The sequence below is a fragment of the Dendronephthya gigantea genome, unplaced genomic scaffold (assembly GCF_004324835.1).
Source record: "Dendronephthya gigantea isolate DGI-Jeju-01 unplaced genomic scaffold, DenGig_1.0 000028F, whole genome shotgun sequence".
NCBI lineage: Eukaryota > Metazoa > Cnidaria > Anthozoa > Malacalcyonacea > Nephtheidae > Dendronephthya > Dendronephthya gigantea.
Window position 1 is genome coordinate 121,064 of NW_021163038.1, and position 205,417 is coordinate 326,480.

The 205,417-nt window shown below is 38.5% G+C and overlaps 40 protein-coding genes across 54 annotated transcripts; 23 read left to right on the forward strand and 17 right to left on the reverse strand.

Annotated features, from left to right (window-relative positions):
* Nucleotides 1-14,970: 14,970 nt before the first annotated feature.
* Nucleotides 14,971-17,244, forward strand: LOC114523709 (ankyrin repeat family A protein 2-like). 3 transcript variants are annotated; one of them, XM_028544721.1, is made up of 9 exons: nt 14,971-15,125; nt 15,315-15,400; nt 15,682-15,742; nt 15,858-15,923; nt 15,993-16,060; nt 16,138-16,293; nt 16,384-16,450; nt 16,613-16,693; nt 16,796-16,881. In XM_028544721.1, exons 1-9 carry the CDS (start codon nt 14,996-14,998, stop codon nt 16,804-16,806), a joined length of 726 nt encoding a protein of 241 aa, XP_028400522.1. In that variant the 5' UTR covers nt 14,971-14,995; the 3' UTR covers nt 16,807-16,881. The 3 variants fall into 3 exon arrangements, with proteins under 3 accessions (XP_028400522.1, XP_028400520.1, XP_028400523.1); XM_028544719.1 differs by having other exon boundaries at nt 14,976-15,125; nt 16,847-17,244; XM_028544722.1 differs by having other exon boundaries at nt 14,978-15,125; nt 15,315-15,350; nt 16,847-17,244.
* A 412-nt stretch (nt 17,245-17,656) lies between these two features.
* LOC114523737 (CAP-Gly domain-containing linker protein 1-like) lies at nt 17,657-25,609 on the forward strand. 2 transcript variants are annotated; one of them, XM_028544764.1, is made up of 24 exons: nt 17,657-18,660; nt 19,378-19,621; nt 19,703-19,783; nt 19,870-19,968; nt 20,046-20,072; nt 20,190-20,293; nt 20,393-20,453; nt 20,734-20,947; nt 21,125-21,321; nt 21,434-21,646; nt 21,797-22,078; nt 22,271-22,486; nt 22,565-22,777; nt 22,854-22,982; nt 23,081-23,169; nt 23,326-23,449; nt 23,516-23,589; nt 23,810-23,985; nt 24,137-24,225; nt 24,368-24,403; nt 24,585-24,670; nt 24,811-24,989; nt 25,094-25,131; nt 25,216-25,609. In XM_028544764.1, exons 1-24 carry the CDS (start codon nt 17,747-17,749, stop codon nt 25,222-25,224), a joined length of 3,894 nt encoding a protein of 1,297 aa, XP_028400565.1. In that variant the 5' UTR covers nt 17,657-17,746; the 3' UTR covers nt 25,225-25,609. The 2 variants fall into 2 exon arrangements, with proteins under 2 accessions (XP_028400565.1, XP_028400566.1); XM_028544765.1 differs by having other exon boundaries at nt 24,597-24,670.
* A 142-nt stretch (nt 25,610-25,751) lies between these two features.
* Nucleotides 25,752-28,081, forward strand: LOC114523707. The gene is made up of 2 exons (XM_028544717.1): nt 25,752-26,117; nt 26,225-28,081. Exons 1-2 carry the CDS (start codon nt 25,880-25,882, stop codon nt 27,916-27,918), a joined length of 1,932 nt encoding a protein of 643 aa, XP_028400518.1. The 5' UTR covers nt 25,752-25,879; the 3' UTR covers nt 27,919-28,081.
* Nucleotides 28,082-28,222: 141 nt separating this feature from the next.
* On the forward strand, nt 28,223-37,713 carry LOC114523534 (transcription elongation factor SPT6-like). Its single transcript, XM_028544493.1, has 29 exons — nt 28,223-28,550; nt 29,103-29,173; nt 29,282-29,428; nt 29,613-29,685; nt 29,838-29,919; nt 30,052-30,235; nt 30,300-30,386; nt 30,523-30,624; nt 30,711-30,818; nt 30,922-31,011; nt 31,081-31,223; nt 31,386-31,606; nt 31,777-32,063; nt 32,242-32,390; nt 32,575-32,617; nt 32,697-32,840; nt 32,974-33,225; nt 33,366-33,578; nt 33,706-33,843; nt 33,927-34,094; nt 34,186-34,413; nt 34,571-34,975; nt 35,127-35,267; nt 35,341-35,447; nt 35,523-35,611; nt 35,692-35,807; nt 35,916-36,038; nt 36,126-36,477; nt 36,567-37,713. The coding sequence occupies exons 1-29, from the start codon at nt 28,331-28,333 to the stop codon at nt 36,881-36,883; spliced, it is 4,800 nt and encodes a 1,599-aa protein (XP_028400294.1). The 5' UTR covers nt 28,223-28,330; the 3' UTR covers nt 36,884-37,713.
* A 270-nt stretch (nt 37,714-37,983) lies between these two features.
* LOC114523541 (probable serine racemase) lies at nt 37,984-39,646 on the forward strand. The gene is made up of 5 exons (XM_028544501.1): nt 37,984-38,220; nt 38,408-38,644; nt 38,773-38,898; nt 38,986-39,157; nt 39,312-39,646. Exons 1-5 carry the CDS (start codon nt 38,059-38,061, stop codon nt 39,623-39,625), a joined length of 1,011 nt encoding a protein of 336 aa, XP_028400302.1. The 5' UTR covers nt 37,984-38,058; the 3' UTR covers nt 39,626-39,646.
* A 461-nt stretch (nt 39,647-40,107) lies between these two features.
* LOC114523544 (potassium channel subfamily K member 2-like) lies at nt 40,108-41,849 on the forward strand. The gene is made up of 4 exons (XM_028544505.1): nt 40,108-40,436; nt 40,517-40,597; nt 40,688-40,859; nt 41,439-41,849. Exons 1-4 carry the CDS (start codon nt 40,127-40,129, stop codon nt 41,824-41,826), a joined length of 951 nt encoding a protein of 316 aa, XP_028400306.1. The 5' UTR covers nt 40,108-40,126; the 3' UTR covers nt 41,827-41,849.
* A 165-nt stretch (nt 41,850-42,014) lies between these two features.
* LOC114523542 (serine racemase-like) lies at nt 42,015-43,717 on the reverse strand. Its single transcript, XM_028544503.1, has 5 exons — nt 43,471-43,717; nt 42,870-43,109; nt 42,667-42,792; nt 42,408-42,579; nt 42,015-42,329 (listed from the first exon to the last, which is right to left on the reverse strand). The coding sequence occupies exons 1-5, from the start codon at nt 43,630-43,632 to the stop codon at nt 42,034-42,036; spliced, it is 996 nt and encodes a 331-aa protein (XP_028400304.1). The 5' UTR covers nt 43,633-43,717; the 3' UTR covers nt 42,015-42,033.
* Nucleotides 43,718-43,849: 132 nt separating this feature from the next.
* LOC114523535 (tectonic-2-like) lies at nt 43,850-52,144 on the forward strand. The gene is made up of 16 exons (XM_028544494.1): nt 43,850-44,037; nt 44,265-44,374; nt 44,617-44,723; nt 44,856-44,951; nt 45,029-45,130; nt 45,253-45,311; nt 45,434-45,501; nt 45,622-45,736; nt 46,003-46,268; nt 46,385-46,568; nt 48,876-48,970; nt 49,193-50,203; nt 50,286-50,548; nt 50,621-50,803; nt 50,963-51,139; nt 51,288-52,144. Exons 1-16 carry the CDS (start codon nt 43,962-43,964, stop codon nt 51,481-51,483), a joined length of 3,108 nt encoding a protein of 1,035 aa, XP_028400295.1. The 5' UTR covers nt 43,850-43,961; the 3' UTR covers nt 51,484-52,144.
* On the reverse strand, nt 46,572-48,621 carry LOC114523545. Its single transcript, XM_028544506.1, has 4 exons — nt 48,259-48,621; nt 48,036-48,147; nt 47,403-47,662; nt 46,572-47,042 (listed from the first exon to the last, which is right to left on the reverse strand). The coding sequence occupies exons 1-4, from the start codon at nt 48,601-48,603 to the stop codon at nt 46,854-46,856; spliced, it is 906 nt and encodes a 301-aa protein (XP_028400307.1). The 5' UTR covers nt 48,604-48,621; the 3' UTR covers nt 46,572-46,853.
* Nucleotides 52,145-52,175: 31 nt separating the features above from the next.
* Nucleotides 52,176-60,265, reverse strand: LOC114523537 (kinesin-like protein KIF12). The gene is given in 26 exon segments (XM_028544498.1): nt 52,176-52,553; nt 52,636-52,877; nt 53,028-53,091; nt 53,187-53,575; nt 53,794-53,846; nt 53,933-53,987; nt 54,109-54,168; nt 54,267-54,327; nt 54,630-54,732; nt 54,868-54,948; nt 55,045-55,149; nt 55,242-55,360; nt 55,454-55,514; nt 55,517-55,539; nt 55,805-55,874; nt 55,984-56,075; nt 56,205-56,343; nt 56,438-56,525; nt 56,640-56,707; nt 56,787-56,862; nt 57,818-57,867; nt 57,959-58,033; nt 58,496-58,577; nt 58,922-59,026; nt 59,527-59,792; nt 60,219-60,265. Coding segments are annotated over 25 exon segments (2,514 nt in total). The 5' UTR covers nt 59,658-59,792; nt 60,219-60,265; the 3' UTR covers nt 52,176-52,431.
* On the forward strand, nt 57,206-72,693 carry LOC114523536 (cilia- and flagella-associated protein 251-like). Of its 3 annotated transcripts, XM_028544496.1 has the most exons (27): nt 57,206-57,286; nt 58,558-58,670; nt 61,965-62,044; nt 65,756-65,889; nt 66,027-66,095; nt 66,179-66,256; nt 66,392-66,495; nt 66,576-66,681; nt 66,798-66,878; nt 67,022-67,099; nt 67,190-67,234; nt 67,392-67,588; nt 67,659-67,727; nt 67,846-68,041; nt 68,178-68,233; nt 68,319-68,378; nt 68,506-68,585; nt 68,802-68,953; nt 69,079-69,252; nt 69,325-69,468; nt 69,699-69,781; nt 69,895-69,964; nt 70,147-70,218; nt 70,427-70,518; nt 70,619-70,944; nt 71,269-71,406; nt 71,487-72,693. In XM_028544496.1, exons 4-27 carry the CDS (start codon nt 65,839-65,841, stop codon nt 71,690-71,692), a joined length of 2,727 nt encoding a protein of 908 aa, XP_028400297.1. In that variant the 5' UTR covers nt 57,206-57,286; nt 58,558-58,670; nt 61,965-62,044; nt 65,756-65,838; the 3' UTR covers nt 71,693-72,693. The 3 variants fall into 3 exon arrangements, with proteins under 3 accessions (XP_028400297.1, XP_028400298.1, XP_028400296.1); XM_028544497.1 differs by lacking the exons at nt 57,206-57,286; nt 58,558-58,670 and having other exon boundaries at nt 61,858-62,044; XM_028544495.1 differs by lacking the exons at nt 57,206-57,286; nt 58,558-58,670; nt 61,965-62,044 and having other exon boundaries at nt 65,619-65,889.
* On the reverse strand, nt 60,554-65,426 carry LOC114523543 (kinesin heavy chain-like). The gene is made up of 8 exons (XM_028544504.1): nt 64,640-65,426; nt 62,575-63,865; nt 62,143-62,253; nt 61,785-61,985; nt 61,563-61,678; nt 61,307-61,406; nt 60,991-61,131; nt 60,554-60,836 (listed from the first exon to the last, which is right to left on the reverse strand). Exons 2-8 carry the CDS (start codon nt 62,845-62,847, stop codon nt 60,783-60,785), a joined length of 996 nt encoding a protein of 331 aa, XP_028400305.1. The 5' UTR covers nt 62,848-63,865; nt 64,640-65,426; the 3' UTR covers nt 60,554-60,782.
* A 46-nt stretch (nt 72,694-72,739) lies between the features above and the next one.
* On the reverse strand, nt 72,740-78,917 carry LOC114523539 (synaptic vesicle 2-related protein-like). The gene is made up of 16 exons (XM_028544499.1): nt 78,011-78,917; nt 77,508-77,596; nt 77,301-77,399; nt 76,961-77,032; nt 76,663-76,787; nt 76,324-76,387; nt 76,098-76,223; nt 75,837-75,968; nt 75,652-75,728; nt 75,385-75,473; nt 75,119-75,223; nt 74,673-74,784; nt 74,489-74,570; nt 74,230-74,319; nt 73,987-74,100; nt 72,740-73,913 (listed from the first exon to the last, which is right to left on the reverse strand). The coding sequence occupies exons 1-16, from the start codon at nt 78,117-78,119 to the stop codon at nt 73,890-73,892; spliced, it is 1,509 nt and encodes a 502-aa protein (XP_028400300.1). The 5' UTR covers nt 78,120-78,917; the 3' UTR covers nt 72,740-73,889.
* A 921-nt stretch (nt 78,918-79,838) lies between these two features.
* Nucleotides 79,839-82,993, reverse strand: LOC114523540 (ester hydrolase C11orf54 homolog). Its single transcript, XM_028544500.1, has 9 exons — nt 82,751-82,993; nt 82,037-82,135; nt 81,860-81,933; nt 81,689-81,790; nt 81,502-81,567; nt 81,323-81,409; nt 81,030-81,182; nt 80,779-80,892; nt 79,839-80,645 (listed from the first exon to the last, which is right to left on the reverse strand). Exons 1-9 carry the CDS (start codon nt 82,908-82,910, stop codon nt 80,472-80,474), a joined length of 1,029 nt encoding a protein of 342 aa, XP_028400301.1. The 5' UTR covers nt 82,911-82,993; the 3' UTR covers nt 79,839-80,471.
* A 140-nt stretch (nt 82,994-83,133) lies between these two features.
* Nucleotides 83,134-85,244, forward strand: LOC114523546 (serine/threonine-protein phosphatase PGAM5, mitochondrial-like). The gene is made up of 5 exons (XM_028544507.1): nt 83,134-83,446; nt 83,728-83,973; nt 84,090-84,306; nt 84,604-84,737; nt 84,820-85,244. Exons 1-5 carry the CDS (start codon nt 83,310-83,312, stop codon nt 84,968-84,970), a joined length of 885 nt encoding a protein of 294 aa, XP_028400308.1. The 5' UTR covers nt 83,134-83,309; the 3' UTR covers nt 84,971-85,244.
* A 168-nt stretch (nt 85,245-85,412) lies between these two features.
* On the forward strand, nt 85,413-109,771 carry LOC114523877 (beta-1,3-glucosyltransferase-like). 2 transcript variants are annotated; one of them, XM_028544936.1, is made up of 16 exons: nt 85,413-85,601; nt 90,538-90,610; nt 106,140-106,234; nt 106,368-106,383; nt 106,485-106,591; nt 106,783-106,859; nt 106,985-107,096; nt 107,177-107,313; nt 107,432-107,495; nt 107,684-107,809; nt 107,887-107,953; nt 108,070-108,183; nt 108,402-108,504; nt 108,617-108,739; nt 109,040-109,184; nt 109,477-109,771. In XM_028544936.1, the coding sequence occupies exons 3-16, from the start codon at nt 106,154-106,156 to the stop codon at nt 109,585-109,587; spliced, it is 1,383 nt and encodes a 460-aa protein (XP_028400737.1). In that variant the 5' UTR covers nt 85,413-85,601; nt 90,538-90,610; nt 106,140-106,153; the 3' UTR covers nt 109,588-109,771. The 2 variants fall into 2 exon arrangements, with proteins under 2 accessions (XP_028400737.1, XP_028400736.1); XM_028544935.1 differs by lacking the exons at nt 85,413-85,601; nt 90,538-90,610 and adding an exon at nt 105,982-106,055.
* LOC114523872 lies at nt 85,925-94,893 on the reverse strand. The gene is made up of 2 exons (XM_028544929.1): nt 94,151-94,893; nt 85,925-88,379 (listed from the first exon to the last, which is right to left on the reverse strand). Exons 1-2 carry the CDS (start codon nt 94,254-94,256, stop codon nt 86,359-86,361), a joined length of 2,127 nt encoding a protein of 708 aa, XP_028400730.1. The 5' UTR covers nt 94,257-94,893; the 3' UTR covers nt 85,925-86,358.
* On the reverse strand, nt 97,575-102,909 carry LOC114523875 (ribosomal protein S6 kinase beta-1-like). Its single transcript, XM_028544933.1, has 18 exons — nt 102,685-102,909; nt 102,532-102,572; nt 101,657-101,774; nt 101,459-101,527; nt 101,309-101,380; nt 101,136-101,211; nt 100,984-101,041; nt 100,810-100,872; nt 100,681-100,718; nt 100,488-100,578; nt 100,295-100,385; nt 100,156-100,197; nt 99,970-100,035; nt 99,796-99,858; nt 99,642-99,719; nt 99,437-99,544; nt 99,231-99,325; nt 97,575-99,086 (listed from the first exon to the last, which is right to left on the reverse strand). The coding sequence occupies exons 1-18, from the start codon at nt 102,763-102,765 to the stop codon at nt 98,858-98,860; spliced, it is 1,479 nt and encodes a 492-aa protein (XP_028400734.1). The 5' UTR covers nt 102,766-102,909; the 3' UTR covers nt 97,575-98,857.
* Nucleotides 103,606-105,892, reverse strand: LOC114523879 (protein rogdi homolog). Its single transcript, XM_028544937.1, has 12 exons — nt 105,839-105,892; nt 105,474-105,545; nt 105,259-105,301; nt 105,066-105,111; nt 104,927-104,981; nt 104,724-104,807; nt 104,558-104,653; nt 104,375-104,473; nt 104,162-104,287; nt 104,051-104,088; nt 103,835-103,961; nt 103,606-103,744 (listed from the first exon to the last, which is right to left on the reverse strand). Exons 1-12 carry the CDS (start codon nt 105,878-105,880, stop codon nt 103,712-103,714), a joined length of 861 nt encoding a protein of 286 aa, XP_028400738.1. The 5' UTR covers nt 105,881-105,892; the 3' UTR covers nt 103,606-103,711.
* Nucleotides 109,772-110,833: 1,062 nt separating the features above from the next.
* On the forward strand, nt 110,834-115,699 carry LOC114523873 (proline dehydrogenase 1, mitochondrial-like). Its single transcript, XM_028544930.1, has 13 exons — nt 110,834-111,705; nt 112,556-112,743; nt 112,848-112,894; nt 113,062-113,214; nt 113,340-113,404; nt 113,580-113,711; nt 113,815-113,876; nt 114,048-114,123; nt 114,252-114,344; nt 114,417-114,563; nt 114,791-115,062; nt 115,250-115,338; nt 115,477-115,699. Exons 1-13 carry the CDS (start codon nt 111,436-111,438, stop codon nt 115,680-115,682), a joined length of 1,800 nt encoding a protein of 599 aa, XP_028400731.1. The 5' UTR covers nt 110,834-111,435; the 3' UTR covers nt 115,683-115,699.
* A 274-nt stretch (nt 115,700-115,973) lies between these two features.
* Nucleotides 115,974-126,932, forward strand: LOC114523870 (uncharacterized protein KIAA1841 homolog). Of its 4 annotated transcripts, none has more exons than XM_028544926.1 (26): nt 115,974-116,018; nt 118,630-118,853; nt 118,995-119,116; nt 120,765-120,938; nt 121,250-121,451; nt 121,763-121,772; nt 121,884-121,973; nt 122,097-122,137; nt 122,498-122,695; nt 122,784-122,842; nt 122,965-123,059; nt 123,186-123,251; nt 123,369-123,458; nt 123,625-123,690; nt 123,795-123,839; nt 124,011-124,088; nt 124,188-124,374; nt 124,586-124,833; nt 124,962-125,022; nt 125,163-125,225; nt 125,300-125,447; nt 125,639-125,690; nt 125,769-125,836; nt 126,079-126,164; nt 126,261-126,361; nt 126,514-126,932. In XM_028544926.1, the coding sequence occupies exons 4-26, from the start codon at nt 120,819-120,821 to the stop codon at nt 126,542-126,544; spliced, it is 2,205 nt and encodes a 734-aa protein (XP_028400727.1). In that variant the 5' UTR covers nt 115,974-116,018; nt 118,630-118,853; nt 118,995-119,116; nt 120,765-120,818; the 3' UTR covers nt 126,545-126,932. The 4 variants fall into 4 exon arrangements, with proteins under 4 accessions (XP_028400727.1, XP_028400725.1, XP_028400724.1 ...); XM_028544924.1 differs by lacking the exon at nt 115,974-116,018 and adding an exon at nt 116,391-116,480; XM_028544923.1 differs by lacking the exon at nt 115,974-116,018 and adding an exon at nt 116,889-116,996.
* LOC114523876 (hydroxyproline dehydrogenase-like) lies at nt 116,253-120,769 on the reverse strand. The gene is made up of 10 exons (XM_028544934.1): nt 120,084-120,769; nt 119,451-119,659; nt 119,232-119,287; nt 119,035-119,093; nt 118,741-118,845; nt 118,566-118,646; nt 118,336-118,482; nt 117,305-117,481; nt 117,022-117,205; nt 116,253-116,889 (listed from the first exon to the last, which is right to left on the reverse strand). Exons 1-10 carry the CDS (start codon nt 120,345-120,347, stop codon nt 116,711-116,713), a joined length of 1,461 nt encoding a protein of 486 aa, XP_028400735.1. The 5' UTR covers nt 120,348-120,769; the 3' UTR covers nt 116,253-116,710.
* Nucleotides 126,933-127,030: 98 nt separating the features above from the next.
* On the forward strand, nt 127,031-138,878 carry LOC114523868 (protein FAM184A-like). Of its 4 annotated transcripts, none has more exons than XM_028544919.1 (29): nt 127,031-127,350; nt 128,077-129,096; nt 129,264-129,351; nt 129,447-129,569; nt 129,735-130,036; nt 130,194-130,245; nt 133,113-133,203; nt 133,290-133,402; nt 133,638-133,731; nt 133,829-134,062; nt 134,412-134,543; nt 134,623-134,697; nt 134,947-135,123; nt 135,291-135,350; nt 135,498-135,581; nt 135,649-135,750; nt 136,085-136,264; nt 136,397-136,516; nt 136,603-136,724; nt 136,802-136,850; nt 137,039-137,122; nt 137,215-137,271; nt 137,345-137,370; nt 137,480-137,534; nt 137,645-137,704; nt 137,868-138,107; nt 138,231-138,290; nt 138,397-138,468; nt 138,659-138,878. In XM_028544919.1, the coding sequence occupies exons 1-29, from the start codon at nt 127,332-127,334 to the stop codon at nt 138,692-138,694; spliced, it is 3,927 nt and encodes a 1,308-aa protein (XP_028400720.1). In that variant the 5' UTR covers nt 127,031-127,331; the 3' UTR covers nt 138,695-138,878. The 4 variants fall into 4 exon arrangements, with proteins under 4 accessions (XP_028400720.1, XP_028400723.1, XP_028400722.1 ...); XM_028544921.1 differs by lacking the exon at nt 127,031-127,350 and adding an exon at nt 127,358-127,375 and having other exon boundaries at nt 138,659-138,876; XM_028544920.1 differs by lacking the exon at nt 127,031-127,350 and adding an exon at nt 127,444-127,521 and having other exon boundaries at nt 138,659-138,876.
* Nucleotides 138,879-138,930: 52 nt separating this feature from the next.
* LOC114523881 lies at nt 138,931-140,347 on the reverse strand. Its single transcript, XM_028544940.1, has 3 exons — nt 139,877-140,347; nt 139,551-139,802; nt 138,931-139,454 (listed from the first exon to the last, which is right to left on the reverse strand). The coding sequence occupies exons 1-3, from the start codon at nt 139,956-139,958 to the stop codon at nt 139,153-139,155; spliced, it is 636 nt and encodes a 211-aa protein (XP_028400741.1). The 5' UTR covers nt 139,959-140,347; the 3' UTR covers nt 138,931-139,152.
* A 17-nt stretch (nt 140,348-140,364) lies between these two features.
* On the forward strand, nt 140,365-142,077 carry LOC114523880 (ribosome maturation protein SBDS-like). The gene is made up of 6 exons (XM_028544938.1): nt 140,365-140,575; nt 140,725-140,860; nt 141,034-141,163; nt 141,280-141,480; nt 141,551-141,721; nt 141,795-142,077. Exons 2-6 carry the CDS (start codon nt 140,733-140,735, stop codon nt 141,924-141,926), a joined length of 762 nt encoding a protein of 253 aa, XP_028400739.1. The 5' UTR covers nt 140,365-140,575; nt 140,725-140,732; the 3' UTR covers nt 141,927-142,077.
* An 84-nt stretch (nt 142,078-142,161) lies between these two features.
* LOC114523883 (ribonuclease P/MRP protein subunit POP5-like) lies at nt 142,162-143,501 on the reverse strand. The gene is made up of 5 exons (XM_028544942.1): nt 143,333-143,501; nt 143,108-143,250; nt 142,773-142,910; nt 142,602-142,685; nt 142,162-142,533 (listed from the first exon to the last, which is right to left on the reverse strand). Exons 1-5 carry the CDS (start codon nt 143,350-143,352, stop codon nt 142,421-142,423), a joined length of 498 nt encoding a protein of 165 aa, XP_028400743.1. The 5' UTR covers nt 143,353-143,501; the 3' UTR covers nt 142,162-142,420.
* Nucleotides 143,486-147,524, forward strand: LOC114523871 (S-adenosyl-L-methionine-dependent tRNA 4-demethylwyosine synthase-like). The gene is made up of 19 exons (XM_028544928.1): nt 143,486-143,622; nt 143,699-143,862; nt 143,964-144,053; nt 144,165-144,269; nt 144,387-144,581; nt 144,653-144,752; nt 144,831-144,955; nt 145,029-145,227; nt 145,317-145,369; nt 145,587-145,705; nt 145,881-145,990; nt 146,062-146,133; nt 146,207-146,312; nt 146,384-146,519; nt 146,598-146,708; nt 146,811-146,879; nt 146,955-147,053; nt 147,142-147,198; nt 147,334-147,524. Exons 1-19 carry the CDS (start codon nt 143,517-143,519, stop codon nt 147,496-147,498), a joined length of 2,181 nt encoding a protein of 726 aa, XP_028400729.1. The 5' UTR covers nt 143,486-143,516; the 3' UTR covers nt 147,499-147,524.
* Nucleotides 147,525-147,637: 113 nt separating this feature from the next.
* Nucleotides 147,638-149,190, reverse strand: LOC114523882 (peptidyl-tRNA hydrolase 2, mitochondrial-like). Its single transcript, XM_028544941.1, has 6 exons — nt 148,625-149,190; nt 148,440-148,535; nt 148,212-148,265; nt 148,043-148,110; nt 147,825-147,937; nt 147,638-147,729 (listed from the first exon to the last, which is right to left on the reverse strand). The coding sequence occupies exons 1-6, from the start codon at nt 148,742-148,744 to the stop codon at nt 147,680-147,682; spliced, it is 501 nt and encodes a 166-aa protein (XP_028400742.1). The 5' UTR covers nt 148,745-149,190; the 3' UTR covers nt 147,638-147,679.
* Nucleotides 147,669-154,471, forward strand: LOC114523874 (anaphase-promoting complex subunit 7-like). 2 transcript variants are annotated; one of them, XM_028544931.1, is made up of 21 exons: nt 147,669-147,758; nt 149,199-149,251; nt 149,534-149,671; nt 149,813-149,884; nt 149,956-150,039; nt 150,119-150,201; nt 150,286-150,318; nt 150,463-150,576; nt 150,679-150,731; nt 150,889-150,923; nt 151,051-151,143; nt 151,356-151,444; nt 151,517-151,631; nt 151,720-151,765; nt 152,025-152,120; nt 152,365-152,465; nt 152,679-152,723; nt 152,812-153,041; nt 153,197-153,329; nt 153,577-153,624; nt 153,747-154,471. In XM_028544931.1, exons 2-21 carry the CDS (start codon nt 149,246-149,248, stop codon nt 153,753-153,755), a joined length of 1,623 nt encoding a protein of 540 aa, XP_028400732.1. In that variant the 5' UTR covers nt 147,669-147,758; nt 149,199-149,245; the 3' UTR covers nt 153,756-154,471. The 2 variants fall into 2 exon arrangements, with proteins under 2 accessions (XP_028400732.1, XP_028400733.1); XM_028544932.1 differs by lacking the exon at nt 147,669-147,758 and adding an exon at nt 148,780-148,801.
* Nucleotides 154,472-155,927: 1,456 nt separating this feature from the next.
* LOC114523862 lies at nt 155,928-159,226 on the reverse strand. Its single transcript, XM_028544905.1, has 4 exons — nt 159,125-159,226; nt 156,699-156,813; nt 156,467-156,607; nt 155,928-156,215 (listed from the first exon to the last, which is right to left on the reverse strand). The coding sequence occupies exons 2-4, from the start codon at nt 156,795-156,797 to the stop codon at nt 156,102-156,104; spliced, it is 354 nt and encodes a 117-aa protein (XP_028400706.1). The 5' UTR covers nt 156,798-156,813; nt 159,125-159,226; the 3' UTR covers nt 155,928-156,101.
* A 1,129-nt stretch (nt 159,227-160,355) lies between these two features.
* LOC114523830 (60S ribosomal protein L6-like) lies at nt 160,356-162,052 on the reverse strand. Its single transcript, XM_028544865.1, has 5 exons — nt 161,950-162,052; nt 161,128-161,334; nt 160,927-161,058; nt 160,629-160,856; nt 160,356-160,549 (listed from the first exon to the last, which is right to left on the reverse strand). The coding sequence occupies exons 2-5, from the start codon at nt 161,332-161,334 to the stop codon at nt 160,397-160,399; spliced, it is 720 nt and encodes a 239-aa protein (XP_028400666.1). The 5' UTR covers nt 161,950-162,052; the 3' UTR covers nt 160,356-160,396.
* Nucleotides 162,053-162,200: 148 nt separating this feature from the next.
* Nucleotides 162,201-164,539, forward strand: LOC114523829 (oxygen-dependent coproporphyrinogen-III oxidase-like). The gene is made up of 5 exons (XM_028544864.1): nt 162,201-162,661; nt 162,950-163,236; nt 163,364-163,475; nt 163,642-163,828; nt 164,322-164,539. The coding sequence occupies exons 1-5, from the start codon at nt 162,337-162,339 to the stop codon at nt 164,518-164,520; spliced, it is 1,110 nt and encodes a 369-aa protein (XP_028400665.1). The 5' UTR covers nt 162,201-162,336; the 3' UTR covers nt 164,521-164,539.
* A 1,111-nt stretch (nt 164,540-165,650) lies between these two features.
* Nucleotides 165,651-170,414, forward strand: LOC114523828 (potassium voltage-gated channel subfamily A member 6-like). Its single transcript, XM_028544862.1, has 5 exons — nt 165,651-165,731; nt 168,235-168,619; nt 168,752-169,185; nt 169,265-169,485; nt 169,635-170,414. Exons 2-5 carry the CDS (start codon nt 168,251-168,253, stop codon nt 169,982-169,984), a joined length of 1,374 nt encoding a protein of 457 aa, XP_028400663.1. The 5' UTR covers nt 165,651-165,731; nt 168,235-168,250; the 3' UTR covers nt 169,985-170,414.
* A 419-nt stretch (nt 170,415-170,833) lies between these two features.
* On the reverse strand, nt 170,834-175,216 carry LOC114523826 (uncharacterized protein PF11_0207-like). The gene is made up of 8 exons (XM_028544860.1): nt 175,072-175,216; nt 173,180-173,372; nt 172,683-173,055; nt 172,463-172,585; nt 172,119-172,352; nt 171,477-171,959; nt 171,321-171,363; nt 170,834-171,172 (listed from the first exon to the last, which is right to left on the reverse strand). Exons 1-8 carry the CDS (start codon nt 175,115-175,117, stop codon nt 171,093-171,095), a joined length of 1,575 nt encoding a protein of 524 aa, XP_028400661.1. The 5' UTR covers nt 175,118-175,216; the 3' UTR covers nt 170,834-171,092.
* Nucleotides 175,217-177,503: 2,287 nt separating this feature from the next.
* On the forward strand, nt 177,504-182,092 carry LOC114523827 (vacuole membrane protein 1-like). The gene is made up of 12 exons (XM_028544861.1): nt 177,504-177,784; nt 177,989-178,212; nt 178,299-178,389; nt 178,601-178,711; nt 178,811-178,890; nt 178,965-179,049; nt 179,124-179,175; nt 179,324-179,487; nt 179,709-179,825; nt 180,030-180,091; nt 180,255-180,357; nt 180,563-182,092. The coding sequence occupies exons 1-12, from the start codon at nt 177,659-177,661 to the stop codon at nt 180,719-180,721; spliced, it is 1,374 nt and encodes a 457-aa protein (XP_028400662.1). The 5' UTR covers nt 177,504-177,658; the 3' UTR covers nt 180,722-182,092.
* Nucleotides 182,093-182,316: 224 nt separating this feature from the next.
* On the forward strand, nt 182,317-189,057 carry LOC114523647 (A-kinase anchor protein 1, mitochondrial-like). Of its 2 annotated transcripts, none has more exons than XM_028544632.1 (5): nt 182,317-182,973; nt 186,225-187,639; nt 187,766-187,833; nt 188,046-188,185; nt 188,446-189,057. In XM_028544632.1, exons 1-5 carry the CDS (start codon nt 182,782-182,784, stop codon nt 188,503-188,505), a joined length of 1,875 nt encoding a protein of 624 aa, XP_028400433.1. In that variant the 5' UTR covers nt 182,317-182,781; the 3' UTR covers nt 188,506-189,057. The 2 variants fall into 2 exon arrangements, with proteins under 2 accessions (XP_028400433.1, XP_028400434.1); XM_028544633.1 differs by having other exon boundaries at nt 182,891-183,497.
* LOC114523645 (protein ANKUB1-like) lies at nt 189,052-191,844 on the forward strand. The gene has a single exon (XM_028544631.1). It carries the CDS (start codon nt 189,301-189,303, stop codon nt 191,344-191,346), a length of 2,046 nt encoding a protein of 681 aa, XP_028400432.1. The 5' UTR covers nt 189,052-189,300; the 3' UTR covers nt 191,347-191,844.
* Nucleotides 191,845-192,403: 559 nt separating this feature from the next.
* On the forward strand, nt 192,404-195,488 carry LOC114523644 (nucleoredoxin-like). Its single transcript, XM_028544630.1, has 6 exons — nt 192,404-192,829; nt 193,595-193,852; nt 194,137-194,341; nt 194,432-194,520; nt 194,587-194,683; nt 194,921-195,488. The coding sequence occupies exons 1-6, from the start codon at nt 192,527-192,529 to the stop codon at nt 195,352-195,354; spliced, it is 1,386 nt and encodes a 461-aa protein (XP_028400431.1). The 5' UTR covers nt 192,404-192,526; the 3' UTR covers nt 195,355-195,488.
* A 278-nt stretch (nt 195,489-195,766) lies between these two features.
* Nucleotides 195,767-199,262, forward strand: LOC114523531. The gene is made up of 7 exons (XM_028544489.1): nt 195,767-195,798; nt 195,892-195,969; nt 196,163-196,400; nt 196,954-197,025; nt 197,115-197,216; nt 197,290-197,517; nt 197,590-199,262. The coding sequence occupies exons 1-7, from the start codon at nt 195,773-195,775 to the stop codon at nt 198,895-198,897; spliced, it is 2,052 nt and encodes a 683-aa protein (XP_028400290.1). The 5' UTR covers nt 195,767-195,772; the 3' UTR covers nt 198,898-199,262.
* Nucleotides 199,263-199,349: 87 nt separating this feature from the next.
* LOC114523532 (carbonic anhydrase 2-like) lies at nt 199,350-204,314 on the reverse strand. Its single transcript, XM_028544490.1, has 8 exons — nt 204,158-204,314; nt 202,461-202,523; nt 202,093-202,137; nt 201,585-201,913; nt 201,412-201,504; nt 201,283-201,346; nt 200,943-201,097; nt 199,350-200,748 (listed from the first exon to the last, which is right to left on the reverse strand). Exons 2-8 carry the CDS (start codon nt 202,510-202,512, stop codon nt 200,482-200,484), a joined length of 1,005 nt encoding a protein of 334 aa, XP_028400291.1. The 5' UTR covers nt 202,513-202,523; nt 204,158-204,314; the 3' UTR covers nt 199,350-200,481.
* Nucleotides 204,315-205,417: the final 1,103 nt, after the last annotated feature.

The window sequence follows — 205,417 nt, forward strand, 5'->3', positions numbered from 1 at the left end:
AAAAGGAGGGAAACCGGAGTGCCCGGTGAAAAACCCTCCAAAGGTAACCTGAATTTCAGGTTACCTGACCGGCGGTCCGAATTTGGTATTTTGATTTAGAAATCGTCCGCAATGACAGTTTAGTTTTCATCTATAGTTCACCGTTTCAGTTTCGCTCATCCGACTTCCGAATCTGTTCTAGAAATTTCCATGCAATTCTCGACCCTGCTGGTGGTCTAGCGCACAAAAACACCCGGCTTTTAGAAATTAAGCTGCGCTTCGTCTGACAATGGCAACAAAAATTTCAATTATTCAAATTATCCGGCATTTTGGAAAGAAAATACTTCATATTCACGACTTGCATGCTTTTTCATCTTAAAACCGATGTAGACGACCACACTCTTCTGTTAAGACATGGACCTCATGCACCCTTTTTATTCACCCTGGTCATGCAAGTTACTCAATATCACCCATTATACTACAACAATCAATAATATCCCTTACCTCGCACCGACGCACCGTATAATTACCTTTGCTGGACTGTATTTTACATTCTTCTCTGCTTCATTTAAAACAGTTGCGTTCTTCATCTTCAACAACATCTCGACAGTGAGGCGTGTAAAAATTTAAAAATCGTAGTAAGTGTGTCAAAATGCAAAGGATCTTCGTTAGCTAAGAGGGTGCTGTACAATGTAACCCACAGTTCAACATACCCCCAGATACCCTTCATTAAACAAGTCCAGTTATCATGCAATGTAATATCATGTAATATAGCAGGGTATATTTTCCTTCTCATACAAACTTCACCAAGTTACTCAAAGGTATAAGGAACTCCATGCAATCCGAAAAATCAAAACTAACTAGGATAACAGAAGAGTGTAGTGTCTGAACATCAAATAGTCATTTTTTCGTCTTCATTTCAAACATTAGAATTGCATGCAAAAGTATAATTTTTGTTGCCATTGACGAACGGTCCTTTGAAATGCTCGCATTATAATGAGCTGAACAGAGAACTTATATAATCATATAAGTACTCGCGATTACATTCGTATTAATCTAAAATTAGGCCAATACGAATTTGATAATATGATAAATGCAAATAGCATTTTATTTCCATTTCAACGCTTTAAAGCCGCTCATGCATCACGCTCCCGCAGCCGCATTAACGTGGTCTTATAAGGAAAAAATAGAAACATTTTTCAATAATGTTTTCATATTTTTCGAAATGAAAAGGAAAAACTTTCTTTGTATAAGAATATAATAAGACCACCTTTAGTCGTTCACACCAAGTGACAAAACTTTTCCTCGAGAAACCTCAAAAACGCCCTCATAAGAGCTGTGAGAAATTTCCTGTCATCATGCATTATCGAAAGGGTTAAAATGTCACTTGATGTGTGAATATACTAGGTTAGACCACCAGCAGGAATAAACCATGCACTACATTAATCATGCATTACTCTACCTATGGTATGTAAATAATTGTAATAATACCTCAACCAGCTTCTACTTGTACATCTGTCTCATCGTCCAACATATGATCCTTCAACATCTGATCCTTCAACATCTGATCCTGCGACGATTCTTCAACATCTAATTCATCAACATCTGATCCTGCGACGCTCCTTCAACATCTAATTCATCACTGATCCTGCGACGCTCCTTCAACATCCAATTAATCACTGATCCTGCGACGCTCCTTCAACATCTAAATTCATCACTGATCCTGCGACGCTTTTTCAACATCTAATTCATCACTGATCCTGCGACGCTCCTTCAACATCTAATTCATCACTGATCCTGCGACGCTCCTCCAACATCTAATTCATCACTGATCCTGCGACGCTCCTTCAACATCTAATTCATCACTGATCCTGCGACGCTCCTTCAACATCTAATTCATCACTGATCCTGCGACGCTCCTTCAACATCTAATTCATCACTGATCCTGCGACGCTCCATCAACATCTAATTCATCTCTGATCCTGCGACGATCCTTCAACATCTGATCCTGCAACGATACTTTAGAACAAAGATATGATATTAATTTCCAAGTAACAAATATCACTTAGGTACCAATATTTCACCATACCATACCATACCATCCCATCTGATCCTGAGACGATCCTTCAAATCTGATCCTGCGACGATCCTTCATGATCTGATCCTGCGACGATCCTTCAACATCTGATCCTGCAACGATACATTATCACAAAGATACGACATTAATTTTCAAGTCACAAATACCACTTAGTAGCATTATCAAACATACAATACCACACCACACCATACCATACCACCTGATCATACCACGATTCTTCAACATCTGATCCTGCAACGATACATTATCACAAAGATACGACATTAATTTTCAAGTCACAAATACCACTTAGTAGCAATATCATACATACAATACCACACCACACCACACCATACCATACCATCTGATCATACGACGATTCTTCAACATCTGATCCTGCGACGATCCATCTGATCCTGCGACGATCGTTCATCATCTGACAACAAATGTGTGATATGAATAATCTCCAAGAGAGAAATGTCACTTATGTATAAAGCACTCAGGATATATTATACCGAACCTCCAACACTCCAACGTCTGTCACTCGTAAGGCCTTCGCATTGCGCACGTAAATACAAAATGTCATGCACGTTTTGGTACAAAAAAACAAGAACACTGGACTATCATCTCCTTCTAGAAATACATATTTAATGTTTTTATATTTTAGGCGCTCTCGAAGCGATATTTTTGTCCGGACTATATAGTCGTCAAGATAGAGAAAACACAAGTGATTGGGGCCCCAGAATCACTTGTATTCACTCCGCATGCGCTTGATACGACCAGACTTCATGCAAAAATCATGCACAGGTGGAAAACCTGAAAATAAAGGAGATAAACAGAAGAGTGTTCAGTTTATATCTCAGTCAAAAAAGCCAAATTCCATGCAATTTTTACTCATGCATATTGTCGAAATCGAGTTTTGTATTTGCGTGCATAAATGTCCCAAGGCATGTCCGACATCTCTTTACGATTCTTTCGTTCTAAAAAAACAAAGTTTGGTAAAACAAAAGGACAGAGAAGTCTAGCATAAAGTACATTTATATACCAATACAAATAATTATATAGGCATTATATAGGAGTTTCAATCCGACGAGCATTCCCTTTGGACAACCCTGTCCGAAAAACGAATAGGGCCAGCCTGGAAAGTTAGTTTCAGTCATAAAGTTCTAATTCATTTCTTTATATCAAAACTATTCTAGTTTCGTCCACCCTGACTGTCCGTATGCAAAGTACAAACCAAACGTGTTTTTCAAGTCACAAATGCAAAATACACAAATATTAATAGAACAATACCTATTATTCGCTGCGAGCAAGCCTTTACGTTTCTCCTTCCCCATCTTTCGGCGCCGTAGTTCGTTCTGAAATCAAATAAGCAAGGAAAAACTAAATTAAAGTAACAGCTCACTTGCATTTGACATTTTCAATCGAAATATACAAGATAAAGCAGTAGAAATCGGCAAGAATATGACTCCACTCGCTCACGTCTTCCCACGCTATTCAAATCAAGACAGCGAACAGTCAATTTGTTTACAAATTAAGCCACAGGTAATAAAGATCAAGCCAACAGCTGTTCAAACCAACCATCAACATGTACCTGAGCAAGACTCTTCCAACTTTTCCTGAACTTCTTCGACTGATGCTTCCTTTTCGAGACTGCAAAGACTGAGTTTCGTCTAGATTCAACCGCCTTTTATTACTTCAAAGACAAAGAAAATTCCAACGACAACGAACAATGAATGCATTACCAATAGATAATCCACTAATGCCAGATTTGCCCGGAATGAATATAAATTAGCCAAATAAATATGTTTTGCATATTTCTATTGTCCGTTGCAAGGTCATGACCATGGTCGAGTTAGTCATTTTCCGGCGAACTGGACCATGGTCGAGTTAGTCGTTTTCCGGCGAACTCGACCATGGTCTAGTTAGTCGTTTTCCGGCGAACTCGACTCTGGTCGAATTAGTCGTTTTCCGGCGAACTCGACCATGGTCGAGTTAGTCGTTTTCCGGCGAACTGGACCATGGTCGAGTTAGTCGTTTTCCGGCGAACTCGACCATGGTCGAATTAGTCGTTTTCTCGACCATGGTCGAGTTCGCCGGAAAACGACTAACTCGACCATGGTCGAGTTCGCCGGAAAACGACTAACTCGACCATGGTCGAGTTCGCCGGAAAACGACTAACTCGACCATGGTCGAGTTCGCCGGAAAACGACTAACTCGACCATGGTCGAGTTCGCCGGAAAACGACTAACTAGACCATGGTCGAGTTCGCCGGAAAACGACTAACTAGACCATGGTCGAGTTCGCCGGAAAACGACTAACTCGACCATGGTCGAGTTCGCCGGAAAACGACTAACTCGACCATGGTCGAGTTCGCCGGAAAACGACTAACTAGACCATGGTCGAGTTCGCCGGAAAACGACTAACTCGACCATGGTCGAGTTCGCTGGAAAACGACTAACTCGACCATGGTCGAGTTCGCCGGAAAACGACTAACTCGACCATGGTCGAGTTTTCAGGCGAACTCGACCATGGTCGAGTTAGTCGTTTTCCGGCGAACTCGACCATGGTCGAATTAGTCGTTTTCCGGCGAACTGGACCATGGTCGAGTTAGTCGTTTTCCGGCGAACTCGACCATGGTCGAATTAGTCGTTTTCCGGCGAACTCGACCATGGTCGAGTTAGTCGTTTTCCGGCGAACTCGACCATGGTCGACTTAGTCGTTTTCCGGCGAACTCGACCATGGTCGAGTTAGTCGTTTTCCGGCGAACTCGACCATGGTCGAATTAGTCGTTTTCCGGCGAACTCGACCATGGTCTAGTTAGTCGTTTTCCGGCGAACTCGACCATGGTCGAGTTAGTCGTTTTCCGGCGAACTCGACCATGGTCGAATTAGTCGTTTTCCGGCGAACTCGACCATGGTCGAGTTAGTCGTTTTCCGGCGAACTCGACCATGGTCGAGTTAGTCGTTTTCCGGCGAACTCGACCATGGTCGAGTTAGTCGTTTTCCGGCGAACTCGACCATGGTCGAGTTAGTCGTTTTCCGGCGAACTCGACCATGGTCGAATTAGTCGTTTTCCGGCGAACTCGACCATGGTCTAGTTAGTCGTTTTCCGGCGAACTCGACCATGGTCTAGTTAGTCGTTTTCCGGCGAACTCGACCATGGTCGAATTAGTCGTTTTCCGGCGAACTCGACCATGGTCGAGTTAGTCGTTTTCCGGCGAACTCGACATGGTCGAGTTAGTCGTTTTCCGGCGAACTCGACCATGGTCTAGTTAGTCGTTTTCCGGCGAACTCGACCATGGTCAGTTAGTCGTTTTCCGGCGAACTCGACCATGGTCGAATTAGTCGTTTTCCGGCGAACTCGACCATGGTCGAGTTAGTCGTTTTCCGGCGAACTCGACCATGGTCGAGTTAGTCGTTTTCCGGCGAACTCGACCATGGTCTAGTTAGTCGTTTTCCGGCGAACTCGACCATGGTCGAATTAGTCGTTTTCCGGCGAACTCGACCATGGTCGAGTTAGTCGTTTTCCGGCGAACTCGACCATGGTCGAGTTAGTCGTTTTCCGGCGAACTCGACCATGGTCAGTTAGTCGTTTTCCGGCGAACTCGACCATGGTCTAGTTAGTCGTTTTCCGGCGAACTCGACCATGGTCTAGTTAGTCGTTTTCCGGCGAACTCGACCATGGTCGAATTAGTCGTTTTCCGGCGAACTCGACCATGGTCGAGTTAGTCGTTTTCCGGCGAACTCGACCATGGTCTAGTTAGTCGTTTTCCGGCGAACTCGACCATGGTCGAGTTAGTCGTTTTCCGGCGAACTCGACCATGGTCGAATTAGTCGTTTTCCGGCGAACTCGACCATGGTCGAGTTAGTCGTTTTCCGGCGAACTCGACCATGGTCGAGTTAGTCGTTTTCCGGCGAACTCGACCATGGTCGAGTTAGTCGTTTTCCGGCGAACTCGACCATGGTCGAGTTAGTCGTTTTCCGGCGAACTCGACCATGGTCGAATTAGTCGTTTTCCGGCGAACTCGACCATGGTCTAGTTAGTCGTTTTCCGGCGAACTCGACCATGGTCTAGTTAGTCGTTTTCCGGCGAACTCGACCATGGTCGAATTAGTCGTTTTCCGGCGAACTCGACCATGGTCGAGTTAGTCGTTTTCCGGCGAACTCGACCATGGTCGAGTTAGTCGTTTTCCGGCGAACTCGACCATGGTCGAGTTAGTCGTTTTCCGGCGAACTCGACCATGGTCGAGTTAGTCGTTTTCCGGCGAACTCGACCATGGTCGAATTAGTCGTTTTCCGGCGAACTCGACCATGGTCTAGTTAGTCGTTTTCCGGCGAACTCGACCATGGTCGAGTTAGTCGTTTTCCGGCGAACTCGACCATGGTCGAATTAGTCGTTTTCCGGCGAACTCGACCATGGTCGAGTTAGTCGTTTTCCGGCGAACTCGACCATGGTCGAGTTAGTCGTTTTCCGGCGAACTCGACCATGGTCTAGTTAGTCGTTTTCCGGCGAACTCGACCATGGTCGAGTTAGTCGTTTTCCGGCGAACTCGACCATGGTCGAATTAGTCGTTTTCCGGCGAACTCGACCATGGTCGAGTTAGTCGTTTTCCGGCGAACTCGACCATGGTCGAGTTAGTCGTTTTCCGGCGAACTCGACCATGGTCGAGTTAGTCGTTTTCCGGCGAACTCGACCATGGTCGAGTTAGTCGTTTTCCGGCGAACTCGACCATGGTCGAGTTAGTCGTTTTCCGGCGAACTCGACCATGGTCGAGTTAGTCGTTTTCCGGCGAACTCGACCATGGTCTAGTTAGTCGTTTTCCGGCGAACTCGACCATGGTCGAGTTAGTCGTTTTCCGGCGAACTCGACCATGGTCGAGTTAGTCGTTTTCCGGCGAACTCGACCATGGTCGAATTAGTCGTTTTCCGGCGAACTCGACCATGGTCGAGTTAGTCGTTTTCCGGCGAACTCGACCATGGTCGAGTTAGTCGTTTTCCGGCGAACTCGACCATGGTCGAGTTAGTCGTTTTCCGGCGAACTCGACCATGGTCGAGTTAGTCGTTTTCCGGCGAACTCGACCATCGAGTTAGTCGTTTTCCGGCGAACTCGACCATGGTCGAGTTAGTCGTTTTCCGGCGAACTCGACCATGGTCGAGTTAGTCGTTTTCCGGCGAACTCGACCATGGTCGAGTTAGTCGTTTTCCGGCGAACTCGACCATGGTCGAGTTAGTCGTTTTCCGGCGAACTCGACCATGGTCGAGTTAGTCGTTTTCCGGCGAACTGACCATGGTCGAGTTAGTCGTTTTCCGGCGAACTCGACCATGGTCTAGTTAGTCGTTTTCCGGCGAACTCGACCTGGTCGAATTAGTCGTTTTCCGGCGAACTCGACCATGGTCGAATTAGTCGTTTTCCGGCGAACTCGACCATGGTCGAGTTAGTCGTTTTCCGGCGAACTCGACCATGGTCGAATTAGTCGTTTTCCGGCGAACTCGACCATGGTCGAGTTAGTCGTTTTCCGGCGAACTCGACCATGGTCGAGTTAGTCGTTTTCCGGCGAACTCGACCATGGTCGAGTTAGTCGTTTTCCGGCGAACTCGACCATGGTCGAATTAGTCGTTTTCCGGCGAACTCGACCATGGTCGAGTTAGTCGTTTTCCGGCGAACTCGACCATGGTCTAGTTAGTCGTTTTCCGGCGAACTCGACCATGGTCGAATTAGTCGTTTTCCGGCGAACTCGACCATGGTCGAGTTAGTCGTTTTCCGGCGAACTCGACCATGGTCGAGTTAGTCGTTTTCCGGCGAACTCGACCATGGTCTAGTTAGTCGTTTTCCGGCGAACTCGACCATGGTCGAGTTAGTCGTTTTCCGGCGAACTCGACCATGGTCGAATTAGTCGTTTTCCGGCGAACTCGACCATGGTCGAGTTAGTCGTTTTCCGGCGAACTCGACCATGGTCGAGTTAGTCGTTTTCCGGCGAACTCGACCATGGTCGAGTTAGTCGTTTTCCGGCGAACTCGACCATGGTCGAGTTAGTCGTTTTCCGGCGAACTCGACCATGGTCGAGTTAGTCGTTTTCCGGCGAACTCGACCATGGTCGAGTTAGTCGTTTTCCGGCGAACTCGACCATGGTCAGTTAGTCGTTTTCCGGCGAACTCGACCATGGTCGAGTTAGTCGTTTTCCGGCGAACTCGACCATGGTCAGTTAGTCGTTTTCCGGCGAACTCGACCATGGTCGAATTAGTCGTTTTCCGGCGAACTCGACCATGGTCGAGTTAGTCGTTTTCCGGCGAACTCGACCATGGTCGAGTTAGTCGTTTTCCGGCGAACTCGACCATGGTCGAGTTAGTCGTTTTCCGGCGAACTCGACCATGGTCGAGTTAGTCGTTTTCCGGCGAACTCGACCTGGTCGAATTAGTCGTTTTCCGGCGAACTCGACCATGGTCGAATTAGTCGTTTTCCGGCGAACTCGACCATGGTCTAGTTAGTCGTTTTCCGGCGAACTCGACTCTGGTCGAATTAGTCGTTTTCCGGCGAACTGGACCATGGTCGAGTTAGTCGTTTTCCGGCGAACTCGACTCTGGTCGAATTAGTCGTTTTCCGGCGAACTCGACCATGGTCGATTAGTCGTTTTCCGGCGAACTGACCATGGTCGATTAGTCGTTTTCCGGGCGAACTCGACCATGGTCGAGTTAGTCGTTTTCCGGCGAACTCGACCATTCGAGTTAGTCGTTTTCCGGCGAACTCGACCATGGTCGAGTTAGTCGTTTTCCGGCGAACTCGACCATGGTCGAGTTAGTCGTTTTCCGGCGAACTCGACCCATAGTCGAGTCTTAGTCGTTTTCCGGCGAACTCGACCATGGTCGAGTTAGTCGTTTTCCGGCGAACTCGACCATGGTCGATTAGTCGTTTTCCGGCGAACTCGACCATGGTCGAGTTAGTCGTTTTCCGGCGAACTCGACCATGGTCGAGTTAGTCGTTTTCCGGCGAACTCGACCATGGTCGAGTTAGTCGTTTTCCGGCGAACTCGACCATGGTCGAGTTAGTCGTTTTCCGGCGAACTCGACCATGGTCGATTAGTCGTTTTCCGGCGAACTCGACCATGGTCGATTAGTCGTTTTCCGGCGAACTCGACCATGGTCGAGTTAGTCGTTTTCCGGCGAACTCGACCATGGTCGATTAGTCGTTTTCCGGCGAACTCGACCATGGTCGAGTTAGTCGTTTTCCGGCGAACTCGACCATGGTCGATTAGTCGTTTTCCGGCGAACTCGACCATGGTCGATTAGTCGTTTTCCGGCGAACTCGACCATGGTCGAGTTAGTCGTTTTCCGGCGAACTCGACCATGGTCGAATTAGTCGTTTTCCGGCGAACTCGACCATGGTCGAGTTAGTCGTTTTCCGGCGAACTCGACCATGGTCGAGTTAGTCGTTTTCCGGCGAACTCGACCATGGTCGAGTTAGTCGTTTTCCGGCGAACTCGACCATGGTCGAGTTAGTCGTTTTCCGGCGAACTCGACCATGGTCGATTAGTCGTTTTCCGGCGAACTCGACCATGGTCGAGTTAGTCGTTTTCCGGCGAACTCGACCATGGTCGAGTTAGTCGTTTTCCGGCGAACTCGACCATGGTCGAGTTAGTCGTTTTCCGGCGAACTCGACCATGGTCGAGTTAGTCGTTTTCCGGCGAACTCGACCATGGTCGAATTAGTCGTTTTCCGGCGAACTCGACCATGGTCGATTAGTCGTTTTCCGGCGAACTCGACCATGGTCGAGTTAGTCGTTTTCCGGCGAACTCGACCATGGTCGATTAGTCGTTTTCCGGCGAACTCGACCATGGTCGTTAGTCGTTTTCCGGCGAACTCGACCATGGTCGAGTTAGTCGTTTTCCGGCGAACTCGACCATGGTCGATTAGTCGTTTTCCGGCGAACTCGACCATGGTCGAGTTAGTCGTTTTCCGGCGAACTCGACCATGGTCGAATTAGTCGTTTTCCGGCGAACTCGACCATGGTCGAGTTAGTCGTTTTCCGGCGAACTCGACCATGGTCGAGTTAGTCGTTTTCCGGCGAACTCGACCATGGTCGAGTTAGTCGTTTTCCGGCGAACTCGACCATGGTCGATTAGTCGTTTTCCGGCGAACTCGACCATGGTCGAGTTAGTCGTTTTCCGGCGAACTCGACCATGGTCGAGTTAGTCGTTTTCCGGCGAACTCGACCATGGTCGATTAGTCGTTTTCCGGCGAACTCGACCATGGTCGAGTTAGTCGTTTTCCGGCGAACTCGACCATGGTCGAGTTAGTCGTTTTCCGGCGAACTCGACCATGGTCGAGTTAGTCGTTTTCCGGCGAACTCGACCATGGTCGAGTTAGTCGTTTTCCGGCGAACTCGACCATGGTCGATTAGTCGTTTTCCGGCGAACTCGACCATGGTCGAGTTAGTCGTTTTCCGGCGAACTCGACCATGGTCGAGTTAGTCGTTTTCCGGCGAACTCGACCATGGTCGAGTTAGTCGTTTTCCGGCGAACTCGACCATGGTCGATTAGTCGTTTTCCGGCGAACTCGACCATGGTCGAGTTAGTCGTTTTCCGGCGAACTCGACCATGGTCGAGTTAGTCGTTTTCCGGCGAACTCGACCATGGTCGATTAGTCGTTTTCCGGCGAACTCGACCATGGTCGAGTTAGTCGTTTTCCGGCGAACTCGACCATGGTCGAGTTAGTCGTTTTCCGGCGAACTCGACCATGGTCGAGTTAGTCGTTTTCCGGCGAACTCGACCATGGTCGTTAGTCGTTTTCCGGCGAACTCGACCATGGTCGATTAGTCGTTTTCCGGCGAACTCGACCATGGTCGAGTTAGTCGTTTTCCGGCGAACTCGACCATGGTCGAGTTAGTCGTTTTCCGGCGAACTCGACCATGGTAGTTAGTCGTTTTCCGGCGAACTCGACCATGGTCGAGTTAGTCGTTTTCCGGCGAACTCGACCATGGTCGAGTTAGTCGTTTTCCGGCGAACTCGACCATGGTCGAGTTAGTCGTTTTCCGGCGAACTCGACCATGGTCGAGTTAGTCGTTTTCCGGCGAACTCGACCATGGTCGAGTTAGTCGTTTTCCGGCGAACTCGACCATGGTCGAGTTAGTCGTTTTCCGGCGAACTCGACCATGGTCGATTAGTCGTTTTCCGGCGAACTCGACCATGGTCGAGTTAGTCGTTTTCCGGCGAACTCGACCATGGTCGAGTTAGTCGTTTTCCGGCGAACTCGACCATGGTCGAGTTAGTCGTTTTCCGGCGAACTCGACCATGGTCGAGTTAGTCGTTTTCCGGCGAACTCGACCATGGTCGAGTTAGTCGTTTTCCGGCGAACTCGACCATGGTCGAGTTAGTCGTTTTCCGGCGAACTCGACCATGGTCGAGTTAGTCGTTTTCCGGCGAACTCGACCATGGTCGAGTTAGTCGTTTTCCGGCGAACTCGACCATGGTCGAGTTAGTCGTTTTCCGGCGAACTCGACCATGGTCGAGTTAGTCGTTTTCCGGCGAACTCGACCATGGTCGAGTTAGTCGTTTTCCGGCGAACTCGACCATGGTCGATTAGTCGTTTTCCGGCGAACTCGACCATGGTCGAGTTAGTCGTTTTCCGGCGAACTCGACCATGGTCGATTAGTCGTTTTCCGGCGAACTCGACCATGGTCGAGTTAGTCGTTTTCCGGCGAACTCGACCATGGTCGAGTTAGTCGTTTTCCGGCGAACTCGACCATGGTCGAGTTAGTCGTTTTCCGGCGAACTCGACCATGGTCGAGTTAGTCGTTTTCCGGCGAACTCGACCATGGTCGATTAGTCGTTTTCCGGCGAACTCGACCATGGTCGAATTAGTCGTTTTCCGGCGAACTCGACCATGGTCGAGTTAGTCGTTTTCCGGCGAACTCGACCATGGTCGAGTTAGTCGTTTTCCGGCGAACTCGACCATGGTCGAGTTAGTCGTTTTCCGGCGAACTCGACCATGGTAGTTAGTCGTTTTCCGGCGAACTCGACCATGGTCGAGTTAGTCGTTTTCCGGCGAACTCGACCATGGTCGAGTTAGTCGTTTTCCGGCGAACTCGACCATGGTCGAGTTAGTCGTTTTCCGGCGAACTCGACCATGGTCGAGTTAGTCGTTTTCCGGCGAACTCGACCATGGTCGAGTTAGTCGTTTTCCGGCGAACTCGACCATGGTCGAGTTAGTCGTTTTCCGGCGAACTCGACCATGGTCGAATTAGTCGTTTTCCGGCGAACTCGACCATGGTCGAGTTAGTCGTTTTCCGGCGAACTCGACCATGGTCGAATTAGTCGTTTTCCGGCGAACTCGACCATGGTCGAGTTAGTCGTTTTCCGGCGAACTCGACCATGGTCGAGTTAGTCGTTTTCCGGCGAACTCGACCATGGTCGAGTTAGTCGTTTTCCGGCGAACTCGACCATGGTCGAGTTAGTCGTTTTCCGGCGAACTCGACCATGGTCGATTAGTCGTTTTCCGGCGAACTCGACCATGGTCGATTAGTCGTTTTCCGGCGAACTCGACCATGGTCGAGTTAGTCGTTTTCCGGCGAACTCGACCATGGTCGAGTTAGTCGTTTTCCGGCGAACTCGACCATGGTCGAGTTAGTCGTTTTCCGGCGAACTCGACCATGGTCGAGTTAGTCGTTTTCCGGCGAACTCGACCATGGTCGAGTTAGTCGTTTTCCGGCGAACTCGACTCTGGTCGAATTAGTCGTTTTCCGGCGAACTCGACCTGGTCGAATTAGTCGTTTTCCGGCGAACTCGACCATGGTCGAGTTAGTCGTTTTCCGGCGAACTCGACCATGGTCGAGTTAGTCGTTTTCCGGCGAACTCGACCATGGTCGAGTTAGTCGTTTTCCGGCGAACTCGACCATGGTCTAGTTAGTCGTTTTCCGGCGAACTCGACCATGGTCGAGTTAGTCGTTTTCCGGCGAACTCGACCATGGTCGAGTTAGTCGTTTTCCGGCGAACTCGACCATGGTCGAGTTAGTCGTTTTCCGGCGAACTCGACCATGGTCGAGTTAGTCGTTTTCCGGCGAACTCGACCATGGTCGAGTTAGTCGTTTTCCGGCGAACTCGACCATGGTCGAGTTAGTCGTTTTCCGGCGAACTCGACCATGGTCGAATTAGTCGTTTTCCGGCGAACTCGACCATGGTCGAAAACGACTAATTCGACCATGGTCGAGTTCGCCGGAAAACGACTATTATTATTATTATTATTATTAAAACTTTATTTCATGAGGGGTTCACATTGTTACCTTAAGGTATTCTTCCCAATGGCCCTCGAAAGGTAATATGAAAGGTTTCATCGCGAGAAACATTGGCAACGAATGATATGCTTGCATACAGTGCAGCTAAATTCATTAACATGGTCTACTTCATTGTTTAATTCTAAACCATGGTCGACTAATTCGACCATGGTCGAGTTCGCCGGAAAACGACTAACTCGACCATGGTCGAGTTTTCAGGCGAACTCGACCATGGTTGAGTTTTCAGGCGAACTCGACCATGGTCGAATTAGTCGTTTTCCGGCGAACTCGACCATGGTCGAGTTAGTCGTTTTCCGGCGAACTCGACCATGGTCGAATTAGTCGTTTTCCGGCGAACTCGACCATGGTCGAGTTAGTCGTTTTCTGGCGAACTCGACCATGGTCGAGTTAGTCGTTTTCCGGCGAACTCGACCATGGTCGAGTTAGTCGTTTTCCGGCGAACTCGACCATGGTCGAGTTAGTCGTTTTCCGGCGAACTGGACCATGGTCGAGTTAGTCGTTTTCCGGCGAACTCGACCATGGTCTAGTTAGTCGTTTTCCGGCGAACTCGACCATGGTCTAGTTAGTCGTTTTCCGGCGAACTGGACCATGGTCGAGTTAGTCGTTTTCCGGCGAACTCGACCATGGTCGAGTTAGTCGTTTTCCGGCGAACTCGACCATGGTCTAGTTAGTCGTTTTCCGGCGAACTCGACCATGGTCGAGTTAGTCGTTTTCCGGCGAACTCGACCATGGTCGAGTTAGTCGTTTTCCGGCGAACTGGACCATGGTCGAGTTAGTCGTTTTCCGGCGAACTCGACCATGGTCTAGTTAGTCGTTTTCCGGCGAACTCGACTCTGGTCGAATTAGTTGTTTTCCGGCGAACTCGACCATGGTCGAGTTAGTCGTTTTCCGGCGAACTCGACCATGGTCGAGTTAGTCGTTTTCCGGCGAACTCGACCATGGTCGAGTTAGTCGTTTTCCGGCGAACTCGACCATGGTCTAGTTAGTCGTTTTCCGGCGAACTCGACCATGGTCGAGTTAGTCGTTTTCCAGCGAACTCGACCATGGTCGAGTTAGTCGTTTTCAGGCGAACTCGACCATGGTCGAGTTAGTCGTTTTCCGGCGAACTCGACCATGGTTGAATTAGTCGTTTTCCGGCGAACTCGACCATGGTCGAGTTAGTCGTTTTCCGGCGAACTCGACCATGGTCGAGTTAGTCGTTTTCCGGCGAACTCGACCATGGTCGAGTTAGTCGTTTTCCGGCGAACTCGACCATGGTCGAGTTAGTCGTTTTCCACCGGACTCGACCATGGTCGAATAGTCGGAACTCGGCGGACTCGACCATGGTGGCAGCGACTGGTGGTCACTTGATTTGAGATAATCATGTAATGAAAAAGAAGGCAATTTCACGACGCGGTTATATATCCATGTACCATGCACGATATATTTCTTTGCAAATGACGCAGTGATACTGTGACCGGTCACAAGTCACGATAGTCTACGCATGCGCAGAAAGCTACCGAAATTGCATGGGTTCCAAATTTATATACTTGATCTTAATTAAGTTTTATTATATTTCAATAGATCACGTAACTTTTAAAACCGCTACAATTGGTCATACTGGGCACAATGGTCACATTGGTCACATTGGTCACACTGGTCACACTGGTCACAATGGTTATCCAGGTAATTCGAGGTCAGTGGAAAAAAAAGATGGCAGGTTTGCATGAGTTTTCTGAACAAAATCAACACGATTTGGGTGCAGATCAAGAAGTCGCAGCTGTTCTTGGAGGCCGTTGTTTAGGTGAATATCATTTACTTAATAAATATGTTATCTTGCAAGTTTTGGGTAGATAAATTGTCAATATTAATGTCGAAAATTAACGATGATAGTTTGTTTACATCAGCTGTATAATTCTTCGACACGTGCTCATTGTTTTGAAATGTGGCAATTATTGTAAAGTAGATAAACATGTGTTTCTTTGTTTACCAGATGTTCCAGTACAACAGCATGCACGCTCGTCTTCAAGTAAGTCAAGCAAAAGTCGAGATTCTAACTGCAGTATGGAGAATATAAAGGTTTGAATACTTTATACTCTACTGTAGTGGAGTATACTCTACATATGGATATCTATGAAATACCTAGTAATCTCGAGTTATAAATATGAGACTATGAGTTTGGGTTTATATACAAAAGCTTCTATTTGTTCTGCACATAATTTTTTGTAATAATCAACACTGATTGAAATGTAGAAATAAATTGTAATACTTTGCTGCTCATTTGGTTTTGAAGTATTTTTTTATAATAGGATATTGTATTGTGTTTATACTGCAGATATGTATTTATTATTATTGTTTAGATTAAATGTGAAAGTGTGACTCCTGTGTCAGAAAGTAGCTATGATGGCGACACAGCGCATTGTGAGTTTGTATTGATTAAATTGATCATTAAATCTTAAAATATCGATCATATCATGAATTATCTTAATGATTTAATGTCATGACCTGGATGAATAAGTGATGATCTGTTTAATAGATCCATCCTTGCAGTTTTTGGCAGCTCAGGGTGAAGTTGTAAAAATCAAGGAAGAAATTGAGAGAGGTTGATATATGAACTGTAATAAAATTTGGATGCAAAGACACTCTGTACAATGAATCATCTTTTATTTAGGAATTGATGTTAATGCCATGGACAAGCAAGGTTTGACACCATTAATGTGGGCTGCTGCACACAGACAGGTAGCTAAGCTTTGGCGAAAACAACCGATGTTGGTCAGCACCATTGATTAAAATCTGATGTTTGGTTCATTATGTAGAAAGCTGCATCAAATTTGTTGCTAGAGAATCATGCTGACCCAAATAAAGAAGGTTTAGGGGGGGAAACTCCATTACTTTTTGCCTCAAGTCAAGGTCAAAGTGACATTATTGATCAGCTTTTGAGTCATGGAGCTAAAATCAACCATATTGATATGGTAATTTTCTTTCTTTTGAAATGACTTTGCATTTTGGTATATTCTAGCTGTAGCTTTCTTTTTTTAGCATCAAATTTTAATATTTTTCAGAATGGAGGGACAGCATTGATGTATGCAGTTTTTGGAGGTTTTCCAGAGATTGCTAAAAAGCTCTTAGGTTAGTGATAGTCTCGTGGAGTTCATGCATGACTTCGTTTATTGTGATGAGTTACGATACGATACGAATTAGTTTACTTATCTGTTGCGTACTGATGAAAAAAACAACGAATCAACCAGAACACTATTAGACTTAAATGTTGTAACTGGTTGTGTTTTATAGAATATGGTGCAGATATGACAATAAAAAATGAGAATGATGAAACATGTTACAGTTTAGCTTTAACCCTTGGAAATAAAGCTGGTAGGATTTTATTTTCTTTGTCAAGAAACTATTAAAGTGGGAAAGTAGAAGTCAAGTCAGTTCTGCACATTTGTTTACATATGGAGTTTTTTTCTCATTTAGCAGCATATTAGCTGGTGTGATAGATTTACTCTCATGTGGGTATCTTTGCAGTTAAAAAAGTGATGGAGGATTACCTTAGGGGGATATTGGAAAGCTCCAAGACATAGGTCACAATGATCACAATGGTGAAAAGATATAACTCAACGAGATTTCAGATGGCAGCTAAGCTTCACCAGCATTATTGGGTTGAATCTCTCACAAGAATACCTTACAAGAATATTGTATAAGCAGAGAAGACACCGAAAGAGTAAGATCGAAACTTCTTAACCACAAATGGAAGACAACATGGTCCTAACTGATGCTAGGACCAATAACAGGACCAAGACATCAAACTTGTTAGTCAACTGATAGTTTTTTACTAACATGGATATGGTCAGAACTCAGAGGACATCATAATTAAAGAGCTGAGGTTACCAACCTAACATCTCAGCAACATTTTTTAACAAAATTTTTTTCTGAATAGTCAATAAATATTACAAAAAATTATTACGCTCTGTTTATTCTATTAGCAAGAACCTTTGCGGTCATTGCAGACTACCCCAGGTGAAATTGGTATGCCCCTCCTAAATTACCATGGTCCCTTGTGTAACCAGTCAGGCAATTTTTATGCTAGATTCGGTCGGATGCAGATAAGCTGCCCCACCATACCAAATTTATTCCAGGGGGGGGGGCAGTCTAACTAGAGCAGCTTTGGTTATAAAATATTCATATAATATTCATATATGGTCCGGTCGCACTGTTATGAACCAAAGACTGTGGGCAATTGTTATACCACGGATATTTTACCCTAGGGTTATATTCCCCTGATCATCTTTTTACCCGGTATGAAATATGCAAGGTCGAATATCGTATGATCATGAATTAAGGAAAGAAAGAGGTGGTTCAAAAACCGGTCGATTATGTGAGAATTATCGCAAGATTTTTTAGGAAAGACAAAAAAAAATAACAACGATGAGTAATTTGCCAGTTGCCTCACGTCTTAAAGCACCTACAAGTAGGATAGCTAAGTCAGGAACGGCGAAATCTGAGGCAGTGACTGCGCCAAGAACAAGTGGTTTAAAGCCTCCTTCGTCTTCAGCTGAAACTCCTCAGAAAAGTGGACTAAAACAACCTCTTTTAAAACGATCTACTGGAGCAGCAGAAGCACAAAAGTCAGAGAAAAGAAGTGCTTTGCCAACTACAAATTCTACCGGGTTGTCAACACCACGGACTAAACAAAACGGCACGCAAAGTAAACTGAAATCTGGCATACAACCCAGAGGTGTTTCAAGTGAAACTACTCCTTTGAAACGAGACAGTTTAACACCACGGGATGGCTCAAGTACAAACTTAAAACGACAATCATCTAGCTCCCATAGTTCTTTAAGTAAGGAGTCACCGACTCCAAGTCCGATGCTTGCGAGAGAAAAAACACAAGAGTCTATAAAAGATGAAACTACTGGGATTTTATTTAAAGTTGGCGATCGTGTTTTAGTCGCTGGCTCGAAATCAGGGGTCATCGAATATTTAGGCGAAACAAAATTTGCAAAAGGCCTCTGGGCTGGAGTTAAACTTGACGAAGCTGGTGGTAAAAACGATGGATCTGTTGCAGGTGTTAGATATTTTGACTGCGAACCTTCACACGGTGTGTTTTCAAAGCCAAACAGGTTACATAAAATCAATATTGTGCCGAAAAATTCAACATCAGATCACGCGATTTTGGATGATTCTAGTACTTTAAAAATCGGTGATCAAGTCATTGTTAGCGGCACAAAAGTTGGAGTTTTAAGATATTTAGGACCAACTGAATTTGCCAAAGGCGAGTGGGCAGGCATTGAACTAGAAGAAGCTCTTGGGAAGAATGACGGGGCGGTTGCAGGAACGAGGTATAAATATATATTTGTTTCACAACTTGTGAACGGTTACACTTTTGTTTTTAGCCTCTTTAGAAATACTTCTTTAACTTGTTGGTTAGTCAATTTAAAAGAGATTACCCTTTAAACACTGTTTACACTATCTCTTAAGGATGAATTGTATAGTAATAGTCATTTATATAATATTTACTATGTGTGATAATAATTGGAATTCGAATATGACAAAGTGATACACTTTATGAAATGTACAAAGATTAAATATTGAATTGATATTTCAATATTTGCCAGTAGTGCTAATATTGTTAAACCCCCTGGTCAGGCAGTCTAGACTAAATGGTAGTTAAATATTAGTCCTACATGGGGCATGTTTATTGTAGAGACTTCATTGAGATTAAGATCACGTTTTATCAACCATAAATCATTATCATTTTCACATTAATTGTTCAACCAACAGTTGGAATTCCCTTTACTTAGACATTATTTATGACAGGAGTTTAGCTAGGGTTTATACTCTACCTGTCCAGTATTCATTAGTGGCTAAGTGCCAAAGGTAGGGGGGCTAGTTTGCTCCTTCAATATTACTGCAAAATTATGTAACCAAATTTTAGTTATATTAATAATGCATAGTATTTTGCAAGAACAGAGAAACCACATACTGTTTCCTCCAGTGTGTGCACTGATATCCAAGCAGATGCCACATTTGAACTAATAATGATAAATCTATTTAAGGTATTTTACATGCGAGATGAAATACGGATTGTTTGCACCCTCATCCAAAGTTACAAAATCGAAGAAAAAAGTCCTATCTAAGAAACCTTTAAGTTCTCCTGGTCCATCTCTTGACATTGCAGCTAAAATGGTGTTTAATAGGACATCTTCAATGAACTCAGATGTTTCTAACATAACATCAGTTTCTGCAGCGGCAGCACCACACCCTGGTTCACCAACAGAGAAGGTTGTGCCACAAACAAATGTAAGTTCTGTAAAATCTTGGAATTTGTTGTCATGGTGGCTGATTACTCTACCAATATACTAATTTCTCTAATGATTTTAGGAACTGGCCACTTCAAATGAGTCTCTTCATTCAGGTGTGAAAAAAACTCCTTCAAATTCTCAACAAGTGGCTGCATTACAGGTTTGTCTCTTGTTTATGATTATTGATGTCTGTCATCAAATAAAGAGTCTTTCTTTCAACAGTCATTTGTAAACTCATCATTTCAGAGTGCTCTTGAGGAAAGAGAAAGGGAAATCCACAAAATGTTGATGGAGAGAGAGCTTGAGAAAGATGAAAAACTGAAAGGATTTGAATCAAGTGGAAAGGTTATCCATTTCATTTCATTAATCTTCAGCCTCCAAACTCATTCAGTGGCTAAATAAACATTCTTCATTTGTTCCAGGGCAATGGCAATGAATTCAATGATAAGGTAATTAGTTATTAAGAACTAAGTAATTAGTGGTGATTATGGAAACTTAGAGTTTCATTCTTTCATTCCATCCACTTCTTCTCCAATTTATTTTTCGATGCTTACTATGTTGTTTAGTTGTTGAAAGAAAAAGACGAGATCATAAATGCATTAAAAGATAATCTCGCAAAGGCAACCAAAGAGAATTCTGAAACAAGAGCAAAACTTGATGAAGAAAAAAAGTAATGATGTTATACTTTTGCATGTAACTGGTTTGGTAGGGTATACATCCACTGCACATCCTAATAGTAATGTGGTGTTTGTTGTTTTATATTTCTTAGAAAATATGAAGATTTACAATTTATGTTGGAAGAAGAGAAAATTACTGACGATGAGTTAAAGGTAAACAGCCTTGTTATTATGACCCCTGCCACCTCAGCAATGAACTTCTTTCTATCATACTTACTCTATAGCCATACCATCTTTGGCCAACCATTTAAGTTCCCCCATCATCACAATGCCATAGCTTCCTTGCCCCCCATCCATACCCTCCTACAATCCTATTATATCCCAAGTCCCCCTCATTTCCCTGCCCCTTAAGATCCTATCACCACCTCACATGCCATCCTTGCTCCCAGTAGTCATCACTGAAAGATATCCTTTTCTTTCGTGTTTAAAATAGAATCATGTGAGACAGGATGAAGACAAGATCAAAGAGCTCTCAACACAATATGAAGAACGAAATATGAAGATCAAGGAATTACAAAAGGAACTGAGTGAAGTGCGTTCAGACAAACTGAGCAACGAAGCCAAGATGTTGGAACTGAGAGATCAACTGGCTGAGTCTAGAACAAGCTTTCAAAGTCTTAAAAAAAACATGGATACCGAAGTTGAAGGTAGAATGTCAATGTACTTACACTTCTTCATGAACTGTTTTCCCAAGAGATTGTCTAATGACATTTTTTTTCTGAGAACATCAACTGTGTTTACATAACTTTGATAGCACGGGCTAATTTCGGGCCAAAATGAAATCGAAGGTTACTTGAACCTTCGTATCTGATTTTTACGTTTAGAAAATGATCAGAACCAACAGCTGGAAACATCTTTAGAAATCGTGAAAAAAGAATTGTCGAAAACGAAGAAAATCTTGGGTGAAAAGGAAAACAAAGTAGATGAACTCGAGAGAAAGTTGACTGAACAAATGAATAAACATGAAGAAACGCAAGAACAGAATAAAAAAGAAATGAATCAGAAACTAACAGCTGCTGAGGTGAGGCGGGAGGATTTATGAAACTATTTGTTTCAATGAAGTTTCTTTCTTGGCTTTCTGTATACTTAGCCTAAATCTAGTTTAGTTCACAAATCCATCTGTTGTTTACCAGAATGAGAGAAAGAAAGTAATTGAAGATTACGAGTTGATGAAGGCTGAGAAAGAACGATACAACGAAGAACTCGTGAAAACCAAGCGAGAAAAAGCTGCAGTTGAAAGCAATCTTCAACTAAATGAAGAGAAACTTGAAGCTTCAGAGAAAAGATACAAAGATATAATGGAGGAAAATCTTCTTGCTTCAAATCAGAAAGATGAAGCTAGTAAAGTAAGGTTAAAGATTTATCACCTGACTTTGTATTGCCGGCGATTTTTCTTTGGCGATTAAATATAGTTTTGGAGAGAAATATAGTTTATTAATACCGGTTAATTTAAGATGGGTTTACAATCTACAAATCGGATTCAATGGTTTCTCTAGATTGCTGTTGTGAATCTGAAAACAAGAATCGCTGAACTGGAAGGCGAACTGCTGGAGTCAAAAACCAAAACCTCTCAACTCGAAAACAACATGGCGTTGGAAAACGACATAGCACAACAAAAAACAAAACAGCTTGAAAGCCTTCTGGCAAATACCAACAAATTACTGGTCGAGACCAAAGAAGACGCTAATAAGAAAACACAACTTGTAAATGATTTGGAAAACAAGTTGAATACTCAGTTAACACGGCAGAAAGAAATCGAGAAAGAAGTTGAGAGTTTGGTTAGTTGTTAGACGTTTACAGATGATAGAGCTATCCAGTATAAAATAACTATAAATAAAGTTAGTTTAGTTTAGGTTTCCTCCTGTAGTAACACTGGATCCTTACTGGACCTCTAGGAAGAACAGTTCAGAACTGATAGAGTTTAGCGGATTAGTCTACTAATTCAACGAATTCTCTTTGCTTTGTTAAAGGGTGAGGCAGATAAAAATTTAACGTTAATGAAAGAGGCTCATCGGTCCGAGGTCGATGCTTTGGAATCGAAAGTGGCTTCGCTCGCGAAAGATTTAAAAGACTTGCAAAATAAACAAAAAATACTGACTCAGGATCATCGGAATGAACTTACGTTGGTGGAAACTGCTAGAGACGACGAAGTCAACAAACTAAAAGAGAGAATGCATTCAAATGAGGTAGGTGTTAAATACCTTGTATTCTTTCATGTAAAGATTCGCTGAATCTTTGAATACTGGTTCTTTGTTTTTTTTTAGATTGAACGTGGTAACCTTGTAAAGGAATGTGAGACGTTGAAGTCTGACAAAAATAAAACGAAGGAAGAACTCGCAAAAATACAACAGGAACATAACACTATACAACAAAACAATAATACCTTATCACAGAAACTGAAAGATCTGTCAGAGAAATGCGAAGAACTGTCTAAAGCTAAGCTTGAAATTACGACAGAAAGAAATGATGCTATACAGGTAATGGATATCCTTTCCTTTCTTGCATCAATGTTGGAGCGCATCTTTATTGTTTGTCTATTTTGAATTTTTGCAGCTTTGCGAGGAGCAAGACCGACAACTGGAGGTATTCAAGGCTGACAACGATAAAATGACTTCTGAGAAACAATCTTTAACGAAAGATCGGGATAATCTTTTAGTGGAAATTATTTCTCTTGAGACGCAGGTATATGCATGTCTGACATGCTCAGGTAGAAATCTTCATCTTCACTGATGTCTGAATGATGAGAGAGGTACGAAATCGTGTACTTGGTGTCTTTGTAGATCGAGAATCTGAACTCGGATTCTAGCCAAAAACAGGGACAACAGCAGAAAGCGATGCAGTCAGAAATTGCCGCCTTAAAGTCTAAATTGTAAGTCCAACATTAATTGACCTGGTTCTTGGTTGAGGAAAACTATAGACACAGCTAACAACTATTGATACAGCTAACAACTATAGACACAGATAACAACTATTGATACAGCTAACTGATGGAGTAAGTGATGAATGAAATGATCTTCCATTATAGAGACGAAGTTAAGAAGCATAATGTTGAGAAGGTGAATACTTTAACCGAAGAGAAAGAAAATTTGGAAAATCTTCTTGCGAACAAAACTAACGAAATCAAGAGGTTACTTGGCGAACAATATAAAGTAAGCCGTTGTCAACATTTGCGTCTTATTTTCCCATATTTCTCATCGTTATCTTCCGCTTTTCAGATGCAAGAAAGATCGCAGCAGTTGGAGGGTCAAGTTAGCAATCTTAAAAAGAAAATGAGCGATGCTGCTGAAAAGTAATTCTTTTTAAAATCGATTTTTTAGCCACCTGAAGTAAACTAACGTCTTTCTAGTGTCCAGTGAGGATCATTTCTAGTTGAATACAGTGTTGCTATAAATGAAATCAAATAACTGCATTTTGCAGGACTGAATCAAACCTCAGTTACTCCTCTTACATCGACAATGTCATCGGTGGGTAAAATAACACGAAGTACAATGGTTTTTTTTCTTTTTTAGCGCTACGAACAAAACAGAGAACCTTAGCAACGAGATTCTGATTTTGAAAGATGATTTTGAGGAGGCGAAAGGCGCTCTCAAGCAGAAAGAAGATGAGATCAGACTTTACAAAGAACAGATTGAGAAGATGGGAAATGGAGAGTTTCCAAAATCCCCAATGGATGGGGATATTTTAGGTAATTCAGGGTATTTCTTTTGATATGCATGGATATAACAGGACACCACTGACGAAGAGCGTTGCTGGCTAGCTTCCAAGCGACTAGTTCAGATTGTATTGAGGAAGATTGTCGTATTTATCTTTACGTATATTACTTGAAACTTCTGTAGAAAATGCCTCAGCTCTGATGCTACGGTTACACGAAGCAGAATCCAAACTTGCTGTGGTTCAATCTGAAAAGGAATCTGCAGAGGAACAGGTATTTAGGAGCAAAGATTTAGATCTAATTGCTGGGAGGAGCTCAGTTTCAAGCGGAGATAACCAGTTACTAAACTATCTTAGTTTCATTAATAGTGCATGCAGTCCTATTTATCATCAAACTTAATCTTTTTTTTCTTCAGGTGGAGTTTTTGAATTCTATTATCGTCGATCTTCAGGTCAGCTGATATTTCATTGTGTTAAGTTCCCTCTCTGTAAGACGAGAGGACGTAGTCCAGTTAAATTATAGGTCATTACATTGACGAAAAATCTCGGCTGCAAGCGCAGTTATGGAAAGGAAAACCGGCCGCGTACAATGACTTCAGTTAAAGGAACGTAAGAAGTTTATATTTTCTCTAGAACAAAAATCAGAAAGCAAATCAAACCATTGCACTTTTGGAAGCTGGAGACGAAGCTATACTACTTCATGGTCTAGAGTCTGAAAGGTGCGGCCATTTTGTCTATAGTTTGTCCTTTGTAAAGACAGTATAAAATATAAAATGAAAGAAATTCGATACAACTTATAGCAATATATAGTTTCTCCTTATTGAGTCGCCAGGGTTGTGAATACTCGTATCTAATTTAGTGATGATGAGCTGATGGTAAAACCCAAGTATGCAATGCGAACATTTTGTGACATTTGTGATGTGTTTGACCAACATGAGACAGACGAATGTCCATTGCAAGAAGGTGGTGATGACAGTGGCGGAGTGCAACATCATGGTGACAGGAACCATGAGAGACCATACTGTGGTATATGTGAAGGTAAGTCATTGCATTTTAACAGATACAACCATACAACTTATGAGAAAGAAAGGTTTAATACAACAGAATGTTCCATCATGTTCTATATTCACTGTTTTGTCTAGTCTTTGGTCACTGGTCAGAGGACTGTAATGATGAACAGGTTAGTAAAAGTAGATATCTTTTTGTAAAAGTAGATATCTGTTCATTTTATTATTCTCTTTTAAACAATTTTCGTTTGTTTTAGACATTTTAAGAAGTCGAGATGCAAGAATTAGAATATTCCCCGAATATCTACACACAAATGTCGGGCTGTTTGGTATTTTATTTTTATAAAAATATAGTTAGAAATATGTAAATATAAACTATAGGACAATTGACAGGAACTATGAGAAGAGCTATGATATAATATTTGTATGAAAGATGACGCGGAACCGTCTCGAGTCCGACCGGCGACGACCCGAGACCGGACGTTCAGCGATGATATTGGATGTAATGAAGTTACCAATTTAATATCGAGAAGATGTTACATTCGTTGGTTTGAAACATGGATGTTATTATTTATTGCTTGCTTGGCCAGACAATATTATATTTGAACCTTATCCTGTGAAGTATATTCGCTTATAGTCTATCTATTTAACCAAGTTATCAAAAAATATATATAGTTTTTTATTGAATTACGGCGTTAATCTGTTTCACCATGCAGCTAGAGAATGAATAAACAAACAGATGCAGATCAAAACAGCGTGGACTCCAAGTCCTCTGATTCCAATCTGTTATGATGCCACCTGTGTCTTGTTGCAGGTTCAGTAGATGAAGATAGATTTCATTATTTCCTACTCTTGTGGCCGTAAATAACATAACAACAAGCTAAGAGTGATGTAAGAAAAATCAAAGAGTAAGCGACATATATGATGACATCCAGTTCTTTAAGTTTAGCCATCAGTTACGTTCTTACGGCCATCTTGGCCAGCCTTTTAACAACCTTGTTTATTGATTCAACTTTCCGTGAGGGTATTCTTGGTGGACGAACTCGTTTAAGAAGAGAGAGTTTACCTGTGAAGGTCGAAAAGGTGATTTTGAATAAAGCTGTGAAACTTGGAGCTTGCTGTCTGAACGGCTCCCCGCCGGCGTATCACTTCAGAAAAGGTATAAATTAGTTTCAAATGAAAGAATGTTGGTAAAAATCTAGCTGATTAATGAAGTGTGATTCTTTGAATTGCATTCTTTAACATGCGACTCTGTCTTTTGTGTAGGTTTTGGAAGTGGTGTTAAACGATGGGTAGTTTTTTTCTGCGGTGGTGCATGGTGTTATGACGAGGAGGCGTGTTATCAACGCAGTCATGGGCCCTACGGCTCAAGTTATAATATTGAATTCTCTGATGGTGGTATGTACTCAACTGATCCACAAATCAACCCCGATTTCTATAACTGGAATGCAGTGTTTGTTGCATACTGCGATGGATCATCTTTCACTGGGAAACGAGAAAACCCATTATATTTCATGGATAAACCTGTTTATTTTCGTGGCAAAGTGGTACTTGATGCGATCATACAAGACTTACTTGACAGGGGGATCGATACTGCGAGCGATGTACTGCTGACCGGCAGCTCCGCGGGCAGTCTTGCGGTTCTTATTCATGCTGATTATATCAAGAAGAGGTTGAATCCACACACTAAAGTCCGCGCTATTGCAGACAGCGGTTATTTCACCGATATACAAACACTGGCCGGTGTTAACAGGGTTCGGAAACAATTCAAACGAATGCTAATCACACATAATTCAACATCTGGCCTTCACAAAAAATGCGTGCAGCAAATGGCTGAATCAGAGCATTGGAAATGTTTGTTTCCAGAGTATTTCTTTCATCTTATTGAAACGCCGTTCTTTATTCTCCAGTCTGCCTACGATGTATGGCAAATTCCGAACAACCTTAATATTCTCTGCAACATACCAAGTTATCAAGATATGCTTTTGTACAAATCTTTGGGAAGACTTCTAGACTCCCCACCAGACACTCCGCGCAGGAGTAGTCACTCATCTCGGAAGAAAAGCCACACTACGACAGTGAATAGTCGCGCACATAAATCAAACACCATTCCAGGCAAAAAGACGTACTCTCTTACCAAGGTACCAGCATTAACTTATGATTTCCTCCCACGCGTCAATAATCGCGCAAAAACTCTTGCATTTGGAAGAAACGATTTGACAACTTCTCCAAACGCACCTGTCTGGCGCAGTCCAAAATGGAAGAAAAATTCATTCACGCCGCAAGTTTCGTATTGGAAGAATCCAAGGCCTTTGTATAATTCACATCAAAGAGATCCTGGAAACAGTTTTCTTAATGCGCGGCCTTTCTATACTCCAGTTACCTCTCAAGACCTCCGTCAACAGAGTCTTACTGACATGCAGAAAGTTCCGTTCCATAACCCACAACCGGCTCTATCGACTTTAGATTTATCTAGAGTTGATCGCACACGTTCGTACGGCCCCGTAAATGACGGGCGATTTAGGTTGAAAAGAGGCGCAAAAGGTGCGCAACGCGCTTCAACAAGTTTGCGCAAATCTGCGAAATATTTACAAAAGAAGGAGCTAAAGAAGTCGCGTCACAATCCTCCTGAAACTCGCGTCAAAGCAAATTATTATCAATGGCATTGGCAAGGTCTTTACAGTAAGCCCACAGCTTGCACTAGAGATGAAATAAAAGCCATCCTAGGCTTGCGAAAGTTGACATTGAAAGCACTGAAGCCTGTCTTGAAAAAAGCCAGCAGCGGCGTCTTTCTGTCCTCGTGTTTTGAACATACCCAAGCATCTTTCACAAATATTTGGAAGACAAATAAAATCAAGGGAAAATCTGTCCGAGACGCTATTTCTGAGTGGTATTTTGAGAAGCCTGGTAAACATGTACATATCGGCGAGGAATTCGAATTCAAGTCTTGTACGATGTGAGCATGCGTATATGTAAGCTTTTAATGTTCAAAGTTGACTGTTTGTTCATTTTGTAAGGTTGAAAACCAAAAACAATGGAATCTGTAATTTACAAATTTTGAAGGAACTGTTTTGTAGAATATTCAAAATTCGTTACATTTTTAATCTTCAAATTAAATGTATCGCGTGGAGAAACATTTTGTCAATTTATTCTGAGGGAAAACTCCTGCGCATGCCCCAAATTTTGGAAGTAAGCGGTGTTCATAGTTAGTGCATTCGACGGTAGTGGAGTCCATACCCCATAACCGCGCATCATTTTCAGTGAATTGTGGAAACGAGGCTATTGAATGGAGTAACAAATCTGTTGAAAAAAAAGTCTCTTCTTTCTTGTTCAAATTTCTCTCAATTTTCCCCATAAAATCCCGTGCAAAGCATGTCAGATTTCTTTGACAGTGAAGCTGAGGAATCTGGCGAAGATCTCGGCAGTGGTAGCGAAGATGATCAAGCAGAGGATGAGATATTAGCCCAGGAAGAACGTGAATCAGGCACCATTGACGATGCCAATGATATTATAAACGACGAGGAAAGTGAAGGAGGAGATGATGACGACGATGATGATGAAGGCGAGAGCTCTCGGAGTAGAAAGAGAAAAGGTTAGCCTACAATAAGGCTATGATATTTCACGATGAATATGTCTGGGTCGAATGAAATCTGAACAGAATTCAGTCAATATCATCGTTCTATTTTATTTATGTGATTTATACAAGTTGATTTGAAACTATATTGTTCCTTGAATACCATATTATCAGTGCAATACAACTGTGGCTGATGAAATCCAAGATACACAGGGGAGAAATTTCGAGACGAGACAAAATAATACTGATAAACAGTGAAATATTGTTTAGATAATATTCTTAATATTAAACGACTGTCCCAGTGTTTCAGGCACATGTGTCTGAGAAAATGACAATAATTAGCACCTGGTCATTTGTCTCTGTCTGATTCTTCAGATTAAACTTTACCACAGACAATCTGTCTAGGGAATATTCATTGAATTGCGTTGAGAACAATTCTGTTAATTTCAAGGATATTTCATTAGTATGAAACACATCATTCCTGGAGCCCTTGCAAATCAGTTTACAGTCCAGTTTAGGAGTGAATTATTTTTCATGACATATTGATGGGTTTTGCCGTAATTATTTTAGATTTTGATGATGCAGTTGATGAGGAGGATCTGGACCTGATTGAAGAGAATCTGGGAATCAATTTAGACAGAGTAAGTTTGCTACCAATTATATTTCAAAGCTTGTTATTTAAGATAATAATTTGGTCAGCAATTGCAGTAGTTTATGATGTTTCATTCTTGATTCTTTATTTTGAAAAGAAAAGATACAAACGTTTAAAGAAATTAAAGCCAATTGATTCGGATGAAGAAGATGACGATCGTGCCTCTGTTGGTGGCCACAGTGCTGATGAACGAGAAGCTTTGGCTCATGAGTTGTTCGAAGATGATGATTTGGAGCAATTACCTGTATGTACATTGATTCAAAATATGTCTTCTATGTCTTCATTAAACTAGAATATGCAGATAGTTCCCAGTTTAAAATACAAGTGACAGATGAATTTTGAAGACTAGAGCTCAGATACATGCATAGCTAGAACTAGGGTCAGGTTAAAGCTTCAGCCTACTTTAATTAATTCAATTACTATTGCAGAGAGCAGCATCTGTAACTCCAGCAGAACCAGTGGATGACCAGTATGCAGGTTTAGATGATTCAGAATCTGAAGGTATTTCAATAAATGGTTACAGCTGCAATTCTCCCTGGAATTGGTCAAGAAAAATCCCATACAAGGCTACCTCCCCTTTAGGTCTGTCAGATCACCTCCCCCCCTTGTTTTCACGGTTCTGAAAATTTAAAAACCCAATTTAAACATTTTAGGAGAAGATGATTTTATAGTTGATGATGAGAACCAACCTATGCGTGAAAAAACGAGAAAGAAAGGAGGCAAAGTTCAGGATAGGTAGCTGTATATTTCTTCCATTTACTTTCCTAAAACCTCTCAAATTAATATAGTGTATATAAACTCAACTGTTTAAAGTTGGGCACCACATGTACTGTATGTGATATGGAAAATATCTCCAAAATCATTTAGGGCCTTGCAAGAGGCTCAGGATATATTTGGCTTGGATTTCGACTATGGTGAGTTTGAGAAATTTGGACAGGAGGATTATTCAGAAGACGAAGAAGCAGATGAGTACGAAGAGGAATATAGTGATGATGATGGACAGTCGAGAAGAAAAGGAAAGAAAAAAGCATCCAAGAAAACCATCTTTGATGTAAGATATGATGAAAGTGTGTAGTTGATGTTTGTTGTTATCCAATCAAGTTCTTTCCATTAAGGTTTATGAACCAAGTGAGCTGGAAAAAATTCATCTAACTGATCGTGATAATGACATACGTATCACAGACATGCCCGAGCGATTTCAGGTAACTTTTGCTGGTCTTAGAGTTTGATGTGATGTGTCAGAAGTTGAAGATTTATTGTATTTGCCACATGAGATTACCATGGAGTGGAGTGGGTCAATTCTGGGTTTTTCTTATACTTTATTTTACTTTTTTCCAGTTACGGGAAATTCCAACAAAGCCTGCTGAAGATGGTGAGTTAGATGATGAAGCAGAGTGGATATACAGACAAGCGTTTATGACAATGCCCATTTCAAACCAAGTATGTTTTGTACATGTGTCTTTTATCTCTGTGACTGAGGTTTCATTCCTGCAATATGCAGTTGTCTGATTATAATTTCACCTCAGGACTTTCAAGATGGTGATAAACTTATACAGTCGACAGTCACGAAGCCGCCCACAGCAATTCCAAAGATTCGTGAAGCTCTCAGCCTCATGAGAAATCATTTCTTTGAGGTAAACTTGAAATCAAGCTGTCCTGCATGAATACTTTCTTAGGCCCCATGTTAGACTTTTAGTAAATCAGATATATTTAGTCGTTTATTTTTGAATAATTCAGGTGCCTTTTATTGCGTATTATCGCAAAGAATATGTTGAACCAGAGCTTAAAATTGAAGATTTATGGCGAGTTTGGCAGTTTGATGAAAAGGTTAGTTCAGGTTTTTGTTCAAACATAAATCATATCAGAAACATGCTCACGTTCATTTATAATTTTCAGTGGTGTCAGTTGAATACAAGAAAAAAGAATTTGAAACGATTGTTTGAACAAATGCAAACCTTCCAGTACAACAAATTGAAAGAAGATCCTGATAAACCTTTAGATGAAGACGAACGTATCTTGGAACACGATGATATTGAAAAGTAAGGAAGGAGTTAGAATTATCAAGATAAACGACCTTGAAGTTCTTAATGGGAATTTGGTGAAAACATACGTATTCTGTAAATGATAGCTTTTAGACCAGGCTTCCTCATTCTCCAAGAGCTGCGCGTCTTATTCTGTTTGATAACATCATTTTATTCCAGGCTGGAGGCGGTACAAACAATGGAGGAACTACGAGATGTCTACTCTCACTTCATGTTATATTACGGTCACGAGATTCCCGCCATGAGACTGGCAAAGAAGAAGAAACCGCAAGAAGATGGGGAAAAAAATGACGATGACGAAGAAACACAAGATGAAGAAACAGGAGAAAGACTTAAGATGCCAAAGAGAAGAGATTTGTACACGATCTGTCGAGATGCAGGTAGAAAACGTCTCTGGAAGATCATCTCTTATTGATCCAGTGTTACTACAGGAGGAAACCTAAACTAAACTAACTTTATTTATACTGGATAGCTCTATCAGTTCTAAACTGTTCTTCCTAGAGGTCCAGTAAGGATCATCTCTTATTGATCCATTGTTTTTGTATTTCAGGTCTTGGCGGTTTTGCTAAAAAGTTTGGTCTGACACCGGAACAGTTCGGGGAGAATTTACGTGATAATTATCAACGACACGAGACCGAGCAATATCCCATGGAGCCTGGGGAGGCGGCTGAAGAGCATCTCTCCAGTATGTTCCCGACTACTGAGACAGTATTGGAGGGAACACGTCACATGGTTGCCATGCAGATTGCACGTGATCCACTCGTGAGACAATGCATTCGACAGATATTCAGTGAACGAGCTAAAATTAACATAACACCGACTAAGAAAGGAAAGAAGGTAAGGGGGGGGCGGAATTCTGGCGGGAAAAGTTAGCTAGTTGATAGCAAATCTCGTTTTGACTGTATTGGATATTAGTTCGTCAATTCATTGTGATATTTTGTTATTTACTATTCGATATTGTGTTTTGCTATAACAGCCATGCCCTGCTGGCTTAGTTTTTTTTCAATTTTTTCAGGACATTGATAAAGATCACGAGTATTACCCGTTCAAATACGTCAAAGATAAGCCGGTCGCTGATTTGAAGGGAGAAATGTTTCTGCAGGTGCATAAAGCCAAGGAAGAGGGATATATTGAACTGAAGATTGGGATTGATATGGGACAAGGGTGAGCATACAGGGATAGCGTAAGCATGCAGGGACATAGGTTAGCATTTGGCAACAAGGTTGAACATATAAGGACAACGGTGACCATAAGCATTAATGAAAAACGTAATCTGGTATTTGAAATGTTATAATTTGAAATTGTGACTAAGACGATGTTTGAATTAAAATTATTGTTATCTTCTTAGATTTCATTCTTATTACGATGAAGCAAAGCAGTTGTACTACAGAGTACGTTTATTATCGTGTTCATATTAATTTCAAATGTAAAAATTTCACAAAGCTAAAACCATCTTTTCTTCTTACCCAGGATGAGTTTAGTAACCTCGTCCAGATGTGGAATGCACAGCGAACCCAAGCCTTGTATCGAACATTCTATCAAATGTTGTATCCATTATTTGCAAAAGAACTTGAAGAGAAACTATTACAAGAAGCTAAAGACTTTGTTATCAAGGTATAATTGAGGGAAATCTACACCCTTTAGCTCTGGTTTAAGATATACTTTCAGGCAGTTCAGGCACCAACTAAGGCAGGGTACTGTATGATGCTATTCTTTATATCATTTGATCCGCTTCTGTGTTTTCTAGAGTGCGTGTCGTCGGTTGTATTCCCTTGTAGAAGTCGCGCCTTACCAAGCTGAGCAACATGATGACGAAGAATATGATATGTACTCTGGTCCCCAGGGCCTACGCGTACTCTCCGTGGCTGTGCCTTCAGACCCGCAGACGCCAGTGTTCTTTGTGATGTTGAACGGCGGCGGACAAGTTGGAGACTTTCTTAAACTCAGCTTCATCATGAAGAAAAGAAATTCAAACAGAGCTAAAGAACGAGAGAAGAAGGTCGGTTATTACAAAACTGACTTTATTTTATACTGAATGGTTCTATCAGTTCTAAACTGTTCTTTCTAGAGGATCATTTCTTATTGATCCAGTGTTAGTTACTACAGGAGGAAACCTAAACGTTAACGTCTTTTCAACAGGAAGAAGATTTAGAAACATTGAAACAGTTTGTCCTAAAGAAACGTCCTCATGTCGTTGCCGTGGCGACGGGCAGTCGTGATTCTCAAAGCATTCTTGAAGACATCAAACTTTCCATGAGAGAACTTGAGCAGGAAAATCAAATTGCGCCAATAAATGTGGAGTTAGTTGACCATGAAGTTGCTGAGATATTTGAAAAATCTCCCAGAGCTGAGGTACACTCATCCATTCATGTTAAAGATTTGATTTGATGAACAGATTCGATTGCATCCAGCGCAGAGTACATTGTACTTATATACGTATTAATGAGGTGTTTCCTTTTTGTTTTGTTTTTCTCGTTAGACGGAGTTTCGTGAATATCCAGCCATTTTAAGACGAGCAATCTCAGTTGGTCGGCGCATTCAAGATCCTGTTGCAGAGTTCTCCAGTTTGTGTATCGACGAGGAGGAATTATTGTGTTTAAGACTTCATCCAAGACAGGTTTGTGTGTTCATTGTTTCTAGAAAGTCAAACAAGTGCTGTTAGAGGTTAATCGTCTTGTTCAACTTTATCTGTTCCCACAGAATCTCATCCCTACAGAAGAGCTGCTGAAGTCATTACGAACGGTCTTTGTGACCGTGGTGAATGAAGTTGGCGTGGATCCAAACAGGGTGATGGACTTCCCCCATACGTCGGGTTTGATTCAGTTTGTCTGTGGCTTAGGTCCGAGGAAGGGTTCTGCTCTGATCAAGGTGTGTTGACAGTCATCATTTCAGTTCATCTTCCTGCATTGTATCGCTAAGCCAGGGTCTTATTTTTATGTCACAATTGTTTTGTTTTCAGAGCTTACGTCAGCAAAGCAGCAAACTCGAGAACCGATCCCAGCTTGTGACCGTCTGCGGCATGGGACCGAAAGGCTTTTTAAACACGGCTGGATTCATCAAGATCGACACGTCATCGTTGAATGAGAATACAGTTAATTATATAGAGGTCTTAGACGGGTCAAGAATTCACCCTGAAACGTACGAGTGGGCAAGAAAGATGGCGGTTGATGCCTTGGAGTATGATGAGGTGAGATGCTTCTTCATCATTTTTCTTCATTCAGAGCATAACATTATTCCTGGCATCACTCCAGTTCAAGGTAGTCTGTGGTTCTCTTGGATGGGTGGTTGTTGCAAGCGAACCCCCTCCCTCCACCCGGGTAAACCTCGAACTTTACCTTGTTTAGACAAACGAGGATTCTAATCCATCAGCTGCTCTTGAGGAAATCTTGGAGAGTCCTGAGCGTCTCAAAGATCTGGATTTAGACGCATTTGCTGAAGAGCTTGAACGGCAGGGGTATGGAAACAAGCGAACAACTCTCTATGATATCCGTGATGAGTTGTTTGGCCGCTATAAAGATCGGCGGCCGCCGTATCGGGAAATCTCCGTGGAGGACCGTTTCCGATTGCTGACCGGAGAAACGAAAGAGACGCTGCATTACGGGAAGTTGGTCACGTGTGTTGTGACGGGATTTGCGTATAGGAAACCGAACCGAGAAAGACTGGATAATGCTGACCCCGTGAAAGACGATGATACTGGCCTTTGGCAGTGTCCATTCTGCACAAATAATACCTTCGGTGATCTGAGCGAGGTATATCTCATCAAACATTTAATGCTGGGTAGCTCTACGAATCCATCTCTTGTTGATCCAGTTTTATTACAGGAGGAAACCTAAACTAAACCAGTTTTATTTTGCCTGATATTGAGACCACAAACATAATAATTCATGCATTTTTACCCAGGTGTGGACTCATTTTGATAATGGCAGTTGCCCCGGACAGATTGTTGGTGTTAGAACGCGACTTGAAAATGGTATTAATGGTTTCATTCCGACAAAAATGATTAGTGACAAACACATTAAATCCCCACAAGACAGAGTGAAGGTAAAGGAAAACATTAAATAAACCGTTTTTCTGTTGATTTGGTCGCAACCGATCTAATAAACCTTGTTTCTAGGTTGGTTTAATGGTTCATTGTCGCGTGACAAATATAAATGTGGAGAGATTCCAGGTCGACCTGACGTGTAGATCCTCAGATCTTGAAGACAGAGATGGGAAATACGGGTAAGTGATTTGAAACCAGAGAACTAAACGGAAAAACGTTTCTTGGTGAGAACCATGATGTCTGTTTATTTTCAGTCGCCTCAAAGATACATATTTTGATCAACCAGCTGAAGATCGAGATAAAAAGGCTGTGAAAGACGCGCAGAAAAAAGCAAACAGACCGAGTAAGATTTCTCGATTTATTTCAACTGTTTTGCCAAAGAGTCGTTCCTCATCATATTCTGGATATTTTCATGCAACTTAGGCTACATAAAGAGGGTGATCGTTCATCCTGCATTTCAAAACATCGCGTTTAAAGATGCTGAAAAGAAACTATCTGGAATGGAGCAGGGAGAGTGCATCGTTAGACCCAGCAGTAAGGTCTGTATGCATGCTGGTAGCTATAAAACTTGGTTAGTTTGGAGATTTGAAGTCCCATCCAACGACTCTCATGCTGTCTAAACATTTTACTACGTGATTTACTCGCAGGGTTCAGATCATCTGACGGTCACATGGAAGGTTGACGAGGGAATATATCAACACATTGATATTAAAGAACAAGGAAAACACAATGCCTTCAGTTTAGGAAAATCGCTTTGGATTGAAAATGAGGTGGAGTAACAATCCAATCCTGTGACTTGAAACCGCTTGATTCAACAGTTGTTTCATCAGATTTTTGCTTGCATATCTTTCATTTAGGAATTCGAGGACTTGGATGAAATCATAGCTCGTCATATTCAACCAATGTCGTCGTTTGCGCGAGATATTCTCTCCCACAAATACTACAAAGACACGGAGGGTGGAAACAGAACAACCATGCAGGAAATCTTAAAAACTGAAAAAACAAAGGCTCCAAAACGCATCCCGTATTTCTTGTCTTCCACAAAAGAATGTCCGGGCAAGTTTCTCCTGGGTTATATGCCCCGTACTAAACCTCGTATAGAATACGTTTCAGTGACTCCTGATGGCTTCAAGTATCGAGGTCGCATTCATGCAACATTAAACGCTCTTTTTAAATGGTTCAAGGAACATTTCAGAGATCCTATCCCAGGTTTGTATGTATAAATAACTAACAGCTTCCTAATGAAGTATTTAGTGTTAATTAGGTACTAATTATCTAACTAATTGCCATTGTTTCAGGTGTGTCGCCTCGTCAGCGATCATCAGGTGCCACAGACAATACCCCCTACACCCCGGCGGATTTTACTCCTGCACGAGATTCAACCCCACGAGGTTCGACCCCACGGAACGCTACCCCGCAAGTAGACCCATCAAAAATCATGCCTCATCTTCGTCAACCGTTCCCGGGGGGTGTCCTCAAAGATCAACAAATGATAACGAACTTGACCGCAGCCGTTGCTCAACAGAGCCCGCAAACTTCGCGGGGACAATATCAGCAGTTTGGTTATACACAACAATTCCCACAACAATTTCAACAACCCACGTACTCGAGATAGTACTGGGAATAGTCTTGTGTCGATCGCGTGTTAGGCTTTGTGAAAGAATGTCCTGGAACTAGTTGGAAGCTGAAGATTGCGTGTGTTTGTGGGTAATTATTTTATGTTTCACCTACAAAAATGCCGAGTTCTCTTTGTTTCCAGTACCTCACCTTATCACCATCTCCATGACGTCGGCGTTTTCGCGGTTGAAACAGGAAATAATAACCTGTCCTTGTAAAAGAATGTTTCCAGAGATCTGTTCCCACGAACCAATTTTGTCTGAACCAATTTTGAACGAATCCAATACTCTTCTGACGTATAACATTGGCTGGCATTACTCCATTTTCTTCCCATATATCTGTGACATTAAAAGACAACACACCACAAAACATTCATCAGAAGTGAATTGGATTCGACAGAATTGGAAACTTGCCACTGTCCTACGGTAGAAAAACTGCAGATAACATCACACTGATGTTCTCATAGAAATGTTCAGTCAAGTTTGCTGGGAGTTGATACATGATTTAGCTCAGCTTTCTTGGCTCCAGTAAGTTGAACTAAATCAGCTGTGCTGTAAAACTTACCCAATGCTAAAAATAATAAGTCAATGTAGTTGTTATAAGAACTCATTAGTCATTAAGGAGCACAATATGCCAAGCCAAACCTATGTAAAAAAAAGGTAAAAATCGCACTGGCAAAAAAATCCTGCTTTTATCCATCGTGTTTTCAAAGTCTTATGTCGAGTGACTGGAGTCGTGTATTAAATGGTAGTTATTTAGGCTGTTAAAGCTTCTAATAATTGGTGAAATAAGTTTTGTATGTATGTATTTGGTTATTGTGAAATAAATGTATATGTTTTCTCAACTTGTTAGTAAATAACTGATTTCAAATCCTTTGGTGGACATTTACAATCCTCTGATATAAAATATAGTGAATCTCCCTGCTCAACTACTCATTATATCCTTTCTCTAATGTTGCAAATAATACCCAATGAACTGAATTAAATTTACCAATTAATGGTTCATTACTTAATTACATCTGATTAATTTCATCGGTTCTAAATTGAAACCCGATACGTTGTGTTATTTTGAGATAAAGGCTTTCAAGCGCCATGCAAGTGAAATAGTCAAATTACTCAAATACCGTTTTAGTTTAGTTCATTTTATATTTATTTCAATTATTTGGTAAACAAAATGTCTGCAAGAGTAGCTTTGAAAGATGTGCAGGAAGCAAGCAAGAGAATCGCGCCGTATATTCATCGTACGCCAATAATGACTTGTTCAACACTCGACGAGATGGCTGGCAAGTCGCTTTTCTTTAAATGTGAAATATTTCAAAAGGTTGGAGCTTTTAAGGTGAGCATGCTCTTTGTGTATCGACCTATCATATAACCTCTGTAAATCCTTAAGTTTTCTGGTATGTATTGTCGTTTGCATGTATGATCTGTGTGCAATTCAAACTTATCAAACTAGTTAGTAAAACGTCTGCTTAATACCCCCTAGACTAGTTCCACTCGGTTTTAACCATAATTTGTAATTTCAGTTCCGAGGTGCATCAAATGCAGTTGGTAAGCTTGTTGAAGAATGCAAAGAAGACAAAAGTCAGATGACCATCGTCACACACAGCAGTGGTAACCACGCCCAGGCTATTGCACTAGCATCTAAACTACGAGGGGTTAAAGCTCACATTGTGATGCCCTCTGATGCTCCCTCTGTGAAGAAAGAGGCTGTGATGAATACCTATGGGGCACAGGTCACTGAGTGCATCAATACACAGAAGGTTGGTTAAGAATTATTGAACAATAAAATGTACAGCACGTAATCTCATGATTACAGCCAATGTATGGAGGCATGTCTGACTGTCAATCATCTGGTATTTTATAACCTGACATTTGTTTTTGACTTAAGAGCCGTGAAGGAACCTGTGCTGATGTTTTAAAGTCAGTTGGTGCAAATGGACACTTGATTCATCCATTTGATAATCTCAATGTGATTGCAGGTCAAGGGACAATAGGTCTTGAAGTATTAGAGCAGGTAAGCATGATTTACTTTATCAGTTTTAAACTGTTCTGCATGAGCACCAGAGCTTGCAATAACACTCTTCATTTCTCATGTGCTCAGGTACCAGATGTTGAGGCGATTGTGGTTCCTGTCGGAGGAGGAGGCTTGCTCAGTGGTGTTTGTGTTGCTGTGAAAAACACAAAACCTGATGTTAAGATATTTGCAGCTGAACCTCTGAATGCTGATGACTGTGCAAAATCATTCGCAGCAAAGAAAAGAATACCATTACCAGGTGGGTTCATCTGAATGGAAATTATATTGTTGGACATTCAAAACAATGTTGCACTTCTATTTTTGGTGATTGCTTGATTTTTATTTGTGCATAACCATTTAGTTAGTTGAAACATTATTTTAATAGTCATCAAAAAATATTATCTGTTTTTAAGGTCCTCCTGACACAATTGCAGATGGCTTGCGTACAAGTGTTGGTCAGTTGACATGGCCAATCATTCAACAGTATGTTGATGATGTGATTACAGTGACTGAGGAAGAGATTATTCATGGGACAAGATTGGTAATTGAGCGTATGAAGGTAGTTATAGAGCCTTCGTCAGGTGTGGTTGTAGCAGCTGTACTTAATGAGAAGTTTCGGAAAAGGACTGCGGGTTTGAAAAACATTGCTGTTCTTCTTTGTGGAGGAAATATGGATTTTGATAAATTTCCTCCATCATCAGTTGAACCTAGTCTGAGTAGAAACTAGATATGTGTTGACTGAGTACATTTCTTGTATAAGATATTTCTAAAGTAGCTATGTTTTCTAAAGTAGCTAAGTGTTGAGATTAACATGACGCGTTCTCTCTAAGAACACTTATCAATATTTATTAGTTTCAACAAAATACAGCGTAATTAAAGTTGGTTGATTAACTCAGGAAATATGAATAATTTATTGACTCCACAGGTGCTTACTTATCATCAATAAATGCAATCGTTTTACATGTTGCAAAAAACCGCAGGTTACCGCGAAAACCGGCTGAGGTCATAATAAACAATTTAGAAAAGCTGTATTTTTCAATGCTCAAGGCAAACACACGTTACTAACAAGTGAAAAAGATGTGCTAAGAACCATATGAGAGTATTTTAAAGGTTTACTGATGTGACAAAAGGTTCCTTGCCGAGTTTATTGGCAGGTTCACTTGCATTAAGCATTGAAAGAAAAAAAAACTGTATTAAAGGATGATTTATTGAAGATTACCTGTACATCATGGCAAAATTGAGAAGGTTTCTTGTGGAAGTCCTTGCATTCATACTTTGTCTCTTAATCGGCGCTGCCGTGTTTCATGCCATAGAATACAAAAACGATGAACCTGTTGGACATTCACGGCCAAACAGCAGTGAGATATTGGACAGTGTTGTGAGGAATATTAGCCTTAAATACAATATATCTGCCCGGGATATGAATCACACAGTTAAACAACTACGCAGAAGATTATGGAAAAATGAGAATAAGAATTGGGATGTCTGGGATTTTACTGGATGTTATTTTTTCGCAGGAACAGTTGCTTTTACAATCGGTAAGTAAGATGATTATGAGGAATTATAAAGAATCATAACAACTGCTACATTTGTTCTTACAAAAGCTTAAATGTTCTAGGATTTGGCCATCAAACACCAACCACAACCTTGGGTCAGTTAATGGTGATAATTTATGCAATGTTTGCCATTCCCATTACAGGTAAAGGAAATTGATTCTTCAGCAATTGACATATTACATTCAGCTGTTTTCCTTACAGTTAATGCAAATTGCAAATCACCTTTATTGCAGGACTAATGCTCTCAGCATGTGGTGAACGAATGGCTGTACATCAGCGAAAGGCTGTCATATTTATCGAGAAGAGAATTTTGAAAAGGGAACTTAAAAATTTACACGGCAAAACGATAGCAATGAACATTTTTGTCCTAATGTTGTTTTTCATTATAGGAAGCATTATGACTAAGTAAGTTCAGACATTAAGTGACAATGATGACAGATATTATCATTACTAGGCTATCTATAGTTCTATGAATAAACAATTATTGGATGAGGTTTTTGTGATATGCAAAGTTATCAAGGTCGAGGTAAGCGTTATTACCTTGACCTTGATAACTTTGCATATCACTAAACGCAAACTTCGGCTTGGTAATTCTCGATATCATACTCAACCTCATCCAATAATTGTTAAACATCAGTATATGGCATACGTATAAAGTCGTAGTAACTTCTGCATATAGTCCTAGAAGTTTTTCGAAGATTTTTTTACTTATGAACTTTTCAAAAACGTCTTTGAGACGAATTTCGTAACAAACATCGTTTGAGTGCGGTTGAAAAAATTCACGCTGTGATGAAGAAAATATTACTAAAAAGAGAAGTGTTTTGCGACTTCGAAACTAATTTATCAATATTATTATTCTCAGTATAAGATGAAAAGAAAGACATTAATGAAAATAAGGAAGACAAGTTTTTAACTCCATTGCTTTGGAGTTTGCAGTCTTTGTAATATACAAAAGACTAAATTAAACATTTTATTTCAACCTAGATATTATTACGATGGATGGTCGATAATTGAAGGTGTATATTTCCTATGGATATGCATGTCGACTGTTGGTTTTGGGGATTATATTATTAACGACGGCAAACCTTACTACGAAGACGATGTGGGACGGACAATTATGTTAAGATTTAACGTGATAGGTTTGATCATCGGACTCTGTCAAGTATCTTGTATTTTGGTGTCCATTCAAAACGCGTTGGAGAAGAAATTTGTAGAGAGAGTTGGAGACGAGACTGGTGAGACTGCAATGGAAGGTGTGAATGGCAGCGGACGAGGTGAAAATATTGGTCAAAAAAATGAAGGTTGTGCGTTGGAAGTAGTTGAAAATGAACAGAACAAGACAGTATCTGGAATTTCTTTGAACACATTATGACACATGAAATTCTGACGTTATATTCTGACTTTAAAAATACAGAAGAAAGATCCATCTTTAGAGCTACGGTTTTGATCTATCTTTTAAGCTACGGTTTTCACTAATTCTAATTTATTATCTCTAAGAGAATAATTATCATATTTAAATTAAATTAAAAGCTCAAAGCAATATGTTTGTATCCAGGTTTAGAACGTCCTCCCAGCCAGGCTATTGTTTTTTAGACGGAGGAAATTTATCAATGCCTAAATTCCCTCCACAAAGAAGAACAGCAATATTTTTCAAACCCGCAGTCTTTTTCCTAAACTTCTCATTGAGTACAGCTGCTAGAACCGCACCTGACGAAGGCTCTATAACCAATTTCATACGCTCCAGCACCAATCTTGTCCCATGAATAATCTCTTCCTCAGTCACTGTAATCACATCATCAACATACTCTTGAATGATTGGCCATGCTAACTCACCAATATTAAATCGTAAGCCATCAGCAATTGTGTCATTTGGACCTATGAAAATCAATAATAAACTGGTTAGTTGTTGATGAATGAAAACTTCTCAACTACATATAAATTCCTCTTACAAACCTGGTAAAACTATTCTCTCATTTGCTGCAAGTGATTGTGCACAGTCATCAGCATTTAGTGGTTCAGCTGCAAATATCTTAACATCAGGTTTTGTGTTTTTCACAGCAATACAAACACCACTGATCAAACCTCCTCCTCCGACAGGAACCACAATCGCCTCAACATCTGGTACCTGAGCACATGAGAAATGAAGTGTATTATTGCAAGCTCTGGTGTTCATGCAGAACAGTTTAAAACTGATAAAGTAAGTAATGTTTACCTGCTCTAATACTTCAAGACCTATTGTCCCTTGACCTGCAATCACATTGGGATTTTCGGATGAATGAATCAAGTGTCCATTTTCACCAAGTGACCTCAAAATCTTTGCACAAGCTCCTTCACGGCTCTTGATTTAAAAATATGGAAATGTTTAGATAGAAATATCAGTAACAAGCAACTTTGAGAGTCTTATTTTGAACCAACCGCTTTGGTGTTTGTCTCACACTCAGTGAGCTGTGCCCCATAGGTATTCATCACAGCCTCTTTCTTCACAGAGGGAGCATCAGCAGGCATCACAATGTGAGCCTTCACACCTTGTAATTTAGATGCCAGTGCAATAGCCTGGGCGTGGTTACCACTGCTGTGAGTGACAATAGTCATCTGGCTTTTGTCTCCTTTGCATTCTTCAACAAGCTTCCCAACTGCATTTGATGCACCTCGGAACTGAAATTACAATTCTGTTAATAAAACCGAGTTGAAGTAGGGGGTAGTCTTTGGTACTTCTGAGTTCACTAGCCACTAGGATGATTTTAATAAATTGCTTTTACGTATATTTGTATATAATTATACATGCTAGTAATTGAAAATCGTTTAACCTTGAAATATTATAACATTGTTAATGTCATTTGAAATGTCTGCCAACTAACAAGGAAGTAATAGTTTTATGTTTTTCTGAAAATCACCCCCGTTAGTTCCGACTGTTATATTGACACCTACTGTATTAGGACCCAGTACTGATTCACCGTATCGTTTAAAGTGGTTGCAGTGGATATATGATACATCGAGACATCACGGGCACACTTACCTTAAAAGCTCCAACCTTTTGAAATATTTCACATTTAAAGAAAAGCGACTTGCCAGCCATCTTGTCCAGTGTTGAACAAGTCATTATTGGCGTACGATGAATATACGGCGCGATTCTCTTGCTTGCTTCCTGCACATCTTTCAAAGCTACTCTTACAGACATTTTGTTGACCAAATGAATGAATTAATTGGCCGCAAATATTTGCTTTTTTCTGATCGATGGGCAGTTCCGGCCATGTCTCTCAGCAACCACATTCCAAAGTACGCACTTGTATGTTAAGGTGAGGGGAGAGACAGAGAGTCGCGCGTTCCCGCAAACGACGCAAATCTAAAAATAGAACACCCCCAGTCCCCTAAAATAAGTTGAACGGCCGCGGTGGTTTCTATGATTCCGTTGACTGGGAAATTTTGGATGAAAATGAAATTATTGGAATTTGGAAGAGAAAGAAACAAAAATGGAAGTTTTGGGGAAGAAGAAGATTTAACTCCGATATGAAAGGCTTTATTTCATCGATATTTTCCCGTCTAGTTCCTTTCCTTTTGGTAGAAATTTGCAGAGCTCAACCTGGTGAGTATAAAGTTGTTGAAAATCATTTTTAAATTTAGAAGAGTTTTGGAGAATCAGTGAAATTTAATATTGAGATACAAAAGCTGTAGGTTGCAAATGAGCTGGAATCAAAATAGGATTTATTGCCACTATTTCTGCCTTATTGATGCTTCAAGAAGTTGATAATTGAATATAAACCTGATCAGTCATCTCTAAACTGAGCAATTGTTATTTCAATATTTATATAGTTGTGGACATCATCACATCAAGTTACCCAAATAACATACTACAAGTTCCAGTTTATAAAAGATCAGGAAATCTAGATGTCAAACTTAGTGAAGTTCCTCAGAATCATCAGGTATGTTATGTACTTGTTGATGTTTCTTCAAATTCAACCTTTTATATAATATTCTTGTAGTTTTGCATTGTGAATTTATGACTCAAATTATCCTCTTGTGGGAGTAACTTTTGGTCCACTGATGCCTAATGAACTGCACTGAGATAAAGTGCAATACTGCATGGTTTTCCTACAAATTGATGATTTTTCTTATATTTATTGCAACAATCAGAAACAGCAGCAACTTAATTTATTCTCATTAGGTTGAGATAACATGTGGAGCACTATCGTCAGATATTGGTCTCACAAACATTTCATTCATCACGGAAATTATACAAAGAGGACAACAAGATGGTTCGGTGTCTTTCAGGTACGAAGGATTGGTTGAACCCAAGAGTTGTTGCTGGTGTAAAATGTGTCATTAAACAGGAAAAATGAAAATTATCTGCATTATTGCAGTCAGATGATAGGTTAATTAATTGGTAATTTTGAAAACTTTTAGCATTAATGCAGCTGGAAGAGCTGTTCAAGTTCGTTGCTCAGGTCAGAGCATTGGTGGCACTCAATTCCAGAGAGCTTCTTCGTTTGGGCAAACTAGGTTGGTATATTTTCTCTTTCCTTAATTGTGTTGGTATTTATATTATTACCTCTTGATATCTCCTTGTTTCTTAATAGCTACATTCAAGTAACGAGACGGCCAACAGTCAGCCTATGCTTGGATGTTGTCAATATTACACCAAGTCCTATGGCTGTCAAAAAAGTTGAAATTTCATTCAGGTACATGTGCTAGCATAACACAAACTTCTCATTAATAAAAAACAGAAACTAACAGCTAGCTTGAGAAAAACTCCAAGCTACAACATCTAACTGTGGATTTAATATGATTATTGTTTTTCTAGTGAAAGTATTCTTAATGATCCTGTAATCTTGAACTGCTCTGTTATTTCATCACTCAGAGGTCTGATATTTATTACCATAACACAATTGTTGAATTACTTGAATGCAGAGTGTAAACAATGACTGCCAAATCATGGTCAATGAAATAAGCATGCAAACTGTTTTATTACATCTTGTTTATAGCTTCCTCTAATCCACTAAAGGTAACCTTTACTGCAAAAACTGTTCCAGTTTCAACAAGAAAAACAAATGTATGTTCCCTGGTTTATTTTTAAATATATTCATTAAGCTTGACTGCACAGTAATTTCATGGGTAAATATATATTTAAGTATATATAGACTTAGGTTCTTAGTTTTTGCTTCATGTTTAGATATCATACATTTTGGAAAGTGAAGGTGATCCAGTAGTTGTAGCTTGTTGGGCCTCAAGCAAAAGCACAACAACACCTGCAGACAATTTACAGTACACCAGAAATACGTCACAAGGTATTTACCATTCAATGCAACAAAATGAAATGGTTTTGATTGAAAGTATTATGCAGCTTAGCTAAGCATGTACAAAAGGAATTGTTAGGCATTGCAGGTTGATACTTAAGGTAGAGTCTCCTGGGCAAGGAAATGTTTCCAGTTGTTTGTACAAGGTTTTATTGCAAGCATTGAGTGAGAACATATGTCTAGTATATACAGTAGTGGTGTGACGAAGATCACCTCTGGCAAACCAAGGTGATTAAGGTTTACGATTTTCATTTTAGGTGACACTGCTGTTTTCATGTACCAGATACAACAGGCTACATTTGTTCCTGCCTCAATTACATCTCTTGGACGGACAACTGTGGCACGTACAGTCAGTTATCTTGTCTTGGAAAGTCCTGCGACAAATTTGACACAGTTCTACTGTACATTTCATAATGCATCACAGAGAATAGCATCGCTTTGCGCAGGAAGCTTTCCTTTGAGGTCATCCCTTGAGCTGTCATCTATCAGGGTAGAACTGGTGACCACCAACATGACTTTTGAGGTAGGCTCTAATGATCTCAATATACATTGTCCGATACACATCATAAATACCTGAAGCAAGATAGTCATGACAAAGTTTGTGCCAAAGGTAGAAGTTAGTGCTGATTTCTTATTCAGGTTGGGGATTTTTATAAGCCACTCATAGTTCAAATAAATGGTAGCAGCACCCATCGTGTTCAACGGTTGCTGGATGTGACTTGTTGCAGAGACGCCGACCCAAAATACTTCATGTTGTCAACCTCATTGTCACTTTGGATTGATGTTTATCCCAGCATGCCATTCAAGTGGGAGAATATTTCAGGTAGGATTCTATTTTATTAAAACAGCATGAATAAATACACTGCGCATAAGTGCAAAAGTTCTAGGTACAAACCTGCAATTGCAAATGAGAATGTTTTTTATTGGACAGCTAGTGCATTAACCCAGTGCTAAATTCTTGCTTATTCTTTTATGGTACATTACAAGTTTGAAGTTTGTGCTTTGAGAAATCAACATTTTATGTGTTAATACAGTGGGAATGACAGCTCAGAAATGTCAAATTATATTGTTAATATAGAAATTCTTATATTAGCCAATGCTTATCAGATCATGAAATGTCTGAACAGTAAACTTCAACCTCACAAAAGTTTAAATCTTCACTAATCTGGGATTGAATAGTCAAATATCGACCATGCATGATTGGTGTGCATGTTATACTCGTCGTTCCAATACCAATCGAGTGCCTGTCACCGCACTTTGGATTTACCAGCCCATTATTAATCAAACTATCTCCAACCTTAAATGACGAACAACAATTAAGTTTAGAGAGAGAGAGAGAGAGAGAGAGAGAGAGAGAGGGATGTTTATATTGCAGAATTTTTCTACTTTGATAGGCAGAGGTGAATCAATATGAGATTCTTCTAATATAAGCAAGAACGTTGTTCATAGTAAAGAGTTTTAGCGTAAAGAAAAGGTGTCTGCATTTGAGAGAGGTGCGCATGGAATAAAGAGGGGTGTGACTGTATTAAAGCGGGGTGTCTCTAAAAAGCGGGGTGTCTGAATTCAATCTCTAGACTGGAATGAAGTGTGTTTATTAGAGATATTGTCCATATCAGAGAGACATATTCATATTAGTTGTTTGACTGGTATATTTTACCTTAATTTCAAAATCTCTCATCCGATCCCAACAACAGTCACCGCGGTTAGTGATTGCCACTCGTGCTACTGGGATTGTTTCACCAAAATCAACTCTCCACCATTCACGATTCCCTCCTAGTGTGTGAACACACTGAGCCGCACCGTTGTAAACCATGATGGTATTCCTGTTTCCATCCACAGCATGATGGGCGTACCCGCCACCACTCCACGTTGAACTTTGAGCTGTTGGCTTACCCAAAGCAAAGTTGTGACTCGGAACTAAGGGAAGACAGGGTTTTACGCTACAGTGGGTCGTGAAATAAAAATCCTACGTCTCGATATTATGATATAGCAGCAACTAAGCATTCGGACTACCCTGATTAGGTTTAAAATGAGTTCTTATATCAGGTTTATGGATGGTTGGATTAGGCTTATACCAGGCTTATGGATGGTTGGATTAGGCTTATATCAGGCTTATGGATGGTTGGATTAGGCTTATACCAGGCTTATGGATGGTTGGATTAGGCTTATATTAGGCTTATGGATGGTTGGATTAGGCTTAGATCAGGCTTATGGATGGTTGGATTAGGCTCATATTAGGTTTACTAAACGTTTGTGAACGTTAAACCTCCCACAATCAACTATACATGACCACATATATCACATTTCTTGCCACGCATGAATATTGGACAATGACATTTGAACACCGCTTCTCTGTCTGGCTCGCAGGCCACAAGTCTGCATGGATTTGGGACACAGGGATCCTGAAACGATATCATGACATTTCCCAATGCTTTCACATATTTGAAGGATTTAGATTAAGTAAAAATGTAAAAAGCCCCTCACAACAGAATGCGTCATGCCAAGTTTGATACCTGTAAAAAGAAGTGTGTAAAACTATTGTCTTGTGTTAGATTCTTGTCGTCCCGATATTTACTTGTGTTTAGTAGTTCACATTGAAAATTACTCGCTGAGATCTGCTTAACATTAAAAGAGAAACATCCTTCGTTTCTGGTGCAACTCAAGTAGCACTTTGTTTCTCTGTCAACATCAATCGTTGCTATTGGCTCGACTTTCAAGCGATGTTTATGAAGATGGGAAAAATTTTTCAGTTTCATTTCGCCTCTCGCGCTTCGAAGAAGCAGTTGAGCTGAAACCAGACTCGTTATGATAGCACATACAGCGGAGAATATCAAGCATGTTAAGCGAGTGAATGCCATCTTCTTAATGCCACCTCCTGCGCGCTGCGTTACCAATGCGAAAATGTAGTTTCTGGTTCCAAGTTTATAGCAGGTCGTCGTAACCTCAGCGCGTGTATGTGGTTTTAAAAATAGCTTTCTCCGTTTAAGATATTTATATTTTATTAATATTGTACGTTATTATTTTGAAAATTCTACTTTTTTTTAAATTATCTTCGGTGTAATATAATTAGAAAAAAACGCGGCAATCATTGCTTCTTCATCTAACGATAGATTTATTTTTCGTTTCGTAGACAAGAGTCAGACCACTTTTTATTCTGTATTCGATCCTCATTGTCTGTGTGACTTGGAAGTAGATCTTTGTGATGCCAGGTGTTGCTGTGACAAGGTAAAGTTAAATGGTAAATTATCTCGAAATATGCCATTGTCTTAATTGCTTTGACATGCGGTCATTTTGTTGCGTTTTTGTATTCTAAAATTGTCGTGTTCGAGTAATTTATATCGAAACCTGTATGATTTTGGTGTTTGCTTTTCATACTTTCTCCAAGACTTTCATATTGACTTGAAGTCTACTTTTTTCTTAAGCAAGCATTCTGTCTCTTCTTGCTAGGACTGTTCTTCTTTTGAGAAGCAAAGCTTCCCCTGTGCCCCAGGATATTTTGGTGACGCAAGCGAGCCCACGATATTTGAGTACGGTTGCCAGGAAACGTGGAGCAATGGCGACAACTATCGAGCATTATTCTGTGTAGTAACGGACAACAATCCATTTCTTGGTTTATTGTATGATTCTCCACCCACATTTGCAGGTGATAGCGTGCAATTTGACTCCCTGCAGGCAGGCGCGCCCAAATATGAATACCGGAAGAATGAAATTCGTTCATTGGTAGAAAACGACGTCAACAAAAATGGATATCGTGATAGTGTCGTTATAAAAACTGACCGTGCCGTATTGACATTACCCCAGGAGATTGGTACTAACGCATGCGCACGCTACGCTCCAGTTGTATTTCTAAGGGACTTTTCCACATGGTGTAGCTCCGAATTCTCAGAAATCATGTGCTCTAAAAAATCTTCTTGGAATGCCTTGGAATATCTAGTTCCTAGTACTGCGCGATCATGCTTGACCTCGCCTCAGGTTCTCAATTTGAACTCGACTGCGAACTCGTCCTCAGTTCCTACGCATGTCCAATATTTTTGTCAAAAAGATTCGACCGCTTTCGTGACAGAAGTTGGAAACGACTGGGATCTAAAGAGCGGATCTTTCAACACACAACAGGGGTCTGGGGGTGAATCCCATGATTCTCGTTGCGCATTCGATGATGGCGTGAGCAAACCACCTGCCCCAATCTTCGACGAAAACTCGAAGAGATGTTCGAATGTTGTATTGAAAGTGGCTTATGATTTCTATTGGAAAGGAGGCAAGATCGTGCAGCTGAGAGCCAGGATCGCTTTGGGTGATATAACGGCGTCTACAGGCAATGTAATCGTTGCGCAGCGGTTTTCAGTGAAATATACGCACCTTGCCACGGTTGATGCTACAAGACTTCCGTTTATTCAGCCTGTGGTTGAGGAAAGGTCAGGAAATCCTGGGTACATTAGGGGAAAGAAAGTGATTGCTAAGGTAACTCATGAACACAGCCGTCTCGTTCATATCCCCTGCGCTTGGGAACTTTTATTAAATCCCACGAATTTTCATTTTTTAGGCCAATCAGACAACCCAGGGTCACGTGAGTCTTTGGTCGACATCATCCACTGGTCTCTGCGCAGAAGCGAAGACCTCGGATCTAACGTTTGGTGAGAACAGTCACACAGGTTGTCTACTGAGACTTTCATTGAATGATTTCATCAACTGCACTTTGCTGAGGAACACGGTATTGGAACGTCAGCGAAATCTTGTAGGAGCATCTTTTGTGGCAAGGCGTGGAAACGCCACATTCAATAAAACTGACGATTGGGTGCCATTATTGTGAGTATTTGCTAAACTGTGCGGGTTTTTTTCATTTTGTTTCTCAATTCAACACTTGTTGTGATTTTAAAGGTCTGACACTGCTATTCAACCACCCAATGCAACTGTAAATCAATCTTCGTCTGCAACGACTGTGGAACAAACCGCAGGATCTTGCGACGAAATTCCATCCAATTTACGTTACGAGATCCTTATCAGACAGACTGGAATATATTACGGAACACCTCAGATGGAAATAGTTGGTGCCCGTGTCAGGTAATGAAGCTTATCGATCATCGTTTATGTTCGTGTTTAGAAAACTTATCAGTTACCATTTATAAATTCAAATGTTAATTTTTTAAATGTTAGTTTTTTTCGTCATTGCTAGGTGGCATATTTTGTTGCATATTCAAAACTATGGCTGTTTTTCGACAGGTATTTGTCTCGTATCTGGAAGTTTCAATGCTCTAGCGGGAAATGTTATGTCTGCAACGTTTCTAGAACAGAAAACGGTAACGAAACACGATGTACGGATATCATTCAATCATTTGCTGTGACAAGTTCTGTGGATTTCATAACTCTTTCTGACGATAACAAAACCCGAATGAAAAGGTGAGTGAAAACTTAGATATCTTTCAGAATAATCCAGGAGATACATTAGTATCGTTTTACAAAGTATTGTCATCGGTTGACCTGAACCTACCGAATTCTGTCTCTAATAAGTGCTTCATGGCTTATTTTCATTTGCCCTCTGCGACAGGTCACAAGATGCCAGCCCCATTTGTTACCAGGACGCGTGTCCAGAGGAGGTGTTCTACCCGCTGCTGACGTCATACGACGGTGAGTCCCGAGAGGTGGCGATAGCTTACGGTTTAATGCTCGTCGCCATTGTGCTGCTCATAACGAGCGTTTCAACGTCACTGCTGCAAAATTTGAAGTCCTTGACGATTGGGTAAAAAGATAACGTATTGAGGTTAGTCACCGTGCTGTGGTTAAATGTCTGGTTTCCTTCAGCTAATAGCTGTCCCTAGCCATCTGGTTACGTTCCTGATACAAACGGCCTTCCCTATGAATTAAAATCTGCTTGATACGTTGGTGTCCATTGCCGATAGGCCTCGCACCTAAACTGACTATTAACTGAGTCCGTATTTCGTCACATACGACTCGCGACCGTTCTGCAAAACTATGTCCTCGACAAGGATGGATATCCAAAGGAACTCCTCTGGAACATTGAGATTATCGTCTGGGCAATTTTTCTTTGAGAGTCAAATTATACGGCGTAATTTAGCAATCTGTACCTGTTGTTGATCTGAACTTGTGAGGTCCGAGTTAGCAGGTTGTTTGTTTTGCAAGTTAACCGCAAACCACTGCTTTTATAAGAGAGAAGAAATCTGTTTCATGTGTAAACAAGGCTGATATTCAGGACAGCTTAACGACATCTCGTGATGAAAACGACTGTTAATATCAATTGTTGTGTAGCGATTTGTATCTTCAATGTGGCCCATCACCTGGACCTATCATCATGTGTATGACATTGACGATAATAGCAATACCAATGACAATAATAGCAACACAGATTTTGCGAAACATTTATTTACAAAAATTATCGTTACCTAAATTTACATTAAAATAAAACAATTTTTCATATTGTTTGAATAAAGGCTTCCTCGCCTCGCCTCCTTCAATCTTAGCTGATGCATGAAACCACTGCACAATAAATAATATTTAATGCCTTAAAATCCCGTTATGATATAATTATCAGCAGTCCACTGGTTATGAGATGTATCTTATTAGTGCTTGCGTAAATTCTTTTCTTTGAGATGCATGTGTTTTGCATTGAGGTCCAGTTAGTCCACGATCATCCCTGCATCGCAGGCCATCCGCCATCGCCCGATTATATGAGGTCATCGGGGCCTGTTCAATGTCCTATTGTTTGAATCTGGATAGGAATGTCTGTAATAGTCGATTTGATTCGCTAGTAGATCCAGGTCCTCGCGCAGTTTTTGATTAGGATCCGATGGGTAACCTGGAACCAAGTATGTCATTAATGTCACTGATGTCAAGAGTTCAACTGGATTAAGAAACGTCTTCAATGAAATTGTACTAACCCTTGAAGTGATTTGCTGCATAATGTGGTATCCTAGATGTCCCAGGTTGTATCCTCGATATCCCGTGTGATCCTTCGCCATCACCACGAGACTCTGAATTTTCTTCGTGGGTAGCACTATCGGAGGCCTGCGGTTCATCAGCGGTTTCATCTCTCCTTGGTTGGTTAGCTTTATGTTTGGCAAATATCTTGGCATAAGACGATGGTTCTTTTGCTCGTTGAGGAATCTTAGACATTCTCACGCTGATGATGTAGAAAACAATAAACAGACAATAAGCCGGGTTTAGTAGCACTTCAGTGCAAGATCAACAAACCTTCCTAAACTCGGCGGACTCTGGTGGTATACGGTTCATGGAAACGACGGCAATTAATGTGAAAATCTCAAATACAAACCTTCTATTTGGACCATTCGTCTGTTCATTTGGGTTCCCCTCTTCGACATCATTATTTACCTTATCTAAAAAGTAATATTTATGTTAGATTATTCTATCAGTTCTAAGCTGACCTTTCCAAAAGCTCCAGAAAGGATCATATGCCATTGATTCATCTCACCTTGGGAAAAAGTCGATGATTTTGTTTCAGCGTTGCTGTTTTGTCTACTTTGATGTTTCGCCAACCACTCGACATCTTTTTGGATATTCAGTAAAGTCGGCTGCGGTCGTGACTGCCCGGCAGGTTTAGGCGCTTTCTCGGGGCTGGTCGTGGGATTTGATCTTGTTTTTCTCACCGGAGGTAAGCAGACGACACTGCTCGGGGTTGTGGCGTTACCAACATCCTTTGATTCACTACTAGTTGCTTTATCACTGTCGCTGACGCTATTGTTGCTAGGCAACGGCGATGTTCCGGGGGAGGTGAGTAGTTTCGGGTCGTCTGTTAATGATCTCATCCGCCCCAGGCCACTGGGTAAGCGGGACGATGAGGAGACAGCGCTGGAGCTTCGGCTACGAACATTAGAAAGAAATGAATCAATTTTTCGTATAGTAATTGGAAGAATTGAAAGACATCTGTGTTTTGACTGGCGATAAAACTCTAAAGCAGGATTTCATTCGCATTCAGACTAATGCAAGGTAATAGTGGATCAACAAGAGATGCTGCCAGTTGATGACTAGTAAAAAGTTAAAAGGAAACGTTGACAGATGGAGTCCAAACTCGTGTGTACCTTTCCAATTGTTCCAACTTCTTTACCAACATTTCATTTTCTCGTGAGATTACCTGAAAAGATAATAACAGATGATCCAACCTGATCAATATAAATGAAGCGTTTATTTTCTACAATCCTATGCTCTACATGAACTTACGATATTCTGTCTTCTCATTGTATCCCTGCTCGTGTAGAGATCACCATTCTCTGTCCTAGTGAGGCAACAGTCGAGACCATCAGATCAGTGGAAGATAACACGTAGCATTATTACTATGATTGGCTTTATGTCAGCAATTTTGGCTTTATGTCAGCAGTTTCTAATACTCAGGCTACCTTAAGTTTTCATTTTCCACCATGTACTCCTGAAGCATGTCGTAAAGTCCCGGAGGTAAACTAAATATATGAAAGATTATTGACTCAATGTCTAGTCATATCTCGTCGGTGTAGGTGGAGAACAATCCAGTTCTTGTTTCTAGATCAGCGAGACCTACCTGGCTGAACGTTCAACGGACATTGCCTGCCAAGGGGTTGGCGTTCTCTCTTCGTCCGTATCTGGAGAAGGTAAGAAGAATGTTTTGGTGTAAAACGTTTATACTTGGAAGATTTAATCTAGAACTGTATTGCATCTCTGTGGCCGGTTGTTCGAAAGGCGTTTAGCTTAAACGGTGGATAAGTTCAAAATGGAAAACAAAGAGCAAGTTCAACGGCAGGGCTGAAGCTATGTCCGTGGACCCAGAAAACAATCATTGATCGTGTATTAAGAATTGCATTTAATCCCTCTATTTCATGAAATTTGAGCGTGTAAGTGTGTGGATATTTTGTGTAGTGTTTGATCGTCTTAACAGTTTTATTACCAGTCGAAAGAGGAGTCTCTCTCAGGCTCTCCCCTCCATCATCAGTCCAGGGTTCAACGCTTGATACAGAGGCTGATGTAGGACGCGATGATGAAACGCCAAACTATAAGTGAAAGAAATTACAACATTTTTATATCTGTTGCTTGGCTTCTGTCAGTCATAGCAATTCCTCAGCTATCTTTCAGCTATCTTTCCCGTGGTTATTTTGCCAGGTACTTTGCCAACAACCAACACCTACCTGATTTTTAAAATACGAATTTTCTTTTCGTAATAGTTTAATTTCGCGTTTTAAACTAAGAATTAGTTTCTCCTTGGGATCCTAAACACGCCGGAGAATACGTTAGTTTAAGCAGGTGGGGAAAAACAAATAGTTTGAATTAAATTTTCAAGATGTGAAGGGATGAATCAATCTAACCATTTGAACGACTGGTTTATTTTTAATCTTCTTCGCTCTCTGTGCATAACGAAGGGTATTCAATGTGTCAGACACGGCGTAAGAGGAAGGTGATATGCAGGCAATCTATACAAGAAAGATGATCTTTCAGGATTCATCCCGTTGAAAGAGCGGGATGACGTGAAGAGAATAAGTTGGTTGTATTCTTCTTCGTTTACCATAAGCGTCATTCCATCACCACCAATGCTTTTCGCTAATAACTTGGTCAGTTTGCTGTCACGGTAAGGAATGTGTCCATTTCGTTTCTTAGCATCACTCAATGCTGATATGCAGTTACCTACACAACACGACATTTTTAAAGATGTAGACTTCGTTTTCGACTAGATTTATTGGATCTTTGAATGATAATGGTCTGTGTAAATATAACTACCTAAAGTTAGTAAACTTTTGTTGATGTTCTGTGATTCAGTGAACAATTCCCCAGATGATTTTTCGTTTCCTTCACTCGTTCGTTACCTGGGATATAAAACTTAGATATAATTCGAATTATTTTCAGCTGAAAACAAGGTTGATTTAAGTGAGAGATGCAGCTCTTTTTGAATGACGATGCGGCTCAAAGTTAGCGTCAAGTAGGATTCATGTCTATGACTAAACTACAGAGAAATGGTTGGTTTAGCCCTGGGCATGTCCAAAACCATCCTATGATGTAACCTGTCATGTAAAAGGGACAAGGTATTGCAGTGCTGTCCTAGTGCAAACCAGTTGATGTAATAATTTATACCCGCCAAATCAACAAAACAAAGTTTTCCATATTTCATGATGACAAAATCACCATCTTCATCTGCTTCGCTCTATAAGAGAAATATTTAGAAATGGTACTAATATTGTGGTGTTTCTTGAATGGTTGGTTAAACAACGCTTGCAGACCGCAAAAGACAGTTGTGTTAATTTGCAACTCACTGTTTCGATGTCCAGGTTCAGTGTTAACATGCAGTGACTTCGGCTGGAATGATCGTTGATGCAATGAGCTCTCACTTGACGATTTTGCAAACCTTGAAAGAAATCTCACAATGATTAGAATTATGAACGCATAACAAAACTGTGAAGAAGCTGGGAACAAGCGACATTGGCGTAGTTCTCTGCATGCGTCGGTGTAACTTGGACACCGTGGGGGTGTTTACCTTCTTCCAGAACAGCCATCAGATCATCCTCATTTTCACACGTGACACAAAACAAATCCTCCACGTAGAAGCCACGATCTGCTGACCAGCGGACGACGAGCGAATCACGTGAAGAAGACAGCTCCAACAAGTCTTGTACCTGGTGAAATGAAACCCAGTTCAGGGGTTCAGTGATAAAAGGCGAGATTTCAGAAGAATCTCAATGAGCTCCAAAACAGTTTCATAGTTCATACCCTCTCGTTGTAGACCTCCAGGTAAGATGCTTTCAATGTGAAAGATGCTTGTTTGCTTCTCATTTGCTTGATGAGATAACGGAACGATCTGAAACATGTAGAATACGAAATTTAAAGACTCGTGTGACTATAGTTACCATTGCAATGATCATGTATGTTTAAAAGAAAGAAAGGTGGATAACTTGAGTTCCATTGTGTTCACCTTTGCATCAGTCCAAATGAATCAGCTGATATTTGAAGAGCATTTCCATTTTCATCCCAATTGCTGCCCTGTGTTGTCAGGTATAAAATATTAGAAATTTGAAAAGAATTAAACGTGATTTGTGATTGCGAGAGAGAGTCATCATACCAAGTTCACTGGTCCAGTCAGTGTATAGGTCTTTCCTGATCCCGTTTGCCCAAATGCCAGCACAGTGCAGGAATATCTTGAGAAACATTGAAATATTTTTTTAATGACTGGATAAGAATGCAGAAACAATGGTAAAAATCTTGCATTTTGAAGCTTGGATAGCTCTATCCAACATTCGTACAGTCTCCAGCACTCAAATACAATTACTTTCAATTTCTAATGACACAAGCGACTGATCAATTAAAATATTGAATAGCACTCGTATAAAACGCTTAGAACCAATAAGTTTTTAAAAAATACTGCGTGTGGTTTATTTTACAGGCAGGCAATGAGAAGATAGTTCCGCGGGATTTTGAAGATGCGCATGTCGCTTGGTGAAGATGAAACCCGACAGACGATACCCTGAGGCGTTAGATGAGAAATATGCTTCTGCAGAACTCGTGCAAATATTGCGTGTTTCTCGACCCTAATACCACCAAACGATAGCCGAATATGTCCAGGTTAGTTCATCAAGTATTCCTTTTGTTATTCGGGTAGCTATTACTGTTAAATACTGCTTCAGGATATTATTCTATGGCTATGCAAGTCGTTAATATACAATAACCTTGTTCTTGCGCAAGAACCATGCTTTATTGTAGTAGTGTTTATATTTTATCAAACTATTTGTTTGTGGGATATAAGAGTTTTAGCGAAACAAGTTCGAAAACAGAGGACGCTATATCGATAAGTATTTCCGGCATTCGAATACGTTCAATGAGAAATAGCGAGCATAAAATTTAGAGCGTTTCTTCGTCGGTATTGTCTTGCTACAATGGCGACAATTAAAAGGTGAATCGTGGGTGATTTAGTATATTATTTGCAGTAAACTTGAACGTTTCACGCTAAAAAAAGGTGCATGCGTGAAATGTGATCGACATGAAGGATTAAACGGATTTTATTCGCATAATCTTTTTGTCATCTGAATACCATAATCTATGGTAAATATTTGTAGGATATTCCTGTGAGAGGGAAGAGATGCAAATGATGCCTACCCTTCCAGTGCCATGTCTATTAGATGTTTGATTCCACATTCCTCAAACACCTGAATAAAGAGAAATATATTTCATCTGAGGTGAACATTCATTGGAATGATTGCATTATGAGAAATATTACTGAAGAGCAGTGATTCAGACCTTTTCCTGGCTAGCGTTATGAGGAAGAACTCGGTTGAATGTGAATGGTTTGCTCTGACCAATATTATTGTCAATCTAAAAAAATGCAACCATTTTGTAGAATTTTATTACCATATGATATTCTGTGTCCTCTTACCCAACCAAAGAAAAGTACAATCCTTTTGATATTAGAGTAATCAATTTTCTCTCCTTGAAACCCCAGGGTGTCTGCTCAAAATGTGGGAGTTATCCTGCTATTTCCTGCAATATTCTCACTCACTTAGTCTAAACATATCATCTAACTCCAAGAAACTACCTCAATTGACAGTGCCAGATTCCAGAAGAAATTTTGAGCTCACTTATCAAGTTTATAGAAATGAAATATTATTTTAATATGAACTATAATATTCAAAAAGTTTTTTTGAAAATTTATGCCTATTTTTAAACACAACAATTTAATGGTAGTGTATTTATAAAAATAGTTAAAACAGGTTGCAAAGTGCTGGCTAATGACTATTATTCAGTATAAATAAGGCAATTAGTTCAGTCTAAACTAACCCATATAGCAGCCCCTTCATCAGGGACATTGACAATATCCTGATCTTTGCGTTGTTTTTCAGGTACACTCAACGGCCGCACTCTGCAAGTGATCAAAACATTCTCATCAAAAGGGGTTTCCATTCTCCCATAGACATCTTACCACAGTCAACCGTCACAGCTCAAACCTTGCAAGGTATTGTAATCATAAATCTTTTCCAAAGACATTAATTTGTGGCTTGACATTATGTTAGCCTATAAATCTGTTAATTATGATGGGTTTCGGGTTGAAGATTACATGTAAATAATCCAAACAGCTTAAACATAATTGCAATTAGTGATATCTTGATCTTTCAATGTTTTTTATCAGGAATGCAAATCAATTATTGTACTAATATTAGGTACAAGGGGGCAGATTTAAAGTATATTTTATAAACCATACATCACCTTACAACCACATGAATATTATCACCATTGCTTCCACTGTCTGAGCGGTCACTATCTTCAGTTGTTGGTGATTTAGGTGAAGTTGAACCAGTTTCCTTGCTGGAACTTAAGAAAGTACAGCAATACAGAGTTTATTATATATTTATATGCCATAGTATAAAATTTGCATTATTTGCAGTCCTTTTGTAAACGGGGATATTTATAGCGGCGTTATTGTGTAATATCTGATTTAGTCCGAAACAATATTTTGCCAGCTGGCAATAAAAAAAGGCAATATTATCGGCAATTAGTCTAAATACAACAGATTGCGGTTGCTAGATAATTCATAAGTTGGCCAAAAAGAAGGATTTCGTAGTCAGTATCTTTTTAAAATTACAGATCTATACGCTCAGAGTTACTGTAATGTATTATACAAGGTAGTCTCAAAAAAACAAACTTTAAATGAAATAAAACGCGATCAATTTTGCATGGGTAATCTCGGCCGTCTCACGGACCTGTCGTGTTTTTATAAACAACTACATGTTTGCATCCGTTTTAAATACACAAAACACGCAAACCTGTGCTTTATAAAACTTTAAGAAACGAAACGTAAAGAATAAAAGTACCTTTGGGCAATGCCATTAGCTATTTTCTCTCCGTACTCATGCGATGGACCCGCAATGTTTTTTAATCCACTTGGTCTTTTAATAGGTTTCGTTGTTGTGGTGGTAGCTTTAGGGCTTTGGCTATCTTGCATCACGCTGTGAAGCGTTTATGTTCTGCGGAAATACAACACACGACCGCAGTTCCACACACACGGTTTAAGTAGGTTCACAAACAACGGTGGAGCTCTTTGTTCGCGTCGACATGAAAGCAAATAACGGGAAACCATCTGTAAACATGATTTATACAAAGCACAAATTAGCTTCGGCCGTGTCCTGTCTCCTCCCTCCCGACAGTTTACACGCGCATTTCAACTGAACAGTACTTCAAAAACGATTTAAAAAACATCTACCTGTACATGGTCGTTTATCAATATAGCTTTTCACACACGATTATAGGCAGTAATCTTTTCTGACGAAGCGACAATAGTGGTTGTTTTACGCACCCATTGATAAAGTATATTAAACGTTGCTGCGTAGCAACCACATACCGCTACAATACAATGTTTCCTTAAAATTTAATTGTCCTTTATTATTTCACAACCCAGACAAATATTATGTTTACTTTTGATAGCTTTGCTCAAATTAATCTGTCGGAAACTGTCCAGAATGCTGATTTCAATCGCATTGCAATTTTTAAATAAAACCTTGCCTACCTTGTTTGTCTTGACCATTTTAATGCCATCGCTCATCAAGTGGTAACCCCCTCCTGGTTTTACGCGTTTTTGAGATAAAACAGGGGGGTGCTCTGGCTGTTATTCTATATTTGTGGTGGCAAAGGTCATTCAGACCCCCTATTACAAAGTTCCAAGCAATAAAAAACGATTTTAAAAAGCCTTCAGCAAATCTGAGAATTCGGCATTTGTTTACCAGAATGTGTTTGCACGGTTGACGCATATTGAAATTGTTATTTTTCTAGAGAATACCTGAACTGAGTCAAACTCCCTCACACACAAATTCATTCAATAAAACATGTTTTATATAATTTATATAATACAGAAAGCTAAGCTTTACAATTTAGAAAAATAATTTAAATCGTATATAACAGTCCGTCTATCCACAGTTAATAGAAGATCATAGCCAAGTGCAGCAAGTTTTTCTCACCCCGGTCAAATTAGTTCTAACCGTTCTTTTGCCTTTGTATAAATGAAAACAGCAAGAATTATCTGGGAAAATACACTATTGAATACACCTTTTGGACTTTAAAAGTCTGATCGTGTTCATCGCTGCTGAAGGTCAACACTCGCTCGTTCACATAGTTTAAGAAACTCGTCCTGAAAAAACAATGTTTACAGATTTATTGAACTGTGGTAGTGTGGTATTTTTAGGTGGGGAATGGTAATTTGACGTTGCTAACTGTGTTACTGTTGTACTGGTATGTTAACAGCCGCGTGCAATGATAATGGTATGGTGTACTTTATCACCAACCTGTTTCGATAACTGTCTCGCCATTTTCCGTCCATGTTGAAGTAGTTCCGCTATAGACTCCTCTTTGCTTCTCAACTCGTTCAATTTCGTTTGCAACGCTTCTTCAAGCGCTACGCAATTGCGACATTGCTCGGGCTGTTTCTAAAAGCAGAAACCATATTTATCGAGAGATTAACCGCCTCCCCTGTCACTCCCATTTCTAACAACCCCACCTCCAAAATTAGATGGTAAACGGTGTGTTCACCACATCGTTCATTACATTAGTACAACCAGAGACAATCCAAAAGACATTTGGATTTTCTATGGTACAACTCACTTGTTTCGTTAAGGCGCGTAGTTTGGTTTTCAGCAATTCTGTTTCGTCCGTAACTCTCGCCAGCTCTTTCGTAAGTTCGTCCAACTGTCGTTGTCTTTCCCTGCAAACATTTGCGCGATTTAGTTTTTCACAGTTATCGTAAAAAGAAATCGTTGCAGAGCCAGTTAGAAATCCCGTTTCTTGTCAAATAATTCAGAAGTTGATTCACCAATATGTGAGAAATGGTAATGGAGATTTCTATAGGTCTATGTCATACTTTGAATTGTTATTCATTGCAGATTCCAACTGCATTTTAAACATAGAAATTTTGGCATCACGTCCAGCCAGTTCCTCCTTGTGTAACTGCTGGAATTCCAACAATTTTGCTTGGTTCTAAAAGAAATTAAAGCTTACATAATGTCTTAAATCTCATCCCAGACAATTTTTCATTTCTACTGCAAGGGTATACTTGAACATAGGGCCTGTCACATACACATACCTCTTTCAAAATTGCTTCTATTTTTTTATCATATTTTGTTTTTGTTTTTGCTAGTTCTTCCCTCATCTTGTCCGTCTCTTTTGACCGCTCTGTTATCGCTTCTTTTAGACCTTTTATTTGCTCATAAAAACTTTCAATTTTGCTTTCGTGTTGTGCAATAATTTCTTTGTGTTTTTGTAGATTCTGGTTGTATTCACCCTCCTTGGGAAATATAATGTAAAATATGGGAGAATTGTAATGATTTTGTGGTGAATACAAAGGTAAGCAAGAATTATTGATAAAATGCCAAAACTGGTTGTCATGGGTGAAGTGTCTCTTCCATGTTATTTATAATATGAAGGAGATTAGTTGAACATACTTTTTCATCTAGTTTCTGTTGTAAATCATTTATCAATTTGTTTTTAAGTTTCAACTCTTCTCGTAACTGACTTGTCAACTTTTGTAAGGACATGTATTTCTGGTATAGCTTCTGGAAAGCAAATATAGAAGAAATTTTAAGCAATTTTTGATTAGAGCAAAAGCAAAGCAAGTCATGCCAAGTTGACAAGATGCGGGCTCATTTCCACATCTAATTTTGGCCAAGCCTAATATCATCTGCAGTTACACAGAGTAACATATCTTATACTACTATAATATGCCTGTAATAGTGAACATTGCTTGCATTTATATGGGTCAAATAAGGCTGCTTTTCAATAAACTGGCAACATCAATGTTGACCAGTGAAGGTGCTTGCAGTCTGTAACCATAACAACAGCAAAAAGTAACAAACTTGTAGCACCAACTGCAATACCTCATAATCACGATTTGATTGCAAGCCATCACAATTCTTTGCACTTCCAGCCCCAGGTCTGTTTGATCCATGTATAGTGTAGCCTCTGACCATATCCAGTGTCCATTTTAAGTCAACACTCCCCCGTGGGCTGACAGACACACACCGTGGGGAGACAGGTGGCAATTTTGTAGTACTGTCGGACTTTGCCTTTGCATGAAGGGAAGTTGTGCTAACGCTGGACGATTTCAGGCCTTTTACTGTCGGTTTTAAATCCGTTCGTATTCTTGACATTACGATATCATATTGAACTATAAAACCACCAACTTTCGCTCGCAAAAGCAACGACCCAGAGTCGCTAGGCACCGCAGAAAGTCAACGAGGTAGAGAAAAAGCCACCCATATAAAAGATAGTAAAAAGGCTATAGGAATATGTTCATATCTTGTCACAAATCACTCCAACTTCCTAAAGTTTGCCTTGAGTTTCTCCATAAAAAGCACAGCGTAATAAAAACAGCAGTTGACACGTATTTAATAATTGTTTACATACAATAATTATGCACAATTTGCAAACAGTAATTTTGATTTTATGAAAATTTGCATTCGTGTCCTTTGGTCACGAAAGTCTCGAAAGAGATTGAGGCGAGCTCGAAGAGGTACAATAATAGCACGAAAGAGTGAAATAAAACACGAAACGAGAAAAACGAGAACGAAGTGACATTTTCACGCACGTTTAAAAAGCCTTAAAATGTGTTGGATACTTAAGTCATCTAATATGAATGAAATCGTTCATCACTCATTCAGCAATTAATCTTCGATGAAACAGATACTGATTTGTGCAATTACAGGATGGATAAATAATATATATCTTAAGTTGCAGTGTTGTCAGTTGTCACGTAACTATAGGATTAAAAAGTATGCATTTATTTCATGCTTTTTACATTATTATGTTTCAAACACAACACCCCCAATTTCAGTATATAACGAATGCAATACATTCCGGGCAAGATTAGTATTTTATATCTGTCTTAAGCTTTATTATAGTTCTAGCTCTGGTGGTTTTAAATAGGGTAATCTTGCTTGCGTTTTCTTGCGATGTGCTCGCTTGTGTTGCTGTCCCTCCGTTCTGTTCACGTCTCGTTTTACAACAGTTTTTGTAGCTCCAGTCAGCGTCAAGTGGGGCAAATGTGGAACGCCAGTTAGGAACGAGCTTCCCTCCTTTCTTTCGTGAATTCCGCGCGTCCGAAGTACGTGTTTGGGTGGAGGTCTCAACTGTGGTAAACCTGTCAAGCAAATCTTCTTCTCTGGTACTCTAGATAAAGTAAAGCCCGTAGGCATAGCTAAGAAAGAGTGGTAGCAAAACTGATTGTCGTACTTGGCTTTCATCTCTCCAAGATGTGTATAAACGTGTTTGCGTGATCAAAAAGATGGTTTATGCTATCAAAGCTACTTATTTTGATAAAAAAAGATCAAACAGCTTCAGGGATTTGATATATTTAAGAGCTCGCTCGAGCAAACCTTCAACAACGACCTTCTTAAGTTCTTAACTCTATCACGTATCCTTAGTGAGTTGAACTAAACTTTCACTAAACACAGGCTGTGCATATTAACAAATTTCAGCTAGATCAATTCAGACTTAAGCTTATCATGTTCTTCAAACTGAACAACAGAACAAGCAACTAGGCTGAGTAATTCTCTCTCAAAACTTTCCCGCAATTCTCCTCCGAGTGCGGTTGAATTCCTCTCAATCATTCTCTTGTTTTTTTTTATGCATCAAATAATAGAAGGCTAGAAGCCTGCCAAAGTGATTAACATTCTTTTCAGCATTACACCGAGCCAAAAGGTCAGGGAAACATGCTCAAATTCCTATTCAAGCTTTAAATATCGTAAGAAATTTCCAAAACCAAATCTAAATTGACAGTGATGAACATTCACATCGTGTTTGTTCGCCCATTGTTTCCAACTTGATCGCTCACGATAAATTGACAGTTGCTTCTCGAATCATGTTGTCTGCTTTTTGTTTGCTCATTAAGAGCGTGATCACTGCTAAATATTTAATGAAAAATGTCAATCTTGTCCTACTGACCTTATATCAATAAATTTTGAAAAATTATCATCTTCCGTGATCGATTTTGTATTGCGATGGACCTGGAAATTGCCTTCCTCCCAGTCCAGGGACGCGTTTGCGACCGTGTGCTTTTTGCGATATTCGTCAATGTATTTCTCCGCATCTGAAAAATGATGAAATTTGCCTTCCTCAGACGGATTGGTTTTGAATTTCATTCTGTTCACAACGCTATGTTGTGTCTGTGATTGCGTGTATTTGGTTTTTGATCCACTTTCCACGACTTTTTTCTCAATTGGAGGTAAATGCCAGCCGCAAATATGACTTTCCCTCTCCATAAAAGTCAACCAATCTGAGTTGTCCCATAAAGAAATAACACTCGCAAGCCAGTTGGCAACCGTTTGCTCGTAATGTAGATCTATCTGGATTCGTTGTTTAAAAATTCATTTGCCAATTTAGATAGAAATACGGTGATTAACAGCTTGTGTGATTCATATTTGTCTAATCATTACCGCCAGTTTGATCAGTGTACGCGCAGTTTTAATGCCCTGGGTTTGTTTAATTTCTCAGCTTCGCGTCTCTCAGTTGTCATGTTGCATGATATTAAACAAAATATTGTAACTTGATATATTATTTCCTGCTTCAAATCGCATTGAGGTAGTGATATTGACGTCTTGTTATCAACCCTAGCCCACGTGCATTCTTTTTTGCAGAAATCGCAAAGTGATACGATCCAGCAATCGTAGATCATCAACAAAAATATTCTTTAAAATCTTACCCCAAAACGAAGAAATATTTTTGACCAAAAACGTTAGGTCCTGATAGATAGGTTTTTGATAAATAGACCTGGCAACCTTGCACGTGATGCACATGGTTGGTTGGTTGGTTGGTTGGTTAGGGGCATTTTGGTGGTCGATTTTTAGGTGCCTAATGTTACAGGGGTGCCCCCTTTCCCTCCCTGTAGATTCAGAGCAGGCATGACGGGTGCCTATGGACTGGACCCGAACTATAATGATTGTTTCCATGGGAACGCAACTGTTTCCATGACAACGGTGCTTTTTCAAAATGGTGGATTTTTAAGTTTTAGGAAAAAGGAGTGAATTTTTGCAAAAATGTCAACAGAAAATTCTTTTTCAGCTGGTGAAGGAGAAGGACACGAGTCTCCCCGTGCATCCCCAGTCACACCGAAAAGCTATTATGACACTGCAGCGTTTGATGAGATGAAAAACAACGACGAGTTGAATGAGTCTCTCAAAGGAAACAGCGCTCTTGTGAGTGGTTTGAAGTAAATGTTTTATTTCTGTTGCTGTGAACATAAAATTAACATATATGTACAATATCGAGAGTCAAATTTCAGTTAGTCTACTATAAATAATGATGGATATTTCTTAAAACATTGCACTCCTAGAATCTTGTTTGGTCATTTGGTATCAACAGAAATATTCCAGTTCACAACATATCTGACGCCAATCGACAGGTTTGCAAAACTAATAATTTTTTTTTCTTACATTTTATATAAGAAATTCACAAGATAACACTCCATGCTTTTTAATATCCCAGGCGGTGTTTTATGTCACAGCCCATACAGGAGTTCTCTATGACTGCATCACCAACAGACAAAAGCTTCTGCAAGGCCACGTAAGTTATACAACTCTTGTATAAGGGTTAAATGTTTCTAATGTTATAAGAGTTTGTTCGATACAGCTATTGTTAAGCAGCTTGTATAATATTTAAAGGTTGTAGTTCTAGTGAAGCACCCTCCTATTTGTTTAGTGCAATGACCTGTCCTGCACTTGTGTTAGTGCAAACAAAAGATGGCTGGTGACAGCAGACGCTGGTGATGATTCCATGATCATTATATGGGACTCATATTCATGGTATGACAAAGATGATTCAAGGTTTGATGATATAAAGGTTTGATGATCTTGCAATGAAATTAATGTTATTTTTGTTGTAGTATTCCTGTGCGGACAATATTTGACCCACATCCTGGAGGAAGCATTGCTGTGTGTATGACAGCTGATGCAAAGTACATTGCAACATTGAGCAGCTCCAGTCCGCAAGTGAGTCACCTTAACACCTTGAGTCAGTCATTGTGAGGTGTTTGCAAATAATTTTTATTATATCTGAAATTATAGAGCATAGTCGCATTTGCGTAACAATGTTATTATTCTTTTAGGTGATGTCGATCTGGGATTGGACAACTGAAAGTAATGATCCTGTCTGCTCTCTGACGCTCAGTGAGGAATATGGCATTCAGGTTTGTCTTTGAAAACTATATATATACTATTGATACATATCACATGTATGTAGGTTTCTCAAGATAGCTTGTTAATTACAGAGTTAACATTGTCTTGTCAGTGTTTACTGCATCTAATATACAAAACACTTTATTTTGACTAGAATTTCATTGCGTTCAGCTCTGAAGATTGTCAACAACTAGTCAGCAATGGTCATGAAAGAGTAGTCTTCTATTTCTGGGTAAGATAGACAAAAATCATGGGCTTATTCATGCTGTAAATGATTAGATCAAACATCACGCCTCTTTGTTGACAACAACTTCCCTTTTAGGACAATGAAGTGATTCACCACTCTGCTCCACCATTAACTGATGAGGTTAGAAAACACATTTTAATTATCTGCAAACCAATAAATACTTTGATCTTTTATAGTATAAACTGTTTATTCTTAGAAGTTCAGACTCCCCAGTTAGGATCATATATTTCTCCACCAATTGAACATTCAATTTTGGAAATCAATTTCTTCTGTGCAGGATTTCAACAAAGTTGTGGGTTTGTTTAGTCAATCAGTGTTTCAGCCAAAGTCAAGCAAGGTTTTGACTGGTACAAGCGTTGGAAATATTGTCGTGTGGGATGTCGTTGCTGGAAATGATATGCCTTGTAATAGAAAAGCCTTTAAGATTGTCCGTCTGCAGGAGAAGGGGATTAATGTGGTCACAATAGTTGACAGGTGAGATATGGTGGATAATAGTGGATATAAGTTAAGGGAAATAAAGTGTACCAATGTGTATGTTTCTTAGTTATATAGTAACTGGTGATGTTGTTGGTCATGTCAAGTTTTTGGATCTAGAACTACGCTTACTAAACTGGTAGGTTTGAATGGATAAAGAGGAATGTCTGGGAGTAAGAGGGGTGTGATTTGGAGGACTTTGAGGGGTAGTGCAAGAGAAGGAAGAAGATTGTGACTGTACCACATTCTTTCTGCAGGTACAATAAACTAGGAGGTGGTCCGATCATCTCAGTGTCGTTCTCTCACGAGCAGATGAACGAAAGCATGTCAACGAGTCCTAAACATCCTCGCTCTGCCACACTCGAAGGAGACCCGTTTGTTGTAAATGACTTCGTTTTTGGAACTGAAACAGCAAATGTTGGACTTTACAAGACAAGAGAGAATACTAACCAGGTTTGTTGGCGTTTGACCATTTGTCCAGGTTTGCCTGAACTGAGATAGCTACGAAAGATAGATATTACATTCTGCGTTATTCTATTTCTGTATTAGTGTATTTGCGAGTGTTAAAAACAACATGTTATGATTTTAGTTTATTCTGAAGCAACATGATGCACCTATCCACGCCATCGCCGCTCATCCCAAAGAGTAAGTTCCATCTTGCCAGCTGTTGCATATCATGATCATGATAACACTGGGCCAGGGATTCATTGTCAACTTCTTCTCAATACAGGGCCAAGATTTGTATTGGAGGATATTCTGGATCTCTTCAACTATGGGACTATGAGAAAAAGTAGGTTACCTTGTTAGATCATTATATATCTTATCATATATCAACGTGGTTTACCATTACAGTAATCATTCTACTCCTTTCTAAGCCATAATTTCAAATCTTATTTCATCTGCAAAATTCTTTCCAGACAACTTGTGATATCTCGTTCATTTGGTTCCAAAGTGATGATCCAGTGTCTCCAGTTCAACCCAACGGGCAGTTTACTCGGTAAATTAGTTTGCATCGCATGGCATTTTAGATCTATCTCTTCAAAAGATCTTGGCAGGTCGACGTCACTTCTTTCTTTCTCCATTTTTGCTATAAAAGAATCGAAATAATGCATGGTAGAGGCCGACCTGATTTAAGAATTCTCCCAAGACACACCTGAAGCCACGAGCGCAGTGGTAAAGTACGACTAGATTACAATATATTACTATATTTCAGCCATGGGCGGTACGGATGGAAGTGTCCGAATACTTGATGCAAGAACCCTTCTTGAAGAGGGAGAGGATGATGGCGTGGCAGTTTTCAAACATTGTCATGACTGTATCACTCATTTGACGTTCTCTCACGACTCCAAATATCTCGCCTCTGCTGTAAGTATTTTGAATAAAGTTTATCGACCCGCTAGTCAAGAATCCACGGTGATCATTGCAGTACTTCTATATCTCGTCTCGCCGTCCTTTTCTCGGTGATTATTCCGTTTTCTCTGAAATTCTAGGACCTTGATCACTGCGTCACCTTGTTCCAAGCAATTCCTGGAAATTTCAAAGAACCCTGGTTATATCTTGGAAAACAGCGAGCTCACTACAAAAGAATAAGTGACATCACGTTTGGTGTGGCTCTGGACTCTGACGTACCTCGTCTTCTGTCCTTAGGGGAGGACAGATTGATGGTAAGATATCTGCTGGGGTGGATCTCATATAGTTTTATTACATCACGTTTTAACCTTTTTAAACCTCTCCAGGTTGAATATGATGTCATCAACAGTGGTATAGATGACGTAAGACTGATCAGTTCAGATCGTATTGAGCAAAGTGCTGTCCCGACATGCCTTGCTTGGTATCCTCCTGTCGTAAAGGAATCGTTTCTGGTCGTCGCTAACGATCAGGTTTGTTGCAATTTCTCGCTAAAATCAATCTAACTTTGCAAATCTGGATTAATAGGAGATGATCCTTACTAGATCTCCTGGAAAAACAGTTAAAACTGATAGAGATATATAAATAAAGTTAGTTTAGTTTAGGTTTCCTCCTGTAGTAACACTGGATCAATAAGAGATGATCCTTATGATACCGTAGGTCAATCCTGTTCACCAATTATTTTTCGTTTTTCTCTCCGTAGTTCAAACTTAAGTTGTACAATTCAACGACAAAAATGTGTAGAAAGACACTACTTGGTCCTACATACGGATCACCTCTCAGAAAGTAAGATTTTACACCAGCATTTACTTCGACATTCCTCAGCAACAAATGTCGTTCATACCCAGCGCTTTCTGCCAATGATATCACAGGAAAACTGGATGATTTTTTCTCCATAGGTTGGTGATGCTGCCGAGTGAGAATGGCTGCGGTGGTCAACATTACATGGGATACATCACTGAGAATAAGGTGCCTTATATGATTGTGCTAAAGTTTAAAATAAACGTCTAATATACCTTTCTAATAATGACGTCAAATACAGCATGCTGTTACACGAAGTTTGATTGGCTCCGTGAAATTAACGAGCCAATCAAAACTTCGTATCGATTCAGACTTCCCGCGTTTGACGTCATGGTATACACCATATTTAGGTTGGTCTCCAGATTCTTCCACTTGATGGAAATCCTCATAAAGCAATGGCGTTGATAGCTCATCCAAGTCATGTGAGTAGAATTCCTTTTAAACAATATTCTGCCAAGGATTGCCTCCAATCAATAAAGAAGAAAGCATTTTCCAACGAGCTAAACGTTTTATGCACCACTGGCAATGTTTATCGTCAGTATTTCAGGAGTGTTTTCCAACACACTTATGTTGCTTTTGTGAAGCTTCATATTGTTTTAACCTGTCGCTTTATTGCTGTATTTTTCTCAGGTTTCCAACGTTGTGTCCTCGTATGATGGCGGTTACTTGTTCACAGCTGGAGGTTGTGATTCGTGCGTGGTGATGTGGAAAGTGAACTCTGAGTACGTGTTTCATGTTACTGATCCAGCAAGGAGAATTCGGTGAATACAGTCACATAGTTTATCTTCAATTCATAATCGATTGTTTTTTGATATTGTTCAGATCGTTGGAGGCGTCTTCTCAGTTGGGCGGTGAGGATCTCGAACCTTTCTATGAATTGTTAGAAGGTGGTCGAGACGGTGAACTATTCCAAGAATTGGAAGATTACTTCTACTACGCACTTCTGAGAAGCCAGAACGTGGACACGATGGAAAAGCGCGAGACCTCCACGAGAATTCCTCTGTCTCAGGTCCCATTCGTGATGCGCGCTCTGGGTTATTACCCGACCGAGCAGGAGGTCGATGATCTTATCAATGAAGTGAAATACAGTGAATATGTCGACACAGGGAAATACGTGCAAGATGTTGACCTGGGAGAGTTCATCAGGTGTAAGTAGAATTGCTTTATTCTCTTCCTATACACGCCATACGTCTGTGCTTCGTTTGTCATTCGAATATTTCTTCAAAACACAAACGTGTTTGTTGTAATGAAGGTGAAATTTAGGTGCATTGCTATAAATAATGCGCTAACCTGAGCGCTAATCAAATAGAATCATGTTAGGTTGCCTCAAATATACGAGGCTGAAGTTAGGGACCAGTCTTGGAGCATATGTTTCGGGGCCTCCGTGCATTGTAAGCTATTAAACTCACTTGATTTTATCATTTTCTGTCCCTAAACTCAGCAAAACTAATCCTAACGTACGTTAATTGTAGTGTACGTGAATCACAGACCAGTGTTTGGTTTGTCGTCAGCCGACCTGGATGACGCATTCACAAGGCTTGGTAGGAAGAATAAAGATGGCACTGTCATGATTCAGAGAGACGCCTTTCTGTCTGTCCTTCAAAACAAAGGTACGTTTCGAAACACGTCGGATTTTAGTAGAATCACGTCCGCAAATGCAATAATTTTTTGATCGATTTTTTTCCGTCAGGCGAACACATGACTGAAGGTGAATTATCGGAACTACTGTCCACCCTTCTCGGAATTGCAGATCTTGGTGGAAGCGCTGAGGTAGGTGGTGTTTCTCAGAAAGAGAACCTCATTAGTTTATTGAAAACACACCTACCGGAGAGAATATCTGCGGACATGTTTCTTGGTAAAGTTCTGGGCTTCGGGGCAGCCAGCGGCGAGCGATGAATTTGATAAATGTTGGTTTTCGTTGCACACGGATTTTGCGCCTTGTTCTCGATTGAACTCGTTTAAAGTGAAGTGTAAATGTTCATTTGTAAAATATTCTTTTAATACCCGAACAATGAATGGTTTAATTTATAAAGTAAAAGCTAAAGAGATATTCATAATAGTGTAGAATGATACAAATAACAAAATCACTGTTTGAATTAACGCAGGCAAATTTAATGTCATAATTTTGAATATTCTTAATATATGTAAAGTTAAAGATATATTCAGCATCACACACACACAAGCAGGCATTCACTTTTACGTATTTCAATATTCATCATTTCCATCCTATTTCGTCCATCATTTTACTCCTCAAAGTACCTCCTGATCTCTCACTTTCTTCCACACCAATCTTTAGCGGTGCCTGCAATATTTTCTTGAAAACTTTTCTACCTTCGTCGTGTTCTTTCAAAATCCTGTGTTGATCTTCCTTACCCCTCATTTTCGTATTTATCTCTTCTAGTACTGCTCTATTCCTCCATCCACCCCTTGTCATCCTAGCAATTCCTTCAGTCTCCTCCATTGATCTATCCTTCTGGCTTTCAGACTTTTCAGTACTCGCTTCTATCCTCAGTCCACCCTGCCTTTCCCTTTCTACGCTATGACTGCCTACTTTGCCGTGTTCTCGTATCTCCCCTAGTATCATATCATGTACTCCTATTATCCCATGTTCACCCTTCGTATCCCTTGCTATCAACATATATCGTAATTTACCCTGTCTGCCTCTTTCTCCTCTATCCTTGGTTAAATGCTTATTGTCACTTATTCCTCCAGCTGTGCCTGGTCTATAATCGTCTACAATTCTTCTTTTGCCCTTCATCAACAACCTGCTCCAAAAATTTTTGAGACTTCCCACTGTCCTCCCCCCATATTCAGAGATTGTCTTCCCCCCATATTCAGAGATCTTCGTCCCTCCAACTTCAGAGATCTTCTTCCCTCCAACTTCAGAGATCTTCTTCCCCCCAACTTCAGAGATTTTCTTTGCAACAGCGTCAAGAGCTTGCTGCTGATTTCTTTGTTGCGAAAGTCCTGCCTTAGTCGACTTCACGTTTACTTCAAGTTCATGTATTTTCCTGTCAAGAAAACCAGATTTTTCATTCTTCTCCACAAACCCAGACGAACTCTGTGTATTATTCTCTGCTGTTTTCCTGCCATTTGATCCAGCCATCGCTTTTATTGTTTCATAATTTATCAACAGATATCCCATCTTTCTTCGTCCGTCATCTAAACTGGAGTTTCGCTTCATGTCTTCTGTCTTTGAGGCGCTTGTCTTGTGATCTCGTTCGTCTTCTGTGCGACCAACCTCGGCCAAATCATTCACAATGAACACAAGAAGATACAAAGTGGCAGATCGAAAGAACAGCCTCATTTTGCCTTTTGTAAAAGGAATAATTCACAAATGGATAAACTGTATCGATGTCTTTGCTGTCGAGACCCTTATGAAAGTGTAACTTGTTGAAAAATGAATTATCTTGATGCTTGGCTGTTCACTTCGCTCTGTCTGCGGGTTCCTGGCATTTGGTGCATTTTAAAAGAAAGTCGGGGTGTGATCATTAGAAAATACGGCATCATTATCTCATACGGCAGGTGTTTTGAACAACACACTTAGAATATTGTGTTTGTTTTGATCCAAGCTATTAACACTTTCGCCCCGCCGTGGTTTTCACATTTCTGCCCTAATGAGGTTTGATGATTTGTGGATTTCCTCCTGTTACTTTAATCAAATGTGCAAATTAGTTTTCTCAAATGAAAATTCAATCAGCAAGTCGCAAAGTCTTTTCGTTTAAAACGTGCGAAAATGATGTCTTGGTGTAAAATCGAGTGGTTGTGTTACGCTCGTTCCACACCGCCATGGCTGAGGTGAGAATTATATCAACCTGGTTGTAAATTAAATTTAAATGACCACGTGCAAAACTATTGTCGGAAGGAAGACTGCTGTTCAAACTCGTTATCTGGATTCTAGACAAACGCTTGCCTGAGAAATACTTTCAAATTTTATTTTACGAAAGTTTTCTATTTTAAAATTATTATCATTTTAAATTGAACAAATTGTTTAGTTCGTCATATCTATACTAGAACGTGATTATTATATATATTTGAGTAATTTGACAATTAGTCCTACGAGGGATTAAAGTTTTAATGTCGATGATATTTTTTATTCCTTTCCACGGCTTGTCTCCTATAAGCAAAGATAAGGTTAAAGAAATTAAGATATTCCTGTTAATACATTGAGATCAGTCATCAGTGTATACCTTCATCTGTTTTCCGCTTGTTTCAATCGGCAGCAAGGCCGCTGCCACAGAACACGCGAGGGCGCAACCAGCGTAGACCAATAACGTCAGCCGTAGTGATCTCTTTACTAAAACCTAGAATGAAACAGTTATCGCAATAAGACTCGTTTTGCAGCTGAGCAGTTCCTCGCAGTTTAGAACTGATAGAACTATTGAGATGTACGACCAGTGTGTTTGGGTTTCCCGGCTTTGCCCTGCAGTTACCTGGGCTAAAAATGGCGTTATTATACATCCGATTCGTGCCATAGCAGAAGCTGTTCCTAGCCCCAGGCCTCGAATATTTGTAGGATAAACCTTAAAACATACAGAACGTGAAATTTAATTATATTATCAGCAAATCCAATTATCACCTCAAGGCGTAGCATAGGCTGCTTAGCGCAAAGACTAACACATTTTGGAAGCTCTGAAGACTAGTAATATATCTATTCATTTGCTCTCAATGAAGGAATGGTGTAGACCTCACCTCCGGAACATATATAAAAAGCGCTTGGGTAACTCCAGTAGAAAAATAACGAACTCCAAACACAAATATTGTTGTCATTGTCCTTGAAAATGGTAAAATAGGATTGTAAAACAAAAATACTGACCACAGAACTCGTGTTCACAGCCAAAGAGATGGCTAATATAAACAACAAAGGCTGACTTACTCTCCGTTGCATAACATAAGTAATAGAAACAGCACGAAAGTACAGCCAAAACCAACCACTAATGTTTTAATTCTACCAATGCGATCAATAAACAACATGACAACAAGAAGACCTGTAAAAATATATGTGAGTTCTCTTTCACTCTCTTTCTTTAACCTGTCATTGCAATACTGATACCTTAGAACTACCTTCTGGTATTAATACTAGCCTGACAAGACTAGTACTTACTGCTTTGCAATGTTTCATTCAATGTTTCTCTTTCAACCTTCCTCAATGTCAGTTGATCATTGCAGAACTGCTAGCTAGTCTGACTGAGTGTTGACTGTTGCTACTAATACCAGCCTGACTAGTCTAGTACTTACTGCTTTGCAATGTTTTATTATTTTCCATTCCTCACGGGAATCTTTGCACTTTGAATTTTCTTTCCTACCTCAATATTGTTGTACCTGGTATATCAGCAAATGAAGTTAACAGCAATGCATAATAATCTTCCTCTTCTAACGATTTACAGCCACACCCTGTCACATGTTTGTCTTCTTCTAACAGAACGGCTAGAAAACATACCACGACGATTATCTATGTGAGTATTCTCCAAAAACCTTCAGCCTTTTAGCTGGATTTGCTTCTACGTTTTATGGTGTCGTATTCGTAAAATAAAGAATGACTTTTGAGATGAACTACTCAGAATATTTAATGCAGATATCCATCTTACCTCCCTCATCGCATCTCTTCTGCCTTCTGTACTGGAATATCTCTGGTGTCATGAGAAGTATCCCGTAGTAAATAAGCAGACCTCCCAACCTTCCACGTAAAACACAATCAGTTTATCCTAACCATGCTTCACGAAGGTGAACACAATCAGTTTCAGGTCAGAACACAGTCAGTTTATCCTAACCATGCTTCACGAAGGCAGACGAACTGGTAAACATTGGTTCTTAGCTGGGAAAACTGGGAAACATTGGTTCTTGCTACAACTTACATTTGTATCCAAACAAGGATGGTCGTTCTCCAGTACGAATTTAAAAATAAATCTACAATACGTCCTCTCTCTTGGACCTGAGGAAAGAGACATATTCACGACATTAGGACGATGGTTTGTTCAAAGAACATTCTACAGAAAGCTGTCGTGGTCGTGTAGCGTTTTATCGCAGAATACCAACTTACTTCAGTTGATTGAAGGCAACTTTGAGAGCCAGGAATTTCTTTACCATTACATTTGGCAACTTCCACCAGAGTTTGATAACCTTTCTGGACTTCACCGGCGCTAACGTGAAAACGCGGAGACTCTGGAAGGCCCTTGAGGTAGAATTATGCTAAATTAATCGACGTTCTTCTACGCAGAGATCATCTCTTATTGATCCAGTGTCACCAGAAATAAAAACCGCCGTTCTACGGTCCCCCCCAGACATCCATCATCCAACTTACCACGCTCAATAAAATAAAAATAACCAGAGGTAAACTTGAAAATGCTAACAACCATCGCCAACCAAGTCTTGGCATTACCGCTATCGCTAGAAGAACCTCTAGTATTCCACCAACTCCCCAGAAACCCTAGAATGACATAACATAAAAGGTCTTGCAGTATCGCCCACAGTTTTGAGTACAAGAATATGGCAAAAATACACTTACAACAAACTTACTCTATACCTACCCCAAGAGCTAATATGGTCACAGCTCTGTATCTTGCCGGTACAAACTCAGCGTATAAGACAACTCTGAAATGGTAAAATACAAATGATAATTGATATGATAATAGCAGCAGGCTCCATGTATCAACCCCAAGCATTGGCCCGTTTAGAAATGAAATTATTGCGGTGATTTTAGAGGGACTCTCCCCTTTTGGAAAATGTTAAAGAGTGGATGATTACGGCTGTCCGAATAAGAGCACCTATATGCATGAGCTTTCAATACTTTTCACTCTGTTGCATCGATCAGAAGAAGAAAATCGCAGGACGTAAAATTGCAAGCGTAAACGACCTTTTCTACTTACACTTGCCCCAGGCCGCTGATCCCACATCCGACGAGAAATCGTAGGAATAGAATCCAGTTATACGTAGGTGATATAGCGCTCAGGATGCCAAAGTACATGATCCACGCTGAACTTAACACTATGCCCTAAGATACAGTGAAAGATGGCTTCAATTGACTGCATATCAAAGGCGATTGGTAGCAGAGACAATAGATGCTTTGTAATTTCTTGCTTGAAAAGAAATGTGCTGGACCATGTACCTTCTCAGTGTTGACCATTCTGGTTACTGTATGTGGTAAATTATGCAACGAATACTTACTGATTTCCTTCCATATAGATCGCAAATCTTTCCCCATAAGGCTGAGCTAACAAACATGCCAACAAAAACAACCTTAAAACATGAATCAAGATGATATCATTTTTAATAAGTTCGTCCTGGAGAAATTAGGCAAAATACGACAAGATTGACTGGCGAAACTGTGCAGAATATGATCTGGGTTTTTTACATCAGAAATTTGTCCATGTCTACTGTTTCTTCCTCCCAGCTTGCAAGCTTGACCCTCTCTTACACCGTGGCAAAGTGTCACCCTCTCCTATACTGTGGCTAAACCAGAACCCCTCCTATATCGTAAATGAACCATACCCTCCCCTCGTCATACCGTGGATAACAAGGCCTCATCCCACGGTTCTAAAGACCATTCACATCTAGAAACAGGACCCAATATGGCGAGTATCATCATCTCCATCGCGTCTGCCATCTAGGAATTGCACCATTTATCAATAATAAACAACTTCAGCGAGACAAGTGCCACAGTAATGCGCTTGTATTTCGTAGTCTGATAACACAAAATCGTTTTGACACTCACCCACGAAAAACCAGCGACAAAAAGTAATAGTATCTGATATCTTCCAAAACCCACATATTCAATGACTTCTTCGACCGAATGTTTGGTATCTTTAAAACAAAATTTAAATTCATCAAAGCTGTTGCAAAACCTGGTTATCAGAAGGTCATGGGGTTCTCAAAATCCTAAAAGGCTAAAACCCTAACCGGGTGTCGTGTCTAGACGCGTCCGTCGACCTCCAGAAGCTTATCAACAAATATTTGACAAAACTATTGACCAATAATGACACCTTTCCCATAATGACACTGACCAGTGTTACGCGGCTAATCATTAGCGAGTTTGCTTTACCAAGGCGTATTTCTACAGGACGTGAGAGTATAGAGATGACGTATTGTCACGGTGCTTGCTAAACAAGTAAAGTGTGGGTTTCTACAAGCTGTTTCTATGACCGTTCATCTGGTTGAACCTGCACAGGTGGCCTAGGAATATCACGGCACTTGAAGTAAAATAAAGTCCGTATATACCTTGAAATTCTGCCTTTCCCGGATATCCATCACTCGTCGACAGTGTGTTCTCATCGTAGTTTATTTGATTGTAAACACACGTCTTACGACTAATTAAATTCTTCGCCATAGCTGTAGAAAAACTTTCAAATCTGACATATGTTTACATAAGGTCATAAGCCAACATCATGTTGTTACTTAGACGAATTCACCACTGCAATGAACCAGTCAAAACAATGATAACCAGAATAGATCATGTGTCACACGTTAGGTTTATACTTTTGAAGGCAAACTCTTATATTTCAAGGTAGTTTTGAAGTAATTTATTAAACGATTCTTCCAACCGTATCCAATTCTTCCAACCCATTTACGCTGACGGGTAGAGACCAGGTCATAGTCGAGCGAACATTTACAGGTGGTTTTTGGGCACGTTTTTGGCATTGCCTTGCATGTATAGAGATAAACTGTATGAGTGTATGTTTAGTTGCTCTTAGGATTAAGGCCGTTTGCATTTGCAATTTTTACTGCGATTTTATGTGCCATTTTCTTCTTTTGACAGATGTGAACGAGTACGAATTCACTTGTAACTAATTCACTCTTTCACATCTATCAAAAGAGGAAAATCGCAGCAAAAATTGCAAGTGTTAACGCGCCTTTAGAACAGGTGGTTGGTAAACTAGAGCGATATCTTGTAGATACTGTCTGGATTAATCCAGCATCTTCTCGTTCTTTCCTCGATTTGAATCTAATTTTTTTTTGCAATTTCCATTCAAAGATCTCATTCTTCTGCAATTCACGTAGGCGGCTTGTACTTTTTTCTATTTAATGACTTCAGGCATATTGATTTATTCAGATAAAGAGATTTTGTTTCCGCATTCTTAGAACTTGTCTACATTTGAAGCGAGGTCATGATATGCATAGTGATTTAATCACTCGTCAGACTTATACAAAACATGGAAGGCAAGTTAGGCAACAAATTGAACAAGGAATCAAAATCTGAGGGGTTCACCAACAAACAGAAAGTCTTCGCATGTCGTGTTTGTTGTTTGGCACCGATTCTTTGTCTGTTATCTGTTTTTCTTGTGCTGTTAATTTGCATGGAAATAACGACGAGGCAGGAAGATGGACAGTCAGACCGTAACATTTGCCAGTTATTAAACTGTACAGTACAATACAAAAACTTCTCAATTTTCGCGTGGTGTATTGAGGGCGTACAACGCAATTCGTCGTCAAGGGACAAGGAATGTCTCCAGTTGAAAGTCCGATGTATTTTAGAAGAGGGGACGAAGTTTACAGGTCAATCACAAAGAAATAGTTCCAAGAATCAATTTTGCTTGGAAAATTCCACAAGTTTTGATACCTCACAAGATCACTTAGCAAAGCGCGGATCAAAATTCCTTGAAAGGTTCATAGCATATAATGGGACATTCCAAAGATGTCAACTAAATCAAACAAAAGTGAAGTCGGGTAATGTGAAAGTCGACACAGCCAGATGCAGAGACGTCGTGAATGATCAGGAGACGGAGATGGAAATACGAATGAAGAAAAATACTTATATTTTTGATATGATTCTAATGGTGCTTTTCTCCTTAGGTCTGTTTGCTTTTATTTTTATGTTCGTTAACACAAGACTAACGCTTAGAGTTTGTTGTGACAAGTGCTATCAGGAGGAATTATGATAAGTTACTACTTCGACGTCTTCAGATTCCTGCCGTTGCTAAGGTTGCGCGCGGATTCGATGTCTCGTGTTTCATGTGAATCAAATATCATTTCCATTGTGATTTCCTTGTGATTTCCTGGTGATTTGCATATAGTTTAACCGTATATAAGAAGAGAAACTGAATTTTGATTTTATAGTTTATTCTTCGTATTATTCTCTACCAATTAAATTACATAAAGTAAGAATGAAAATCATCCACGTCTCGTCATTGTGGGAGATAAGAAATCATAATCGTGGGTCATATTATCATCAAAACACTAACACACTTATTAAAGAATCACTTGTGACGCCATTATGAATGAATTTTCATCATTCACAACAGCGAGAGGGGCACATCATAATCGTTTATACGCATGAAACGTTCGTTCAGTTTTAGACCAGCTAATATTTGTCTAAACTGCCCATCAAAATGGCCTGCTTTGCTTCCGGGTAAAATTGTAGTTAAATATAAGATGTATGTTCAAGTATTGCACCGCTTAGTTGTGCTTCCAAAGAAAACAGAAAAAAGGTTGATTGTACTTTTTTGAGGATAGACCGATCTAAAAGTTTAAATGAATAAGTATTTAAAGACTTTGTACTTCCAGTTTATGCTATTGAGAGATTTGAGACCTCTCAAAGAAAGTCTCAGGGCTGTGACGTAGTTTGCATTGGCCAATCAGAGGCGTTTGTCTGCAAACTACGTCATAACGTTAACTGCAATGCCATCCCGACGCAAAACATGCATTGTTTTTCATTTGTGAACGTTTCGTGTGGTCATTACGTTTATTCCCGTCCTATCGTGTGCGTGGAAGGAGGGCGGTCTATACGGTAAACGTACTCGGCAGGAACAAAGTACCCTACGTAGGTCACTTCCTCTGGGGTCGTATCTTCGTGGTAGTGCCCGCCTTCACCGTGGTGACTAAAGCAATGCGTGTGCTCAAGTCGTATGTCTAAACCCTAAAATGTGAGAGAAAATATGTCAAAGTGAGGTTTGTATTAGTCCATTTAATATGTACAGGTCAGTGGCCTGACCACCAGCCACTGACTGCATGTGGTTAACTGGACTACTAACCAACATTAGTTCACTTACTGAGTCATTAGAGACAAACACACTGAGGCAGACGAGTGGTGCATTCATTGTATAGTACTTTAGCCATTCTTTAACATGCACAGTGCTGTCCAAACCCTCTTCGCTAAATGCTGGCTATAAAATGATAAAAGAGTACTATATATACCAATATCTTGTACATCATCCATAGTTACCATATTCTTAGAGAGATATGGACCATTTGGAAGTATATATGATAGTAGGTGTTATGCAGTTATGGGATGCAGTCTCACCATAACATGAAGTTTTGCTTGGCCACTCTCAATGCAGAAGACACCACCCATACCAACAGTTCTGAAGTTGCCATAGTAATGGTCCAATGATTGACGCATGCAGGATATAAAGTTGTCTTCACCTTTGCGGCATTTTGCAACAACCTTCAGCACCTAACATTTAAACAATTTGTGACAGGATGAACAAATATCAAGTTCTCGTGTCTTAGTGTTTCATAGATAGATAAATCCTGCAACAGGTTTTGGTTCTTTTGAACAGACAGATATCACAAGAGCATGAAAATGCATCTCACCTTTCCTTGTTTGCCTTCAGAAACCAGCATGTCTGCCATCAGAGCAAATTCTTTCACATTATAATCTTGCTGTACAGCAGAACCATCCTGATAATATAATACAGTCAGTGACATTGTGAAATTAAATCTCCTGAAACACCATTTACCAACCAACCATTCAACCAACAAACCTTCCTTACCTGTGGATTAACCTTGATCATTTTTGATCTTATGATATCTGGGGAGAGTCTTAGATTTGCTACCATCTACAAAAAGGTATTTGAAGTAAAATTATACTACCTCAAATTGAGAACTGTTAAACTTAAATATCATTGGAGGGTGGAGGATATGGCAGAATTCAGAAGAAATTTGACCTGTAAAGATTACCTCACAATTTACTCCAACGGCATGGCTGTTACCTGCCCCAGGACCAATGAAAACTCCATTGGGCATTCCAATTTGCTTTGCAATGATATCAAAATTATATACCTGAAAATGATTGCAGACTATTCACAAATACAGCTCACAATTTTGCTCAGTCCAAAGGTACAAGCTTACCTTGGATAAATTTGGAACAGGGACTAAATATGGAACACCTCCAACCAGGGCCAAGCGAGTGCTCCCACAAATACCTGATTTGATTGAATAATTTCAATGTTAACTAGAAAGTCTGAAAGGTGTAATCACAATAGGAATGATAAATGTTTATCGATAGTATTCAATCAAATTATTCACCTGGTGCAGCAAGGGTCCATGGTTTCTGGGTTAGATCAGGACAATCAACAATGCTGACATGGACTTCTTTGAAGTTTTTACTAAGAGCTGATTTCAACACTATATATATATATATGAGCAATATTTGTTAACCCATAAACTCTGACAATATTCTTTGCACTTATAGAATACTAGACGAAGTAAAGTGCTAAAGTACAGCACACATTGTTAAGCAATGAGTCAGCAAGAAACACTGATAGATTGTTTGTTGAACTCATTAATCCATTAATTAGCAGTACTCAAAAATTACTTTCCATCTCAGGCTTGAAGGCACCTGCCTAGACTAGTATTTATCCCTGGAAAACCAAACATGACTGCTTGCCACAAACTCCCTTTAAGGGCAAGCAAACGTATACGAACAGACATTTTCCTAATCAAGAGTTTGCATTGTAAGGCCAATATCAATTTTAATAATTTTAATGTTTGGTCGATTAGCTCTATATGGCAAATAGGGGCGGGATGATGGAATCAATGTTGACTTGAAATTACTTGCAAAGAAAAAGGAATCTACAAGCACAACACTGTGAAATATTGTACAAGCGTTTGTTTCACTACCTTACCGGGTCTGATCATCAAAACATTGAGTATTTTATTACGCAATTTATAATTAACACCAAAATAACACGGTCGAGTGGTTAAGTCGTTTACTAAGAACATCAAAGTATATCGCTGTACCTTTGGACAACTCGTCAAGTGGAGGAACATGTAGCTCTTGATGTTCAACATGACCATGTATATATTCAAATTTTTGTTTTTCCTTTGCTAAAATCCCGTCCGCAGTGCCAGCTGCGCCCATTTCAACTTCATCGATACGAACAACCTCCTCGCTCGCCATGTTTGTTGACACTTTCTCCAGCCTTGAATTCCTTTGCAAACATCATGAAACTCCTCAGTTTTCCATTCATGAATATTACTAGTATTCCATTTTATAAATGTTTAAGTCACAACCTTTTATTAACTGTTAAATATTCCCCCTTGCCCCTCTGGCGATGGTCAAACATCTTGCAGAGATCCTCGCCACCACTACCTCTCCCCCCTCCTCTCCTCCCTCCTCCCCCCATAGTAGCTTAGGGAAAGTCCCGCATGCAACTCAACCCCAGGGGCAAGGTATATAATATATACATATTGCATGCTTTGATGAAAAGCGTTTTGATCAAACACGGTTTTTCAAGACAAAAGTTTCAACACATTTAAGACTCTAAACAAGAAACAACTTCCAACTTTGCATGAAATAATGCGTCGTTCCTTAAAATACATCGTTTTCGCTGGCACAACTGTATTATCAGGCAGTTTACTGTACACTGGAACACGTAGAAATGACTTCGGAACTTTGTATGCCGCAGCAGATGTCACAGCAGCTGACTTCCTGAGGTATGTTTTGTACGAACTAGAAATATAAACTTATCAGAAAGTAGTAGACCTCTAACGTTTTAGAATCGAAAATATATGACTGATATATGATGTATGTTACTGATTGTTGCAAATTTGTATTGGGGAGGGTGAATATTTGGTTAACACATCAACAGTCAGGTATTACCTTGATTGATCTATCCAAGTGCATTTGAGTTGTTTTTTAACCTCAGCTAAATAAACAAATACTTGATCTTAAACAAATGTATCACTTGTTATTAGTCTAATATTGTTTATTCAAGGTCTGGGCTGACTCAAGAGAGAAAAGCATGGAATAAGAACTGGGATTTTCGTGACACAAATAGGACAAGAACAAAGAGTTCTGACAGAAGTCACATTCCATCTTTGAGTGAATACACCAGTGGAACAGATGAGCAAAAGCCTGGTTTAGAGAGATCTAGCGCAACTAGACACTTGGTGTTCATACGACATGGTCAGTATGTTAAAGCTGATGAAGATAAGGACAAAATTTTAACCCAATGTGGCAGGTTTGTCTTGTTTTGTTTTAACATATTCATAGGTAAGACTGGTGGTTTGTCCATGAAGACTATCCAAGATGATGTCCACTGCATTATTGATAAATCAATTTTTCTTTAATTTCAAGGAAACAAGCAGAAGAAACTGGAAAGAGGTTGAAATTATTACACACCAACCAAAAGATTGATAAACTTGTTATTTCAACAATGACTCGGGCAAAGGAAACTGGAGGAATTATTCAAAAGTTTCTGCCTAACGTTCCATATGAATATTGTGATTTCTTGAGAGAAGGTGCACCCTGTGTACCCGAACCAGTCTCATCATCATGGAAGGCAGAAGATTATGTAAGATTAATATATTAGTTGAGATTAATTCTATTTATCATTCCCCTTTCTCCCTCTTGGCATCTCTACTAACTCCTCCATCACCACTCTTTCTCTATTATTTCCCTCTCTCTCTCTCTGTTTTCTCCCCCCTTCTCTCTATATATAACATCTCCCCTCTTTCTCCATTGTCTCTCTCTCTATTATACCCCTCTCTATCATCTTCCTATAACCTCCCCCCCCCCTTCTTTATTAATCCCTTTCTTTCCGTCAAGCTATGACAAACTGGCTGACAAACGAAAGTTGTTTTACTTCAAGGATGTGTTTCAAGAAAGCGCTCGTATTGAAGCAGCGTTTAGAAAACACATTCACAGAGCCGACCCAGAGCAAAAGACGGACAGCATAGAAGTCTACGTTTGTCATGCTAATGTCATTCGCTACTTTATTTGCAGGTGGGCTTAGCGTTGTATCTGCTGCATCTTTCAACTCCTATCCGTATTTATCTTTCTTTTTTTCATTTTTTTCAATTTTCAGGGCTTTACAGTTTCCGACAGAAGGCTGGCTACGAATGAGCATTGGCAATTGTGGGATAACGTGGCTGACTATCAGACCAAATGGTCACGTTTCTCTACGCAATATGGGCGACGTTGGACATCTTCATCCTGACCTGATCACGCGAAGTTAATATTTCCAAAATCACAAATAAAAAGAAATTCAATTTACGATTGATTCTGTCAACTGTCAACTGTCAAGGACATCAGTTGCGCGCACGAAACTACGTGAAACTTTGATGTGTAGTTAGGATTACTATTTATTATATTCATATATTTATTTCTTGTGCGGACAATTGTGCGATTTAAACTAATATTGAGTTGGAAAAGGAAAATACTTAATCTATTTTGTAGTCTCTGTGTTTTAGGCCGCTCAGGTTTTGAAAAAAGCGTTGTAAGAATTATAACAATGGTATTAATTCAAATGATAACAATGGTGTATTGTCTTTTGACGTACGAGTCTTTTGACTTCGTAATACTCTTGGGATGGTTGGGGAAAAATAGCAACTTTTTGCAGGAAATTTGCATAGAGCTTCTCCTAACTGACCACATGGTTTTCACTGCTTTGACCAAGGCTGGATAAAGAAACATGGCCGCTTTTTAAACGGTAATCAATGGAGCTTTACTGCACCTTATTAAACAACTTAAGACGAACTTAATGAAAGGAATGATATGGTTAACCATAAACGTTATCAGTCGATGTATGAGCGTCATTGCCGAAGTCTTGGTTGATCGATTGGTTGAACACAATCCTACGTATCTTGTGTAAGTATATATCAGTGAAATATTTCGATTCAAAAAAGCGCTTTATCATAAATGATCTGTGCTAGTTCTTTCTGGCTTCTTTCGTCCAAGATTCTTGGTATATTTTAGCTCAATTTAGCATCAAATGTGGTACAACAACTTCCTAAAATACACAAAAGCACTTCTCGACGTTTCAACCAAAGGCTAATTCCTAAGGGCTTTCGTTATTGGTGTAATACGTGTTTATAAACTTATTTCAATAATATTTCATTTTCTTCTATACATATACAATAATCGTATATACTTAAATATAAAACTATATATAATTTATAGAGACCCCGGCCATATAGTTTATATTGTCTTTGGGCCAGGAAAATTTACAGTTTTTTACCAAACAAAGTTTACTTTTACAGAGAAAAATTTAGTCAACGGGGATAAAAATTATATACTCTGTATACATTTTGTAAACACCATCTAAGAGTGCAATGAATTAGATTTAATAGAAACAGATGAAGACGTGAAGTAAATCATTGTAAAACAAGTTAAACAACCAATTTTTGTTCAAAATTGTACATCATCAGTCTCCAAGCCCATGTATTCAATTTGAACACAACAGTTCTAATATTGTAGACACAAAACGTCACGTCTGGCGTCAGGGAAAGTTCCTGCTGGATCATTTCATACAGTCGAGATTAATAATTTACATTTGAACGTTGTCCCACCCTAGGTTAAAACATGTAGTCCAGTTAAGTTCTGTATATCAATCAGTGGAAAACTGTTACAAGTCCCAGTCTAATGGATCCTGTGGTCGCGTCTCGTCTATCGTCCTCAATCCTGAATGATCCTTTGACATCCCCAACTGTTCATCATGACAGGGTACTCCGTAATAGTACTGCCAGTCGGAATAATCCCACTGCATGCTTCCCGCCCAGTTCGTCCCTAACTGATAAACCTCCGGGGAGTTAATTCCCGTCAGCGAGTCAGAAAATCCAGAATCTGGGGACTTGAGATTCTCAACAGACGTGACACTTGGTTTTGTTGTCTTATAATGTCCTTGCCGCGTTGAGGAGCGACTGTTGCCTGACCCAGACCCGCTAGTCGATGCCAGTCGGCTCCGACCGCTTGCCGAGTCACTGCCGGTTCCTGAACGACTGCGTCGCGACAGCGTCAGATTGATACTCTGTTGACTTAATCTCCAAACTGGAGGTTCTTCTTTGGGTGCGGTTCCTAATTCTTTTTCATCCTCCAAAAGGCTTCCGGCCGTTTCCGATTCATCTTCGTCGCTATAGTCGACAAAGGAGCATAGTCTTTCGAGGCTACGGATTCGTTTCCGAAGTTCGGCCGAGAAATTATCCGTCGTAGCTCGGTCGGCGACGTTTTCAAGTGAAGTCATATCCAGACCGCTGGTAGAAGGAGTGACGTCAACAGGATCACGTGATGATGAAGAAGCGAGGTTATCACGTGACAAAGTTGTTCTATTAATTCTTTCACGTGATGTGTCAAGGATTCGGTTTTCTAGGAACTTCTTAGCATGAATGCCTTCGTAGAATTCGTCTATCGTTCGTGCTATCGTTAAGAATTCCGAGAGAAAGTCGGCTGGAAGCGTCTCATCATTTTCCTTTGGGATTTTCGAAAAGTTTTCGGCGTCATTCGGAATATCATCGGAGTATGTCCGGTTGCCTTCGGAGTAGGTTACAGTCTCCCCTTCAGAACACAATTCAGAAGACACAACATTTTGAATTTCCTCACATTGTATCTTAGGTCGCGCGTTATGCAAATGTGCTTTAGTTTTCAACGAATTTCTATATCTCGGCCTTCTTCGGCGTTTTGATTGGCTCGTTCGTTTGAATGAGGCTCCTCGAAATACCTCGTCGTCATCGTCACGTCTGACTCCACGAAACACGCGCAACGGGGGATGCATGCGTGACCTCCCCGCATGTAAGCCAACCTCGTTTCCAGACTCGTCTGAATCAGACGCATCTGTAGAGGAATATTCTGACTCAGTGTCCAAACCACGCTCTGTGTAAGGAATGGAGGACAAGCTATTGTAGCCTAAAGAGGAACTCTTAACCGTTAAACTAGGATAATCACGATTAGCAACTGTAGAAGTGCTGTCTTTTGATTTATGCGTGCCGTAATCTGAGTGCATCTCTGACTTTTGTGTGCTGTAATCCGAGTTTGAATTCAATTCAACTTGTGAGATTCCGTGAAAATGATCGACTCTGGAGAGCTTAATTAACGCTTCTTCCTCGTATATTTTCTTCCATTCAATAAACGAGAGGTTATCCATCGCGCATGTGCACACACGTGACTCTGCCTCGTCCTGAGTCCTAACCTCGGCCAACTTTGCGCTAAACCTTCTTCTCCATTCCCCGTATTTTCTCGCGCGTCTTTCCAGCGTCGTGACTTTGCAAAACTGACACAAGTTGTCGTAAAACGACCTCTCATCTTCTGTAGAGTTCTTAGAAATTGCCGAAGCCCTTGCACCTGATTCCACGCTCAAGGTATCCCCAAAGGAACTTCTCCCAGATTTCCTGCTTGGCGGAGTTATGCTGTTGTCACGGTTTCTAACCAATACGCAACCACAAGCGTCGTCATAGTAACACTGGGAACAAGTGTCCGTTTCATCATTCGACTCCACAATCTCAATCCAGGTCCTTTGTGGCGGTTGTAAATACCAACTGGAAGACTTCAATTGTTTTTGGTAAAGTTTATGAGCTTTTTCTTTCTCTTTTGCATTCTTTTCTTCGCTGTGAAGAACAGGCGATGTCGGCCATGATTCGAGAACATCTGTTTTTCCTAAAAAGAAAATAGAATAAGTTTTATTTCCAATAAATACTAAATACTAAATAGCTATAATCCTCCTGGCAATATGCACTATATAGACATGGTGTATCAGAGAAGGTCCAGTGCTGTTATCGTTGCAGGAAAAAAATTTAGGATTTCGGTCGTTTTTCGTTGAGACTTTGTGTGATTACATAAGAGGTTCTCTAAACACATGAGCTACTGGCAAGTTCTTTCTTCTTCTATCTTCTAGTGGCAAGTTCTTTCTGAACCTCTAGAAAGTACTTCAGCGCTATTTTTGGTATTTCACGCTGATTTCTCCCATTGCATTGACGTGAAATCGTCTGGGAGAAGACAGATTGAATAGTAAAGTAGGGCTCATCTACACGAATTGGAATAGAATTCTCAAGATAGCCCGACTCGTGCAAAAAAAAAGTTAGTATGTTCACGTGTGTCAGAATAGTCAGATATAGACCATATCTTTTTTTTATCTGAGACTCTTTGAGACTTGTTTCTATAATGAGTTGTATCTAGACTATTCTTCACTAGAAACAACTTTAGAAGACACGCAAGGTACGTAGTGTCCCATACATATTTCACTCACCCAAGGCCAAATATCGTTTAAGCTTTTTTAACATTACAAGAGCATCTGTTTACATTGATCAAACGTCGCAATACCTCAGGCTGTAAGAGGATCCACAATCAAGGAGCTTTATGCTACTAAATGACCTTGTCTATGCATGTAAACTTTGCATATTTGTAGATTGTGTGGCCTAATAACTCCTCTTAATACTACAATTCGGTAATGTTTTACAGGTGGCAAAAAACCCGCAATAATGAAAGAAGTTTGAAGTCGTTGTTTATGCCGGCATAATCCATACGCAAACGTGAATATTCTACGATCTGATGTATTATTCTTCTGTGATTAGTCAAATATTATGTTAACGTTAAATTGATAGTTATAGATGGATAAAATGATACTAACTTTGAGCATAGTTAATTTTGAGGCAACCGGTTCAGTTCAGTCAAACTCTGTGGGGGGGAAGAGAGCGCAACAGTATAGAATCACTTCCTTTCCAAAGAGTAATGGCCTAAGACTCGGGATACTTGGGCACATTTTAATATACTGCGATGAAGAATGTATTTTAACCACAGCTTAGGCCTTCCCTAGTTACTGCGTCTAGTTTTACGCCTGAACTACCCGTTTGTTTTGATAGTACACTTGATCTATGTTTCAGCTTTATATCGATCTCCACACGTATTTCCATGACCATATATTAAAATAGTCAAATTTTGACGTGTAATCACAAATAAGATATGCACGAAAACGTTGCAGCAGTTAGCACGAATAGTCTTGCAGAGGGCAGTTTGAAAGAGTAAAGTTTTATTGTTTAACTGCATGAAATATAAGTACTGCTATAGTCAAGCTACATGTTGAAAGTTTATGCATATTCTAAATTTCATCAGTTAATCAAACGTTTAAAATTTCTCGGCATACATGTAGAGCATATTTTCAACCACACATAATGATAGAATAGCCAAACCTGTCATCATAGCACTTTATAAGGGTAAAATACTTGTGTTTGAACTGATAACTATTGTCATAGCAATAGAAGTATAAAAACAAAATCATGGCAGCTGACATGCGGAAATCGTCAATCTTATCTTCACAAGTCGTGTATTCATTGTGCGTCTTGTTAGTTTGCTGATGTGAACATGGTTTCTGAATCCCTAGTCATCCTTATATTGTTAAACAGATGACCTTGATGTGATTGTATGTTTAGGGTCAAAAACTGACGTAAATTTTTAACCCTCCTTGTTCATCTTATGGCCACAAAGAACCACTCTGTTTTCTCGTTTAATTTTCTTTCAAATTGTGAGAAATCGACCTAAGCAGTTCACAATTGAAAGAAAAATCAGGCGAAAAGCTTTACAAAAATTACGCCTAGTAGAAAACTGCCTATAAACTCCAACTTAGAAACAACTCATTCGTACGAAACGCTCCATCTTTTTTCTCCAAACAATCCAAACGAAATACGCTTTGCTCTCTTATTACCTCTCGAGGCATCATGGGTGGTTTGGGTGGGGCCATTCTATACTCTCCATCCACAAGTGAAAAGGGATAGTCTCCCCCCTAAATCTCGAATTCACAATGCTATTTTTAATATTCTAGAAACTAATCATTACGAAGTGAAGACAGAAGAATTTTGTTCGTGTGCCGGGGAGCTAGACCACAACTAAAACAGGTTTGAAGCTAAAATAAAGTTTTTTATACCTAGTGTTTCACACCTGTTATCTGAAATTATTTCGTGTAAGAGCCTCGAGTGTTGCCTGTGTTGATGTTATCTTAACTTTGATAAAAAGAAGAATATCGCTTGTCGCGTTATGAAATAACCTGAGAAATTGAAGTGAGATTGCTTGCACTTTCGTGTTTTTCCACATTGATTGTGTGGCGGCTTTCTACTTTTTGTTTGAGCGCGTGGTTCACGGAGATTATTGCTTTTTTAAAATTAAATACAACAAAGAGCGAACAAAGTATTTTAGAGGAGCCTTCTTGTCAATATATTCCATGCTTTGTGAATGTCTAACAACAGCTATAGAGACAAAATGGCTCTTGTATCTCTCGCCTCGCAATATTACCACATTGTTTACATAATAATATTCTAAAAATGGTGATGTTGATATTTTTGCGTCTAGCAACTTAACACAGCAATCATTAAGATCATTAATTCATTAAATAGCTAATATAATTGACACAGAGTCATTGATTGAACGATGTGTGTGATGTGCACGGGCAGAACTTTCTAAAGGCATGCTGCAAATGCATGGTAAAAAACGATCTCTAAGATGGACTGGTTTATTTGTTAAACAGGAAAAAGGCTTGCGGCTTTGAGACACAGTAAAATACCAGTTAGGTTTCATTTGGCTTCATTGTTAGTCATGAAAAAGTGAATCTGGCTACCATAACTATGGTATAATACCAACTGGGTCGACTTGTAGCATGTGACTTGAAGTGGTGTGCAAGAGCGTGTGTCTTTATGCTGGATAGGAATTTATGAAAACATTTTACCATGGCAACGGTTCTTAAGTTTGTCTGATGTGCTGATGTACTTGCAAATATGTACTTCAGGGGAAAAGAATGTCTTTCAACGACTTCGCTGTATGCGAATAGAGAAAACTCATGTATGCATGCATGCCTCCTATTATAAATCAACACGTGGCCGATAAATCCTCAAACACTAACCATGCCTTCCACTTCTAAAGCTAGAAAAATCATCTTAAAATCAGTGAAGCTACCAATCTTGCTTGCATGCAACCGTTGCATCATACGAAGAATGTAACCGAAACGCTCGTATTCTCATTTCGCAATTGAACTTAAGTTTTGAAATCTGCAAAAATCCGGATTGTATATAGTACCTGTGAACTTTCACCGCGTTTAACACTACACAATTTAACTGGTCGAAATATTCAAGTAATTTTAATACAAGGACAACCAACACTCTTTAGCGGTACAAAAACTACTACCATAAAAATCTAATAAAGTATAAGTGATTGAAGGATTAACCTTAAGCTGTAAATCTCGATATAAAACTAAGTCGCGTATTTTTAATACGGGGAAGATTTTGTTAGGTATCCTTGACGTCAAAATAGCGTGGTTTTATACGGATAATTTTTTGACATCGTAAGGATCCTTGCTCAGTTCTTCTATTCTTCCCATATCTTGCTATATTGACGTGTATATTCATGTTTCCTGCACGAATTGTCATACAAGCGCTTTCGGAAATAGGCATTTGATTTTGCGGTTTTGTAAATTTCTAAAAATTTGGCCATGCATGGTCTTTCAGGCGCGTCATCAGTGAAAAGGAAAAAGCAACGTGTGCCCGCCCGATGGTGGTCGGTTATAAATACCACAACAACTTGGCTATATGACCTTTTTCATTTCAAGTATTAAAATTTTAAGTGAAGACAGGCAACGAGTATATAGTGACATTCTTCATGCATCTTAGCCATACAACTATCAAATTTCAAAGTTGAAACTAGCCGTCAAATTCACTATACTTATATTGCCGTTTTGCATGAAATGTACTCAGCTATATTGTTGCTAAATATAAGTCTAGATTCTTCCCTTGCCATAAGATTATAAAAGTTTAAATGCATTTCAATATTTTATATAGTCCCCAATTAAAATACCTTCCCAAAGCTCTATATGGATTATAGTTTGTAGTTTTTTTTCGCGTAAAGTCTTCCTACAATGACAATGTACAAATTCTTGATATATTTGCTTAAGTTAGATCCTTTTAGTTTTGTGTTTCGCCATTAGAAAGAGTGATGAACCATTCGTGGTCATATACGTGCAACGAGTTACAAAAAAGCCAGATGTTGCGTTAGTAACTTGCTGATGATATTCCCACTTTATCTTGTGTAACTAGTCGCATTTTTTCACTTCATTGTTTTGAAATATCCGTAATATCGCACTGAATACCACGACAGAACGTTATTTTTAATCGTAGGCGAGTTTTACAGCGTTGAAACTTTAATAAGTCTCCGAAATGGTGCAAATTAAAAGTTTGAAAAAGGATCATTGTTTCAAAGCCGTTATCCTTTTAACAGATTTCGACAAATGGCAAAAATACTGACAACGAAATAAACTAAAAACGCAAATTTTACCGAATAAAATGGTGTTAAACAAGACATCAAATCCTTACATATGTCTGAAGAATCAATATAGAAGATCCAATGTTACCTTAGGAATACGTTTGCGCTATACATCAATATTTATCTTGATTTCATTAGTCGGACATTCAAAGTACATTCATATCATAAACCTTTGAAAACGATTCCGCATTTTAAACAACTGTACGTTTCTTTGTCCCTACTTTTATCACTGGCAACTTTGAGTCTCTGGAATGCTATATATACGTGTATATAAACAAAGTTAATTCTATGAAGCTAAATTGCATGCATGATTGGTATTAAAACCTGTAAAAGTTTTAAATCAAGACTATACTCTTTCTGCTTCAATAATTTGTTTTTGAGAAATGAACTCTATTCTCTAACTATGAAGAAGCATCCTTCGAAATATAAACACGACCCTTCTGGTAAACTATGCTATAGTAAATGTACAGCTATGATTTATAAAATGTACAAAGTTATAGATACCATATGACCAAAACGCCTTTCCAAAATTGAAATTGCACCCCAAGCACCACAAAGCATTGCGTGAAGCGACACGCTCGTTGTATCGGGCCGTTTTGTCTTGTTGTTTAACTCAAAAACACTAACACAGCTTTTATGTTTTGAGCGGACACCTAACACTCTTTTATCAAAGTAAGCAATCCCCTGCAGAGTGCGAAAAATATGAAAGATCTGTCTTATAATCCGGGGTTCACGATTTCAAAATACATGCCATGCTAGCTTCCGGTTTAACGGCAACTGTTAATGTTACGATATGCCACATATCTGCCCGTTCAAAACGGCATTCGAGTATTTCGTTTCGTCCACAGCCTGCTTTTTGCCACTAAATTTATGTTAAATAGATAGTTTGACGGCAAAGGTATTCATTAACGATGTGTAGGCAGCGTGAACTCGCGAGCAAGCGTCATTACTATGACCCCAGTGATATTATTCTCTGTCCAATTCAATATACCCTATTCATGTCAGTGGTATATGTGAGCAATGTCTTCGGCCCTACACCGCATAAACTTTTTAAGCCAATGAGGGATTTTAATAGGCTGTTAACACATTGTTAATAAACATAAATCATAATATCGTATGTATAAACTTACTTTGGCGGGTGTAAAAGCAGTGAAACGGAGAATCATTGACATTGTAGCGCTTCGATCGTCTTCCCAAACATGACAGCCATCTCCATTTTCGTCTGGCCTTCTTCATAGTTCCTGCTCTTAAAACGCTTTTGATGCAATCATTATTAAAGACAGTCTTGTATCATTTATGCTGAATCTCTTGTAATAAATTGTTTGTCTTGTAATCACGGTTACGAGATGAAGTCAACAAAATGTTGGTTGTGGAATCGAGCCGAAATGAAGGCACCAACGTGTATGGTGAAGCGTCGCATGTCCGTCAGGACGAACCAACATTTGGCAACACTTCTAAACGGTCATTTTCTGAACGTGAATTTCTCTTCTTGGTTCCGTAGCTTAGCGGCTTCACCGCTTTTGTGATTGTATAATATATACTTCGGGAAACGATGCGTGACTACAGTGGAAAATCAATATTGATTCACGAGCACAATTATGGAATGAAGTGTAAGATCACGGCTAGAAAAATACATCCGGTGACATATTGATATCTCAGCAAAGCCACATTCCAAACTTAAGGAAACGAGACGATAAAATGCCAGATAGTGTCACCCTTTGGGATGTAAATGCAGTTTGACAGAAGACGTGGAACTCTGTAGACCTTGTTTTAGCCTCGGGTGAAACGAGGATTCTTTACGGATTAGTTTTAATCTTTGGCGTTCGGCGCGCGCTGGGTAAATACCTGCCGAGCACAGCAAGGTGCCTGTGTATATAAACATTAAACACTATGTTTGCGTATTTTTTAATGGTTGTTTTTAAATTTTGAACGTTAAACGCAGAGCCCTGCAAGGGTTGTGCAAAGGTCAGTGCATTACGAGAGAGGTTAGGATGGTTTATGCGCTACGGTGTTCGCCAGAGATCTCGTGTTTAACTTGCAAGATGCAACTGAATACTGATCCGAATGCTATATAGACTTCAAACCTGGTCAACGTAATATTGATTGTCTAAGGTAAAGAAGTAATCCGCTTTACTATAAGGTCATCCTTTCGGTGAATTGGGTGGCCAATGTTTATTTCAAACGAGCTGTCTTCGTTTTTATTAGTGCTTATCGACAGCTGCGACGCAGAAGGTGTGTGACTGACGAACTACAACTGAATTCTAACACAGCTTACATTTCCAGCAAAAACTCAGCCTTCATCGGACTTTCAAGTACTAGTTAAAAACCAAAGCTGAGCTCACCTTCCATGCAGGCGTTTATTTCCAAATTGGGGCATAATTAAAGATAAACCTCTGGCTTGAAGAAATTTGGATAAAGACAGCAACTGAAAGACATTTCAACGCGAAAGCATTTCCTTTTCGCCAAGTGCAATTCATGCAATCTTGGAATATAATGGCTTGCACTGTCTAATCCTTCGATATCTTTTAAAGCTTCTTGCATCCTAATGATCCTATACCAAGCATCACACTTTTTCAATCCTTTCTTGCACTTCAATTGAAGAGAATTTTTGAAGAATTCCAAATGTTACAACGCAAAAATGATCATGCAATGTATCAGTATTCCACTATTCTATATTCTTGCTTTGGTCTTGAAATGATGTGCCCAGTTTTAAAGCAATGATATATTCATGATTCAGTGCTATTCTTTGTGGAAAGAAGCTGAGCTTTAGAGCAAATTTTTACAGGTGATAAACACTTCAGAGACGTCTTATTTGCACAAGATTAATTTAAAAAACAGATAACCCAATCCAAGTCATTCTTACACCATAATCTCGCATGGTGCGTGGATTAGTGAAAAGATAAAATAGAAAAGTAAAATTCAAATAATGCCGAAAATATTTGCGATATGTGACTCGACGGAAGGCTGGAAACATTCCTCAGAAAAAAGGTTTTCATCATAAAAGTAAAAAACTCGCTGATGGTGCTTAATCATTCCAAAGAGTCAAGGTTCCACCACAAGTTGTGAAAGAGTTTTCGTCACTGGAGTATCTGGATTACCCTCCTACCAGGAGTGTTGACAGGAATATCTTGGAAAGGTTCCAACCAAACCTTTTCATCCTGGGATTTATGGCTCAATGATAAGCTAGCTTTTAAAAGATTTAACTGGATTTTTCATCAGTCAGCTGAATATGACTTGAATCAACGCGGACCTTAGAGGCTGTTTACATGCACGATCTCGGTTAAACGAAGTGTGATATGATTTTGAGGTAGTAAAGTAAGTCTTTATGACACTAAAAAGCACTTGCTATTGTCTGGATGACTACACCACTGCCAGGGTAAGCGGGTTCATGTAAACAGCCCCTAAGAAGTTTAGCCTTGTGACACGAGTTACTAATTTCAAAACAAGTTTGGATGAAGAAAAAGGTGTATGTAGACAGGGGGCGCTTTCCCGTTTGACGACCAAAATGTGTAGTATACTGGTCCAATCTTGAAATCTGAAAGTTTAAATTCAAGAAATTACCAGAGCGAGTGATCTTGGTATGAGATTTGCCGTCATTAGGAAAATCTGTGGTTTATCACTGATACGAACCCTTCGTAAGCAGGAAGATTTAGGATGAACCCCAAATTTCCTGAAATTTTCCGCTCTTCACGCGAGTTTGATTTCCGGTAGCGGTCAACTCGCGTCACAGTTTCACACGTTTCATCTTTGGCTGGGCTGCTAGGGGAAATTATGCGGTGTCGGAGAATCGTTTTTCAGATTCTTTCCAAGAGTACAAATAGTTTAGATTCACATTCTATAACCTCCTGGGTGATACCTGCGTTCTTGCTTCGTAATATGACGTTTGCAAAAAGAACTGAATATATTTTTTGTTGAACCGACCTATATATATGGAATTCTGTGGAGAAACAACTCATATATTAAGCGTAAGACGGTTCATTTTGTCAACTTGTTCAGTTGCTATTTTAAAGGATTACATCGCACGCGCAAAGTTTACCGTGAAAATGGCCAAACTTCAAGACTCTCTCATTCATAACTCTTGATCCCAACTCTTAATCCTTGGTTTCACCAAAACAACTATATCTTTCACAATTTATTGCTGTAGTTTTATGAATAGTAAGAGATTATCCATCTATATGTACAGTTGTATGTTCTGTAAATGTATTTACACTCAACCTAACTTCTTCAGATTCCACCCAATTGCCAAGGGGCCAGTAATTGCAGAGTGCATAGTGAAATATACCGAAGTGCATATAGGTTCATGAAATGTTAGCATGAAAGCTGAATACAATAAAATGCAGACATGTAAAAGCAGAAACAATAACCAAATCCTACCTAAAATTGCTCTTTTCTCCAATCAATCAATTAATAAAGTTAATTGTCCCATCATCCTTGACGTTGTTTAATGGTTTATTAGAAATGACATAATAGTCCAACCTTGAAATCGTTCGCTAAAGCTTCCTAAATGCAAGTCTGTCGAGAAACATCTACGTTGACGAGATTTCTATGCGTGCATATGTTTATAATGGTAATTGTATTCCAGCAATCATAAGAACAGAACATGAAAATATACATTTACACGAGTCCCCAAACACTAATAACAATATATATACATATATATGCATTAAAGATGGATTTTACTGTGCGTAAACATTACTGGACGGTAAACTACAAACTAGTTATAGAATGTATATAAAATATCTTTCTTGATTATTAGAATATATTATTATTTTCATGGGCACAGGGCACCCAACGGTAGTTCATGACCAGCATTTTTCTTATCCTTTCTCAAAATATTCCGACTTCTTAAAAACTACCTCTCAAAAAAAAAAGCCGGCTGAACCACTACTGAATAGGATTTTTTATATTGGTGGGATTAAACGCTATCGTGGAGCAATGGTATAAAAACACACGACGTTCAAACTTTTGAGGTAAAGCAATGGCAACTAGCTGTGTTTTGAAAACTAGAATCATTTAAAAGCTGAAATGATTTTACATAATTTGCCACCGTTTTTGTCCGATAACGTCTAATTACTCCGCCAAATCCTCCTATAGACTACTAAATATAAGCCAGTTTGGTGTTTCAAGGTAGGTAAATGATTGACCAATCTTTCTTGCAACTTATCCTTCATAGAAGCAGTTTTGGTGAATTCAATGTCATTTTTGAAACTCCAAACAAACTTCACTAATAATATATACCTAAACCTCACTATTATCCATGATTTAATTTACGAATATAAAATATTAAATAAATAAACTGATAAATCTGCTTTGCTAAATCAGACATCCTCTCTAGACTATACCAAGAATAGAATATTTTCAATTGGTGCAGACTGTATAAAATGGAAAGTTTTGTTTAACGGTTCTTCCTCAAAGGGTTAGAAAGTATATTGACCTGTTTCGAAATTCAAAAACTGTTATCTCTAGATCCAGTGATGTACATGCACGGACCCTCAATGTACTTTATTAACCCTTCAACAAAAACCTTTAATATATTATTCTGACTTTGGACTTTCAAAAAGTTCAAATCCTAAACGAGTAAAAACGTTTGTCCACATCTAAGTTCTCGTACGAATCAGTTCATTATCGTTAAAACTAAAGGTAACATGCACTCAATTTTTCCCAAACTAACCAAGAACTTCAAGAATTGTTAAATAACGGATTATTTCATACTTTAAATTAAAAATATACTACGCATCTGAGCCTGCAGACGGCGCAAATCTACTGGCAACACGAACTTATGGATTCCTTAATTCATGTCAGCATAAGTATATTGCATCGAGTTTGAAGAACGGCCGTCACCTTGACACTTCCACGAGTGCAGACGCATTCCGAGGGATCTTTGCTCCGGTGAGGGCAGGACTTGAGCTGTAATCTGTTTCCATCTTTTTGCATTCATCCCGAGTAAACTCCAGCGTCCTTTTCGCTGGACTGTGCCGTGTTGTGGTGCCATTAGGAAGACGATTAGGTTTCCAGACGTCTTCAAATCCAAATTTTGCTTCAGTATCACCATTGACTCGGAGGGGACTAAAGGGAAAGATTCAGATTTGCTTAAAAGCTCAAAACAAACGCTGTTTCTTTCTACCATCACAGTCCTTCTCTCTGCAAACATTGACAAGCTGAAACGTCACGGCTAATTCTTCTTCGTCTCAAAGTTTAAAAGTTCTTTACCTGGTTGGTGCTACGTGAGAGTTTCTGACAGGTCGTAAATTCAAAATATCTTTATGCACTGCTTCAAATACGGACGGCGCAACGTAAGTGAATCCCTGAACACAAAAAACATCATAGCTTATAAAATATCTGCTTCAAACTGTCCCCTTTCACAATAAATATTTCATTTTACTAGAATTCAAAAAAAGATTTACAAAGAAACGTACGGAAAATATCTGGTTAACACTTTCACTTAGACAGGAGTCGTCAGGAGAATCAACAGGTGTTTGTTTAGTGAACTTTGTATCAAACTGACTTACATCATCTTCGCCGCTCTAAATCAACAGAGGTTTCGTTGAGAGTCAAAACAACAACAAGAACAAGAACAACAACAACAACAACAACACTCAAAAACTGTTTCTCCGTTCATACCACAGAGGGTTTGTAAGGTGGTTCTGTCTTTCTGGCAAACAAATTATCCCAGTTCACATGACGGAAGAACTTGTGCCTCTGAAATAAAAACAACAAAATAAGAAAAAGTAGATTCTTTCACGTCAAATACGAATGAAATCAATGTAGATGAAACCTTTATGGGGTCCGCATCATCGGCTCCTCCGCCAAAACGCAAATGAGTTCTTCTTTTTAGCAACTGGAAGAAATTTTTACTCGCCGGATTAAGATTTGAAATGCAGTTATACGTTTTTGCTAACATGATTTTCAGATGAATTCGTCAGGGAGAATAACTGATGATGAATATCACCTTTCTTAGAAGATCTTTAGCTTCAGGCGTGAGATACGGCGGTAACTGTAATCTTCCCTTTAAAATCTAATTAGAAAATAAATGCAGCGGTCTTAAAGCGAATGATTTCGGAAAAAAAAACTGTTAAACAATAATCAATGCACTCCATATATCCTGGGAAAAGTGTGTGTGTTATCTTTTCTTTACCTTATCAATAGTTTTCTTTCGATTTTCACCGCAGAACGGCGGCTAAAAATATAAAAATAGTTAAAGCAACGAAATTTAATTCAAAAGACGCTGGTTTTGTCCAAAAACAAGGATAAATCATCGAGTAATATCTACTCACAGCGCCAGTCAACATATCGTACATCAAAGCCCCTAAACTCCACCAATCAACAGCTTTTCCATGACCACTTCTTGTTAAAATTTCTGGCGCCCTGTGAGAAAAAAATCGTTTTCATCAAGTATTTCCCCCCCATCTTTTTTCTCCTGATATCTTTCAGGATTAACATTAAATATATTTAGATTTCGTTCTTTACATGTATTCAATGGTCCCACAAAACGTGTGTGTAACATTGTCTTCAAATATCGACTCTTTGCACAGTCCAAAATCTGTCAACTTGACATGACCTGGAACAGAATAAATTATTAAAAAACTGCTGTTATACTGGCCAATATTGTCTTGTTATTTTTGTTAACATTGCCATTGTTTAATAATTTTAAATTGCCTACCATCAGCTTGTAATAAAATATTCTCTGGTTTGAGATCACTACAGAAAACAAATTTGAAGCCTTAGGGAGAGTTCACTTTCTGAAGCACAGCCAGTCAGTAGCTTTCGCTTGGACAATATTTTTTTTTACCGATATATGATTCCTTGTTTATGTAGATGCTCTAAGGCCAGGGTTATTTCTGATAGATAAAACCTTAAAAAAAAATCAATTGGGTCTGACATCAAAGATAGCATGTCTTATTGCTTTTATAAACATCATAATTTGCCAGAATGAAATAGCTTGATGAGAAAATTAACTTCATACGTAGCCGTATCTTCCATAAAAATCCCTTCTCGTTCTAAATGCATAAAAAGTTCTCCACCTAAACATGTTAAAGACAAAAAGTAGTTGTACTTTAAGTTAGTTTGTTGTAACTTTGTTGATTTGAGGTTAGTTCATCCTGCAAAACAACATACCACTTAAATATTCCAAAATAAGATATAATTTCCCTCCAGTTTGGAATGCATATATTAAATCCACAATAAATGGATGCTAGAAATCAAAACAAAAATAATTTCTTCCTGGACTTGCACCTGTTGTGCATTTTGTTTATCTTTCAATAAAATCTTGCTAAACCTATTTCGCTCACCTTGACAGCTTCAAGAATATTTCTTTCAGCTTTTGTGTGAGCTGTGTCTTTTTGACTTCGGACTATTGTAGCCTGGAAAAAAAAGATGGTTGAAAACATTTCATTCTGTCTTCTTCAACACTTTGGTATTGACCGAGACACATACACAACCTTTTTTAAAACTTTCATAGCAAATATTTTCCCAGCATTGTGGCCTGCCACTTGCCTTACTTGAAACACCTGGAATGAAATTTTTTTTTAAAAGCTTGTGCCATTGTTTCTCAAAACTCAAATTAGTCAAAGATATTCTACTCTGGCCTTGGTCTAGTCTCTTAATTAAGGTCCAACTACCATTATTTCATAACATACTTTCCCATAGCCACCCTTTCCTAGTACTTTTAACAGTTCAAATGACTCTGGTCCAATTTTCTCGTTGCTTGGATTAACGGTTTCCTCCGAAATATCCACAGTTTCCATTGTTGAGTCACTAAATAATAGTTTTAAAAAACATGCACGTTGAATTAACCTGCTAACATACCCCCTTGAAAGATAAATCACCTGTCACTCATAACATACAGTAAAAAAATGAAGGCACTTTGAAGTGAACAGCTATCACAGGCATTTTAAAAGCATATCATTTTCTAGGTAATTGCAGATAATCAATATCTGAGTAACCTTGTAATTTGTTGTGAGAATATTTGTTTCATGTTTAATAAATATTTCTTTCTTCAAAGTTGTAAGATTGGCAGAAGTAATAAACTTTGATCAAAGAAACTTTTATAGTGTATTGAACTAACAATATTGAGGGGGGTAATTCATTCACTTATTTTTTCAATTCACTGAAACAGAAATATTTAGCCTTTCTTTTTTCATAAAGTTCAACAACTCAATTGTGAATTTTATATCAACTGTCCTGTCCTGTAAACCTACAGGCATTTTCTATAAATGAACTCACAGATTATTGAACTCGAATCGATATTTTATTAAAATAATTGTTATCTAACGACCAGCTGATATTTTGAGCTGCTGTGTACTAACTTGTAAACAATGTTGAAAAACTTAGTCTAAAAGTCAAATTACTCGACAGAAAAAACCTTTTGAAGTTTAAAAACTACATGCCACTCTAAAAAATAACAAATCTGTTCTCCCTTTCGGTGAATGGACATTTTGTTCCTTCGTATCATAAAAATATTTCGCAAATATTTTATCTCTTTATAAATCGACGCTATGAGAAATTCACTCACATCTGATCGACATCGAGGAAGTCTGTACAGCAGGAAATTTGCTGAAATAAAAGAAAAACTCCCGTGAGACATGAATAGCGTGAAAATATGTGTTTTTTAAGACCTAATACCACAGATACGCATTGAAATTTACAAATTTATCAATAGTCGTACCGCTTCAAATTCGTCCTCGCTGAGCTGGTCTGTATTCTCGCTAACACCTCCATTGATTTCGATTTGGAAGAGGTCATCCATTGTATAAAATTATGTTTAAAAATTCCAGTCGTTACGTTGAAAGCATAAAACGCGATCCTTTGTAAAAGCCAGTCAATATATTAGTAAAGTAACATAATGAGAAGTGAGTGTTTGGTGAAAAACGTGAATTAAAGCGATTCTAATTACCGGCGAATTTCGATTGCGCGAAATAACCGCGTAATTCTCGACAAATTTGCCGCCAGAAGGTCAGGAATCACCTGCAATGCGCCGATAATCCGACTAACAGTCGGCAGGAAGCGAGGTATTTCCCTGGCGTCATTTCCGGTTGTGCGTGATTTGCGGTTTTTCATCCGCCCTCAGTCTGAATATGACGTGTTGAGAACGCGAATTGTAAGCAATCGTAGGGCCTGCACTCGGAGAAGTGTAACTAAAAATAGGCACGAAATTTCAAATTGGTGTCGCAATCTCTTCCGCTGGTGAGGGTTAGGCTTTTTATCGGATCAAATGCGCGTGTTTGTATTAGAGAGACGTCCGTTCTATTAGAGAGAAGTTCTATTAGAGAGAGGTGTACGTATTAGATGTCCTTATATTAGAGAAGTGTTCGAAATAAAGAGGTCTTCGTATTAGAGAAAGGGACGCCCGAATTTTCAGAGGGAGGGGTCCGTGTTAAGGAGGTCTATGTATTAGAGAAGAGCTCTATTAGAGAGACGGGTTGACGTATTAGAGAAGTGTCCATATTACTTGGAAGAGGTGTCTGAGGAGAGGGGTGACGTCGTATTAGACGAGACTTTCAGAGAGATATTCTACTATTCCAACAAGGAATGCCTTCAAAATAATCCATTGATTGAACAAATACAAAATAATTTTATTAGAATCATAATAAATATTTACAGTTCTACTATTTAATTGTATCCGTGAAAATAGTTCGAGTTAGTTTCATCATGTGATTAGAAAGTTAGGTTTCTCATCCGAGAATACCAATCAATTATTCTTCTGTTATTCTTGAAAAAACGCCAACCTATACGACAGTAACAGAGTAAAAAGGGACTTTTTTAAGTGTAGTGAATTTCATGTGCGCATTACAGTGAAATGAGGTTTGTACTGATACCTTATCTTTGATCTGCTGGCATAACTGGAGTGCTATTGCTATCAACCTGAAGGCGTCCTCCAGCCAAGATACGACACATTCAACCTCAAAACGGTTGATTATTTCAAACCATTTTCCACCATGTTCACTGAAAAGACAAACAAGAAATGATCAAAACAAGTGTCTTCATTTCATGGTTCGACAGAGGCAACGTTTGAAATGATCGCGTGAACTCACAAAACGGAAGAAATCTTGTTGCTGTTCACGTGAGATTTCTGAAATGAATAAATGATAAAGTTTGAGTGGACAAGCTGAGAAATCAGGGAAATCTGTTATCTTTAAACCAACCTGTGAATGTGAAGGAGGTGGCGGTACTGATAACGTGTTTAGAACGTAAATAGTGAAAATAAGCTTGTGACAGTTCACGTGAAAATTCACCACCACTTCGCTGGGTAGAGATGGTTTGAAGGCATTCTAAAAATATAAATATTTCCAGCAAGACAAATCAACATGGAATATGGCAACTGGTTGACAACTAATTGAGCTAGCAGCATGCTTTACCAAAGATCCGTTTGACATGATTTCAGCAACTGTGTGTTTCTCTGGTACGCTCAGACTCGCCTTTCCTCTTGAAATGTCACTAATCAGTTCATCCATCATCTGCGAAATAAACGTGGAGAACGATCAGAGGATGAAATGGCAGAAATGCTATTCATTTTTGTTTATCTGAAAGATTCACTTTACCTCGTTAATCTGCATTCCTGTTGTGAATGTCTCAATGGCTAAACCTTCCTTGATCTTCTCTATTGCCAATTGAAGATTGTTCTTGGCATCTTGAACCTTGAGGATGATGAACGTATTCTCAGATGACGGATTAGTAAATCCAGGAAATCAAACTTTCTACACGTACTTGACTTAGTCTCCATGGATGCCCTTCCTTGATATACGTGTGAATATTACCATTCGCTATTTTGGGCACTTTCAACTTCAGCTCCTGGAAGATGGGAATTAGTATCCTAACTATCCTTATAACCTCATCACCAATAATCATCTTCTAAACCATTATCATCATGAAACAAATTCACTGGAATTTTTGCAGATATTCCAACTTACAGCATTCGTAATAGAGTCGCCATTTACTGTCACGTAGCCTTTCAGAACGTCAATACTGGAAGACAGAAACCTCGAATGATTTTAATCACGACAAAACGCGCGTCTTTTGAGAATAACTGCGCTGAGTAGCATCGCCTACCTAGGTGTTTTGAGCAAGAATTTATCTGGTTTTTCAGAGCCGTCCTCTGCGGTAAACAAGAAATAAATTATGGAATTAATGTTGATGTGGATGAACGATGTACTCAAGATGAATATTAAGCAAAATCGAGTGAAAACGTCAGTTTTGTTATTCTGAATATCAATCTCTGCGTCTTATAAATTCGTTGAAGTACCCGATTTCTTTTGAGGTTTTTCGTTGAATGTTTCATCACACGCCTAAAATACATATGAGTGCTCTATTAATACTCCAGCTTTTAAAGTTGATCAGATGCGAGCTTCAACTTCCGGTTTTGTCTACAACTTGAAGTCAGTCCAGTCACATCGACTCCGATGAAAGGTTGAACTTTTAACCAGATTTTACCACGAATATGCGTATATTTTGTATCACCTTTAAAACACTTTCAACTTTTCTCAAAATGGAGGGGACTTGTTTTTCCAAAAGCCATTGAAGCTCCAGTCTCTGAAGACAGAAAACACTTTTAACTGAAGATAGTTTGCCCAACTCTTAACCTTAGACATATCACGGTTTCGATCATTCAAAACTAATTTACATACAACACGCTGGAATAACAAAATAACCTGTAGTTGTACAATTAACATTTAAACTGAAAATGATTAACTTTTAAGAAGAGTAGACGGTTCTCCATCATGAATCAACAATTCTCACTCTTCAGCATCTTTATTAAGACTTATTCCGCAACAAAATGCAAAGCAAATAAGGCTGAGAATAATAAAAGAAGAAATTACACAAACCATAACTCTTAACTCTTCTTCCTCACTCGTTGTCGCCGCCATCTTGTTTCCTAAAATCTCCGAAAAGCCTCGATTTATCCCACATTTCTCCTCATTTTTATCCCATTATCACCCAAGTTACTCTTAAACATACACTGCAAAACAAAAATTTTTAAAACAACGTGGTTTGTAAAAATGGTCTTTAAACAAGTCTATTTGATTTTATCTTTGTCTCAAGGTAGTTTAGCTGAAAATATTAATCAAAACTACCAGGGTTGTGCACTACGGGTTGTAAAACGCTGTGTTTTTATCTGATTTTCAGGCTTCGCTATTTTTATGTTTTGTTTATGCAACGATTTTGAGGCAGATCACCAGTTCAAATTTGGGACTGTTGTTGATGGAAATAGCTCTGCAAAAGTATGTATTGTTGTCACCGAATGTGTTTAATTAAAATTATTTCTAGCGATTTCAAACACATCTGCGTCTTCGACAAATTCCGGTCTAAAATATTCGTCCAATTAACCGTTTATATTTCATTTTTGCTTTATAGGAAATTTTAACATTAGGTTAGTTATAAATATGACATTCACTAGCTAGTTAATTGATTCAATTAAACAATATACAAATGTTCAAGTGTACAATAACTCCGTGTGTTTAAATTGTGTAGATAAGGTTGTTTTCATCCTAAGAAGTCAACATGATTCCTATCATAAACATAAAGCAAATATTTTTACAAAGAAACTCAAAGAACAGATTACTGCAAGAAGTATTAAGGTACACAGGCCATCTAATATTTAACCACCACATTTGCTATGATCCATGTATGGTCACCTTACTCACCATAATTAGAATACCAAGAAAGGTGTTTACATGCATAATTGTATGATCACTATGCTCATTCTGGTTGTGATGGTTACCTAATCTTGCCATAGTCAATATAGTAACTATGTCTTTAATCTTTTTAGGGTCAACTCACATTAATAAGCCTTAATGAGGATTGGGCCCCTTATGGTGCGTGGACAATATTCCCCATAATTAACATGTAAGTTTGTCGATTTGAAGATCAGTTTTCCACCATAACTAATTACTTACTGCGACCTTTAAGCTAATTTAGAGTTGACTAGCAAGCTCAGTTGTAATATAATCTTGTTGTTTCATCTGCTTCAGCTTAGCTAAAGAACATGCAAACTCAAAATCCTGGTTCTTTTTCTGTGAAGATGAAACCATTCTTGATTTGAATGGAGTTTTAGAAGTACTGAGTAATTATGATCACAGCGAGGTACTTACGATGCATACATGGCTGAAAAACCTTGTTGAATATGAGTCATAATTGTTAACTCAAAGCGCATCAACTTTTAGGAGTTTTTCTTGGGTCATGCATTACAAGATCCACAGCCAGCCATAATACACCATTTTGCATTTCATGAAGATACCTCAAAATTTTCATTTCCTGATTTTTCTGCTGGATGGGCCATTAGTTCAGTTCTGATGAGGAGGTAAATGTTCTTTAGTGCAGTCCCCTTAACTTCCCTTTTGATGCCTTACTGCAGGAAGAGTGAAGCCAAGACTGCATGATTGAGGGCAATGATTTTTTTATGATTCTTCGATTTTTAGGTTGGCGAAACAGCTGAATGACAATCCAGCTAAAATGGACTTCAGTATCGATGTGCAACATGAGGTATGTCACTTGTTTTTAATCTTTTTAATTCAGTGTTTTTAACTTCTGTCTTTTAAGTATCTCTCATCTTCCGGCCCTTCTCCCCACCCTTTCTCTTTCCCCACCTCCCGCTTTCTTCTCCTCTACTTTGCTGTCTCTCCCCCTTGCTCTCTCTTCTCCCTCTCATTCTTTACAATTTCATTTTTCAGATTGCAATGTTTATTCATGACAAAGGAAAGGGTGCAGAGCTCACTGATGTCCGTGAGTTCTGTACCTCGTCACCTGGTGACAATGATGACTGTGTGACATCATTCTATGATTCCTCAGCTTCATGTGTAAGTAGTAAGTTGTCAGCTCAAGCAATGTGCTTCCTGGAGTTTCCTGAACTACTTTTTATCTGCAATCTTATCAGGGAGAAGTTGACTTGAATGACTTGTTCTTTGCTGTGAAAACAACAAAGAAGTTTCATAAAGACAGAGGTGGGTTAGAAAATGTTAACTCTAAATGATGTGTTGCGTGAGGGTAGCTGCATAGGTCTGACTTTGATATAGGGTCATCACCAAGTCATATCACTTTCTCTCTGTTTCATTTCCAGTTCCAATAATCAAGAACACGATTGGCCAGCACACATCACGTGTTGTGTACTACAGTGAAACTATCGACCCAAGTATTCCCACTGAGGACACAGGTGTACCAAACACAGAATCAGGTAAAGGGTGTCAATGTAGAAGGTTACCAGCTTACCATATTTTGGTATGTTTACCATGGTCAATTTACCGTGGTCAATAATACCATTTTCCGGTACATTTGACCATGGTCGAGTACACCATATTCCGGTATATTCGACCTTACCAAGATCAAATATACCATATTCTGTTACTATGGTTTATATATCATTGCATAAAGTGAATTAATTTGGTTTTTTAGGACATTGCTCCAAACTCTGGTCCATCATGCGTAAGAGCAAAGTAAACAAAAAAGGAAATGGGACAAAATGGCTGGTAGTTGTGGATGATGATACTATAATGAGGTATTTTTTCCAAGGAATCTGATAGACGAATATACTATATTATAAAGTTAGTTTAGTTTAGGTTGAAAAATCTTGAACCCCTGAATAATGTATCCCAACGTACATCTTGCAGCGTGCCCCGGCTTAGACGACTTCTGGCTTGCTATGATCCCAAAGAGAGGACATTATTGGGTGAGAGATATGGTTATGGTTGTAATATTGGCCATGGTTATGAATATATCACTGGTGGAGGAGGGTAAGATATATATTTTTATATATCTATCTGGCTGGTATGATATGGCAGGAAAGGACTGTGTTGGTTGTTAAATGAAACGTCATTTCTCGATCGGTTCGACTAGTTTCGTAAAGAATAGGAAAAGATATAAACGATTATGTATTGCAGGATGGTTTCTATTTCAACAGCCCTCCTAAGCGCCCTTGAAATATATTAAGCACCCTTGAAATATATTAAGCACGAGATTACCTGGACTGGATATTATTCTCTATGGCTGCCTTCACTTTCTCATATTCTAACTTGTGGTAGTATTGTTTTCAGCATGGTCTTGAGTAATGTTGCAGTTGATGCAATATTAAATTCAGATTGTGGTTGCTATGCTCACGATGCTCCAGACGACATGGTCTTGGGTCAGTGTTTTAGAATGCTGGGATTACATACCGTGCATACTCCAGAATTCCACCAGGTCAGTGTCTTCATCTATTATGGATATGCAGGTGACACTTTGTCTATGTTTGTTTGTTTTTCTATTTATTTATTATGAATCTGATCAAAAATGAAGTACTGATGTATGATGATGTATTGACCTTCACCAAGAGCTCTGAGAATAGAGTTCTTGTATTAAACTTTCTCTTGGAGGGAGACCTGCTCACACTGGACATCCCAGTGCTGTTCGAAGCTTGGTCATAGCCTCACCGAGGTCTGCATTTGCAGTCAAACCCGACTTAACTTACAAGAGATGTGTTTCCTCCTTATAGGCGCGTCCTGTCGAGTACTCTCCAAAGTTGCTTGTACATCAAATCCCTGTATCATTTCACAAGCATTTCGATATTGATCCAATGAAAGTGTACGAGGATTATCTCAGCTAACCCGAGCTAAAAAGTAAAGATTTTTTTGGTACATCAGGTATTTATGTGCACTGATAGAAAGTGCAGAAAATGACAATCATTCAAATGGCTGATGAAATCATCGCCTTTCAATGAGTAAATTAGTAATGACTTGAAGAACTAGATTTTTTGTCAGGAATATGGAACAATGCAAAGTCAAGTCAAAGGGTGGGGAGAGAAACAGATTTTTGAGTGGGGGACTGCAATTTCTTGTTCCCACCTCTGTTTCTCAAGTTACCATACCGGTTTCATCCGGCATAGCCGATAAGGCATCGTGATGCTTCTATGGGATGTTTCTATTATTTTTCTCTTTATTTTATGATATCTCATTGTAGACTTCAACTGAACTAACCAGTTGGTTGAATTAAACAGTCTTTCAAAATTAACAACTAGTTTTTGCTGTTTTAAATTTTAATTTTGTATTTGGCACTATTTGCGCATTTGCGTTATTGGTAATTTTATCTCGGTCGATTTCCGATACTCTCCGAACCCAGCTCGGTACGATTCCGATTCATACTTCTCGTGTATGGATTAATGTATTAATAAACATCAAAATCTTGTAAAAAAACAAAACAATCGAGCATTGATAGTTTATTTTATTTGTTTTATACGCGTTTGAATTCAAAATAATTGACTAAATTACATCAATTTTGAGAGAGGGACATTGTATACTGAATATTTTTGACTTTGGAAACCAGCGATCTACAAATATATCGGAAATTCAAGGTAAGGGCTATTTTTTTGTGGTGATATTATTATGCACATATATTTTGCAGTTGCAGTAGTGTTTATATACCAGGTATGCACATATATATTACACTGCAGTGTTTCATATTGTAGTTATAGAATGTATACTTTGATCTAGGATTGCCCATATTGAATGAGCAAGGTATATATTCCTAATGTCAGAACCAGGCGAGCCTCCAGTGGGCCAAAGGTTGTCTGAAAACGATCAGAGACAAGGAGATAGCTCACAAGAAAGCAAGGACAGTCGATATGCAAAAACATTTCAGGTATTCCAGCAAATGGGCTTGTTAGAGTATACCTTAGAGATGGCAAAGTTGTGCAAGGAAAATGAACAGCTTCAACATAAAATTGATAAACTAGAAAGAGAGGTAAATGAAAGTAGTCAAAAAGCGAAACAAAGCCTAAAGAAGAAAATGGAGGAGGTGTCGCAAACTACTGCAAACACGACAGATGATCCACCAATGACATAGGTAGACCAGCCTTTGTTTCATTCACACTTAGTGTACAAATTCTTATTCTATTAAATAATACAATTGATCCTTGATACTCAGAAGCTTGCAAAACACAAGCCCAAAGCTGTTTCTTGTTACCTGCAGTGTAATATATTGTAAAACCTGTTCAGTTATCAACATAATCAACTGAATTCCTCAGGTCACTGGTTAGGATATCTGCTATTGTATATAAAGTATTAGCATCTATTGGAAAACATTGCCAATAATTATGGACATATAGTGTACAATTAGTTTGACAAGAAACAAAACCAACTTTTATTTTATTTTATGCTAACTGAATGTATCAAATTTTAGTCATTAGGGATGAGTGTAACTAACAATTCACTACATCTAATAGAGGATTTGAAACATTTGTTAATGAACAAATTGTTACATCACAGTTTTCTAATTAACTGTTAGCATGTCTGACGTCATGATGCTAATTACCTGTAGACCGAAATTATGCGGAAAATGCTGTCAAACTGCGAGAAAACGTTCTTACGTTCGATGAAACGAAACTAGGACAAACTTTTTGCATCATAAAAGCTTCAAATTTCTCGAACATGTTAATTTTAAAGCTTTTGAAATCAAGATGATGCTCAGCTATCGAAAATTCTTTCCGAAGCGGCCGGTTTTGGATTTTAACTGGTACTTTTGCCGGCCATGCGATTCAGTTCGCAGACGACTCCCCATCGTTAGAAGTTGTCAAACTGTTGCAGAATTGAAGCAAGACAGCGAAAGTAGTATTAGTTTTAACGATACAAAGATTGCTTATCGAAGTAAAACAACACGGGAAATTGTACGTTCTTTGTTCGTGTTCAGACTCTGTTCAGTAAATTACTTGGTCGATAATAATTTAAAGGTATGTGTTGTTATGTGTTGTTGTTGTCTGCTGTTGTCACAATTAATAATTCTCGAACTTTTATAATTGCGTTAGTTTCAAATTATGTTTTAAAGTTCTTTTAAAGTTTTATTTTATTCGCTGCATTTCCAAATAACAGACTATATGCTTGTAAGGATGGGTTCATACCTGCAGAGATGTAAACTCAAGCGAAATATTTGCACATTCATGTTGTGTTTTTTTAGTATATTGTGACACCCAAGAATATTTTGTTCGAGTCCTGTTGTTCGACTTGACCAATTTAAAAGAAAATAGACAGGAGTATTATTCTTTTGCAAGTTGAAATACTGCCCTTGTTTTGATTCGTATGATAGAAAGTAATGTATACATATAAAGCCGGAGTTATAAGACCATTAATGACATCTGTTATCACTTTGATTGACCTTAATTGTGTCTGGAAATATACTTGGGTGAAACATATTATAGCCATTAAGTACTTTACTACCCTCTGGCAAATTTGTACAATATAAAATCTTTGATAACAACTTGATAAAACTGATAAGAGGGTAGTTTTGTGTTCCATGGAAGTTAGCACATCAAGATTCTTAGAAATTGTGATACCTTGAACTTAGGTCAAAACTTTGAAACTGAGCCAGTTTGACTTCTATTGCAACCAGCAGGTGGTTTATAGAAAATCTTGTAATCACCTTAACTGTTAATTATTTTGTTGTAGTTCTTGTCATTGTTGCATTTAAACATTTACAAAATAGATCATTTTATTAATTTCTCCCATTTTGTCCTCATTTGCTAAATTACCCACAAATTGCTACCAGATTTCTGTCCTTAAAACACTCTCCTTAAATTTATTTAGTTAATGAAATATGGGAAGAAATTTCTTGGAGAAAGAATGTTCAACTCTCTGATGAAGGCAACATTTTATGGACATTTTGTTGGCGGTGAAGATCAAGTTGCTCTGAAGCCAGTTGTGACAAGACTTCAGAAATTTGGTGTTGGGGCAATACTTGATTATTCTGTTGAAGAAGACATTGATGAAACTAGGTGAGCTTGCTTGGTTGCACACAAGTGGTTGGTTGCACCTGTTGGGCTAGGCATACGTATTGCATTTCCTCTTAATAGTAAGATGGTATGCTCTTGCATTTTAGCACTGGAAGCAGTTCTGAAAGTGAAGGCAAAACCACTCCTAAACAAGGTAATTGATATATGAATCTTTGTTAGTGTGCAGGGCTATGGGATGGGCAGGCAGGCTGGTATTTTCCCTTACTCATCTTTTAACTTGGAGCTATACCTGACCATTACACCCAAGTGACAACAGGACCCATTCTCCCCAATTAATTGAATTAGTTTATTGCTGTTTAGCTCCAAACAAGGAGATTGTGAAACAGTTCCAGTTGAACAAGGATTTTGCAGACCGAAGAAAAAAGGTGATCAGTGCGAGAACCTACTTCTACGAAGACGAGCATAAATGTGATTTGCATTTAGAAACATTCTTGAAATGCATTGATGCAGTGGGTAAATATGTGATTGTTATATTGCAATCAGTTCAAATATTAGAAATCAATATTTCAGAATGAGTTTGTATATGGAGATGACTTAATGCATTATTTTATCATCACATATGGTCTTAAATCACTTAGGTTATGCCAGTGACAATGGATTTGCAGCCATTAAGTTGACAGCGCTTGGACGGCCTCAGTTGCTGGTAATTGCATTTTCATTGTTTTTTAAAAATTCTTATCCATCTCCAATTAACAATCCATTGTGCTGCACCAATACTTCAACAAGAATTGAAAACCTGAGAAAAAAAAGAAACCTGAGCACATTACCAGCTATGTTTTTTAAATCACATCTTGAATGATTATCTTTGATACTCTCAGTTAAGATTATCTGAGATTCTCTACCAAACCAAGTATCATTTTGATCAAATGGCCAGCCAGTGTGCCGAAGGAAGGATCATGAACAGAAGAATTGCACGTGACGGATTCTTCAAAGGTCTTCTGAAACTTGGTGTAAGTTTTTTTTGTTGTATTATAAAGGGGTGCATGAGTACGGACCAGAAACAATTTTGGAATATAATTTGTGAATCTGTTCTTTGTCATCTTTACTTCATAGATGCAACTAGGTGAAGAAGAGGCGAATGCGATCTTTGACACGATTGATATCACGAAATCTGGGTAATTCATGTGAATACTTTCATACTCGTTGAGCTCTGCTCATATTAAGAGAAGAACCATGATGACTGAACACTCACCACATTGCGCATTGGTTGAGTCAGCCGAGGTTAGATCTGAAAATCTGGTTCAATGTTCTTCATTTCTATCGTTTTGTTTTGTTTTGTTTTTCAGTGATATTGACATCATTGAATGGAGTCATTTTCTAACACCGCAATTAGAACTTTCTAAGCTGTTTCAAGCGTCGCCCGTGAGTATTCTATTGTATCATAATCTCTTTCTTTGCCTTTGGATGAAATGTCACCAGCAGAAGTACACCAAGACTACTTCTCCGAATCTTTCGTCAACTACTTCTCCAAATCTTTCGTCATTTTTAAGGATGACGCGAGCGATCCAGTCATTTCAGCGTTAACTGATGCTGAACTGCAGCAGATGGAAAGCATGAGAGATCGTCTTCATCAGTTGGCCAAGGTAAGGACGTGTTCGTGTTCTTCCCACTCGGCCACTCCAGGCTAACCATAGAACACCTTCATCTTGAAACAGAGAGCGATGGAACAGAATGTTCGTCTCATGGTCGACGCTGAACAGACGTATTTTCAACCAGCTATCAGTAGACTCACTCTGGACATGCAAAGATTGTATAACAGAGAGAAACCGATTATACTGAATACCTATCAATGTTATTTGAAGGTTGGTAAAGCCTCGCCGGGGTTATCCTAATTGATAGAGCCGCAGCTAGGGGGCCAGGGACAGGAGACAGGGGACAGCTGAACCTACCATAGAAAGTTCACCATAAGGTCTTTACTATCCTGATCTGGGGAAGGGTTTGTAAGGTTACGATACACTTGAATATGTTGTGAATGGAACATAACTGTGGTTTGTAAACCCTACTTACGTTAATTCTTCTAATGCCACAGGACGCCTATAATTCGGTGGAAACAGATATGGAACTTGCCCGTCGCGAAGGCTTTAAATTCGGGGCAAAGATAGTCCGCGGAGCTTACATGGAACAAGAGAAGGCTCGCGCACAGGCGATGAACTATGAAGACCCAATACAGCCTGATTATCGGGCTACTTGTGATAATTATAACAAGATTGTTAGCACCATCTTGGAGGAAGTAAAGCGGTCTGGAGCGAATATCGTGGTCGCTAGTCATAACGAGGATTCTGTTGTTTTCACACTACAGAGGTAACTTTTGATTCTTGCATTCATTCAACTCTTATCCCCATGGTCCCTCACCCAATGACATGCGCCTCACCCAATGACATGCGCCTCACCCAATGACACCCAGGAACGCGCCATTTGACGCAACATTTCTTCATGAGGTTTCCGTGTAATTTCTTTAAATTTTCATTTCGCTTTTCCACCGATATAGGATGATTGAGCTCTCCATACCTCGCGATCAGGGCGGAGTATATTTTGCTCAACTGCTTGGCATGTGTGACCAGGTATCCTTTATCTTAGGTGAGTAGGAACACAGGTCGTAGGTCACCCACATCCCTGCTGACCCTCGCCTTAAGGTGGGTCACGGGAGGTTGATTATTGCTCACAAACAAGTCGAGAGTAGGCGTCATTTAGTGACGTCATTGTTGTCATTTCCAGGTCAGTCGGGATACAACGTCTTCAAATACGTTCCCTACGGATCTGTTTCCGATGTTCTGCCGTACCTTTCCCGACGAGCAGCGGAGAACCGCGGTTTGCTGGACGGTGTATTGAAAGAACGAAAACTGTTGTGGAAGGAATTGAAAAGACGACTGCGGGAGAAAGAACTGAATTACGACCCTCACAATGCTAATGTCCTTGGCTGAGAGCTGCGGAGCTCAGAGTTAACTGGATGGAGTAGACGGGATATTGGAAAGCCTTCACCTTGAGTGCCTTGAACCTTGTGACAATGTGAGTCTTTCAAATAAAGACACATTTGGTCAGGTCTGGCCTCGTTTATTCCGTCGAAAGGATGCAATTATTCTTCGATACCAAAGCCTAGTGTTCTCAAATGAATGCTGGAGTAACAATTGTCCTGAGAATGAATCGCTGGTTGTTTAATGTACCATTTGTCACGATATAGTCCTGATGGATCCTTATCAAATTTTGAGTTTGGCAGTTAAGAACGATTTGGCAACGGTGAAGACTTTTGCTTACTAGTGGTAATTTCTGATATACATGCATGAAATGGCTTCTTTATTTACAGTCGCAATGGCCCAGCCTTTGTGGAAGGCGCAGAGAATATATATATTGATTTAGAACGGTCTTCAGATCTAAATTTTGTCCGATCCAATACGCTTCTGACATATGGAATGTAGTCAGGGTTGCGAGATTACTGAATAAATTGGCCAAATATTGTTACCATAATCGTGATTCGTTGTTTTCTTTATTTCAATTTTCAAACAAAGAAATCAAAGGGCCGACTACAACAATGTTTTGGCTTCTTTTTTCAGTAATCTGGCGACCCTGAATGTAGTGTGTTACTGCTAAGGAAATACTGTGTCGACTTTAGTTGATTTGCTGCCCAAATACATTGCAAGTCAAGACTCAACACACTCTAAAACATCCATCAGAAGTGAATTTGATCCGACAAAATTTGATCGCCGGTGAACAGGCCTCAGGGGGTATATAATATTGAAAATATTTAAGTATAAAGTTATGAAATATCTTCATTTATCTTGGTTAAATATTAGGGTTATATTATATACAAAAAAGTAATGAATATATATAGTTTCTAGAAAACTGGTATATTTATTATTTAACGAATTAACGGGATTTATACTCAACGCCTGCGGGTGAAAAATATCGTGGAGTATCCGTGTCGTACGTGGATTGGACTTTGAAACGTCTAAAGCTAAACGTATCCAAACATTCTCCATGCTCTCCGCTTCATTTCGCTGAGTAAAATGGCGCTTTCTTTCGCTGTTCTCTTCAGCATAGATTTATTTTCTTGAGCTCGCCTCAAGAGATAGAGAATGGAACTCTCGACTGTACCGTAGGGGACGGACTTGTGAACTATGAAACCAGCATTTCCTATAAGAGAACGAACTTGAGAATCACACAGCAGAAGGAACATGATCTCCGCTCTAGATCTTACCATTGCGAATACCATCCACAGAATACCGTGAATTGCACGCAAGGTAAAGATGTAGTTTTCAAGCTTACCTAATCCGTAGCTGACATGGTCACACATGCCATAAAGCTGGCCAAAAGAGACGGAACCATCATCAGGTTTTACACCGAGTTCCTTTATTCGTTTGACGCCATATTCAACACAATCTTCATTATGTGTTGCAAACATCACCTCAGCTTTTCCTTTGGCAACTAATGGTAGCATCAGGTCCGTTGCCTTGAAAGAAATACCATAGCATTTACGCTGTGAATATATATTGATGATCACCTGTCAGTCTGTTTCTAATATGATCATTTCATATGCATTGGCTCTTACAAGTTTATAATTACGTTCTGTTTCTTCAATACTATCGCAGATGGGATCTTCATAGCCATATTTTGCTGCTCTCTCGCGCTCATGTTCCATGTAAGCACCTCGCACTAGTTTGCAAGCAATCTTGAAGTTGTGCTTTTCAGCGTATTCTACGTCATTCTGAATCCTTGCTGGTGTGTCCTGTTATAAAAGTATGCAAAATTCAAGGATCTGAATTAAGAGATCAACTATAGTGAGCTACGCTTACATTTCTTCTTTCTCTTTTGATGTCCAGTAAGGATCATCTCTTATTGATCCAGTATTACTACAGGAAGAAACCTAAACTAAACTAACTTTATCTTTACTGGATAGCTCTATCAGTTCTAAACTGTTCTTCCTAGAGGTCCAGTAAGGATCACCTCTTATATATCTAGTGTTACTACAGGAGGAAACCTAAACTAAACTAACTTTATTTATACTGGATAACTCTATCAGTTCTAAACTGTTCTTCCTAGAGGTCCAGTAAGGATAATCTCTTATTGATCCAGTGTTACTACAGGAGGAAACCTAAACTAAACTAACTTTATTTATACTGGATAGCTCTATCAGTTCTAAACTGTTCTTCCTAGAGATCCAGTAAGGATCATCTCTTATTGATCCAGAGTTACTACAGGAGGAAACCTAAACTAAACTAACTTTATTTATACTGGATAGCTCTATCAGTTCTAAACTGTTCTTTCTAGAGGTCCAGTAAGGATCATCTCTTATTGATCCAGTGTTACTACAGGAGGAAACCTAAACTAAACTAACTTTATTTATACTGGATAGCTCTATCAGTTCTAAACTGTTCTTTCTAGAGGTCCAGTAAGGATCATCTCTTATTGATCCAGTGCTACTACAGGAAGAAACCTAAACTAAACTAACTTTATTTATACTGGATAGCTCTATCAGTTCTAAACTGTTCTTCCTAGAGGTCCAGTAAGGATCATCTCTTATTGATCCAGTGTTACTACAGGAAGAAACCTAAACTAATTCAGCATTAAGCACAGTTCTACCTTTCTGTAACATTGATATGTGTTATAAACAATTGGATTTTGTTGATTATATTTCTGTTGCATAGCCAGAATGATTAAATCCATGCCTGCTTGAAGACTCAGATATTCAGCATCTAACATCAATTTTACTCCTCGTTCTTGAGCATGCTAAAAGAAAAACAACTTCATGGTCAAACAACTTGATTTCTGGCAACAAAAAATGTGGATCAGTTTTGGTATTTTATACATACATTAGCTAGATTATCCAATCTTGTTAAAGATTTCTTAACATGCTTGTTTGTTGCACTATTACAGTTGGGAAGGAATTTGGACTGCAATGAAGAAACAAGATTTATCCAGCTTGAAAAATGTCCTTCATGAACCTTATATGGATGGAATGGATAGAAAAGAATGGAGATGTACTACCTCATGATTTGAATCAAGTGCTTTTGACCAAGTTGTGACACTCAGCTCAGAGGGCCTCTTGTCGTGGTTTACTTTGTAGTCAGAAAGCAAATCTGTTACTTCTCTCTGAAATGGTAAATATCACACTTATGACTTATTAGATGATAGATAAGTGTGATTTCTCTTTAAACTGCTCTATGATTGACTGAGAGGACACTTTGCTCAAGTGTTACTGTCGTGTCTAAAAATAAACTGGACTTTTATGTAATTTGTAGCAGTGTGTTGGTCCTAGTTTGTGAATGAAGTTTTTCTTACCACGGCATCTGAACTGATGAATGGAGTTATTTTTGTTTGGGCAAAGCATCCAAGAGAAGCTTAAAGGTAGAATTGAGGCAAGGTAAGAATGTAGAAGAGTTTTATTATATTCATTGCTATTTTCATAGATATTGGCTTGTACACAAGTTCTAGACTGTAGTCTAATAGCCTATTTGTAAAATGATAGTTATTATCACCTGTGATATCAATACAGTCCAACATCAAATTGAGGTTTGTATCATATAGAAGCTCTCTACCATAATAAAACAAATTCAAAGTAAAACAATTTAACACCATGTACAGGTGATGTGTAGCTAGTGAGTTGTGATGTGAAAAAATATAATTTTGAAGGCCAAGCCATGACCTTGGAAACATGATTTTATTGTAAAAATGAAAGTCATTCAATATCAACTTACACATCATGTGCATTCAGTAATAAGTTATCAGCTGTTATGTCTTCAGATGGAATACAAAACATACAATTAATGTTGGATTTTTGCAAGTTTGATGCAATAAATTTGACATCTTGCTCAGTTTCACCAGCTACAAACTGCTTGTAAATAGTTCTCTTTATAATCTTCTCATAAAATTGATCACCAAATATTCCTTTGCACCATGCAAGCAGCTGTAAAAAAATGATTGAAATCCAGTCATTTATTAAAACTCCTTTTAACATCTGTCACTTTTACAAATAGACTCTAGGTAAATACTTAGGTTGTAGCTACACCACTTAAGTACTTAATACTTCAAAGCTTCGGTCCGTTAACCCGGGCTTTCATCAGTGCAATAAAAAGGCACATCTTGACACATTTTGATGAAGGCCCGGGTTAACAGACCGAAAGCTTTGCAGTATTAAATACTTACGTGGTGTACCTACAAGCTAAATTACTAACATACAAGAATATCAGACTCTAGCTAACCCATACGGTGTACTTACTTTGTCTTTGTTTCAAAACAATTGTGTTAAAAAAACGGATTCCTTTTTGACACGATGTATTGGGTTTCGGAAGCATGCTGAGTACAAAATAACATAAAAAATAAATACGAACCTTTTCGCTATTGTCAACTAAAGTATTAATGGTACACAATTTCAGTATAACAAACGCTTTTAGGATATCAGAAGACGATTTAGATTCAGTGGATAATCTACTATCATTGAAATGCAATTGATGTTTATCACTTTCTAGCTGTGGTAGTTCTCGATTGCTCGAACATCCAGCCTTAGCGGTATTTTCCACGAGGACACAACGAAACCTTGCAACATTTCGTAGATTTATTTTGACTTCGAGGAATTTTTTGACCGATTGCAGCATAACTGAGACTTCCTATAACTGTTTTTGCAGCGAGCCACCGGATCATTATCGACGAAAACAACGCACAATTCATTTACATGAAATTGAAAAAACATAGCGTATCCTGTAAAACAGGAATTTCTCGTTCGAAAACCAGTCATTTGTGAAGTTTTGATTCTTTCCAAAAAAAAAACAATTTTATTGACCCTGACCTTTTACCAGGCCTTTGACACTCCCAGAAAACGCCCCTAAACCACCCTACAGCTCACTGATCTGTATAGATAAACTGGACATGATGCTCGTTATAGCAATACTTCATCTACGACAGTTAATACGAGGATCATAAGTGATTCATAAACATTCAACAATTCCTTGGCAACTTGGGAGTTTGTAAAGATGTTTTTGATAATTTTTTCGTTGTTTTGTAATTGTGAAAAGGCAATCCTGAACGAGGCATTGGTTTAAGATTGTTTGTCGTCATATATTGTTGAAATGGCGTTGGAATTGGTGCTAAAATCGCTCCTCACTTCGACAAAGTTTACGAGTTCAAGTGAAGATGAAAAAGATTGGGTTTCCATTGCAAAATTGATCCCGGGAGCAACGCCGAAGCAGGTTTGTTAAAAAAATGCAGAAATGATGGACTGTTTCTTACAGAAGTGAATAATCAGTGCATAAACTATAAACAACATTGTTATATTAAATTGATTAATGAATTATTAGCCTGGGTAAATATAAGATTTTTAAGGTCTTTCATCTGTAATCAAACCTTCCCTCCTGCACTCCAGAGAAGTGCTCTTATTACTATGCATGCAAGCCATGGATTCCAGGCCAGCTATAATCAATGTCAGCTGGTACACTTGTAGGGTAGATCTGCCATTAACTTGTCTCATTTGTACTCTAATATCCAAATTTTCTTTCAACAGTGTGCAAAGAAATGGGATGAACTCTGCCACAACAGACTCTTTATCGCACCAGGCAGTGATCTCAATGATGATCTGGATAGTGTTGCTAATTATTTACTCCACAAGCAAGATAAAAGTCCGGATGAGTTGATCCATGCAGTTGAAGATGATGGTGTTTCTATTGATAAAGATGTTTCTTTAACAGAACAAACCTCAGAGAAAGGCGAGTTTATATTTGGTAGATTTAGAGAATGGTGTTCTCAGATAGCTAATTATTTTCATCTCTTTTGGGTCAAAATTATGCATTTATCCCCATATGATTCACAGTATCGCAGCAGTTGTAAACATGCTGTTTAGTCCCCAACCCTAAACTTATATAAACCTTTCCAATAGCAAGTAAATAATCTGGTATTAGGTAAAGAAAATAGAGCCATTTAGTTGATATATAGCACTTGTGGAGGTCCATATCTTTTAATATTTCAATCTTATTTTCTTTTATGTTGCGTCAATGTTTCCTTCTATTAAAAACAAAAGAAGTTTCAAGGTACGGGTAGAATTTTGTGGATACATTGTTTTTTATGAAATATGATATCATCCCGTAAAGGTAGTAACTACACCAAGAATATACAGTTAATAAGTTTCTTTCTCTCAATAGCAAAATAAAAACTGAAAATGTCACTGATCAGAAGAAGGATTCAATGATGGTGAATAAGAAATTTAAACCCAAGCAGCCATCAACTGATGGGTAAATTTCACAATTGATTTATGATCTGTATCATTACAGATGACTAAAATTTTGTGGTTGAATGCAGTGTAGATTACTCTCAACCAGGAAATAAACATTGGATTTATCTCATTCTTCTTTTAGACCTAAAATGGTGATTCATGTCTGTGATGAAAGTAAGAATTGTAAGTATGCATGAAACACAGTAAACTGTCATGTGAAATATTTTATTAGTTCATTGATTAGTCAGGTGCATATCAACTAATTATTAGCCGTGCGATTGATGAATAGACCTTTTTCATAATGACATCAAACGCGGAAAGTCTGATGTTACACAAAGTTTGAGTGGCTGGATAGTTATGTGGAGCCAATCAAATTTCGTGTAACATCAGACTTTCCGCGTTTGACGTCATTATAAGAAAGGTCTATTAGAACCATTATCTTTCTTGAGATTATTTCTTATCCAGTGAATGCCATAAATTTGCGAACTTAATCTAAACTTAATTTAACTTAAACTCGATTGTATAACTATATTGGACCTTTAGTGAAGCAAGACTTCTTGTGTCCTCGGGACTTGCTGGTGAACGAGATGAAATATTTTGCGGAGTACCTCTCTCTGGAACCCCAACGCTGGGAGGAAGTGGACATCTCTGTGCATTGTGATGTGCAGATATTTGATTGGTTAATGAGATATGTTAAACGTGATGCAACAAACAGTGATGATGATGTTGTACCAGGATTAGGTATTGCCCATATTCAGTGATATTTTAATAAAACAGTAGTCATGCATACAAGCTAGTTTACATCGTATTTCTTTTGCTGTCATTTCAGAACCAAATAATGTTATTTCAATTTTAATCTCATCAGATTTTTTAAGGATGGATTCTTTGGTTAGTTTTCTTTACCTTTACCAGTTTGCCTCAATCATAATTTTTTCAGGAGGTTTCCAATCACTCAAATGTCCCTAATTCTCCAAAGTTGGATTGACGATGTAAACATTTTTTCTTGATAGGTCACGAAATGTATTCATTACTGTCATGAAAATATGTCTGCTATTGTCTCAACACCCTGCAATATGAATTGCATCAATGATAAATTAGTAACCAGGTGAGAAACTCTCCCTCAAATTAAATCTTGAATTGATAATTAAATAAATGGATAACTGGAAGAGTTAACAAACAAGTACTGTATTGTGGATTTCAGAGCAATTATCAATACATTTTTTTACTTTAGGATAAGTAAATTATTTAATCATTCAGAATTAGATGCAGTCAAAGATAGAAAAGACAAATTTAAAAGGTATTTTTATTTACTATTTTGAATGATAATAATCAGCTGTAGGGACACACAGGGTCATTCAACCTGGTCTCAGGTACATTGTTCTCTAGATAAATAGATATGTCTGGATTTTTTTAGTAAGTTATTTTGTAAGAAAATTGAAGAGTTTGTTGAAGGTTCACCTGGAACAAATAGCTCCAGTCAAGAGGATGCAAGCACTTTATTCAGGTTATCTTAAAATTTAAAATGAGATGGCATTTGTGGTGATTGTAGTAATGACAGTGCACAGTACTACTGGTGATATATAAGTGATTATCTAGATCATACAGTTAATCAAATAAGATAAGTGTTGGAGGAACTTCCACTATATTTGATTTTTTTTATGTTGTTTTAGATGTGTTGCCTGCAAGAGATTGCTGACTGCAAAGAATCAGTGTAAGGTGCCTTGTGTTTTAAACAGGTAAATTTTGTGGTCAAAATCTTTTAGGGGAAGCTGATTTTGAGTGAATTATTGCCTGCTGTAATCTGTATGTCTTCAAGACTGAACCTTTGATAATTTCCTAGAATGCATGTTGACTCAAGAGGGGAGATTTCCTATTCACATTCTCGGTAAGTATGCAGTTGTTTTCATTTCTTTTCCGCTCAGAAGCTGACACTGAGCTCTCTTAGACACGCCGCGAAGGAGTGTTTTATCATGCGTTTTAGATATGACAAACAACCGCCCCAGCTGCATGTAGTTCTATTGTTGTACGTTTCTACAGTTTCTTTGCTCCTCTTCAGTGACGCATTATGGGATATTAACGATCATCTCGTGAGTTTAAAAGAGAAGTTGAAAACTTGGCGTGATGTTTATTGGAGGTAAAAAATGGTCGAACCTCTTTTGCAAATTCTATCAATCATTATATTAGAAAAGTCTACAGGTGAGTTACAGGTCAACAATCTTAAGTATCTTCTCAGGTTGTGGGGATCAACTAACATCCTGTATTGTCACCAATGTCGATGTTATTTTCCCTGCACCGAGCTTGGTCATTGTCAGTATCACACTTCATCGTCGGAGTATAAAGGTAAATCTGATGATTTGGCTGGCGTTTATCCGTGTTGTCAGCAGAAGGCTTTGCTTTACGATTCCATCGGCGTTTTCACGGTAAGAATTTTTGCAAAAACCTCTGAGCTAGTAATTACAATGAATGTGAAGAAATTCCGTTGAATAACAACAACATATTATTTCATTGTAATCTTGAGATGAAAGTTGTCAAGTTGGGATATTAGATATAATTCTTCCACAAATCTACTAAATTTACTGATTGGAAAAAGTGGTAGGTTTTACGAAACAAAATCTGGTTTTATTCTCACAGGGCTGTCGTGTCAAGGATCATCTTCTTCAACCCCCAGGGTCCCCTACCGTCCCCAGTGACCCTGATGATAACAATGAACAACAAGACAAGAGTTCATCTTTGGAAAGGATCCCGTCCACATCGTCCTCTCACGAAGCAACGAAACGTCAAAACAGTAAAAATATTGTGAATGATCCTACGATAATAAATGATCTGTTGGCTCACCGAGATATCATCTGTTTACCTTATCAAAGACTGGCCAGTGCTAGGTACTGTAGGAACCGTCTCTTCATTAACGACTAAAAAAGCTGCGCATTAAGAAGATTGGCAGAAAATTACCTTGTCAATGGATGGTTCTTCATCTCTTCCAATCAATCATCTCGTATTTCTCTTGTAGAACATCGGAACTGAATATTTTCAACGAAGACGAATCAATTCAAGACTGGAAGTCGTCACGGGTAAGAATTTTACTTTTGTACTGAAGAGATCTTGTTCATGCCTGACCTACACAGTTTCTTACTCGAAGCGTATTCTCTTGGCTTTTTATCAAAGCGCGGAATTATTTACTGCATCAAAAGATTCGATTTATTTCTTCCAGCATGTCTCCCACAAGTTTCCTGGTAATGTGATGGATAAAAGAGCCGTTGTGGATCGTTCATCTGTGAGTATAATTCATTGATAATGTGTTGCAGTTTCCTAGCTGTCCATCAGACACGACTCTCAAATATCTTCCAGTCATTACCACCAATCAAACGGACCAAGACGAACTTGTCTCAGCGAATGCCGAGCGCTCGGCGGAAGACGGCGATCTTGCAGAATAACGAGTATCTTGATTCTAATGACGATGAAGAGGAGGGGGAAGAAGAACTACGAAATATCAAAGGTACTCCCCCCCTGCTTTATCCATTTTAAGTGATAAACACAGTGCCTATTTTGCGGGCGGTGGGGTTGGTCTCTCTCACTCTCAGTCTCAGAGATCGTAAAACTTGATTGATGGCTGAGGAATCTTCAGGAAATCATTTAAGAAATACTTCCGTGCGTGCTTGACTGTACATGTTTTTTTCTTCTTCCAAGTTCATCATTTTCGTCGCATCAAGAAACGATTAACTGCTGAAGAAAGACAAAGGTGAGGAGTAAAAGAAAGCGTTGTTCAGAAAAAATACATTCAACTGGACTTGAGATTCGTAACATTCTGCTTTTGTAGTTCATCAGGGTTCAGGTGGGACCCGCAGCGGTCACCAAGATGGAACCAAGACGCCCAGAGAGAGGAAGGTTGGTATGATCACTGATAATGGAGTCAATATCAATTATCATAGAGAGGAAGGGTCGCAAGTCCTTGGTCTCTCGCCAGTGAAATCTCAGCTAATAGATTGGCAAGAGACACTTTCAGTCTTCAGATAGTTCTGTCAATAAGTGTGGAATATTTCAGCAAGTATTCACCCACAAGATGAATCACGTTTAACCGTGCATGAAGCAATCAAACACTAACAGTTTCATATGATCATTCACCATAGATTCCAAAAGAATGAACGAGGTAATAACCACAATGGCAAAACTCAGATCAGCGACGACACAAGAAAAGAAGTCAAAAAGTAAAGAGGTATGAAATCAACATTAACGTCGAAACTCTATGAATCCATCTCCTGCACAAACCTCTCCTTAAGATCGTGACGCGTCACCCTTTTATTTCTTTCAGTTTCCTGGTGGAATATTTCACAAACTCGACCATCAATTTCGTGTTTCAATCCAACCGCCCGTCGTCAAACACCAGAACTCAAACAATCAAATTTTGTCAAGGTAAAAGCTGGAAAAACTTGATCTCGTGAGGGTAGCTACCTTCTTGCGCTGTTGTACTGACATGCAAGCGTTTATTTTGTTTTTATCAGTTTATATTAATCAATAACATCAGATCAAAAACTTATTCCCTTATTTGATGAATTATTTTGTAGTTCTCGTGGAAAGAGGATCGGCAAGAGTTGACATTAAATTTGCCTTCTCGAAAATGAAATATCCTGGACTTGGAATTTTTTCGTTCGTGTCCTGAAAATGACTTTTCTTGCTCTCTAAATAGTAAGTTATCAGTGGGAGATCCTTACTCCAAAATTGCTTCTGCAATATCTGGATTAAAACACTTCAAAAAAGACAGCCAACAGTGGGCAGAGCTAGAGACTGTAATACAGTATCCTGGTCATGACAACATTGGTTGAAACAATTATTTATTGTGAACGCTACAATTGCTCTTAGCAGTATTCAGACGTGTTCAATAGATGTACATAAAATGATTTTTAGACTTGTCTATGAAAACAGCCTGTTTTAGTTGAATATCTTGTAAAGAGAGCAGTTTCATTGAGCAGTTTTGTAGTCATTGAATTCAATGGTTGACTTATCTCTGGTTTCATGTAACTGAATGATATATCCAAACTGGACTGACATCTGGCTCCTCCTCTTCCTGTTAGAGACACGCGCGCCAAGTCCAACATTTATTGTTTACAAAGGCTTTCAGATACTGTGCGATACTCTTTTAAATTTTAAACAAAACCTGCCATTTTAAACTTCATATGGAGACAGACTTCCTGCACTATGCTTCTGGTTCACTGCTGGCTGCAACAAGCTTTGAAAAAGGTTCAAAAAATTGTTGAATTCAAGTGCAACGTAACGTAAACGAAGCTCACAACTCTGTCATAGTTTTGCTTGTTTTACAACGGCCTGAAATCGGATCACTATTCATATGTGACCAGTTTATTTGATGAACTAATCCAGTAGGATAATGTTGTCGTCTACGGAAGGTTTGTGTCTAATCTTTGCTTTGAAGTTAGTATTTTTTTAAAAGGGTATTCTACACTATAAGAAACAATTTGCTTAGAAGGAATATCGTATTACAGTCGTTATTACAGTGAGATTCTATTAGAAATGGTAATCTCGAATGTCCCGTTTACGGATATGAAACCAAGCATACGGTAAATTCATACCACTATGCTACTTTTTTCTTACATCCAAAACTTTCTGTTTTTCCCAAAATATTGTAGTTAATTATCTAGATTTGTTACATCTGGTACAATTCAAAACACCTTGCTTCATAACTGCCCCAAATTTAAACACTTGTCAAAATGGCATTAGCTAATTGCTTACTTGACATGCAAAATGCAGTATTGGTCATTTCAAATAACTTGGTGTGTCAAAACCTGTAACATCTCGCAAACAATGTAATGTTCTATAAGGCATTCTAATTGCTCTTTGGGTGTATATCTGAAGTGATGAGCATTGTAGTGACTTATTTCTGCAGGTACCTGCCATGTACTAGCTGTGTGATTGCAATTTATATAACTGTAGATTGCTGTATACATTGATTTTTAGGATCGCACAGTCAAACCCAGCCTAGTGTCTAAATGAAAAATATTAGATGCATTAACTGGTGGTAACCCAAATGGTAGTTTCTAGCAATATAAGTAATAAAGTTTGAGCCATTACCAGTTAATAAGTTGATTGATTTTTTGTCTCTTGCATATTATTAGCGAGGTACCAAGGTTTTGACATTGATGCTATATCAGACATCACTGGGGTCAGCATCACCAAGATGGACTATATTGAGAAAGACAGTGAAAATTCAGGTAGTTTCTGCAGTGATAATACTGATGCTCTGCTGAATGCTTCACTGAAGGACTTTGAAGACAATGAATCTGTACTTGAAAGTATTTCTCAGGTGGGTAGGGATGTTGATTTCTACCACAGCCCAGAGAGAAAAATCCCTACACAAGTAGAAAAACAACAATGGCATGTCAAAAATGAAGTTCACTTTTCTATGCCTTTCACTTCATCTGGCCCAAACTATCCACCACAGGCCTTGTTGACCAGTAATGAAGGGTCTAAGTTATTCTATCCAAATGAAGGCAATACAGATGCTTATGAAGTACAAAGCAGAAATTCAATACAGCAGCCTTCAAACACTTTTGCCCTAGACAGAAAGCATGAGGAGGGTTTCTACTCAAAAGTTGGGAGTTTGAAGAATGATATCAGTCATATACAACAACAGTTTTCACCTGATTCTGATACGACTACAAGTGGAAGACAGTCTGTCATTAAACTTCACACAAGTTTACCAAGCTCCATGCCTGATTCTGCAGCGAACAGCAGCAATTTTGATCAGAACAGGAAAGTTTATATAAATAGCGAAGAGGGAAACCAGGAATCACTTGGGAATGTAAAAAAGGCAGAAATCCATCAAACCCAGCAAACAACTGTAAATGGACCCTTTGCATGGTGGCAGACAGGATCAATGCAGGATAGCAGTCAAAGGATGGAGGACATTAATGATCATCAAGATATGGGTACACAAAGGAATCTCAGGGATTCTCATGGTACACCAGGTGCTGGTGAAAGTAGGCATGACAATGAGGGACATTCAGGCACAAACCTAAGGGATTTTCATGGTATGATTGGTGCAATAAGGGGTAATAATGTGACAGAAAGTGCCCCTGAGGAAAGTCAGGATGAAGAAATGCTCCTGGGTCTCAGACATGATCGAGAAACTGATGGTAGGTGGCAGTTCAATGAACAAATGTCAGATGCTGTTGAGTTCCATTTTGCTTCATACATCCCTGCAAAAGCCACTGGACTTTCTAATATCCAATCCTGTTCAATCCTAGTTTTGTTTATACTGAATAGTGCAGTCAGTTGAAGAATCGTAATTTTCTTTTTTCAGAGATCTACGATGACAAAGTGCGTGAAGGTGCTGATCTTTTATCAAAGCTTCTTGGCAAAGACCACAACTCTTCATTCACTTCCTTCAGGTAAAGAAACAACTTTAGCGGTTGATACAGTAGATGCAGAAAGCCACTATAAGCAAGAGTTTGTTTAGCCTAATTTTCTTGTGTGTATTTCTTAGTTCAAGAAGCAGTGAGACGAGGCCCAGTTCATTGAGAGAGAAGACGAGCGTGAACAAGCAAAGATCACTGGATTCATCTCTACACAGTGAACCCAGATTACCAAGATCCTCCTCTCCAAATAAGTAAGTATGAGTTAGTAGAAACAGCGTGGTTAACGTTACTACTCGTCAACAAACTGGTTGTGCACTGTAGGTCTGATACCAGCACCTCCTGTCGTTGTGAGAGGCGGAGATGTTAGATCAGACAAGTTTTGAGTATTGACTGTTAATTTTGTTCTTCATTTTAAGAGCCATTGATCAACGCGGCCAGTTGAAATCAAGCCTCTCAGGTGACCACCTCCCATTACGTCATCACAGGTCCCTGGACTCTCTTAATACCGACACAAGATTTCATGAAAATTTCTCGACCAAGACCGCCGTCGACCCAGCATCACGCGGTCATCCCAAGTCTTATGTCGATGCTAAGAGATCTGCGTCTGATGATGGATGTGCGACACAGAATGTTCAGAGCGCTGGCTCAGATGTACCAGCAGATCATCGTTTAGAGAAATTGAACTCGTATTTCGAACAGAAAGCTGTCAAACCTAAAGGTACTAAATATACGGTAGTCTATAGTTGTCTGATTATATTGCACCCTAGTCATATTTCGAATGTAATTGTATTATTTTGAACGCATCTTTTTTCTTGCATTCATGGCATTTCTATCCCCGATTATGTAATTTCTAAACGTTGACCAATCTTTTATAGAATTGAACTCACACGAAAGAGGAAATCTTGTCTCACAGTCAGAAAGAACAAGGTACTATATTTATTTATATACATTGTTTTGTCAATTGTTTTCCTAAAAACTGCCCTCCATGTCTTCGTAAATTTAACAAAATTTGTTTAAATCCTGAAATGAAAGCACCCAAAATTTCAATTCTAATTTCTTCAATATGCAGATTTTTAAAAAAATATCGCATTTCGTGTAAGAATTAAGATATATTTACATCATATAATTAATCTAAATATTGGCTGAATATCATCCTGGTCCAGCCCAAATATAACAACCGCAGTTTGAACAAATTTCAATCTTTCTTTCCAGTCTTTTTGCTTCTCCATCTGTCTGCGTCAGTGCATTAGTCCCCAATCCTTGCTCCCTAGCGCTTTGCATTTCCCAACCTGCACGACGTGCGAATTGCCTGACTACCCTAGTTAAGTCGGGTGGATCGGAGGACGTGGTGGATATTAGTGAATGTTGAGGTATATCTGGTGTATTTTTGGGTGGTGCGACCCTATTTCTAAAAGCCAGTAAGGATGGCAAAAATCTCTCGGGAACGAGTCCTCTTATGAAATGAGGGTTACAAAATATTTCCAAGTCGGTTTCAGCAGAGACCATGTCGTTTAAATGTTCGCACGAGGGTTGAAAACCAGTTCCTTCACCAATATTGTATTCTGTTTTAAAATCCTCAGACGTTAGTCTTCTCTTCCTGCTAAAAGGCTGTTTCGTGGCTAAGATATTGTTGTTTCCGTCTGTTAATCGACGACTGAGCGGAGCTGGAAAATCTTGTCGATAACTCGCTGAATTCGAGTCTTCCATGAATGCCTCATCTTCCATTATCTTGCTTTTTACGACTGAGTTAGAAACAAACAGACGAGCTACCAAAGTGTGTCTTTCAGATAGAGTTGAGTAAAATCGTCCAGGGATTACATCGATTGCCATTCATTAATCATCAGAACTGCTTTTAATGCTACAGGTTCCGTCTTTGGGCAACGACGTCTCTTCCGTCCGTGCGTTGCCCCTCTTTCCGCGTTCACGATTCCGTCCACTTTAACGTATCGCTTTTCAAAATACTGCAAGCTATACAGACATCAAGTTATGTAAATTTTGTCAATGAATGAAAATATAGGACCGTCGACGAATTATATGTCGCTATTTAGAAATTTCAACGTATTCCCCAATGTATAAAATACTTACTTTATTCAAATGCTTTGTGTCCTTTAATGCTTGTATCACGCTAGATCAGGGTTTGTTGTCAGTTGTGATTTGAGTGGTATTAATGTCAATAACACAGCTTAAACGACATGCCAGAGCAGCCAGATATTCGCATTATAAAATATATAGGACGTGATCTCACAGTGTATTGACGTCCACAAATGGACTTATCTTTAAAGCCAGACAGTAATTCACTTGCCAATTATATTTAACCAGCGTATAATTGCCACAATTTCTTTTCACCAACGCGAAACTATTGTGTGTCACAATAATAATGACCATATGATCCAGCGGACTCTAGACACGCAGTATTCACTATCTCAGACTCGATCGGAAGAAAATTACCATACAAACAAACCCGACAATAGCTTGCAGGTCTTGTCAATAGATCGCTTTCTTTTATACTTACAATAGCCGTGGTTTCGAAATGTATTCAAATTTCAAATCGCTCTTACTGAATGTTTTTATGCGGACAATCTCTGCTCAGCATCAAAGGGATTATTGGAATGACAACAGAGTGTTGACAAGGCCAATGTTGCGCTGTTGTAGTGAAACCTTAGCCACATAAATATGGCAAAATTATTGCATTCAAGTAATTGGTTGTTCTTGATTTTGTGGCGATGACGAGGTTTTGTTTGTCACAAACGTACCTGCTTAAAGAGGAAATAACGTCACAACTCCCAAGTCAACCGTTTTAAATTTGAAGTTTCTGTTCCTTATTTGCTTGAAATGATCTTGCCAGACATTCACAGCTGGCTGTCGCTTGTTTTACGTCAATTTTAACTTTAGTTTTTTGATTTTCCCGTTTACAATCTCACAAATTTTCCGCGACGTGACTTCTGGTTCAAGCCTCCGTTCAACCCTAATATTGCATTTCCGTAAGGTAACTTTTTTATGCTATATTGTTTGTCTCCAGTCGCTTCACTCACTCTCCGCCTAACTTCTGATGCCATCTCGAACTAAACAAAGATATAATATGGACTTCCAGCTTTCATATATATATCAAGAAATTCAATTCTAATTAAATCTACTGAGAATGACGAGATTTAACCAAATTGACGTCGATAGGAAGAATTAATTTGTGAGAAAAAATTATCTGTGATTTTAAGCTTGCAATGAAATTTCACACCAGAAAGTTAAACTTAAAAACCTCGCTTGAAAAATCACGCCTATGTCATCTGCTGTTCTTAGCAGAAACACGAGAGTTTCACCTCGTCAATTTCCAAACGGTCGAATGGCGATTACTGCATATCGCTGAGAAGATTTAGGATATTAAAATAGTGTAATATATGCATAAATATTAGTGTTTGAAATTTATTATCTACGCTAATCACGCATGTTTGATCCTGCCGAAATCGGATTAAGTTTTATCCCGTTTCAAGATGGCGAACCTGTTTGCCCTAGTTGGGAAGTATGTGAGCTCAAGGTGGTTGATGTTTCACCCCAACAAGACCGTCAAGACGGAATTGATGGATTTTCTCGCGCTCAAATTGCCAGACTTAGACAAAATATTAATCTATCTAGTATTAATCCGTTACAGATTTATTGAATGAATGAGACCATCCCCATGCATCTATCATTCGATGCTAGACGTAATGGCGTAGTCATATCACTAACTGAATTGCAGTTTTAAGATCGAGATTTTGTTATTCTTGTGCTTGAGGTTGTCAATTTTATTTCATCTTGTTTAGGAATGATGGCTTCAACGATTGCTCTGCTTTGGACGATATCGATCTTAAAAGGCTTGAATTGGATGTGGAAGAAATTCTTTCAAGAAAGAAGGTTTGTTGTGTGTTGTTGTGTCTCTTTCTGTTCCTTGGTCCGAGTTCCTTCTCGTTTATTTGAAATCATTCTTAATCAACCCGCAGATGGCGACACACGAACTACAAATGCTGGATGAGTCTTTGCAGCGAAATAGAGCTGACATGAAGTCCTCTGAGAGTTTGGTCGAACAATACCGCTGGCAAGCTACACAGGCAAGGTCAGTGGGGAAGTGAACGAGATTTTGGGTGTGGTCGGTGGGGTAAACATGATTTTGGGTGTCTTAACACAGTGTTCTCTTACTTAAGACATGGGCAGAACGCAACCCCTCCCCCCTTCAACGTAAACATCCATCCATCAAATATATGCAGTGAACTTGACATGACGTTCAGGTGGACAATCGGTTAAATTATTCTGTTTATGTCATCATATTAGAATTATTCTCTATTTTGTAGAAGTGACTTAATGGATCTTGAGAAAAAGCGCAATGACTTGCTAGAGGAATGTTCGTCTTTGGAGGAAACGCTGAAGAGATCAAAACAGAAAGAAGTAATAGTTTTAACCCTGTTTAATCCATTTATTGTATTGTATATTTCCTTCCGTGGTTTTGAAAGGTCTGACTGAAGTACTTTCATTCATTTTCAAGGCATTCGACAGCGACAATGTCATTTTTGGCCGAAGTAAAGACGAGGTTTTCCGAGCGCTTCAAGAGCGGGAAAAGTTCAAACACGACCTCGACTCCATGCAAGAGACGTTAAAACGGGAACAGAAGAAAGCAAAGGTAGCCCAAGATGATCTTCGTGAGAAGATAGGAAGTTTAGAAGCAGAACTCTGTAAACAGAAGGACGAATCTGTGAAGAATTTAGAAGTTATGAAAGAGGTAGGTGTGAGATTAGAAAATTACTTTTGCCGGATTTCCTTTCAAATCTTTCATTTCGTAGAGCAAAGTAATTTGATAACATAATTTTTACTATAAACAGTAACAGGCTTCTAAGCATATAATAATCAATAAAACTCATTAGTAATTAAATATTGATCAATTCATCGCTGTTTTTTCTAGGCAAATTTGAATTTATTAAATGCTAATTATTAATCTGGGAATCAATTTATCGTTCTAATCATACTTTCTATTGCTAATTGTTAGTAATTACTGCAATTTGTCTTTAATCGATAACAATTAATCTGTTCTAATTACTACTAATGAATTACGTTCAACTACTAATTTCTAGCATGTTAATAAAGAACGACAAAGGGTTCGCATCGTACAACAAGATAAGTTAAACGCCGTGAATAAGATTTACGATGAAATAAGGGAACAGAATAGCAAAGAATCTGAAACATTAAAAACGCAGTTGCTTCGGGTCAGTGCGCAAAAAAAAACAAGTGAAAGTTTTCTTTCAAAGACTTGTAATGATAACTGAGGATTTATTTTTTCTTTAGGAACGAAAGTCGCATGTTGAAATTGTAGAAGAAAAATTGAAGAGAGAGATAAGCCAATGGAAGAGAGCTACCGAGGTTTCTATAACTCTTGTTTTCTGTAACTCTTTTTAGTAAACAAAGTCAGAGCTGCTGTATGAAAACAAATTATGACTGGGTTCCGTACACTAGGGGCTGTTTCATGTCACGTCCGCCACGTAGATTTGGTGCATCTTAATTCTAAAGCTCCCTAATATTTATTTAAGAGCTATATTTCTTTCAAGAGTTTTAATTCATATCGAGGATTTGTAATGATATGCGTTATAATTTTATGATATTTCTAACCAGAACGCCGAGATAAGGATCAAACAACTCGAAGAATCGTTATTTGAAAGAAACGAGGAACTTGACAGAGCGAGGAAGATTCTGCGGGAAGAAAAACAGAAGAATTTGGATCTTGAGAAAAAATGGCGTTCGCAACTTGAGAACGAACGACAAGATTATGTTATCAAATTTGATGAACAGGTGCAACTTTTATTCCTTTTCTTCTGCTGTTTCCAACTATATTTGCACCTGTGTTTCTTGTGAAACTTGACCAGCGATACCCTGTAAATGAAACGTTTATCGACAATGCTCTTATGACAATGCAGAGAGCATCTGTTATAAAATCCGTTTTCTTTTTAATTTTTTAGGAAAGATCTTGGAAAGGTCGGGAGGAGAAACACGCTTCCCAACTGAAGAATCTTGAAAATGTAATTACGAAACTGGGCTTAACTAAACCTAGTTAAACTGGAGTGAATTAAGCTGAGATGATCTTTACAAAACAATCTATCAGCAAAAATTTATATGTAGTTCGAGGGACATCTCGAAGTACTGAATTTCGTTTTAATCTTTTGTAGTTGGTTGAAGAGCGGACGACAGATTTCAGACGATCTGAGGAGAGATGCAAATCACAGACAGAGGAACTACAAAAGATTATTGAGGTATGTGATAGCAACTGTAGTTTCAATCAGTGTCTTATTGTCGCTCATTTATGGTTGTATGTTTTAGAACAAGAATGAAGATATGAAAATGATACGAGGTTTAGTGAGGCAACAAGAAGATGCTACACGCGTGCTTGGAGAACGTCTCAGAAATGAAGCCAGAGAACATGTAAGCTATAATCATTGCCAAATAGGTTGAAACAAACGTGCTTGCTTGCTAAAGCAATATTGTCTGGGGAAGAAGAGGGTGACACAAGTCAGCAAGCGCATTCCTTTCAGCCTTTAGTTGACCTTTAGTTGTCCTTTTGTTGTCCTTTAGTTGTCTTTAGTTGTCCTTTAGTTGTCCTTTTGTTGTCCTTTTAGTTGTCCTTTTAGTTGTTCTTTAGTTGTTCTTCATATAGTTGTCCTTTTAGTTGCTTTAGTTGTCTTTTAGTTGCATCTTCATCATATAGCATGAAAGTTATACCATGAAAGATGCTGCAAGAGATGATTTTGCTGTTTAGGTTCGCAATGCTGTGGAAAAAGAACGACGATCACTTAACCAAGAGAAAGAAAGGATTAAACGGATGATTGACGAAGAAAAACAAAATCATGACAACATCGTAAAACAGATGACAGAAGAGTTAGATATTGAGAAAGATCAACATTCACAAACTAAAGACACGTTAAACAAACTGAAGCAGGTGAATTAATAATCGCTTACAAGCCGCTATTCTCATTTTACTGTCCAAGTTTCGCAGTATACGGTTAGATATATAGCCAGTGTGTTATCCAAAGCTGGAAGCTTATGTTCATTCATATATTTGATGCCAAAGGAAGGTGACGAATTACGAAAACAGCTTGTGGAAGTCCATGGAGATAGAGTCAACCGCGTGCAAAGAGCGAGGCATGAAAACGGAGAAGAACTTGGGAAGATGAACGAAAAACTACTTCAGGTATTCTTGATTGTCATCCAACGCTAATTGCATGCTATTTCGCTTTTATTCATACAACAAATTCTCGTATATTTCATCATCTTTAGTTGAAAGTTCAAACAGAGAAACTTGAAAGAATTGATGAAGAGAACGCCAAGGAGATCCACGAGGAATGTCGTAAGATTGCGGAGATGATCGATACGCCCCTGGCCTATAAAACACCTCCAAGGTAACTGGACCTGTCTTATGTTTTGTATAAAATCCCAAAGTTACAATTTTCCTTCATGCATGATGTTCTCATTTCAGGTTCTCAAGCGAAGACAAGACACAAGAGAGCGTAACTAAAGAAGCATTGGTGAGTATATATGCATGGTGTATAGCCTGTTTTAAGCATATGGACAAACAGTAAATCGTAAAAATGCGGTGTTTCCAAAACTACTATTACCTATAAAGTACACGTACTAACTTGAAACTTCAGCAAGCCTGAAAGCAATCTCTACTTCAAAATATTCCTTTCTTTTTCATGACATGACTTTTATTCAGGCGCGACTTCGTCTGTGTAATGAAGAGTTACGTCAACATCTTTCCGAAATGAAGAAGCAGATTTCGGCAAAACAATCTTCAGATGTACGTCTTTTATGATTGCTGTGAATTTAGTCGTTGCTTATTGTCAATATTGACGTTTTTCAACCGTTCTATGTTCTGGTTGGTTTACATAGGAAACAAGTCGAACAAGCAGCGAGTTAGCAGAGCTGAAAAAACGTTTGTCAGGAAAGGTAATGCGATTTTGTCTTGGTTTTAATATCCATGAGGAAATTTTTAATTCTTAATTTTTCTCTTCTAAACCAGGAGGAAGAGATGAAACGACTGCAAAGGTAGAGATTTAACGCAAACGTTTGCTTCGGCCGCTGACGACTTTTCTCAGTTTGTTTGGTGTTTACTTTACGAAATAATCGACGGTCATTTTCACTTTTTATTTGCTAGAAAACACAGCGAAGAAATGAGCAAGTTGAGAGATGAAAAGAGGAAGGAACAATTGGTAAGAAATACTTGTGTGAAAAAAATTATTCAAGGATGATGGTTGGAAATCTGTCTCTGACTTTCTCTGACTTTCTCTGACTTTCTGACTGCCTTCCTTTCTGGTTTTAGTCGTACAAGAAAACAATCACAAAGCTAGAACAGGAGTTTCAAAAACTTGTCGCAGCCAAGGTAAGTTCATTTATAAATTTTCAGCTTATGTGCATTCTACACGAGATAATACATACAATATCGGACACAGACTGATGTTATGAAACGAACGAAATCTATCTTTGCACTATTTTTTTATTATTTGTTCTGTCCTTATGAAACCTTCCTTACCGTGTGTTTCTAGTCACCAGGAACTCCTTATAAAACGAAGCAGGATATCTCACGAAGCACGATTACGTCATCAAATGGCGTAGCTCATATCCATTCCCCCAGCGTGAACGAGGCGTTGTCTCGGTCGGTTGAGAAATCCAGCAGTGCTGACTTGCTAAAACACTTGCAAGATCGAGTGAAGAAATTGAGAGCGGAAAATGAAAACTTGAAGAAATCGTCCGACAAAGAAAGCTTCGCCAGAAACTCTCGAAATGTAAGAAGCTTTAAAAACTTGACTTCAGAATTAATTGGGAGAGTTATGGTGGCAAAACAGTCCAAGGAGGTGTTTCGTGTGTATTCATGTGATTATAAAAATCAAATTTAATCTACTTTGTAGCCTGAGAGCGCTCTTTTACAAAGCAAAGGTTTAACCATATCACAACTTCGCACTTCAAAGGTAAACGACTTTTTATCCAGCCAATTTCATGATACAACACTCCGTAAATTATATCACAATTAACTATTGACCCAAACACATGTTTAAGATGTCGCCTTTCCTGTAGGGTTCTGATTCAATAAGTGAAAATATCGAACAAGTTTCTCGCATCCAGAAACTACTAGTCAGCTCTGTTAAGGTAGGTTTTTCACTCTGAGTTTTACAGCAGGGGTTTAAGACTTGAGATGCTGGTAACTTACGTTACCCAACGTCAATATCTTATTTGTTCTTCATTGGACAACTGATCTTCTTACGACAATGAGATGAAAATAATCCCAAAAATACGAAAGATTCACGATTGCTCTGAGATTCAATTATTTTTGTCATAGGGAGATTTGTCTGTTGGCCTAAACAAGAAGGACTGATGGGAACTGTTTTCATTTTTTTTGTCACGGTTTTTTTTCAACTTGATATTCACAACCTTGACCCCAGGTCATTCTGCATCCTAAGATGCTAGCCCATGCTGCATGGCTTATACCTATTGCCATGGATAATAAAAACTATCCCTAACTACTCATATTATTTTTAGTGACATTAGTGGAACAAGTAAATATATATATATATACATACTATTTTATAATGCCCATGTATTTAGATCTATAAAAAACGACAAAATCTGATAAAAACTAGTTGAACATTTTATTTAGACTGCATGACCAGCTCCTTATTCGTTGCGCCTTCTGACGATTTGACTAATCAAACTTTATGTTTACCCAGAGTCTACTCCAGTTTTGGGGTAGTTGTATCTCTGCACTGATAAAAAATATTAATCTGCGACTACAGTATCTATTAAGTAAGGCCACTCGAAGCACAATCCTATGCTTCAACCCATTCCCATTTCAATGGAGCCAAACTCTGGGGCGAGAATCGGTTCTGCTGTAATCTCACAACATTTATAATTTATAACAACCTTCGGACCACAAGTGATGTTATTTTCTTCCTCACCAATCTTTATTCCTTCCTTCAGCCATGTTTTCAACTTTGATATGTCTTTCGGAAGAAATATCATTTGCGTAAGTACAGAGAACACGCTTGAACCGATGCTGGAATTTTGTGATCTTTGAATCTCCTTCAATAGAGCACTTTTGTTTGCAAACGTTTTCCATAAGGTTATGAAGGCAAAACCTAAAATATTATGTGCTGTGAGTTGTAAGAAGTATAGGCGTCGCAATTACCCCGTGGTAAAAAGATCAATAGATGAAACATCTCCTAAATTATCACCTTCATTGTGGATTTCTCCTGATCGTCTAAAATGATCTTTCTCATAAAGTCCTTCGTCCCCAAACAGGGCAACCATCATTTGTTTTGTCTGTTCTGTACTAGGAATGTCTTGAACGCTAGTTTTAACGATTGAATCATATCTAGGTAATATCTCGTCTTTCTTCTCTAAAGAGATCGCTGTTTTTGCACTGGGACAGGATTTTAGCGTGCGAAGAAACGCTTGGACCGGCTCTGAAGCGAACCTACTCATCCCTGCAGAAAGAATAACAATTATAAGTTGATTAGATTGCAAAGATGTTTCCTCCCCTTTGTGTTAAAACACTTACACATTTTATGATCTTCATTTGTATCCACTGCGATGGTTTTGAATGAAAGAACAAGAATTAAAACTGTTTGGATTGTTGTCATTCTCGTGATGAAAATCCGGTGCTCAAGTCCTGCTCCTTGGCCACCGAGTAAGAGTCAATGTTTATCCGAAATCCTCCGGCTTATTCATCTTTTTCACTTTAAGTACAGAGTAATAAGCCATTTGACAGGGCTTGCAACGTAGCGTGGCAACAGAAATGCATCAAGAAGTATTTCTTTTTTAATTCAAATTAAACGTTATTACCTTGAGTCTATGTTTGTCTTTGCACTTTTAAAACTTGAAATGTTTGGACCGTGATGGTTACGCTATAATCATGTCGATAAACACTAGTAAAACATGGTTTTGTTTTGCAAAAAGCAAATAAAGGAAGAACAAACAAGTACTGGGCAAAACAGAGAATACGAGTATTTAACAAATAATGGAAATAAAAACAAATGTCGTGATTTAACTTCAATTTTATTATCTCTATGCTAAATATGACAGCTGGCGCTTTGTAGTGGAAGAAGTGAGGGTCCTATTGGGTTATGAAATATCTGTGTTTTAACAGCATGCAGGTCAGAGTACAACTGGCGAGATTCCGAGGTGATGTGAAGAGTTGTACAATGAAGAAAGGTCGAGGGAAGCAAGGTTAGGATGATCTGGACACGTGGAAGAAGAGGTGAAGTGGAGGACCGTAAACTGGTGTATTACATGACGTTTAGCGAGAGCGAAAACATTGAACCAAAATCAAACATTGCACCATAACGTCTAAATTTTTCAAAAATTCACAAAAAAATTATATTTATTGCTTGTTTTCAACAATTTTAGGGTAAAAGATGTCTATTTTCACTCCTACAAACCAGGTTAAACTTACGAACGTTGCTGTGGTGCGACTTAAACGAAAGGGAAAGAGGTTTGAAATCGCCTGTTATAAAAACAAAGTTATGTCTTGGCGTAACAAAGTGTAAGTTTTTGAAATATATTTGAGCCTCAGAGGTTGTATATTCTTGTTCTTTACTAGTACAGGTTTCTTCTTTGTTGTACAGTACTGTGTTATAAATTGAGCGCTGCTGATGCATTGTTTCTTTCATAATTATCACTTGATTCCCATTCAAAATCTTCATTTGACATTGACAGAGAGAAAGATTTAGACGAAGTTTTACAAACAGATTCTGTGTTCATGAACGTCTCCAAGGGACAAGTTGCAAAAAGGGAAGATCTGATCAGAGCTTTTGGGACAGATGATCAGACAAAGATATGTATTGAAGTAAGAATTTGCATTAAAAACGTTTAATTGATGATCTCAATCTTGCAAATACCATTTGATTTTACTTGTCAGAAATAAGATATACCAGGATAGATGATTGTATCTTTATGTTTTAGATTTTAGCCAAAGGAGAACTGCAAGTATCTGAGAAAGAAAGAAACAATCAGTTGGAGTCGATGTTTCGAGACATAGCTACAATAGTGGCTGATAAATGTGTGAACCCAGAGACGAAGAGACCTTACACTGTGGGTATCATTGAGAGAGCAATGAAGGATGTCCACTATTCTGTTATCACAACACGAAGTACTAAGCAGCAGGTAGATAGTCTCATGGAATCTTCCTGTTTTAGGTACACCCTTTCAATGAAATTTCATTTCTAATTTCCAGGCGCTGGAAGTGATCCGGCAGATAAAAGACGCAGAGGTTATGCCTATAGACAGAGCACAGATGCGATTAAAACTAACATTGCCTCAGAAAGATGCTAAACAAGTCTTAGAAAAGTTACGATCAAATTTTACTAGTGTTGAAAGTGAAGAATGGGAAGGTGACTTGGAAATAGTAAGTTTGTTCAGTATTCTGTGGTCTCTCCTCAAACGTTTTCCTGATTTACACTGATCATATTTTCTACCAGGTTTGCTTGATTGACCCTGGCTGTTTCCGAATAATCAATGAAGTTATGGCCGCTCAAACAAGAGGGAAAGGCACTCTGGAAGTTCTAAACTTAAAAGAGATTGAAGAAGGAGATGACAGACTGGAGAATTAGGAATCTGGGGTGTCAAGAACAACAGTTGTTGTAGAGAACAATAGTTGGAGGCCAAGAATCGATTGGAGTTACAATGAATTTTTATCATATATATTTATGATACTAATTCCTGGTGTGAGTTTCCATATAAATGCAAGGTTTTACATCACATTGTATCCTACAGTTATTCCTCATCAGAATTGGAAAACTAAGGATGAACAGAATTGACACTGTCATTATACAAGACTTCACTGTATTACAATACAAATACTTTAATAATTTCTTACAAGTGTACAATTGCGACTTCATCTTTAAAACTTCATCTTTGGCCAGAACTGAATGTAGTATCTTTTATTCTTTTAAACAAGGGATCTGGGAAAGTTGCTAGTTCATGCAATTTAATGCTCATATTTCATCCGACCATGTTGGTCTTTGGCAAATGTTTCATGTATTCTAGTGAAATGGAAACAACAGGTTCCATACAATCTTGTTCATTTATGCTTAGTTCATTTCAATCAGCCAGTCAAATGTTTTGAAGCAAGATCTCCTTGTCTTCTCCTGTTTTCTGCGACAATTGACTCTGCTGATGGCAATTGTTGAAGCATTTTGGAGATCTTTTGCTTTTCGGCTAAAATATAAAGAATTATATGGTTAATTGTTTGCATCAGGAGGTGGTCCTTTCTCCAAGAAACAAACCTGATGTTTTGCTTTGGGCCAACATTTTCTGCAGTTGTTTTTTGTTGTGTTTGATCAAAAATCTTTGACATGAATTTATTGTTCCTATGAAAAAAGATGAGATTAGGGTAACTAAACATTAATATCTTTCAGTGGTATATGTATCCCAGCAAAAGATGTGGGAGAAATTACCTGACAAGTGAAGAGTATTTATTGAACACTGTCTTGCATTGATTTCTTTTACAAACGTAGCAGCATGCCAGAGCATTCTGAAGTAATCTCGACTGCACTTGACAAAGACCACCCCAGTAAATGGATTGACGTATTTAACTGTGTAGAAAAGCATTAATAAGGATAAACAAGCAGAATATCAACTGGTCGACAATGACCAGTGGTGGTTTATGAAATTGCTTAAAACAAGTATGCTGCCTTTCTGAACTTCCATCACACACATATCAATTAGTATTGACTTGATAAGAATGCTGGTTTCAAATTCGTAAACAGACCATGGTGGTTCTTTTTTGTACCTTTGAATGTCATCTTGACGCAGCTAAACCCATAATGGCCATACGTATTCTCAACTGATCGCATAATCTCATGGTATACATTGCCAGATGTTAGACTTTGGTCAACTAAACCATCTTCAAATTGTATTTCCATCAACAGGTATCTATATAGAATAATGAAACAGCTTCAAAAAAGCCCTAACAACAGTCAATCATACATTCAGTCTGAATCAAAATGAGGTCTACCTTGACTTCAAACGAACCATGCTACTTAAAGAAAGTTGGCATTGAAATTTGGCCTTTCTGAACTGCGCTTTTCCACAACCAGTTATTGTTTAAGATGGTTAGCTTAGCTGGTGACAGACTGGCTGGTGAGTGGTGAGTGCCAGAGTGGTGACCACCAGGCCGCAAGCGGAGGGTAGAATTCAATATGGCGGATCAGAGTTCACGTCTGGATTCAGCTGCTTGTGGAAAGTTGCGTATTTTCGTTTGCAAATTCTGCATCTTTGCATTGATTTTTGGGCAATCGGTCTCGGGTAGGTTTGATTTAATAGTATCTGAAGTATATTTCCTAATTTCTAAAGTGCGTTGACCGTGTGGGTATGTTTTTAGGAAGTGAAATTGACAACGAGCCATACTTGGGATCGGATGATTCCTGGTCTGTTTTCTTGACGAAATGGTGGCAGACTTTGACGGTCACGTTGATTTCAGCCATTATTGCTTGCTGTAGTGTTGTGTGGACCTTAAAAATAGCTGCATGCCCATCAGAAAACGAGGTGAATAAAATAAATAGTTATCATTGCCAGAAATGCTTTCTTAAAAACAGCTAGTGCCCAGAACTGAGGTAATAATTTGTTGTATTTATTTGAACATGCAGGAAGGTTTAAATGATATCAAGAATGCCCGTCCTGAGATAAGAATAAATTCTGTGAAAATTTTCTTTGCAACACAGACTGGAACATCTCAGGTTAGTGTGTGTTCTTTGATATTGATCCTAATGGTTGTGTAGGCCAGGATTTGCTGTGAAGTCTTCTATAGACAAACCTAATGTGACTAATCATAGCATTTTTTTCTTTAGTATTTCGCTAAAAGATTGCAATCAGCAATAAATCAACAGTTGCAAGTGACTTCAAAAGTTATCAACTTGAATGATTATGATCCAGATGATTCATTAACAACAGAGGTAGTTTCTGTAGTTAAAATTCAACCAGTCATTACACAGAGTGCTATCTGATGTTTGCAACCTTAACAAGAAAACAGTGCAAATAACAGAAACAAATATTTGTGTTTTAACCAACAGATCAACCCTGGAACTTTGTGTGTTTTCATTTTGGCCACATACACTGATGGGGAACCAACAAATGATGCAAGTTGGTTCTACAAATGGCTTAGGGAGACTGCATTTGATTTTCGAGTTCAAAAATCTATGTTACTTGGTTTAAATTATTGTGTGTTGGGTCTTGGCAATTCTCTTTATGAAGAACATTTTAATTCTGTAAGTATGATTGTTGTACTTAAAGTGGAACTATCCATACAAAATATGACTATATATGATTTTGAAATTAGGTTGGTATCAATGTTGATCAATGGTTACATGATCTGAGTGCCAACAGAGTCCTGCCAATGGGTATTTCTGATGAAAATGTTGCAGAAAGTAAAAATGGTGGTAAGGATAATAACAGTTGACTATGGTGCATGGTTTGACTAGCATTCATGGATCTTGTTTCTCTTCTTTGTCACTTAGGCAAAGAAGAAGATTTTAATGCTTGGATGAAGGTTTTAATGATGTATCTCAAAGCAAGGTCAACTGGTGAGAACAAGTCTTGTTGTGAAGATGAAAATGCTTGTGAATGCCAGAATGATATGCAAGTAAGTAAATAAAAAAACATCCATTCTTAATTTAAACTTTAGAGCCATCTTATTAAGTTTAACCCTTGTTCAGGTCAAAAGTGAACTTTACGAAAGCAGCAGTGAGGGGGAACATGTTGATGAGGATGACTATTCCAACAGTGGTGATGTCATGGATGTTGAGGATCTGGGAACAGTTGTTAGTAAAATGAATGTGGCAAAGAAGAACAAGATTATTCAAGAACCAAAAGAAATGATTACTCCACTACTAAGAAAAGCCTTAACTAAACAAGGTACAATCATATCAAATTAATGTACAAATATTGCTTTCTGTTAATCCATTTGAACCTGTGAAATAATTTCTATTCATTGTTTATTTTAGGATACAAGCTTGTGGGTTCCCACTCTGGAGTGAAGCTGTGTCGTTGGACAAAGGTACCACTTAAGTCTTTCCTTCAATGAAACTAAGGCCCTTTAAATCACCTCACTAATGATAGCCTGGTCAAATTGCTCAACAAAGCAGGAGTTATCATTGCAATTTGCAACCAAAAAGTTTGGGTTTGTTTTTAGAAAGATATTTGTATCACATCCCCTTTCCCTAAAACAATGATAGAAATACTTGAAAATCTGGTCATTTTGTGTTATTTCCTAGTCAATGTTGCGTGGCAGAGGCGGGTGTTATAAACATACATTTTATGGTATTGAAAGTCATCGTTGTATGGAGAGCACTCCAAGTTTAGCATGTGCTAATAAATGTGTCTTTTGTTGGAGGTTTGTTGCAACTTTCTCATTTATTTCTTATCCAGTATAAATAAAGTTTAGTTTAGGTTTCCTCCTGTAGTATAAACATTGTATCAATAAGAAGGCAAAGATGAAGTTTTAGAATTGATGGTCATCTTATGCATGAGTTTGCTAATATGGATGATTCTTGTCTACTGTTGTTCAGGCATCATACAAATCCAGTTGGTACGGAGTGGAGATGGAAGATGGATGAGCCAGATCATATTGTCAATGAGGCAATAAAAAACCATCGAAATATGATAAAACAGTTCAAAGGTTTGTGTAAAATCTTGCAATTGAAAACTTGTTGTACATTTGAACTAATGATGATACAACGATCACCATAGGTGTTCCTGGGGTCAAGCAAGAACGTCTTGAAGAAGGAATGGCTGTGAGACACTGCGCCTTGTCTTTAGTTGGTATGTTTACTTTTTGACCAATGAGATTATCCAAATCACTCAATAGACTTAGAATGTCTTGTTCTCTATCAAGGTGAGCCTATTATGTATCCGAAAATAAATGATCTCGTCAGGCTGCTTCATGATCGTGGTATCTCAACATTCCTTGTGACCAATGCACAGTTTCCAGATGCTATCAAGTACGTCAAAGAACAATTTTGGTCTTGAGTATAAAAACAAGTTTCAAATGAAAGCTTATCTCATTATATAGGAATCTCTTGCCAGTCACTCAGTTGTATGTCAGCGTGGATGCCAGTACTAAAGAAAGTTTAAAGAAAATTGATCGACCACTCTTCAGAGATTTCTGGCCAAGATTTTTACAAAGTCTTGAAGCCTTGGAGAACAAGGTAGTGTAGCAGCTACAGTAAAGATTAATATGAGCAAATCTTGAAAGTAATAGACGTCTGTATCTTTGACATTTCTAGGGTCAAAGAACAGTGTATCGTTTGACATTGGTGAAAGGTTGGAACGTAGAGGAGATAAAGGCTTATTCTAAGCTTGTGGATCTGGGGAAACCAGATTTTATTGAAGTGAAGGTATGCATGAAGCTGTCTGTAGTCAGTGTAGTGGTGATGTGTTTATCACCATACATTTCTTCAGATATCCCGTGAGTTTTTAAATGTTTTGTTGTTCTCTAGGGTGTTACCTACTGTGGAGATTCCAAAGCATCTTCGCTCACAATGAAGAATGTTCCATGGCACGAGGAGGCAAGGATATATTATCATTACCTTTGCCAACGAGTGTCACATTTGACTTCACATTTTCAATAAATTTCTCTCCAGGTTATAAGCTTTGTAGAACAACTCACAGATGCCCTTCCAGGTTATGAAATAGCATCCGAACATGAACATTCTAATTGCCTTCTAATTGCCAATACAAAGGTATAAATCCATTATTTTTCATGAAATGTAGTGTAGTGTAATGAAAATGGTTTTCTAACAATGTGAAAAACTATTTCTCATATTTTAGTTCAAAGTTAATGGCATCTGGCATACATGGATTGACTATCCTAAATTTCACTCTTTGGTAATTGTCTTTTGACTCACACCTATTCCAATAGTGGAAGACATTTTCCAGTACACAAAAGATTTCATGCATATCTTGATTGGAAACAACCAGTTAATGTGATGAATGATAGTCTATTATATTTCTTTTGTGCAGATGAAAAAGTATAACGAATCGAATGGTGAAGCCACATTCACGTCATTGGATTACATGGAAGAGACTCCTTCATGGGCAGTTTTTGGAAACACACATCGAGGTTTTGATCCAAATGAGACAAGATGGATGCGTAAAGGGAAGACTAAGGATCTTTCAGGATGCTAGCATAAGTTCTCTGCTGTGGGAACTAGCCATAGCTAGCTAGCTGTTGTTTAACATATGAAGAGAAAGGAGTCATGTTGAAAACAGTTCACATTCAAATACATTTCATTCCAACTCACAATATTTACATTCAACTGACAACCTCATGAACATGGCTAATAGCTTAATATCTATCAATATTCCATCAACAAAGTTTTAGATGGCCAGTGACTTGATCTACAACATCAGTTGGACCTATAATGAAAGAAGGATGGTTGGTTAAGGTAATACCCTAATATTAGGAAATAGTTCTGAATTACTATCCCAAATTAATTTTATCCAGTGTTTACCTGGGCCTATGCCAAGAACTGTTCTAGATCCTGGTGCAATTTGTGTCCTGCCGGCATCACTAATTAAACATGTCTCAATTCCATAACCTCTTGCCTTGCGTGCTAACTCTCTTCTGCAAGAGATATCATTAAAAGAGTATATTGTAATAAAACATTGCTTGGATTAGTTGGATAGAACACGTTTTCAGTTTAAGGCTTGAGATTCCAATGTTTCTTACAATGTTTCTTCATCTGGTGCTTTTACAACAACTTTAGGACAAGATGATCTTTCCCAATCTTTTATTACCTAGAATTGAAATTCATTATGACAAAAATTAGGTTATGAGTTGGACATTCAATATCAGAATAACAAAATATTGGTTGAATCAAAGCCCATTGCTAGTTCACCTTAGAATTTGAATGAATCAGTTGTCTGTAAAGACCAACCGCAGCATGGGAACACTAACAAAATAGATTGATTAAACATTAAGGTGGCTTTGTGATATTTTAATTTGCAAAGGTAACAAAAATATTAAGGTAGCATTATGCTGTTTCAAATTACATACAAAGTTAGAACAAAGTTAAGGTAGAATAATTCTCAGATGAAATAAATGAGGGGGATTCTGATGTATATACCTGTGCTGCAATCTTTCCTTTACCCATACCTAAGTCCTGTCGAACTACAAGGACCATTTTATAATCACCATGCCCACCTGGGGAATATGTTGGAATCTAGGTTCATAAAATACATGAGAAACAATATAAGACTAAACGTCCTTTATGGGAAATTGCGTTCATATAGACTTCTACCTAATACCTACTTTTTCAGCAAGATTTTTTAAACTGGGAACACCATGATAGCGACCGCGAAGAACCCATCCCAGACACAGACCACAACTTATACCAAAGAACAAACCAACACCAGCATCAGTTTCTATCATTGTTCAATTATAATAAAATATCTATCTTAGAATGTTGCAAATCTATATTTTACCATTGTAAGTATTTCACCATGGTGAATATATATTAGTACTATTTTTAGAAACAAACTGTCACATAGTGCACCCCCCTGTAAAGTAGCTTAAAACGAAATCATTTTGAACATAAACGGGGGGAGTAGAGTAGAATATTCCGTTCCTGGGTTGGCTGTGGCGAAGATAAAAGCGAGTGTACACTATTTGTTTTCAGTGGTTAAAAACCAGAATCTAGGCGCACAAACTACGGAGCATATTTTCAGACTGCACTCCGCTAGTAGCGGTAACTGTGAGCTCAGAAATCAGCCGCCATTTTCAAAACCCGAAGTTTAATACAACTAGTAAAATACGTAAATTGTTTTTGAAAAAACATTTATTTTGGTTTTTCATTGTGAAGTAAAGATGGCATTGTTAATTCTAGAGCAAGTCAAGAAGCTTTATGATGCTGGATTGTTGTCAAATATTAGAATGACGGTATGCTTTTTAAGTCATTTTATATTCCATATTTGCCTGCAAATACAGGCAGGCTATTGCTTTTATTACTGCACCCCCCCCCTCCTCTCTGTAAAATGTGTTTATTAGGATGGGTAACCAAAGATAAATGGGGGCAGTTCCAGATGTGGTTAAGGTAGAAATATCCCCTCCACAGGGGGGTGGGGTCTGGGAAGAAGAGGTCTTTGACAGGGAAGGTTAAGTCATGGTCTCGTATTTTAATACACTTTGAATATTTTTATAAATGATAGTATTACTCTTCAGGCTGGGATGACGTTGTCTGCTCTGTTTCAATGCACTGAATGCAGGAAAACCGACCCTCAATCCATGGCAATTCAATGTCAATTGCTGGTTTATTACGCGGACTCGTTATATGAAAATCAAGAATACAAACGAGCAGAGGTAGGGTCCGCTTGTGAAAACGATTTAGCTCTAAGAAAAAACTCAGTCCTTCCATATAAGAATATCCAATGCCTCACAGCTTTACTAATCTATTCAAGGCATATTCTACTAGTTGCTAATCAGTTTTATTTTGTGTTTCAGAAACAGTACCAAAGTGCTTTACAACTTAAGAAAAATCTTGTAAAGAAGAAATATAAACCACAATCATCCATAGTAAGTCAGACTATTTTATATCTTACATGTTAACCATGTGGTTCAAATGTTTCCATGATTTTACATTTCAGCCTGTTGTGTCTGAGGTTGATGTTCGATATAAAATCTATCTTTGCCAAATGAAGTTCAATGACTACAAAAGTGCTCAAAAAACAGTAAGTCTTTTAAGATTTATTCATATGCTTTTCATGTGCGAGTTTCAGACATTCACTATGATATATTTCCATCATCCAGCTTGATGATATTCCACCAAAACAGAGAACGCCACTGATAACAATGTGTCTTGCAAAACTTTATCATAAATTGGGTGTTGAAAGGTCTGTTTGATTATTTTTGTCCATTCAATTGTTTTCCCATCTCTCTGGTGATGTGATTAATTAAATAACGATTTAAATTTTTAGACCTGCCATTGCTTGCTATAAAGACGTTTTGCGGTGAGTCTTGAAATGTTCTCTGGCTGATGGATATCTTAATGTCATATTAATTGGGTATTAGACTCAGTAAATATCACAATCCAAACACATTTGGATGCATTGACAGCTTATAGATTGATCAATTTTTACATATACAAAATTTAGGTCATGTCCATTAGCATTGGAGGCAGCCATGGGTTTGATGGAACTTGGTCAATCTGCAACCGAAGTTACATCATTAATGTCTGTTTGTCTTCCTCAAATTAGTAATCTTGAATGGTAAGCAAATATTTCTTGAACATGCAATCTCCATTCTGCTGCAATATTCTTGCAGTTACAATGATAATGAGTGTGGAACTGTTTTATTTTTAATGTATGTAGGTTATTGACTTGGCTAAAGGCATATTCATTGAAAACAACCTCAAAATTCGCAAGTAAGGTTACTAGCTTCACTCTCTTGGAGACAATTAAACCAATATATTATGTATAACTAGTAGATTCACCAAATATGTCATTTTACTTTTACTTTAATTGCATTATTCCCACTTCAATTAATTCACTTCTATCAAATTTATATGTATTATTGAACAGAAGCCACACAACACTTCAAGACACTTGAAGCAGAGGTACCGTAATGTTAATATTTTCAAATTATTTTTTTGCGAGCTCATTTGGGAAGACTTGCCAGGCAGTATCTTTTGTAATAATCTATTACCACCAGTTAATAGTTGGCTTCATTTTATTAAATTATAGCATTTAAGAGACAATGTTGATATTGTATGTTCACTTGCTGAATGTCACTGGCAGTCTGGAGATTCCAACACTGCTAAAGCACTTTACAAGAGGGTAAGTACAATACAGTGGCCTTTACTTGAAGTTTTGCTTGTTAGTTATAATCTTGCCTAATTAATCTGCCTGGAAATGTTATTTCAAGTCCTGTTTATGACAACCAAATGTTTTTCATGTTCTTTCCAATATAAAAATAACATGATATATGAGTCAATGTTACAGTATTTTTCTTGGAATATTGAAAACGTACTATTCACACATTACATTAGGTTCGTTGTCTTGATGAAAACTGTCTTCAAGGGATGGATGTCTATGCTAGTTTATTGGCCCAAGATGGGGAAAAAGAAGATGTTGATAGGTACACAGATACTTTTAATAAATAATTCTAGAGATTTGAAAAGTTTTACTAAAGCAGACAGATTTTTTGTAGCCTTGCTGAAGATTTGATTGGAATCAGTGAGGAACGACCTGAACCTTGGATGGCGATGGCTCATTCCGCATCTGTTGCTAACAAAAAGACAAGAGCTATTTATTTTTCACAAAAGGTATATGATTTAGATATGTTCTGAATGAAACGATTGCTTGAAAAGATCTGAACTCCCGTTAAAACTTTTCCGATGATTACGTTTTTAGGCGCACAACATTGATAATCAAAATATTCAAGCTTTGTTGACCAAAGGTAAAGTCTTACGGTTGCGATATGTACAAATACAGTTGAGACACGTCGAATATAACCAAGGAGCAGCGTGGCAGCGTCTTCAAACAACTTAGCATCAAATGTGGTATAACAACTGCGTAAAACAGACAAAACACTTCTCAAAGGTTGTTGTTATACCACATTTAATTCATTTGATACAGTTGACACATATCAATAGTTAAAAATCTTCTCGTATTTATCTCACTTCAACTAATCATTTTACGTCGATTTCATTATTCAGGCTCCTTGCTTTCGTGTGTAAAACGCAAGAGTGAAGCCATTGATCATTATCGAGAGGTGATCAGATTGTCACCTTACAACTATGACGCAAACAAAGGTTAGTGTATTTTATACAATGAAAATCAGAGCCCTGATGAAAATCAAGTTTGATTATGGCAGGCCAGGAGTCCAGGACAACGTCGAGAGTCTCAACACGAAATGGCGCGCGCGTCCCCCAGGAAAATTCTTCACACCCCTCTGTCAGATGTGTTTGGGTCCGCCCTCGCTTGATGTGACCTTATGTCGTAGGCTTCCCCCGGCCTCTCCTTTACCTAACCATATTACTTTGTTCTTAACACCAGGGTTAATCGAATGTTACCTCAGTAGTAACAGACAAAAGGAGGCATTGATTGTTGCAAAGAATACCCACAAATGTCTCGGAACCAATGCACGAACCTTATTGGTAAGTTGACTCGCTCCAGTGTGAGTTCTTTAGCAGGAAGAATCTGATAGAGTATGGCGATAACATAGCAAAATAGGACGCGTGTTGGCAAGTTAGTTTTCCGCATCTTGTCTCCATAAGCTCTGCAAGGCAAGAAACGCTACATGAGAGCATAATTGTGGAGTGACCTAAATTTCTTGTTTATAACTAACTTGCATTTTCTCCAATTCACAGCTGCTTGCAATGGTTTTGTCCAAGGAAACTCACACCCTGGAAAAAGTAAGTATTTGATTCATTGAGATGATCCATGATTCTAGAGCTGAGCTGAGCTATGCTTCATCTCTCATGTAACTCTTTGTGATTCCAGGCAAAACAGATGTTAGAAAAAGCCGTCGTTCAAGATCCTACATTTGCAGATGCTGTCTATGACTTGGCTGAAATACTCACAAAAGAAAAGGATCATAAAGGAGCAGTTGAGCTGTTGAGAAAACATTTGTCTCATGTTAAAAATGCTAATCTCCATATTCTCCTCGGAGACAATCTTGCCGCGTTGAGTGAATATCAAGAAGCTCTTGATGAATACAGCATTGGTATAAGGTAAGAAAATCTTTGGTTTAACTAGAGTTGGCAAAGAAGTCGAAACGTTGTAGCTGATTTGGTATCTGTCGTGCTTAACCTAAACCTTTAGGGTCCGGCCATGCATGTGGCTCGAAACTTGTCAATGTTTAACGCAAAACGTCTCTTTTCTTCAGTATGTGTCCAGGAAATGGACGAGCAATTCAGGGTATTCATCGTGTGGAGAGTCTCACTGCTGGACCAGTTCGCGACAGTCCTGATGACCTTGCCGCTTTGGAAGAACGAAATATGATGGTCGAGAGTTCCGAGGTATACGATTCACATAGAAATAATTCTCCAGCAAAGCACAGCATCGCGCTGCATTTTCTTGAGAAAACAGAAAACTGATAGAGCTATCAATTAAAGTTAGTTTAGGCTTCCTTCTGTAGTTACTGTACCCTGGATCAAAGAGATGATCCTTACTGGACTTCTAGGGACTAGAAAGAACAGCTTTTTTATTAGATCCAATTATTTTCATCAGCCCAACTATTATCTGTCTCTTCTTTGTTTTCTAAAGGAGAATTCTGACGACGATGAATGGAATTTAATAAATCGACGAGAAATGGTAAGCGAGGAAACAGCCTAATTTATCCTGATCTTTGAAAGCAAATCAAGAATGCAGTTTGCCAACGATAGTTTGCCGGTAATACTTTTATATCTCATTGTCGCCTTTCTTTTGCATTTCAGTGGTTCTAAGGATGAGAAAGATGAAAGAATAATGGACTTTGAAAGGTACTTGTGATTAAACACTTTTTCAGTGGAATAGGAAAGGAATCTGTAAAGTTCACAAAATGCGAACATTTCGGTGAAAAACAAAAACGCGGTTGAAATTTGAAAAACACGTCTGTTCAACATGGCCGTTTGTAAGACAATCTATACATAATTGAAAGGATCATTATTTCAAACTTTCAACCGTAATTTTATATGCTGATAACACAAAGAAGGCCGCTGTCCAATATGTACTTTCCCCGACGGGAAACTGTGCGTTTGAAAGAACAAGCTTAGAGGAATAAAACCGCAAAAATATAAACATTACCCGTCGATGGTCGCTTGTAGCTTAGCAAAAATCCATATCAACATGAATAATAAATGAAGTTGTACACGCCATCGCTATGGAAACGTGCTGACGCGAGAATAATCTATTCAGTATATGCGATAGTTGGAAAAGCCGTACTACCCCAAGCTCTCAAAGATATTAAAATTATATAAAATACGTATCTGGCAGCCACCAGGTTGATACTGGGGGACAGTTTGAGATTGTTACTGGAGAACTGAAGATTCGAGTTGTTGACAAAGTTTAGCGCATTCAGCTGTTGTATTTGAGATATGGCGATTGAACAAGATTGGCTTATATCCCTGTCTGTTGTGTATGGTCTGGGTGCAATTGCTTCTCTTTGGGCCGCTCTACTTTCTCCAATGATTCTGGATTACTGGGATAAGCCGCGAGGTTTGAAGAAACGTGGGGAACGTGACTGGGCGACCGTCTTTCTTATCTTCTTACTGCTACAACCGTTCACCTTCGCGGGCTGTGCTGTGGGCATGTGGTGGATTGATGCGTTTGCTTATATTCCACCAGTTCATTTCGTCTGCACCTTTATATCGTTCCTAGCTATCGACTTTTTCAACGAAGACACTTCGAGTACTTACCGCGTTCTGTGAAAACACGGTCTGTGATAATTTAAATCGACATCAGACAGTTCTATTCTCAAGGAACAGCTGTTAAAATGTTATGTACTTTATTCATACTACGACTTCGAGCATTTTGGATTGTAAATATGCGCTTAACCTGAAAACACTCTTTCTGTTTGAACAAAATCGATTGTGTAAATTAAACTAAACTTTTAAAAAAGCAAGACTTTTATGAACATATATATTGTTTTGAGGTCATATTTGATATATATCATTAAGATATTTTCTTCGCGCTTTACCGCGGTTTTGCATCGCTAATTTCTGGCTGCGTCGATGGCACTTTGCTAATATAGAGTATATCCTTATGACTGCTTAAAAGCAGGATTTTCTAGCCAGCCTTTTCCAGACGAATCATCAAAGTTTTCATATTAACAAAATGCCAACGAATGCTGGACTTAGCTTATCCGGGAAAATACCTGCAGTTGAGGCTAGCAGACTTTGCAGTCAACATCATAGGAGCTTTAGGTGATATTGTTCGTTAATAATACTCAAAATTTACTCGTTTTTTTAATTACGGAATATTCAGTGATGTAAATTCACACCTGCTTTGCCTAACGACAGCAATTTCATGATGAAAATGGCTGAGAAACTTGTGTAATTATTTAAAGATGAAATTCACGCAAGTTTTATGTTAAATTATGTCAATAAACGTATGTAAATATGATTCATTTTGTGAAAGTTTCTTTTATTTTTCTTTCAGTACTTAAGTTTCTTTTTATGCCGAGGGAGAGGGTCGTTTGCGCGAACAAAAAGCAGCCTAGGTACAAGCTTTCGTTGACAATGAATACTTTGAAATATGACGTCGCGCACTGGTCGAGCACCTGCTCGTGCCCAGTGTTCTACGAGCAATACGCGCCATGACTGAACCAAAAGCTTTTATAATCTGCTTCAAAACTGTTTTGCTGCTAGGTATTTTCATTATTTGGCTTTGTTTTAGCTTAATTAGATTCATGTATTGGACAGTATTTAGGCGAAAAAATTGTTTACTCTGTCATTTACCCTGACGATGGATGCGATGTCCGAAAGCTTGGAAGTTTAAATTTTTTTTTTAACTTATTGTCATTTGCTGGTGTCTCGCATAGAGTTTCAACATTTTATAATCTGGTTTCTATAATCTTTCATGGTGAAAAAAGTCGACGTCAGTCTTGTGAACAACAACTGTTTGCACTGACTGAAAGTCAATAAGATAACATTGTATATGGTTTATTGAATTAACAAGATTTCATAACGTAGATTCACACACATTATGACCACAGCCCCTACTGAAGTCTGCTTATGCACCCGATATACATTACTTGATAAATCTTAATATTGTACAGAAAAGAGTGATAAGTTTCCACGAGCAATTTTGACTCATGTAGTGATGCGTTTCTTGTCAACACACTCGTTGTCTTCACAAATCATTCCAGGACAAGACGAGTTACAATCGTCATCGAAGGAGCAGCTTTTCTTGAAAACTTTAGGACACTGTAAGGTATACGTTGAGCTTGCTAAAGATTTGTCTTATACATGACTTAAGTCTTAATATTGTATGGATCCAGAGCTCCATGACCTGGACAGATATCGGCTCTCGCTTTGCCCTTACCCGCAGATCTTGATCTGACCTGGCAGCTAAGAAGAAAACTAGAGATCGCAGGGAATGGAAAGCGACTGTCCAGGCTCTTAGCTCCTTGAGGAAAGGATTAGAAAGAAGAGTATTGTATGGCTGGTTAACTTACACGTATTCTCATTAGGATGTCCATCATACTGATTCTGTTGCAAACATTCTTGTAGTTACAGATCAGTCTAACTGGATAGTTACACTGACAATCGTTGTTACCAGTGCATGGTTTGTCGAACACCGCGGGACAGTATTGCTTCTAAAGAAATGAATAAGAATCAGGAAGAATTGTGCAGCTCAGTGTTACAAAATCCGAAGTGAAGTCGTGTCAGTATTTCTGGCGTTCCTACCAATTCCTGAGGGGTGGGATATCGTCTTCGAGGAGAGGCCACGGTCATCATGATAACACTAAAGAACAGTAAACTGGACACCATTGATTTCAAAGCCATATTCACAACTTGTTATCTAAACGAATGGAGGGAAAATATGAGGATTGATGTGGTTTTCATTCCCAGCTGAAGAAATGTTGAATATAGAAGGGTTTCGGTCGAATATCATCCATCATCGTAACAGCACTCTCTACTGTGCATGGGAGATATACGATGATGTCCATATTCTTCTGTTTGATAGCTGCGTTGTTGATAGTTCTCAGTATTTCTGCAAAAGAGGCATTCAACGACCATCACCACACTGCTACTTACCTGCGATAAATCTTTGATTTTCCTTTGACATAAACGCAGCAAAGTTTTTTTGCTTTGACCTAAGAAGCTCAGCATAACATGCAGTCTCCGCATTAATTGATAATGAATCATTTCGTAGTTGTTAATTACAATATTTTTACAGAATCAGAATATTGCTGCCAATTAGAATTGACGCATTTAGAACGTGATTTCTTAAAATCAAACGCATCATAGGTCCATGGTGATAATTTTTACTTTATATGCACATGGATTATCACTTTAGAACATTGTCTTATTGTTCTTTTTACGAAGAAATGAATTTGTCGCCTTTAAACTGTTCAATTAGAATATTTTTTGACCCTTTTACCCGTAAAATAGCAGGGCGTGAATCCTTTTCATTTATTCAATACTTTTTCATTTGAATATTTTTATTAGATGGTCATAGTTTTGTAGATGTATAAACCTAACTCGCTCATAACTCCGCTAATTTTTCTATCATAATTTCTAAGGCTAAATATTAAAAATAATCCATTCTTTAATTGCCGAGGAAAGTTGTTTAATAATTAATTCATGCTCTGTTTTGATGCAAAAGCCATAACTTCATCAATATTTAAGACCAGATGAATCATGATGATTTTCAATTTTTAACCAGCTTGTAAAAGTGTTACGTTTATTGTTTTTGTCAAAAACTATAAAAGTAAACTAGCCGTGTTTTTCTTTCTATTGTTGAAGAGTTTTTTAAATGTTTTTAAAGACGCGTAACACAATATTATGAAAACACTTCTGCTGTTAGATACAGGTCCAAAAAGATTAATGCTGTCAAAATCCTTCGAAAGCCAATATTATGAAAAACATTCAATTCATATAATTATTAAAAATTCAATTATTGATGCGTTCGATTTCGCAACTAGAAAAAGGTTTAAATAAGTTTTGAGATGTCATGGAACAGCCTGAAATTATTTCTATAAGCTGGACAAAGCGGTAAAAAAGTTACCATGGTTCATGGTGTGATAGTTTAGACGCAACTTACGCAAGGAAGAAAGTTATGTACTCTGGATTGCAACGATATTTAGCTTTAGAATGTTGGCTATAAGACGTGCACGTCTGAGCACACGCCATGCAGGCATACAACGTCTTCGAGAACTCTTCTATACTGGACCTACACGTTTGAATAATGGCGATTGACGTTTCCAGATTGGGCGTAAACGTTTTTAATTAATAATTAGGTTAAAAACATGATGGATGGATTTGTACTGGGAAGCTGAAGAATTTTAGGTGATAAAATCCGCTTATCGTGAGTATCCCTTTTGTGATGAAGTTTGTGAAAATGAAGACAGTGGATGATATATTATGCGTTGCAAAGCGTTTTTTATGGAGTGTTTGTTTAGTTTGTGGAGATTTCAAGTGTTTTGTAGTGTTCCTCGCATTGATTGTGTCACATTTGACGTCCTTCGGCCGGAGTATCCGACACTCTAACCGCAAGTGTTGTTTAGATACAGCTTGCAGTATAAACGATTCAAAGATCAACGGGAAAAGAATGTCACGCACAATATTTATGTTAAAATCCAACTGAAATCATTTCCTACGGGAAACTATCGTCATAAGATACGCTATTTATTGGCGGAGATGAAATTCTGAATCAGCATCAATCACCACCAATTAAGAGTTTGTTTATTTTTTCGCCGTAATGAACAAAGGTTTATCATGTATTTCGGTTCAAAACGTGATCATATAAAACTTCATGCATTGAGGGACTCACTACAACGATTGTGCAATGATTCAAATGTTATGTACACTTGATATCACTCCCTACTGTTCTTCCTAGAGATACAAAAAGGTGAACTTTTATTCATCCAAGTTACACTTACCCATAACTTATCGTTTATTAGCTAGCTCTCCACGATATCAATTGAAAATTTATTTACCTACTATAGAGGAGCTAAATGAGTGAAACTTTGTTAAAGATACGCAAGATTCGGCTTAGCCTTAATCCCGTTCACGGATTTTTCCATTCAGGGAATCCCACTTGTTTGAAGGGAATTGAATACAATTATTAGTAAAATACAAGTTCAGGTAGAATCTCTAGTATGACTTACCGTTGAAGATTTTCTTCGAAGCTGTGATGATTCTTACTTCTCACCTTGACTTCCTTATCTCAGAAGTTGAGACGATCGCGCGATGAACTAAGATACTGAGACGGAAGTGAACTCCGGTATTTATGTGAAGTCGAGCATTGTGGCGTGAGGATAAACTGGATTCTGTGGTGTGGACTCGGGATTACGAACACCTGATGCAGATATATTGAGATGCATAATGGAGTTGGGGAGGGGGGAGGGCAGAGCCTTGGTTACCCTTAACCAAGTGAACTATAACACTGCCTTCACCTGAAGCTAAGTTGGTGTTATTCCAAGTGACTGTTTTTCTTGGGCTTCCACGTAAAGATCATTGATCATCATTGATTTGTTTTAGAAGAAAATCTTTATTTATACTGGATATCAGTTTTAAACTTTTCTTCTTAGAGGTCCAGTAAGGATCATTTCTTATTGATCCGGTGTTAGTGCAAATACTGAAAATTCCTAAACTGTATTCGGTCCACGAATCCACAAGGAGTGGTCGACAATATTCCAGGTTTAGTTACGTGTTCTTTAACTCACAATCATAATGAATTGTTTAAATGCATTCATCAAGATCGTCGCCACTCATTTTGCTAATCAGTGTCCATTGTCATTTGTCATTAATTTCCGCATCTCGTATTTAAAAAGGTGCGGTGATGATTTTCGCCAGTGACAAAGTTCAGCCCCAATTCCCCAATTTGGCAATCTACGAATGAAAAAACTAACCTAACACTCCAATATTAAAAATATTGGTTGAAATATTGGTTGCCCTGCCTTTGTTAAACCGTGCAAGAGAAAATGCTACAACAGCTGACGCTAAAGTCTAATTAACACATCCATGTTTGGATATCAATATAAGCACTTAAGAAATGAAAATTTAATGTTTTATTTGAAAGTTTATTAACACAGGTTCTTAATTATTCTGTCTGAGCCTTGGGTCCAACCAAGTACAACCTGGTGCATCCATGATTGTCCAAGTCAGCTGTGAAAAGCATGCCAAAAACTTTTATTTGAGCCCCAGTTATGGTTTTAGGGACAATCCTAACTGGACCTCCAGGAAGAACAGTTGAACTGATAGCACTATCCGGTATAAATAAAGTTAGTTTAGTTTAGTTTAGGTTTCTTCCTGTAGTAAAATTAGATCAATAAGAGATGATCCTTACTGGACCTCTAGGAAGAACAGTTTACTACTCAAATACACAATACACAGATATGAATGGCAAGATTTTATTTGTAGATTAATCTTGTACAAATCTAGAATATCATTTCATGAGGATATTGTCCTTTTCTCAAACTGAACAAAGTCTTGAGGTAGTTCTTCAAATGAGCTTCATTTGATATTAAAGGAGCAAGCTGTTCATCAACTGTTTTCTGGTCTTCCTTCCTTTTGTCGCTAACAGTGATCTCCTGCGAACACAGAAATGATTATTTAATGTCCAATCGCCAAACATATTGCCATGAAATAAATACGGATCAAAACTCTCACCTCTTTTTCCTCTTCAAACATTTCTTCAGTTCTTTTTCTCTGCCGTTTCTCTCGTTTGAAGTAATCATCATCGAGATGTTCTGGCAGATCAACACCACTGATGTCAATCTTAGTTTGGGTGGCAATGACATAGGACTGTGGAACACGACGTAGGGGAACACCATTGATTTTGTAAGGGCCAGTCACAAGAAGCAAACTACCAGGTAATTGTTTCAAGAAAACAACTCTCTATAGAACACAAGGTTGAAGAGCTTAGTAAATCCTAAGGATATGAAATTTTAAAGTGAAACTTATTTACTTTGCCCTGGTGTCTTCCAGCCAACAGGATGACCACAGTTCCTGGCGTCAAAGAGCTTCGTAGCTTGGTAGGTCTGTCCCTCTTACGATTAGGTAGCTTCTTAGGACAATCCTCTGTGGGATAATAACGAGGCTAAAATGGAAATATATTTAGTGACTCTGTTGAAATATATTAGTTGGGACCAGGCTTTGCTATCGTTACCTCTCGTTGGACAGGGACTGTTCTGGTATTTCCATTTTTGTCACCACCAATTTCCTTCACTTTTGTCTTAATGATATCCTTCACTTCTTTCTTAACCCCAGTCTTCTTGCGTTTATACAAGGCACGCTTTTTGTACATCGCAGAGCGACTGTACTTGCCAATACCTTTGGTGAGGGGCTCATTTCTTGATTCTCGTACCTTTGCCATCTGAGATGAAACATTTAGAGACTTAGAGACTAATGATTTAGCAATGAACATATTACCCTTAAGGTGTCACAGGTTCTAATCTGTGTTGAACCACTTACAATGAATAGGCAAATCTATTTGCTGAGGAGAATGATTAAGGTGTTGATAGGCTAAAAAGTTGTGTTTCAATGCATTTTGGTATTTAAATCCTTGTCCGACTGAGATCTGACACAATGTGTGTCGTTTAGTTCAAACTTTTACCAGCCTGCGCAGACGGTATGTACCACAACTTTTGGAAGCAACTTTCAACTTAAAATAGCTTATTAAAGATCGACAAACACAGCGTTCACGGAACAATATGATAAAGGGATATAACTAGAACAATACATTTCTGCTTTACGCAAAAGATTTATGTTTTCATTGTGTGTTTTTGAAATGTATTGCGATCGAGGTGTATCGACCATAATAATATCTTACAAGTCAAAAATCTTTCTAGAGCACTAATTCTTATCCGCGATCAGGTTATGTAAATGACAGGACATGTTTTCAATATAATCAGCAGCAAAGAAAAAGTGTCAAAATCTTTTTCTTTCTAGCTAGATTACATTGGATTCGAAACACTTTCTACTAGCTCACCGTTCTATGTTTTGAACTGGCCAAAAAAGAGAAAGGTCAGGTTGCGCCAGCGTTCTTTTTTACAAGAAGGTCAGTTGTCTTCGAGTGGTCGTTACGTACTCGGGTAATGCCGTCATTGTCGTATCTTATCGAACACGTTCTGGTTGATGATAAATTAGTTATTGTATAAATTTTCCACTTGTAAATGGAATATTTCTGTAGATTGTCGAGAAATTTACATTCTTTGCATGTTTGCAAACATTTGCAAAATTATTCTGTCGCTCTGCAAAAATGTTTGGTAGTAAAGTGGAGACACAGTTGACTATTTAAAAAATTTCATTTAAAGTCCTCGAAGAATTCACGTGTGCCGTGCAAATAGTCAGGTTTTGACTCTTGAAATATCTCAGAATGGCTTCTTTTGTAAGAGAACACTTGTTGAGAGTTGGTAAATTTCTAGCCGTTGCATCGGCCACAACTGGATCGTTTTATTATGCACGTTTTTCCACTGTTTTTGCAAGTGAAAAGCAGTCGAACAATTTGTATATGGCAGAGCCAGTCACTGCACGTGAAAAGTTAGAAACAGGCGATATGAAGACGAGAATGGAGCTGATGATTATGAAATTGCAACGAGAGTTCTGCGATGAACTAGTTCGACTGGATGGATCTGCTTTCACAGTGGATAAGTGGGAGAGACCGAGTGGTGGTGGGGGGATAACATGTGTCATACAGGATGGTATGTAGTTGTTCCCTCATTATTCATTTATTAATATATCTGTTAATCTGACTTCCCCTACTTGTACTTCTCCCCCCCTACCTGTACCACCTACCCATCCCTACTACCCCCTTTTTCCACCCCTCTTCCCTTTTCTTTTATCTTCCTTTTTTCTTCTTCCCATACCTCTCTCCCCTGTTGCCCCCTCTATCCTCTCCCTGCCCCTGCATGAAATACCTCTCTGTGTTCCCCTCTATCCTTTCCTCTCCCATCTTTCCTCCCCACTAACTGATTCATTAAATAATCCAGGCAAAGTATTTGAAAAAGCTGGTGTGAATATTTCTGTGGTTCATGGTGACCTTCCTAAAGCAGCCATTCAACAAATGAAACAAAGAAACCAGTTAAAAGGTCTTAAAGACAGCGATTCGCTGCCATTTTTTGCAACTGGTATAAGCTCTGTCATTCACCCTCGGAATCCAATGGTGCCAACCATCCATTTTAACTACCGATACTTTGAAGTACAAGACCAGGATGGCCAGAAATCGTGGTGGTTTGGAGGTGGAACTGATCTTACACCTTACTATCTGGATGAACAGGTGAGACTAATTTAAACATTCTGAGTTGAAGCATTAGGACTGAGTTTATGCTCTGCAAGTTACGTGACTTGTCATACAATAGAACCATGCTGTTGTCACAATTACAATTACAAACAATTATTTTCAGGATGTGAAACACTTTCATCGAACATTGAAAGTTGCTTGTGACCAACATGATAAAACATATTATCAGAAATTCAAGAAATGGTGTGATGATTATTTCTTTGTTAAATTTCGAGGTAGGTTGTAACTGTGACAGGAAATAACGAATACACACACCTTTGTCAAAGATTAATTATATTTGGTGAACCTGGATTGACACGTCTCAAGTCTTTAACGTCCCCAAAGAAAGATATTTAGCTAGAAAGAGCTATTGAAATGTTAAAAAGATTTTCTTTTCTCCAGGTGAAAGACGCGGTGTTGGTGGGATATTCTTCGACGATGTCGACCAACCATCTCAAGAAGAGGCGTTTCAATTTGTGCAAACTTGTGCTAACGCCGTCATTCCTTCGTACATTCCCATTGTAAAAAAACACATGAACGATTCCTTCACCTCGGAGCAGAGACGATGGCAGCAACTCAGAAGAGGAAGGTAGGTGTTTTAACTCTATTACGTAGCGGTGGTCAATGAAACAACCAAACTGAGTTGAAAGACAGACATGCTGCATCTTACGAGCAAGATAGAAGCTTTCGGGTGCGTTTCAAATGCTTAAACATATTGAAGACAACATCGGCCATTGGCTACTCGTTTATAGAAATGACGGACTAAAACCTCATGCATATACCAGGGGCCGGTTGTATCAAGCCCGTTTAGCTTAAACGGTGGATAAGTCAAAATTAAATAACACTCTTAAATCTCTCTTGAATGAGTCAACTTGAATATTATGCACTGAATATGTAGTTGTAAACAGTATCTTTGTATTAAAGTTAAAAACATTTAGTTTGCTTGTTAAATAAAACGATAGACTTGCTTTCTATTTTGAACTTAACCACCGTTGAAGCTAAATGGGCTTGATACAACCGGCCCCAGAATTATAACATGGTTTCCTATACCGCATATATAATAGTGTTTTCATTCGTTCTAGATATGTTGAATTCAATCTTGTTTATGATCGAGGAACAAAGTTTGGATTGTACACACCCGGTGCACGAATCGAGAGTATTTTGATGTCACTTCCCCTGACATCTCGCTGGGAATATATGCACAAGCCAGCACCAGGCAGCGATGAAGCAAAGTTGATGAAAGTTCTTAAGAATCCGAAGGATTGGTTGGCTGATGAATAATGGACGAACGTTTCAAAAGATTCAGATAAGTTTGAAATTTAGATTGTAGCTTAGATAGAGTATGGTTGAGATCCTGCCGCCATCACGAGGCAGAAAGCAAAGTTGTTTGAAAGCGACACTTGCTTAACAATCCGAAGAACTGACTAAGTGGTGAATGATTGAGAAACGTTTCACAATAGTGAGATACGGATTATGAATTATAAACGGCGAAAATGCATCACAAAAACATGATTAATCATTCAAAATGGTTTTTTAAGGAGACTTCAATATTGAGCAGAGATTTGGTTATAAAATAAGCACTTCTTCAGCATGAAGAAAATACAGAGATGACGTCAGCAACCGCGTTACGTCACTTGCCTGCTTCACGCGTTTATACACTTTTTTTATATCCAAGCTGTGAATTGTGAAAATCAAACTTCGCCATAGAAATTTGACATTCAAATGTACGACAATTTCAAGAAAGACTCTGGAAGCTTTAAACAAACGTAAATGCATGTCATGCATATCTTTTATCATTGAAATAATCACTTTGCACCGTAGCTATATCAACTGTTTATCTCTCTGACTATTGTAGAGTCAAACAGACATAATTATAAATATTGTGTTTTCGTTCCTTGATAATGACAGTCATTGCAGCTCTCTATACCATAGAAACAAATTTTGAGGCTAATATTTTGTTATGACTTCGCCAATCAGGCACTTACGTTAAGCATTTGTCTACGGTTAAACCATTTAATTTATTCCACATTTGCAGAGCCTTACGTGGTGTCTTGTACGAGGATATTCACGTCTAGTGTCACAATGCATAAGTCTTTAAGTTCTGAGATTTGAATTTTACATCACAACAGTCGTATCTTGATTAAAATTATTCCTTGCCCAAAGCTCAATTAAACCCTATATTTATTTTTTTCCCAAACAACGGCAGGCATTCATGGCCATTGCATCTTAGCTTATATAAAATGCGCGATATATGTTGTGGGCTGATGATTTTGAGTGGCGAACAATTTTTTGGCACCATATAGCGCAAGTATGAACAGTTATATGAAAGTCAAATTATCTTTAGACCAAAAACCGGTGGATTGAATTTCATTAATCATTAATCAAGAATCTGGCGTTTTTTTGGCTTTGAAGTTGGACATTAAATATAAACGAATCCTGTCCGTCTTTGAACAAAACTCAACAAGAGAAAAACGACATCTCTACGGATTAAGGTCAGCATCATTACTTTCATTTTACTAATCGTGTAGTTTTATCACGAAAATGTTAAATATATAAACGTAGCATATTTGCGCTTGTTTAATAATACAGGTTATAGGCAGCATTGTGGATAATCCTTATGGACTATTATTTACTTTGCAAACTTGGACAGTGGGACAAATGAGGTTTTCACGACATGCGTTTTAACTACCTTACTAATTTGCCATTTGCAACGGTATTTTTAGGACAGTTCTTGATTTGAACGTATATTTATAAGAACAGATTATCCATAATGACGTTCTGATGTTATTTTTTCAAACATTTAGTTCAGTTTTCAACGTATTTCCGCAGGTGGTTCTTCATTGTGTAAGCTATTGCTCATCAATTCACACGCAGTTTATCGTTATTAAACCATTCTCGGGATTCTAAACTTACCTATTTGCAAATTAATGCTGTGTTATATAACATAAAGCATTTAAATCAATCACATAAGTTCTACAGCCAGTCAAATGGCTAAAAAGCTCTAGCGAAATGCAGTTAAAACGTCTCGTGTTGACCCATGAGATAAAACCTAAAGATAACAAAAATTAATTCTAAATTCAAACCAAGCTTGCATGTCGTTGATGTGAATGGTTTTTGTTATCTGAAAGTATATAGTATATAGGATAGTTAAACACAACTGCCAAGCGATCAAAAGTATGTTTGCTTATAAGATATGCATCGGAAAACCTTGCAAAATGCCCAACGGCACGGAAAAAAGATTTAAGAATTAAAATTTTGATGCGATGATCGGATTTATGAAATCATTGGGGAAAAATTAAGTTGATTGCTTGAACGTGTCTTGATTTTGATCCACGAGTTGTAACATTTGCGCGCGTTTTGAACGAAAGCTCCTTTCTGTGTCATATACCAGAAAACCATAATTGTTTGGACCTGTTCCCACACTATAGCTGTAGGGATGCCTGCGTTCATTTGACCTTTGATGAAATATAAACATTTTTAGTTTCTTTTTACTCTTTATCAAACTATCAGCCGAAAGCTTCAGTGATCAAAAATGATGTATTATTACAAAAAATCCTCAGTTTTCATTTAAAGCCGAGCAAAATTGTCATAATTTTTTGCATGCAAAGTCTGTCCTTCTTTGCCTCCCTGCATGTTTAATCGATAATCTCACTGTTACAACGAAAGTATTGATTTGTGTATACTAACAAAAAACTCTCCTAACGGTCCTGATTTTATTATCACAACATTTCAATATATATATCGGCGTTTTGTATATGTTCCCTGTGGCTCTAGAAAAAAGGAGACGCGCTGTTTGCTTCAAAAACATTCATAAAAAAAGGTGTTGAAATATGCAACAGAATATTTTTTGTTGTCTTTTTAATCATGTACAAAAACGATATATTAGTGCAAGAATAAGGCTTCAAAATACAAACCCTTGCATTCTGAGAGCATCGACCGATTTGCACATTGAAAAAATATAAAATAAGTGATATAAAAAGCTTTCTTACCGCACATTTGTACTATCAATGTATATTTAATTGTCCGCGCATATATGATGACATATTTCATGCGTCGTCAAAAATACGTCTGAACTTTTTCTTTTTATCTGTTTTCAAACGATTACTTTTCAGTCAGAAACAGAAGCAGAACTTCTGAATGCTATATAGCAAGGTTTTCAAAGCGAACAAAACTATTTCTTTATTTCGAGTTCTTGAGCTGAAAACAAAACGCGGTGAAAACGTATTAATATTAAAACTGTTTATAACTACGGTGTATGATTAGTTTGGAGGCAAATGTTGTATTGTCGCGGTGTCTGAGGGAAACCGAAAATACTTTAATCTTTTTGCCAATGCAGATAACTTTATATTCATAGAAATATTACAAATTTATTTTCATTTTTAACTTAAGATGAAATTACAGTCTTTTGGCAGATATTTTGCAAGTACTTTCGGGGATAAACGAAACTCCTATACATGCAGGCTATACCCAATATAGTTTAAAATAATTTTATTAGCTGTGACAAATCTGATTTGCTCAGTTTGTTTTTAAGTACCAAAGTGAAACTAAAGGAATCGCAAATAGGAAACTCACTGATGTGGGTACGTTTGGTGTGCCAAATTCTTCGCAATTTTGTTCACAATAATTTCATAGCCTCCGGCTTCCTGCATGGGTCTTGCCAACGTCTTCGGTAATTTTAAAAAAGACCACGGCACCGCAGAGAATGTTCTCAATCCTCAATGTGACGCATTATACAGTTTGACGTTTTAACCCATAAACTTGCAATACATAAATAAAATCGTCGGGCATTATAAGCTGACAGAAGCCGCTTCATGCTTCAATAGAGAACATCTGATAGGACAAACTCTGAACGTTCTATTAGTTCATAACTAAAGACACTTCTGGATAACGTTGATAACCCATTATTAACCCCCAAAAGAGGTTCATATAATTTTACGTTGAACTCTATTAAAGTAGAAACGTTTTAAACTAATTATCTTCAAATACTTTCAAAAGGTCGGCGCATTCTAAAATGACAGAAAAAAGTGGCAGCCTCGATGTGAAGAATTACGTTTCCTGTGCAACTTCCTTGACAGATTACTCCATAATCAGAATCAATGTCTCTGGTAAGAAGTACCAGACTTACGAGTCAACTCTCCAACGCTATCCCGACACGCTTCTCGGCTCCCCCCACACGCGGGAACCTTACTACGACATCACGAAAGGAGAGTATTTTTTTGACCGTCATCGCAGTTGCTTCACATCCATCCTGTACTATTATCAGTCAGAGGGAACACTTATTCGACCAGTGAATTTATCCCCTGACGTGTTCATGCAGGAGTGTTGCTTCTTTGGCATCGGTGAAGAAGCTCAGAAACTTCTTGGCTTTGATGAAATGGAGGTGAGATTTAAGAAACTTTATTTAACCAGTATTTGCTGACATTGCTTTCACTTTTTAAAACACAAAGCATGATAGTTTAAATATGATTCGAAGTATCTTCGGTGTCTTCTAATTTATTAAATCATTTCTTAGGCCGATGAACTTGAGGATGAACTACCACAAAACAAATACCAACGAATGCTTTGGGAAGCATTTGAGATGCCCACTTCATCTTGGGTTGCCAGAATACTGGCTATCATCTCACTCGCCGTAATATTAATATCAATTGTGGTCTTCTGTATCGAGAGCTTGCCAACTTTGAAGGGAATGCAAGTTTGGTTTGTGATCAGCGCCGTCTGTAATACTTGGTTTACGCTCGAATATTTACTCAGATTTGCCGCTGCTAAAAATAAACTAAATTTTGTGAAAGGAACTCTCAATATCGTCGATGTTCTGTCCATTTTGCCGTTCTATATTGATCTCATCACGAGGAGCCTGAATGCAAAAGGTGGAGCGGTGGAGGTTCTTCGTGTTCTGAGGGTTGTTCGTGTTGTACGAATATTTAAACTCACACGGCATTCCAGAGGGTAAGACTTTGTATTTCTACACATTGTTCATAGTGTTGGGTTGGGGAGAAAATAACCCATTTTCCACAATCTTTTATAGATTATATATTCTTGGTCATACTCTGAAGTCGAGTCGAAGCGAATTATTTATGTTGCTGTTGTTTATGATAATGGGAGTGATTCTGTTTGCAAGTGGCGTGTATTATTTTGAAAATGAAAAAAATTACGAGCAATTCCCCAGCATTCCACATTCCTTCTGGTGGGCCATTGTTACTATGACAACCGTAGGATATGGTGACCTAAGCCCGATGACTCCCGGTGGTAAGCCTCTTAGCTCACTTCTTGAAAAGAGACATGACACCTTTGGACCTCCTTGCAATTGAAGTAAAATAAACAGATTGTGAACAAGATTGTTATTACACCGCCACTGTTATACTCCGGAGAGGTTTAAGCTGTTTTATTGTTTCTAGGTAAGTTTATCGGAGCGATGTGCGGAGTGTCCGGTGTTCTTGCTATTGCTCTTCCCGTCCCTGTCATCGTCAGCAACTTCGAGTACTACTACAAGGAGGAGCTGGCCCGACAGATTGCCGAGCAAGCCCGGCAGAACAGGAAGGCCCGCGAGGAAGCCTCGAATCATCTCCCGGTTCAAATGCCTCTGACGCTGTCGAGCTCAAACAGTAACATTGATCAAGAGATACTGGAGTTGAAAGGAGTGAAACCTGCGCATAGCAGACAGGAAGTTCATGGGAATCATTATTCGAAATTGTCGCCGAAAACTACGCCAAGTACACCTAGAAAGAGCGTTGAGACGACCATCTAGTTGGTGGCAAGAAAAACGTTTCGAGCATCGGGTCAATGGAGGTTGAAAGTTGTACAACACGCTGACAAGGTTTGTGTCAATAGCAAGGTTCAGATCGCGCTCGTGATTGGTTGATCTGATAGAGATATCGCATTTGATTGGTTGATGTGTCCTTAAAGGTTGGGGTAGTGCAAGTCTGAACCTCGCTGCTATTTTTAAAAAAAAGCTGAAACGGTGAAAATCTTTAACCATCTTAACTGTCAACAACTGTCGCAATTGCAATTCAAAAGCTTGGATTGACCATTAGATTGGCAGCAACTCTATAACGTGACGATATATTGAAACAACGAAAAATTCTTTTCCAAACAGATCTTTTTTACAGATACACATCCAGTCTTCAGACGCAACCCAGGTCAGCGTGTTGTGACAACTGCATGTCATAGAACACTCGCTTGCATTCAAAAATACCCATTTTCAGTAACCAATATATAGTTCTTAATAAATTGTTCTTAATATTAATAATATTTGTAAGTTTTTATTGCACGGTGATATGAAAATTTCGAAAATGGGTAAATTTAATGGGCTTTAATATATTGAAAATGGTTTAGCAACTAATGGAACATTTTATATATTTCTTTGCAATACCCCAGTAATTTATTATAGGATATAATCATGCATTTGACTACCACGTGACTAGTCTTTGCGTGTGATTTATTAAAGACTTTGCTTCAAAATATCGTACCGCATGAACCATATTTAATATTTAGTATTGCTTTGAGGCGATTGTATTTGTATATCAGAATAAATAAAGTTTGTAGTTTGCTTGAAGTGCCAGTTAATATCTCACAGTTAGGTTGTAATCTGCAGTAATTCTTCGTGACGATATTTGATCATAATTTATTGAACTGTTTTGTGAAGGTTTTACAAACAACTCCATCACAAATGCTTCTTACAAATGTCATCCGTCTCTGGGCCTACTCCAATATCGTTCAAACTTTTCAAACACACCAGTGAAATCAAAGCCAAGCTATGTGGTATAATATATAATGTGAATATCTCTATTATTGACACCCGGTAATAAAATCAGTTTTATGTTAATACGTCCTTCTCATCGTTCCCAATTTTTAATTTACAAGCCTGAAGGTGCGGGGATTAGAGATCGGAGTTTCTTCCTGAGGCGAAGATAGGCTTCCTTCTTCGATTTAAGGGCTGAAATGAAGATGAAAAAGACGTTAATAGAAATCTTTCACTGTTGTTTCCATAGTTGAGTCTTCTTCTTATGGGAAACTGCGAACAGTGTCGTAGACAATTCTAGTGTTAGAGGTTTTATGAGTGGAATTGAGATGTTTATACTTACTGGGAAGCTTCTCTGGCAGATTTTCCACAACCTCGTCTGGTTTCTATTGTAAGAAAATATATAAAATAATTTAATCACGGTTCCATGATGGGTTGTGGCCTGTGGATGAACTCCTTCCTCATGATGTCTAAAACAGAAGTTTAGTTTAATACTCACTTGCAAAGTAAGTTTCTCCATCTGTTTTGTGAAGATCTCCTGGACCTTGCTCATGTAACCTTGTGCCACTTTGATGTTGTTAGTCGCAAGCTCCTTCGCTCTTTCATACATCGCTTGTGATCCATTAGAAACACGAGCCAACACTTCTCTCAAATCAGCCTCAGCTTGTCTCTGCATCTCAACTGCTCGTTCCAACGCTTTTTCATACTGTTTCATGAAGTCTTCATATCTTTTCTTCAATTCTTCCACTTGTTCAATGGCGATTTCTTTCAGTTCCTTGGCTTTTTCGATCAATTTTTCCACCTTGTCGTTGGCCTTGCTTGTGATGTTCTCCACGTGATCAGCGACGGTCTCCCGCATGTCTTCCACGTGATCTTTCAGTTTGTTCACATGTCCTATGATCGTCGTCTTCATTTCCTTCGCTTTGTCCTTGTATTCTTCCACTTTATCTTCGATGGTATCCTTGTATACTGTGGCTTGGTTCTGAAATGAAAAGATAAAGTAGTGTAAACTAACGACACCAATGACTCTCACCCCACCAGGATCTTACTCCTAGAGAAGGGGATTTCACAGGCTTATCTACCTAACAACACGCAGCTTGAATCATCCATTTAGACTCCAGCACACTATTCTTCAGTTTACCTTCAGTGTTTCCACATGACCCAGAATCGTCTCTTTCATGTCGCTCACGGTATCGTTCAGGTCGTTGGCATAACCTTCAACACGTCCTTCGACAATTTTTTGGAGTTCTCTGGCTTTCTCTCTCAACTTCTCAATGTGAACTCTCATTTTCTCCTTTGCCTCTTCAAACTTCACCTTCGCTTTCTCAATATTGTCTTCCACATCTTTCTTCACGAGTTCGTATTGATCTTTTGCCTTAAGACAGTAAAGAGACAATGTCACGCGTGATAGAAATAATAATGATGTTGAGAATATCTATTGATAACAATCTTTGATCTTCAGTATCCATACATATCCATACATACCTTGCCGTACAATTCTTCAGCCTGTTCCTTCACGTCATCCACATGCTCTTTGGCTTTTTCGCGAAGTTCTTCAGCCTTCAATTTTATTTCTCCCAAATTCTCCTCGATTTTCTGTCTCAAGATCTTCATAAAAAGAAAAATACAGTCTTATAAATAAGTCAAAAAAAGGTTGAAAAGGAAAAGAGAGAAGTCTCCTCGATATTTATCTCATTAAACAAACCTTGGTTTGTTCCTTTGCGACTCTCAATTGTTCTCTGACCATTTCCAGTTGTTCTTCGATATTCTTGAGAACTTGCTCCTGACCAGCTTCGTACGCCTCGTTGGCTTTCGTTTGCAAAACTTCCATCTTTGTTTGAAGAATCTCAACGCGTTTTCTCAATTTCTCGTACAAATTTTTCAGGGTGAGCAAAGTGTCGGGGAATTTTTCTTTCAATTCCTCGGCTTTTTCCTGAATTTTTCTGAGAAATTCTTCAATCTGCTCACGGATGTCTTCAGCGATTTCTTTGCCATCATCTAATTTCTCTTTGAAAAGGTTGAAATATTTCTCCAATTCCAAATTTTCCAAAATCGTTGTTGTGGTCTCATTGACAACTCTGAAATACAACAGAAATAGTTTTTAACTTAGTTACCTGAAGTAAATTCTATCCGAGAAAAAGCTCAATTTGTGAATCAACAAAGGTCTTTGCACTTTACATAAAAAGCGTGAAAGAATCTTACTCTTTTGCTTTCTCTACTAATTCTTTTCCTTTCTTCTCAATTTCCAATTCTTCCAAGAAATCCTTTCCTTTAGATACGAACTTCTCAACTTCAGGCTTGATTTCTTTGTTAAAGAAACTGAGCAGTTGATCAAAGAAACCCAAATTCTCTTCGTTGGATTCTCCACCCTGAACAGGAACCCTCACAATCTGGCCTGAAATATTAGTTGGGAATTTCTCATGTCAAGATTTCTCATGTCAAGATTTGTTTATATCCAGTTAATGTATACTGGAGTCAGCATGAACTGTAAAACCGACAGCCATGCAGCAGAAGAAGTTATTTAAATCCTTGATAACATAACTAAGGAAATGGTGTCAAGGAAATTAAGAAAGTATTCACACGCACTATCATGTTGTAAGATCAACATTCATTTAACATTTGCTCATAAACACTTTTGCAAAATATTTACTTGTTTTTTTTCACGCGGTAGGTCGTCCATTCATGCGGTGTACAGCTGAAACTGTTCGCGCTAGACAAAATTCCTATTATGGACCAAAACTATTTGTATAAACAAGACCCCACTGAGCAATGGGCAAAGTACAACACGTCTTCGCAAAAATCAACGTTTCGGGCGAGCCCACGCAGTCGTTGAAGAAATGTGTAAAATTTGAATTGATTTTAATAATTCTGACGAGAACTAAACCCAAACTCGATGATTCGTGTCTTCGTTAACATTTCTGAAGCAATGCGTCTCTATATGACTGAACAAGAAATACTGAAGGAATGCGTCTCTAAAGACTTCATATTTAAGCGCTAAATAGCGCATCTCCACATTTTCGAACGCAAATACCCCGAAATTTTTCAAAAAGGAACTTACACTTAACTCCGGATCGTTGAGAGAAAAGACGAAAATAACTTCGTAATGTTTTCAAAAGGAAATTGCGACAGTGAAGCAAATGTCAATAAAGGGCTACAAAAACATGTTTCGTTTTGTCTAAAATAATGGAATTTTTCTTGGCGATTTCAACTGAGATTTCGCCATTTGGGGAAGAAGAGTTTTAGCTGCATTTCTTCTAAACATGCCAAGAGGGTATAAATAATTTTCATGAATGTGAATGGTGAAAAAAATAGTCACCGGGGTAATAGTTCCAAAGTCCAAAAAAACGCTTTGAAATTTTGTTCCCCTTTCTTTTCATGTTGGTTTAAACATGGTTTAATTGGAAGCGCATTTGAATGAGAACGCAAAGTTTTTGCTAATCAAACGTGAATGAGTTAGTGACTTGATGTGCGTCTTTTGGTTCGTAGACTAAACAAGATGATGATTTGTTCAATATGAGCATTTGAGTAGATAAGTTTATAAAACATCGAATCAGGATCAATGTGTGCAATCTGGGACACAGGATGATCAACTAAACCATGATAATGCTAATCTAATAATTTAACAAAATCTTACAGCGCTCAAATGATTTAGCGCCCTCAAAAAACCACGTATAACAAACAAAATTATCAAACTAGGACTTAACCTTCTTGCGTAACGAAGATTTAAACACTTTGGAAAGTCCAACACTGTAAACGTTTTGCACAAAACTGACTCGAGGCAGAAGAAATGATTAATTTGTTAAATTTGGTTCCACTCAAGGCCATAAATCAAGCAGAGCACTAAATTACAACGCAAGGTTCAAAGGGCGTCCACGAATTGAAAGGTGCCTGATACGTGAAAATAATGTTCATTTGAATCACTACAACTAACATTGGGACGTTTGTAATGGTATTCGTGAATGATGCGCGAATCATTATCGATCAGTGCATTTTTTTTCTAAGGAATGCGCGAACATTGATAGTTATATTATGCATTAAATACTGGCTAATTTCCGTGTTATTACATGGAGGTGAGGATGATATCTGTTACTTACCTGAAACGGCTAAAACGCAGAGTAAAAGAACACAGATCGACTTCATTTTTCCTCAGAGTATTGACTTGACCAATGTTCACTTCTCAGGCTGTCTAATTTAAAACTTCTTCGCGACCAAACAACGCGTAATGAATGGTTCAAAACAGGGATCCAATGTCTTATAGAGACAAACCTCGTGACCGTAGCTTCAAACGAGAGCTAATACGCATGCGTAATTAGCGGTTATTAAGCTGTTGATAGGTAGGTAGCCTATCACGTGCGTGGTTGCGCTATCAAAGACGCTTCTTATGCAAAAGCCGGATGCGACCAAATGTCGGAATTACTGGTCGGAAATTGTAATATTTTGCGCTTAGAACACTGTACAGCACGCATTTAAAAAAATTTCACAACCCAGCCGTTCAAAACTGTATTTATTCACGATTTTGTTTAGTATTCTCAATTTCTTATCATGGCAGCCTTTTTAGTTCATCATATGAACGTTTGAGTACTCAGAGGACAAAGTTCGCTTTGAAATAAACACCAGCATGACCTTGAATGTCATACGTTTTAAAAATATCACACTCCATGGGGGTGGGAGGTGCTGTTGCAACTGTATTGCACACAACGCTGCAGAGATGAACGTCTAAGTTCTGATAGAAATGATCTTATAATTAACTGACTATAGTGCAAGTATTTGTTGTTATTGTGTTTAAAACTGGGTGAGTACAGGGTTTGTTTGGAGGTGTGATGTGGTCATTCCCTGATTGAATGTAATCTAATTATCAAAGACACTTCGTACGCCACGTTGACATTTCCTTTCGTAAATTCAATTTGTCATCGCGATGAAGGTGTCTCAGGTGTTTCAACAATTCAAGATTACTCCGGGGCCCTCACAAGCATTTTTATGTTGTTTTTTCAATTCATTTATGGTTGTTGTGACAGAGTGAATGAAGTTTTTTTATTCCCTTGCAATGACGTACCAAAAGCGCTTTCCTCATCAGAAGTGCTCATTGCAAAATGATTGCCGATTAATCGGGCGATTATGCAGAAAACACTGAGCCACAACCGTAGGAGGTCTTGGAAATGCCCCAGAAAAAATATTGCATTGGCCATGGTTTTAAGAGGATTTTTGATCGAAATTGTGAAGCTTATCGTCCAGACATTGCTTTACCCTGGTGAGCAAGAAAAATGTAAAAATTTTTTCTATAAACTAGGAGTTTTTATCCCCCCGTTCGGTGCTTGGTGCAGCCTTAATTGGTTGTTCACCTTTTCGATGAGACGCGGCTTCAATCTCTGTCTTAGTTAATAATGTTTTTCTTATCCAAGTTACCATGAGACATTGTGTTGCATTCTGATTCTGCTAGGAATCGATTATTGAAAGACTGAAATAAATTATTTTAATGTCAAATAACAAGAGTTTGTTTTTCCACGGTGAAATAAAGTTGACGCAATCGGGACTTTGCTCTTCAGCTCATCCGTGGAATGTGAATGTTTACGGAATAGTTATTGCGACACGCTGACGAGAAAGAAGGAAAGAAATATGTTGTCTGGCATGTGATGTCACTATTTATCATTCCACGAAATCATTTAATCCCGATTATAAAAACATCAAGGCTGTTCTGTAGCGGAGTTATGATTGGGATTTAGGAATCAGAATTGGTTTGAAAATGTGAGAAAAATTTTCAAACTTTCACTTATAATCAATTACTTAACTAACCACAGCTGTCACTGATCTTCGTAGAGGGGAAAATAGTCATGACCGGAACTTAAGTCTAGAAAATCTGCATTCAGTAAATTTAAAGTGTAAATACAAAATGAAAATGCGTTAGAGATTGGATTAAAAATTGATGGATCATGTGTCTGGGCTCTTAACTAGATCTGATAACCTCGTTATATCAACTACGTTAGTATTTAGAATGGTATATATGTCAGAAACGTCACAAGCATTCTGCCTGTATCAAGGTTTAACTCAGAGATTTTGTCGTTAATCTTGTCTGTAAATTGAGATAATCTGCTGATTTCGATAAGGGCTTTAAAACGTTTGCTTGAATTATCACCCACGGTGGCTTTATCGACTTTATCGCAAACGTGGTGGTCCAGTGCTTACATCAAATTTGTACAATAAATTGTCGTGTTTGCGTCAGAATATGGTCTGAAGGGAACTCTTTTTTATATATCTTAGTCTGTTCTCTAATCTCTAGTGTAGGTAATAATCTACACTAGAGATACTCTAGCGGTCGTGGTTTGTGTCGAATTGCGGGCAAAAGCGTTTACATTTCAAACTTGCAGTGCAGTTAGTTTGATCTTCCCCAAAATGACTATATGTCTATATCCGAAGTGTCGCATGCGCACTTCACCGAAGAAGAGACTAAGAAGCAAGCGTACCTATTTTTATAACAAATACACTTCAGATATCTTACACCAAGTAATCCAGAAAAATTTACAGATTGGCTTAATGCTTTTAAAATCATTCTTTTTTCCAATGGCTGGAAAAGTTGGGAAAATAAATCCTAAATATTCTTATTTTCCAGCTAAATAAACATCTTGTTTCACCACGAAAGTCGATCAGTTTAGCTCGTAGTTTGATAGCCATCCTTTCTTTACCCATATGGAGCGAGAAACAGGTTCACATTCGACTGCTGAGGCAACGCATTATTTAGCTTATACCGTGAAAGATTTAAAAACTGAACTAAAAAGACGAAATCTCCCAGTAAAAGGACTAAAAGCTGAACTGGTAAGTGAGATTTGATCGTACACTATGTTTAACAGTGCTTTCGTATTGTTTAAAACAATTTAGTTAAATATTTATATGTTTTTGTTAATATATATAATATATTGCACAATTCTATAATAATTAAACACTAATTCTCTTCTAAGTCTAATGATGGAGGAAGCATGCTGGGGTATCCAAAAAGTACTTCTATTCAACTGTAATTAGGTTCAGAGGTTACAGGAAGCAGATAGTGTTGATGAAGTGACTACCCAAAGTTCTGCTGTACCTAATGGTGGCTTGCCATTTCATCACTTAAATGAAAGAATTCGAGAGCAGCATAGAATGGAAAGAAAGAATCGTCAGGGAATTGTGTTGTGGAGAAAGCCACTACTTACAATGCAGTATTTCATATTTGAGCTAGTTATCACAATCCAGGAATATTGGAAAAGGTAAGACTTGACACAAGATTTCATTTCACAGTTCCTCCATAGTTTCAGCCACATGTCTTTCCTGTTATTTTTCCTTCTTATTTCAGAGTTTTAAAGCATCGTAAATCTTGTACACTTTTTGTCACTTCAATAACCGTTCTTTCTCTACTGTATTTTATTCCTGGACAACATCAGAAGGTAGACTGAAATGAATATTTGACTGTCGTCCTTATCATATATCATAACCTGGTACCACTAGTTGAACAGATCTTGTATATTGGGAACGCTTCAACTAAATAAAGATTTTCTCAAGGTCTGTTCACAAACAGACCACAAGAAGGGAGTTTCAGGCCTTCATTCATTCAAAAGATGGAAGATTTAAATGAAGTTTGTTCACGTTTATCTTCAGCATGTTCAAGAAGTTGAGGACTTCATAATGTCGTGTTGTTACTGGATTGGTCTTGGTATTTTGTCCTCTGTTGGTCTGGGAACTGGCTTACATACATTTCTTTTATACCTGGTAAGTCTAACCTTCTGATAAGATGTTTTCTAAAATAAGTTATGGCTGAAATCCCGCATCCTCACAATGCATCACCTTAATCAATTGTTATATCATTAGGGTCCTCATATAGCACAGGTGACCCTTGCTGCCTGGGAGTGCCAGTCACTGGATTTCCCGCAACCTCCATATCCAAATGAGTAAGTTTTATCTTTCAATTTAAAACATAAACTGGATGAAGCCACCTTAGTCAAGTATCTTAATGCGTTGACAGGATATTTTGTCCAGAAGATGGCCACACCTCGACAGTCAGTCTGTGGACAATAATGAGTAAAGTTCGACTTGAGGCATTTATGTGGGTAAGTACGGTGGTCATTTTACACCATATCATTTAGACTACAGATTGATTTATGGTGAGGTAACCATATTTTAGGGGGCTGGTACTGCAATTGGTGAACTACCACCATATTTCATGGCAAAAGCAGGTACGTCAATGTATGTTGAAGGTGATGTTCTGATTTAGATGTTAGATGATGTTAGATGTTGGAAACATGTTCTAATATTTGGACAAATGTGAGTTTAAGATGCATCGAAGTTGTTAATACCCTGACGGCACATCACATTTCTTTCAAGCTCGACTGTCCGGTGTCGAACTGGACGATGAAGATCTTGAGGAAGTGGAAAAACTGGAGGAACTTGAGTCAGTCAAAGAACTGGATCTTTGGACCAGAGTAAAGAAAGGGATATTTGATCTTGTCCAGAGGATGGGCTTCTTTGGTATTCTCGTTTGTGCATCGGTAATTCCGCGGTTTCCTCACTTTCATTTTTAACCATGAATTCCTTAAAAGTATAACCCTAGAATATGCGTGTCTATTTCAATCTAATGAAAAACAATTTCAACTCACTAATAATACATCACGCGATCTATTTTGGTCGTAGTATTCTGATAACTATTGTTGCAAATTTCTGACAAAATGTTGCAGATTAGATTAAGTTGAATAATTTGTGATAATTTCAGATACCAAATCCTCTGTTCGACTTGGCGGGAATCACTTGCGGTCATTGCTTGATTCCGTTTTGGACATTCTTCGGGGCAACTTTGATTGGCAAGGCGATCATTAAAATGCATTTACAGGTATCAATATATTGAAACACGTCACGAAGTTAAAACTTAATTATGACATATACCGTATCTATCTTGTGTTACAACACTGATTGCATCTTATCAGGTAATCATCGGTTATTAATCGCAAGTAAATTCTAGATTTTTCACATGCAGTTGCCCCATGAAAACACAAAGTATATGTGGTGATTGATTGGAATTTTTCTTTTTTTCTAGAAAACTTTTGTTATCTTATCGTTCAGCAAAACCTACGTCGAAACTGTTTTAGAATTAGCTGGGTAAGATGTGATATGAAATATCAGAAAATGTTTTGTTTGGAAATATGATTTTTTGTTGTACTTATTTAAACAAAAAGGAGTGTACTTATGATGAAGTTTTATTTCGAGAGAGATATAGACGATCCATTTCAATTATATAAAAGCATTTTTCTTTATTTCTTAGTGATATTCCTCTCATTGGCCCGTATATCCAATCACCATTCAATAAAGCTTTAGAGGCACAACGAAGCGCTCTACGTCGTAAACCCGGGGAAACGACAATAAAGGTAGTTTATTCAATTTAAGATAACTTTTTTTTATATCAAAATTGCTGCATCCTTCATGCATTAAAATAACTTACTTCATTTCAAATGATTTTACAGTTTTACCGCTGCAGGAAAACAGCGGAGTCTAGTTTTTCACAACTATACAGAAAGGTCTTGAAGTTTTCATAAACAGAAAAGCACATTTCCGTATTTTTCTTATTACTAGAAAACCAGTTCATTGGCTTGGATATTTGAGAAGGTCGTTCTTCTCATGGTGGCGTATTTTCTATTATCAATAATCAATTCAATGGCTCAATCTTACGACAAGAGACTACAGGAAGAGAAAAGACTTGCTCCTCCACGGTCAGTCGTCAAAACAAACTAATGGTATACATGTATTAGCATCAAATGTGGTTCAAAAACTGCCTAAAATAGATAAAAACACTTCTCGACGTTTCGACCTGAGAGCTTTCATCAGGAGAGTTAGTATGATATATTAAATGCTGCATCATGATATATCATACTAACTCTCCTGACGAGGGCCCTCAGGTCGAAACGTCGAGAAGTGTTTTTGTCTATTTTAGGCAGTTGTTGGTTTATCAAGGCTGGATTTCATCAATCTTTTTTGTGTTTTCTTCCCTCTGTCACCTGCGCTGCAAACACGATGATTTAGCAGTCTTACAGTCCTACTGTTTTACAAAAACTTGTTAAAAACTTGTTATCAAGTCGCGAGTGCATGACAATCTTTTCAAAACGTTATAATCCGAAAGATTTTGAAGCAAATTTCTCTAAGTCTATGTAAAACACCTTAATTGAAAATATTGTTAGTTTTACGTTTCGTTAATTTTAACTAACTAGAAGCAATTACACGTATATCCACTTCTAAACTTTAGTTTTTTTTCATTCGTATATATAGAATGTCGTTGAAAAAATTATAATTGCAATTCGATTTTATGATAATGCAGGTTTTGTCAATGGGCTTGTAAACAACGTTATTTTGACCATCCAAACAATACAAACTTAAATACACAAGCGATTACGTCGAAGATAAGATTGAAAATGATGCAATAGTTCAGCCAAGTCATTTTCAGCTGCCCGCCCTCAAAACTGCCCACCCGCAGTAATCCGCCTGATCGCGGGTCGGACAATGTAACCTGAAACTATTATGTTGCGAAATTAAATGGTCTCTTCCAAGATTTCTAACAACAAGGGCGGTAGTATTTGCAGCAAATTATCTATGTATATTGTTATTTGACAACGCTGGTTTCTGTTCCTGGAATATTAGGCTTCCGTTATAGTAATTGTAACATCCTGTCAGCGACAATCCTCTAATGCAAGAGCCGGAGTGACAAATTGTAGCTTTTGAACTGTGACGGGCTCTGACGTGAAACGTATGATGTCCTATGATGAATTTACAAATGTTTAGAGAAAAAAGTTCAATGATCACACACACGTATTGCTTGCGTGGAAAATACCCAATCGGGGAAAACACATACAACAATAGCTATGACTCGGCATAAACATGAGATAAACCAAAATAGTCTTGAATCATTTGAGTGAAATGATATTCTAAGTTGCAAGTGATATTACCATGCTGTTGCATACGATGGTTTGTGCTTGTTACTGTTAGTGCACAACTATTCATATTCAAAAACGTCTCAGTACAAACAGTTTTAGTAAACTCTATCGAACGAGTTTCAGTCGTGATCGACCTGCTTGCTTGGATGACTTGGGTGAATGTTAACGCCTGCGTTTTAACTGCATACATTACGTTTCTCAAATAACAATGATCATAGATAAATGTGCAAATATGCTTGAAATAGGATGACTTTTCGGTGTTTTAAGAAAGAAAGTCGTAACTCAGCAAAACGTTTTGTGTAAACAAAACTATTTTTGCGCTACCAGAGTGCAAATGTTTTTCCAAATTTCCCTTTTTTTTGCTCATTTTCACCACATTTGAAGCTCGCAGTCGCTGGTTACTCAGGGTTGTATTGTGATTAACTGGTTAACTAGTTGTAATAACTTCAGGAATGAAAGATGATTAAGAAAATACTTTCATAAACTGATAAAACACAGCACAGGAACTCTTCTGCTTACTGCGGAAGAAGAACGAACCGGTAATTTATTCAAAGTGCATAGGAAATTATGCAAAACTGACACAATTGTGGCGGTCGTGTCTTCCAGCTTCCTCAATTTAAATAATTTAAAATTAATTCGTATAACCTTGAAACTCTTTGTGTCAGTCCTGCTTTGTATAGTTCAACAATTCGTTACAAAAGCAGTTTTTTTTCTTCTTAAAACAATGTCAAGTCAAACAAATTGCGTTCATTCAAAACACTTTGGATGTTACGTCGCTTAAGGCCTTTCGTATGTGGGCGAGCAGCATACGATTATTTAGCGAGGCGTTTTCGGGACTGGTAGGCAGCGAAATGTTAATATATATATATGTACATTATTACGAGAGGTACTTCGGTATTGCTTCTACGAGCGCTACACGTGGCAACGGCTGTAGACACACACCGAATTACGATAATTTCGGGGCGGACAACAGGCAAAGCCAACTGCCATTTTGAGCTCGTGATCGCTTCGGAAAATCCCGGCGCCGAAGACAGCCTAAATCGGAATCTTGTCGGCAAGGTAAGGAAAAGCCCTGAGAAGTTATATTGATATTAAAATAACTCTTTTCCGTGCCCAAACTGAAATATTTTAATCCCTAACCGCCTCAGCCAAATTTTTGGCGCTTTTCAATAATGCTAGCGACTAGAAACTCCCGTTGAAGATTGTATTTTACTAGATAATTTGATTTTTATTGAATTTTGAAAGATTCGAGTTTATTCACAGAGCAAACATGAATGTGTACCCAAACCAAATTACATATAGGCATGTGGTTACCCTAGAAATAGTCGCCCAGTCAAAATTTATATCTTGCATTGTACAGTTTGTATGTAATTGGAATATTTTCCGTTTCGTTCGTTCGGAGTAACTTCGTTCATTCTCCGAAGTCGACGTTGCTACGGGAAGCATACGAATGTTGCCGAATCGAAAGTGCAAAGTTTGAAATTTCTTTGAAAATCTTAAATTTTAAAAAGTTATTTTAAAGTTTTTAAAATGTTGTTGTATGTAAATTGGTCGTTTCAATTGAAGTTTTGATGGCATTAAAGGTATAGTTAACATTTAATTTTCATTTGCTAGCTTCCTGTATCGTTTTGTAGTATGTTTCGTTCATAGAATTAGGGTTCATTTGATGCAAACACAAGACCAAAAGGTGACAGACTATAAACTTTTCTTTTGCGAATTAAGTTTCAAGGTTTAGTGCAAATTTAATAATGGATGCTATCGTTCTTTTTTTTAACTCAAGCTGGCTGCTTTTAGCCTCAAAATTAGTGTGAATCAAGACAGAAAACGATGCTTTTAATTTTCAAACTTGTGCTAAGTTCACTTAAAAAATTCGTCTTTGATTACAATTATTTCGTTTCGCGTTCGCAAAAGATGCCATACCTTTGCCCCTCTGCGTTTTACGAGGCGTGCTATCAGGTTTGCGGCGAATTTAATAACACAGAGTGGGTGATACCGAAAATTACAGTTATATTGTAATTTAAAACACTCCTCGTTTTTCTGATTTTAAATTTATATTCATTGGTCCTACACCGGACATATTCAATCTTTCAGAAAAGGAAACGCATTTTATAAGCGAGGATAAGCTATTTTTGTCACAGCAATCTATTTTTATGATCCTATTCTGATAGGGTTAACCTTAACATACTGGAAAACGTCAATAAGCGTTGAATATATAATAAGGCTTACTCCCCCACAAAGTATGGGGGAGTATCAGACTGTATTCAGCTTGGACTGGCAAAATATCTCAAAAAAAAATCCTTTCTCAATTGAAACTGCTTGTGAGATGGATTCTAAGACATACATGTATGTGCCAATTCTCAATAAGATTACACAAGTTTTGAAAAGTAAACAATTTTATACTGCCTGATGAAATTACATGCTGGCTGTAATATTATCATTATTTGCATGTAATTATGTTTATGTCGATTCGTTCTAAGTTAGTCGCCTCCGGATCGTCCAAAATTAAAACACTATACCTAGTTTTTATGTTTTGCTGATTAAAATAACAACAAATTGAATAGTTTAGCTTACAACTATTAGGAACTAGCATACCTCATTCATTGTATTAAATGTTTTACAATTCTCCTTGTGAGGAATGAAAAATTTAGTTTTTATGCACTTAAATATTCTGAGGATGTATTTCCCTCAAAATTTTCTCTTAATAATTTTGCAGTTTTTATTTTAGTATTAAACATAGTAATCAAGCAAGGAGATTTTGGGCATGAAAATATATTATTAAGTAAAGTTAGGGGGATGATTTGCTATAGTTACATGTGTTAACTTTATCATTTAAGTCCATTGTTAATGTTATATGACATAGTATAATAGGCATGGCAGACAATATCAAGCGATATCTGGTTGAATACAGTTATATTTTAGATCAACTTAGTGTTTAGTTTGTAATGAGTGGGTTTCTGTCTGCCGCAGTCCATATGGGAACAGCTGTTTGCTTTACTCATTTGTCTGTTGAACATGCTAGTTTCTCTAAGTGTAGGATAAATTAATACCACTGATAACATAGTTAGAGGAGTCCAATTATCTGGGGGCAGAAAACTCCTTTCCCAGAAAATATTCTAGTGGTGTATATTAGAATATAAAATATGTATGAATGCTGCACCCATGTGGGTGTGGGGGAGATTGCCCTCCAGCATTAGAACATTACCCCCTCTCTCTCCCCACCCTCTCTTTCTCTCCTAAAAAAACAGTTACTGCCACTAGAGTGTATATCATATTTCATTATATGATGGTGATCTGGGGATGATCTTATACACTCTTCGGTGTCCACCCACTCCTATTACCCCCTGGGTCAATGTAACCCCCCTGAAAATCTACACCCCCCTGAAAATCTACACCCCCCATCTTATCAGAGCATCGGGCTTTATCATTTCCCTCCCACGTTATGTGATAGTCGAATTTACACACTATAAGAAATTAATCTATAATATTGACCATGTGCCTTAATTTCTCTGTTGCAGTAATTCAGAATTTTACATGTTTGATGATAACTTTTCAACCTTTACAACTTGGGATTTTTTATTTCATATGAGAATATGTTATGAACTAAACTTTAAATTTATCTTTCTTACAATACCAAATTCTATATTTGTCATTTAAGAGTCAAAATCTTCCTATGATTAAGAGGATAATGGAGAGAGTATTCACATGTTAATATCACAGTCCATCAGGAACCTGTCATAAACTGAGTATTTCATTCGATCCTGTCACATGTACCACCCCCGGATTGGTTTACAAATGAAAAGGATTCTTAAACAATTTGACATCTCTTCTCTCTTTTCTTACCAGATGTTTCTATCCTTACGGTCAACAATATACAACCTGCCTAGAAAGGTTTTAGTGCGGTCACCTGATAATTTTTTGGGTTTTTTTTGACGATTTTTGTTGTTTTTTTGACGATTTTCAGTAAAAGTATAGACTTGACTAAATACTTCGGACGGCATTTCTGTCTGGCAGGAATGCTGGCTGGGACGTCACAAAAATATCGTGTCTCCTAGACCTGGGTGCTCTTTTTGCCCTTGATTTTAGCTTTTTCAAAGAATTACGGACATAAAAAGCAAAGTCTCTTACTTGGGGCTGTGTAAATGACCAGATATTACATGTGGTGTTTTTTTTCTGACAATTGACCCAAGTTTTACAAATCATGCACGTTTTTCAGTACTTTTGAGGATTATCATAGTTGATTTGAAATTGAACATTTTCTTTTTTCAACTTTCCTGGTATAGTTCATAACTCATTCGTTTATTTTTATTCAGACCAGAGGATCATCAAGCAATTCAAAGACCCAATCCACTGTTTGCAGTACCCATATGCGATACAGTGTGAAGTTACTCATTGGCTTAGCTATGCCTGGAGTGGCGCTAGCTGCTCTCTGGCTTTGGAAAGTTCGTCGTGCACATCAACAGAATGATAGCAGTGATTCTGATATGAGCCGTACATTACAGGACGTCGCTGAAGAGTTTAAAACTATTCGTCAAAAAAGGCGCGACGCGAACAACGTTTCTACGAAAACTTTGGACCGAAACGGTTCTGTTGAGTCTGGTGGGGGAACCATGGGGTATCTTGTGGTACCAGGGGATTGCTCAGGTGTAAATACCAGAGGAAATGGTAAAATTGGGAACAATGAGAACACAAATGAAATAATTAAAACAAATTGTACAAAGCTAGACAGTCAGCCTGCGAAATATGACGATAAAACTAAGGAAGAAAGCCTGAATTTCTCAGGTCAGTTAGACATTTCTGATGAGAAGAACATTGACGTTGTGTCTGATGCTTTCAAAGGGGAACCATCCAGCAAACTGGAAGACAACGATACTGACAGTAGTCATCAACAATGTGTCACCTCCCAGGAGACATCAGAAATCGTATCTACTCGCGAAGAAAAGGAAAGTGGTCGTAAAGAAGTATGCGCAGGAGCCTCTATTTCGCGGGCTCAGTCTCTTGACGATTCTTCGGATGTGAGCAGCACGGACTCGCCGCTGGATCAAAAACTTACTTCGATTACCTCGGGCTCAGATTGTGAACACGCTGACGACGAGACAGCGGAAGAGGTGACGTGGGAATTAGAGTTTCCTCAGGCACTCTGCGGTCGACTTATTGGAAAGAAGGGGAAAAATGTGCAAAAAATCTCACAGATTACAGGCACAAAAATACGACTTATTCCGCAAAACGAAAATACGGAATCCTCTCAGAGGCTCGTCGCTCTCACCGGCTCCCCTAAACAGCTGAGGTTGGCTCTCAGAGCGCTGCGAGAGAAATTTCCTAGTGTGCCATTTACCCGGTTAAACGGCAGTCAACCGTTTGTAGAAGAAAGTCATAATCTCCCTCCGAATATGATATATGTTGCACTTCCTGAAAACGACTTTTGTCAGGTTTTTGTGACGAATATCGTCGATGCAAGTCATTTTTCTGTCCAACTCTACGACCACGCCATTCAAAGCCACCTCAGACAACTCGACCAGCAGATGTACCAATGTTACGCGGGCGTCGCTGCTGCTGGCGTGCCACAGGCGATCAATACCGGCATGCTTTGCGCGGTGCCGAGTCCCAGCGGTTGGTGGAGGCGGGCTCAGGTTGTTGGATTGTTAATGAAGCCAGATGAAGTTGAGATCACTTGGTTAGATTATGGTGGACGAACCAATGTCTCAACGACAATGCTTAGACGACTGAGGTATAGTTTTTTATGGTAATTTAAGACAGATATTATTCAATAAGTTTACTTGATTATCTCACAGTATTCTGCCATCTGCGAGGAAGGGGTTGTAGTGTGATTCTGTTTTAATTTTTACATTTAAAGGTCAGATTTTTTGCAATTACCGTTTCAAGCCGTTGAATGTTATCTCAGTAATCTTGTTCCAAACCACGGTAATGTAATTTTGTTTGAAAAATGAGAGAATTCTTTATTATGTAACTGCATGCATGGTACACTATACCATGATACTTTAAGTTTATATAGTTTATGTTTAAAACTATACTTAGCCCTTGTATATCCTCCTATGCTATTCTCGGAGCGAGGAAGAAGAAGCGTGTGCATGCGTAGTGTTCTAGGCTTATTCTCTCATTTGTTTCTTTTTCAGGTGAGACAACGTTTTCAATGGCCGCTTGCGCGTTATTTGAACAACTGACGCAGAATGTGGTGCTTACAGCACGAGTCGCAGGTTATACCAAAGATTGTCCGAGCTTAGAGCTTTACACTCCTGAACAATGGACTGGACAGGTGATTATGTCTTCTATAAGTTTCCTGTAGCGGGACGTTAGGTTCCTGTAGTAACACTAGATCAATAAGAGATCATCCTTACTGGAACTCTAGGAAGAACAGTTTAGAACTGATAGAGCTATCCAGTATAAATAAAGTTAGTTTAGTTTAGGTTTCCTCCTGTAGTAACACTGGATCAATAAGAGACGATCCTTACTGAACCTCTAGGAAGAACAGTTTTAGATCTTTCATTTTCTGAATTTTATTTATTTTCTTCGCAGCCATTGTTTGTCAATCGTGAATTCGTTCGTCGGGGTTTTGCGAGATGGTCGGAGACATGAGGGATATTATAAGGACATTTGATGGATTTCAATGGATTTGCAGAGAGACTATTATTGAGATAAGTCCGTATTATTTTGCAAAGGCTGACAGATAATTTGATCCGTGTCTTTAAAGACTGCTGACGATATGCATGCAAATAAGTTATAAATATTCTAGTTGGATTTTCAAATTTAATATGTTGTATTCGCAAATAATTGCTGTACGTGTATGAATTTTTCATGACTGTAGAAAACACCCTTCGAATGATTACCTAACAACTGAATAGGAAAATAGTTCCAGTGAAATTCATTTGAAATCTTATCTTTCTGGACAATGAAAAACTAAGAACTAGGTTGTGGAATGATCGAGCGGAGAAATATAATGTAAAACGTAAAAAAGAATTGCCCGCATAAGAAAAATTAATAAGTAGATATGCTTCGCAAACACTGAAATGTGTTTAGAAAATTGTCTAATTATTCACTTAGCAGAACGTCTTCCAGTTATCCCTTTATACCTTTCAAAGGCGAGTTTTCTCTACAGCGGAGTCCGTAAAAAGCAATGTTCTGTCATAAGAGGGCTTTTTTCACGGATGTGTGTCAAGGATGTGTTTCAGGTTCGAAAATAAATTGAAAAATTTAAAATACATCATGGTTGCTAGGCTACGAGCAGGTGTACGACCGTTAATCTTCCAATGAGAATATAGATAATGTTGAATATTTGCTCACAAATGTTGTTTATCTTGTTCGTAAATCTGTCACGAATAATACAATGTCTTGGTTATAAACGTTAAACGTTTGCTCAAACATTTATCAGAAATGCGTGTGTTTGTCTCGTTCGAGGGATCCGTTCATAAATTAGAAGTCGATGTTCAAGAAACTGTTGGCGGAATAAAAGAAACTTTACGGGAGCGATTTGGATTAACGTTGAAGAATCATCGAGATGAGACAGTCAGTTTTGTATCGTTGCTTTACCAAGGATCAAAGCTTCATGATAACTGGATATATTCTGATCTTGCTATTTCACCAGGCACAATCCTAGTTTGCCGTGTTGAGAAGCAAGTGGAGCCTTCTCTAACGGTGCATTGTATAAATTATGATGAAAGAATCGTTTACAAGAACAGCTTTAATGTCTGGCAGACATCTGTGGGAACACTACGAACTATGATTCAAGACTCAACTGGCGTCCCAGTTAGTGCGTTCAGGTTGTATTCAAAGACTGGCGTGGAGCTCTACGACTGTCATCTGTTAAAAGTTTATGGGATAGACGCAGGAGATGTTGTTACCATGGAGATATGGCGCGATGTTGCTGACGTGATCCAAGCAGCGCGGGAGAATGAGATAACGGACACACTAGGCTGTCTCACGTCTTTTCATGATGGTCCGCAATTAATGCGTTATCAGTTACAGGTTGGCCTGTTCACAGCTGCGCATTATGGTTATCACCAGTTGGCCATCCAGTTAATGAAATGCGGGGCGAGACCAAACGAACCGGTTGGACAACATCCGTCACGTGATTGGTGTCGTGAATCGGCGCATGTTGATCACGTGAAGACGCCTGCTCATGAGGCCGCACAACATGGAAGATTAAAGTGTCTGCGATATTTTCTCATGTTTAATTATGCAATCCTGATCTGTAAGGATGCTCACGGGCTGACACCTTCAAATATTGCGCGAAGATACAAACAGACGGAATGTTTTAAACTTTTGGTCGCTGAACAGTTTCGCATTCCCATCGTTCACCCCCAGATTAACATACACGTGTACTCGCGCGTGCGCAAATGGTGCGATCGAGCCAGAATGCGGGCTCGTTTGAACAAGGATAAGACAGCGATGCTCCTGCTCACGAACGCTGAGATTGCCCAGAAACGCGCTGTTGTGGGTCAAAGAGTTGAAGTGGATGGTTATAGCGATCTGGAGGGAAGAAACAGAAAAGCTAAGAGTGCGTCTTCTTACTCTAATACAAGTAACGAACGTGGGCATTCAGCCTACCGGAAGAAAGCGATGTCAGAGATAAACTCTCAGAGGGCAAAATCCGATGCAATGGTCCGAATGAGCTCGAAAACCAAGATAAATAAGTCAGTCGACCCAAATCCAGAGGAGAAATCTAACAGGCACAGTGCAAACTTAGCATCAATCAGTCGGAATTTACACAGAAAACAAGAGTCGCTTGATGTCGGCGATTCAATAACTGCTCTAAATGACGAGGCTACTCGACGCAATATGCGCAAATCTATCAATTCCACGCATGAGCAGAACTCTTCCGCTGCTGCTCCACGCGTATCTCGTGCAAGTCACGAGGCGTGCCGTAGTTCATTGCGTGGGGAACGCGCATCGATCTGCTCTGGTAGACCACATCAAGAACAAAAATTAGGAGAATCTTTTCATAGGCAAAATGCGCGATATATTTGGAAATCGTTGGATGACGAGGCGAAAGATGTGGTCCCAATGGATGAGATAGGATCGAGAAGGACATCTGCTATTATTGATCAACATGATTCTACTGTAACCTCTACTAACCAAGATGTCATGCCGGTATTAGTTCGGTCCAAGGTCGAGGAAAGCCGACACGGAGTCGCCTCTAGTCGTGATTCCGATGACGCTCATAGGAAGGTAACTGCATCAAAATCAGGCTCGAATCCCTCGAAGGGCTCACATCACGCTGACAGTCCAGTAAAACGAAGATCAACTCAGTCTAGGAAGTTAGTATGTCATGGCTCCGTCGAGTCAAGTGCGGACAGATGTCTGCGAGTTGCCTGTGAGACTTTCCGCAAGAAAAGTTGGTTAAGTCAATTGCAAATGGCTGTAGTGATGAATACTAATATGCATAAACACCGTGCCTCGCGTGAGGGGATTGGAGATTAGGATAATATGAACGAATTTCCTGGGCGATTAGCCTCATAGGAAACAATAAATAGATAAAAATAGAGAGGGTAGGCCAGTTTCGAACTATAGATAAAATAGCTGTGAGTTTGCTCGCAGAGAGGAACTAAATCTCATAGGTGATGGATGACACTTGACACCCGGAGAACACCCCCACACGACTCTAAATATACGTCCTCAGTTGCCTAACCTCTACTCTATTGTTCTCTTAAATCAATACGTGATCGCCGACAAACAAGTGAAACAACTCCCCTTATGTCCATCATCCAGATCCTTCAGGTCACGTACAGACTTTTGCAGGTCTCTAATGAAGAAATTCTTGCCAAAATTTTTTTAGATTATAGTGACCTCTAAAAAGACCTCTTCATAGTTCAATGATTCCAACAAATTTACTGTAATCACGCTAAACTTATGTCAACGCGAGAGATATTCTCTTGTAAAACGAGATGTAAAATGTCGGAAAAAATTACATATTCTCATCATGCCAGACAAATTGTCAAAACAATTGTCTTTTTTTATTGAAAACGTCAATATTTGCAGCGAACATTTGCATTTTGCAGCTTACTTTGCTCGGCCAATCAGACGCAGTGAATCGTTCCGTTTTGAACATAATGCATATAGAGTTCCTTCAAGTTTAGCAAATAGTTTTTACACGGAAGAAATGCACTGTCACCGACACTTATTTCTTACACTGCCTCTTGACGTCCTCAACTTTAATTTCTGTCGTGTAAAATCCGTCTACTTTCAAATTACATGTAGCAATTTGCATTGTAAAATTCTAAAATTATCATGTAGCTACATCTACTAATGTCCATTACTCACAAAGTAAATATCAGAATTTTAAATTGCCTATTCTCTGCCAATCTCCATTTCCAGAAAGCAAGTTGTTCACAAACAAAATTTTGAAGGCTTAAAATCCAAAATTATAGCCTTTCTGGCCTATTTCTCATCTAACCCAACCGGTATTTTATTTCAATTGTTTACAACTCTTCTCTTCAACGTCCTATCACATGAATTCAATTTTGAGCGGAAGTGATATTACAATAATTTCAAATTAAAAATTCTCGTCTCCTCCAAGCTGTAAACAATTTACTATTTAGCGTTGTCAACTCGTTGCCGTGGCAGAAGCTCCAAATAGTTTGACTTATATAACTTCCGAAAGATGTCCAAAGTTTTCCAAATTTTAGGCGACGAATTTATCAATAAAGAAGGCCAAAGTATAAGCCTTGGAAGAGTTCAAGGCAAGGGAAAAGTTATAGCTCTATACTTTTCAGCCCATTGGTGTCCGCCTTGCAGAAACTTCACGCCAAAACTAGCAAGTTTTTACGAAAGTTTAAAACAAGGGCAAAATGGAAGTAGATTTGAGCTGTTGTTTCTTAGCTCGGACAAGAACGAAGAAGAATTTTCCAAGTATCTCGACCAAATGCCTTGGTATGCCTTGCCTTACAGCAAGAGGAACGAAAAGGTTTGTATATTATTCAATCTAAACTAGTGTAGTTTGACAAAGTTCATTCAAGCTCATTATATAAACGTAATATATTTTGTGCAAATACAGGGATATGTATATATATAAACAGTCTCCACCGTATTTGAATTTCATCTTGCAAATGGGAGCGTCTTGAAACATAATAGTGCCGAATTTAATATAATGGATAAAGACACCTGCGCTTTGTGAAATGACCGACGCGTTCAAACGTCTGTGAAACTTTCAAATAGAGTGCTCTTTTTGCTAAAAGTTGTTAAAAATGGTGGAAGTAGTTCTATTCTCTTTGTAAGTGACCTTGTTGAATGAGAACTATTGCTCTGTATAGTGCGGATGATTTCATTTAGATTAATTTCCGATAAAAATGCGGTCCATCTTTTGATGTATTGCTTGAAAACGAGTGATCTTGAGAGAATCATACAGAAAAGATTCTCGGATCCTAGTGGATAAAATTGGATTAGGGAGATGATACTGGTAGATAAAAACAGGATTAGAGTATGTTTGGTAAAATCCTTGCCCTGGGGATTTAATACAAGCTTATATAACAAGTAGTTTCTGACTTTTGTCTTCCTCATTTAATTTTACACTTCCCCTTTATTGCCAATAAAATACAGTTGTCAGTGTTACAAATTAAAACATTAAAAAATCATTAGAGCTTTGAAATGAGTGAAATTGACTGATTTCTAAAAAGTAATTTCTGGTACATACAAGATTGGCTGTAATCATTTTTCATTTTTTGCTTGGTAGGCAAAGCTCTCCAAATACTTCAGAGTGAGTGGAATTCCAACATTGATCTTCCTTGATGGAGAAACAGGCAATGTTATCAACAAAAATGGCCGGTCTGCAGTTGATAATGATCCTGAGGGACAGAAGTTTCCATGGAAAGGAAAGACATTGCAAGATATTTTAAATGCTGGAGAATATATTACAAACAAAGATGAGAAAAAGTCTTACGAGAATGACATAAAAGGAAAGGTGCTTGGGATATATTTTTCTGCTCACTGGGTAAGTAACTAAAGGCCAAAAATTATCTATGGCTTTTTTGAGGTCTTGGGTCTGGGATATACTACTTTCATGCTTTGTGATTGATTGATTTTAACAATAGGCAACTGTTGGGTCATTAAATAGTGTGGAGTTGCAAGGTTATAAATTGCTTTTGGCGAACAAGCATGCCAAGTTGTTGTACTAGTTAACATTCAAGCTTCAAACTTCAAACAAATTTGACCTGATTGGAAAAATTTCTCATCTCGAAAATTTTGTCTTGAAAGATACCTCTTTTTCAACTTTAGTGTCCACCGTGCAAAGCTTTCACACCACAACTTATTGAGTTGTATAATAAGATGAAGGATCAGAAGAAAGCTTTTGAAGTTATATTTGTCAGCTCAGACCAGAGTGCAGATGCATTTAAAGAATACTTTTCTGGAATGCCATTCCTTGCATTGCCATATGATTCCGAAGTCAAGGAGGAGCTTAGTGACTATTTTGAGATTGAAGGTCAGCTATGACTAATTATTTCATTATTGGAGAGCTTAATGTCTACACAGTTGCCAATATTAAATGTCTTGAAAAATGGCACATTTTTAGGGATACCAACATTAATTATAATTGATAAAACTGGCAGAGTTATAACGTCAAGTGGACGTGCTGTAGTGAGTGGAGATAAGGATGGAAAGGTAAGTTTACTTCAATTATTTTTGGAAACATGCACAGTTTTATCATGAAACATTTCTACTTCTCAGAAATTCCCATGGTATCCAGAACCTGTTGAAGAGCTTAATGAGATATCTGGACCAAAAATTAATGATGAAGTTTGCCTTATTTATAATCCTGCTAAAGGTATGTGAAATGTGTAATTCTGTGTGTTACATTGGCAATACGTACTCCAGAATGTCAAGATGATCTAAATACAAAACCTTAAACCAATCTGAAGAAAGATCCTTAACAAAACTGAGTTATCATTACATATAACTTTAATAGTTGAAATTCGTAACTGGTTTGAATGCTGCAGACGTCCATTTATTATCGCAGTCTCTTCTCAAATCAGTTAATAATTTTCATTATCTTCATTCTCAGATGAAGAAGCTGCAAAACAAATGAAAGAAATCTTAGCACCGCTTGGCAGGGAATGTCAGGAGGAAGCTAAAAGAGAAGACAAACAACAAGATTTGTTCTTCTTTGTTGCTCCGACTGAACCAAATGACATCGTTGAATCATTGTGTGAGTTCCTGAACGTCAACCCTGAGGAAAAATCTTTGTTCATTGTTGATGTGCCTTCAGCAAAAATTTTCAAGTTTGAACTATCTGTGGATGATGTCGAAGCTGAAGGCGAAGCTGAGAGCGAATTAGTTGAAGGCGAAGCTGAAGGCAAAGTTGAAGGCGAAGCTGAAGGCGAAGTTGAAGGAAAAACGAAAGCCGTGGCTTATCGCAATCCTTCAATGGAAGAGGTGATCAAGTTTGTTAGAGATTACCAAAATGATCTCTTGGTTGCCAAAAATATTCGTGATTAATAAAGTAATTAATAGGCATGTAGCTTTTAGAGTGTGAATATGAAACTGGAATTTCTTTTGCTTTCGTAGAAAAATAGTTCTGACGCTAAATTTAAATAAAATCTGTTATGGCGCTAAATATAAATAAATGTATTGCTTGTGACCTTATTGTCATGTAGTATTTTGAACTTAGTCTGCTGTGGATCCAATCATTTGTAGAATGATTTTTCCTCTTTCTACAAAAGGATAAGCAGTAAACAGGTACGTACTTTCAGTCTTTCAGTTTTTCAGAGAAATGTGAAGAACTCTCCAACTCTCAGGCTGTGTTGAGGGGGGGTAGCTTTCCATAGGGGCTTCCCCCCTTTGCGAGGGGTTGTGATATACCGCAACTTTGGATAAATACACTTAAGCTTACATGACGTTTTCGGTTCCACACTATATGGCGACTGCCATTGATGCAGAAAGGTATATTTTGTTTAATTTTTCTGCATTTTTTGAACCATTTGCTCTCCTTTTTAGATTTTTTACTAATGTCTTTGCATTTTTTGTGTCTTTTAGCGATGGAGTTTCCGAAGAAATCGAGTTATTGCAGGCAATCTATGTACATGAAATTGAATTATCTGGCTTAGATGAAAGGTGATTTTTTTATATTTGGTGCATTACAAAGTCTTGTATGCTTATAAATATAAATGTATAAATAAACCAGTGTTGTTAGTACAGTACATAATGCAGTTCTTTACAGGTTCGTCTTCGAAAAGTTAATTATCAGGGTGGAGGGGGCCGAATTTATTCAATTTAAGCACTTCCATTAAGATATTTTTTATTTCAGGCCAATAGTGGTCAACTTGTTTCTTCATCCAAGCACAGGCGATGATGACCACAACTCAAAATATGTCTGCCTTAATCTCTGTCTGTCAATTTGTGGTGAATATCCATTCCAATCTCCGGGTATCTCGATTAAAAACCCGCGAGGAATATCCGATGCCCATCTCAGCAGCATTCATGAAAACCTAATTGCTTTGGCGAAAGAGAAAATTGGATCCCCAATGCTGTATGACTTAATTGAGGTTTGTGGTATTCATATAAAGTTTGAGTAATTGTAAGTTTGTGACTCTGTGATTACCATTTTGCAGCATAATAGTACAGTTGCATTGTCTATAGTTTCCCTCTAACCAAATTGGATCAACTTTCAGATCCACATGAATTACTGTCCCTCCTCAACGTCAACAAATCAGTCCTACTGTTTTCTCAATTGGTTAGGGTGATCAAAAAGTCAATTATTTTTGGTTATTTCAACTGAAATTAATTGACAAGTTCATAATGATCCTAAATGTTTAAATAATCCTACTTTAAATTATCTTATAATCTTAATATATGAAGTGTCCAAATTGACATCTCATCAAATCTGACATAGTAGTAACTTGATGCTGCCATGTTAATTGCTCCTTGGTTTTATAATCCTAAGACCTATTTACCAGAGCTACCAAACACAATAATAGTCGTTGAAAACTTCTCAAATTAAAATGCTGAAAAGTGTTTAAAATTCTGTAATTCAGCAAAAATCTTTTGCAAGGCTTATGAAAGACATATGACTCTGTCGCCCTGTTTCTCATTTACTAGTACACAAAAGAATGTTTGTCTGACAACAATGTACCCAGTTGTCCTTGTGTTATTTGTCTGGAACATTTTGGGGTGAGTTTTGAAATTATGGAATCATAACTTCTCACTCTTGAAACCTCAGGTTTGACAGTTGAACATTTTGAATAAACTGTGAATTTTAGAAAGAAGAAAATTTTGTGAAAACGGAATGTTATCATTATTTTCATTCTGTGTGTCTTGCAAATTATGTCAAGCATTTTTTGAGCAAGAATCACGATAAAAAGGTAAGAAAACTGCTTGAATTTATTTGACTTCTGAATATAAATAGTTTATATGCAAATTCTTCTTTCTTTCTAGATTGTGTGTCCAATGTGTAGACTTGATATTGTATATGACAGGAGTGAAAATGGAAATAAAGACAACAGCAGTTGTATGGAAGATGTGTTTGTTTATAAGCCAGATGAGAAACAGTTGAAAGCACAGGCAGAACGACAAAAGATATTCGAATATCAAAAACAGAAGGGGGGCATTATTAATATTGAAGAAGAGAGAAATAAATATCTTATTGGAATAAAAAATGAAAAGGTGAAATTCACATGATGATTTTGAAATAATTTGTAATTAAGTTTTGTGTCAAACTCCAGACTTTTTTTTTAGGTCAAGGAAAGTGATAACAGTGACTTTCAGTCTGACGGAATACCAGCTCCAGTTACACCAGGAATGTTGGGTAAAACTAAAATATTACCATGTGGTGTTTCTAGTCAATCTATGGATCAAACCTGTAAGGAAAAAATAACTGATGAAGGCAAGAGAAATAAGAAGAATACAAGACCTTCCAAAGAGAATGATTATAGTCAGAGCTCTGACCTAGCCTCTGGTAGGGGAAAGAGTGAGAAGAGGAGGGATAGAAATGGTCAGAGAAGGATGCAAGTAGGTGATTCTGGGAATAATGGTAGTAATCTGGCTCGTGAAACTAAAGAACCTGGTGTCGAGAGATCGGGTTTTCACAAAGACAGTAGAAGAAATGATGTCAAGATAAGACAGAATAAGGAAAGTCAGAAAGAAGAACTACGGCGAAGGACAGGTTGTGAGACGAACAGGGGTTTGGATAGACCTGAGACTCAAAGTAAATCCAAGAACTTTCATTCAGAAAGCGATATGAGGGATAGAAATCTTGAGAGCACAAGAGAAGGTGGAGACCAGCATGAGGAGCTCAAAAAACAGCCTGCAAAAGATGAGATGCCTTTGAATTGGAGAAGGAAAGATGGCGAGAGCCAGGAGAGAGAGCAAGGAGCATCGAAAGAACAAACAAGTGATGTTTGCCCCGAGGAGCGAGGATTGAAGAAGAAAGATGAGAACGACGTGAAGTCAAATAAGACTACGTCAAAGCCAAAAACTAGAAATTTGAAGGTGACCAGGAAACACACAGAAAATGAAGGCAGTGAGGCGAAAAATATCGACAATAATTCCACTTCGAGGGAAACAGTGATCAAGCAGACTGATAAGAAACAAAAATACCGAAGAACACCAACTCCAAGGAAGTCACATGAAGGTGATAAAGATCCTCCTGTGCAGAGAAGAAATCAAACGTCATTCAGCTCAGTCGCTTCGGGAATAAGGAACCCACGAGAAGATGCTACGAAAATCGAGCGCATTTCCAATAGTAATGATTCTCTTTCATTTGCACAAAAGAAAAAAGCTCCAAAGAACAGCGACGCAAGTATTTCAAGAGTTGAGAAGACCTCTTCAAATGATGGTGGCCATGTTGGTAATACCATGGATGGTGAAAATAGACCAGGGCGTGATCATCAAACACTTCCAGGGTTCGAAAATAAGAAGTCAGATAAAATTGTTGGTAAACATTTGAAAGCTGAACATCTCAGTGGTGTAACAGGTCACGGTAGGAAACCTCCCAGACCTCCTCCTGGATTTGAAAATGTAAAACCTAACAGCAAGAGTCTGTAACGAGTTAATGCATTATTAAAAAAGTTCAAGTAAAGAAGTTTTATATTCAGTGAATTTTTGGCAAAAATATTGCCTGCCTCATACTAAACGTATTATCTAAAAATTAATTCGTTTTTCTCACACGCCAGTGAAAAATCTAAGCAACGGAATCTTTAACTGTAGGTTAATTCTCAATGCTTTTTCCACTTTTAACAGTAGAAGAAATCTCATTGTTATTAATATTGCTAGTTGCTTTCAATCCAGGAAATAACAAAAAAATGGAAATGGTGGAGTGAGGCAATCTAGTTAGGTTGATAATTCGATAATTATGAATTCTAGTTTTGACATTGTGAAACTAAATATTAACCATTTATATGACGATATATTTGTGCGTTTGTAAAAGTTTTAAAACAGAAGTTACCTATTAATCCAGTCCTGTTTCATGTTTACTTATATGTGCAGTTCTCAAGGTGACAAAATGCAGTTACTTCTATTTCTACCAGACTGAATAACATTTTTCTTAGAACAAGAGTAAGGCCAAGCACAAGATCACAGGGAAAATGAAATGATTCTCATGAATTCCACCAGCATGACACCACACGTCTGTTGAGTGCATGCTTGAATAGGTCTGAATTTATCACTCGGAAGTAATTTTATTAACTAGGAAAGTTCTAGATTGCAATTACAGCAAGGGTATTCTTTAACGTTTTGAACTAATTTTTTAATTGTGTCTATTAATAGCTGGAAAGCGCCACGGGAGTTTCTCATTTCATTATTTCTACCAGCACGCAGTGAATATTCGGGATTTTTGAGCCGCTTATCTGTGCTTCCTACCAGAACAAATAACCAGGTGGACAATTGTTTATGAAGTAGTGAACAAATAATTATAGTGTAGGCTCATGATGCACATCAGCTTATTCCGGTATAGATATTTCTCATCATTCAGTAATGTCACGGAAATGCTAGCGGTGCCGGGGATAAATGATAGCGGTGCCGGGGATATTTAGTAAAACTAAAAGCAGTATTTCTAGGCACTCGGCAAATGAAACTCGCAAGGAAAACTTGCAAATGAGGGCTAGAGGAAGAGGGGTAAAAAAACGATGTCATGAGACAGAAAGTCTGAAAGCCTGAGGTAATAAATGAGGGATACAGTAGATCAAAGAAGGATACGATTGCCTGAGGAGGTGATTGTGGGATCAACGGTGGTAATTTTGAAGACGGAACATCTCAGTAATTGACAGCATTTTTAAAATATAAAACCAGCAGTCCGACAGAGATTGTAGCGAGTTGTATTGTAAAGAACTTCCCGATTGTTTTTGTGCATTATTACCTAAATAACTAAAATAAAGTAAATAAACTAGTTATCTAAGTTATCAATTGAGGTTGGTTCATGCATCTTCTCATACTGTTAAGTTGAATCAGCCACAAGCACAATTATAGTACGCCAGTGGTAAAATGGAAACTTGTGCATTTATTCATAAATTTCTAAACTTCAAGGATAAGCTGTTTATTGTGATAATTTTATCTGAAAGTTCCTGTGCAGTGTTTAAAAGTAATCATGCTACAAGGGGTATATATGCAGTCATGTCCAAATTGGAATCATATTTATAAGAACAAGCATAAAACTAAGCACAAACTCGCAAGAAATACAAACATATTTTCATTCATTCCACCAGCAGCACCAGCTGTTGTGGTAGGCATTGTGGGATTTGATTTTGCAGTAAACGTTGTGGGATTTGTTGTGGTGGCAGTTTTACCAAAGTTGGATAGTACCATGCGTCCATTGAGCGCTTGAATAGGTCTGTAGTTGTTAACCAATGGTTTTGTCATGTTCATTGGGTCAACAAATTTCATGTTTCGTAGTTCTTCCAACTGGAAAAAAATACACATGCATTTCATGAGCTAAGTCAGCCTTTGCTAACAGCAACTTGTGTGATGTGGTTTTTGTGAGAAAAACCTGAAACATGGTCTCAGAACAAACGACTTGTGCAGACAGTATGACTAACGGGCAAAACGTTTTCACTGAACGGCTTATGTCAGGAGAGTTTGTGTGTAGATGATGTTACCTGTTCATGAGCTATCTCAACAGGATGGGAGAAGACGGTCCATGTGACAACTTCTTGACAGTGGGGTGTGGTTAAGGATCCATTGTAGCGATAGAACGATTTATCAACGGGAAGTAAACCCATTAATGAAGTAAGATTGAATTTGGCTTCAGAATCTGAAGTAAAAAGAGCATACCGATATAAAATATTTTGCTCGTTTGTGTATGCTTTTGTTTTTTCCTGTCTATTTCTGTTTCATTAACGACGGTTTCTCATGTTTATTATGTTTGTACTTGTTGGAGTTTTCTTTATTTCTCGCTCATCGCCCGTCTCTACCGCTTAAACGAATTATTCCACTTACTTGGCTCTGTCACGTTGTTCTTTTCGTGATAAAGAAAGTCAAAATTGCTGTTTCTCTTTCCTTGCTGCGGTGAAAACGAGTATATTAATATGTTGATATGTCACGATATTAACAAAAAAACTTCAGCACCTTGAGTAACACTCCAAGGACCGCCAAACCATCAGATTTCGTGACACCAACAGAAACGCTGGAATATTTGGAATTGAAATGAACCAAATGAAGCTAAAATTATAAAAGAATATTATAGCAGATCATATCTCATGCAAATTTCATCAAGAAACATGCGTCATTATATTTCTCACCTCTGAAGGGTAGGATTTTCCATTCACATAATGTTCTGATCCCAAGGTATGATTCGAGCCCCAATGAAAATGAAACGCAGCCAGTTTGAACTCACCAGGCAAACCTCCGGCGCTTATTTTTGGGGTTTTTGAGGCAGTGAAACCAGTGAAGGAGACACTGTACGAATGACCGGTATTTTTTGCAGTGACATTCACATTGGATGGGATTGTGCCATAATTTTGGAAGGCGATATTTCCTAGGTCTTTGTTGTAGGTTGGATCCTTGATGTCAATTGGGGATTGGCTTCTGCCGTTGCAGTGAGGAAAATGCTTGGCCCATGTGTAGACTCCTGAAGAGTTTAAAAAGAAACGTTTTAGCGCGTCAGACGTGAAGAGCCACTGGCTCACGGAGCACGAGAAAACAATTTCCCTCCCGCTTGCTTGTCTCGCGGTGTTGATACAGCGTTATCGTAATAACAAAAAGGTCATTCATGCAAGTCGACTGCTATAGGTCGCTACAGCAACCTACCATATTTGTCTGAGGTATGATCCCATTTTGTATCCCCAGCTGCAGCTAAAACATACAATATATGTTTCTTGAGAAATGCTTAAATGCTTGTTAATATAAATTAAATATGCGACTCAATATAAAGACAAGCGCTTACTGAAAATCATTACACAATTAAACACTCATTAATCCATAATGATGAAGAGGATTGATTTTTTTTGGACAATTCATAAGTTAATGTTGTGGAACTGTTTTTTATGTAGAAACTTGTGTTCCATTGTGAACACAGGGAACGGTGACTATTAATATCTTCAAAGTTCCAGCGAAGGTTCCTTGTTGCATTTCGTGCCTGTACGTGTAAATAGATATTTGAGATTTTAAACACTCACCGGTATACCCGACCAGAACAAAGAACAAAAAACCTGACAGTTGCTGGAACATTCTTGGTTGATCTTAATCGTAAAGCAAACAAAGTATATTATGTATAAATATTTGAGGTATTAAACCACCCTATTCCCGGACAGAACAAAAAAAACCTGACACTAGACTTTTAGCTTTCAAGTGCGCAATGCGTGATTATTGTTGATTATCAATTTGAGTTGTTATTTCGCCATCTTCAGGAGCTATTTAGTTTAAGAAAGACGCAGGAAGAATCGGCAAGGTTTTCTTGGAAACAAAATCGCTTCGAAGCAGAGCGATATCTCAACTCTGAGTTGCTTGATAGGCAACTACCGTCACGCATTGCGCGCTTGAAAGCTAAAAGGGGAAAGGTCGTTTGCCTGTAAAACATTCTTGACTGACCTTAATCGTGAACCAAACAAAGTATATATATATATATATATATATATATATATATTGTGTATAATTCTTAGTTAGTTAGTTTATGAAAGTATCAATAGACGTTTATGAACGGAGAAACAGTATGGCGTTTTAATGTGTAGCATTTCATGCTATAACTACTATGTGATCAGTATAGATTGCAAAACATGAAACAGACCGTAATTGCAGTAAAATCCAAAAATCTTGTCTAATCCAAGCCATTATTATACCGTTTACGTGAACAGCGCTTGAAAGTTACTATTGTAGCCTCAATATCGCAATGTTAGTTCTGTCTGTTATATAACACTTCACAATATCAACATTGGAGGTTTAGTGGACTAGACTGTTCTTACAGCTTCTGTAGGCAATAAAATCAAGCAGATCTATAAAATTCGCTGGCATATTTCCTTCCGAGCTGCATAAATGACGCGCTTATGACAAGTATGCGATCAGTCAAACCACTACTAAATAATAAAAATACATGGAGCTGACTTTCAATCTCGCCTGCATGCTTATTCTGTCCCATTGACTTAGTTGAATGACTTCCCTGTGTGAAATTCTAATAAATATGATTAGTTTATAGACGGCAAGTTTTCAAAGCCGGCTTGGAGTGAAGGATTTCCGCCCACGCTAACATAAGGCTAAAATTTCAGCCCTAGAACTAAAGTAGGTACCTGGCGTAAGACGCTCACGATGTTAACGTTATGTTCACAATCGATACGTGTTTTTCGTCATTGTGTCCTTTTTTCGTGTTACATCTGAAGCTCATAGGCAGTAATTTCGTAGCCCGCCGTAATGAAACGATGCGTGTAATCGTAACAAAAAATGCAGTCGCTTCAAGATCAGAGCTGAATTATCTCGGAATTCCGAGAAAAGACCTCTAAGTCTTATAAAGTTTTGAGATACCGCTTTTTGTTACACACAGCAATCGATTCCGACTTTTAGTGATCCTATATTCATAAATCAGTATACTGATGTTAATTACACTAACAATGGTAACAACATATCTTGAGTGTGGAAGCGGACACAGTTGAAATTTCTCTCTCTCTCTCTCTCTCTCTCTCTCTCTCTCTCTTAATCCAACTGCGATTCCAAGAGTGAACACGACATACAATTGTCGGAATGCAAACTCATGAATGGATTACTGGTGTTAAATATGTTTTCACACCTGTTAGTTGAATTTAGTTCCTAAGTGCGTCATTAAACAAGCTAAAAATAATGAAATATATCTCAAGAAATACAACAATAAGTAATATCATCGACATACCTAAATCCAACTAGATTCAACAGTCCAAATTTGTCAAAAACTCTGAGTTTCTCTTGATGTGTCCTGCACTCTCACCAACCACGACTGCCAAGACCGGTTTTGTGGTTGAAGCTCTTTATAATGAAAATTTGCATTCCATATATTCAGGAACGTCACAAAAGTGTTCATATTCGACGAGGGGGGGGTACTGACATTTGGACAAAGTTTTGAGGGATATCTCGGGCTTATTGTTCACTTACAAGTTTCAGTTTGTGATAGGCTATCTTTAAAACAGGGAACGGGGAATAGGGGAATGGAACGGGGAATGGAACGGGGAATGGAACGGGGAATGGAACGGGGAATGGAACGGGGAATGGAACGGGGAATGGAACGGGGAATGGAACGGGGAATGGAACGGGGAATGGAACGGGGAATGGCTTCGGGGAATGAGCCGGGGAATGAAATGGCTTCGGGGAATGTGCAGCTTGTGCGTCAGTGATTAAAACCTGTAAACGCTTCCATGTCACGAATCATGAGACAGCTACTCACAGTTTGAATTCCTTGAGGTAAAAGACAAAGCGATTACAAGCTCATAGTATAAATGCGATGTTTGCATTGTCATTGTGATGTACATTGATGTACATTAATATATAGATAGAATTTGCATGGGTAGGTGGTTCAATGTAAATCCTCCAAAATCTGAAGGCAATTAGTATAATACTGTAATAGTATTTTTTGCAGAAATCTTTTTAGTTCTTACTATGCCTTATAAAGCTCAATGTGTGTGATTAAAAGGTGAATAAAGATACTGACACAGTGTCACTTGTTTGTTTTTTATTTCAGGCTATGTGAACAAGACCTCTGGACAGTTTTGTTTAAGCAGGAATAATGGTTGTGGTGGAAATGTGGTGAATGCATTCTTGACAAGTTAATGGGTTTGCTTCCAAGAATACACTGAAACTTGGAGCAACAATGACTTTGAATATAATTATGTAATTAATATATTATTTATTAATCTTAATTTATATGACTTTTTACCTCACATAATTCAAATAATGTTCAGATAAAGAGGTAAATATTTCACTGTTAATGGTGTAATAAATATTTTATATGTTGATTATATTCATAATGAATTATTTGTCCTGCTCCATACTTTGGCAATTCTGTTTAAGAAATCCCACCATAGTAGATCTTTTTTGAAATAGTTACAGTCAAGTTGTTGTCTAGTTTTAGTACAAAATAATACAAGTGCTACAATTAAACAAGGGAAAATAATAAAAA

Coding starts and splice junctions, on each gene's coding strand:
- LOC114523531 (XM_028544489.1), top strand. CDS start 195,773: ATGGCGACTGCCATTGATGCAGAAAG. Junction 195,799..195,891: donor ACTGCCATTGATGCAGAAAG/GTATATTTTGTT, acceptor TGTGTCTTTTAG/CGATGGAGTTTCCGAAGAAA. Junction 197,518..197,589: donor TTGGAATAAAAAATGAAAAG/GTGAAATTCACA, acceptor CTTTTTTTTTAG/GTCAAGGAAAGTGATAACAG.
- LOC114523870 (XM_028544926.1), top strand. CDS start 120,819: ATGGCGTTGGAATTGGTGCTAAAATCGCTCCTCACTTCGACAAAGTTT. Junction 123,691..123,794: donor GTGCCTTGTGTTTTAAACAG/GTAAATTTTGTG, acceptor ATAATTTCCTAG/AATGCATGTTGACTCAAGAG. Junction 123,840..124,010: donor ATTTCCTATTCACATTCTCG/GTAAGTATGCAG, acceptor GCTCCTCTTCAG/TGACGCATTATGGGATATTA.
- LOC114523829 (XM_028544864.1), top strand. CDS start 162,337: ATGGCTTCTTTTGTAAGAGAACACTTGTTGAGAGTTGGTAAATTTCTA. Junction 163,476..163,641: donor TTTCTTTGTTAAATTTCGAG/GTAGGTTGTAAC, acceptor TCTTTTCTCCAG/GTGAAAGACGCGGTGTTGGT. Junction 163,829..164,321: donor CAGCAACTCAGAAGAGGAAG/GTAGGTGTTTTA, acceptor CATTCGTTCTAG/ATATGTTGAATTCAATCTTG.
- LOC114523879 (XM_028544937.1), bottom strand. CDS start 105,880: ATGGCGGCGACAACGAGTGAGGAAGAAGAGTTAAGAGTTATG. Junction 104,808..104,926: donor GCGACTCTATTACGAATGCT/GTAAGTTGGAAT, acceptor CCCATCTTCCAG/GAGCTGAAGTTGAAAGTGCC. Junction 103,962..104,050: donor AACAAGATTTCTTCCGTTTT/GTGAGTTCACGC, acceptor TTGTCTTTTCAG/TGAACATGGTGGAAAATGGT.
- LOC114523830 (XM_028544865.1), bottom strand. CDS start 161,334: ATGGCAAAGGTACGAGAATCAAGAAATGAGCCCCTCACCAAAGGTATT. Junction 161,059..161,127: donor CAGTCCCTGTCCAACGAGAG/GTAACGATAGCA, acceptor TTTCCATTTTAG/CCTCGTTATTATCCCACAGA. Junction 160,857..160,926: donor CTGGAAGACACCAGGGCAAA/GTAAATAAGTTT, acceptor TGTGTTCTATAG/AGAGTTGTTTTCTTGAAACA.
- LOC114523534 (XM_028544493.1), top strand. CDS start 28,331: ATGTCAGATTTCTTTGACAGTGAAGCTGAGGAATCTGGCGAAGATCTC. Junction 29,920..30,051: donor GGAGGCAAAGTTCAGGATAG/GTAGCTGTATAT, acceptor AAAATCATTTAG/GGCCTTGCAAGAGGCTCAGG. Junction 33,579..33,705: donor AAAAATCTCCCAGAGCTGAG/GTACACTCATCC, acceptor TTTTCTCGTTAG/ACGGAGTTTCGTGAATATCC.
- LOC114523644 (XM_028544630.1), top strand. CDS start 192,527: ATGTCCAAAGTTTTCCAAATTTTAGGCGACGAATTTATCAATAAAGAA. Junction 194,342..194,431: donor TGACTATTTTGAGATTGAAG/GTCAGCTATGAC, acceptor GCACATTTTTAG/GGATACCAACATTAATTATA. Junction 194,521..194,586: donor GTGGAGATAAGGATGGAAAG/GTAAGTTTACTT, acceptor TCTACTTCTCAG/AAATTCCCATGGTATCCAGA.
- LOC114523880 (XM_028544938.1), top strand. CDS start 140,733: ATGTCTATTTTCACTCCTACAAACCAGGTTAAACTTACGAACGTTGCT. Junction 140,861..141,033: donor ATGTCTTGGCGTAACAAAGT/GTAAGTTTTTGA, acceptor TGACATTGACAG/AGAGAAAGATTTAGACGAAG. Junction 141,164..141,279: donor AGACAAAGATATGTATTGAA/GTAAGAATTTGC, acceptor TTTATGTTTTAG/ATTTTAGCCAAAGGAGAACT.
- LOC114523707 (XM_028544717.1), top strand. CDS start 25,880: ATGATGACATCCAGTTCTTTAAGTTTAGCCATCAGTTACGTTCTTACG. Junction 26,118..26,224: donor GGCGTATCACTTCAGAAAAG/GTATAAATTAGT, acceptor TCTTTTGTGTAG/GTTTTGGAAGTGGTGTTAAA.
- LOC114523536 (XM_028544495.1), top strand. CDS start 65,731: ATGTCAACAGAAAATTCTTTTTCAGCTGGTGAAGGAGAAGGACACGAG. Junction 67,728..67,845: donor GAACTACGCTTACTAAACTG/GTAGGTTTGAAT, acceptor TTCTTTCTGCAG/GTACAATAAACTAGGAGGTG. Junction 68,042..68,177: donor CAAGAGAGAATACTAACCAG/GTTTGTTGGCGT, acceptor TTATGATTTTAG/TTTATTCTGAAGCAACATGA.
- LOC114523874 (XM_028544931.1), top strand. Junction 150,040..150,118: donor ACAAAAGTGCTCAAAAAACA/GTAAGTCTTTTA, acceptor TCCATCATCCAG/CTTGATGATATTCCACCAAA. Junction 150,924..151,050: donor TCAAGACACTTGAAGCAGAG/GTACCGTAATGT, acceptor ATTAAATTATAG/CATTTAAGAGACAATGTTGA.
- LOC114523871 (XM_028544928.1), top strand. CDS start 143,517: ATGGCGGATCAGAGTTCACGTCTGGATTCAGCTGCTTGTGGAAAGTTG. Junction 143,863..143,963: donor CATGCCCATCAGAAAACGAG/GTGAATAAAATA, acceptor TTGAACATGCAG/GAAGGTTTAAATGATATCAA. Junction 146,880..146,954: donor ATGTTCCATGGCACGAGGAG/GCAAGGATATAT, acceptor ATTTCTCTCCAG/GTTATAAGCTTTGTAGAACA.
- LOC114523868 (XM_028544919.1), top strand. Junction 130,246..133,112: donor TCACAGTCAGAAAGAACAAG/GTACTATATTTA, acceptor CATCTTGTTTAG/GAATGATGGCTTCAACGATT. Junction 135,751..136,084: donor GAAATGAAGCCAGAGAACAT/GTAAGCTATAAT, acceptor TTTGCTGTTTAG/GTTCGCAATGCTGTGGAAAA.
- LOC114523539 (XM_028544499.1), bottom strand. CDS start 78,119: ATGGCGAAGAATTTAATTAGTCGTAAGACGTGTGTTTACAATCAAATA. Junction 75,969..76,097: donor TTTTTATTTTATTGAGCGTG/GTAAGTTGGATG, acceptor TTCTACCTCAAG/GGCCTTCCAGAGTCTCCGCG. Junction 73,914..73,986: donor CAAGCGGAAAACAGATGAAG/GTATACACTGAT, acceptor CTTTGCTTATAG/GAGACAAGCCGTGGAAAGGA.
- LOC114523546 (XM_028544507.1), top strand. CDS start 83,310: ATGCGTCGTTCCTTAAAATACATCGTTTTCGCTGGCACAACTGTATTA. Junction 84,307..84,603: donor CATGGAAGGCAGAAGATTAT/GTAAGATTAATA, acceptor TTTTACTTCAAG/GATGTGTTTCAAGAAAGCGC. Junction 84,738..84,819: donor ATTCGCTACTTTATTTGCAG/GTGGGCTTAGCG, acceptor TTCAATTTTCAG/GGCTTTACAGTTTCCGACAG.
- LOC114523828 (XM_028544862.1), top strand. CDS start 168,251: ATGACAGAAAAAAGTGGCAGCCTCGATGTGAAGAATTACGTTTCCTGT. Junction 168,620..168,751: donor TTGGCTTTGATGAAATGGAG/GTGAGATTTAAG, acceptor ATCATTTCTTAG/GCCGATGAACTTGAGGATGA. Junction 169,186..169,264: donor CTCACACGGCATTCCAGAGG/GTAAGACTTTGT, acceptor AATCTTTTATAG/ATTATATATTCTTGGTCATA.
- LOC114523535 (XM_028544494.1), top strand. CDS start 43,962: ATGAAAGGCTTTATTTCATCGATATTTTCCCGTCTAGTTCCTTTCCTT. Junction 44,375..44,616: donor AAGTTCCTCAGAATCATCAG/GTATGTTATGTA, acceptor TATTCTCATTAG/GTTGAGATAACATGTGGAGC. Junction 51,140..51,287: donor AACAAAACCCGAATGAAAAG/GTGAGTGAAAAC, acceptor CCTCTGCGACAG/GTCACAAGATGCCAGCCCCA.
- LOC114523827 (XM_028544861.1), top strand. CDS start 177,659: ATGGAGCGAGAAACAGGTTCACATTCGACTGCTGAGGCAACGCATTAT. Junction 177,785..177,988: donor AAGGACTAAAAGCTGAACTG/GTAAGTGAGATT, acceptor AACTGTAATTAG/GTTCAGAGGTTACAGGAAGC. Junction 178,891..178,964: donor CAACCTCCATATCCAAATGA/GTAAGTTTTATC, acceptor ATGCGTTGACAG/GATATTTTGTCCAGAAGATG.
- LOC114523881 (XM_028544940.1), bottom strand. CDS start 139,958: ATGACAACAATCCAAACAGTTTTAATTCTTGTTCTTTCATTCAAAACC. Junction 139,803..139,876: donor AAATGAAGATCATAAAATGT/GTAAGTGTTTTA, acceptor TTCTTTCTGCAG/GGATGAGTAGGTTCGCTTCA. Junction 139,455..139,550: donor AGGAGAAATCCACAATGAAG/GTGATAATTTAG, acceptor ATAATATTTTAG/GTTTTGCCTTCATAACCTTA.
- LOC114523875 (XM_028544933.1), bottom strand. CDS start 102,765: ATGGATGACCTCTTCCAAATCGAAATCAATGGAGGTGTTAGCGAGAAT. Junction 101,042..101,135: donor TATTTTGGAATATTTAAGTG/GTATGTTGTTTT, acceptor TAACATGTTTAG/GTGGAGAACTTTTTATGCAT. Junction 99,326..99,436: donor GTGTTAACCAGATATTTTCC/GTACGTTTCTTT, acceptor TTTTGTGTTCAG/GGATTCACTTACGTTGCGCC.
- LOC114523647 (XM_028544632.1), top strand. CDS start 182,782: ATGTACATTATTACGAGAGGTACTTCGGTATTGCTTCTACGAGCGCTA. Junction 182,974..186,224: donor ATCGGAATCTTGTCGGCAAG/GTAAGGAAAAGC, acceptor ATTTTTATTCAG/ACCAGAGGATCATCAAGCAA. Junction 188,186..188,445: donor CTGAACAATGGACTGGACAG/GTGATTATGTCT, acceptor TTTTCTTCGCAG/CCATTGTTTGTCAATCGTGA.
- LOC114523872 (XM_028544929.1), bottom strand. CDS start 94,256: ATGAAGAAGGCCAGACGAAAATGGAGATGGCTGTCATGTTTGGGAAGA. Junction 88,380..94,150: donor CTGCTTTTACACCCGCCAAA/GTAAGTTTATAC, acceptor TTTTCTTTTTAG/GAAAAACAGATGTTCTCGAA.
- LOC114523826 (XM_028544860.1), bottom strand. CDS start 175,117: ATGAAGTCGATCTGTGTTCTTTTACTCTGCGTTTTAGCCGTTTCAG. Junction 172,586..172,682: donor TCGCAAAGGAACAAACCAAG/GTTTGTTTAATG, acceptor CTTTTTATGAAG/ATCTTGAGACAGAAAATCGA. Junction 171,364..171,476: donor TGGAGAAACTTACTTTGCAA/GTGAGTATTAAA, acceptor TTCTTACAATAG/AAACCAGACGAGGTTGTGGA.
- LOC114523883 (XM_028544942.1), bottom strand. CDS start 143,352: ATGGTTCGTTTGAAGTCAAG. Junction 143,251..143,332: donor ATGGTTCGTTTGAAGTCAAG/GTAGACCTCATT, acceptor TATTCTATATAG/ATACCTGTTGATGGAAATAC. Junction 142,534..142,601: donor GGCCCAAAGCAAAACATCAG/GTTTGTTTCTTG, acceptor TTTATATTTTAG/CCGAAAAGCAAAAGATCTCC.
- LOC114523877 (XM_028544935.1), top strand. CDS start 106,013: ATGGTCTTTAAACAAGTCTATTTGATTTTATCTTTGTCTCAAG. Junction 107,097..107,176: donor GTAATTATGATCACAGCGAG/GTACTTACGATG, acceptor ATCAACTTTTAG/GAGTTTTTCTTGGGTCATGC. Junction 108,184..108,401: donor TGTACCAAACACAGAATCAG/GTAAAGGGTGTC, acceptor TTGGTTTTTTAG/GACATTGCTCCAAACTCTGG.
- LOC114523873 (XM_028544930.1), top strand. CDS start 111,436: ATGATGCTCAGCTATCGAAAATTCTTTCCGAAGCGGCCGGTTTTGGAT. Junction 113,405..113,579: donor TTGGACGGCCTCAGTTGCTG/GTAATTGCATTT, acceptor TGATACTCTCAG/TTAAGATTATCTGAGATTCT. Junction 114,345..114,416: donor GTCTTCATCAGTTGGCCAAG/GTAAGGACGTGT, acceptor ATCTTGAAACAG/AGAGCGATGGAACAGAATGT.
- LOC114523532 (XM_028544490.1), bottom strand. CDS start 202,512: ATGTTCCAGCAACTGTCAGGTTTTTTGTTCTTTGTTCTGGTCGGGTAT. Junction 202,138..202,460: donor TGTTCTGGTCGGGTATACCG/GTGAGTGTTTAA, acceptor TGTATGTTTTAG/CTGCAGCTGGGGATACAAAA. Junction 201,505..201,584: donor GAAAATCCTACCCTTCAGAG/GTGAGAAATATA, acceptor TTATAATTTTAG/CTTCATTTGGTTCATTTCAA.
- LOC114523709 (XM_028544719.1), top strand. CDS start 14,996: ATGGTTATCCAGGTAATTCGAGGTCAGTGGAAAAAAAAGATGGCAGGT. Junction 16,061..16,137: donor GGGCTGCTGCACACAGACAG/GTAGCTAAGCTT, acceptor TTCATTATGTAG/AAAGCTGCATCAAATTTGTT. Junction 16,294..16,383: donor AAATCAACCATATTGATATG/GTAATTTTCTTT, acceptor AATATTTTTCAG/AATGGAGGGACAGCATTGAT.
- LOC114523545 (XM_028544506.1), bottom strand. CDS start 48,603: ATGGCATTCACTCGCTTAACATGCTTGATATTCTCCGCTGTATGTGCT. Junction 48,148..48,258: donor TTACACACTTCTTTTTACAG/GTATCAAACTTG, acceptor ATATCGTTTCAG/GATCCCTGTGTCCCAAATCC. Junction 47,043..47,402: donor TGAGAGATTTTGAAATTAAG/GTAAAATATACC, acceptor TCGTCATTTAAG/GTTGGAGATAGTTTGATTAA.
- LOC114523544 (XM_028544505.1), top strand. CDS start 40,127: ATGGCAAAATTGAGAAGGTTTCTTGTGGAAGTCCTTGCATTCATACTT. Junction 40,437..40,516: donor AACAGTTGCTTTTACAATCG/GTAAGTAAGATG, acceptor TAAATGTTCTAG/GATTTGGCCATCAAACACCA. Junction 40,860..41,438: donor ATAGGAAGCATTATGACTAA/GTAAGTTCAGAC, acceptor ATTTCAACCTAG/ATATTATTACGATGGATGGT.
- LOC114523737 (XM_028544764.1), top strand. CDS start 17,747: ATGAGTAATTTGCCAGTTGCCTCACGTCTTAAAGCACCTACAAGTAGG. Junction 19,969..20,045: donor GATTTGAATCAAGTGGAAAG/GTTATCCATTTC, acceptor CATTTGTTCCAG/GGCAATGGCAATGAATTCAA. Junction 22,778..22,853: donor AAAGAAATGATGCTATACAG/GTAATGGATATC, acceptor GAATTTTTGCAG/CTTTGCGAGGAGCAAGACCG.
- LOC114523882 (XM_028544941.1), bottom strand. CDS start 148,744: ATGATAGAAACTGATGCTGGTGTTGGTTTGTTCTTTGGTATAAGTTGT. Junction 147,938..148,042: donor GCACCAGATGAAGAAACATT/GTAAGAAACATT, acceptor TATCTCTTGCAG/AAGAGAGTTAGCACGCAAGG. Junction 147,730..147,824: donor AGTTCTTGGCATAGGCCCAG/GTAAACACTGGA, acceptor CTTTCATTATAG/GTCCAACTGATGTTGTAGAT.
- LOC114523542 (XM_028544503.1), bottom strand. CDS start 43,632: ATGTCTGTAAGAGTAGCTTTGAAAGATGTGCAGGAAGCAAGCAAGAGA. Junction 42,793..42,869: donor GTGAGACAAACACCAAAGCG/GTTGGTTCAAAA, acceptor TTTTAAATCAAG/AGCCGTGAAGGAGCTTGTGC. Junction 42,580..42,666: donor GTCTTGAAGTATTAGAGCAG/GTAAACATTACT, acceptor TCATGTGCTCAG/GTACCAGATGTTGAGGCGAT.
- LOC114523540 (XM_028544500.1), bottom strand. CDS start 82,910: ATGGCGAGCGAGGAGGTTGTTCGTATCGATGAAGTTGAAATGGGCGCA. Junction 80,893..81,029: donor AAGCAAAACTTCATGTTATG/GTGAGACTGCAT, acceptor ATCATTTTATAG/CCAGCATTTAGCGAAGAGGG. Junction 80,646..80,778: donor TGTTTGTCTCTAATGACTCA/GTAAGTGAACTA, acceptor CTCACATTTTAG/GGTTTAGACATACGACTTGA.
- LOC114523862 (XM_028544905.1), bottom strand. CDS start 156,797: ATGGCTTTGAAATCAATGGTGTCCAGTTTACTGTTCTTTAGTGTTATC. Junction 156,608..156,698: donor ATCCCACCCCTCAGGAATTG/GTAGGAACGCCA, acceptor TCATTTCTTTAG/AAGCAATACTGTCCCGCGGT. Junction 156,216..156,466: donor ACATCCTAATGAGAATACGT/GTAAGTTAACCA, acceptor TATACCTTACAG/TGTCCTAAAGTTTTCAAGAA.
- LOC114523543 (XM_028544504.1), bottom strand. CDS start 62,847: ATGTCAAGAATACGAACGGATTTAAAACCGACAGTAAAAGGCCTGAAA. Junction 61,986..62,142: donor AACAGAAACTAGATGAAAAA/GTATGTTCAACT, acceptor ATATTTCCCAAG/GAGGGTGAATACAACCAGAA. Junction 60,837..60,990: donor CGAGACAGTTATCGAAACAG/GTTGGTGATAAA, acceptor TTGTTTTTTCAG/GACGAGTTTCTTAAACTATG.
- LOC114523541 (XM_028544501.1), top strand. CDS start 38,059: ATGTCTGCAAGAGTAGCTTTGAAAGATGTGCAGGAAGCAAGCAAGAGA. Junction 38,899..38,985: donor GTCTTGAAGTATTAGAGCAG/GTAAGCATGATT, acceptor TCATGTGCTCAG/GTACCAGATGTTGAGGCGAT. Junction 39,158..39,311: donor GAAAAGAATACCATTACCAG/GTGGGTTCATCT, acceptor TCTGTTTTTAAG/GTCCTCCTGACACAATTGCA.
- LOC114523876 (XM_028544934.1), bottom strand. CDS start 120,347: ATGCTGCAATCGGTCAAAAAATTCCTCGAAGTCAAAATAAATCTACGA. Junction 119,288..119,450: donor TTACTGAATGCACATGATGT/GTAAGTTGATAT, acceptor TTATTATGGTAG/AGAGCTTCTATATGATACAA. Junction 117,206..117,304: donor CAGAACGTAATTATAAACTT/GTAAGAGCCAAT, acceptor ATTTCTTTCAAG/GCAACGGACCTGATGCTACC.
- LOC114523645 (XM_028544631.1), top strand. CDS start 189,301: ATGCGTGTGTTTGTCTCGTTCGAGGGATCCGTTCATAAATTAGAAGTC.